A 288,358-nucleotide genomic window follows, 5' to 3' on the forward strand; every position below is an offset into this window, starting at 1 on the left:
CACTGTTGTGTAATAGTTGGAAAACATTGGTGAGTGCATACCATTTGCATAACGATTGTACGAATGTAATCCGGAAGTGAATAGTTTGTTAAGTATTACTGACAATATGTCACAGTAATGTTTCCTGAATGTTTCTCCATTCCACCTTCTTGAGCCTTATGATTGTGCATGGTTAAGTTTGGTTTTGCCCTCTGTTTCAGTCTTTTCTCCATTTGGTAAACCTGCCTTTCCTGGTATTGAGCTAACTAGTGGAGTGTATAGAAATGTATAAAAATTGTGACATATTTAAGCAGGATAAACTGTTTGTGATCCTGAACTGAGCCCAGTAAGTTTATTCTGTTACTGCAAGGCAATGCAGCACTTTGTTTTATTAATTTTTTATTTGCATACCTGCTGACTGATGTATTTCTTCTCAATATCAGATTAGAATATTGTTTAAAAATGATTATTGTTGCATTAAAATTCCTATTTTTTTTTTTTTAGATGTTTAGATTTTGTTATATTTTGAAAATGATTATTTGGTGACATTTTGTCTGTAGCCCCAATCTGACTTTTCCTTTAAAGGCCGAATATGTTTGAATTGGCCACTTGTTGAATTTATATTCCAAACAAATCAGCATATCACCTCAGTAACTCCTAACTGAAGCTGCCATTTGTTTGTTGGCTCAAGCCCCCTGGAGGAGCGCCAGGCTCTGAAGTCAGTTTTTGTAGTGGCCAAACCGTGTAATTACATCGTCACGTGATGCACTGCCGCCCAAAAAGACTTTTTCCCATAAGCTAACATTGTGGAAGAAGGGTCTGTAAAACAGTAAATACATGTCTTTGAGCATCACAACCCCCGCAAAATGACTCGTTGCACTATCATAATTTGAGTCATTTAGTCCAATAACATTTGGAAAGTTCAGAAGAGCCGCACAATTGCATTATTTTATCCTCATTCAAGTTTGCCGGGTGTAAAACTGGACTCTTGATGCTGACAAAACACAGATACCAAATTATTCCAACGGCGTTATACTATTGACTGACAAACCTTGGTGGAAGCTGGAACCACCTGTCAGAATTCTGACAGAGATAGACAAAACAATCATTTTGGACCCGACAAACATTTAAAAATTATTAATGTACAATCATGTTTTAAGGAAAAGAGATACTTTTATTCTGCACCTTTCTACAAGCTCTGTAGATGTATAACTTTTAAGAAAATGATTTGTCTACATAAAGATGTTATCAGTATGACCTTTGAGACTAGATTCATGACATAATATGCACAGTTATGTTATTCTAAGTTGTATTATGCCCTTCTGTAAGATGAATAAAGAGACATGTCTATTTGAGGTGCTGTTCTTTTTGTCTTATTTATTAAATCCTTTGAAAATAAACTTTATTCAACATTTGATTTGAAAGTGGACATAATTATATCATTAATTGCTGAGATCCACCTTACAAGATCATGTTAAAATAACAAAACAGTATAATATCAAGTGAAAATTTGCCATCATTTTTCTTCAATATATGAAATTATAAACAGTAGAGACACGATGCAAGACGTTCTGTAAGATGTCAAAAAAGATGCAGTCTGTAAATGTCTGTGTGTTGGAGGTTCAGGACTTTGGAATCTGCATCAGTGGTGTTTTGGAATAACTGTTAAAAGAATAAACTAAAACATGGATTCATCTATGAGGGTTGCATGAAAGTAAAGTAGTCAACACAATTGACAAAAGCTAAAACTCTTTTCTCTTTCTTCTGCTCTTCTAAAAGACATTATTGTTCCCATGGCACTACTAGAATTACACTGACATTTCACACCTGACTGAGATATAAAGCTTTAAACAATATGAAAACAGAGTTTAGGCTCCCTCATCAGGTCACACGGCTTAGAGTGACTGAAGCGACAAATCGCTCACAGATCAGCACCTTAATCCCAGACTGTGGGGTGTCTTTCCTCTCAGTCTCACTGGTATGCAGCTGTCCTCGCCATCTCCCTTTGTCTGCAAACATGTGAAGCCTGGTGTATGGCTCTGTTCAACAGCATTAACAGTTTAAGTTTCAAGTCACTCGTGCAGCCGACTTCCCAGCTGATCATCTTTGTCCATGCAGCTCTCTGTCCTGGCCTCTGGACAGAACTCCTTCCTTTAAAAAAGGAAGTTATGTGGTTATGTGGTTTATCATTTTTAAATGTTTCATCGTAAAAAGAACTCGTGCTTCTAACCTGTTCACCTCAGGTGTCACGCCTGTTGATCTCTCACATTCTGCCTGTTGAGAGAAAAGTGTTTTAGCTTTTGTGGAAGAAATATGTAAAAGATAAAGATCCTGTCAACACGTTTTAAGTCATACATATCCTTCCCTCAAATGTTACCACTTTTTTGTACATTCATATCTGAAATAGCATGTGCAGCAAGAATCAGACTCTTTAAATGTGATAGAGAGGTGGATTTCAATACGAACTCAAGTGGATTAAATATGAAAATAGTCAAATCACATTGTTCTTTTAGTAATTGTAAATGCCCAAAGGTTTAATGTAGAGATGAGAGTCCTCACCTAACACTGCAACAAGGAAATCAAGTTTTAAATGAAGTAAATACAGAGCTGCTGTGGTTTACCTGTGGGTATTCCTGGTGACTGAGGATATATAGAGCACCATGTCCAGAGATCCTGACCACCTGCTCTCCAGTCCAGCCTTCTGCAGGGGTGTCTGGGACATACAACGCCCTGGAACCCTGCAAACACTGGAAACCAGACACCAAACTTTATTAATTTACTTCGTGGCAAGATAAATGTAATCCTAAATTCAACATACATTTGAGGTCCAACTCTTAATTGTTAGACCAGAACAGAAAAAGAACCAGTAAATTATTTATATGCTGAAGTCGAACTACCTGAACACACACTGACCTGTAGATACGTGAAGGAGAACCTTTGGCCTGCCCGTTTCACAAAGTGCCCCCAGAAGAGCAAAGCCAGCCGACTCTGTATCTGATTGGCCGACCAACGACAGTCAATGGTGATGCGAGCAGTCATCCCCATGGCCGCTAGAGCTGCTCGTTCTTTGCCTTGTGGGACAAAGTGTCTGGAATAACAGAAAGGAATATTTACTTCACTGAGATATTTTTATTGGATAGTCAGTAGAGGCCATGGTCTCAAATTAATATGTGAAAACACGTTGTGGTACTTATTACTTCAGATAGAACACACAAGCTGCTTTAAGAAGTATTTCACCACTGGAAAGATGGCCCTTGTGGTAAACTGGGCTGTATATCCTATTACATCCAAACAGTACACTAAAATATGTTTTACCCAATTAATGGAGGCATTTTTCCGATAGCACTGCGGGGAGGACGAGTGTTTTCTTTTGACCAATACACAAGCCGAGTTTGTCACCAGTTAAAGACACACCTTCAAGCAAGGTGTTGTAATGGAAATGCAAATACACACTGCGCCGGGTTGATGTGCTGAGTCAAACCAAGTAAAGCCAGGTCAGCAGATGTGACGGAAAAACCCCAAAAGAGAAACTGAGTCCCTGGTGAGTTCTGAGTTCAGTAAGAGTTGACCTGAAGTCAAACACACAGACACACACACCCTCTGTGTGTGTCATTGACTGCTAGTTTACGGCAGTTAAGTTATCTGACTGTTTCATACAAATTAATATGAATAACCCCATGGTAAAACTCACACCGGTAATGCTTTGTTGGTGTTGAGCACAACATTAAACCACTGCTGCTGATAAAAATCTAGTCTCGTTCCCCGACTTCCCTATACCAGAAGTAGCAACAGGTGACCAAATGAAACGTACCGTAAACTTGTGGATTTCTCTGGTTTGAACATAGTTGGAAACACTTGGGATAATATGGACACAACTGATCAACTCGTATAACAAATGTCAAAATGACAAAAGCAGAATTTTTATTTTTAAAAGTAGCCTAATGTTTCCACAGCAAATTACAGAGGAAAACGGTCTTTATTTTAAAGAAAACTAAAAATTTCATACCAACATAGCTCAAGTATTCTAAAATTGATAAGCTTATTCCTCACTGAGTAGCACCTATAAGACAGACAGCAGGACAGATCGCCCACTACAGTAACACCTCTAACCTCTCCAGCTGTTCCAGGTGTCCTGTGGGTAGACAAATCACATCTCTGACCACCAGTCCTGTCCTCTGCGAAGTCGGTCTCTTCCATCTGAGATGACCAACTTTGTCTAGAGACGTCTGCGGCACATAGTACAACATCACACTGTATCAACATGACAGATCCACCAAACAGAGTGCAGTTAGGGACAGACGGACGGGTAGATTAGATATAGGCCTATTAATAAATCATACTGATATACACAATTTCTCATATTGCACAAGAATCTAAACTTTTTGTTTATTTTAAAGATGACTCCTGGCCCCTGTGACATAAGACCTGATTGTACAATGGGTTCAGGTTGCGCACACAGACAGACTGATTAGAGACAGATTAGAGTTGATTGATCGATTGAGTAACAAACCATTTTGTATTCAGTCTTTCCCTATGTGCTCAGGATTAGCACATGACACATCTGTTTTGGCCAACACACTAAACCTGATTAATTTACATTTGAACCAATTATAGTATTTAGATGCAAAATGCTCAGAGGTTACAGCGATCATCATTCAATCTGATAAAATGGTTTAAGGCTCATTGTTTTCACACATCGCGCTGCTGGAAAGTTGATTTGTTGATCAGGAAATGACAAAATGAAACCTCAGGTGACATACGGGGTTCATGATGGAAGGATCGTCTGACTTTACTTTAAACACTCTGAGGGGAGGAAACACCTGCGTGGAGGGAAGGAAAGCAAGAAAATGAATTGCTTTAATTTCATTTGTAGGCTTAAGTTTCCACTTCTTCTCCACTGTATTGCAGTAAGTGGGGACGGTATTTTCTTTTGATCAGCAACCTACTTACTTACAACCCTAATTTCTTACTTACCTCCATTTCTATCTCAATTTCCTCCATGAATCCAGGGACAAGGGGGCAGTGGTTGGCCTCTTCCTTGGTGATAGGCTCTGTTTTGGGTTTGACCTGCAGCCTGGGTTTGGTCTCAACCTGCAGCTCTGGTTCCTCCTCACTGTCAGCGACCAGAGGATGCTCCAGGTGTCTCTGAGTTCAAGAAAAAGAAGAAGAAGATGATTACTGTGCATGAACATGCAATTAATCCTGAAAAGGTACCAAGTGATGCTCCATATGGAGGGAATATACAGGAAGAATAGCAGCTATTTTAGAAGGTTGCAACACATATTTTATTCACGATAGCATTGTATCTACAGTAGGCTCAGAGTTTCAAATGTTATACTATTTTTCAGCGCAGCTTGAGTGAAAAGTTTAAACTTTGAAAAGTGTCCATGTATTTCAGAATATTTTAGGATTTAGTATGTCCTTCACTTGAGCTGGCATGGCCTCCACAAGTTTGTGCAGCTGAAGTCAGGCTCCTTCTGGTGGACCTCATGGGAACTTATTTCGGGGGGGACAAAAGTACTGTCGACAAAAAGTAAGTCGATGGGTAGGGACAAATAAATCTTTGATCCTGTTTGAATTGTGCCACGAACTACACATAATGATTGTGAATTAAAAAGATCAAAGTCAATGAAGTCGCTTTGTCTTAAATGTAGTTAAATACCATCTTGTTTTGTGTGAAACTGCTCAGTGCACTACATCGTTTCGCTCAACATACGTAACCAACACCAACATGGCTGCCACCTAGGCACAGAGAAAGTATTAACAAAGGTGAAACTCATGGTAAAAGTGGTCATACAATACATAATGTTTGCTAAACAAGGTTCCATGAGGGAAACCGGAAAGGGTGAGACTTCGGCTCTCTAGCCCAGAATGATTTGTTAACCAAATCCTCCTGTGATGTCACAGAATACTTGGCTTTCTCAGTCTTCAAGTGCCCCCATAAAGGTTCAGTAGGGTTGAGGTCAGGTGACTGTGGAGGAAAGTCCATGACAGTCAGGACTCCTTGGTCTTCTATAGTTTTGCAAAGCTTTTGAAGTGTGTTTGCAAATGAACCAAGAAAACCTTGAATTGAACAAATGTGCCTATGAAATTAAGCCACTGGATGTAACATTATAGCCAGTGCAAAGTACAAAAAATTAGCTATTTTAAAAAGAAATATGAAATGTTAAAGAAATCAAAGATCTTATATTACTCCACATAACACCTTTTTTTTTTTAACACTTTCACATAAAAAGTTTCAAGTAAATCAAAACCAGTTTAGTCAAAAGATGTCAGGATCTGTGAGAATTACATTTTTAATGCTGGATGTGACAAAACTATTAGTAATACTACAGAGACTCAAATTTGGCTCCAAGCAAGGGAAAACTAGTAGAGATTTAGGCATTTTTGAAAATGAAAGATTCTCCGTTTGGGTAAAACATGATTCCTAACCCTAACCATTCAGCAACAACTATTTAAATAAATAAATGTTTCAAATTATCCTTATCGTTTCTCGGATGTTTAGTATGAATGTTGTACCAATACAGTGAGACAAACAAAAAAAAAAAAAAAATCACACAACTTAACATATTTGTAATACAACCCTTTTCTATGTGGCTTCCTGCAGAACATGCTAGTTACATTTCTGTGAATTTAAGCAGACCTGTGACTGAACACAGCAGTCTGAAATTCCCAACACTTTTCTTGTGTGTTTTTTTACCCAGTGAAAGCTGTAATCCTCCTTCGTCCTCTCCTGTGTTGGTATCACCACACAGCGCTCCTCTGAGGAGAACAGCTCCATCTCAATGTTTTCTCTGATGGCCAGTAACGCCGTCTTCCTGTCGCTCTTCATCCTCTTTGATGCAGATTTTGAAATCTCTGCTTACTTTGTTCTTCAACTCCTTTTCAGAGCAACCTCCTTTTTACTGTTCCTTTACTTAGGTCCTCTCTCTGTTTGCGTTTTGTCTTAGATTCCTGTCTGCTTTAACCTTTCCTTCTCCTCTTTCCCTTTATATTGCCTTAGTTCTTCTTACCTCACTGATCTCTCTTCTCTAACATTTTCATGCCTACTGCTGCTTTCTGTTCCCTCTCTAGTTCCAGTCAAACCTCCAAATATTCCTCAGGTGATGGTGGCCTGGCCTCCAAACCTCTAAACAGCTGAGCTTTCATTACCACAAGCTGAGATCTATCAGAGCTTGAAGCTCTGATTGGCTCGGAGCTGTCCTCTCGGGGTGCGATTGGCTCTGTGATATGAAGCTCTCATTGGTGGAGAGATGAGTGAAATAGCTATGGTTGGCTCTACAGCGTCTTTAGAGTAACAACATGCTGAAGTTTTTTAAGTATTTATTCCAATTTAAATGTTAAGGAGTCTCAGATTGCTCGTGTAGGCTAGGTAAAAAGCTCACTAATGTCATTAATCAACACCTCTTTACACATCATTTGTGGCCTGTTTCATCATTTATCTGGTGATTGAGTCACTTTTAATTGATTACTTAACACCATCCCAATATATCCCAAAGTAGAAACAACATAACTGGTGATAAGATTAAATAAGCTCTGATTTTTAGCCTTAAATTGGAACTTTTAGGCACCATAACCCCTAAGATGATTTACTTTAGTGTCTTTGTCAAGGAGGACATTTCTTGAGCTAAAACAGCCTAAAACATAAGACGAAATGAGTTTGCAAAAGTTTGCAGAGCAGACAGCAGATACTACCCTACATTGATCTTTTATCTAATCAGGTTGTACAGGGTCAAACTAAAAACTTTTTGTTTGAAGTAATGCCTTTTTTCTCTGTGAAACTCTGGTGACTTAACAAAACCTCACACTGACTAATCTGTAATCAATATAAGGTCCAAATTACTCACTTACTCTGCCTTTCTGAAAACATCACAGATAAAGGTTGTACAGTGTAAACTGTGCAGCATAAATTAAATCTAATCAAATGTTTCCCAGTTCAGCAGCTGTGCAATTATGACACATGATAGCAAATCAAAAGGTTATTAGAGGACAAATCATGAAACTCAAAAAGTTTTTATTCTTCTGAATCAAAAATGTTGTGGACTGAAATCTGGTGATGGACCCCACAGCTCTTCAGTGCTTTAACTGTCTGGATTAAGGATTACAGCACCCTTAATAAATAAAAATACATTTTCATAGTAGCTAGACATTTTGAGCTTTTACTTACCTCACCTAACAGAGTATATACATACAATATTAAGAAATGTTTATCTGCAGCATTGCAAAAATGACATGTCATTTATGTTGTGTTACTATGTTGTGTAGGACTTCTAGTGCTGGAGGAATGAGTCCTAAAACACTGAAATAACTTCTGGTTTCCCTGCCTGAAGTCACTAGGTTTTTCGAATGAGTTTTTTGGGGGGATAAATGGCTGAATTAAGGTCTGTGATTAACACAAACTTATATTTGATATTTATATGGGATATTTTCAGGTTTTGTTCTTCGATATAAAATTTGTCAGTAAATACCCCACATTTGAATTCAAAAGCGTTTCTGTGTCTACAAAAAAGGTGGTTGCTAATAAGTGGCTAAATCAGACTACAGAGCTTGTCTGGGACATTAAACAGACTCATCAGCTCACTAGTCCATCTCTACAGACCGACTTTAGTTGGAAACTATTCTAACTCTAACTGTACAGCTTGCAGATTGATAAGTTATAGTAAAGTGGTTATGGAATGGAAAGTTAATGGAGGTGACGTTGAACTCATGCAACTGCTATGTAGTTATCGCATTAATGCTTCAAAAATGAGTGGTGTTCATCTGTGAAGATTATCTTGCTGATGTAAACGGGTCAGTATCATAAACTTTCAGAAATAATCCCCTCAACTGAAAAATTCCATGGGCTTTTTGTCGAGGGAACCAGGGCGATGCTAACTTCCAAAAGTATGCTGTCCCGCGAGCACTGATACTAAGGTCACCTGAAACTAATCATCGGTGTGTTTTCGTCAGAATGAGCCTTTTATATCTACAGAGGGAGCGGGTCCTTCTTTGCACCACCATGTTTCTACAGTTGCCCAACAAACAACCTAAACACTGGCTCTAGAGAGGGACTTTCAGTTTTCATTTTTTAGTGGCCATTGTACTGCAGGGTGAGACAAGGGTTTTTTTCCAGACCTCACTAAATCCTACACCGGACTGTTAATGCTGAAAAGGTGGTCAAGTCCTTGTATCATCACAAACCTGTCCATGATTGTCAGAGGACAAACAAAGTGCTGGTCACAGCATTATGTTGAATCAAAGCAAACCATCTTTTAGACACAATTTAAGGATGATTCAACACCACTGTTGAGGGTCTTTTGAGCAAATCACTGAGCCCACGACTGCTCCGGTGCAGCAACCACAGACTGCATTTGTTCTTGTCCTTCAGTTTACTCGAATCAATGTGAAACAGACATCCAGTCATGTGTGTCAGGCCAGCAGGTGTTTCTGGCTGCATGTCAGCAGGTGGGGCAGAAAGTACGAGGCGGTGCCGTCGTCAGGTATCAGCTCCAGGAACTCTGCAGGGCTCATCTCCATGGCAACCACAACCAGCGTCTCTGAGGGCATGGAAACCAGCCACGTTAAAACCCAGGCAACCAAACATCAACACCAGAGCTCATCTCACTCTTGGTGCTGAAGAGGGTCGGTACAGCCTCAGTGAGATCAGATTGTAGACAGGATTTGAGACATTCCAGTGCATCTTCCTCAGAAAATACTAACCAGACAACAAAAAGAAAGTACTCTAAAAATACTAGTACAACGAGTATTTTACACTGTACTGCATGACTTATCTTTGCAAATTGTGGTTATTGAAAGAGTGCTCCAATGATTTAGCATTTCACTCCTATAACACTGTTGGACTCACACAGGGCAGTATTTTAAAAAAGAACAAAATCGATGCAGCTGAAAATGAGAGATATCGTCTTTTTTATTCAATGTTTCTCCATCCTTGTCAAAACTAGGCACCTATGTTACCCACAATGCATTGTAATGCTTGTCATGCTGTTGCCTATATGATAGTATATTTAAATTTGCCTATTTTATTAATATATTTCTATGCCATTACCATTTTTGGTTTTTTGGGGGTTTTTTTATTTATTGTATTTGTTCTGTTTTTTTTCATCTCAGGTCTTGGTTGTAAATGAGTTCTTGATCTCAAAGTGACCTCCTAATTTAAAAAATAATATATGAATAAGTCCAAGTAAATATAAGATGCCTCTGACAAATCTATGTGAAGTAGTCACCCAGCCTTAAACTCAGATCTAAGTACTGGGATAGCTTTAACAGACTGATTATAATTTAGGAAAGGTTTTTACCTTTGAGAGCAGCCAATAGGATACCATTGTCTGCAGCAGCTCTCGTTCTGTTACAGAGCTCAGGGAGCAGCTTCTGCCACCACAACACCTGCAGAGATGAAACCGACAGGGTGACATATTTTAAGATTCACTGTAAGCATACAGACTTGACAGAGTGAAATCACAATTCAAAGTTCGACTACTGCTCAGCACAAACCATATTCTTGTCTTGTAACTGGTGATTGGCGTAGGCTATGATGGCCTGAGGACATCGGTCCAGCAGCTTTTCAATGCTCCTGCCGTACTGCCCCCTTCTGGTGGCACAGAGGAGGTGCAGGCTGAAGCCCCATAAGGTTTCCTCTGACAGACGCTCCATCAGAGGCCCGACGGAGCCCATAGACAGTGAGGGACCGCAAAGGAGAGACTGGAGACACAGGGACACAGGAATGATTCAGGTTAAAATCACAGGACAAAAAGTAGAAGAAAGCAAGCCTTTTAAAACATGAAATAACACAAGATTGTAATTTGTTAATGATTAATTCAGTTTATTTTTCAAGTCTTATTTTACAACTGATTACAGCTTGAAGGCAGGCGGTCGCTATAGTCCCTTTTAACGTCACTTGATTCTAGATTTTTACTAAGGTGGCATACAGTATGTGGCAGGTGGCACACCTCATTCCATGCTGTCGTGCAGGAAAGACCGCAAGGCCATAAACAACTGGGAGGCTAAAGGCTGGTTTAGGTGTGTATTGTTGTGTGCTGTCAGGTTTTAATGTGTGCTGTATTTATTGTTCTCATGTATTTCAGACCTGCTTTCCTGCTGGGTTGAAAGCAGCTGGCGGCCAGATGAGAGTAGCAGCAGTAGTAGTAGTAGTAGTAGTAGTAGTAGTAGTAGTATCGACACGGAAGGTATTTTAAAGTTAGTCTATGTAGTTTTTGATAAAGTGTTTTCGGTTGATTAGCTGCTCCTGCCGTGGGACTGTTTTCACTATTCGCTTTTTGTTTTGTTCTGTCTAGTCTGTCCTGACAAGCGACTTGGTTGCGGGCAAAAAAATATGGGTATTGAATCTCAGTCAGTCAGTTGTGTTCATGGTTTACAGTGAAAACAAATCAAGGTCACTGTGAAATCACTGTAAAAGGTGTGTAACCTTTTACATGTGAACTAACAGCGAGGAAGTTAAAGTGGGTGAGCTTACATTGTTAAAGCTAAACTTCTGTAATAAAAACAGTTTAATATCTACCTCCTTGATTCGTCATTCTTTATGCCAGTGAATTGCTGTGTGTGTAGCAGAAGCAGACTTATTTGGTTCATAGGTAAATTACCTGCAGTTTGTGTAGCGCCTCCTGGTGTTGGGAGCTGGTAGTGTGAGCTGGACTGAGAACCGTGAGCCACGGGTACAGAGCGCCGTAATGGGAGCACGAGTTGATCTGAAACACACACAAACATGCAGCCCTCTTAGCAGGTGAGAGTTGTGTAGATGAATTGACTTCTGAACCTCATACATAAAAATATTCTTTGCAAACAGCCAAGAAATATGTATTTTTGGACGGCTAATACTTTTAAATGTGTTCTGCTAGTCTCATACGTTTATTAACATACTTATAGTCTCAAGTGTAGAAAATATTTAATCAAAAACATATTTAATCAATTCAAACATGTATTTAATCAAAATGTCAGCTACCGTACCAGATCGTCGGCGCTCTTCAGGTACTTGCGTCTTGAAAATGTGTGTGGAGGGTTGGACTGTGTATCTGAGTTTGTGTTTGTCAGCCGGTCGATGTAGACGGATGACAGTCGGAACAGGAGTTCCTGGATGACGGCGTCCTGTGAGGAGGCCATGAGCATCGCCTCCCAGAAATCCACCTGCAAGCAATTCTCACAGCCCAGCTCCTACACACACACACACACACACACAGACACACACACACACACACACACACACTATTATTTGCTATTATTTCCAAGATCTTCCAAGATTAATCAACCAATGTGACAAATAAGTAATATAATATATTGTCACTTCTCATCTCCTAGCACATACCTTGAATATGTGATCAGCCTGTTCCAGCTGAACTTTGTTGTTTTCATGTAAAGCCACCATGCCAGCCACCATCAGCCCCGGTTGAGACTTTGCCAACTGGCGAGTCAACACTGTGGGGCAGACGTGTGTGTGCTGGCCTCCACCTCCACCATGTAGCAACAGCCTTGGCTCCTCGATGAACCCGTACACCAGCAGCATCTGAACACACACAAACACCTTTCTGAGAATTCACATTCCCAATTACTGGTTCCTTTGACCTTCACTGCACTCTTTATATACGTATAATTACAACTCATATAAATCAATCATAGAGCTAATTTTAACAATTAGTTATGCAAGTTGTCCCGATACAATCACTAGCTTTGTAAAGGACACCTGACAAGCAACAGGTATAACCAGTTATAATTTTTTATAGCTTTATAATGTGCCAAAATAGTTGCCTCCAGGAAATGTCTGAATGAATGTTGGATAGCATCCATCAAAAACTCTTGCTTGCAGATGTCACTGGATTGAGAAACACATGCTGAACATGTATTGTGTAACACAATTTCTCCTTTCCGTTCATTAGAAACAAGAAAGATTAAACATGTCTCTCTACAGTTTCTGTCCAGCCTACACCACACGCAGATCTTAAAGCAACTTTATGTTACTTTTTGACCTTAAAATAACAGCTTCCAAATCATTTTGATGGTACAGTGTCTTGTAATAAGGTGAAATGTGTCTCTGTCTCAATCACTCCGCCTTTCTATCACTTGTTTCTGCTCTATGTAACCTCAGTGAGAGGGTCGGATCACAGCGTTACATACATGTTTACTTCAACATACAAGTTTTCAACACACAACACTGTTATGATGTAATGACTTTTGATTGTAGTTAACACCTTCATTACATCTGATAAACTGTTACAGACCTGGGATTTGTATTTACAACAGTGGTGTTGCACTCAGAAACTGTGGGGGGCGCCAAATTACACAAAATGCCAATTTCTACAGAATGTTGCTTTCAGTAAGAGTAAAATTATTCACTATGTTCTGCAGAGTCAGCCAGAACAAAACAGGTAAAAAGTTAACATTTGAAATATTCATCAGCTTGAGTTGTAAATAAAGTCTGTCCAGTGGTAGCTGGTGAGACATTTTCCACATCCAATCAGATTCACTCATCAGTCCAATATGATTTAATGCAAACTGCAAGGTGTCAAAAAGATTCATCACTAATTTCTACAATGCTCCTACTCTGAAATGCTGCATTCAATTATTAGTGTTAATAGCCATACTGGTGTGCCCTGAAACATTATTTAACTATCAGAGCCCTTTGTGTTTTTCATGCAAGAAATAGCTGTTTGAAAATATCTGACTTATACTTAAATTACTTGTTCACATCACTTTTTGTTATATGCCTACAAGGCTGCATGATACAGTGCAGATAGATATTACAATTGATTAGTGGGAATGATGTTTCCATCACAATTTGTTTTTATTTTCAATGAAAAATCTATTAAAATCACGATGATGTTAGTTGTGATTTGTTTGGGTCTGTACATCTGGAGCACTACAGTACTTCATTATAATGCTGTTTTGTCACACATTTAGCCTTCATCAAAACATTGCGAATCAGTGATTTGGATACGTGGCCATAGTACTATCATGATACTATCTGGATTAGTGCTGTCACACTATCAGATTTCCACTACACGATTACTGTGGACAAACAAATTCATGATAACAAAATTATCGTGAAATCTATAGAAATTTGAGGTGAAAAACAAATCAAATCCATCTTTAACTTTGTTTACTGTTTGTTTTGTCTCCTTTTTTGGTTAATAAATTACCTTTAAAATACGGTTTAAGGAGGCGGAGAGAGTTTGTAACCACAAAAAATAAAAAATAATGAATAATTGTTGCACATAATGAACAATTACTATCAACTACACAACATGTAGTGATAAGTCAACCAGATGAGCTAATAAACAAAAGATGCACAAGGACACCCTGTATCATATGTGTATTATTAACACGATATCAATATTACATTGTATTCTATCACAGTTATCAGGAATATTGCAATATTGCGTCACCCCCAATTTGAATGAATTGTGAATCTCCATTGCTTTTTATTAATGTTTCTATGAAAGCTTGTTTTGTGTAAAATAAATTATATTAAAAAAACCTACAGATCAGGTAGCTGGTCTCAAACCTTTGACTTGAAGAATGATTGCTTGGTTTTCCTCAGAGTAGCAATTACCCCCAACACAGGACAAAACGTTCATTCATTCATTTAGTTCATAATGGAGATGTGAAAGCAGTCAGCCTTAATTTTCCCAGGAGATTTCATGCCCAGTGGCACAAAAAAAAGCACCATTAATGCGGGGGGTTTTAGGGAACCAATCTAAACACTGCTGGTGCCATTATTCTGTCGTCAATACAATACACCGTGCAATCAACTTTTACCTAATACTGATACATAAAGAGAAAAACTTTTGTGTGCAGATAAAGTGCAGATTTCACACACATGCACACATCCCTCTCTGACCTCAGCGTGTCTTTCCATCAGCTGTGTGTACTGCGGCACGTCGTCCAAAAGCAGCATCATGGTTGCCATGGTGATCGTCAGCGGGACCGACACGCCGGCTGTGTCCTCCAGGCGTTGTAAGATCCGCAGCGTCCGCTCAGGACTGATGTTTACCATGGGCGGGCTGGCACACACACTGACCAGCTGTGAGGGCTCTGACTGGCTGAAAATGTCTATGACCTGATCAGCTTCTTCCTGCAGAAAGAGAATTATTTGAACTCCGCTGTCTCTTTAGTTTCCTTGTACATTAATGATGGTATTATGGATAACTGTTGAAACAAATGTTTACAAAATAGCTGATAAACTGACGAACATAAGAATGATAGTGCATACTCTAGTAACTGCTTAATAACACGTTCTATACACATTTTACAGGTTATATCATAGCTGTGTCAAAGTCACTTTTTCTTGTAAGCAAAGGAAAGACCTCGTTGAAGACATAAACAGTGATGGTTGTTCTATGTTGTTCATTCTAATACTAAAAAGTAAATCTAACTATGATTTATTCAAAATGGCTCCTTCAAAACAGATCTCAAAACACCTCTTGGTCATAGAAGTCTCATAACAACCTTAACTTCACGAGCCTACAGGGATGTTTGAAGGTACCTGACTGAGGCTCTGCTCTGTTTCTTCTAACAGGTAATGCTTCAGGTAAAACAGGAAGCCGGGGCCGTAGGAGTGAGGGCTGCTGGGTAGTGGGCGGTTCCTGGCAATGACCTCTGTGACCGACAGACCAGACATCCTATAGTATGGCAGAGCCAGGTGGCAGTCCTTCTGACTGCCCCTTACAGAGCAGGAAAGAAACAGCTTTTAGTCGATCAATGGAAAAATCATTAGCAACAACTCTGATCATCAATAAATCATTTATGGAGACAAAATGTATTGATTCATTGCTGCTTTTCTCTGTTTTATATCACTGTAAAATTTGGACTACTGTCATGTTAAAGCTTTTTATAGGATGTTTGCCCTTTATTCTAAATGCATGTTTACAGTATATGTGTGTCTGTGTGTGTGTGTGTGTGTGTGTGTGTGTGTGTGTGTGTGTTACCTGCTGAAACAGTCTCCCAGCTGTGCACAGTTCTGCCTCAACGCCTCCTCCAGTTCTTCCCTGTCTGTCTGTTTCTCAGATGGTCCGTCTGTGTCTGTCTCTGGAGACACCATGGGCTCTCCCTCGATGTTTTGTTGCTGCCCTGATGTTTGGAGTAAGGAGGCTCGGAGGAGGAGGTGAGCTTCACTGAGGAGGTGCCGCAGGCTCTGGGCCGTTGGGTTAGTCTCTGCATACTTCTGACTGTATTCAACCTGTAAATATGAAGACTCAAACATATTCATCGTGTTGTAATATATATATATATATATATATATATATATATATATATATATATATATATATACACTGTACACTGTGGGCTGACTGATTATTGGATCCAATATCCAATTAATATTTCTGATTATCGGAATCAGTGTTGTTTTTATCTGATTGCTGATACAATAAATCAATTTAAAAATGTGCTACTTTTGGCACTGATGCAGCATGTAATCTGTAAAAGTAACTAGTAACTAAAGCCGCCAAATAAATGTAGTGGCGTAAAAGTACAACATTTGCCTCCGAAATGTAGTGGAGTGGAAGAAGAAAGTAGCAAAACATCTCAAAACTGACCTGAAGTACAGAATTTGAGTAAATGTACTCAGTTACATTCCATCACTGCATAATCAGTGTAAAGATATGTAACTTTATAAAGTGTTTTCTGTCTGTAATCCAATCCTAAAATCTTACTTTCTTAAAGGAAGTTGAAAAATTCCACCAAAACATTAACAACTAAACACTTCAAGGAGAAATTCCTCTGAATCTGTCTGTATCTTAAAAAATACAGCAAGTTAAAGTACTCTCACTACATTTAAAACAGTTTTTTTTAAGGAAATACAACTTCAAAGACAACAAGGTCTTTCTTTAGTCTTTCATGATCATCAATAATAACTGTACATATTGTATAAATGCAGAAAAACAACTGACATTCAAATGAACGTGAATGTGTTTGTACAACAGTTAATACAGTGAGTGTTCTGTGTTACCATCTCTTGGTAAAGAGTGAGGGGGGAGACGGTGTCGACCACATAGAGGTTCCATCCGTGTCCCACTGTTCTGGTTTCTTTGGGAGACGAGATTGTCCACTTCCTGCTCCTGAGGTCAGAGGTTACACAGAGAGCTATCATGAAGTATAATCACACAGACTACTGATTTTTCTTTCTTCTTCTGTGATTTTGCCTGTTTTATCGCTTTTATTCCTTTTAATTGTAATTACTCATATTGACTTTTTGTGTTTTTACATTTTGTGTCCTGCCGTCTTGTTTTAACTCACCTTAGACTCGGCTTCCTTGTGTTTGGCTTGACAGTTGAGTATTTATTTTGTCATGTTGTCTTTTGCAAACTCTCATTTTAAAAAGGTGCAATAAAAATATATATAAAATATAAAATTTCATTTGGTGCTGTGTACCATGATGAGCTTACTGCGGTTACAGTTAGCAGCAATTTGAGGTTTCCATGGTGAGATTCTGCCCCCTATCTGTTTGGAATATGATTTTGACAGGTGGTGAATTCTCACATATTTCAAGCTTGAGGAAAATAATGGCCTTGACATTAACTACAACAACTGATGTTTTTCCATCTCTGCTGTTTCTTTATCCTCATTTTCATTTTTTGTCTCATCTCATCTCATTTTCTTTCCGCTTTTTCCCTATTGGGGTCGCGGGGTGTTGCCGCTTTTATCCCCCCTTTCGGGGGGTTGCGGGGCTACTGGGGCCAAATCCAGCTCACAGGGCTGTTCCTATTCCTCAATGTAGTTTTTTAATGTGTAACTCGTTGTCTTAATGGATGTATGTTTACAGGACACAGGTGATACACTGAACACACACACACACTGAAGCCATACACAAACACTAAACTGAACAATGCATGTCAGGTTTTCCATGAACCAAGTTGAAAAATGATTCCATGTGTGTCATGACATCGCATATGCATTAGAAACTACAAAAGCAGGGAGGAAGTTGCATACTGGGATTATGGGGACTACAGCATCTGCATCACTACATTTAAGCATATTTGTAATGATTCATAATTATAATAATCGGATTAATGTACATCCATTATCTTTGCCCTATCTTACCCATTCTCACCAATCCCACAAAATTGATAAAGGCGATCTGTGGGCTCTCTGGACTTCTGTGTTGTTCCTCGAAGTCAGTCGTTAGTTTATGTTAGTGGACTCCATTTCTAACTAATGTCAGCTGCTGTTGCTCTCTGTTAGCAGAGCGGACAGTGGCACTGACACGAGGCACACAAAAACATGTATGACATCACTGTCACGTCCTTTAGACTCTCACAGAAAATCCACAGTCCACAGTCCAGCAGCATTAAACAACTTAAACAAATCATCCACAGGCTTGTACAGGCAAGCGAGAGAGGCGGGGAAGGTCTCATTTTTCACGTCATGTTACAGTCCGCTCACATATGGCCAATAAAAATGTGAGACTGGCAACCAATTAAAACACACCATCACCTTAAGTAAATCTGTAGATTTCTCTGGGTTTAAACATTGTTGTCAACATTTGGGATGATCTAAGTACACAACTCAACTAAATATATAACAAAGGTCTTGCCGTCTTCAGACATTTTAATGCAGAATTCCTAAATATTATATCTTTAAGTTAACAGAACAAAATCTTTTTAATTCAGTCCAAATGTGATTAGTTTGTGAGCTAAAAGTCACACACACTGGGGGCAGTTAGGCAGGTTATGGTTGGGTAGGTTGAGGGACTAAAACAGGAAGTGTTGTCACTTTTAGACCAAGCTGTAAAGCCTCTGAGGTTACTTTAGCTCCTGTACAGGAGTTGAGCCTCAACTGCTCAGAGTTTTGTAAGGAAATGGGTAGACCCTTTATGCATTTATTTAGAAAGTTCATAGAATCAAAAACAAAGTCTCAGGAATTACAGGGAATTTGAGAAATGGAATAATTTTTTGCAGGATTTAGTTTTTCAACATCTGTGTGTATCATTTTAATAGCTTGTCAGTCCTCATATATTGGATATATATTGACAAACGTGAATTCTCATTACTATTATTAGTGCCATCGCTGTAGATCCAATATTAGCTTCATAATTACAGAATTTAGGTCTGAAATGATCAAAATAGTTGAATTTCTTAATTAATTGAATCAAATGAATATTGCATTGTCATGTCAAGAGAAATTTTTTTTCATTTTAAAAGGTGAAACAGAATCTATTAAGTCAAGGTTTCCCCTCCAAATAACAGCTAATCTAAAGATTCAGTTAAAAACCATCTGTTTAGGGGAGTATTTCGAGGGTTTACTGGCGTTGCAGCTCGGCCTGGAAGTGACAGCAGACACTAAAGGGGGGGCAGGGTTTGTCTTACAGGAAGGGGCGTGATAGAAGGCTCTCCAGAGCCGGCGTGGTTGCGGGGTCGATTCCCACCGCCAGGAAAATACCAGTCAGCATGGTGTGCTCTTTCAACTCGCTAAAATAACAACACACACACACAGTGAACAGGTTTATAAATGCATGTTTGCCTTGCACACACACATCACCAGTGCTAACGAAGTCCCCTTTCAGAGTATCCCGGCAGGAGGGAATCTGATGACATGTCGGATGAAGCTTTTCAAACTAAAAGGCGTATGATCGATACACTCTCAAGGTCATGTGTGTATGTGTGTGTGTCTGTGACTTACAGGCCTCTGCGCTGTGTGGTACGTTCGCTCTCCTCTGGTGTGTCTGTGTCGGCGGTGGACAGCAGGATGACGTGGCAGCCGTGGACACACACTGACCGCAGACCTATAAACAGCTGCATCCTGAGCGCACACACCTCCAGGCTGCAGGGTGGACAAGCCTTCACACACACACACACACACACACACACACACACACACACACACACACACACACACACACACACACACATATTTGGATTTATCTTCTAAATACCAAATATTCATAATACTGAACATCATGTAATATTTACAAAAACTATTGTGATTTTGATTGCAACAAAAATCAGTATAGTTTCATCAGAACTGACTGGATAGCAGAGAAATTGTATTGCAGGTTGACAAATCCACAGCCTGACATGTTTTACCTTAATACACTTGGGGGTCCCAGCCCCCACTAGGGGTCGCCAAAGCTTCACAGCCAAAAGCTTCACTGCACTCACACAATCGAGCTCAGTTTGAACTGTTGTCACTGTTCATATGAATATCTAAGATACTTAAAAACAACAATGGTCATATAATATTTAATATTCATATTTACTTATTATTTCATTATATTCATTTTAGTATTTCTCTCATATTTTTAGTGAAAAGAGCTGTCGTTGACCTCTTGACTGCTCCGGTATTTTTGCTTGCTTTTGCAGGTTGACAATGGTGACAACAACAGGGTGAATGAGACCTGGTATTAATTTCATGTTCTATTCATAATTATCAAAGACGACATGATAGATTATAATCTTCATACATATACATAAAAGTACTCATCTGTAAACAATCTGCATTCTATTAATCTCTTCAGGAATGACGATGTAGTCTGACGATGTAGTCTATATCTTGTCAAATCACATTTAATCACATTCTCAACAGCATATGTTGTGGAATGGTATTAGTTAAAGTTTTTTTTTTTTTTTTAGTGGTGTATAATTTCCACAATAGCCATAACAGGTATCCAAGGTATTTACATTATCGGGGTAACGCAAGGAAGAAGTGATGACTTAGTTGGTGACGTTGCAGGATGTTCAGAAGTTCCCTTCCACATTCCCTGCACAGGGAGCATGAAGCACTGTTTATGTACAACGTGGAACGCAACGCAGCTACAGCGGAGGAGAGTGGCGGGAATGAATACAGTTAAAGACAGGCTCATACCTTCATGGTGGTATCGATGTAGGGGTCTTCAATCCTGGCTGCTACTGCTGCACAGCGCACTGTGAAACACTGCAATGCACTCCTACCACACACACAAAGCAAGATACAAGCTTACTTGTATGATAAACTGAAATCATAACATAGTCAATCTTTAATCGTGTGTCTATGAATGAAGACTCAATGTTAGTTTACATGATTTGTCATGACTGATTTTTAAATGTGATAATGATGTGGTTGCTGTCATATCAGTTGATCCAGAGATAAGCTGTGATTCAGTGAAGACATCAAATCAGACTACAACAGAGAGACACAGACAGAGACGTACTTGGTTATGACGTGCAACAGGTGGTCTGCTAGCACCGCCTCCAGGACCTTCTCTGGATACTGATAGGCTGAGAGAAGCTCGACACCACCCTGCAGACTGTACAGGTAGCCGGCGGTGGGGAGAGAGAAGAAGCAGAACACACATGCTGGTTCCTCCTGAGACACTGACTGCTTACCTGGAGAGAACAAGACAGAATAAACCATGTTTGACAAAAAAAAAGAAAATATTTGTCATGTTTTGGATTTTCATTTTTGGGTGAACTTTTCCTTTAACAGTGCACAAGAATATGGTTCTGAACACATTTTAAGCAAGAAATAAGCAGTGCGGTAACAGAATTGTGGTTTATATTTGATCAGTTCTGTCTGATTTTACAGTTTACAGAATTCTGCTGTTATACTGACACCCTTTCTCTCTGTATGTCGGTGGTCACACTTTATATTAAGGTCTATGTAATAAGCGTTGGTTAATAGGTGATACAGTCCTTTTAAGTTCTTATACGATGCTAATTAACATTACTAAGAATATATAACGCATTTATTGTTAGGTTTGTTTAACCCAATAAATGTGTTTTTAATACTATTTGAGACTTTAAGGACTTTATTAATGTTTTTTAGTGTCTATAAACTGTTAACAACATTTTCTATGAGTGCTTACAAATGTTTTATTATCCAACATCATCTTTATGATGCTATTATTATATATATATATTATTATAGAGGTTGTCTGGGACATTAAACATCATCATGCCAAACACGGAGACACATCTACTCACTGTCTTTACAGGCGGACTTTAGCTGCAAACTGTTCTTACTGTAACTTTACAACTTGTAAATTGAACAATTATAGTAAAGTGTGTATAGTATAGTGTAGTAAGATGCACAAAAATACATCATCCCTGCTGCACCCTATTTAAAGGGCCTTAATACAAAGCGTTACCATGTGGGTCTACATGTATATGTGTCTCTGTATCTCAGACTGTCTGCTGTACTGACTGGTGAACAGCGGGTAGAGCTGTAGAGAGTGAAGTTGAGTCTCCTCTACACTGCAGCCCTGGAAGAAGTCTGGAGTAAAACGCCTGCAAGACAGAAATGACACAAGTTAAATAAACCTCACGTAGCAAAAATACACAAGAGATCTGAAGGTCAAGCTGCCTCTCAGGAATACACACACACCTGAAGAGAACATATGACAGAGTGTATTGTCCTCTGTCCTCCAGCCCAGTCTTTTCAATACTGACAGGGATATCACAGTCTTTAGCTTGATCACCGAGCAACTCCTGGTGTCTTGGGAGGAGCAGAAAGTCAGCCTGGTCTTCTAGATGATCTGCTGCACACATCACAAATTATTACCAGGAACACTTTGTAAAACCATTGTTGGTAAACACAGTTGTATATTGTTTTCATTTATGTTTTACGCAGCATCCCAACTCTTTTGGAATCGGGTTGTATTTTTGTTACGTCCAAGTCTTTTAAATTTCATCATAAAGAAGAAACAAGCATCCTTTAAACAGAATAACAATCCATAACCATCAACTGCAATGGAGCCTCAGAAAGATGCCTATTTGAAGCATCAGTACCATCCAACATAGAAAAAGACACAAACCTCTAGTTGTTTCTGATGATTCTTTCAGGGTTTTAGGTTCAGACGATGCATCCAGTTTCAGTACTAGCACCTCCAGCTCTGCCTGCACTGCCACATATCCTGCACACAGCGCCACCTAGGGGGCAGAGGAGGTTTTAGAGCAACCAAGTCCGAAGGCTGTCAATTTCAGAAGTTTAGAGAAATACCTAAACAAAAGCCAATGCAAGTCTGTTCTGCCTGTGAAGTTATCAAGACTTATTTAGGACTTTTGCTTTGTTTATAACCCTTCTGTTCCATGCATAGTCTTATGATAACTTAATTATAATACAATTTTGATAACTTATATTTGTTGTAATGTATCTATGTAACAGTATGTGATAAAATGCAAACCATCATTGTGTGTAACATCTAAACAAAATAGTTATATGGAATATATAGTTTGGTATGATTATGCAGCAGATAATAGATTAAACCGTAAGGAAAATATCACACACACAAAAAAAGATTGTTTGAACGTACCCGTTTAGCCTTGATTTTCGGAAGATGCAGAATAACGGAGCGTTCAAAATCCAGGATGGAAACATTCTGGTTTGATGTTGCTGTCTGACCTAAAATCAAGGAGAGCAAAGGGCAGTTGGAGCAGGATAATAAGAGTCATCAAAGTAGACCCTTTTTCTTTCAATACAGCCCTGTACTCCTTCAGTAGCCAATAGCGGCAGATGTGTGTTATCCAGTAGTTAGAAGTTACCTTAGCAAAAAAGGCTACAGGTCTGCCTATCAGAAAACTCACTTTGATACTGTAACTGTAGTTCTCGGAGGCTGCGTATGGCCCCAGTCCGGACCGGTCACTTTGGAGGCTACTGGTTAGCAGTTACTTTAGTAACTATCTGTCCAGACTTGAGGAAAGCAGCCGGAGGACAGCAGAGGAAAACCAGAGAGTATTTTCTCCATAAAATCTGATCCAGTTATGAAGTTGTGTTTTTGTATAACAACAATCTGCTCTGGCAGCATCCTTCTTTTTATACATCCATGGCATATCAATTTTTAATTGATATACACCCCGGAGTGCAGGATGAGTCATCAACATTTTTTCCATTTCCAGGAAAATACAAACTCTGAAATACCTACAAAATGACTTTTTTTTCTATTGGTGAGCCTGATACTGGTGTATAGATCAGAAACTGAGTAAGACATATATGATAAAAACTTCAATTTTGACCATATTGCCCAGCCCTCCTTAAAGGTACAGTGTGAAATATATTGAGTATTTAGTGCCATCTAGCGACAACACTTCCTTGCTCACCTCTCCCCAGCGCAGAAGCTACGGTGGCCCTCATGGACAAGAAACTAATTTTCTAAATATGGACTCGTCCACAACAGCGTTGAGTATTTCTACTAATTAAGGTAACGGTTACCACCAGCTCTCTGAGAGGCACAAACTGAGGCTACGGTTAGCTAATATTCAACATGGCAGCATTTCTTTTCAGTGAAACTGATGTACTGCTAATAAAGATTGTACATTGGACAGACATCCGCTCCCTATGTAGATATAAACGGCTCATTCTAAGGTAATGAAAACACAACGACTCTTATTTTCTGCCAAGTCTGTTCTGCTAGATGCCACTTACACACTGTACCTACCAATTATATTTAACTTTCTTCAAGTTACCTTGACTCTGACTGGAGCTCTGCTGAGTGTTCGGCCAGGTGCTCTGAAGGATCTGCTGACTCTGATTCTGCTGTTTTTTTTCCCCAGAGACAAAAAACATTATGCTGCTGCATCATTTAGTGTATCAATGAGTACAATATGTTGTTTACAATAGATAACTGACAATGACAAAAACATGCTTTTCACGCAAGGTAAACCTGATAATAAAGACTTCCAATAGATGTATCACCTCAATACTTTATCAAGGCTTAAAGACATAATGAAACTTATATTTTAATGTTGCTGTCACTTCCTGGATTCTTACCAGTGTTTGCTGGTTTTGTCTCCTCAAAGTAAACAGAACCAGAGTGTTTTCACAGCCGACCAGAAGGTCCCCTGTTACGGAGCAGCAGGCCACAGCAACAGGACGCTCTGACAGAGGGATCTCAATGATCTCCATCTGCACTCCACCCCGCACAGATGCCCCACGCAGCAGGTGGCCCAACAAACGTACTCCGACTCGGGCCTTCTCCTCCGCCTGGAGAGAAAGCAATACATTTCTACATAAAAAGCCATGGCATGAAGAAGTTTAAAGCAGGCAAGATTATATTGCCTCCTAATGAGCCCCTCTAGGAGCAGCTCGAGTCTGCCCTTCGGACAACCGGCCTGTCCGCTATCTCTGGCCCAGAGACACTGGGTCATGGTCACCATATCATCAGCCCTGTCAATCATTTTTCAATGTTGTCTTCAACCTTGCCATGCATCTCCCATAGACTTCAATATAGCCGTCACCACAGTCTGGCACCAAACAAGATTTAGTGAAGTAATGACCCTTCATCTTTGACTTTTTTAAGTTCCCTGACTGCAAGTTGACAGTTGATATTTCCGAGTCAGTGTTCCCGGCTTCCTATCTAAAAGCATGGTCAATACCTGGTAGCGCCAGTTGGTGTAAGCTCTCAGGTAGGTGGCACTGTTCTTTTCCTCAATGGTCACCAGGTAGTCTCCTGGATGTGAGTGGGGAGGTACAGAGAAAACCAAGGATGTTAAAAAATTGGTTTATTTATCACTAATCTCTCCAACCAGACAGTAAGTCTTCTGCTAGCAGCTGCTACACTCACATATAAAACAAGCAAACTGCTACAGGTGAATATTGATACTCATGTAGTTACTGTTGAGTCTGACAAAGGAAGAAAGGTGGGAATTTTTGTTTACCTATCTTGCTGTGCTGGATGCTCTTCACACTGCCCATGGTAGCAAAGCGACAGATGAGAGGGCAGCCCTCCTGCTCCACACTGTAGGCCTCCACCTGGGTTCAGTTCAACACATCACACCACAACACAGTCAGTATACCGCAGAAACCTCCCATCTCCAAAAGATTGCCTCTTCAGACTTAAGATAAACTAGTAAGTGTTGTGACTCACAAGTACTCCCACAACCTGAAAACATTTTAATATGACTGGATATCCATTTAATGAGTTATCACAGGTTTTACCAATGAGGTTAGAATACTGCGACACCATTTCCACACAAATACATTAAAAAACTCAATTATGGTTTATAAAATTAAATATTCTAAGTGACCTTGCATCCTCCAGTCGCCACCACAAACAGCGCTCCACCTCCACAGCAGACCAGTCCAGGCTCCTGCTCCACCTGAGACACAGAAAGTCAATTTAGTTAATATAAGTGCAAATACAGACACGAAATTACAGAACTTGCTTTGAATCAGCCAGGCTCCACTTACCTGGACTATCTGCTGTGAGGAGAAAGGATGGCAGTTGTAGACGTGCACCATGTTCGGTCCGCCGCTTGAGGAGCAGATTCAGTCCAGCGTGGAAATTTAACGAACTGTTTACTGCTGATTTCTCTTCTTTTGATGGTTGACAAATCTATGAACTCCACTGCTTTACTTGGAGGCCTCATCCAGCAGGACACCTACCATCATTTAAAAAGAAAAAAACAAGGTTGAAAAGAGGTATTTAGTCAAAAAATATCTCCCATTTTTTCTGAAATTTTCTCTGAAAACAGCTTGTTTATTCAGTTATGTAAAACAGAACAAAAATTCTGAGTTTGTGTTATTACCTCATTAATATAGTAAATATTAAAATGAGTTTGAATTTCTTCTCCACAACTACATAGTGTCCCTTTAAAATTTTTTGAAAACCTCACATTTAGGCTTGTGGTTTTCTGACACTTTACTTGAGATGGTGCATTTACACGATGTAGTCAAGTGTAATTTTCAGATTTTAACATTTGGAACGCAAGACGTGTGTAATTATACACTTGACATGTAATTTTCTCAATTAATCGATAAGTCCATCAACAGAAAATTCATCAGGAACTATTCTGATGATTGATTAATCCTTTCCGTAAGCCAAATCTTCTCTTGTTTCAGCTATGAAATGTTACATATGACACAAAGTGAATATCTTTGGACTTTGGTCTAACACAGCATTTCACATTTCAGGATTTAATGAATAAGCCCATGTAGTAAACTTAACATGAACTTCATATGACCAGTAAAATAGAGGTCATGGAGTGTTTGTGGTGCTTAAAATGTTGAAAATGACATTTAAAATAAACAAACACAACCCATCTTTCTTTGTAGTCTCACTGGATAAGTATGCCTTTAACCAAAAATATATGCATTAGATCAGCTGCCAGTTTATTTGTTCTTTGGTGAAAGGCCTCCCTGCTTGGTCATCATACCATCAACTGAAAACCATCATTTAAAACTTTCTTTTACTTTCTTTTTAGCTCCGTCTCTTCTGAAAGCATCACAGTCACCTCTGACACCTTTTTACATCGTTGTAATCTAGTTATTCAGTCAAAATACAACAACATTTAAACAGTGAATGGTTTTCTAGCAGTAGCTGAAAGAGGGCTATAGCTGCCCCGTGTGTGTTTCTCTAATCGATATCACATGTCGCAGTCTTGTGAGCAGCAGAGGGTGTAACTGTTACCAATTCACTTCGGATGGACATAATCCTCTTCGTTTACTCTAGTTCAGTAACAGACAGGCTTCAGTTGGTTAAGTCTTTACAGAATAGGATTAACAGAGTAGTTTAAAGTACCTACTTTGCTGCCAGATCTTCGGTTTCTTCTCTCTTCCTACTTCAGCATCCACTGCTGCAGTTTATTGATTTCACGCCGCAAAGCAGGAAGTGAACTGACAACCACAACAACAAAGCGCCCGCCCACTCTCGACTGTCATTGGCTCATATTCCTGCTTGTATTAAGTTTGACGTTCTCATTGGCTACCGAGTTGTTAAAACTACAGGGTGGATCTGCCTGTCATTATTTTTATTTTGTCTGTTTTTGAGACATTTATTTGTCTGTATTTAATAATCACTTTGTGACTGTGTGAAGACTCGGCTGCAGTGATGTTTTCAGTCTTAAAATTACGTTGTTTTGTTCAATAATATTCCAGATTAATTCATTAATCTGGAATATTAAATTCCACATCTTCAGTGTATGCAGGATCTACCTCCTCCTTAGCACTACTGTTGCTGTGAAAGATAAAATGTACCGATCAAAATGTGTTAAAAATTGAAAGAAAAATAATAAAATAATTGTGTTATATTGCATATACACCATTTTCAGAGAAATGTTGACTGTCATATGTCTTTATCCTGCTGCAAGTGGATCAGTTGATGGATCTTATTCTAATATTGTGCGTTTATGGAATAAATTAACAAACTAAAGCCTCATATGTAGATAATAACCCCACAAATGCGCATACAATTGGCCAAAATACTTCAGCTCCTATGCATGATTCCCACTGGCCCTCCCTCAATGAGACTCTTTTTTAACAAGAGGAAACAGCCGGTTACAGTAACACTTAGGTACTTTGTCTTTTTTTTTAAATTGCACAATTAACAGACAAAACAATAGTCAAATTAGATGGAAATGGGTCAAGGTCAAGTAAAATAAAATAAAATAAAATACACTACTCAAAATTAGTTAGGGATATTTGGATGTTGTAGTGTTTCACTTGATTGTATATTCTGTGACATATCTGAATTTTTATTTTGTGAATAGTTTTAGTCCCCAAAAATAATGCGACACGTTTCATTTGACTTTTCTTGCACATGCACATTCATATTAGCACCCATAATAATATACAAGGTGTATATTATACGCATACAGACTGTTATAAGTTAACATTTGGTGTTTTTGCTTAAAATGTATGTATGGTTCACGGTTTGAAATGATAGGAGCATTTTACACAGGGTTCAGCAGGTGTTGGTATGCACTGAAAAAACAGGAAAATATGATGCAGGTCCTGAAAACTACCACATGGGGGCAGGAGTAAACAAAAAGAAAAGTGAGTCATGGCCAAGAGACATGACAAAATGTATTTGCACATGCCAGTGATCTAATGATTGTGATATATGTTTTGAGCACATTTCCATTTACAAATATGTGCATTAAAAAATGCCAGCGTCTGCATGCTGTTCGTGTCGTGAGATTTTATTTGCTGCTTTTATTTTGTAGCTTCCTGTGAGAACTGAAGTGTTTTAGTTTGAAATGCATACGGTCGGGTGTGGAAATGACGAATGACTGTAACGGAAAAGTAACGAACACCGTTACAGTTACACACCACAGCGTTTGTCTGAAACCGGGACTGTTGGACATTTAATTCTTTGTCATCGCTCCAGTCGAAAAGGTAAGCCGTTCATTGTTATTCACATCTTTTGAACTCAATTTTATGTGATAAGTTAACTAGCTAGCTTTACTTGTCTTGTAAGCTAGCAAAGTAACTGTAATGTAATAGTAACGCTAACGGTGGCTATGTTGCTGTGTATTTTTGGTTATTTTTAGTATTTTATTTGTGTGACTTTTCTGTCATTTACGTTGCTTGAATGAATTTGAAGGCACAAAAACAAACTTCACAATACAAAATAAGGAAAAAACGTGAGGGGTTCTGGGATGCTAAATGTTGCCGCAAACCAGTAACATTTGTTGTAATGGGACACCGAGGTAGAGACTCACATTTTTCAAATAGTCTCTTAAAAGGTGAGAATTTCTACCTGCTGTTTGATGATAAAGTAGTTAACATGATATATCTTCCACAATTCTTACAGTGGTTGGAAAGAAATAAGAATTAACCTGCTTTAGTCATCCCAAAGGAGGGAATCAGCTATATTTAAAGGCTGACGTTTAAGTGCCATTATGTTTTAAAGAAACGTTTATGGTATGGAGTGTTATTTAGCAGCCCTCGCCACTTTAATTAAAAAAGAAAGAAAATGAGTCCTCAGAACAGGTCAATGATGATTTTATCATTCTGTGTACAGGTACTTGAACGTGACGCGGACAGTTTGATCTTCTTCGTCTCTCTCTGTCTCTCTGTCCCTTCCTCCCCTTCCCTCGCTCCCTCTCTCCCTCTCGGTGCTGACAGGTACTTCAAGGTTGTGGCTCTTTGCAGACCTCGGCTGAGGTGTCGACAGCAGCCACACAACCTGATGCCATTCGTCAGTGAAGCTCTTCGTAACCGACACAACGTACCAAAACTAGACTGCTATAAGCTGTGCTCTGACGAGGGGCTCCTACATCAACTCTGCTATATATCCTCAGCAAGTGTGCAGACTGCACGCAGCAGCTACATCGTGGCTGTGTCTTCATCATTCTGCAACTCTTGCAAGGTAAGACTTATTTGCTACTTAAATGATTGACACATTATGAGTTATGGATATTTGTTGGGGAGAGAAGTGCAGTAATCCTGCAAAACATTTAAGATGTAGCTCACTAATCATTGCTGCCTTCACCTGGCAAGGATGCACGTTTGTTGGAAAGTTCACCATCAATGTGCTGAGCGTTTTTTGGTGCCAAGTTCAAATTAGGCAAAGATTTAGAAATAAGGAGAAAGGAAAACTTAAGTTAACCGTTTTTTTACTGGCTTCTTGAAATCCTGTTTTGATGAATGTTTTCATAGATTACAAAATTCTTCTGCTTAAAGGACTTTAACAAAGATGCACTTTTAGACCACTGTGTCCTTCATGTCAGTTATGATTCAGCATGGAATTGCATGAAACATCCCTGAACAGTGAACCCTCTAAAACGAACCTTCTGGGGTTCAGATAACTGAGACATGAACCAGAAGTGTTCCTCTTTGCTGGGGGACTCCGTACACCCTGTTGGATCCTCTTTATAGCCCCTTCACAAAAACAGATGCTGCAAAGCTGTTTGTAGGTCTACAGTATGTGCAGGAGCCAGGCAGCTCCCTGGAGGAATGCCCTTACCTCAGAGCTGAGTCATGCAAATTATACCTCCCTTCTCATTCTCCCATCTCATATCTTTGAGCTGCTATCACCAGGCCACAACCATTTAACCTCAATCGCAAGTTACATCTAATTAAAAGTGAGATACTTTCAAACTGAGTTTTGTTTTTTTATTTTTCATAAAACTTGCCTATAGTGAAATGCCAAATTAACCTCACAAATGTTCCTGAAACAAATTACTTCATCAAAATTTCATTAAAGCTGCAAAGAAAGATGAAAATACAATTATTTTCTTTTAAAAGACAAATAAAATGATAAAAGTTCATACGAGTGATGACTAGTTGTGCATTTTTCTGTGCATATCCAACGTGGCATGTTTTATAGGGCAGCAAATGATGATGCAGAAACATGTTGGCTCACAGCTCCTGAAAATATTTGAGGGATCCAAGCAGGGATGTGGATAAAACCCACTAATCCCAATCTTTATTATACTGATTCACAAAAATATATACTAATTCATGTCAGTCTAGTGATTTAAGGAATATGAGAGTATATTCCTTCAAGGAACAAGAGCAGGAGATGAACTTTGACTGGAAAATATATAATTTTATGGGGTTAAATTACACTGCCAAAGTATTTTCCTGTTTCCCTCTGGGCTTGTAAAAGAAATACAGACACTTGTATTTAAATACCCTATAAAGCAGGGAAAATTAGCCTCTGAGAAAACATTTGAATGAGTTTGGGACAAGAGAAAAACATGCAACCTCCTGGGGTATAAAAAACAAAGAAAATGAAAACTGCTGATATTGTGGTGCAGTGTGATAATAGCCCCTCTGCCTGCAGCACCGACACAGTGAAAGTCATCTAGAATTTCACACAAATAAGATGTTTGCTGCTGTGTGGCTACTTAGCTGCAAGCCCAGCCTTGCTTGATATGCACCTGTGAGAGTGTGTGTGTGTGTGTGTGTGTGTGTGTGAGAGAGAGAGAGAGAGAGAGAGAGATGATGAAGTTGTCAAGTGCACAAAACCCTGTGGCAGTGGTTTAGTCTTAACTCACACATGCTCATGTGCACCTCATGCAGGCAGCTGTGAAATGCCTTGAACTTTTTATTAATTTATCTGAGAATAAATTGTAAAGTAAATGGATAGATATCCATTTGGATGATGGAAAGAGGTAGAAGGAAGGAGGAAGAGGAGGAGAAGGAGGTGGTGAAGAAAAACAAGACAATAGGTGACAGCACCATGAGCAGTAAGGTGGTGGATGGAGAAGAGGAGTCAGGAGAGGTGGAGAAGACTGAAAACCATGAAAGAAAACAGGACAGAAGATATGAAAATGCACAAGGGTTGGAAAGAAAGACAGGAAAATAGGAAGCAGGATGTACTGCAGATGTAAATTAGCTATAAGCTAACTCTGGTACAATGCATCAAATGGCAACATTTATGTTTAATATTGTACATGGCCCCTCTACAAATAAAGAGAAAAGGAATAAGACAAGTGTAAAAAGTAAAAGAAAGGAGGATAAGCAAAGAGAAGATGTTTTTAACCAGTCCAAAGAAAAATGCCTTCTTGTAAAAACAGTAATTATTTAGAGTCTAGCCTCATCCTCTCCTCTGTCATATTCTAGCTGCTTCTATAGTTACTGTAACCTACAGGTAAACACATTCAGACATCTTCAGACATGTTCTCAAGGCAAGCACACAACCACAGGGAGAAAATGATATTCCACCTCTGCCAAATGTTTACATTCAAACCTCAGAAATAGTTCAGGAGAGGACATTCAGGTCTCATAATCAGTAACGTTCCTGCTTGCATTTCAATCATAGACTCGGACACAGAACAACATAAAAAAAGTTTTTTTTGGATGTGTGATATTATGCTTTGTTTTTGATGCTGTACAGACTGGAAAAAGCACTGCAAGCAACAAGTCAAAAGGTATTTTCCCTGAAAAGAGGTACTTTTCTGCAACTTTCCTGCAACAAGAAAGAAAGTGGCGTTAGGGAGTTATGTGGCAAACTTTTTTTCTTCTTAAATTTAGACTAAATAATGGATGACAAGTTGACTTGAAAAGTTCACCCAAAAATGAAAATTCAGTCATTATCTACTCACCCCCATGCTGATTGAAAGTCAGGTGAAGTTTTGACTCCACAAAACATTTCTGAAGCGTCACAGCAAAATAGCATTGCAACAATCTCCTAAAAACTGAAGTAGATGCGGACTTGTTTTAAACACACAGAAAAAACATAACGTGGCTCCATACAGCTCGTCCAGTGTCACCCTAGTCTCCAGAAGCCTTGGGATCCCAGATTGATTTGAAACAACATTATTCACACACTTTACAAACAGTTGCCCTCGTCTTTTAGTTTAGCAGTCACAAAGAAGATTTCAGCTTAAAAACTATGTAAATAAAATATTTTCAAAACAATTTGGGATCTTTCCAGCCGCAGTGCTACATTGTGCCATTTGTTTAATTGTGTATGTATGGCAGGTATTGAATGAACAGTATGAGCTGTATTTTTGTTCTCACAGCACGTGTCTTTGTTTGTCATAAAGGACAAATGGGAAGCAACCTTACCTGCCACCTGGATTATTAGCACATTAGCCTGTGGTTGCAGCTCAGTCAAAGTGTCTCATTTTCCAAGTGCAGCGTCCTTCATTTGAAACAATGAAACATCGTGCTGCCTGGCTCAGTAACAGGAGCTTGAATTGGCTTGGTGGTGATGCTGATGTTATTTTTGCAGCTTAATTCAATTGGTTGGATTGTGTCAGTCTAATGTGATTGGCAGAATGGATGCCCTTGGACGATAGAAGGCAGCCAATACAGACATTAGCGAGTGACTGTAAATGGGAAATTGTCCTCTAATGCTGCTGTGGCTGTTGTGGCTGGACTTTGAGTGTGACGCTTGCCATAGTTGCTTTGGTATTTGGCGAGCGTCTGTCAGATAGCCAGGCCTGTTTAGATCATACAGTGAGTTGGATGCTGGGATAGGTCAATTTATATTCTATAATTCAATGGACACTATGACGGCGCTCCAGAGAAATGTGGTCATGGGAAAAAGTTGAGGTCAAGTCAGCAGGGAGAGGAGAGGAGATGCAGCTTGGATTGGACTGAACAGGAAGAGGAACACTCTAGGGACAGAGTACGGGTTGAGTTTTCTCTTCTATTGGGAATACTTTTCGTCGACGTTCACTTCTTTTCTACTCATCAGTGCTGACCTCTTCTTTACTCTCTCATCCTGTCAGCACTATTGGGAATGTGTACAAGCATGTCCTTCCATTGTAAACAGAGAAAAAATGCCAGTGCTCTAAAAACGTGATCCCCAGGAGTTACACAGGATGAAACGTCTCTCTTTAGCCAGTTGGAGACATCCCTACTGAGTTGTCTTATGAGGACTACCACTGTTTGTTTCTAATCCAGATAAAGAAATCTAAACTCCCCTAAAGACGTGCAACAAATGCATAGTTTCCTTTTTTCCTAGCAAGTGGTTTCTAACTCCTTTAAACTGCTTCCCTTCCAAGTCTTCAAATTAAATGCCAGTGTTCATCTGATTGTCGGGAAGGGTTCTGTGATCTTTCATGAGTTTTCAACCAGCCATGTGGAGCCTTTTGGAAATTTTACAAGATAAACCGCTCACAATATCAGGCAAAAGCCTCAACACTATAAAATGACATACAGCTGTTCAGTAGTCTGCGCTGCTCACTTGTTACATGGATCATCTGGCTGAAAGATGCAGTCCTGATATCTGCTCAGTAGACTGGGCCAGATTCGTAGACAGACAGGGTGTGGCCAACGCAGGTTTCATTGGCATTGACTTGCTGCATGAGCACCTTAATTAACCCCAGTTGTTCAGACTGTAAGACTTGATGGCACATTTTTTATGGTCATCATATGGAGAGCACTCTTACTTGGACCCTTTTCCATCTGTGATATCCCTTTTAAATTAGTAAAAGTAAAACTATTTGGCTTAATGGTGGTTCTGCACAGCAGTTAGAAGGACAGTAAAATGTAAATTGCAACACATTTAGCTACTGTCTGTGCGTGAAAGGGACATTTTGACAGAGCAAATCCAACAAGATCAGGTTCAGCGATGCTGCTGTAGAAAACATTTGATTGGTTTTAACCCTTTGGTTTGGCGGCTAATTCCTCTGAGCTCAGAATACCTAATAAACAGAAGTTTGGGACTGGAAGCACATGTAGGACTGAAATGTATTAAGAGGTGTGAGTGAGTATCTTTAAAATGTGGCCATTTATGTTTGTAGTTTGTAAAAATAGGGTCCATGAAATAGTCATTATTTCTTACTCATTTCAAAACAATTGTATTACTCATTTTACTCCACAGTAGCACTTCCACTCTCAACAAACTCACACAAAGTCAACATGTATTTACTTCATGTAATTTATTTTTTTATTTATTTATCAGGAACCATATAGATAAAAAATAAAAACAGATGTAACTTGTATATAGGACAACTAGCTGAAGGTAATTCTTCCGCATATGGATGTGGATAAATGTGTGTGTGTGTGAACCAGTGTGCTTGACACAGTAACCATGTGTTGTGTAACACTGCTTTTACTATGAGGTGACGCACACAAGAAACAGCTGCAGAACACGCACACAGACACAGTTAATGTGGTATTGAGTTCTGAACCTTGTGATTAAGACATAGTGTGTGTCCAATAAGTACATTTGAAACATTTATGATAGAAGTGAGACAGTATAGAGCATTTTATAACACAAATTGAACTGAAGGAATAATGCCCCCAAAAATGAAAATCCAGCCCCCATTCAGATTGAAAGTCAAATGAAGTTTCTTAAAAACAAGTGAAATGGCTCCATTGACTCGTCCAGAATAATCCAAGTCTCTGGAAAACCTGAGATCCCAAATTAATTTGAAAAGATGTTGTGAACACTATTTTTTAAGCTGAAATCTTCACTGTATCTGCTGAGCTGAAGGCGCTAGCCCACACACCATCTAAAGTGGGTGCACCAGCTCAACTTAGCGTTCCCATCTACTTCGGTCTTGCTGTAGAGGTCCAGAAATGTTTTGTGTGCAGCAATATCTAAATTTGTTCTACACATACAATATATTGGATTTTTGCACAAATGATATGTGCACCATGATTTGTCAAGTGCTTAACTCTGCTGGATAAGCCGAAAACAGATATTTCTTTCCGCTTATTAGTTTCTCAGTTGATTGAACAAATATCAACATTGTGATACAAAAGGACATATATAATTTTTGCAGTGTTACTGTAGATTTTTGCCTTTTTCAAAAAACTCCTCACATTACATTTTCTGTTTTTTATTCATCTACTGTAAGTCATCAGCTTTCATTCTCTAGCCAATGTATAAATCGTTGTAAATCATTTGTTTAACCTGCTAACACTGGCATCATGGAAGAGGGCAGAGACTGCTCCTTCTGATGCCTGGTACTGTATATGTTCTGTGTATAAGCTCATGGCGCGTGGGACATAGAGGTCATTCATTCTCCTGAGCGACCTCCATTTCTCCATTAGGTTAAGATGGAGATGGTGTTATACACTGACATATACTGTATGAATGACTCCTCTTCTCTAATCTACATGATGACACACTCATAGATTAGATTGATATGATTGAAAGAGGGGGACAGTTGTGTGTGCGAGTAAGAGTGTGTGTGTGTGTGTGCCTGGAGATGGATCCTGGTGAGTGGTCGGCTGTGGTGGGCTCTTACAACCTCTTGTGACAGTCAGTGACATCATGTACATCTCTGTGACATCACTTAATGTGATTGGGTGGGGTGGGGGGTTCACTGCATGTGCTCAGTCTCCGCCTCTTTGCCTGACAAGGTTTTTGTTGTTCTGTCTTTTACCAATGACATGACACCACACACACACACACACACACACACACACACACACACACACACACACACACACACACACACACACACACACACACACACACACACACACACACACTCATACATGCATAAAACGTAATGTCAGACCAACCCCCTACATGCATGTGTGCCGTGCCACTTCCATGACACAGTCCACAAAAGACACAATGACAGTAACGACACAGAGATGAAGATGCTACTTGACAACACACATCTGATACTCAGATACAGCAGAGAAAGTCATGACTGTTACAGTACATCAATAGTAACTTGTTTCCCATTGATCAAGGACAAGATTATTCACATATATTTCAGGAGAATATCAAAAATCTATAATGCAAATGTTCTAAATCAGTTGATCTTGGTCACTTGATCTTCACTGCTTTGTGTCATAGCAGCTGTCTCCCTACCACTCAAACAGAATTGCAAGGCTTTGTTTTTTTGTTACACTGCAGTGTTATTGCATAAAAATTCCCTGGACAATATACAGTTGTGTAACATCAGCAAGATTTCACCATGTTTTATACTATAGCAGCAACCCCTTTAATGTATCTGTTTGTATAAGGCATTTGTGGGCAAGCTTTAATTATTATTATTATTATTTTTTTAATTTAGCTTTTATTTAACCATGAATATTTCCATTGAGATTCAGAATCTCTTTTATAAGGGAGACAGAAACATAAATAGTTTCCAATAAAAGAAACAAGAGAAACGACTCACAACAATCAGCAAATTACATCAAGACAATGAAGTTACCAGTGTTTAGTAACAGGACATGTGCATTCGGTGCTCAAATAGCTCTTAATCCTATTCTTATAATCTTCTATACTTATCAAGTAATCAAGTTTAAGGTGTCTCTGTAACTCACACCAGGATGAAGATGCAAAATTTAAAAGCACTTTCACCAAAGATGGTACGGGTTTGAGGAATGACATACAAAATTTGTCCGCATTACTGAAGGAGGTAGCTCATGCAATATGGCCCTATAAAGAAAAATGTATCAATGTTCCAGTCTGCGATAGCTGCAGTGATGTCTACAAAAAAGATGAACCAGAGACAAATCACAATGCAGCATGATACACTAAATCCAACATTTCATGAAGCAAAACGGATTCATGACAACAGCGGATTTTGATAAGATTTTTGGCATCTGTGTGATGAAGAGCCCTCCTTTATCAGGTATTTCATTTGCTAGATTAGCCAAAAACAGACATCTCCATCTGTTTTTGGTGCCTTCATTATTTGACAGAACAGCTGGAGATCATGACAGGAAAGGGGGATGAGAGACAGGAGATGCAGAGTAGCAAAAGGCAGGTTGGAAATTAACCCCAGGGAAATTTAACTCAGCCGTTGTACATGTGATGACAGCTCTACCAAGTGAGCTATCAGGACGGAGAGCTCTAATAGTTATCACTAAAGATGTCCGAAGCTGATCTAGAACAACAATGTTGAAGCCAATCTGGGCATATTTTAATGGATCAGTATCAGCGAAAATAAACTGCTTCAATGTGGCTCTCTTTTACCACAGCAGGGCTCTGCAGGACTGAAAATTAAGTGTGCAAACGAGAAATATTATTTAGGTGCACTGATGAGTGACTTCAGTTCAGGCACTGAGGTTGGCAAAATGCATGGAGCTACAATGCTATTGATAAAGAGTAAACATTAGCATTAGCAAACAGCAATGTACAAATCATTCAGGTAGCTGCTCATTTACACTTTGTGTTATATTTTGCTGTCACCAGTTAAAATGACAAACGCCACTGAATTGACATTAATTCCAAGAGTATCTTGATGACAGACCAAAATTAAACTTTGCTGTTGCAGTGTGAAACCCCACTCTACAAGTGCTTCTTGTCTAACAGATTGATACATTTTCTCTCTAGCTCAGGTTTTTTCAAAATTTTGACTGAATGTCAATCAAACCTTCTCCTTAACCATACAGCATTTTTTTTGTGTGTTGGCTTTTCCATCTCACTACCGAGTCTTACACCAAATTACAGCACTAGCATTGATAACAGCATGTAATTCCTGCAATGCTCAGAAAATGCAACTAGACAGGCGCTTGTTAGGGGGCGCGGTTTGACGCAGTAGCCAAGTAGCGTATTAAATGTAAATTTAAAATATAATGCATGCATATCTTGTCATGTTTCGGTGCCGTACAGAATGTGTCTGAGGATCGCCATTGGCCCGTGGGCTGCACTTTGAGAACCCCTGCTCTAGCTGATCATGTCACATCCATTTTACTAATCACATTTTCGCCATTCATTCATATCACACCAATGATTTCAGTTTATAAGCTCATTTAGCGCATGAAAATGAAGGCGTGTCAAATTTAGAAGGCTGTTATTTCAGTGTATCCGATACATATCTAATCAACAGTAAGATATATAAAATTATCGGACTGGACTACCATCAGATTCCCAATAGTAACTTGGACTCGGACCAAAGAAAAATTGATTCAGGACATTCCTTGTAATCACTAACAGCAACTTTTTCATTGTTATTCTGTCCTGTATTCTTCTCAGTTTGCAGAGATACTGTAGACATTTTGCCTGCCAACTTCTCTGAAGATTTTAACTCAGCACATTTCCTTCATTAGTTCCTTATATACTTGGATTTACTAGGATTTATCTTGACATGTAGCACTGTCATCATTTATTATTTTTTATCACCTTGTGTTCATGTGTGTGTATGTTGCTGTAGCGGCAGCCCAGTGCCTCTAAGTAAACGTGATTTGTGGCAGTAATCAGCAAGTTCGTTTTCGTGATATGAGCTCTCATTTAGTATCCAGTTCCAGTATATGCTGAAGATCCTGTGTAATGTTTTATGGCTCTATCTTGACTGGCAGGACATTCAGCCGCTGAGTTTGATTTCTCAGGCTCAGTATCAGCCTCCTGTTGAGACAGAGACATCATCACCCCGGGGTGTTTACAGCATTGAAGTGTCCGTTGTGCTGCTGCTGATAGGCCATTAGGCTGATAAAGAACAAGACTTGGCTACAGAACTGCCTCACTGTGTAAAATAAATGGCCTGTTTAGCACATGTCTTGTCCAGACGTGTATGGACACACACACAGAAAACCAATATAATGCAAACATCTATGCTAAATAAAACAAACCAAAGTTAACTTTCAGACCCTTCAAGGTAATGTTACCAGCTCATTTTCTGGGCTGTTTTGACTCAACCATGACAATTCCACATATGTTACTTTCTTCTTGGCTGTAAAACAGGGGGATGCAGGTCTACAATGTCTTTTTTTTTTTTTTTCAGAAAATGCACCGCTGACATTTCTTGTCAAAAACTTTAGGATGAAATACTGTAATCAGCTCATTTTCTGGATAGTTTTGACTCAAGATTGCAAATTCCATATATATTACTGTTTTGGATATGTTATTGTCTTTGAGTTTGTTCCACTACTCATCCAAAATAAATTGATCTTCTGTTCCTTTTCCATGTTTCAGGTTCCATCTAAAAGACGAAAGAGAGAGTGTGTTTGTGCATCTGTGTACATGCCTGTGTGTGTATATGTGTCACCATGAAGCACCAGTCTATCTCCAGATGGCTGAGCCAGCTGGGACTGCCGCAATACTGCATAGCATTGGAGCAGGAATATGATGGTGTAGAGGTAAAAAAAAACACATGTACACACAGAATCAACAAACCTGCTAACATCTGGAGAGACATGTACATAACTATTGATTTATCATATTATTTATAAAATAATGGATTCAAACATACTTGCCTGTGTCTGAGAAAACTCTTGAGCCTGCAGCAGACTAAAAGTACCCACTGTACAAGGCTAGAGAAATAAAAACTTTCTGAGAAAATCTTGATGAGCAAGTGAACGAGAAATGTCCTCTGCCCTCCTAAGAAATTAAAATTCATTTTACATGGGTGAACCCCTGCAAGTTGTTTAGAGGTGTTAACTGTCTACTGTTGACACTGTTAATCGTGTTCATAAACATTTTGAGACAGCGTCTGCATTGCATTGCCCTTGAGTCAGATTTAGTGGGAAATACAGCAAAGCCTCGCAACAGTTTAATGCTCAGAAATATATTTACCTCCACCAAGGAGGCTACGTTTTCACCTGTGTTGGTTTGTTGGTTGTTTTGATTGTTTGTCAGCAGGATTACACAAAATAAAACAGATTTACACAAAACTTTGGATGGAAGATAGAGGATGGGTCTTAGCCTGGAATAGGCCCCATTAGCTTCTGGTGTGGATTCAGATAAAGGGACAGATCCAGGAATTTTTTCTCACTTTCTTTAACTTTGCGGGATAGGGAGTTTGTCATCATTTTTGTGTATTCTCTATTTAGTTTGCTGGTATCTATGACTCTATGTATCTATGACTGAAAGTGGACTGTTGTACTGAGTGCTATTCTAGTTGTCATATATGTCACTGGTTTAGATGACAATGCTTTTACACATAATATGCCTTTTAAGCCCCCAAACTAAGTGACAAAATTGTTTTTTTGTTATTGAAAAAACATTTCTGATTAGCTACCTCTATGGTTACGGTTCGGTAAAATTGATGAAACTAGCTATTTGCTAATTATCTATCCTCACCAAGAACTACTTAACAAGGCATTGTGGATCTTAATTTAAGCATGATTAAGAGTTTGTATGACAAATTTCTCACAATTATTTTGGGTAAAAGATTTTGCTGCAGCAATGGTTTTCAGTTAGAAAACCTGACGCAACACCCAAAACACATCTCAGCCATTGTCCACAGTGCAATCATTTTGATGTCAGTAAGAGTTGACGGGGCAAGTCTCTGTACAGAAATTGCACCATTAAAAATACCACTGGTATATTTAATGTAGCACATCAAAATGGTCACTTTACCCAACATCTGTTTCCGAGGCCCCTGTCTGTACCCCAATACAATGGGCTGTAATGGGATTTCTTTTGCAGTGTTGAAAGCATTGCTGTGAACAATTTTAAAGCCGAACTACTTTCTACCAAAGAAATGGCTCCTATTGAGATTCAACAAATAAAACTGAGACTATCTGAATGGCCAGACTCCATTAGGGGTAAGTGAAAAATGTTTTTTGCAAATTTGGATGAACTGATCTTTCAACATGTCTTTGATGAAACCATGTTGTATAAGAGACTCTTTCTCTTCTGGTAAAACCAGCTGTTGTTATTAAGAGTGTTTCCCACAGCAGTCTAATAAAGCAGCCTAATAAAACTTCATCACGGGCCTATTAGACTGAAGGGACAGTGATGTGGGGGCTGCTTTAACTTCCCCACCATTAGCCAAGTTCAATCTGAACATTACAGCCATTGGCTAGGAGATGAGATTGATTGGCCAATAAGACATGAATTATTCCATTACAGTGCCTCCTGCTAATGTTCAGCAGGAATGCAGTGGTGTAATTAGTGAAGGCATAATGGGGAAAGCTTATAAGAAAGAAAGCAAAAGGGGCAAGTAGAGAGATTGGAAGAAAACAAGGCGGAAGAAGGAAAATAAAAGTGTTGTTCTAGTCTTATTTAACCATAGTCGAGTTTAGATTAAAGCTGTGTGAAAAATCCTCTAAAAATCCAGTTATGTTTCTGAGCTTAAATCTACAAACAACCAACAAATCTCATTGTTATGAATGGAATTCCTTCATTTTGAAGAAAGTCTGTATGAGTTGTCAAAAATAAATGCATGAAGCTGATGACTCAAGCTACTGGCACTCCTCTTACACCATCCCCGAACAGAGAATGTCATAGGGAGAACAAGTTTCCTCTTTGACAATCCCCCATGCATAATAAGTTCGGCTCAGCGTTGCTAACCTTTCTCTGGGTTTTAAAACAACATTATCCAGCTCAGTGCCCCTGAGCCATCCAGGCTGCGCGTTAACACAACGTACCGTTACAACCAACTCAGCCAACATCATCAACACTCATCACATACCAACAGCTACATGCACGTAAAGTATCCAAAGGGCATCTTCTAATTCTTTGTGGTGTACAAATTTTTTGTCAGTATTTATTTTTACCACAATATCCTTTGCATAAATGGAGTGAATGTACAGCATCTTAAGATTCTGTTGCAGTCATCACTTAAAGATTTAGGCTTCGCTCAAACACAGCAGGTGAAATTGCTAAGAAGGATTTTCGTCTTCTTTCAAGTAGAATTTTGTCTTGTGAACATTGAAAATCATGCAAAATCAGCATGTCAAGCAGTGACAAATCGTAAAACAGCTCTTTAGCACTGCTGATCCAAGTTTACAAGCTCATTTGATTCATTCTAATATCATAATGTTGATGTTGAGGTCTTGCCCAGTGCCATCTGTACGGCGCTGCTCGGTCTTGCGCCTTCATCATTGCAACAACATTCACGCGGGCAAAACCAACACTGACAACTGCTATATCAACTCTCCAGAGGACTGGTATGAGAGCTCATATTGTTGTTCAGCTATGCAGGATCTGAAAGAGAAAGAAAAAAGAAAACATGTCAACTTGCTGGTAGACTCAGAGTGAGACGAGAGCGACGGAGGGAGGGGGAGAGAGATTCTGAGATAGATTAGGAGTTTGTTATATGCCAGCCATGTCTCATAAAAACACACACCTACAGCTTCACACACACACACACACACACACACACACACACACACACACACACACACACACACACACACACACACACACACACACACACACACAGAGTCTAGGGGTGTGTGTTACTCATGGTAACATCGGCAGATCTAAAGCAGTGTCTTCTTCTTTAACCTGCTAACATGTTACTACTGAGCTGTCAAGACACGTTGACTGCAGTGACGGCCTGTGTGTGTGTGTGTGTTTGCGTGTTATTGTCTGTCCTTCCATGTGCAGTGTTTTGTTGTTTTCATTTTTGTGTGTTTGTCTACATTTGTTTTTGAAAGTTTATTTTTAAAACTGTTGCTTTACTGCTACGCAGTGTGTGTGTGTGTGTGTGTGTGTGTGTGTGTGTGAGTGTGTGTGTGTGTGTGTGAGTGTGTGTACACTTGTTTGCATGTGAGTGGGTGACTGAGTGTGTTTGTGTGCATGAGCACAATTGGCTACTTTGGTATGCAGTTATGTGTGTGTGGTTGTGGATGCGTGTATAACTTCTAACCCTCTGTATGTGACTAAGAGTGACTGTAATTTGATTGTGCACTTTTTCTCTGTGTTTGCCTTAGGTGTGTGTGTGTGTGTGTGTGTGTGTATGTGTCTGTGTGTGTGTGTGTGTCTGTGTGTGTATTCATGGTTTTGCCCACTGTACATGTGTGTAGTCTAAATAGAGCCTTGTTTGTGATGAACTGAAGAGAATGGTCGTATTGTTGGGAAACCAAAACAACAAGGCCTTGGTTTGAGCTGGGAGGGTCCTGTGATGACACAGTGTGTCTTATTTACGTGTGTGTCTTTGTGTAGTTCCATTACTGTACAAGGTTGAGCTCTTGTTCAAAGTCTCTGTGGCTGCCCCTCACTGGGCCATTTCAGGGGTCATTTACTTTAATACCACACTGAGGGTTGAAGTGAGACAGGATGTGTGTTTTTGTGTGTGTTTAAGACAATGCTGTAATGATAGGAGCAGGATGAGGGGAGGAGATGGCACACTTCTGGAAGATAGGAGGTCACCAGTGGTCTCAGCAATTTTTTTTTTGCTCTCCTGGAGCCACCAACCTGTCCAGACAAACGTCCACCAAGTACAACCAGATATTCCCTGTGAGAAAATCTAAGTCAGTTGTTCGTACTCGTTTTCTCTACAGAACACACCTCAATAATTTGTTATCTATTAATGTTAGCTGTGTGATAAACAAGGCTTTGACAAGAGGAATGTTAGGCAGATTTATCCACAATTCATCCCTTCCCAACAGTTGGAGGAGAAACATGTTCTGGTACATTTGTTAGTGCTGATGTTCAGCCTAGATTATCTGGAAATGTAAGAGATTTACAGATCACTCTTAAGATGTCCAAACTTCTCACAGACTCATCAGGACCACCCCCATTATTACAAACATGTCTAAGATATATGGAATTAAATTCTGGATGATTACATCAGTACTTTTCAGTCGGACCACAATAGTCTGTCTCCTCCAACCATTTTATCACCCAGACTCTTTTAGCCTTCTGCTTTTGTTTATCTAGCTGCAAAACATGTCTACAGCAAATTGTTGCACCATGACAGTCACCATTTTGTGTCCATCTGCTTCCCTATGAGATCACATGAGATCACGTGAGGTGATCCCTCTAGGATGATAACCTCTAGGATGATTACCTTTATAATTTGTGTGATTCGTCATTATTTTCAAACTTGTAGTGTGTGAATGTTTGAAATTAGAGAGAAGAACTTCTGTGAAGTGTCTCCTTATTTAAATGCAAACTGATTTCAAAATCGTTTAGGATTTTGTAACTTGAAAGGTTCAACATCACTACTCGTTTTTGATTGGCAGGCTAGTGTCCTTTCAGTGGAATATTGTGACACCTCACATATGTTCCTAGTAAAGACCTTAACCTTTTGCACCTGAGCCACACATTTTCTCTCAAAAATTATACCCTTTCTTCTCAGTACCATAAATTCAGTCAGTGCGGAATGCACAGAAGTCATTCACATACTGCTACACCTCTCATCCTATTCTTGATGTTGTTGGTTGAAGTGAGAGTCAACCAGCAACAGAGTCAGCCATCAGAAACAACGAGTTGGCAGACACAGAGGCAGAACAGCTACGGTTGAAGGTATCAGCTGCTCTTGCTAATGCAGTAGAAGTGTGAAGCCTGGGTCAAGGAGCTAGGTGTTGTTTTTAATCCTGAGATACAGTACTGCAGGTGTCACCTAAAAGCATATAAACAAGCTATAAAGACCCTACAACATAGTTTCTTTAACTGAATCAATAAACCTAACTTTTTAAGTTTTAAATCTATATTAAACTTACAACAAGGAACTTTTAACTAGTTATTATTTTTTTATGTTGGACTGCTGAGGAATAATTAGATGAATGATGAGTCTCACAGCATCATATTACAGTTATTAATCTTACGTAGCCACAAACGGAAACATTGCCTCATCGCTGTGCATCCTGTAAACAACTGTGTTAAAAAGGATTCAAAATATGTTGCTTCTTTCTTCTACTGATTTTCAAAACTAATGCACACGCAAGCCAGATCAAGATCTTTATGACACAGGGCAGTGGTGCTAATACAGCTTTTGTCCACAGGGGCCGCCAGAATCAACAACAAATGGAAGTTCCTTGTGCTGCTTTAAGAATTTTGCATAAGCCAGAAGGATAAAATGTACCCTACAGGAAATCTACAATGGGACAGATAATAGGATGAGGGGGTGGTTGTCATTTTCACCACATCTGAAATTCAGGTCTTAACCAACTCCTTAGAAAAATATCTCTTTTGTTTAAAAAATGTATAACTTTTTTCACAAGCCATTTCTTTAATTGTCTGATGTGTTAAACTATTTATCAGATAAGTTGACGTTATTTACAGAATACCACCACTTCACACAGAATAACTTCATGTTTGTATTTTAATGTTTTCCAGGACCTGCTTCACCTCTCAGAGTATGACCTCTTGGAGCTCGGAGTCCACAATCACCTTCACCGCCTGCACCTTCTCACTTCTCTATGCCTCCTCCAGGAGCGAGAGAGGAGGAGAGGTACTCTAACACACACAGAGTTTACCAAACATTATGTTTCCTTATCTGTTCCATCAGCTTGTTGATTCTGGCTCCATGTTTCAGTCTCCAAGTTTGCATGTCTCTGGCTCTCTCCCTGTGTTGTAGACAGAAAGACAAAGACAGATAGCATTAGTGTCATGTAAAGACATGCTTATGCCTGGGGGGTCTGCCGGTGGGGAGGGGGTTGTCTGGTGGAGGACAATACTGTGTCACACACATACACACATGTGCACCCAGACACACACACACACACAAACATGAACACTTCCAAAGCTGTCAGTAAATAAGGAGAAGAGTGCTGAGGTCTGCAGTCCTGCTGGGTTTAATCACTTCTAGAAGTGCGTGTATGCATACATGGATGTGTGTGCAGGTCTATGTGTGTGCACGACGGACTGCTTTGTTTGCCTAGTTTCCCATGCATTATACTGTGAAATCTAACTGTTGTCTTGGTGACTGAGTCCTGCACGAGTCAAATTAAGTGAGGAAATTATTTTAGGAAATTGTTTTTACATTATCAAAGAAGAAATATTTCTATATTTCTAGAAATACACTAGGAAAAGAAGTGATGTGTTTGCACAGGCAAAATATGCAGTTTAAAACCTAAACAATGCATCACACTCACTTTAATCCATAGTGTGGATGTAGTTCTCTGGCTAACTAGAATTTTTTCAGAAGCCAGATTTTTGAAGGTGTTAAAGTAAGTAAGGACTATAAAGACATAGTCTCTTAGTTTGCTTGCCCATATGGAATGGAGTTTATTAAAAGAAACAACAAATCACCAAAAGGGAGATCAACAGTGAATATAAAAAACATTATGGTTCTGTGTTTAACAGAAGTTAAGTTTTGCACAAATTCAGTTTTGTTACTAGCCATGTCCTCTAAATGTAAATGTGTAAATAATGATAAAATGTTGGAAGTGTCAGGAATCAGATGAGAATGATCTATTTAAAATGTTTTTTCTCATAAACATGCAGCACATACTGTATACAGTAGTAGATCAAAAGCCTGGAGATGGAAATCAACACTATTTGTCAGTGATTGTTGTAGAGGATGTTAAAACTAACTTACAAGTAATTGTTGGAGAGCTACCGTTGTATCACTTTTATAGGCTTTGTCCTCTCTTCCTCCCTCACAATAAAACTAAAATGCCATGTTTTACTATAGTGTCAGATTTACTAGACGGATCATGCTGCACTTAATCATAGACCTAGCTAAAATATAATTCTTCTGAGTGCTGTATCGTAGGCAACTGGATGTGTTTGAGTTTCTTGAAGACGTTTCACCTCTCATCCAAGAGGCTTCTTCAGTTCTAACTAACTGGAGGGGAGTTGCAGGCTTTTAAACTCTGTGCGGGAGTGTCCTTACAGAGTCGTTGAGGACATGTGTGAGTTCTGAGTTGTTTCAGAGTTGTTAGGGCCACTTGTGGGTCAATGACTTGACCAGCCTTCATGTGGGTTGCTAGGGCTAGGTGAGCCCAGGTGTGAATGGTTGTTAAGCTGTCTGGGGAGGGAACTCAGTACAGCATTGTAGGTGGGTGATAAGTAATGTCGTAGGCCACCTCCTCTGTTCAAAGACGGTCGTTCCAGTTTGACTTAGATGGATTCTTTGAGAGGTGAAACGTCTTCAAGAAACTGAAACACATCCATTTTCCTACGAGACAGCACTTAGAATTACCATGACCTGGATGACTGAGAACCTTCATCAACATGTAAAATATTAACCATTTCCACAAAGCTGCTAGACTCAAGAACAACAACACCAAAATACAAGACGCAACATCAGTGCACATCAGTCAAACAAGCCATTTGACTGAGAACTGACTTCTGACTGATGACTGACTTCTTTCACGATGAAAATATGAATGGAGTGGGCTTCTGGTAAAAAAAAATGTGTGAGCCAATGCATTACACTGAACTGACATTTCTTCTTCTTCATATAAAGTTTTTCTTCTTTTTAGATCATTTTCAACAATTCACGAATTCTTGAGTTCTGATTGTCTCTATGCTAATTCCTCGCTGGCCTTGTGTAGCATTTACATCAAGGGCCGACATCCAAACATCTGTGGACTTACTCACTGAATTAACTAAGGTAAAAAGACATATAAGAAAACAAAAATGAAAACTTGTATGTCAGTAACATGTGAACGGTGACAAGAATTCATCCTCTGACAACCATGAATGTATGTACCAGATTTCAGGAAAGCCCTCTCATCTGATAGTTTACAAAATGAGAAAAATAATTGACTAACTACTACAGCTATTTGATTAATCGGTTTGGCAATTTTTGGAAAAAACAAACAAAAAAAAATTGAATTACATAACAATTGCAATTTTATGATTCAAGTTCATTAAATGTGAAAAAATATGTTTTTTTCCCCTATGACGGTAAACTGAATATCTTTGTACAGTGAACAAAACAAGACATTTCAGGACGTCATCTTGGCTTTGGGAAACATTGATTGACGTTTTTCACCATTATCTAACATTTTATTGACCAATTGTTCAATTGAGAAAATGATCAACAGATTTATTGACAATGTAAACAATTTTTAGTAGCCCTATAGCTAATGTATGAAGAAGTCAAATTACTAATCAAAGCATTGAAAGTAAAACAAACCTAAATTTGATTAACAGAACAAACAAAAATATAGAGATACCACTTTTAATGACAATTAGTCTGCTAATGACTGATGTAACTGATGATCATGACATGACATGACCATAGACATATACAAAACAGGAGATGAGAACGTCACAGATTACCCCTTTAAAAGCACAAATCTTCACATTCCTGAGATCACAGTGTTACTGCTCGTGGAGCCCCGATGTGCAGGTTGAGGACCGTTGCTGAGGTGAAACAGCCTCTAGTTGAAATCACTCAGTCACCAACTACTGTGGTATTATCTGTCTGCCTGGCAGCCTGCCACCCCTATCATTACCACAAAGGCCAGATTTGTCCACCTAATGGTATCCTTCACACACACACATGCACACAGCAGCCAAAGACACATGCAGCAGCCTCCAAAAATGCTAACTCAACATTTGACCCAGATAAGAGCATTCTGGGGAGAGCACCTTCAGGATGAAACACATGCATACTTACACAGTGCATCCAGGCACATTTTCATTTTATCATATTGCTGTTTTTTGGCTACAGTATATGATTACGTGGCTGGAATAACAATCTATGATCTATGTGTGTGTGTGTGTGTGTGTGCGCGCGCCAGGTACTTTCCTCGTTGGCAGGAGAGAAGTAAAGTATCTCCAATTAGAACAATTAGAGGGTGAAATCAGAAGCATCAGTAAAACACACGTGCATGCTCATATTTCACATATTTGCGGCATTTTGGTTTCAGGTGTTTATGTTTGGTTACAGTTGTTGCTGTAGTGCCGAGGCTGTGGATACCTGGGTTGTCAAGTTTCTCCAAATCCATGATTTGATTAAATTTTGTATTGAAACTTTTTTGTTATTCCATTGTAAGGCTATTGTATCTGGATTTATAAAGATGGACATTTTCAAATTCATCTATCATCTATTCATTTATCCTGGTGACTTTTATAGCAAAACTCTGTTCTCAAACAAATTAATAAAGGTAATGCTGTAATGCAGCCTTTAAAACCAGGACAGGACAACACGCATGCCATATCATGATATAATGATATCCAAAATCTAAGACTAAGTCTCATATAACATAAAGTATATAATGCCCAGCCCCAACCCAAAATGATCTCTGAAAAAGAAAACAAATCCGACACTTTGGGTGCTTGAGGAATCACCTCCAGTACCAGTCAGTTAAATGCCTTCGTGCACGCAGGAAAGTGTCTGGATTGGAAGTGCAGATGCAGGATACTGGTAAGCAAGCTGTGTCATCTCTGAAGTATTGTTTTTTTTTTTAAATATCTTTGTCTGTGTGCAAGTAGGTTGGTTGGAGAGAAGAAAACACACTGGGAGAATCACCAATCCTGCTTTTGATTTTGATGATTGAAATTGGAAGCTCATTTTGATCAATTTTCATTTTAAAATGAAAATGTTTACACCCCTAGTTGATAATTATTATGTTTAAAAAATGGACTGCAACCTCAGCTGTATTGTGGTTTGTAATCTTATGTTTATTAGCATTGATGTTATTACCACATTTATTACCACTGATGCTGTTTGCTGCAAGTTCACTCCGTTACCGATGCCCACAGGGGACACACGGGAGCACACATAAGCACAGTTGGAATCAATAATAGTTTAATTTCACTCAAGTATATTAATGGATGATTCCTACTAGCACTGTCATTTACAACTGCTAAGTAAATTAGATTGTTGTAGTCATTTGAAAGCAGCAGAGCAGGCTGTGCTTTCCTCTTGCAACCTCTAATTTAGGTCATGTGCTGTACACTTTCAAAGCCATGCACAATAACACACACATCATCTGGCAAGGATAGTTTAATTTAATCAAGCCTGGTGCTTTAAAAAAACAACAACCATCAGTTCATTCTGCATCCATTCATTCATACACTCAACTTGCCCTGCTGAACTAAAGTCTTCCAGCTGTTTCTCCTACATTTAGATCTGTTCTGTCCCTTCCTGAACTATATGAGTTGAGGAAGTCAGTAATGTGAATACCAGAACACACACAGACAACATACTGTTCTACAATGCCATGCTAAACATGGATTGACACAAGTTTTACATTGTATGTGTGGGTATATGAGAGCGGGAGAGACTCAACAGGTGTTCGCGGGACAGTTTTGTTTGCTTGTTTGTTTCCACAGGCGACAGTGATGTTGCCATGGTGACGGAATACTTACAGTGGTCAGTTGGGAGTTACTTTGTGGACCAAATATAGAACTTTCAAACTGACAATTACACACATTCATAGCTGTCAACTGGCTTGAACTGTCAGCCAGTGTCTCAGTGTTTATGACAGCAGACGTTGCAGAAGGAGGGTGGAGATTCATTCATTTATTCACTTATTTACCGGCCCCAACGCGCTTTGATCCAGTTCAGATTTCATTGTTTTTTTCGAGGTCTGGGATCTTGTTATCTGAGAGTTTTTAAAGCTGAACTATATTTTGTGACAAAGAGATGTAGAGAGAACTTAATTGTTGTGAGATCTATCTCAGTGTCCAGGAAATGAAAAATAACACTCACAAACTGAATCAAAGCACAAAATGCACTGCAACTTAAAACTTAGAGGAGGAAGCTGTGTTTTTAAATAGAAGGTAAGACATTGTGCACAAAGTGTTCTGCTGCTTTGTGAAGCGAGGGCCAAAATCAAATTACATCAAATACAATTTTTTGCTGTGTCAGCTTTTTCCCCTCACTGTGATCAATAACTCAAAAATGCCCTGTAGCAGCTCTGTTCAGATGGATCACAATTCATGTCGAATTGACAACCACCATAAAAACATTAAAAAAATCATTGGTTTCTATTTACCTCATTATGCAGAGATTTTCACAACCTTTACATGTTAGATAATTTATGTTGCATCCTACCAAGAAGTACAGGCTGAACCAGGATCATCTCTCTTGTGAAGGTGATAGACTAATCAACATGACCTGAAGTTAATGCTAAGTGTACTGTAAACATGTTCCTCTGTCAGTAACACCAGCTGTGCAGTCAACTCTTATCTCTTGTTTGTCAAAACAGGGAAGATCCAGTTCCTGGAATTTTGCTCATTTAAGATAGGAACGTCTAAAAAACAGAAATACCAAAAGAAAACATTTGCAGTGAGAAGTATCTGCTGCATGGTAACACATCACTGCTGTCAGTCAACTACACTCATTTACCAGTTTGTTGGGTACACCTACAGTAATTACAATAGTCCTGCAACAAATCCTACGGACCGTTAAAACAAAAACAAACTGTTAAAACAACAAATCAATCTAAATGATAAATGACAAAAGGGATCATGCCCTTCTTAAATGATGCATCTGATTATCTGGAGCGAACATTAAGAGAACATTGTCACTGTTGTCCAAAATGCTTTTGATCATTTAAAAAACGATTAAAATTCAAATGTTTTTTGATGTGCTTCTACTATGGTTAAAGTTTGATTAGGTTTAGGCTAGAGCCAGACAGATACTGGATTTTCTGGGGCCAATGCCGATACTAGTGTTAGGGGAATAAATTGTCAGTATATATATATATCGGCTGATATTCATATTCATAAGCATATATGTGGTTATCAAACAAAGATAAGTAATGGAGGCTGCATATTTGTAGTTTAACAATAAACCTTGCTGGGAATTGGTCGCTGTAGTGCACAAAAAACACTAAGATGAAGGAATAGTTATAGTCATGCTTTAAAGAAACCAACACTGAATGTTGGCAGGAAGGGTGATGCAAACAACTGTCTTCCATGCCAACATCATGTGTTTTATACCACCTGCGAACCACCTTCTGAAGAGGCTTTGTGTCAATAACAACATCAAGTTACTTCGGCCATTGCTTCTGAGAGACAACAGTCATCATTCTTACTAGTGCTGGGCAGTATGACCAAAAATGTATATCACGGTATTTTTCAAAATTCTAACGGTTTCACGGTATATGACGGTATTTTTTTTTTCATGTATAATCAGGTGTTCACAGCATTTTCTACTGGTTGAGAGAGGAATTACTGCAGTAGACTGACTTAGGATGGTCTATTTTACTGTCATGATGAGTGAATATTGTAGAATAATTCCACACTTGTAGTAATGCAGGTTTGCATGGCCCCAGAAAATGATGCTGTTTACAAAGAAGAGCCACTCATGATTCTAATGAAGTGAGGAATCAGAATGCAAAGACAACTGCAGTCAAAATATAGAACTTTTACTGTGCAAATTTCACAAACATCTTTTATAAAACCAATACAAAAAGTAGTGCAACTTGCAATAATTATACTTTTGCTTCAAGTTCAAGCCCAGGTACATTACACAGTATTCAAGTAAATCTAAAAAGGAAATCTAAAACAAGTGTGACTTAGTGAAGAGGCCGCGGCTCCAAAGGAGGCGTGACGGTACACGTCATGATGATGACGTATGTGTTTTTTCAAGGTGTTTCCCCGGTGTCCTCCTGTTAATCTAAACATGTACCTGCTGACTGTTTATAATCATATGGATGCTGTTATAATGTGCTGTGATTGGGATCCTGACCCACCAAACACCCTGGAAAATGACAAAGTTACATTTTTCTCTTAATTACATAATTAGTCTACATAATCGCCATCAGTAAACGGGACACTGTCTGACTCTTTCACTCGCGGAGAGGGAGGCTGTTTATGGGGTAAAGATAACTGAAGTCTCGGTCGGGAGAGCTGGCCATTGTGGTGATTTTTTTTACCGCGACAAACAGTTGGTGAGTTAAAGTTTTTGCCGGGGACAGACGCTGTTTTTCGGGCAGAAATAGTCGGTCGGACAGACACTTCTCCACGCATATCTGCGGTATTTTTTTCCTCATATAAGTTACCAAAGACAGGACCAGTTTCTATGTTACTGTTGTTTGGTCATGTAACGTTGCTTTGTGGGACATTTATCTATATTTTGTTGAGTGAAGGACCTGTTTAGTTATCAGACAGTGAACACTCGTTCGGTTCGCCAATACTGCGCCTCTGATACTACCTCCGGAGGCGCAGCGAAATTTCACCCCTCGCCGCATCTGAGACTTTCACAGAAAGGAGGATGCGGAGAATTGGCGCAGGATCCCCGCATACAAACGGCAGTGTGAATGGGGCTAATGTCTATACAATCCATCTTCACCGTAAGGTAACACCAGAGCACTACTGTTTAGCCTCACCACGCAGTCGCACCATGCGTGTTTACAAGCGCAACATTGAAAAGGGTCCGCTCTGAAACAGTGTCGCGTGGCGCAGCGTAGCGTTCCGGACGTTGTGTAATCAAATACACCGGTATGGGGGTACATTAAAAATTCATATCATAACGAAAAAATATACACCGGTATTCGGTGTGAACCGGTATACCGCCCAGCACTAATTCTTACTGCCACTGGAGGTCTTGTCAGATAAATCTAAATAAATGTTTTAGGCTTTAGAACAAATGACCAATGCTTTTACTTTGTCTGGTGAGGACAAGCAAGAAAATTGTGTTCTTAGATACATTTGGTACAAAATAATACACCATGAATAAATGGGATCATTTACAAGTAGTATTGTATGCCTCCTTATAGATTACGACAAGAGAACCACCCTGGAATTTATATTACTTTATAATCGCTTTAGGCAGCTGCATGTTGCAACCTTTAGAGATTCATTTTACAAAGAAGCTGCCATGAATCATAAGTGATGATTTAAATAACTGACAAAAATCCTTCTGAACAACTGGTGACATTGATGTTCCACAGAAACCGTGATCACATGAGTCAACAAAATTACTAGATTTCATTCTACCTAAACAACAGATTGACACCAAGACCCTGAGGCTGCAACCAGAGGAATGAGGAGTGGCCTTAAACATTGAACTGTTAACACCTCTCTGATCAGAAAAACTCACACATAGGAGCATGTGTATAGATACTGATCCATAAGAGAAAAGGGGAGTGAAGGAACAGAACAGAGGGGAGGAAAGAGGGAGATGAGGAGATGATGGAATGAGGGGGAGAGAAGAGGGAGAAAGGAGGAGGAAAGGTTGAAATTGGGAAGAGAATGTGCCTTGCACAGTTCATATCTTCCCACTGAGGTGTTACAGAAATACCAGAGTACTCTACACGCGAAGGAACCAAAATGAAGGAAAAAAGCTCAGAATGTTTGCTAATCCTAACTGTAATAAACTAGTAATACTCAAAACCAGTTATGTGCAGGTGTCATCTCCTGTAGGTGAGGAAGCCAAACCCATTTATTTAATGGTCTGAGAAACTCTGGTGCCCTGAGGTGTATTGGTGGTCAGTGTTCAGAAATGAGTGACTCAGTGAGGCATTGTGCCAACACACTGTGCTGCCTGTGTACCAGTGTGCTCCAGCAGGGCTTGGCCTGAAGACTCACATTAACGGGAAGTGCCTGAAATGGCTATAATAGTGGTATAATTGTGGTAAAGTAAGTGCTTTGATTTGCGGAGTTCTCTCAAGTTTAAGATTAAGACTTGATATCGTAGGCTTCCTGTGCTGCACAATTATGTACACAGAATGACAATTGTAAAAACAATGCGTTAAATGCTCAGTGAAGGAACTGCTATCGTACATAACATCAGGGCATTCTTCTCTGCCTTTTCTAAATTATTTTTTGTATGTAAGGACACTCCATAATGTATTATCACCACAACAAAAGAACACTAGGACAGAGGACAAAGCAGTCTTTCTCCAGCTGAAACTACATCAGATAATGAGCTTTACCAGAACATATGATTAGCTCTGTGTGAGAACAATGTGTCTTGTCCAAACAGAACTACGTTCTATGGTGCTAACACCGCTTGAATCAGATCATTTGAAAGTGAGGATGTGCCTCTGTGCTTGCTTTCATGAAAGGTTTGTTATTCTGTAAACAAACTTCCTGAATCTGAAATCTTATCTTCAGTTTAGAATGATATTTAGGATTGTTGGTATGATAGAAGCTTGTTTCCAAACTGCATCTAGGAAAAATCCTATCTCAGGATAGGAATGTAGCTCTTACAGTACCTTACTAACTGAAGAATTTCCTAAGTTAGTGAACCTCAGTTAGGGTGGCATAGACACTGTCCTAAATTCTAAAGAACTGCCAAAAATAGCAGAAATAATGCTAAAGTGATGCTTTAATTTTACAATTGTACACTTCTAAGTTTGATGCTGTAGTTGCCTCTAGCATCACTTCTTGAACGCACCATTAGTGTAGTAGTAGGTGTTCGCGGTGGTTGGATGGGTCATTCACTGAACTTTCCTTCTGTAGATAGAGGTAACTAAGTTATACCTAAATTATGTTATTGTACATAAATAACTTAAAGCTCTAGTTATAATTCCTTAAGTCAAGATGCAGGGTCTGAGATAGGATAGGAAACTGCTATGAGTTCAGGAACTGCTTCTGTAATAGGAAACTTAGGATAGGACAGTCAATCAGAAATGTTTCTGTAATGACACCCCCTGCTCTGCCCCCCCTGAAACAACGCCTCTCTCCTACCCCTATTTTTTGGGGCCATTTGGGTGATTCAGGAGATGATTACAGATTACGCTCATGACTCACTATATACCTTCCTGGAAATACCACCCACACACACACAAAGATACCAAGAATTTCCACATGCTTTTGTGAAAAGGTACTAAGATTTACTCAGGAAAAAAAAGGAATTTCTGCTGTAGCTTGATATTTTCCCTTCCAAAGGGTCTCTTCACCTTTACTGGTGTCCAGTATAGTTTTGGTGAATGTCCGCGACCTCTTCTGTGCTATATGCTCAATTTTTCCCATCTCAAATGCTCTACTCCAATAATTTTAAGTTGTGGGGAGAGAACTATACCATATTTCACCATAAGAACAATGAGAGAAGGTAAAAAAAAAAAAAAGTGTATGATTTCTGATTATTTTTTCAAATTTCCTGCTATCCCTTACAAATATCTCATATCCTTGAGATTATGATGCCATTTTACTTACCAACATAAATTCATTGCTGTGATCTAGCTACCCTAGAGTACTTCTTAAAATGTATAATATATATATATATCTTTAGATAACTTTTCTGTTACTCCGCAACATCGCTCGAGGTGCACTGTCACATAATTGTCAGTTAAGAATATAAAGTTAAACCTTACACTTGCAGATAATTGAAGGACTTATAACTTAGGTAATGCAAATACCAACATATGTGATGAGATTACTGAATTTAGGAGCAGTAATATGTTACATTATTGCATTAGCAACAAATGTAATCTGATTACATTAATGTGTTAAACCGAACACTGATAACTATAGACCAAATCACCGCAATGTTGCAGCAACATTAAAGGAGCAAAAAGCGAAATCATTTCACCGCTAGGTTTGCTGTTGAGCACTGCCTGTAGACCAAAACAAAGTGTGCCATTAGCCACACCTCCCTCTGCCTCTGCTCGACAATGACAAATGACAATGACAATATTTCCTTCTTAGCAACGACTTTTTAGCAAACCCCCAGCTGGATTGGAGGTTCAGTGATCAAGTTGTTAGAGCTGGTAGAAGCACTGCATAGCTGTGAGTTGCTCCAGTTGCCGATCGCAGCTGACTGCTATCGGCTGATTGGGCTAGAGCCATGGCCGGATCCTGGCTAGTGCTAGCACCGGGAGCTAATGCTAACGTTCCTACTCTTCTCCGTGAGTGAGACCGATGTTTCAGCCTGGTGTGACAGCCCGTGAGCCCCCCAGGTTGTCCGCCAGGCTAAATTTTACAATGCTAATTGAAATGTTAGCTGCCTGTCGGGCTACTCACCAAACACAACCGTAACGCCTGACCCATTGCTGAGGACCGAGCTGGTAACAACTCCAGCTCCGGACATTAACCCATGCTACATACTCATGCAATATAGCGGCAAGTGTGTAAAGTTACTGTAACACAGACAATAAAACAGACATTTGACTTTATGGTGTTACTTGCCTGTCAAGAAGAAGAAGAGCCAGCTCCGAGTCCGACTGTAGCCCCTTTAGCTCTCGTAGCTCCCTCCACCTCGGAAACGCCAGGCCAATGTTAATTCTGGTTTTATCCCTTTCTTTATCGGACAATTTCTTTGCCAATGACCGTTTTTTTTTTTAGTCTGCTCCTGCTCGTCTTCATTGGAAGGTTTTGTTCCGCTGTCTGCCATTGCAGTTCGAAAATGCTGCCGCTGCCGCTGTCACTACTCACTGGCTGTCGCGTTTTATAGGGAGGGAGGAGGCTGAGTTTCACATGAACGCACATGAACGCGCGGCCGGACCGGCTTGTAAACATGAGGCTGGAGATCAACACAGAGAGCGGGTGTGTGACGTCATCCTATACTCCAGATGAAATTACACCTCTCGTTCTCCATGTAGCGATTTTTTAATTCCTTCAGTCTTAAATAATGCATTTCCGCTTATTGCTCCTTTAACAGTTACTTTTGGGTAGAAAACTGGCTGGTGATTAGCATTGTGAAGATATGTGAAATCAGTAAACTTGTTAAATTGTTTCGGCCGTAACTGTAACATTTAAAGATGAATAGTAAAACACGATGGTCCAACCTCTCACAGATGTTTCTACCGTGCTTATTTTATGTGCTCTGCAGCTTTGCTAGCGTCTTTGATATCTACCCAACAGCGCATCTCAGTCTAACTGCCGGTTAGAGGTAAACTCAAGCTGTTATTTTGCTAAGTCTGTGGTCCAACAGGTAAATTATGTCTCCAGTGTAACTTAAGTAAAAAATGTGTTATAATGCGACATGCAAGGGTTTTTCTAACCAGAAGTTAATAAATAAACATTATGATTCAGTCCATAAATAAGGTTCCTTTACCACCATGAGGACATTTTTGACCCGCATGCACTTCAGTGGCTTCTCAATCCTAACAAATGTGGTGTGAATAGCTCAAGATCAAAAGACCTACATGTACATGGCAGAGTATGTCTGTGTGTGTGTGTGTGTGTGTGTGTGTGTGTGTGTGTGTGAGTCCAATATGGGCCATCTGATCATCTCGGCTTTCATAGTGGCAGGATGGGCTCCTTGTATTGTCTAAAAGGAAACACACGCACACTAACAAACACGCACACACGTGCACGTGTCTGGGTGTTATCAACTCTAGACAATACAAAGGAACAGGAGGACAAAGACAGGAGAGAGTGTTGTCCTGAAGGCCAGCCAGCACGAGCACACACACACAAACACGCTCAACATGACCTCATACCTGATGTAATGACACAAGCTGAGCTCTTCTTCTTGTTTCATCTGCTTCACCAGATGAAATTTAACTCTTTTTTAGAACATTCCTTCCATATTTGTTATAAGAACACTGCAAAAAGATGTGAGACTCTGACGCTGAGCTGATTTACGTTTCCGTCAACACTGAGTCAAGTAGTTAAACCTCACAAGTGCACCTTCACATTCATGCTGAGATCAGGCTTTTTTTTGTTTCATCCCAACTCTGCAAATAGCGACATTAGGTCACATCTAAATCTCCTCTAAATACCAGACTAGTTGGTGGTGTTGGTGTAAAAGGTCCCAAACAAAAAGACTTGGAGCATGAAATATGAGGCTGTGCAGGGAACACAGAGGAGAGGAGGAGGAGGTGGGGGAGGTGGAAGTGGAGGAGAGGAGAGGAGGGCAGGGAGAGTTTTGTTCGGTGCTGGGGGGCAGGAGTTGGGTAGGGAGGTGGGGTACAAGAGACAACTCGGCTTAAAAAAGAAAGAAAGAAAACTCCTCCCAAACTCAGTAGAGCAGGAGGAGGGGCTGGGTGCTCGCAAATCACTCCCCTGAGAGAGAAAGAGGAGGGCAGGGCTTGTGATTGTGCAGCGCTACTTGTTGTTGCCTGTCTGAAGGAGCGTGAGTGTATCGTCTTCCAGCCGGTCAGCTAGTCAGCAGTCATTCAAACCAACTGCAATGAAGTAATTTTGATAAAAAGAATATAAAAGTAGAAGATAACTCAGAGCAAAAGATCACAAAGAGGAGAAGAGGTCACACTGAGAGGTAGGAAAGAAAATCTGTGTGTTTATATGCGTGTGCATCCATATACAGTAGGTGTGCGTTGGAATGTGTGATAGCGGGGCAGACAGAAGTGAGGCAGTAATCTTGATGGTCATCTTCTCCTGTGGATGCTCTTTCATTCATCTTTGTTTTTAAGGCTTTTCATCATCTAAACTAATAACGACAATAATGGATTTTATTTGTGTATCGCTTTAAAAGGTATTCAAAGGCACTTTACATGTTCAAAAAAGACAACAGAAACAGCAGAGGAAAATAACAAATAACTATAAAAACAACAACAATGAAAAAGGAGAAAGGCGGCTGGGGACTAATGGATCATAGATTTGAAGCGGATTTAAATAGGTGGATTAGAAGTTAAAAAATAGACTGTGGCTCCTGTATATCTCCCTACACTCCCATGCCTCCTCTTCATCTCTCAGCAGTCGGTCTCTCCATCCCTTTTGGTTGAATTGTTTACGGCTCGCAGTGAGTTAGATTTGCTCAGGGACTTTTTGGGCAATAAGTTGCCCTCCCAAGGCACTGGGTGTAACTGTGGTTGCTGTGATTGGTGGTGCTAACTGTGGAGAAAGCCCAGCAGGAAACGATTACATGAAATATGACAGATAAGATCAAGCGGCTGTTGAGCGGTAATGGAAGAAGTATTCAGATCCTTTATGTTAAAGTATCAACACCACGCTGTTAAAATACTGTCCTGCATGTAAAGTAAAAAATATGTAAGCATTACCAGCTAAATGTACTCAAAGAATCAAAAGTAAAAGTACTCAATATTAAAAAAAATTCTCTGTTAGTCTTTTAAGGTTAACTGTTTTGTTTTTGGATTAATATTACTGCTGTATTAATGTGTATGTTGCATTTTACTGCTGTAGATATTAATAGTTAAGCTCATTTTAATTACTTCATATACTGTTGGGTAGTTTACTCCAAAGCAGTGCAACATATTCTGTAAGATCATCATATGTTCAGTGTTGCTGTCCTGTGTATTCTTAAAAAAGACTTGGACTTTTCATGTGTTCTCAGCTTTGTGACAATACAATTTTCCAGCTACTTGAAGGACAGTTTTAAATACCTCATTTAGCTTCAGAAATCAGAGAATTTTCAACAGTTTATCAGAAACATTCAAATTCACAATCACCAAATGTGGAGTTAGATGGTCCACCAGAAAAATATAATGGAGTAAAAATATTTGACTCTTAGATGTAGTGGACTAGAAGTACAACCAAAATGAAATTACGCAAGTGAAGTACAAGTACCTTAAATTTGTTCTGAAGTATAGTACTTGATTAAGTGTACTTAGTTACATTCAACTACTGTTTGAGATTTCTTGTTTAAGGTTTAGGTTGAGCTCATAAATTTAATGTTTAATTGTATTTTTCTGTATACATGCAATTAATGATTCAGCTACTTAATTGGCTGCTTATCAGAGACAGTATTGCTTGAGCAGTGTAAGAAATTCATTTTAAGAGTTGTCAGACTACACTTATATGATAAACGATTGGTTTTGATATTGCTGGAGTCATCAATATTTATTGGAGCATATGGTTATAACGGCTCTGAGGTTCTTCTTGCTCAGAAACACTTTAACAAGTTGAGTGACTGCTGCTCAGATTGAAACTCTGACCTTTCAGTCATGACAACATGTCTTTAAACAGCAAGCCACCCATGAGATGATGACAGAGGCAGACATATGTGCGCATCTGTGTGCGTGTAGTGTTGATGTTCTGTTTGTTGTGCAGCTAAACACATACATGCAGCAGGTTGTTTCAGACTTTAGTCAGTGGCGTGTCTGAACCATGTAGCTGTGTTAAACTGAGCAAATTAGATTGGGCCTTTAATTAATGCTGAAATGTGTCTGTGTCAGATTTACAGAGCTCAGCTTTAACTTTGTGTGCTTGCAGTGGTGCTGTTGTGTGTTTGGTGTTGTGTTACCTGCCCCAGTGGGATGAGTTGGTTGGTATTCCAGCCAGCCGTCAACACTATGTGACTGGTGGTCTTCACAAAGCCTGACTGACTCAGAGCAGAGGCTGAAAGTAAAAACGTAAATATTAATTTTCAGGACCTTTAATGGACTATAATTTTGGGACACTGGTAGTTCACTTGAGCAGTACCACATTGTGCAACTTTAAACTGTTGTATATTTTTTGAAGGAAATAGTCCACTTTTCACACAGTGTATGTTAAGCACATATAAAGTAGTTAGACTTTTGTGGTACCAGTTGGACCCACTGCAACATGATAAACATCAATAATTAAGCAGTCTGAAAGAGGGCATTACTAGTGTGTTAACTTTGGATACTTAAAGCTGGAATCTATAACTTGTTCTTGATAAAGGAATGGTTAAAGTTTTTAGTAAATGTGGTCATTGTGTTCTCATCAAGGTTAGAAGATAGATAGCATTTTCATGTCTGTACCATCTGTATGCTAAATAGGAAGCTAGAGCAAGGAAATGGGTAGCTTAGCTTCGTGAAGCATGAAGGAATTGTGGGGAAATAGCTAGTCTGCCACTGTTTAAAGGTGAAATAATACTAATTAACATGGAATATCCTGGTTGTGTAATTCATACAAGAACCAAATTCCAACAGGACAAACTCTGACTTCACTGGGAATTATGTGCTGGAACTATAACTTCACCAGGTCAGTGACTCTCTTGAGTCTTGTTGTCAACAACTGCTGACCTTAGCTGCGCATTTAGCATACACACAAACGAGTGGTGTTGATCTTCCCATCTAAGTCTTGGCAAAAAAGCAAATAGGCATGTTTTCTAAAAGGCAAACCTTTTCTTCTAAAGTATTGTGTACTTGTATTTTCATCTGCATGATGGAGTGTTGTTAAACGTCAAGACTGACACACTTGTGAATATAACTGCTGTATCACCGTCATCACATGTACTTTTATTACTTCAACCATCAAGTTAGCATTGCTGTAACATCATCCAAAGGTAAAACCTCCACCAATCAGTGTCTCTTGCTGATCATAATATGGAGTACAAAGTGGTCAATGAGTTGATAACACTGCGGTCAGATAAGGACAACTAGGACGACTGATAGAGTTGACTGTGAAGTACAGCACTAATACTATGGGTTTGGTAGAACAGCCCTCTCTATCAGAGCGACACAGTCTTGGAACTCAGTACTCAGAGTTATATAAGAGATTGCTGCAGCTTCACTGATATTTTAAATGAAATCATGGCTAATATCAACCCAATCATGTACAGATCACGCATAAAGGCAAACACTTAATCTCATAAAATCTGGTTGTAATTGTCGCAGTGTTTTAATATTTTTAAATCTCGTAAACGTTGTTATCAACCAGCCCATTTGACAGTACAAGGACAACTCTGAGTCCTCTGCTGTCTTTGTTGGAACATCATTTCAAATAGTGAAGTTGTTTGACGATATTTGGGTTTTTGCTGACTTTTTTACTTGCATATTTGACTTCTTTTGGATGACTTTTACATTGTAGTATATGGTGATTTAATTAAGAAGCTATATCTTCCACCACTGGCTCTCTCAGCTGACATTGTCTCTCTGTGACTGACTGGCTCACAGCTTGGTGCTCAGTGACTGTACATGGTCAACACATATTTTCCGAGTCTGTCCATCTCTACATTTCAAAGTAGACATATAAAATGAGAACACATACTGAGGGTAGGTGGTGTGTGAGAGAGATTCAGAAGTATTAAATGGCAGCTACTGCTGTGGGATTTAATAACAGCCTCATTAATATGTCACACACACACACTTGTAGGCCTACGCACTGAAGAGCGCAGTAGGACACCTCTCTCTCTCCCTCTAACAAAGACTGGCTCTAAACAGCGGTCATGTGACAGTTGTTCCTATTGTTCACTTCTGGCCAGGGGTGGTTTTGCTAATGCACTGGTGTGTGTGTGTGTGTGTGTGTGTGTGTGTGTGTGTGTGTGTGTGTGTGTGTGCGCATGCCATAGCAGGAAGACACTTGGAGCCTGCTAGAGGAAACCCCTCATTCCCAAGCATGTTGATGTTTGTGTTAACCTCCCTATTGTGTGCATGTGTAATGAGAGACCAGTAGTGCAGCATGTGACAGTTGCTGTATAACTCCATTTAATTTTTAAATCATATTTTTGTGTAGAGTGCTCATGTTTTATTGCATTAACCAGATTACTTTTAAAATTCCCTCGGTCAAATCTGAATTCCCAAACACGCACAGCAAGCCATGGTATTAGTGAATTAACTGGGACTTGTTGAACTACCTGAAGAACCAGTGGTGGTCCTCAGACGCCCAGTTTTTAAAACCACTACTTCAGTGGATTAAAGACAAAGCTTTCAGACTCCTGACTGATGTGTATGATTAGCTAGAGAGACGGGGGAGGGGGGATTACATTAAATTGAACTAGATTTATTTGGAAAGTTATGTCCTTCAACCCTGTGAGATAGAATTATAGAAAGAATGAGAGGGGTAGTGAAAAGGAGGAAGGGAAGTGAGAAAGATGTTTGTTTTATTGCTACTAACCCTTAATAATGAGCTGCTTGTCGTCTAAATGTTTATACTACCATTTCCTCTTCCTGTTAATCTGCACTTGTTTCCCACCCAAGAGTTTGTGTGTGTTTGTGTGAGTGTGTGCTGGTGTTCCTAACCCAAGGTTTCACTAGTGTTGGTGACAAAGCAGACCTCAGTTCAGAATATTTTGTCTTTTATACCATGGTCAAGGCAAACACTTCTGATTGGATAGTAGATATCTATTTAAATGTTAGAGTTGTGAAGTAGGGGAAACCACTGCTTTTTGGAGTATGTCCCCACTGTCAGGGTTTTGTGAGCAGGATTAAGAATGGAAGATTTTCTTTTCATGTGCCAGAGGTAGAACATTTCTGATAACAATTGTCAATGAGATTAATGCAGCTTTGCAGGTTGATTTAAAGGAATAGCTCCAAAATCACATATGCCTTTGATCAACATGACAAACGTTAACAGTTCCGAGCAGCAGCTACCACATCTTTCTGTTCGGATTGAAGATGATGACGCCGCAAGTAAGCATCATGCTGCTGACTATAGAGAAAGTGCTGTACTCAGCGTTTTTTAGAGTGCTCCAGCTTTTGTGCTGCCGCTCCTGAGCGCTTCCAGCTGAAAATCTGTGAGCTTTTTTTCATGCTCATCTAGATAAGAGATGTACTGATACAATTTTCTTACCCCGATACCAAGTGCCGATACCAGTGCTTTACAAAAAACTGCATACAGGTGTGCTGCTGGGAAGTAGGGAGGGGAGGGTCCCATTCCTAATAAATACATTTTGTTGTATCAGATCTGTGCAACTGTTCAATTTCAGCATTTTAGGGAGTATCAGAGGCATTTCTGATACCGATAATGGGAACATCCGTAATCCAGATCCTGTACACCAACATCTAATGTCATCTATGCAGAAAATGAAGGATGACTTTTGTTTCTGTAACACTGGACACCAAAATAACCCTGTCCACTTTGCAACTCTATCTTGGTACATCTCGAACATAGTTTCAGTTGACGGTTTAACGGCCATTCTGAATATTAAACTGCATATAAACATAGCAACAATAGTCATGCCTCAAGCCAGGTTACCAAGTAGCTCACAGTAGAAACTAACCTAAACATGGGTTAAACTGACTAGAAATGAACTAAATAGTGGATGAGCTTTTAAATCTAGCTTCCCTTTTTATTCCTGGTGGTGGTATGTTTGTGTGTGTGTAATGCAGGCTGATGTAGCCGGGGGCTGAACAGCTGTAGGGAGGAGAGGATGAGGCAGGAGGAGGGGGAAAAAGGGAAAAGTCTATTATTACGAGAGGTGGAAGGACAAAGGACAGAAAGAAGGTGACGAACTGAGGAGGCAAAAGAAGAGCTGACATCACGATGGACAGACAGAAGGAGGGAGGGGATGTCTGTGTGGAGGGGGGCTCACGTTTTAAAGAGAACGGAAAAGATGGATGAGTAAGGATCGAGTGAAAAGGGGAGACAAGTGATTTAAATAAGGCAAAAAAGTGAAATAAAGACTGTTGAAGGATGAGGAAGGTGAGGAGAGGTAAAAGGAGAAAGAGATAGAAGGAGTGTGAGTGAGGTTTTTCACACCTTTCCTGCATGTTGAAATGACTTCCTTCTGCTCTTTGCATGAATAATTTATTTATTAAGATTAATGGACAAAGTATTCATGTGCGTAAGTGCTGCGTGTCTGTGTTTTTACTCAGTGAGAGTTGGTCCTTTCTCCTCTGCAGGGGAGGGTGTGTGTCTGGCAGATGGTCAGGGCCACACACACACAAATACACAGCTGACCCTCCCGGAGGGTCTTATAATAGGTCCTCCTCCTGTAGTCGTTCTGCCCCTCAGAGGAATCCACACACTGACCCAGCATGCCTTAACAGGACTTTTACAGTGCGGTTGTGTGTGTGTTAGTGAGTGTGTGTATAAACTTTACTTGTCATGCTGAAAAGTCTTAAACGGGCCAGCTGTTCCTCTCCCTAAACCTATATTTGCATTTTTATTGACATTCATCATCACAAGCTGGAGACTGAGTGACCCCCTGCTGTAGTAGGGTTAGGTTCCCCTTTAATATTTGATTCCAGGTTTCCTGTATTCACTAAGCTCCAATGGCCATTGATCTTTTATCAAATATTTATTTCTCCTTGACATTTTTATCAGTAAAAAAGCAGTGTACTAAATGCTGAGGTAGCAGGCCTGATTGGTTAATAATGTTCTTTGTTTCTGTACTCAAAGAGACAAAGATAATTTGTTAGAGAAAGAAACACCGTCCTTTAAATCACTCTCAAATCACAAACTGACTGTGTTTTTGCAGTTTAACACCAGTTCTGATTCTTTGCTTGTAAAACAACGCCATACAAAGGACTGTTGGTGAAACTATCATGTTAATTGATTTGATATAAAGCTATAAAAGCTAATACAACCCTCTTACCTGCGCACACGGTATCACTATGCATCTTGTAACATTGAGTTCTGCATATCTTGTAATATGATTTTCTGTTATCCAGTTATGCAATTTGTTGAGTTCACTTGTACAGCAGAAATATGGCCACAAGTTATTCAATCCACATTGTGTCTACATTTTTCCAGTCAATCCAAAATCCTAAGCCTGTCATCGTGGCTGAAAGCTTGGCTTGTCCGTTGTATCCCTCACAAAAAAACAGTTGATTTGGATGTTTGAGAATACTACGGATTCTAAACTAAAGAATCACAGACGCGTGCCAACTATTTATTTAGATTTCTTTATTTCTTTATTAATCCTTTATTTACCCAGGTGAAGTTAAGATTATTTCTTTTTTTTCACTTAAAGGATGTTCACAGAAAAGAGTTTTATTTCTTAACAAAATCTAAGGTAAAGTGATTCCAGTATGTTTTAGTGCCATTTTGAGAATTTTAAGCAACACATAAAATTTTCATATGGTCCCCTGTCTAAAGATTGTATTTCAACAGTAAACAGGGCAACTTTAGAACTGTTGACAGGCGTTTTGTCCTTTTGGTACTGCCTAATTTACTAATCTCATTGTTTAAATCCCTATTCTTATACAAGCTGCTCAAAGGAGGGTGTTGTGAATCAGCATCTGCTATAAACACCACTATATGCATTGGCCAGCTGTTTGAGTTTATCTATGCATATTATACCTATCCCTATCAAATATGCCATAATTATAAATAAATGACAATCTGGGAGGGTAGCAGCTTCCCTGTGGTCCCGGTCTTAGAGACCACACTCATTTAAAAAATGGGTACTCTTTTTGAATGCTGTTTATACTGTTGATCATGGGTAGTCTTTTGTTGTTATCATATACTCTAGTAAAATCTGTGTGACTGAATTTTTCTGCAAAAGGATTTTCTGCACAGAATTACAGTTTAGTCAGTTCAGTCAGTTGTTAAGAGTCTTTACAGTCTACTATTGCTTACACAGGGTTCCCCAAGACCTGGAAAACCTGTAAAGCCAAGTCATGGACAACACATGGAAAATGAGAGAAAAGGCAAAATGGCCTCTTGTGTTGTCCTGGAAATATATTTAAACAGTTTCCTATATTTCTATCAGAGCTCCAGAAGGGATGACACGTTAAAATAAGGATCATGTTAATGTTCAAATGGTGACGTTTTAGTTTGTGGACAAGAGTATTCTGAGTAGGCTGCATGCTGTGAACACACCCCAAGTCACATCACACAGTAGCACCTGCAGGCTCGATGACATTGATGTAATGTAAATCATGTAAGTTACATTCTGCTTAAAATGTAAATGTTATTAGTCAGGTTTTTCTTTGCACAAAATAGGGCGATGGCAGTAGGTACTTTTCATATCATTTTAAATTCATGGCAATAAACCACAATCCCAGATAATTTAGGCTAATCAGTTTTAAAGGGGGGTGGATGATAGCATGTTATGGGCAGACTACAGAGGTACGTAATTTAGAGTCTAACTTAAGTTTTTTAACCATCATGTGGTGAAATACAGTTTTACCATCTTTGTTACTTTTCTATTATTAATTCCCTTAATGTCGATGCAGAGCTGCAGTGAAAAGACGAGACAGATGAGCTCTGTGTTTTACTCTGAAGTGCAACACTGTGTGACACAGAGCAACTGATTTAAAAACCGACGCTACTGCCTTCATTGAGTGGAATCCTGTAGGTTATGACTCTGGCCATTTTCAGTGGGAAAACCACTGAAACCACCATATGATCACAGAAGTAAATCATGAGATTGTGAGGTTTATTATAAGTTTAGCGATGCTCTTCACTGATTGGAGCCACCTGCTTGTCTGCGATATAGCCTTGAGTGTTGATTAACTATTACTCGTCAAGTGTAACCAATCAGTTAGTGCTGTGGGTGGGACATTGAGGGAGACCACAGAGTGTATAGGTATATAATAATCGCTTGTATATATTATAGTATACTATACAGTATAGTATTAGTAGCATACTAAGTAAGTATAATAAAACTGTACATTTTTCTTTAAAGGAAACCAGTTAGTAGTTGGCTTTATTAATTACAGAGAGGAACATATTAGTATATGGGTGCGATCCCTGTCTGTCTTACTAGATGGTCACTGAAAATGTCCTGGAAAAGTCCTTGAAAATCATCTCAAGAAAAGAGTTGGAACCCTGTAACATCATTGATGAAATCTAACTTCACTAACTAAAAAAAATAAAAAACCTACGTTCAGTGACATTTTTGCTTATAACCAGTGAGAACACAATGATATCAAGTCACCACTTTTACACTTGAGCCTCTTGAAATCAAGTTATTTTTCACCGGCAGCCATGTTGATTGTCTTCAGCGCCTTTTTGTCAGGCTGACTGCATCTGGCAAGACTACTACGTTTCCAAACCCAACAGTTTCCTCTGTAGCCTGTTTTCACTGATCCTTATCAGGGTGTCGAAATGGAGACACAATAACAAACACCAGCATAGCTACTCCACTCAGATTCTTAGGTTTAATTAGACTAGAGGGGGAGGTAAGGAGAATCTAGTGTCCAAAGGGATTTCAGAATCTCGTACCATCCGGTCTGCCAACATGTCTGTCGGCTGATGGTATTTTAGTTTGTACAGTATGACTAATTGCTGCATGGAGAGTGATTCAGAGCAGAAGATAGCATGCTGTCCAGTCATCATCACATGGCAGGGGAATTTATCAAGAACCTGTCTAAAGCTTTCCATCACTGCCAACCTATGTGTCCTTTCCATCTCTCTGTATTTATAGCTGTGTGTCTGTCCTTCATTGGACAAGGTCCAAGGCATGAGCAAAGAAAAATAGTTTCTTCTTCTTTATATCTTTAGAGAAGAATTTGGAGTAGAAGCCCCACTGGTATAAAAAGAATTTTAAGCATGACATTCAGAGTTTGTTGGTAAAAAATATTGAGGCAGAGAGGTCAGACTTCTCTTCTCTTCTCTTCTCACGCCCACCAGTGGGAAGCCTGTGGAAGTCTGGTTGGCTTCACGACCGGCACCCACTACAAACTACTGGACCATCCTGCTGGTTTAGTAAGGCTCAGGTGCTTTTCATGTAACTTCAAAATGTTTCCCTTTAGAGGGCTGATTTGCAAGATATGGCCAGGATTTTAGCTTAAAGCATAAAACATAATCAACAGAATGTGAAGAAACAACAGTTTCCATGTCATGTCAAATACATATTGTATTGCAGAGATATCTACTAAAGATAGCATGCTGAAAGCTAGCCTCAGCCAGTCCTGTCACGTTATACCACTTTGTCCGATAGCCCACATACAGTAGTTTCAGCTGAGAGATGTATGCCAGTCGGAAGTTTTCTATGCTTCACAAGCTCTCTCTTAGCTTTTAGTGTTATAAATAAACTCATTAAATCTACAGATTTTCCATACCAAACAGAAAAAAACAAGCAAACACCTTCTGAAGTCAAGTTTCTCTCTTCTATCAAACTAAGACAGGCTTAATTGCCTCGTTCATTCCTCATAAAACACACTTAATTAAAATAAAAGTCACCATCTCAGTCTTGGTTTGTCTCTCCACAACCACCTCAAGAAATTCCCTAAACCTGTCATTCAAATTTGGCAGAGTAAGAATCACATTACGTAGCTGAAACTATGGCGTGATGTTATGTAATGACAAGCTTTATCCCCCCATGTGTATTTTGTATGTATGTTGTTGGGAGAGGTAATTTGAGTGTCAGCCATGCGAGTGTACTGCTGGTGGTGGTGGAGGCACCTGTTGTACTGGTTCTCGTTATGTGTGTATCATGTATCACAATATTACATCTCAGTAAGTATTGTATGTCAGTATGTGTTTGTGTGTTTGAGATCATATGTCTTTACAGCAATGTAGCATTAAATCTCATCCTATGGTTACATAACTGTGTATTGAAAGCATGTAAAGGTAAAACACATCTGGAGGAACTCCCTCTGTGAGGTTAATTACTTGCTTTTCTCTACGTATTTATCACCTTAATATAGCTATTAAAAATCTTTATACATAAAGTAATTCAACTTTACAAATCCAAAGCTAAAAACACATACTGGATTCAAGTCTTCTCTGTCTGACTTTGTGTTTCCATGTTTGTTTCTTTCCAGAGTTAAGGATGATGGCGGAGGGGCGTTTTGCCAGTCTGCCCAGGTCCCTCCATGCACACCACACCCTCGGAGGAGGCACTGCACACCCTGGAGTCCCCTCCAACTCCCTCGGTGTCCCCAGCAGCAGCACCTGCTCCTCCAGGAGGCTCCAGGCCTCCCTCGCCTCTTCCATGGACCTCCTCAGCTCCAGACCTGGGTGAGTTGGGTGACCAACAGTGGCTCACAGCACAAAAACACTGGTCTTCAAAGAACACTTGCAGCAATTCAAGGTCTGACTGAATTAACGTGTTAAACAAGCCTGTGTAATGAATGCTGACTTTTCTTTTCAAGTTTTAAGAAATTGAAGATGGCTGTTTAACCAAAATACTAGTATAAGTATAGTTAGCAGGTCAACACAAAACAATTTGCCAAGAAAGAAAATGTCAAAAATAATCATCTTCCTCTTCTCTATTCCTATCTATGCTTTCTTCAAGTATTATAACTGTATGTTGTGTGGACAAACCCTGTCTAAACCCACAAACCACCAATTAAAAAAAAAATATATATATATATATATATATATATATGAAAGGCTGAATTGGAGGACAAAATCCATACAATGATGTACGAGACATCATATATTTCCATTTGATGTTGAGCAGACATAAACATCTAAGTATTTTATAGTGTGTACAGTAAGCAGCATCAAAACTCTTCAATGAAGTCTGGAACAAGTCGATACTTGTGATGCTGTCAAAGTAAAGTTTTTCTTACCTTGAAGTACACGTGTGGAATCAAAGGACAAAGGAGGAGTCTTCACAAAGGTTTTGATCTGTTTAATTCTGTTGAGCTTGCTTCAGTACTTTCCTCTTCCTTCCCCAGTCTCCCTCCAGGACAGGGCAGCAGCCTATCAGAGATGCCCGCCGCTGCATACCACCAAATCTCCATTCATGGAACTCTGCCTCGACGCAAGAGAGGAGGGGCCAACCTCGTCCATGGAAACTATACCTGGGACCCCAGAGCCAATCACACACAGCAGAACACGCCACTGGCTCCTGGACACATCCATCAACCCATGACCTCTCCGCTGGTCCAAAATATCATTGATGACTTCCATGGTTACAGGTAAACACATAAACAAACATATAATGTCACAATGTACTTCTCTTGTGATTAACATCAACTTTAAGTCCATATTGCCCAACCCTATTATGAAGAAAAAAAAGTGTGACACATTCAAAGGAACACTCCACCGAAATGTATGTTTGGAGATTCAACGACTCTGTGTCAGAATTATTTCTTTGGTGTATACGTGTCTATTATGTTCATAGCCTGATATAACTGGTTGTTTGTTCTATGTTTGTGTAGCATGAAGGAGTTACAAACTTTCATTTCCTTATGCAGCGCTGTGTTGTATAATGACAAATATATCCCCTTAAACCGTGCATAGATTTGATAGGTGGCTCTCAAAAGATTTTGAAGCTTGCTTCTCTGTTTGAGAACAGCAGTTGAGTTTTACAGCAGTTAGTATGGATACTAATAGTAACAATAAGTGGGGTTTAGTACTGTCTTAGTTAACAAAGACAAAAATGTGAAAATGAAATGAAATGACAAATGACAATTTCCATAGAAACTTCTCAAACTAATTCTGTAGCATGATCCACATCTGCACTGTTGACCTGCATGCTCAGTATTGAGTTGGTCTGAGAAGTTTCCATGAACTTTTTGATATATTCTGACAGGGTTGTTGCTGTTGTGACTGTGGGTCACCATTGGAATCCTTTGTAACTGCTATGAAGTTATGCTGCGAAGAAGCAAGACTTTTCAAGTCTGTTGGCAGTGAACATTAATACCCAGCTTTAGACGTTAGGTGGATTATTTCTTAAAAGGCATACTTTGTCAGTTTGAGCATCATTATGGCACTTTCAATCACCTGAGACTCGCCATGCTCTCGAGGAAACACTTTATTCACTCAAACTGTTCCTCTTTAGAGCAAGAACTCAGAGAGAGAGTTTGGATGGAGAAAGGCGAGTCTGTAAAGAGCCCCGGGGGGGTGAAGCAGTTAACCCGACTTCAGAAGGAACACACACCTCATCCCTCATCATGTCCTCCCATCTTTCTATGTCTAGTGTAGAGTTACAACAGACTGTATCTGATGTAGCCAGATTTGCGCGCATGTGTGTGTGTCTGTGGGTGCGTGTGGCAGCCCCCAGCAGTTAGGTTACCTTTGTAGGTCAGGGTGTGGCAGGACAGATCAGAGATTACTGTGAGCTCTTTGTCTACTCTCTCCATCTTTCTGCCTCTGTGCGGGTTACCTTTCATAGACTGCTGACATACAGCAGGACAATTTGTCCAGGTCAAATTCAACCTGTGCAGGTGGCTGAATAATGAACAGCATCATGCTCTCAGTCTGTTGTAGGACCTTTCTTCATGAAGTTGGAGCATTTTTTTTTTCTTCAGTCCTTCTACTTCCTATTATTGAAATACCAACAAAATAAGACGAGTCAAGTTTGTTTCTAGCCCCTAGTTTCTGTTTATCTGTAAATGAGCTTAGTGAGTTGAAAATGACATCAAATGCATCAGTGGAGATGAAGTTATGTTTCTGTAGCTGAGTCATTTCTAGTAGGTTGGTGTTGTTTTGTAAAATCAACTAATGTCGGTCTCACTTGACTTCTGTCTGACAATCAAAGAACAGCACTTGGTAGTAATTTGACGGTTTCACAACTACAAAGGAGGTATGACAGATATCTTACGCACACATTTTGATTGTGTCTATATTTATTTCTCTCTTTGTTAGCTTTTTTCACTCACTGACAATCAACTCCTTGGTCTTAAGTATAATGTTTTGGACTGAAATTTTGAGTCCATTAAGTTTTGTTAATTTCGCAAGGTATTCTGTCATCTACTTGAAAATACTTGTAACATCTCAGCTCATTTCAGGGGTAAAAGTGCAAGCACTTAAAGTTTTTTTCAAAGAACCACCCTTACAGACTGTCTGCATATTTTTATATAGTTAAAAAAGAAAATCCCACATTATAAATGTTAGATTTACATTCACTGGTGTTTTCAAACTTAACCTGTAGTGTGACAAAATTCCAGACTTCCCAGCTGACTTATGATGTTTTGAAGCTCCACACAGTTCACGGTTGAGTTTTCTATAAAAAGATAAAAGCGTGTATATCTCTAAGGAATGTAACCACTGGCCAGTCGGTCTTGACTTTCCATCGCTCATGCTGTCAGCTGACCTATGACCCCTGACCTTATGTTGCACTAGCTTCTGATTGGTCAGTTTATCTTTTCTGTTGACCTCTGTGGGCAGTCAGCAGACTACCGGGAGCAGAGGAGGGGGAGGGAGAGGGAGACAGCAGAAAGGAGCAGGGCAAAGAGAGGGATGAGAGGGAACTGAGAAGAGATGGACGGTGACAGACTGTTGACACATTAAACCCTTCCTTTCATCAACATAAATAAGCTGAAGTTCAAACCCTTCTGAATGGATTCATTTCTTTTATTTTAGATCAAATCAGACCGACAGCTTCAACCTTAGGATCTTTAACAGAGAGTCTGGGACCCCAGAAGGGCTCCTCAGAGTTACTGCAGAGGGGCCACTAAATTATTGTTTGTTATTTGTTAAAAAATTGTAATGTGTCTGAAAATACACACTTACATGAATCCAACATATTATTAGCAAAGATAAATAGGCAACAAAACAAAAAACACAATAATATTTTACCCAACAATTATGATAGTCTACCCATGATTTCTGGTGCAATCATGTGAGCAAGCAAACCTAACTGTACACTAAATCACACTGCGGCACTTATCCCTAACAGCAAACTAGTCAGATAACTGTTATCGAAACATAATGGCCAGTTACCTGAATTATTGTCCTGAGTTTATGGACAGTCTTGTGAAGCAAGAGATTTTGACATTAGCCGTGATACAACTCCTGCCGACTTATTCATACATGGCACTGTAGGCCACCCTTAAACATGATTGTAGGCCCAGTTCGATATGCAATTGAATTTTATACAATATATGTATTTGTAGTTTCTACACTATACTACACTATTTATGAATATATACACTATATTCTCCTTTAAATGGCAAAGATTGTTATATTAATCAACTAAAAATCCAAATGTGTACCTGATGTTTTGTTATCTGAGTATTACCCTGACAAACTGAGGGAGACAAAGACCAGGTTGTGATAGAGGGATGACTTAATTCTGCAAATGCGAGGGCAGGTGTGAGATGAAAAGGTATGGGGTCAACAGAGACTCACATCTCGTAAAAAAATGTGTATATATTTTCCATTTAAAGCAAACATTTCAATTTTTGCTGTAGTGAAATATTTAAAAATGTCAATAAGATAAGCACTGGAAACACGTGTTTGCCTTGTATATGAAACCTGTAGTGGAAAGAAAGAACCTGATATCGCTACCAGATTTGAGAGTCACCTGATGTGCCTAAAATTCCTACAACACTCTTAGTTAGTTAGTTTTTTCTTAGTGGCTTGTGCTATTGTTGGAAGCTATTGTCCCACAATCAAATGCAGAGAGGGAAAAAGGAGCCACTCACACCTGTGCTGCTTCCCAATTTCAAATGACATACTAACGTCGTGTACACAGTACAAGTATTATTGTCATGAAATATATTTATTGCAGTTTGTATACAAAACACGCATTATCATTGTCAATATCACGGTATAATTTTATCATTTAGAACAAACAAGAAAAGACTTGCTAACTCTGACTAACATGAATCAAACTGTGTCTTTGAAAAGACACTGCCAATTAAACTTCACAGACAGTAAAGTGTTGACAGCAATTTTAAATAAAAAACACTGCTACAGTAAGATGTTCCCAGAGCAGTTTTAATTTTTTGCAGTTTAAGTCCTCATACTGACATTTTGAATATATTTTTTTGAATATATTTTTGTCACTTCTTTGTGGAGTCCTGTCATAGTCAAAACCCTAGAATTGGGATCTATTATGGAATTTGAACACATCGCTAGAAAGTGGTGAGATGGCTCCAGGAACATTTTGGAAAACAAACAAGAATCTAGTTTTACTTTCTATTTGTTTGCTTTCCAAACTTAGACTAATTGATGTGCCTGTCTTATATAATGCCATTTAAGTACTGTACATTTAATGCTTTACAATCATTTTGTGTATTTGTTTCATTTGTTACAAACCGACTGCCGAAACAGTTTACTATAATGGTTAGTGTATATACAGTAGTTAGAGTTGTGGATTGGAAACAGCTATTAACTTTGCACTGAAGCTGCTGATCTTTATTCTGAAAACATACTGACCTCTGTAGGCTGCCTGTAGATTCTACATGCTGCTCTGAACTCTTCCCACTGTCTGTCCGTCACTTTCTGTCCTTCTCTCTCACTCTCTCCCACACACAAAAATATGGTGTAGTCCGTCAGTGAAACCAGTTGTGGTCGTGCTGAGTATTGTGTGGTGAAGAGCAAAGAACAACAGTAGCCAGAAAAAGACTGTGGCGAATGTTGCCTGCTTCTCCCCTCCCTACTCGTGTTATTTTTTTTTCCTCTCACTCGCTTCCAGTCTTCGTTGCTCCGTCTCTTGTCTGTGCTGCAGGTCACTTTTGTGGTTGTAGATGCAGAAAAATCCACTGTCTGATGCTGTTTCAGCAGTATGGGCAGAAAAAGGCCAAGTTAGCTGTGGTCAGCTTGTGTAGTCTGGAATGCCTGGCCTTCTTACTCTCACCATACTTTGTTTCAGCTCATTTACAGTCAGGCTTTGTAAACCTTATCAGGGATGAATTAAGATGGAAAACATCCATCAAGATGCAGGGTGGAGAGACCATCCTTCACCTGGGTTAAAGACTCTATTTCTATCAGCTCCAGGGCTCCCGCTCTGTTTGTGTGCCTGACCCTTGACCTCCCTGAGTAGAAAAGGGAATTTCCCTCAGTTGTAGCACTTTCAACTACAGAAGGGTTTATATGGGTGTTGTCTGGTATGTGGCGATTCTCATCGCTCCCACCTCAGACTAGAGAGCCAGGACAGGGTTACGGGGGGCAGGTGGTTGCTGTGGTGACGGTTTGGGGCCAATCAGAGGTCCAGTAAACCACTTTCTCCAACGAAGCAACACGTACGAATAAAATGAGTGGTCAGTATCAAATGAACATCTGAATTTAGTTACATTTGAGAACACAGAAATTTCCTGTATTCCTCTTCCTCAATCCTCCACCTTCTTTTCGTCTAAGGATATGTAAGCTACTTTACCATGATGTGCATTTATAACAGAAATGAGACTGTGAACCAGGTGTTTACAATTAGTAAAATTCCTGCAATGAAAATATTAGTCATGTACAAGTATTATAAGTAAAATATACCTACAGTATCAAAAATACTCATAATGTCGAAAAATGAGCCCAGTACTGTTATATATTATATTATTGTTACTACTGACGCAATCATGTGTAATTAACATTTTACTACTATAGTTTGTAAAGGTGGAGTTGACCTGAAGTATTTTATATGCTCTTCTGGGATAGTTTGATATATTTTACACACAAACCATGATGTTTTGTTATCATTGTTTGTGCATAAATTCTTGAAATGTAACTAGTGACTACAGCTGTCTGATAAATGGAGTGAAAAGTAAAGTAAAAAGTACAATTTTTGCCTCTGAAATGTAGCCTTTTGTAGCTCCAGACGAAGCTACATGCAATCTGATAAAAGTAGGCGCCAGATTTCGACAAAGTACAATTGCTGTAAAGAAGAAGGTAATACCACTGGTTCTGTTGCATTGATTTTGACAATTTGTCTATAAACTGTCTGTCAGTCCAACACTGTTGTAGGAGTGCAATTCTAGATCAGGGGACTGCTTAATAATAATAATCATCAGTTATAGCCCTTATAATGAATTGATCAGATTTTTCTGTAAACAAAAAATGCAATATTGAGTTCAGCATAAATGATCTAAGCCATTTACATACATCGATAAATTGATAAGATAACATATGTAAGTTAAGTTGATAATTATTGTGACAGGCCTACTGGTGAGCACTTCAACTTTCTATTGTTAATATAGAAAACTCTCACAGAAGTTAATACTATAATAAAGCAATAACAGTAAACCTTGATGATCAGTATTTCACTGTGTTCCTGCTACCATCGGATACAGTTGCTGAGGCAACAACAACTGATGTGCCCTCTGTTGCGATGACAGCTCAGTGTAGATTTGTGTTCATATACTGTGGGGTAGATGTCAGGATATGTTGGATTAGAGATCTGTAGACCTGACACAGGGTCGGAATCCTCTATTGCTCTGCAGTAGATGCTGAGTGTGATGGAGAGGCCTGCGCACTCCACCTTCTATGAATAATGACTATACATTGTTGTGAATGGAGGCTTCTGTTTAGTTACATAACTAAATCCCACTCATTATTTGTGCCCATATTAAATTGAGAGGGCTTAGAGCTAAACATATTTAGTTTGGTAAGTAATGGACTGTGCTAATATTCCCGTGGGAACACCAGTGTAGGCTTAAGGGATTTAAACTACCAACCTTGCTAACGTAGTCGAGGATTTCAGCTAATTACCTCTTTTGCTGAGCCCCTGGCTGTAAGCTTCCTGTAGAGAGAGACTCTGTACCACATTAATACCTACGTACCAATACTGAAGGCAAAGATAGAAAGCAATAGAAATAATAGGGTTTACATTAGTCAGATGTTCTGGAGGGAAAACTATATGAAGACCTTCTAAGGCTGGGCAAAACAAACAAGAGACAATGCATCAAATTGTTTTCTCTGATCTTTAATAAACAGTGTAATAAAAAAGCGTATAAAACTTCAACGAGAGAGAGTCAAGGAAACATATACAGAATTTGTCAATCTCCTGTCTGACACGTGTTTTGGATAAATGAAGGAATATGAGAAAAACCAAAAAGCAAGAAATTGAGAAAAAAAATGCTGCTGTTGCTGTTTGTGTGCTCTAACCTCTCTGTGAATTTGTCAGTGGACTCTCAGTGGTAGGCGTGTGGCTGTGATGTGTGTTATGGTGGGGGAGGAGAGAGAGAAAGTGAGGGAGGGAGGGAGGCCAAGTCAGGCAGGCAGTGAGTGAACATGTTTACCACTGAGTGAGAGAAAGAAAGAAAGAAAGAAAGAGTGAGAGACAGACAGACAGTGAATGAGACAGAGAAAGACTCTGATTTAAAGCAGCTCAGTGTGAGGCTTGATTTTACTTGACTTTTTTCTTTCAGAGGAACTCGGGACACTTGGGACAGCATTACGATTACACTTACCTCTGTATGTCAGCTTTACAGTGCAGCTGTACTTCTTGGTCTAGCATATGGCTAATAACATGGATGCTTGTTTGGACAAGTGACATCTATGTAAACCTTTAAAAAAAATTGCCAAACATCTACTGAACTATATCATCTCCTAAAAGAGCTGAGCAGTGTCTGAGTCCCTAAAGAAACAGCATCAGCACCAGCCAAGGACCCACCTGGAATTAACACAACCAACTCAGCAGTAACTGAAGAGCGACACGCAGCAGTTTGGGTCCAGTAGGAAGATGTGTTCACTAAACCGGACCTTGTCTTTGTCTGTGTTCCCCAGAGAGCCCGCTGCCGGCCTAGACGCCACGGTGGACTATGTTAAGGTAGGAACAACAAAACTGCTACAGCTGTAAACTGTGAATAACACTTGGATTGTTGTGTTTTTTAACCCTGCTAACTCTGTCTGTCTGGATTTATTGTTTTCATTAGAAACATGGGAAGTGTTGAAGATATGTTGCTTGTGGGACTGTACACAGAAAGAAGGATTTATGTTGCACAGAAATTGACTTTTTCGTATCACTCTGCGGACACGTATACATAAAACATTGCATTCACTTTCACTAGTTGCACTTAAAGTATCTCTGGGGCTGGATGTACGGTACAAAGATATAAGATGCACAAACACACATAAGCAAACTGTTATGTGCAACACAGCCATTGAGTTCAAACTGATTTAGTAAATTGTCCTTGAAGTTGTGAGAGCAAATCTGCTCTTTATGTAGGAAGGAATATTGGTGGTGCCTACAGTACCACTAGCTCTTCTTAAAAAATTTTCTGGGTTGCATAAAATTTAAAATGTTTAGTAAAAATCTTGAAAATTGATTGAATCCATCACCATCAGCGACTTTAATTGCCTGAAGCTGGATGTGAAATTATATTCACCTGTTTCTTCTGGCTGCAATGTAAACACCACTCATAAGAGAAGTTAATCCAATTGGCCCTGGGCTACAAGAATAACACACCTCTAAATCATATATCTGCCACTGTGTGTTTGCTGTCACACTGCTGTAAATCATATTCACATAAACACCACCTGAGTCCCAGCTTTCTTCAGTCAAAGAGAGGTGATGACTGAGGGGTGATCATTCTGTTATCACATTATCATTTAGCTGACATATGATATGCTTTACTGTCTATGTTTCTATCTCCTTCTGTCTATGTCCCTGTTACACTTACCCTGCACAGCTTCCGTGGGGCATTAAACACATGCACAGCAAAGGCCAGGTACCAAATCTAAACACTTCTTGAATTCAGTCAAAACATTTTGCACAACCTTGAGTCTTCAATCAGATATTCCAGGTTTAATTCATGATTGCGTTATTTTATACTGCATTTAGCCTAATTCTCGTGCTTTTTGTGTTAAAGCAACAGTATTTAACACTGATCTAAGAGAATCTGTCTTATTTCAAATGTTTTATTTTTATTTTCTTTCTAAAAATAAGGGATTCATGATCATATTGGCACATCATCAGTATCTGCTGTTTAGGCTTTAAAATGGATGTCCAAAATGAAAATGTCTGCCGATATGACAGGCAATAAGATGCTGCTTTAATTATGTGCATGCAATGCTAAACATTCCCAAAGTAGTTTTCTCTTTCTTTAGCATTTTATGTCTTCATCTAGGCCATCACAATAAGAGTAGAGGCATTATAATATGTTAATTCCACAGCGGGAGAGACTTAATGTTTTCTGCAATCAGGTGTACTAAAATATGTGCATATATCAGTATCTGCATCAGCAATCAACCAAAATGAGTTGGAATATATCAGATATCAGCAACAATCTAACAAAAATCTTATTAAAGATCACATATTACATTATAAGATTTCAGTGCAGTAGCAGTCCTAGCTACAAATATGTAATGAAACAGCGATTCCCCATTTCTTTGCCATGGGTTTTTTCTCTCTTAAACACCTTATCTCTTCTCCTCTCCATCCCCCCAACCATCCATCCCACTCTCTTTCCCATCCGTCACCCCTTTCCTCTGTCTATTAGCTCATATGTTTGGATGCTAACACCTCAGTCTGAAAAGCAAACTCAGTTCTTCCCACGAGAGCAGGTCGCACATGTGGTAGCCAACTATCCACACACAGAGAAGCACACACACACTCAAACCTGCACACGCACACATACACAAACAGTACTTGTGGGTAGTTTTATTTGGTCAAATTAGCGTTGTGTGCAAGTGTCAACAGTGTGTGTGAGTGTGTGTGCTGACCGCAAATGGAGCTTCTGTATCCTAGGTATTATATAACACAGTACATGTGAAAGTGTTGCTGTCAGCGCTGGTACTCCAGGTGTGTTTGCATTTCCACTGTGCAGGAAAACACATATGTTGATGCACGCACACATGTTCAGACTGTACAGGTGCTCTGTGTCATATCCGGGAGAAAGGTCAAAAGTACATTAACAGTGCAGTGACCCTTGCATTGTTTAGTGCCATGAGGCCATCGATTATGTGCAGTACAAGTGTGTAGGATGGATGCATGCAGGGCAGGAAGTGTCTGTGGAGAACAATCGCACCATAAATACTGAAATTAAAACAAAAGGTTAGAGTAGACATGAAGAAAAGTACAATAATACAGTAAAGGCTGCAGAGGAAAGTTAACGTAGGATTCACAGCACAGACACAAAACATTAGGAAATAAATGTACATACTAAATATCTGTCACCAGATATTAGGGTGTTCAGAAAAGGACAGTAATTAATTAATTGATCGTTTAGTTTATAAACTGTCAAAATTTCCCAGATGCCAAAGTGAAATAGCTTATTTTGTCAAACCAATAGCTACAAACTCCAAGATTCTTGTTTGATATCATACATATCAACAACTCTCAATCAACTAATTGTTGCATCTCTATAACTATACTAGTCAGGTTAACACATGCACATACATGTTCTTTTAGCTACTCACATCTTCACACTCACCGGTAAAAAATACATGCAGTGCAGTGGGGCTCATGTAGCTAGACTTAGTATAATGTTGGGAAATTTGGCCAGATTGAAAACAGGCAGAATCTAGTCTCTGCAGGGAATTAGGAAATGTTACAGAGAAGGGTTTGTTGAGCCAAAGGTCTTTATGTAAGTCTTAAGGTCTTAAAGGCCCTGAAAACCTATTTTCTGAATCAGCTTCCTACTATCAGCAGTAAGATTCTGCATGAACACATGAACATTTCAAATTCTTTTAACTTTTAACTAATTGACTGACTGTGAAGAAAGAAAGAAAGACAGACAGAAAGAAAGAAAGAAAGAAAGAAAGAAAGAAAGACTATTCCCACACAACTCTTCTTTGACTCGGCCTTTTCTAAAAGACTCTCCCTCTTTTGCTCTTTTTCTTTCATCTTCACTCTGTCTTTGACTTGAAAACATCAAGTCGCTCTGCCCTCATGAGAGAGCTTTAAGAGACAGTAATGCTCTGTGCATATGTGTGTGTGTGTGTGGTCTCAGGTTGCAATAGTTTTCAACTCTCAAAGTGGACAACACTTTACAGTATACACACATACACATTCATAGTTTAGTGAATACAGCATCAGTTGAAATGTTTACTTATTCAATCAAGGCATTAATTAATTAATCTCCAAAAGGATTGACAGTGTTTCTTCAAGTGCGAGACTAGTGCTTATAGATAAAGATACACTCTGGCACACTCTACTGTTCAAACTAAAGTACTGCAATATGACACTGTCAGACCCCAGAACTGTAAATGGATCAGGAGTCAGTCAGGCAAACGGCAGTGCGACATTCATCACGATCATCATACCAGTCTGTCAGCGAGCCAGCATGACTTCAAATAGCAATCAGGCAAACAGCCAAACAGCTGGTCACCCTGCTCACCAACCATTCAGCTCGACTAGTCAACCTCAGGGTGTGTCTGTCTGGACAGCCAATCAATCATTCAGTTTGTTAGCCTACGTGCAGAGCAGGCAGCTGGCCAGCGACCCCACAGCAGCTACAGTAGATGAACAATGATATTCTGATGAGTCTTCAGTCAAAACAGTGGCAACTTAGCTGTATTTTAGAAGAAATTTGTATTGTTTTGATGTCTCAGGCATCAAAATAATGCACACTTGTTTTTGGGCAAAATAAAAGTGTCCTCAATTTCAAATCAGTGCTGCTGAATTCAGTTTCAATCTTAAAAAATGTGCCAACGAGAGTCCAAGAATCCACGGATAGCCACGTTCCTTTATTGTGTACTGTATACTAACCCCGTTTAGAACAGAGGACAGGGTCACTCTGGGCAATGAACAGTGTTTAGATCTGGGTCAGACTCTATAGATTATGATTCACAGTGTTAAACATGTTACTCACGTGTCTCGTTATCAACTATGTTAAAGTTTTAGGAGTGCTGACATGCTTTTAATAAATTATGGCTTGTGTCTTTTGGTTTGGTGACAATTGCCTTCCACAGCCCAGGAGCAGTTTATATTTCTAGACATATTTATAAGAATAATATCTACAATGTAGGTGTGTATCAAACCAAAAACAAAATTTGAAAAAATGCACATTCTTGATACGTTTTTTCCTAGTTTCAGTACAAGTATTTACTGTGTTGGCAAATGGACAATTTAAACCTGTTTTGGCCAAATGCTCTTTTCTATAAGTAAAGGGGCTCCATGTAACAATTTGCAGCAATTTACATGCGTTCACATTTTAAATGCCCATATGTGAGTGGACTGTCACGTGACGTGAAAAATGAGACCTTCCTCGTCTCTCTCGGTTGTCTGTACAAGCCTGTGGATGATTTGTTTAAGTGGTTTAATACTGCTGGACTGTGAATTTCTTTGTGAAGGACTCGAATCAGATTTTCTGCGACAGTGCAAAGGATATGACTTAATGCACGTTCTCGAGTGCCTCGTCTCAGTGCCACTCTCCGCTCCGCTAACAGAGAGAAACAGTAGCTAATGTTAGTTAAGCAATGGAGTCCGCTAACATAAACGACCAGCTTCTAGCACAACGCAGAAGTCCCTCAGAGCCCCTTTGAGTTCACATGGAAGCCCTGAGGGGGCTTTTACACATGAAAAAAAAAATCTTTATGAATTATTTTCACTCCATTACACACATGAAAAAAAAAAAATTTAGAACTTGGAGCACCAGAAAAATCTCACTTGCCTTTCAGGGTTTCCATAGGTTCATCTTCCCTGTCATGAAAGGTTTTTGTATTTTCTGTACACTTCAGTTAAAAATACTTTTTAGAAATCATTTTCAGATGCGGTGTTGACTTTATACTATCACCTCCAGTACTCTATTTTAGTCGACTTTGAGGCTGAAAACACTGAATTTGTGGATTTGCTTTGTCTTTGGAGGCACATGAAATATATTGTACCCACTGACTGCACACATTGTTATTGATGCTTTACGGGGCTCACACAGTGTAGCCATCACGTTGCATGAATCAATATGACCGTCACTAAGATCACAGTCCTATACTGATCGATGACCCATCACAAGTGTGAACAGCACAATCACTGACATGTTTTCAGTGTAAGCTGCCTAACTTGGTACAGAAGGACACTGATGCTGAGACTATGGCTGATTTCACACTATTGATTAACTATATAAAATTCCATTCCTGTCAACCGAACTTCCAGCCATTGTCAGGAAATCCAATGATGTATTTCAAGCTCCTACTGTACATGTAGAATGTTTACTTGATTTTGATAGCATAGCATGAAGACTGGAAGAAAACATGTCAATGTAAAGAGTTCTCATATTCATTGTTTTTAACTGTGTTTTGAAAAATAGAGAGAAGTAACTAACTTGATTTTCATACATTGCTACTATATTCATCAGTCATTCCATCACTTTAGTTCACACTGAAAATATCAATAATGCTGTTAAAATGTGGTACCAATGGTCCCCAGAGGATGAACCCTGATGACTTTGGTGATCCTCTGTCTTTTCCTCTGGTGCCACCAACTTTATTGTAAATGTGTCCAAAGTCTTAAAATTCTCTACCTTTGTTTGTTGAGCACGAACATCAAACCTATAATGGCTATAGCTGATGTTTTTATAATGACAATGTTTCGATTGAAAAAATGAAAACAATGCAACAAGATTCCTCCGCTGTCCAGCCCACAACTTTACTATTTTTATTCACTTTTACTGCTCATGGCCATGGCTAAGATCTCTTAAAAAAAACAAAAAAAACGCAAAAAAAAAATACTACCTGTTAAGCACCAAACAGCAGACAGACACAGTAGGTTACTAGCTGGTGAACATAGTGGAGCATTCAGCCGCTAAGGAGACAGATATTTCCCTCAGGAGTTGGTAGAGAGCAAAAAAGAGCTAAAAGAGAGTGAATATTGGACTTACAATGGGCAGGTGGACACAAACACAACTCCAAATTCATGACATTGGTGGTCTTTAACTGTTGGATATTTAAGTATGATTTTGCTAACAAGTTCGATGTATAAGCATAAGGGGTTTATCAAAAATAATACTACGTATTTATGACAAGGGCTTGCTATATGGCATTAAAATAATATCTCAATATTTTTTGGCTATATCGCAATAAAACATATATGTCAATATTTTGAAATCAAAATAAAAATCACTGTGGGTGACGAAATCAAAAATCACGATATTTTTGACCAAACACACTGTGTTAATATTGTGACAATATTGTAGGGATGACTATTGGTGCTTTCACAAAATATATTTTATCAGAACAAGTAGAACTGTCTGTAAGTTCAGAAAATTACAGTACTGTACTTGAATGCAACCTTTAAAACCAGGAAAAGACAACACTTACATCAAATCATAATATAACAATATCCAAAATGTAAGACACTATATAGTCTCATACCACAATTACAATATAATGCTGATTTATTGCCCGGCCCTATTTAAAACAGTTTTACCATTTTACATAACATTTTGAATCCCCCTGTTTTGTCCCATAACTTGCTAAAGTTGCTGAAACAGCTCCGCTCTCCTTATTCCATTTGACAGAAACAACAATTAGATAGAAATAGAAAACATAGAACGTCAGCACGATGATTTCTGTCCCCCGTTGTTTTTCCAAAGCATTCCTTAAGCAACGGATGTGTGTATTTTAAGGTGGACATTTAGCCAAGCTGGTGATTTGTGGCTGCTGTGGTTGGCAGTAGTGTGTGTGTGAGTGTGTGTGCCGCTGTGTGGTGCCCCAGGGAACGTTCTACATGTATTTCCTTCGTGGATCCTCCGAGAGTTCACACTGTAATTAGTGGCTACATTTCCTGCGGCAGAATATTCCTTTAACTGGTCGCTGCATATGTCTTTGTTGATGTATGTAGCTGCTCATGTGTATTCATGACTGTGTCTGTACTGTATATAGGTACATGCTTGTTTTCTGTCCCTTTCTTTGTTTGTATATACACACTTCTATATGGTCTGTATACGTGTTGTTGTGTCCACTTGTTCTCAGTGCCCATGTGAATGTGTGTGTGTGTGTGTGTGTGTGTGTGTGTGTGTGTGAATTGGTGGGAAAGTTGTGGCACTTAACTTGTGTGTGGGTGTAATTGCTCAACGGTCATTAAGTAACACAACGGCCAGCTATTTATCAGCGTCACTCTGCAGGACACACACACATACACACACCTACAGTAGTGCACTCCTCACTTGTCTAGACACTCATGCAGCAGCATTATAGATTCTTTTCAGTACACAACGGTGACTGAACCTACAGCCCCCTGCCATTAAATGTTTTTACATGCTTGTTGTCAGTGTCTGGTAGCTATTTCCAGACAAAAAATCTTGCCAACACAGGAAGTGATGTATTTTCTGTTTTTAGTTTGTTTTGTAATTAACTACTAAGTAGTTCTGGGAGAGCAGTGAAAGAAGCATGGACGAGCAGCAGAAGAAAACACCACCTCTTACAGAATTCTACACAATGTTAATTTTTACTGTTACAGGTCCCTCAGTCAAAACAATGAAAACAAAAGACTAGTGGGATCATGGGATTTGTTGTCTTAATTGTTAAACAACCACCCTTACAGACGGAAATGTGTATAATTTTACTACAAAAAATGTGGAGTTTCTACACTGCACTTGCCAAAATCAAAGACAGGGATGAAATGAGGAAAAAGTTAGGAAAAAGCGTGTCATGATTTCGATTCTAAATCAAATGCAGAATTGGTGGTTCTCCCAGTATTTATTTCTCAATAAATTTGCACCTACTGGAAGTTATACTTTTCTTTTTGAGACTCTTTTTATCTGTTGAGTTGTTTGGGAATAGATCTTACATGGGACAAATTTTCAGAATAATTTTTCCTTGAACTCTGGAATCTTTATTTTTGATGAGTATTGTTCGAACTTTCCAAATCCTAACCTGCAAAAAGCCACCAGGAAAAATCAAGCTGTTGTAGTAAAATACACCTCATTTCTTTACAAAAAATCAAAACTGAATCGAATCGTGACCTTGTTATGGAAAGTCACATCTAATCATGAATTTGAAGAATTGCAACACCGCTAGTCAGACAGGAAATAATTTGGCCATTGATTAATAATCATTTTTTAACTTAAAACGCCTGAAATTCACTGGAATAGAAGCTGGTTTTCTTAGTTTTCATGATAATTAATTGAATATCTTTTGGTTCTGGACTGTTGGTTGGACAAAACAAACAAATTGAATATATCAGTGTTTGGCAGTTGAAACTATTTTCTGACATTTTGTTGTTAACGAAAGCAAAGCAAAAGTAACACAGAGGGATGTTTAGTGTGTGTGAGATAATATACATCCCTGTGGTTGCTGCACAATATGAACCATCATCTATGTGTCTATGTACTGTATATATTCTTCCATCCATCATCCATGTGTTTTCAGCCAGAGCAAGAGAGAGATTTTGCCTCTGGGCCACTCCCTGTCAGTCCACACGTCATTGGCTCACATCAAATCACATGAGTCTTTCTTTAACCCATATATGGAGCTTGGGGCGGGGCAAAAGGGGGGAAACAGTATGAGAAAGGACCTCCAGAGCTGAGTGAGCAGTGGAGGGTTCACTCTGCAGGAGACTGTGGAGGAGAGAGACAGAGATGACAGAGTGATAGATCCAGTAGTCATCCTGATGAGGATGTAAGGACCTGACGTTACAGGCTGCAGATTCTGATGTATTCTAGTTCATTCACACCATATCTGACTACGCTGCAGATTGTTCACTCCACTTTAGTTTTTCTAACTCTGTGATGGAAGTTTTTCTTGGAAGAGGCAAAAGGGAATCGTTAATGGACTTGTCAGTTTTTAAAGCCAATCAAGCTGGTGTGTCGTCACAGTGATTGGAGACGGTATTTACAGCTGAAGTAAAGTGTTGGAAGACACAGTCGGTCACCCAGTTGAGTAAAGTTAACAAGCATGTCGGAGCGATGCAACCTCAAGACCCTGACAGCAGCTCTGTGTTGCTTCTACCACAAGAACTCTGTCATCACTGCAAAGGTGAGAGAAAGGGGAGAGTGTGTGTGAGGATGTGTGCAGGTATTGACAGTCAGTGTCAGTGTTTGTAGTTGTGTTTGACTCTTGTTTGCTGCAGCCTTTTGTCATGTATTTTGTCATGCCTTTTTTCTGCTTTAGCATATTTTATTGTGTGTTTTTAGAGTTTAACACTTTTTGTTTAGCACTTTGGAGATTTGTGTCATTTTAAGTGCTCCTCTTGGCTGTTGTCCACAGGGAGACATTATTAAAAAGGTATTATTAAAGAGAAATAACCCTTCGCTGCACAGTGGAAAACAATCTAAAAAGTGCATGGTAACACTGGTAGCTGGAGCAAAATCTAATCACACTGAATAGTCCTCCTCTTTCCCTCACTCTCTCTGTGAGCTGAACACTGGGCTTTTATTACTCAGACCAGACGCTCTCATAAATGACCGACTGTGTGACTGTGTGTGAGTGTGAGATATATAGCTGGGTTCATCCATAACTAGTTGTGGCAGACAGACAAGGCAGTGTGTGAAGGCAAGGGTGAGACAGACGGAGAGGTACCAGGACAAGGGTGATAGCCCTCATGAGGGTGATAAATTACCAACTTGTGATAGTTTGTCTTCTTTATGACGTCAGTGAAATGTATGAATGCTATTAACTTGATTGGATGGAGCAAGCGGCGGTGCAGCGGGCTGAGGTGACGTGGTTTGTCCCTCTGGATCAGCCAGGAGGTGATCAGTTTTGAGTCTCCTGGACCACATTTACATCTGCTGTTAAAACGTAGACTGCACCTGGTTGAAGGGAAACACATGCAGGATGTTGATAGGGTCTGTTTTAGGTGATCAAATCTCATCCGCAGTGAAAAAGATGAAATGCAATCTGCAGTTGAGAGTTTAGTAGTTTTGATTTGTTTATTTATTTTGGAGGCCTGTTAGCTTTCACTGTAACCACTGCTGGCATCATTCAAAGTTAAATATTTGGGATGCACAATTAATAATAAATCCATAATAGGAATTTTTACCATCATTGACTTAACAAGCGTAGTATCTGCTCATTCTGATACAGTAGGTGGAGGTTTGCACCGTTAAAGTTTGCAATCTGCTAATAAACATAAAAGCAGGAAAAGACACTTGTCACACTCATGAGTCACGCAGTCTAGAGAAGATATGTAGATATGCAGCTGCCAGTGTGGATGTGTTTTACAATAGGCAGACAACACTAGGGGTGCTGATTCTCTAAATTCACATTTTGATTTGACTTCTGCTTCTAAGTTCACAATTCAATTTGATTTTAGATTTAAACCTTTTTTTTATCACTTATTCCCATTCAGAGACATTAATAAAGGAAACAATATCAGAACTAAAATGTAAAAATGCACCTATTAGACTAAAACATTGTCAGAACACAACCTGATTGCCAAACAAATGGGAAGAAAATTGAAGACTATTAATGTTGTGGATAACAGAAAAAAATGAGGATTTATCTCCACAGCACCACAAGACCCATCAAGTAGCTGTTCTGGAGCTTTCAATCATATACACATATTCACTTTAATGAACATTATGAATTGGATGAAAAGCACTTAAAGTTCTCAGAAAAATGGAAATTTCAACATCTAGTTCCAGGACAAATAAACAAACCGTGTGTGTGTGAGCATTTTCAAAACAATGAATTCAGAGCAAACTTTCTCCTCCTTTCTCATGATCAGCGTGTTAACTTCATACAATTCACATGAACCACCGAAGTCCTCAAAGGCTCACTGTCACTGGGACTGTCAGCGAGTATGGGTGTGGTATTGGTTCTTCTACGGAGAGTGTCAGTCTGTTATAATGGGTGTCTCTGATGGGACTTGAACTTGTCATCTGCATGTGTTATCAGTGTACCACCCGTGTTGCTTTCCTATCATCCTCTCCTGCTCTACAATTGCTCTCAACAATTGCTTCCCTCGAGCGCTGCCTCTCCACCATCCTTCATCTCTTTATCTCTCTATCTGTGTCTTCCCCATGTCTGTACTTTTGATTCCAAAGAGCCCGGGGTTTTATTCCATTCTCTTTTCCCTTTTCTCCTCCATCTGTCTGTTTGGGAGGATGCCATTTAACCAAAGAGAGCCGGCTTCTGGTTTTTGTGCCTCAAAACTAACTTATATTCTCAGTCGTGAAAGACTCTGTTGACCTGGTTTAAAAATCTAACCATAGTATAAGAGTTATCAACAGACAGAGCATAGGAGATTTAGCAGAATGTATATATGTTGCACAGTATGTCATATTTATCCAAAGCTTAGCAGCACAGTAAATGTATACATGCAGATTACATATGTTCCCAGTGGGACATACTGTATCTGTAACACACAAATACACTGTACTGTCTTTTGTTGCATTATAAGCTTCTTTTTCTCTTTTTGTATGATGAAAATGAATTTACTGAGAGCATGCTCTTAGCACATCAAGCACTTTCAGTCAATAACCCACCAACTTTCCTTCAGGACTGCTTTTGTGAGTAAATCCTTTCCATTATTTTTTTATTTTCATCATTTTCTTTGGTGCCAAATCTCAAATAAATCTCTAAACCTAAAGCTACAGCAAACTTCATCTCCCAGGCTCATTAGTTGCTCCAAGTCCAGAAACAACCAGATCGGATTCAGCCTTGTTAATTACATAAAGTGTGTTGAACCACGAACATCTGAACACCTCTATGTGCTTGTTGAACATGTAATTCCAGAATTGTATGTATCAATATGCAGCTACAGCAGCCTCCACTCTTCTGTGAAGGCTTTCCACCAGATTTTGGAACCTGTGCTGAAGGGATTTGCTCCCATTCACAAGAGCATTAATGAGGTCAGCCACGCTATTAGATTTGGCTCGCAGTTGGCATTCCAGTTCACCACAAAGGTGTTGGATTGGATTGAGGTCAGGGCTCTCTGCAGTCTGTCCAGTCAAGCCTGTCCACACCAAACTTTTAAAAAATGTGGAAGAATCTGGGGTGTCTGCATGCTCTTGGCCATATAGTGTTCTCATTACCTAACAAACTAGATCAACTTTTATACAGTGTATCACCTCAGAAAATATTAGACTCCCCAAGTAACGCTGTTATGACTGTTGTTGAGTCTTATGTCCTTACTCTTATGCGCCATTTGCAGCTAATGTTAGCAGGTGCTATGAACGTCACTGAGTGCTAGTGGCCACAAGCCTGATCCTGATAGTTTTCCTGAAAGTTCCCATTTGGAGCAACATTTGTAGTGTTTTTGAACCTTTCTTGCCATCACAGTTTGAGATTAGCTCGGAATTAATCATGGATGCACATGCAAATATTTGACAGTGACATAAATATTTTAAGACAGACAACTACTCTGTTGAAGTATTTTATTCAAAATTCAGCAGTATTATGTGTTTTTTAAATTAACTTTAAGTTTCAAAAAATATTTCTGGGATTCCTCTGAGTACCACTAGAGGGAGCTTGCATAGTTGGTTCCTAGATGATAATGCCTTTTACATTTTTCTAAAGCTTATGAACAACATGCCTAAGTATTAAATGAGACATGCTTTTGTAACTGTGTGGCTTGTTCCTACCTCAGGTTTATTCAGAAAAACGATTTGAATGGATAGTTAAAGGTTAAATTTGTTTCCTGCACAGCTGTTTGCGGCAGGGTCAAGGACTGTTTTGGGAATCATATATTTGGAAAAGTGTGTGCTTCTCGTTCATCCTTTGGCAGTGGTCTTCTACATGTCTGGGAATTTAAATCAACATCCTCCTGGCCTCACACCTGCTTTTCAAGTGTTTAAATAAAAAATTTAGAAAATGTAAAAACAGTCAACACGGGGAGAGCCTGGTCCCAAAAAACAACCAAATCAAATCCTAGATTTAGTGGAGAGACAGACACACACATACATACCCACTATACAGCAGTATCTCAGAGATGGCACTAATGATGAACCCTCTGTAGATGTCCCAGACTGACCAGTCAGATGCCTCCTGGTCTAAACACAGGAAGAAGCATCTATTTAGTTATGAGTAAACAGGAAAGGTGGGACCTTGTGATTATGGAGCCAAGATAATGAGATCAAGAAAGAAAAATGAGAAAAACAAGAGTGTTGTGAGAGTTATTAGCTTTTTACAGTATCAGCCTTCCTCAGCTGTCCATGGAAATAAATGTAAGAGACAGAAACTCTGAGTCCCACCCTCAGTTAGTGTCAGACTGCACTGAACTGAAAAATTTCAAAAGAATTGCCTCAGTATTAAAATAGGTATCTAAAGGTGGAGATAATGAAAAGTTTCTGAATATTTATGCAGCATCCCAGAGTTTTTCTTTACCTTTGTCTTTGGTGTATTTTCTGTGGCTGCTCCACTGACAGTTTGCATTCATGTTTCAACTTTTCAAAACTTCATATGAGTTGATTTGACAGCCGGATGGATGCAAACAACACAGAGGTAGAGACGGCAAGAAACATCAAGTGGCACAAGGAGAGGGGAGACAGCAACTGAAAGGAGGAGACAGATAGAGATAAGAGGAAATCTCAGATAAAAGCAGACCAAACTGTTGGTATTTTAATGATGATGATGATGATGACCATGTACTGTAAACAAGTTGTGAACCTTTTAAGATCATAGCAAACAGTTCCTTATTTACAGAGCATCATCATCTCTCATTAGGAGCTGTGTTTGTATCCAATATTCTACTACTATTCTTAAATATCTTGCTCTTTAGCTGCAAAATGTTTCAGTACACCAGCTAGTTGCTATGTATGTCTGCTGTTTGCTGCTGAGTACGTACAGAGGGTTTTGAATTGAAAACAGCTGACTGCTGCAGCCAAAATGATGCTATGAGAGCAGTGAGAATGAATCAAAACAGTAAAGTTGGACGGACAAATAAACAACGAGCTGAAACTCACTTGAAAAGCTCCATAAAGTAGAGGGGAGCTGCAGATTTAGATGATTTTTTCTGTACGTTCATCACTTCTAGAAACCCCTTTTACATCATTACATCAGTAAATGCCTGGAAAATGATGTGACAATGCTATACAGTAACAGGCTTATTGTGGATTTAAGTATTTTTTTGCAATTGTTGCAAAAACAAACAAAAACAACAAACATATCTTACTGGACAAATACTGCTGTGGTTTCTGTTAACTTGATTTAAATTGAGCTTCTACCCATGTTATACCATTTTTACCAGCTGTGAGGCTCTTTTGTTATTTATCATCTAGCACACTATCAGATTAAATGGATGTTGGACATCAGCTGTGGGTCAGGGGTGTCATCTCTCACATCCATACAGTCTGCGGAGGATTTGGGTAAGATGAGGATTATAATGTCAACCAGTATGTGCATGTGTACGTTAGTGTGTGAGATGACGAGGAATCGGAGTTATAATGCTATAAGGTTATTTCTCTTCACTTCACCAAACTCAAAGGACAAGCAGCTTACAGAGTAGTCCGCTGCGTCTGATTGGTCACCGCCTGCTCAGACTGGATTGTCAACAGAAAGACCTGGGTTTGAACTCACATGTCATCTCCACCCAGACACACAAAAACCTTTCAAGAGTTTAAAAAAAAAAAACCCTCTCTGTTCTTGTGTAAAATCCAGGTAATCCACAGAAAAATGTTGAAATCTATTTGAACAATGCCCTTTGTTTTATGATGGTCTAAAAACCGCAGCACTTTAATGCAGAGTAGGAAATTATTTTGTATGGCATGTCAGCTTTTTTTATACGTTGAAGAGAAACAAAAAATAAAAGTAGTGAAGGCGAGTGCACTGTTATTACATTATCTGAGTGTCTTATGTAGTGCAGATGCTACGCCATGGAGGTTAAAATGCTAGAGTCCTTGGCTCGGTGGGTTTCACAAAACGTAGCTTTTTCTCTGTATTTTGACCTTTTGTACACACATAACCATTGTTTTTAGATTACTAGCTAACGGCAGCTACAGTTAGCAGCAGTTAGCAGTTGCTCTGGGAATATGCTGCCCTCTAGTTGTTTGTAGTATGAATTTGAGAGGTGGCCATTTCTTACATATTGCACCTTTTAAGATGAAGATTGTTTCTGAAATGGTGCTAAAAACTTGTCTGGACAGATTTTATTTGTTTTAAAACCCCATTTTCCAAAATACCCGTGTACGTGTGGACTAGGCCTACTACTCAACCTCCACTCCTGAGTTGTCTTCATTCTATGAGTCATTCTGTCAGTCAGTATCAAAGGGAAACTGTCTTCTTGGCGTCACAGCGATCATAGATAAACAACTGGTTCAACAACTCATGTGCTCAGAGTCACGGTAGATATTTCACCATCGCTCACCGTCTTATGAAGGTGTCTGATTTTATGACTCGATCAGGAAGCTATAAACTCGTTTAAATTGTAAGTGCTGAGAAAAGAAGAGGAGGAGAAGTGAGAGAGGAAAGGAAACAAGGATGTTGGAAAGTCAGGCAGGTCAGTGCAGTCCTCTGTACTGCTACTGCTGTGTTGTGGTCCATGTTCACAGGGTGGTACTGTACATATAAATGCAGCTGCTCTCTGACGATGACATCATATTGCAGGGTCTTATTAAAGGCCAACCTATAAAAAAAACACTCCCATCATCCATCTCCATCTCTTCTTATTTCTCCCTCCGAGGCCTCTGCTTCCATCTCTCGCCCTCCACCCCTTTGTCCTCCCTCTCTGTTCTCTTCCACTCTTCTGCTCATCCTTCCTTATGTACACGATCCATTCCCTCCCTCCTTTGACGTGTCTCTTCATCCCCCCTTCCATGCATCCCTGTTCTCCACAGCTCCTGTTGGCAGTGTGGCTGCATAAAAGCATTTTATTGTGACTGTTGTGATGAATGTAATCACAGACATGGCTAAATCAATGATCAAAACATTTATTATTGCATCTTTAGTTTACTAGAGCTCCAGCACAAGCCAAATAAACTGAAGTTAATACAGCTGCCAGCTCCTATGTTTTCAGTTCTACAGTTGAATTAGTTCTGTAATGCCGGTGCAACAGGAAAAACATGCTGCCCAGGTAGTGCGCTAATGTGTGTAACGTGCTGCAGCTAGACTGCTGTGTGACACAAAATGAAACTTATAATAGTGATGCAACCTCTACATCTTCCCCTTCTAAACTTTTAAGTACATCTGCCTTTATCTTTTGCCTCCCTCGGCCTAAAATGATACTTGGATGGATATTAATGTGTTCCAGATGACACTGATGCAATATGTTCTTGTTTAGATATCAATCTGCATGATTACCCAAGTGGGTAAAGTGAAGTGGTAAAAGCTGAATGATAATAGAAAAAAATGTAAGATAAAAGATTGGGATTTTTATTCTGTTTCCTGCTGCAAAGCGAATTTTCTTTCATATTCCGTTCTCCAGATTAAATGCAATAAATAAATGAACAGATAATACTATGACCATAAGATTACAGAGGCGCAGCCATTGAAGAATCCATAAAATGAAAGGGAAAAAGGGGAGCAACAGGACAACAAACATAATTTAATTCAGATTTTCTTTGTCATTTAGCTGACAGTTTAAACCAAAGCGACATACAATTAGTGCTTTCATCAGAGAATCAGAGATAATAGATAGTTTTTATCCATCAAGTCGTTTGTTTAAAGTAGAAAAAACAGATTTTTAATATGGCCGAACTACTTGGCAATGATATTGTGTACAGCATCTAATTTCTATACAGTAAAATCAATGACAGGTCAATTCTACCGCCCCGAGTACTTTCCATTGCTGCACGAACACACACACACACACACACGCACGCACGCACACAGTCATACGACACAAGTCTGCACTAGTTGGTGTGGTGTTTCTGTTTCGAACCAGAAACAAACAAAATCAGTGCCTGTGCATTAGGACACAGAGCCTGTTGTGTTCTGCTCTGTTGTTTTCTGTGTATGAGCTGTAATAGGATACGCTGATTTCCTGTCATGTATGGAGACATGGAGGCTGAGGGCACAAGGGTCTATTCTAATGACTTTAGAGAGAGAACAAGCAGTATAGAGATGAAAGGATGCACAAGGTTTCAGTTTCATGGGGACGCTTATGGACATATTTCAAATTTCATTTTCATGGCTCAATAATTCCATATAAGTGTGCCTGTGTGCCTGCATGTGTGTGTGTGTGTGTGTGTGTGTGTGTGTGTGTTAATGCAAGTACTCTTGTAGCTCACGGTGTCTGTCAAACCAGTCAGACCATGCAGGTTTGGATCAAAGTGTTCTTCAGAGAGCTCTTCCCTGTTGATCATGAGAGTCTTCAAGGCTCTAACATTCACTGTCCTCAGACACTTTTTAAAGGTCTTTTTACACTGAGCAGCTGATTTTAGCAGCTAACTTAAGCTAAAAGTTTCACCTGTCAACTTCCAGTGAAAGTTCAGAGAAGCGTCTGCGTCATATAAGTGTGTGTGCGTGTGTGTGTGTGTGTGTGTGTGTGTACATCAGGTGAGGGTGTGTATGAAGGCAGGTCCGGGCAATTGGGTGGCGTCTGTTTGATGACATCACATTAGGAGGCACCAGGTGAAAAGCCACGAGAGGAAAATCACAGGGGACAGTGAGAGAGAGAAAGAGCGAGACAGTGTGTGTGCGTGTGTGTGAGCATGTTGCTTCAGAGGAAGTCAGAGAAAAGAAGCTGTGTGTGTTTGAAAGTGTGTGAATGTGTGCTATGAAGTGTGTATTTAAGGAATGGAGAAAGAGGAAGCGATGCAGAGACCCAGCAGCTGTCATGTAAGTGTGTGTGTGTGTTTAGGTGTTAGGGGGTGTGTGTGTGTTAAAGGTATGCAGGTGCTTGTGCTGACTCTGCATCCTGTCAGGTTGTTAGCAGATCTGTCCGTCCTTCACTTTTTTCTTTTTATAAACTGTCTGCGTTTGCTTTTTGGATTTAACTAAGTGATCAGTGATTTCCTCTGTCGGGTGTCTGGATGAGATACACCTGTCTGTTTCTCTCCATCATCAGCCGTAAGGCCTCACTTCTTAACTTTCCTTGTTTTAAACGACCTTCAATCAATTTAGTTTTATTAAAGTCTTGAAAGATGTTGTTTGAAGTGATGTGATGTTTGAAGTCCTACAAGGCAAATAATTAATTTTAGGCTACATAACTAAAACTTACTTTTGTCCATAAAAGTCTTGTGGCTCCTTGTTTAGGAAGGATTTGTGTTTCTGTTGTTGGCACTTAAAAAAGCTTTTCAATCGATCAAGCCCTCATGTCCTGTTTTATGTAAAATATATTGTGTCTTATCATGTTTTTAAATGTGTCAACTTTGATTATAATTGGAGCAATTTCAGATTTTATTTTTAATTGAATCTGTGTTAAAAATGGAGCTATTATTACTATTGTTTACTGTTATTGGTAGTAGTAGTAGTGGAAGTGTCAGTTCTAATAAATGCATGATATACGGAAGTTATATGACGAGGTATCATAAGAAAATACACGTGATAAAATTAGAGTATGCTACATGAGCTGTAGCTTTAGCATTAGCTTTGTGACTGAGATCTGACAGTCCTGCGGTTTAGTTGTCGCTCCTCTGTGGTCAGTGACGGGAGAACCTGAGGGTTGGGGCACCGCAGAGGGCTGCAAGATAAATCTGAGTAAAGACAAAAACACTACAAAAAAAGTACTTTTTGTTCATAGATGTCATTTTCATCATAACATTATAAATGTGTTGTAATTGTTAAAAAAATACTAGATAATTTTGCCTATTTAGACAAAACAGAAGGTTGGAAACCACTGTGCTACATCATGAAGAAGCACAAAGGCTTCATTTCCTCAAGCAGTGACATCAGCCCTGATGTGTACTTTCAATCTCACTCTTTTCTCAGCTTTTCCTCCATGCACTCACTATTTTTCCTTACATTTCTTTTAATTTACAATGGTCACTCTGGAAGGATAATATTTGTAATAGCCGTGCCTTTGAGCTTTGACCTCATCCCTGTTTGTTTAAGGGAATCAGGAACTGTTGTAACTTTTATGATTATTGTCACTCTTGTGGTTGAAGAGTCTGCTACACGTCAATGACTGCGCAAAATGGTCTGTATAGGAAGTTTGCTGTCATAAATGAACGCGCTGGTGTCGGTCAGGCACAGTATTAAACTCTTGTTTTTGTATCATTTTTATCACAGTTCTCCAGAGATCAGTTCATCCTGGACTGTCCGTCAGAGAAACTTCACAGAGAGCTGGAGGAAGAGCTAAAGACGGACTCCGAGGAGCCGAGAAGCCACGCGTGGTACCACGGAGCAATACCAAGACAGGTAACGCACACACATGTTCCCACACACACACACACAAATCTGAGTCATGAGTCCCTCCCTTTAAAAGCCTGGTTAAAAACTTGTTGAACCAGATCACGTATTATTAGACTGCCATACTGCACACACACAGCTTACAGAAAGATTACAGCTTAAATAGTGGCCTCAGCAGCGTAGCTGAGGTTGTATGTAAGGTCAGTGTGCACATGTGTGTGTGTGTGTGTGTGTGTGTGTGTGTGTGGGAGACAGAGAGAGACACTGTGTGTTCCCTCTAAACGCCAGCTCTGAGATGTAATCATTTTTAATAAGCTGCTTCCTTTAGCTAAACTAAACTACCATTATATACTATACAAACACTTGCTTAATTAAAGTCTGTCACTGTGAGAGTGTGTGCCTGTGTGTGAGAGAGAAAGACAGAGAGGAGAGGCAGTAAATGTAACACAAGTGTGATACATACAAAATGAAAACCATCAGCTTATTTCATTATTTAACCTCTCAACAACATTCAGATTCATTTCATCCTCATGGCGTCACATGGCCTTATGTTTAACTGTGTATTGATTCAGTGAAGTGAGTGCTTTGTTTAACCTAATATTTATAATCTATTCCTGTTTGTAATTACTAAAAGTTAATTAGTTTTGCAGTTAGACTTGTTTAAGATTTAACGTTTTTATGGAGGGCTGCAACTAAAGATCATTTTCATCATCGATTGTTAATTTTGTCCGTAGTAATAGTGAGAATACACATTATGATGTACTCCTGATCCATCTGCTGATAACAATACTGATACTGTTAAGAGTTATTTTTTCTTGAATCTTGTTTGTATTATGTGTAAGGTTATATGAGGCTGTAGCAGACTTCACTTTTGTTAATTAAAACAGCAAAAAATATACAGAATTGCATAACGTTTAAATGTATTCCAAAGCAATTTACTTGAGCTGTACATCAGGCAGGATTCACTTGCATCAGGTGTGGGAGAACAGTTCGCTTTGGCAACTCATTTAATGTTTTGAAAAACAAAAAAAGTGCTCAGCATGCATTAGCAACGGCTAATAAGTAGATTTTGATGCATGAATTCACAAGCAATAAGAGAAATTCAAATGGTGCAATGGGAGATTGATTATCAATCAATCAGACTGTGGAATCTGGATCTGTACTTGGATCAGTGGCCTCAGCACGCTATCTGTTACATGAATTGGGTCAGTAGCGGCAGCCACTGATCGGATACTGGATCTGATCAGTCCGACATCTAACCTAACCAACAGTCCAAAACCCAAATATATTGAGATTAATGCCACATGTAAGCTGAACATTTTCACATTTTAGAATCTGAAATGCAACAAATGTTTTGCTTTTAAAAAAGAAAAAACAATGAATCATTCATTACAATCGCTTATGATTAGTTAATTAATCGACCAATTGTTTAAGCTCAAGGTCTATTTACTGGGTATTTTCTGGACCAAATCTTGTGACGTTACACAACAGATAAATGGATAAAACTCACTGACCTAAAGTATAAACTATAAAATCTCCCTTTTTTCTCGTACCATCTATTTGGGTTTAAAATGAATAAATTATACATGGATAAATGATAAAACATGAATGTAAATCTATCCGATGATCTCCTAGCTGGATAAATACTGTAAAAGGTTGAGGCTTTAAATATCTTCATGTCTTACGTAACTGCTGCAAACCAGACAGCACTGAGCTCATAAAGAAGGTAGCAGTGTAACAGCCAGCCATTATTCCATTTAATTAAATGTTTGGACTATAAACAAACACGATGTGCCTGTGTGCGTGTGTGCGTGTGTGCGTGTGCGTGTGCGTGTGCGTGTGCGTGCGTGTGTGTGTGTGTGTGTGTGTGTGTGTGTGTGCCCATATATAATCCTCTCTATTGTTCCAGGTTGCAGAAAACTTGGTGCAGCGTGACGGGGATTTCCTGATCCGTGATTCGCTGTCCAGTCCAGGAAGTTATGTTCTGACCTCCCAATGGCGAAATGCAGCACAGCACTTTAAAATCAACAAAAAGGTAAGACCATGTGTGAGTTCGTAGACATCAAATCAATTTTCTTTCTTTATTAAAATGAATATAAGAAGACTTTATGCTATGAAGAATCAACTTTTCTTGGCTAGTAGCAAAGAGCAGCAACAGAAAACATTAAATGTCGCACTTTCTTTTAGAAACATTAGTTTTTTTCTCTTTAGATTATGCCTTGTAAAAGGAGTGTGTGTGTGTGTGTGTGTGTGTGTGTGTGTGTCAGCTTGTACCAGTGTAACGATATCATGGTTTGGGTTTAATTAGATCCCTTTTACAAAGTAAACCACATGTTGGAAAGGATAACTTCTCGCATTTGTGTGCATTTTTATGGTTGCAAGGCCATGACATTAGACTAACGTGATTGGTCAATGATGGTCCTGGAGCAATACTAATGTCAATGTTGTAGGAACAACACCAACGTGGTGATATGTGATAACTGATGAATAACTTGATTTCATACATTTCTCCTTCAGGTAGTGATGTTGAACGAAGCCTACACCAGAGTCGAGTACCGGCTGGAAAGGGAAGGGTTTGACAATGTTCCTGCACTTATCCGATACTATGTCGGCAACAGAAAACCTGTCTCCCAGGTGGGTTCAGTCAGATTTTGTTTTCTTTGTTTATTTTTATGAAAATCATCTCCATGGATCCATTGGTGGCCTTCCTCTGCTGTTGGACTCTATGTCAAATGCCATCCAAAATGTGTTCCTAGCTGATGTTAATTTGTTCCTTAACTCAGCAAGTACACAGTTTGTAAGTGTTATATCCTTTATTGTACTGGCAATGTTTAATAATTCCTATTTGCATTGCTTAACATCAATGTTGTAGAAGTGGAGCATCTGTTCTTCAGTAGCCACATTATCAATACAGTTTATAGTTGCTCACTTTCTGCTTGTGTTAAAAGCATAAATACACATTTGCAGCTCACTGATATGATGCTATAAGTGGTATATGATATGATATGAGGATAATGCTTCTAACCTTCCCTGTCACTGATTTTAAACATCAGTATGGCCGATCGCACAGAACAGCTGTTGACTGCTGTTAACATAGAATAAGCTCCAATCAAATTTCTTACTTGATCAGTTGTCTGACAACAGAAAATAGATGTTGAAAAAAAAATACAACCCCAAATCACAGAGATGCCGATTCACAGGGGACTTGATTACACAACCTCTATATTTGGGGAAATGCGGTAGGTCATTTGCGGTTGAATTTATACCTTACAAATTACAGGTGTGGCAGATTCTCACCGTCACAGGTCCCCAGGTAATACTTTACTATGGTTTGTTTCATCTCTTCTTCTACCTGTGCCTCTAAGGTGGTCGGAGCCATCATCTTCCAGCCAATTAACAGAGCGCTGCCACTACGCTGCTTGGAAGAAAAGTACGGGCTGTCCAACAATCATCGAGATCGGCTGATGGCGCAGGAGAGGCGCAGTCAGAAACGCCTCAGCCTCAACATTACCAACGGACACACACATGACAACACACGCGGCGCGCATGACAGCACACACTGCCGGGACAACGGCGTGGGCCGAGGCAGCCAGCTCAGGTTGGTACACAACTAGAAACCGACACAAACACTGAATGACGCAAAAGCACCAATATTCCTCAGTGGCCGGAGTAATGTGTGTGTTTGTTGTTTCTAGACAATCACATATTGAGTATGTGTAATTTGTTCGATTTGACAAAGACCTGTTGTATTTTTTAGCTCCAAGCGACACAAGCCTATTACTGAAAGTGGGTAGTGGGCCACAGACCAAATAACATGCTGTCTGCTGTAATTAAAATAATGAAGACTCACCTTTACTCTGTCAGCCTCTCTCTTTGTTTCTGTTTCTCTCGCACTCTGAAAGACTTAAATCACCTTTTAATCCCTTCCTGCTTTTAAGCTTTTAACATGTGGCCTCGAGCTGTTAACATTCATCATCCAGGCAGTAGGCTGTACACTATATACAGATATGTTCCATATGTAACATTAAGGCCTCTATAAATAAAGACATGGTGTATGACTTTTCTGCTTCAAGAACAGACGTGTGTAATTTCATGCTGCACATGGAGCATAATGTATGGAGTCCATATCTGTCTGAGTAAAGAGGCAGAGCGGGAGCGAGGAAAGATAAATATGTGGTCCAGAGTGGACCAGAACAAAGAGACAGAGAAGAAAAGAGGGAAGGAGAAGAGGCTTTGTGAGATAAAGGAGAATCAAAACTGAGAACAGTCCTGGTCTGCAGAGGGCTTCTTTCTTTCTTTGGTACTTTTTATTCTTTCAGTCTCAACATTTTGATTACTATTTGTAACAGGTTTGATTTTTTTTTTTCTCCTTCATGCATTTTTGTATCTTCAATATATTTATCGATATTAAATTTCCGTCCTCTCTTTTTACTCAGGATGAAGGATCGCTGCGGCAGCCAACCAGCAAGTCTCAATCAGGTCCAAGAGAGACGACGCCCGCTTAAGGCGCACCAATCAGAAAGCTACCTGCCTCTCGGTCAGTGAATGTGAGACTCTTGTAACAGCTCCTGAAACCCTTTTCTAATGAGGGAAATGCTCATTTTTACAACCATCCAAAAATCTAATCCCATATTATGCAGCGGTTGGCCAGGTGTTCAGAGGTGTAAAACTAAGGTAGCAAGTTGTTCTACACAAAACTTGTTTTGTTCTAAGGTGTGTACCGCTTAGTGTGATTCATTATGTATCACTCCTGGCACGCAGGCAGCAGGGTAATTGTTTTGAACTGCTGTATACAAGGCTTCTCTGTTTGAAGAACACTGAAGCCTTTTTTTTTCTTTAAATTAAAATCTAAAAAGAAAAATGTGGTTTCTGCCCGTCCCTCTTGTCTTCTGCTTTTTGTGTATTGTTTTATGTGTTCTTCTCGGGTTGCGCACCTTTTTTTCTTTACTCTGCTCTCTTCTCTCTGTGACCTTTACTTGTCCTCTTTGTTTTCTGTTATCTACTGTCGTCTCTTCAGGATCCAAACCTCAGCCCCAGCAGCCTCCTGACCCTCTGCTCCCGAGTCCTAACCCCAAGTCTCCAGTCTTTCGGACGGGCAGTGAGCCAGCGCTGAGCCCCTCTGTCCCACGGAGATCCGCAGAGCTTCTGGCAGGTCAGTAGACCATTGAGCCTTTATCTGTCTGAGGTTTGTGCAAGTTAGACTTGGTGATTGCATCTTTTCTCTCAGTCCCACGATTCTGTCAGTTTTGTCTTGGATCTTAATATTTTCTAAACTACATAATATAGAAATACAGGCTACAATATAGTATTAAACTGAGTATTTATAACATTTCTATGAAAATTCACACAATAAAAACACAATATTTCAGTGAAGATACTGTCTGTGTGAAAGGAAATACCTCTTTGGGGATACACAAACCGCTGTAATGATTAAGCAGCATTTTTGACACCATTCTCACTAACATGGCCGCTTCTAATCAAGAATAATATCAAGAAGAGGCAAAGGAGAAAAATAAGGAGAAACCCCGGCACATAGGTGTAAAATCACTGATACCACAGCAACAGACTCAGGAGGCTTTCCCGTTCTTTCTCCCTTTCCTCTTTTCTGCACTGATCCAATTACCTGAACAGCCAATCAGAGTGATTCTCTCACCGATGAGCCGCTGCCAATTCTTCATGCTAAATCAGCCAAAAAGCCTCTGACAAGGACTGTCCAGTGCCGACTGTCCGCCGTGTGTGAGGGCTTGTTTTGCAAGTCTAGTCACCCGGCAGCCATCTTGGCCATGCCTCCCAGCAGTTATTTCAGGTTAACAAGACGAGGCCTCTGTCTAAATAATAAATACACATTCTACTATAGATGTGTGGTATAAGGCGTCCTGCAAAATTGTCTTTTGGAAGGTGTACATAGGTGTTTCTTATGACATGTTTTGTTCATGTGTTTTCAGGCCAGGCCATCCGGGGCTCTGACAGCCAGCTGTGTCCTAAACCGCCTCCCAAACCCAGCAAGGTGCCGCTGGCTCGACTGCCTCGCTCCCCCTGCCTTCAGCCACTGGTTCTCCCCTCCAGCTCCTCCAGCCTCACAGACTCCTCCTCCACCTCCCCCCGGCTAACTGTGACCCCGCTAGACTCCACATGTGGGGAATCTCCTGGTTCTACATGGAGCAGTGGAGGTAACTTTGTCTTTCATGAAATGTATTCACATGAAATGTTATTTTCGAACAATGTGCGGTGTTTTGTTATGTCTTAGCTCTTTATTTTATTTTACTTTTTTAATTTCTTTTTTCTTTCTTTCTTTTGTATGTACAAATAGTTACATACATTTATTTCTATATATACATGTTCGAAAATAAAAACTCATTCATTCATTCATTCATTCATTCATTCATTCACTCTGCTGTTTTTCTTTGCTGTTTCTTTTCTTTTTTTTCTTCTGGGCACTTATAATGTCACATAGAGCTTTACCAGAAGCATTTTATACATCAATAAATCATTACTCCACTAGTCCCAGCAACTAGGAAGTGGATGCTTTGGAGCAGATTCAAAATATGGATATAAATAAATAATACTATTCAGAGGCCATATCACTCAGCCCAAAAAATGAGTGGAGTGGAAGTATAAAGTAGCAGAAAATACTCCAATTTAATAAAGCTCCAATTTGTACTTCATTGCAGTAATAAGTTATACTCAGTTACATTCTATCACTGTTAATTCAGAATTTTGACAAGATTTGTATTTATGCCACCTCAGTTTAAAAGAAACCTTCAGACTGAAGTTCCTTGGCTTTTTCATTTTAATTAGGTTTACAAGCTGCTTTCAACCCAGTTGAATTAACCTGTGTAGTACTGATTGTCCTTATTAACATAAACATTTCCTTTTACTTGATCTGTGTGCTCATATTCTATTTGAATTACTGTATTATTATTATTATTATTATTATTATTATTATTATTATTATTGTTATTATTATATGGACTGTTGGGGGCACATTTGCAGTAATATCTGTGAATGCACTCACTTCAATACATAAAAGAAGTTAAGCAGTTAGAAGTATGTAACTATTAATGCTGTGACTTTAAGTAAATGGATGTGGTTGTTGCTCCTCAGCCACCACAGGCCCTCCAGTACCTCCAGTCAAACCCCTGAAGTTCCAGCATCAGCTCCTGCCTGCAGACTCTCTCAGCTCCTCCAGCTCTGTAGTTTCACCGGCTGAACTGGTTCCGTGTCTCGATTCAGAGGCAACAGGACGGACTGAGCGCCTGCAGCCGAGCCCCGCAGACCTGAGGTCCTGCAGCCCGCTCGAGTGGGAGGAATCAGATTCACCGAACTCCCTCCCAGATGACATCCTCGGACTTCAGCCTACGCTCTGCAGCTACGTGGAGAGACTGAGGAGAGAGGGGGAGGAGATGGGGGGGGTGAAGGAGGCAGGAGCGAGGAGAGGACTGGACAGAAGCTCCTACCATCACGCCATCGCCGCCTTAGAGAACACCAGCGAGGAAGAGGAGGAGGAGGAAGACAAGTGGAGGGAGAAAGAGAGGAGCAGTTTCCAGCGGCCAGTCGTAGAGACGGAGTCGACGTTCCGGCCAGCAGAGTTCGGATCTCGACTTCTGCCGCCGGAAAACAAACCGCTGGAGATGGTGGTGCTGAAGAGAGCGAAGGAGCTGCTGCTCAGCCACAATCACCACAGTATAGCCAGACATCTGCTGATGGCCGACTGCCAGGTATCCAAACACACAGCAGACAGAATAAGAGAGGAAGATAAAAACAACTAAATGTAACTGACAGCCTCTTGTAAACATCGTCCCCTCCAGGTTGCTAGGATACTCGGAGTGACTCCAGAGCTTAAAGGTCGGATGGGCGTGTCCTCCGGTCTGGAGCTGGTGACGCTGCCGCACGGTCGACAGCTGAGGCTGGACCTGATGGAAAGGTTAGCTTCACACACACAATCTTACTGCCACTTACAGTGGAAATAGACAACTTTTCAATTCTCCTCTCCGAATGTTTCCACTGTTGCTAACACTGTCGCAAAGACATTTGTGTTCCACAAAGATGTTGTAATTTTTGTTTTTTCTTGTGAAATCCTGGGAACCATCAGCTCTTCAGACCTCTAACATGTCTTTATTCAACCACAGCTGATACACCAGCCTGCACAAAAACAAAAATTTGGGATGACCTCAGTGGTGACTCATACCTGCTGATTCATGGTACTGTCCGGTTTGAGGCGGTCCTGTAACGAGAATAAATCCCCATTCAGAGAGTCACTTCTGTCCTGTGACCAGACAGCCTCCGAACGATCAGATTAGAGACAGAAACAGACACAGACGTCAAATTGCCGTTGGCTGGTGCTAATAATCAACCTATCTTCCATCTCCCAGGCACCACACCATGGCGATAGGCGTTGCCGTGGATATTCTGGGATGCACGGGCAGTGTGGAGGAGCGGGCGTCCACCTTGAACCGCATCATTCTGGTGGCGTTGGAGCTGAAGGACACGGTGGGCGACCTGTTCGCTTTCACAGCCCTGATGAAAGCTCTGGACCTGCCACAGGTAACACACCACACACACACACACACACACACACACACCTCATCACAGGTTAGTTAATGGTGTTACTGAGTAGATAACATGTGTGCCAATTGTGCCTGTTGGTTTACCAGTGTGTCCACTCGACAGGAGCAGAGGGTGTTTTAATGTTAATGATTCACATAAATTGAGCTAACCTACCTTCAAATGATGCACCTTGTAAACATTATAAAGTAACGGAAGTGGAGCTAAAACAGACCTGGTTTCTACTCGGCTCAGCTCGTAGTAAATGGTTACAAAGTAGAGACGCCACAGCGCTGTAGTTAGTTTACAATAAAGTCACATTGGACAGGTAATAAAACAGCAAAATAAAGAGTCTTAGTGACGGAAAAGAAAAGTTACCTAGACATTCAATAAGGTAGTTGTGTGGATTAGAGTTGATTTCTGTCGATCTCTCTGCAGATCAGTCGTTTGGAGGAAACATGGACGACTCTACGAAGGAACTACACACAGACCGCCATCAGCTACGAGAAAACACTCAAACCTTTCTACAAGAATCTGTACGAGGGCACAGGTACTGAACACACACACACACACACACACACACACACACACACACATACACATTCAAACACACCTACACACACACACAAACACACACAGATAATGAGGTGAACTTAATAAAATAAGAATTATAACAGATCCTATAGATCATATTTTATATTAAAAAAACCTTTCTGCTCCAAATGCACTCACCTTCCTCCTCCTCCTCCTCCTGCAGCGTCCTCTCCTCCGGGGATCTGCGTCCCCCTCCTGCTGCCCCTCCTTACTTTAATGGAGCGTCCATCAGTCACTCCAGAGGGGGCGGAGCTCTGGGAGACCAGCGACCAGGGCTGTGACATAATGCTGCGCCACCTGGAGGCCGCACGCGACGTCGCACACCGTGCGCCAAGCTACACGGCCAACGCACAGAAGATCTTACAAGGTACAGACAAATAAATTCCTTCTCATCGTCTTTTTCTCCATCGTCATTAAATGTTTCTCAGGATCTTAAAGTCGTTTCATGTGTTTCTACTTCAGAGTTCCAGTGCGACGACGAGCTGCTGGAGGTGTTCAGAACAGACTTTCAGCTGCGGCTGCTGTGGGGGAGCCGCGGAGCTTCAGTCAACCAGTCAGATCGCTACAGCAAATTCAACCTCATCCTCACCGCGTTGTCAAGGAAACTGGAGCCGCCGCCAAAAACACAAACCTTAATCTGACTTCACCTGAGCAGCTAATCTCATGCTGACACGGTCTGGACTTCAGCAGAACATCACGTGGATCAGAAGACAGCTGTGACGGAGAGAAACAAACTCTAACGAGGAAGGAGGACGAGCTGCTTTCAGAATCAGACGTCACACTCTGCTCTTTTATCTTTTCACAATATCAGTTAAAGGAGAAGTCTGTATTTTTTTTCTCCATCAGTTCAACATGCGTTCAGGGCTCATAGCATCAATGTCCAGTAAAACAATATAAACCTGCAACTTTCAGCTTATCTAAGGCCTTGTCCAAACTAATAAGGATATTTTTCCACTCAGTTAAAAAAAAACCCTGTCTACAAAACCTTCATTTTACAAAATATCTCCGTACACACGAGACGGCAAAAACGATTACAAACGCTGAACCTCGTATGCCGGCCGGTGGGTGGCAGTAAAGTCACTGATGCATCAAAAATACCAGAGAGGATGATTCTGAGCATGCACAGTGAACTTTTTCCCCTTTGGCATAAAAGGTGTAGAGTGTGTTTTGAAAAAATATCCGTATCAGTATTGACAAGGCATCTGTTGTATCAGAGTCACTATAAGACTCCACACAAGCAGCCAGAGCTAAACATGTTAAAGCAGCTGTAAGCGTTATTTTCTGTTTAAAATAAGTCTTACATTTCTGAACTGAACACTAAAACTGTTTGAGAGTGTTTGGTAGGTAACTCATATCTCTCCTCCCCCTGCTCATGTAAAGAGAAAATTAATTTTCTGCTATCCCTGCCCACTTTATCCAATCAGGACAGAGAACTCCATAAAGAGGCGGTCCTGTCTGCTCAGGGAACAGGCAGAGAGCAGGATCCCTGAAACAGGGAAAGCTACCATACCAACTCCAGCGCTCCCGACGAAGGCTTAGGTCCTGTGTCCACATAGAGTTATTTCAGAAAGCCAGCGTCTTTTTTTAATCGTTTCCAATGAGGAGTGAGCGGAGAAAAGGCACAGCACCCAGTGTCTTTTTCCAGAGCGCGCCGCCTTGTTTGTGCGGCCGCTCCAAGTTGGAAGTCTCTCAGTTTTTCAGACAGGTGCTGATGACATCACCGTGGCTCTTTTTCTTTTTCCTGGCCTCGGTGAGAATATTTACTGTATTTTGTCTCCTATGAATCATGTCATGCACCCACATCCTCCTTGCTCCAAGGTCCCGATATTAAATAAAGAACAAACGGATAGTAAACTGCAGAGAGGCGGTGTGGATCGTACAGTGGCAGGTTGTCAAGATATTGTTGCCATAGAGACAAGACGTACATGCAGCGTTTTTTTTCTCTCTTTTCACCCCTGAGAGCACAGCCAGCGCTTTTCTGCCTGAAAAAAACACAATGTGGACACGGGCCCTTATACTACCAAACGGGCCATGAAATGAAAAAGGCTTGAACTAGAGAAAGAGGCAAAGAGAGCTGCCTCAAAAGAAAAAAAGAAAGGAGTCGTGCAAGTGTGGTGACATCGAGAGGAGGGAACGGATTCCTAACAGCAAACAGACAGGAAGTTAGCTAAACGATGACGCTTTCAGCAGCTTTAACAAAAAAAAAACATCTACCAAACTATAAAATGTTGACTTTCATCAGTTAGAATAACAGCTCTGCCCAGAGTTTCGGAGCCAACTTCTTGCCATTTTTTTGCCACAAATGACACCTTTAAGGAGCCTGTTATCCTTAAACCTATCTTGTAATATAAATATCCCCAGAATTGGAGAGCCTGTACATCGTTGTGTCACTGGACTGTGATGACAGGTATCATGTCTGTCAGTTACGTTTCACTCACCAGGATCAGGTGATGCAGTGGCCACAGGTCACAAAGTTTCTTGATGTTTTGGTGACAAAAATCCCCTGAAAATGGTGGAACTGCTGCTCGGTTGGGTTTTTAAAGGGAGTGACAGATAGTCGTGTGAGAACAGAGCCGACAGTAGAGGCTTAAAGGGAGACTTTGGTCTAGAAAATGTTGCTTTTTCCTGAACAGGCACTTGTTTGATTTTCACACTGACATTCCAGTTAATGGAGAACATGGTCCCTCGAGCTCTGAATCCTGAGACCAGCAGAGAGAGAGGAAAAAGAGAAATAATCTACTGAGTTGATCGAAATAATACGTTTATTTAACTGTTACAATGAGTGATCGCGGTTTCAGCCTGTTGTTTTGATATAAAACTGCCTCACATCAGTTTGTTGCTTTTTTAACGAGCGGAGAAATGTCAAGAAACAGTTCAGATATTCAGTAACGTGGAAATGTATTTAATATCACTTCCCAAAAGGTATTTTTCTTCTCCAATCATCAGATGACAAAGATCTAAGGTAAATATTTTTAACTGCATTCACAGGAGCAGAGATACTTTCTGTACATGTGTAAATGAAGCTCCAAGTGATTCTGGAAATATTTTTGTTTCAGCAAAAACGTGAATTGATTAAAAGAATGCCACAAGTGCGCTCACATGTGAGACTAAAGTTGTACATATTTGAAATGTTGGCATGTTAATAATTTGACTGTACATATTTTATGTGGAAGACTGACTGTAAAAAAAAGATATGATGATTTTAATATGTTTATATTGTTATGAACTACTGTAAGATTCAATAAATATGGTGTACGATCTGAGGAGGAATACACAATGTCTGCATGTGTCGCAAACGTTTAAAAACACAGTTATGTCACATGATTCATAGACTCAGTTATTTAACTTCTGCCGGATGTTGTGTGCATGAGCATGACATGACAGAACTATTTGCAACAAATACAACCAGGCATTATAAAATGGTAGAGGGTAATGTTTCATATCCCTCAGGACAATAACCAGCTTCGTTTGTGGCGACCAAAACAGGTATTTTAAACTGAAAAATGTTTTCCTAGCCCTAACCAAGTGGCTTTTGTGTATAAACCTAACCACAGAATAAGTACAGCATTGTAACAGAGAGTGAGGACTGAACCCAAAATGTATAACTTTAAGTTATTTATTCTGGTGATTAGTTTTGAAGTGTAATAATGTTACCAGAATCCTCTTGATCGTGCATTAATCTCACTTTGTTACTGCTAAAAGTGCTCAAAGAAGATTTGAGATTTAGCTCAGTGCAGCCGTTTAAAGGAAAAACTAGAATTACCGCCTCATGGTTGTATGCCTCAGTGCACCAGTCAAGTTGCTGTTTCAGAGCTGTGGCATTTAATAATGGCCATTACATTTTTCGGAGAATATTATGACATCACAGTGTGTTTAACCTCTGACCTTTTGGATATCAAATGTGATAACTTCCTAATTTTCACCTATTAGACATTTGTTTGTCAAATGTAATATATAAATATACGTATAAATTCATGAGTGATGTCACAGTGAGCTTGACCTCTGACAAAATCTAATCAGCGCATCATTGAGTCATAGTGGACATTGTTACCAAATTTGACAAAATTCTTTGCGTTCATGAGAATGGGACGTACGCAGACAGACAAACTTAAAACATAATGCCTCCGTCCAGGGCTGTCGTCAGTACAGAGAAACAAAGGACATGAACGTGAACTAGTTCATTTTTGGGCTGTGAACTTAGTTCAGAATTCAGAATAATATAATGTGTGAACTGAACTTTGAACTTGAACAACACTGTTGACTAAAGCAGAAGGTCACAGCTGAGCCTGAGTTCAGGAGATCACTTCGTACCTTCTGCACTGATAGTATATCAAAGAAAACAAATCCACTTCTCATTGCTGCTTATTTTATTAGAACAATATCTTGGAAGAAGAAGAGGAAAAACAAAAAGCATTTTGTTCACAAAGTGTCTGACAACATTCAAAGTAAAAGATGTGCACATCGATATGGAAAGAGAAAGTACTGCCATTGGTTATTACAACATATACAACATGGTAAAAACACATTTACATGGATGTTAAGATCCTGCAGAATCACTTTGTACCTGCTGGTTTTATTTACTGTGATTTGATGTTGACGCTGATAAACAAAAAGGGTTTCATCGTGACTTAAACAGCAGGAGAGAATCTGTACATGATGAGACTTTAACAAAAGAAGAGGAATGTAGAAGAAGACGTCTGGTTCTTGCTGGGTGGTAAACAGCACCATGCTCACAGTAGCCTGGCAGGTTTAGGCAAAAAACTGTTTGTACACGAACTTACTGCAGACTTTATCATATTTAGCATCTCAAAGCTCATTTGTTATTATGGGGTTTTGCATAATATTCAGAAGCACAGCGGCTATTACAATACACAGCTCAGTTTTTATATGTATATCAACGGTTAGAAAATAATAATCAACAGTTAATGGGACTTTTGGTAAAGTTTCAAAGCTGCTGTGTTATCGCCTACATCGTTAAGGCTTTGATTAAAGGGACAGTGCACTCCGAACAGGCCTGTGAGTCAACCTGAAAGAGGACATTTCAGAAGAAAATGAAATATTCAGACTGTCTGTCTGTTTAAGAGTTAGTAAAAATAAACACTCATTTATCAGAACACAGAGGACCATCACCTTTTATGTTGCAGTCTGAGTGCACGTTTACATTAACAAGCAGGTTTAGTGTTGAAGCTTATTTCTATTTTCTACATTTTGTGTGAGGATTTTCATTTTATATATAGTTTTTAATTGAATCTTTGGGGTTTGTTGAACATAACTAGCACTGGAAGACATCGCCTTGGGCTGTTAAAACTTTCAATTTTAACAATTTTTAAAATTTAATAAACTTAACAATCGAAAATAACATCAATAATGAAAAAAAAATATTTCAGCTTTAATTGCTTTAAAACAGAAACAGGATTTAACAGTAACACATTTTTTGCGCACATCTAATATCATAGCTTTAAAAAAACAAACAGCCAAAACGTGAGCCGTGACATTAGATATGTGAACAAAACAAAAAGCGTTGATGGATATGTGTACATAAAAAGCAAAAACTGGCAGACAGCAGAATTTGTTTACTTTCATTTGCATCTTTTTTTCAAGAATCGTTTGGGGGAAAAACACTTTTTTTGCCCCCCCGAGAACTGAATGAGAAGATTGATACCTCTCACGTCTGTACGGTGAATATGAAGCTACAACCAGCAGCCTGTTAGCTTAGCATAAAGACTAGAAACCAAGGGAAACCATTAGCCTGCAAGTGAAGAATTTTTTTCATTTTGTAATCCAGTCAGGATAACCTTTTTAAGTTCCTTCATTTTCTTTTTCCATCTGTGGAAACATGAAGAAATGTTTTTCCCCCACTCTATTTCACACTTAATTTTTTTTTCTTTCTCCTGTATTTTTTCCCCACATATTTTCACAGAGGGAAAATTTATTTAAAAAATTGAGGAACTTGGCAAACTTTCCCCCGACTAGTCCTGAAGTCATAACACAGGACAGAAAACAGTTCCGATCAGACTAAGAAAATGGATCACTGGAAAATAAATAATTCTTCACTTGTCCCTCAAGGGCTTCTGTACTCTGTCCAAATGTTAAAAATGTATCTTGTTTGTTTAATCTGCATGAAGTGTAAAAGCATCAAGTTGTGGAAAGTTAATTCATCACAATGACAATGAGTTTCTTGAATGTCTGATGCGAAATGATTCACAGACAGGAGAGGAAATGTGGAGTAGTGTGACCGCAAGTTCAAGTAACAACACCTACAGCATCGTTCTGTACATTTCACAGCTTCATCGAAGGAACAGATTACAACGAAAGCGCTGCCACCTGCTGTTTACATCGACATGAGCGGATTAATTAGTGGCATTTTTGTCTTAAATAGCATCAAAAGGAAGTCAAACTTTACTTCAGATGTGTAGTTTTTTTGTTAGTCTGTTGGAGAGATACAGTGAATGGTTAAAAAGCGATCACCAGAAAAAGAGATGAGTTCAAAGAATCCAGAAAATCATGCAAAGAAAGTCGGTCAATGCTCGTCAAGAGTTACAAAAGAGTATAAAAACCATCAGGAGGAGAGAATAACTAGAGCCGTTTTTGTTTTCTCGCTGCTACACAGTGGTCATTCACACAGTTCACATCTCCTTCAGCAGACAACAGATTAATTAATTATTTCATTCATTTATTCACTCACTCGTTCATTTAATCAGATTCAAATGCTGTAGTACTTCAGGGCAAAGTGCATCAGTTCAATTCAAACCGCGTTGTCTGTCATGAAGAGTGTCGATCAAACAAACCTAAAAACAATCACCATGGAAACACATTCAGCATGACATAAAAGATGTTAATATGTACAAATCATTCAATGGTAAAACGTCACGCATGTAACACGAGAACATGTATGCACATTTACGCGTTAACGTGTACGGAAGCCAAACGAACGCGTTTTTGGCCCGTTTGGCCTTCCATACAGTGCATACATGTAGTTGATATATTCATGTGTGTCGTCACATTCACAAATACAATTGATTAAATGGGGAAAACACGTTTCATGGAGATGTAGTAGAGAGTCCCGGAGGAGGCGGGGCTGAACTGAGGTGGCTGATGGGAGATGTAGTCAGGCGGACGAACACACACACCCAGATGTGTGTGTGTCCGTGTGTGTAGGCGTGGAATAATCCCTCCACAGTAAAACAACATGAAGTTTTAAGGCAGAGTCTGACTGTAAAGACACCAGAGCTCCTCTTGATGTTTGGTGTAACTGACAGTGGTTCAGTCCTGCTCAAGCTGAGCTGTGGTTTGGTGAAGGAAGGCTCCCACCTGCTGGTCGACTGGTGGAATTACAACCCAGGAAGAAAAGGAGAGGAAAGGTGGGAAAGGAAAGGTGGTAGAGAGGTCCTGTGTTCACCTGATAGTCCTGCTATCTGCCGAGAGAGCAGCTCTGATTTTACTCAGCTGTTGTTTTGGAAGACATTTAACACACAAACATAAATCAAACTCATGCTGGACTTCCATTCAACATACGACACAGCCAAAGTTACAAACACACACTTTCATAGAAATGCAGTTAAAGTCACGGATGAAACGCTTGATCATGTTCGGGACACATGAAGGACATGCGACTGTATGAGGGTGAAGGCAGGCATGAGGAGCAAGGTGGCTCAGGCAGGCAGGCAGGCAGACATCACCAACAGAGCACAGATGATGATGATGATGATGACAGGGATGAGTTGGACTGACTTTGTTAGTGGCAGCAAATACTGCAACCATTATAAGGTGACAAACCCTGACGTTCTGCGTTAGAAATTAACTGATTTTCTCTCACGGGGAGCTGGACCAAAGTTTTGGAGGTAAAGTCTGATTAAGAGAAACTGGTAAGTGGAAAAAAACGAAAATATTTTAATTTTCCATAAAAAGGAAACTGAGATAGCTCATAGAAGCTATTGTGACATTTTTTACTTATTTTTGACCTTGAAAATAGCAGTTTGACCAAGAAATGGCTCATCACAAAGTTCACTTACTTGGTGTTTCCCGCAGCTTTCAGCCGCATCTCACAGCATCCCTCAGAGGATGAGGTTGCTCTCTCGTTTGTGATGAGAATTTCCTGTCAAAATGCTATTTTAAGGATTGTGAAACCCAAAAAGAAGCCACTACAAAAGGCCTTAGAGACACTTTTCCTCCAACGCTTTGAGCGGCACCCTCAGAGGAGACTCATTTCATTCATGACAGGCACACTCTCCTGTTAAAGCACAAAGCAGACGGTGAATCAGTGAGGTGGGGAGATAAATCATAACTAAACACTTATCAGAGCAAAAGCCCTGCTGTTGCACTGCTCTCATATGGAAGGTAAAACCACCTCCTGCAACATCAGAGACTGTTTACATGCACAAAATATTCCAGTTATTTGGAAAGAGACAAGATTCCTAAGCTGTTTATACGACTAATGAAAATAAATGTATTCTAGTTTACGTGCAGCCGTGCTTTCTTCAGTTAGGAAACACAGCTTCACGTTTCAATTCGTTCAATATTGTAGTACAGGAGTTACATAACGTTATCACCCTCAGAGAGCAGAACATCAGCAGGTTTTTACCCCTAAACAAGGCCGTTAAACATGCGCAGCCATCACAGAAGTGCCATATTTTAAAGGAACACATCACCAAAAGATGAAAATTCAGTCATTATCTACTCACCCACATGTTGATGTGAAAGTCAGACAAACAGCATTCTGCTAAACAACTGAAGAAACTGGGGACTTGTTTTAAAATGTTTAAAAAACAACACAAGGAAAGCAAAAAATAGCTCTTCACAGCTCATCTGGTGTAATCCAAGTCTCTAGAAGTCCCACGATCTCAGAATGATTTGAAAATACATTATTTACACCCTTTTTTAAGCAAAAATCTTCCCTTTAGCTACTTGGCTAAAAGTGGTGCAGGAGCTCAACTGCAGCTGTATGTGACATCTTTTCGAATCTACGGGGATCTCTGGGCTTCTAGAGACTTGTATTACACTGGAAGAGCAGTATGGAGCCATTTTATGTTAGTTTTGTTGTTTCTTTTACCTCCAACAAGGAGGTTTTCATCCACGGTTGGTTTGTCAGCAGGATTACACAAATGCTACTGAAAGGATTTTCACAAAACCTGGATGGAGGATGGGTCTCAGCCCAGAATAGACCCTGTTTACTTTTGGTGTGGATCCAGATAAAGGGACAGAACTGGAAAGTTTTCTCACTTTCTTTAACATTGTGAGATGAAAAAAAGCAGGTGTCTTTAGGTCTCTGTGGATCCTAAAACGAAATGCAGATCAAGCTGATTTAAACATGTTTTACTTGATATTGGATGAGGCCGTGGCGGAGGTAGTGCTAGTTTTTTTTTTTTTTTTTACGTTTAGAACAAGTCCCCATCTACTTCAGTTGTTTAGGAGAATGTTGCAATGCTGTTTTGCCTTGATGCTCCAGAAATGTTTTGTGGACTGCACAACTTCACCTGGCTTTCCTTCAACATGAGGGTGAGCAGATAATGACTGAATTTTCACTTTTGGGTGAACTGTTCCTTTAAGAGCCTTACAAACCAGGAAGTTGCAACTTGCAGCCACTGATTATTTTATCACAAGTCCGGCAGCACTGTGATCGTCTTTACAGGCCGTTTCACCACCAGGAAAAAACATTTAAAAACTCCTGCAGGTAATGGCGGGACTTCTCCACTGGCTGACACATATTAACAACATCAAAGCCTGTTTTCAGCTTTAAGGTCGTCTACTTCTCTATTTATGACCCTCCTGTCTTCCTCTGCTATCCAAGAATGCTTTGGTGATTATGGATAAGTGAGCATGCAGACATGCAAACCTGCCACTTTATCTCTCTTTCCCTCTCTACCTCTCTCTTTCTCCATCACCACCCCCACCACCAACAATCAGCGATCAGCGTGAGCCCTCCACCAGCCAATCAAATCGCCCGGCCACCCTGCAGCCCTCAGGAACCTGCAGTCACATAGAGGAGAGAGACAGTTACTAACTAGACACACATACGCGCACACATGATTGAGGTTGAGGAATAAAACTTTAAAATTCGACTGTGAAAAAAAGGAAGACATATCGTGTCTGAGTCTGAGCTGCTGAGAGGATCCTTATCTCTCTTTCTTTTGTCGAACTAACTGGTCGTAACAGCCCAACACACCAGGTCGGCCATCTGCCAATGTTGCTAAGCGTCTCTGGGACGATATGGGTTCACGCGGATCACAATAAAAAAAAAAAACACTCACGATAAGTTGAACGTGTTTAATCTCCCTACATGACTGAAGCAACATCAAAGCTGTCTGGCTCGTATAGTCCAAGATTGATTTCCTGATTTATTATGAATTACCTCAGCCTGTAACCATGGCTGAAGGCTCGCCTTGCACATTGACAGGGAGAGGAGGGTACCAGCATTTACTTATCTTTTGTTTGTGCAGGAATTCATGATTACTTATTTAAGATTCTTTAATCGATTATTTTTCACTAAAAACAGATTTATGTCCCATCTGTGATACAGACGATCGACAAAATTTAAGGTTAAAAAGAGATTCCAGTGTGTTTTAATGCAAATTTTAAGAATTTTTGTTACATCTTCTCGATAAGAAGTTAATATATTAGCGTGAAAAAAACGCTGCTTTATCATGGTTTTCATCGCTGATGTTCTTTGATGTCAGTATAGTGTCAGGGCCTTTACAAACTTTTCATGGAAATCCATCCAACAATCATCAAGAAATTCAAGTCTAGACTGAGTGACAGTCTGATTGACATCGCTATCTTGTGTTTCATGTTTCCACAATAGACTGAACGTGCAGCTCAGCATGTTGTAAATGAATTGAAACTGAATTATCCTCAAACACAGTGTTCAGTGTCTATTGTGAAACCATACAGCAGCAGGTTCATGACCTTTGGTTACACTCAGCAGCCTCCCCGGTAACTGTGTAAGAGCTGATAACATTATGCTAACACTTTCCAGTCTGTATAGGTCACTCTATAATTGGGTGCCATGATTCTGCACGTTTGTTTGCACTACAGGGTGTCGGCTGCTTTAATAAGCCTTCGAACGTGACTATATTGAGATGGTTACTGTGAAACAGGAGCAGCAGAGTACTAAACTCTCATGGATATCAGTGGAAACTAAAGTTTAGAGCTGTTTTTGATCAGTGACTCAAAGAAGAAGACAGAGACTGAGACATCAAATACATGATATGTCAATGAGAATAATCAGAATTATTCTTACAGCCTCCTTTAATTGAAGTGAAATCATTTTCACACTGGACTTTGTCACTTTCATAACTTGTTACTAACTGTATTTCCTAAGTCTTTTACATCGGTCGATGTAGATTTAGATAAAGAATACAGCTGGTGATATTCCATATTTTCTTAATCTTTCAAACCAAAACCAACTATGAATTATTATCTGCGCACGCAAAGCTGAATATTTCTTATTCCTCTGTGCTGTCCGACCCCCCAAACACCCCGTTCAGGCCTGTTATTACCATCTGTCCTGAGTGACAGCACAAAGCCCGTCAGTTCACACCTGGCATTTACATGCATCTTGAGTGACCGTCTTGTTGTGATGGGACACTTGTAGCTGAAAATATTCCCCAACAAATGTATTATTTACTACAGTTTTAGTAATGTTTGCTAAAAACTTCAGCGACCAGCTGTTTCAATGAGTGTTGAGTAAAGATTGAAGTCCTTTACATTACAAGTGTTTACAAACTAAAACATTGGTTTTGTTGACAACAAAGACAAATACTGAATAACACCAGCTTTGTCCTTTAAAATGTCCACTTCTGCTCTGAAGGGACACAAAATCTAAAAGACTGAACTCCTGTAACAATGTCCGGATGAAAACGGTCTCTCTACAGAGGCTGAAACCAAACAGACCCCTGTCAGGATCTTCCAGTTTAAGCGTAATGGCACAGTAACACAGAAAAACCAATGTGCAGGTACACACACACACACACACACACACACACACACACACACACACACACACACACTGCAATCAGACAAATAAAAACACCTTCAAATGATGTCAACACAGGAAACCAAAGAGCTTAAAATCAGTTATAAACGTCTCCAGTTTAAAAAAGAAACATCGAAATAATTAAAGGAACAAGTAAAAATAAAAAATAAATTGCTTCTAATATATTACATAAAACAATCTTGAACACTTTGATCGATAAAGAAGTGGTGTTGCCTCGACGTCAGGCTCAAAACAGCAGTGGAGACACCTCACCCACACACACACACACACACACACACACACACACAAAGAAACACCTCATATACAACATACAAATCTCTCAAACACCATCGAATATGTTTTTCCTGTTTGTCTTTGAGCTCAGACACTCACCTCTGAAACACCAGTCCCACAGAAATGAGGTGAGGATGAGGACGAATGATTACAGAGTTAGAGGAATAAACAGGAGGAGGACAGACAGAAACAAGATGGATGAATGTCCATGCAAGTGGTCAGATGTTCTTTTTTTTCATTTGTAGTGTTACGTGGATGTACAGAAAACAGGGGTGGAGGAGGGGATGACAGACGGATGAGAGGACAGAGGACAGTGTAGCTTCAGATGTAGGTGACAGCACCTTTGCTGTTTTTCTCCATGGTGATTTCTACATAGGAGGTGGGGACGTAGCCTTCCTCTCCGCTCTGCTTCCTCGCCCTTGTCCAGCCGTCGCCTTTATCCTCCTCGATGATGTACAAAACCTGCAGTGGAGGAGATGTCAGAAGAACACAATGAGCTTCTTCTTCTTAGCAAGCATGGTGAGACACTACAGCTGAATATGGTATTTAGTAACATTAAGACAATTATTTTTATTTTCATTATTTTCATTATTATTAGTTTTATTAGTTTCTGTATTACAAGCATTCTGAAATCAGCTAGCATTGATGTTAGCCTGCTCGAGAGGCTAACACTGCTGTTTTTAGGAATAGAATTGTTCTTTAAATCAGGCTATGAATGAGATAAGAACAAACTCTTTTGTAAAGACCCTCAGAACATAGATGGGAATAAAACTGGAAATTATGGCATACGTAAGTGCTGCTAAAGTGGAGATTTCTGGCTCTGAGAAAACCCTCATTTTAAAGGAAACAGCCTTTAAAGATTCTTTTTTTGACAAAAACTGGTGAATAAAAAATTAACAAGAAACTTCCTCAATTGATTATTGATTAAATATTAAGGAAATGGCCTTTGAATATATGTATTTTAAGATAAAACTAGTGAATGGGTTAAAAATGTTAACTAACAGATATCACCATGAAACTTCCCCAGTTAATAAATATGCAGATGAGGCATTATCTGATTAAATAGGAGTTAATTTTCAAACTAATAAGGATGAGTTCATTGTTGGTTTTGGTCTGCACACAGCCTGATGATTTTAAACCTGTAATAAAACACAAATATAACAAAATAACACATAAGAAGCATTACCTCGTCTTCTGCCATCACCAGCGTCCCCTCGTTCTGACCTAAGAGTCAAACAAAGAGTTAAACACACACTTACGTTGGTTTTGGTTTTCCTCAAGCTACTTTTAATTAATGTTAGTTTTTATGTTGGAACACAGAAGTGTTATATTTTGTGTATTACAATCACTGAAAACATCTAATAGAAGAATATTTACCTACATATATAAAGATTAATCAGGGCTGTCAGGTTTTATTAAACCTGTTGGTTTCCTAACAATTTACTACATTCTTAAACTTGTACAACACTTCTGTCAAGAAGAGGACAATTTCATGAATCACATCCTAAAAACACAACTTTTAAGATCTTTTCATAGCTTGGTTGGATTTGTATTATAGCCTTCTCACTTTCCTTGGACCTGCTCTTTTCTATTTGACTCTTTATGGAGTCCTCGTTACTGCCAGACATTGTGGAGATTTTTCAACATTTCATTCTGTTTGTCCTCACCATCAAAGGAGTACAGCGCTTTGCAGTGTCCTATGACAGGCAGCGGGTCGTCATCGTCAAACTCGTCATCAAACTCGTGTGGGTCAGGGTTTGGGTTTCCGGGCTGTGGAGGCCCGGCGCGGTGGTGAGGTGTGTGATGCTCTTGACTGGTGTCATCTGTGTAACTGCCCTCAGGACTGAAGGGAAACAGGCAGCAGAGATTTGTGTTTGCATGATTTCAACACATCACTACTTGTGTTTATAAATGACTGCAAAAGAGCCAACGTCGTGTAAATTATTCTCTTGAAGAAACATTGCAGGAGCGGTGAACCAGTGAACCAGTGAACCAGAAACATGTTTCCTAACTGCATTTAGGAAAAAATCCAATCTAATCTCAGGGAAGGAATTTAGCTATTAGAGAACCGTCCCAATGGTAACTGAGGAATTTCTAAAGTTAGGTCAGCTAAGGTAGGATGGCATAGATCCTATCCTTAATGAAGATGGGGACCAACATTGAATACTGAAATACAATGATTGAAAGGCTACTCAAACCATAACTGTCGGAGAAGCTAACACTGATGTTAGCCAGCTGGAAAAGCTAACACTGTTGTCAGCCTGTTGGATAAGTTAACACTGTAGTCAGCCTGCTGAAGAAGCTAAGCTAGCCTCTCCAACAGGCTGTTGCTGAAGCTAACACAATGATAGCCTGTGACTCTTTTCATTCAAATGTACCTTATGTTTACACATTTGCCCTGGACATCTTTCTCTGCAGATATCTTGTACATCTGTGTGTAACCATTTACCTCTCTCTGCCTTGAGGAGTGTGATGGTGGTTGTCAGCGCTGTGTCTTCTGTCTCCTCTGGAGCTCTGCTTTCCCTCCACCTCAGATAACCAAGTCTGTCGACAGAGAGAGAGACAGAGGGAGAGAGAGGAGTCTTCCGTTTATATTACACACAATATATTTTGACTGACATCAGCAAGAAGCTGTATAAATCTGTTTAAACTCTTCTTTTTTCTTCCCTTACCCTTCATCTCAGTCTAAGGTCTTACAGTCAGCTCTTTATTTGCTCTGACAAATCTAAATCTCCTCCCTCTCATACCTCATTTTTGTGGATTTCTGAGCGCAGCTTCTCCATGTTACATATCGTCTCTGATATTTTGGGCTGTAGGCTGCTGGGGTCTCCCATCTGTGGATTCTTCTCATACACATCCTTCATCTTGTTCAGGGCATCTCTGAGAGACACAAACAAGACTTGACAGTTCACAGGTCATAAAAGTGACAAACAACATAAACACATCCACATTGATTAAAACAGGACAAGTGAGAAAAGATTCATCTATTATTATTATTTTCCTTGATTTTTCTGGATGAGTGATGATGGTTTGTGACTGCACAGGGAGTTGTTTGGACGCCCTACCTCTGATCCATCTCTTTCTGGAGCTCTTTGCTGAGCTCATCAATCCTCTGCTGCAGCCTCTTCCTCCTCTGTTCGGGGGGTAAGTGGCTGAAATCCTCCAGAGATGGAGCCTGGAGGTAAAAAAAACAAATGGACACATATCTTAAACTACTTATAAATTTAGAATGAAGCCAGTGATGTGGAAGAGTGATCCTGGGGAAATACAACAGATGGAATAGAAATTCATCTACGTGTTTCTCTGATGTGTGGAGGGATCTGTTAATCTGGTATTTTGAAATGTTGTCTCTGCTGCCTCCACTTGTTAACACACTTTCCACAGAATGAGACTTCCCAAATCAGCATGTAGCTGTTGTATTCAACTCAACTCAACTTAACCAAAGGAATTGTTAAAGGAAAAAAATGGCAGTAATCCTGTAGTTGCAAATATCAAAATGTGAGACACTAAAACTGCCTGATTCACCAAACACACTGAGACATGTTGAGGTTGGAAGTTAATTTGTGATCTTATGAACAGCAGTTGTGTTGAGATTGAATGGAAACATCTAAATTACAATTAATATCCGGCTATATACTTGTTTGCAAGGTTGGTACTTTTACTAATTAAAAATAACAATTTTCTTATGAAGTGACCCAATTTCCCTCTGGGACAGTGTCATTACTGCTGAATTAACTTTATTTAGTAGTATTAGTAGCTGACATTAAAACGGAGTAAAACAGACAAAAGCTGAGGAACTCAGGAAATCTATTTTAACTAGGAGCTAAATTTACTATCACTACTGGGTTTATACGGTGTGTTGGGCACTACAGGAAGTCCTACACAGTGAGGATATGTGCATGAGCACCTACGCTGCTGGGTCTTCTCATAACTACTCTAAAAACTCACACAAACTTACCGTCTTGACTGACCACTGACGCATTAATCGTTAAAGTAAAAAGAGACAAGCGACATGAAATGCTGGTTAGTTTTCAAACAGCCACCATGATGCTTTAAAATCAAGTCAGGTCGATATGTGTTCCCAGTGCGGCCTGAAGGTAAAAATCAAAAGTGAACTGTCACAGACCAGGAGGTGAGTGTAAATATTCTCACATAGCTCATGTTTATGACACATGTCAACAACACATGTTGTTTAATGGACAAGAACTATTATTTACAGTTGAATATTTATATTGGCCCGCTGCTGCGCAATGATTCCCTTCTGATTTCATTAACAACTAAGAAAGTATCAGGGGCAGGGGCAGCATTTATATTTCTGTTTGGCATAATGTTACAAAACCTTCAGTAAATAAGAGCCTGCTCCTCAAACTAAATTGTGATTTTTTTTTCTTCATTGATTAAAAAATAGGGACAAAAAGGAAAATTGGTAGTAAAAAAAACTTTGGGCTGAATGAGTGGAAGAAGTTGAAAATACATTCTTGTACATAAATATTACTTAATAATCTTTAAGATGAATAATTAAAAGTACCCTGTGGAGTTTCTAACCAGTCGTAGTGATAAATAGCTATGTTTTTTAATGTGGGTCCCTTTTTGTTTGTTTTGAGATCAAGCTGCCTATCCTGCTATTCTACTTATGAACAGATGGTGGCAGTGATGCACAAATAAGTGTATCAAGGCGTAGAAGGGCTCACTCACACTAGGCAAGCCGTACCATACCCGAGCATGTTTGACCCGAGCAACTGGGCCAAGTGTGAGTGCGCCGTAACAATACTGTTAGTGTACAATCATTAAACTACTTTCATTATTGATTATTTAAGATTATCTTCTTGATTAATGGATTGATTGTTAGTCAAAAAATAAGAATTAGTGTATTATCGAAATAGTTGTCGATAAACAACAATCCCTGTTTGATTGACTTATTGATCATTGCAGCTCTGTTTAAAATCTAATTACCTCCAACAAGGAGGATTTGTTTTCACCTGTGTCCATTTGTTTGTTTGTTTGTTTGTCAGCAGGATTATTAGGTCTCGGCCCAGAATAATACCCCAGTTACTTTTGGTGTGGATCCAGGTATTTCATCTCAATTTCTTTAACGTTGCAGTTAGGGTGAAATTTTTGTAAACTTCTCAGAGAATAATGCATGGACCTTCAGGCAAATCTAGGGGGCTGGTAATTATGTGCGAGTACAATATGGTGCAGATCCTAATTAAAATATGGATCTAGCAGATTTAAATATGTTTTTATAAAGGGTTGTCATTTTTACATCCACTATAAGTAAACAAATAGAGATGGGAAAACTGCAACTACCAGCGTGTGCAGCTGTGTTGTTGAAGGCATGTGCTTTCTTGAGTGTCATTCTACTATTTAATGAATTCAACATGATTATAAGGCTTCAAGGATACCCACAATGCATTTTGGTGTGATTGTAAACTTGTGTCTGTTTACAATAAAAAAGCTCCACAGGATACTTTTAACTTGACTTCCTACACAGTTTATCAAATCTATTTCCACCTGTCCGACACAAATTAGACAATATTCCATAACCAGTGGATATATCAGCGGTCAAACCAACAGTCAGTCAGCCACTTCATCCACTTGTCCTTCTGACGGCCACTTGTCAGATGTAGCCAGCATGAGAAGCAACCAATCACAGATGGTCCTGACAGAACTGATGAGAGCGAAAGCCAATCAAAGCGTTGGCTTGGCACTGAGGCGGGTGTTATTTACTAGTCTGTATGATACTGTTAACAGAGCCACTCCAACACACACACAGACACACACACACGCACACAGATCACTGCAAACACATGCCAGACCAACATCACAGCACCACACATGATGTTGGCCATTTTCCCCACACAACACTGCAACCAGAATGCCAAAAATCCCCCAAATCCCTCACACACACCATCAATCACCAAGGATCCTCCATCTTGTGATTCGAGCTAAAATCTGTCTCATAAATCAAAGAAATGATGAAGAAAAAAGAGAAAAATCACACAAAAACAAAAGAAATAGATGGGATAAAAAAGGGCAAAGAAAGAACAAGGAAACAAACCAAGAAAGACAAACAAAGGAAAAAAGACCAAATGAGTGACAGACACAGTACAACAGGATGTCTGCAGGTTTCATCAAGTTAAGAGTTCTGAAAATATCAATCAAATGAAAATATGACACTTTCGTGACATCTAAAAAATTTTGGATAAAAATGAGGTCTCGAGTTTAACTGAACTCAGTATATTTTCTATTGTTTTCAAGGAATGGCAGACACCCTGTGGAAGAAATAAAAAAACAAAAAAAACACACTGATGTCAACTTGTCTTAATCAAACACACTTAAACACTACTTCCTGTCTCACCCCTCTCCTCAGGCCCCTCAAATTCTGGGGGATTCTGGGTACTGTAGTCTTTATCTCAGACAGATAGTGGCTCACTAGGTCAGAGCTGAACCGGGAGGAAGGAAAAAGGTGGGAGGTGGAACGGGGACGAGAGGAGGAGGAAGGTGGAGGAGGAGGAGGAGAGGAGGAAGGGGACTGGTGGGGCAGCAGGAAGAGAGGACAAAGCCAGAGGTCAGGATGACACTTTACTTTGTGAAAAGTATTTCTCATCTGATGATGTTTTTGGTTCTGAGGGAAGGAGTCCGTCATGGTCCCTTTAAAGACCATTATTAAAGCATTTTTACACCTATTTCACATCAACATTGACAAAAAAAACATCCCCTAACCCTAACCGGCTGTCTGGAGTTGCAGGACTTAATGTTTTATAGCGCAGAATGGATCGTGTTGAGGCTGGACTTGGGTAATGGCAGGTGTTTGCTGGTGGCTTTTAAGATAGCTTTATATATTTCTAACTTCCCATGTGACTCTGATGAATTAACCCCTAATTTTAAAACGTGAAGCAGGCTTCAGATTAATTATAATCAACAAAGCAATAAAGGGGCTTCTCTCGAGCCAGATCTCATTGAACATGCACTTACCCATAATAGATGAGTGTGACTTTAACATAAACAATTTCAATGTATTAATTCTAGAAGAAGCTATCTTTTTTTTCCCCATGTTAGCCCACACACCACATTGCAACACACTTGCTAGCAGTGTTGTAAGAAGAGGTCAACTGATATGGCTTTTTCAGGGTCGATACCGATATTGGTTGTTAGAAATCAAGCAGACTGATAACGGATATATATGTACTTTAGTATCAAAAGTATAAGTAAAGTAAATTGTACATTTATTTACATGCATATAGATTATATTCTGTATACTATGGGTTGACTGATTACTGACCTGGCCAATTATCAGAACCGATATTCAGAATTATTCTGATATTTGGAATCAGTGTTTTTTAAATCTAATTGCAGATAAAATAAATTAATTAAAAAAAACTGCTGCTTTGGCTCTGACGCACCATAAAATCTGCAAACTAACTAAAGTTATCATATAACTGTAGAGAGTAAAAAGTACAATATTTGCCTCGAAATGTTGTGCAGTGGAAGTATAAAAATAGCATAAAAAGGTAATACTCAAGTAAAGTACACAAACCTAAATATTTTACTTAAATACAGTACTTGAGTAAATGTACTTTGCTACTTTCATCACTGCTAGCTGTGTGTGCTCGGATCCTTAAATATATATCAAAAAAAAACAAAACACACAGCTTAAAGCAAGACTGAAGTTAATGCAACTTAATGAAAATAATGTTAAATTCATGATTTAAGACCTGTCGAAATAGTAATTAAACATTTTAAGGACCAGCAGAAACACTGTATGAACACGAGTGAAAGTTCCCCTTTTTTTTATTACTTCTTCTTTGGAACTGCAAATGAAACAGAATTTATGATTACAAAATTAAGGATTTTGGACTCCCTCTGAGCCATGCAAGAGTCAAAAGCATGACTCTTGTATGACTATTCCTCACTGAATCAAAGCACTTTGATGACTTCAAAGTGACTCATTCAAGCTTTTTAAACATTAGCCCCAAAGAACAGGAGGCTGTGAGGGGATGTTGGTGTTGTAGGATTACATGAAACAGTGAATTCATATTTTTTGATGTCTTGAGATGACTCTATATACAAGTCTCAGAGAGCTGTGTCTGTTAATTATTTTATGCCATTTATGACTGTCTGAAAGTACCTGAAAATGTGTTTTCAGACAGCTTTTTGAGCAACTGAATCCGACATGAACACAGTATTTCCTGCCAAAGTTAGAACAGTTTTAGTTATTTCACATGAGGTATTGCTATATTTCCTTTTGTGTCTGTGCTCTTTTCATGTGGTTGAAGTGGGAGGGGCTCCACTGGAAAAAAGTGATGTCATTTACTTCCACGTGCCCTTCAAGATTTAGTCATCTTAGAATCAGAATCTCAAATCACTCTCATGTAGCTGATGAGGCAGATAAAATGAGTTTTTTAGTATCAAATTCTTAATAAATATTCAAATAAATAATAAATAACAACTTAAGATGTTGTTACTTATTTAATCATGAACATTTAACGTGACAGAGAAGTACTTTAGATTTGTAGCCAAGTTTTCAGGGGTTTTAAAATCCCAACTTGTATGGAACACGCCTGTGATAATTTAGGGCAAGGTGTGTTAAACAATTAAACTAACTCATATACACAAACACACACCCTTATCCATCACACAGGTTCCTGTTACTGTGAGGCAGCTGATGACGTTAACATAAACCAACAGCAGGTAGTCAATGATTAACCAACATGGTCTTTATAGAGCAGGCCAAGGTCCAAGTGTATCGCAGAAAAGATTTGAGAGTGTTGTTATGAACACTGGAAAGGTGACAAAAACCTACGACTCAACTACGAATAAGCTGTCTGGGGGAAGTAGTCTGTCATGATCACATAACAGGGTTAAGATTCTTATTTAGAAAAGTGTTAAGCACATGAACTCTGAGCACCTGACTCAAAACTACAAGCACTCCTCAGTGTTTATACCTTTGGTTTCTTCCCAAACAGCCACAGCTTGTTCTTGGTTCTGCTCGTGTGTTTTGGGTCAGGTCGTGGCCCCGGGGCCCCTTCTTTCTCTCTTTCTCCTTTCGGTGTGCCGCTGATGGTCCCGTCTGAACCCGTTCTGCTCAGATTCTGACTGAAGTCCTCGAAGGGGAAGTCGCCTGGAGGATCAAATCCAGACTTAAATGACTCCACGACGATGGATGCATCCTGGGATGAGGGGACAATAAAAACAGAAGGATAGAGAGAGAGGAGATACCAAGCAAGTGAAAATAAGTTCTCTTATCAACATTAACGTTCCATTTGCCCCTCTCCATGCCTCCAATATATTAAGTAAGAGTTTATTTCTTCAAGATACTTCTCTTACAGTACATCTGCCCTCCAGTCTACTACATACCCTTCGCTCATCAACAGCTTTGGCAGCAGAAACCATTCCTTCGAGACATTTGGAGACAATGGGAATGACTCTCCGCTCTGCCTCTGCAAAGCTCCGGTACGTCTCTCCGAGCTTCACTGTCCGACGTTCGTCCATGTCCTGCAGGTTCTGTGATGGAATAAACATACAGTACTGATAACGAGTCTATATAGGAATTGGAATTTACAAAATTTAAATGTTTAGTTTAAAAGTTGCTCTTTAATGGAAGTGACAAACTTGTGACTCAAATTCAATGTCTGTTAAGACTTTTCTTGTGAAAATAACATGTTTACCTTGAAGATGTGCGGTATAGCGTTGTTGAAATGTTTCCACTGCTCTGCATTGAAATTCTGAAGCTGAGCAGCATACTCGTTCTTACTCTCATCAGCCATGTGAGTGCGCAGGTAGAGCTGGGCTTTGGCCTGAACAAATCAGTGCAAACATTAGAGCCACATCAGCTGAAACTCCAACCAACTGTCCAACATGGCCACAAAAGAAAAATGCACACATTTAATTATACTCCTGAACAAATGGGACAGCTGCTGCTGAAAAAATATTTTGCATTTTCCCCTTAAAGAATGGAAACTTGTGTTTTAATCGGAGTCTTAAGGGTTCAAACAAACCACAAATACCCATTAATTCTCAGGGATTTCTATTGCTCTCAACACCGTTTATAAAATAACTTTTTATCTTTTTATAGGATTATGTTTCCTGGTATTTTCCTCTGTTAAAAACTGTTATACAGACAGTGGCTCATCTAAAACAAGGCTTGCTGGGCTGTGCTTTAACCTCTATATGGAAAGGTTTATTTTCCTTCAAGCTTTTACTTAATCCACATAGTCTAATTATACAGTAAGTGTAGGGGAAAGAGAGCTACTGTATAATTTCATAGGCATCAATTATACACTGCTAACTTTAAGTAAAACAAAGTACTAGATATCATAAAGTTAGTTATTCTGTTATTGAACTGTGGAACTTTAAATATAGATTTTAATCTTAAAAGATGAAAGAAGTGTGTGTTTATTGTCTACCATGTTAGACTCAACAATTTACAGTGTTGAATCGTCTGCCCACTATAGACTGAGGGTAAACATGCTGGTACTGTCACTGATAATTAAAAAGGAGGAGCTGGGAACAGATGAACAAAAATGATTGACAGCAGGTGAGTTGCAGGTGTGCTCTTCCTACCTTCTCCACCTCCGATTTGGTGGCATTGATGTCATTATCTAACCGATCAAAGTTAATCTGGGATTTCTCTGCTTCTTTACACTCTCTCTCAAACTTCTTTTTACTCTGCCAGAAAGAGAGACAAAGAAAAACAAAGGGAGCACATTGTTAGACATAAAGGGTATACAGTTTAACCTCTTCATTTTCATGCAGCCTCTATTTCCTATCATTTTCTGGTTTTAAACTACTTTTTATTTTTATTATTTTTTCAATGTGCGCTGATATGAAAACTTTCTCTTTAGACATTATAGTGCCGAAAAAGATCAGATCTCCCCCTTCAAATAACTGATCCAACATGATTAAACATTTGTGATCCCATTTTCAGAACCCTGCTTCTAATTTGGATGGAAGAAAGTTGATGTTATACACAGTCTTCATTGCTTTAGATGTTGAAATGAGGAGTCTTAACCTTTTGCTCACATTTGACCATATTTCCTGTCATTTTCAAAGAGCTCGTAGCCAATAAAACTACAAAAATATGTGAATGAGATGTAAAAAAGAAGAAAAAAAAAGGCAACGAGGGAGATGAATCAGACAGAGAGAGATGGTTTACTTCCTGCCAGCCCATCTGGGTCAGATTAGTAGTGAAGAAAACACAGTGAATAGCTGAGACGTTACAGTCCAGTCACCAAGTAGTCACTATTAAAGTCACACAGACCACACACTAAAACACTCCCTATCACATGTGCCACAGTAAAGTAACTCAACTAATGGGCAATGGGCCAAAAAATGTGACTAGACACGTATTATTTATAAATTTAACAAGCAGCAATTAGCTTTTCAGCTCTTATGGAACTGTGGTGGTTAATTATAAGTTCTTTAATGAGCAGATTGTTAGAATATAACTCCACAAATGCAATTAAATGACCTCAGAAGTGACCAAATGGAATCTCTCTCTGGAGGTTTTTAGGAGCCAAAAAGAAGGTTGTCAGGGTCCAAATGTGGCACATGGGCCTTTGCTTTGGATTGATTGGGGGGGGGGGGGGGGGCTGGTCTACACTGAGGCCTGTGTGTGTGTGTGTGTGTGTGTGTGTGTGTGTGTGTGTGTGTGTGTGTGTGTGTGTGTGTGTGTGTGTGTGTGTGTGTGTGTGTGTGTCCTGGCCCCTGTCCTTGGTCCCCATGGACTGGGAAGTTTGCCAGGAAGAAGAAAAGACACTGCTGTCTTTTCACGGGCGGAAACAAACAATCCAATGTTATATTTTCTATTAATTTGAAGAAAAAAAAAACATTACGGAGGAGCCTCTAACATTAATGTTGATATAAAAACATATACAATCACCAGAAATACAACATTTGTCACTTCACTAAACAATGGTATGTGTGGAATTATGGGGGGAAGAAATGGTTCCCCATTTGTCCTACAGTTACCTTTGTTTGCATTTCTTGCATTCCTCATGCAAACAAGTATGAGAAGAGTACAGCTGGCCATCGCTAACAGAGAATATTTACACTGAACACTTGATTTTTTTTCTCTCCATCCCTCCTCCTTCTCCCTCCTTCCACACTTACGTTGTCCATCTGTTTCCAGCTATGATCCAAATACTGATTGGCCTTCCTGCCCTCCTGTAGATGCTGCTCATACACACACACACACGCACGCACACGCACACACACACACACACACACACACACACACACACACACACAAGAGACATTTAGACAGAAACACAGGAAAATATATTAAAATAATGTATATAAGAACACATTCATATGCACATACACAAATGACTGGACTTCACAGTTACACACACAATAACAATCCTGTGTGGAGAAATGAGCTGAGGCTGCAGCCGCAGTCCTGTGACTAAAGTAGTAAAATAAGAAACTGCACTGAAAACTAGTTACTTATTACAAAAGCCAGTCGCTATGAACGTTTTGCATTCATGGATGTTTTTTTCATTCTTAAAGAATTCTTATTGAAAAGCCTTTGTGTTTTGAAATGTTGGTTGGACAAGAGAAGCAATTTGAAGACGCGACTTTATGCTCTGGGAGATTGTAATGAGCGCTTTTCACTAAACGATTAATCATGTAAATAATCGGCAGATCGATCACTAATGAAAATAATATGTAGTTGCAGCCCCAATCATATGTTGATGTTGAGCTAACACTTAACATAGAAACACTCGCATACATAAGATGTTTTACCTACTTTTAAATCAACTCAAAAGACTTTTTTGGTAAAGGAAAACCATCTTTGCTTCCAAATACAAAGACAAAAAGACACTGCACTGCCAGCCTTAAAGCAAATATTAGCAACTTTAATGAATCAAGACAACTTCTAATTCTACTTTAGCATGTAGATTGTTGCCTGTGGGATTGTTCTACTATTTTGTTTATCTTAAGACATCAATATGATAAGCAAAAACAAGCAAGACCATAATTTGGAACAATAGCATGTACATTGTCTTATAATGTGTCATTGAGTGAAATATATTGCATATCAGGAAGAGGGCGCTGTTCTTCCAAAGCACATTGATCTCAAATTTTCAGCAGAAGGTGGCAGAGGGTGAAAACAGATGGCTTTGAACATCTTTATCGTCTTGAAAAAAGCCACACAGAAATCAAAAAGTGTACAAGGCATCACAGGATACCGAGGGAAAACAGCAACATCCGTTTTATGGCAGAGGGCAACAGGGTTGCTGAGAAACTGCTGAGTAAACTGAGAACCTTGAAGTCTGAACTTGTGTGTGTACTCACATGCTTCCTCTCAGCTTTGAGGTCTTGGCTGTACCTCATCAGCTCTCCGTACACCTTATGAGCCATCTCCTCCGCCACCACCTCCCTCTGGCCAGCATAGTCGTTGAGTTCATTCAGTATAGAGTAGAAGGACAGACATGACGTGAACCTGCAAACACACATTGAACATGGGATTAAACCTGCATGCACCAAGCATCCTCTCTGGTCTGATGCATCTGCAGTCATACTGTGTCAATTATGAGTTTAAACAGGAACCTAAATATAAACTAATATCTAAAGTACAACATGTGGATTAATTATGTGTGGTGTAGGATGAGATATTGTACATTATTGCATGAATCTCCTGCATTATTTTAGCCTTGCAGTGACTGTACCCATCCTCAAATTTACCATGTTTTATTGCTAAAAATAAATATTATTTTTGTACTAAGAAGAAACAACAAGAACAAAACAGATTCACATTAGAATTGCAATTAATTTCTTCAAAGATTCTGAATCAATTCACAAATTCCAGGAATTCATTTTTGTATGTCGGTCATGACAGGACAGACATTGCAAACCATATCACTGCACAGTAAAGGCCTTTACACACTAGGAGTTTTTTTTTTTTTTTTTTTTTGTATTTTTGTGCAATTAATTCGCACACAGATTGTGATGAGCGTGAATATTATGTGCTAATAATGCAACACTTTTCAACGGTACAAGGTCGATTTGAGCTTTTCGCATCCTGAATGATGTCAAGTTGTGCAAAACAGACACAACTTGTGACAGTGGTGTACCCGCTGATTGTTTATGTTAGTCAGCAGCCTGTATTATATGACAAAAGAAACCTAAATTATCAAGACAATGTGACAAAAGTGACTGAAGCTGTTATACCCAACTGTGCTCTCTTCTAATCCACCAGACTACTTTGATAGAAATGGTAATTTCACCTCGCAGTAAAACACGGGAGTTGCTGCTCTACAGCTGCCTTGATTGGTTAGTTTGTTTGTAGCTCGGGTGTAGTAATATATCTTAACAAATTGGACTGGACTGGATCCACGAGGACAGGCAGGTGAGATGAACCCAGTGAATGTGACCTCTCTCTACCTGTCAGCAAGCAGGACAGTGCTGTGGTGCTGCTACCCCAGACACCCCCGTGGGTCTCTCTGAGCTGTGAAAGCTGCCGTCATTTTTCTGCCAATCCTGCTTGATCTGCATTAAGTAATAGTAATATACTTGTGTCGCAAATTAATCTATTGGAGCATACATCACAAATATGTGCAGTTTGCCTGTGTGAATACTTTTGAAGTGAAATATTTACAGGCGAGTAAGAACGATTCGTAAATGAGTAAATGAGAACATTTTATAGACATACAAATTTATTTGTAGAATCAGTGCCGCTTGTGGCTTAAAATACCAGGATCGCCAACAATAATTACTTTCATTAATTTGAATGTAAGTTCAGTTTCATTACTCTCTGCACCATATGAAATATATTTACGGTGTTGTTATAATGTGCCATTTTTACAACAAAAACAGTCCAACAACATCCTAAACATTGTTTCTGTAGTGTGAAAGAGTGTGTCTGCTTTCGAGATAAAATGTTCCTTAAATGGCCTGAAACACTTGCTCAGTACACTGTTGTCATTTGACCTATTAAAATGTTTGCAGACACAGAATTTGCAAAACCACATCAAACCCTGAGTCTGAATCCTACAGATGAACCGTCAAGTATTATTTCCTACACCAGAAGGATAAAAATATACTGTCTAGCAGGCCTTTTACACTCTTACAGCGTGCAGACAGTCAATAAATAAAAGCATAAACAAATCCTGCAAGTTTACTCACCTCGGCTCCTCATCTTTTGAGCGCTTTGGACAGTATTTCTTCACCAAGTTCCTGATAGGAAACAGAGAGAAGCAGACAGAGACGTTAACAAGAATTACCACCTTGTATGCCTCCACATACAAGTCACGTTGGAGTTTACATCCATGTCTGTCCATCTATATAATCACCACATTTGTTTGACACTCATAATTAGCAGATGAATTATTGTGTAATGGCCAAACTAGAATTACTGTATTGCAACTGTATGCCTCAGTGCACCATTGTTGTTTCAGAGCTGTGGCATTAACTGATGACTAGAATATTTTTTACTGAATATTAAAACAGTGCATTTAACCTCTGACCTTTTCATTATTAAATGTCATAACTTCATAATTTTCCCTACGAGACATTTGTATGTCAAATTTTATCATGATCACGGGATTAATTCTTGAGTTATGGCCAAAAATGTGTTTTGTGAGGTCATAGTGAGCTTTTGCCACCAGCAGTGCATCCTTGAGTCGTAGTGGACGTTTTTACCAAATTTGAAGAAATTCCCAGAAGGCGTTCTTAAGATATCACGTTCACTAGAATGGGACGGCTGGATGGACAACATATTGCTGGTGCAGAGGCATAAAAACATGTTTGTGAGGTCGAAGTGACCATCGACCACCAAAATTGAAAAAAAAGGTAATCCCTGAGTCCAAGTGGACATTTACACAAAATTTTAAGAAATTCCCTCAAGGTGTTCCTGAGATATTGTGTTCACAAAAACGGGACTAACACATACAGACAACCTAAGAACATCATGCCTCTGGCCACTGCTCTCACCGGCGCAGAGGCATAAAATTGCTGTATGCTATTTAAGCCTGGTAGAGAGGCAGACACAGACCCAGGCAGTCAGACAGATAGACGCGCACGCACGCACACACACGCACGCGCACGCACGCACGCACACACACACACACACACACACACACACACACACACACACACACACACACACACACACACACACACACACACACACACACACACACACACACACACACACACACACACACACACACACCAGTGTTCAGAAAGAGAGAGGTTCTTAGTATTTTATTAAAGATGAATCAAAAATTTAAACATCAAAGTCTCTGCCTGTGTGTTGCTTCAGGCTCTGACGGTACAGACTGCAGTCAAGCAGTGAGTTAATGATTTAACTAGAGAGCAGAGGAGAGTGTGTGTGTGTGTGTGTGTGTGTGTGTGTGTGTGTGTGTGTGTGTGTATTCTGAGGGGATTTCCCCTCTTTGAAATCACTGGGACTTTTTGATGAGGATTACTGGGTTTTAATTAAAAACACCAATAAAGGCCTGACATGTTGGATGTGTGGCAGCCCAATTGAAAGGTTTTACGATTGCCTAATCTGAAACAGTCACCTGCAAAAAAATGTCTTTCTAGGTCACTATGCATAAATATATAGGAGTTATTTATGAAAACTATGGGGCAGGCTTGCCTGTTTTCAAGCCAAACTATTCAGTGATATGATTTGTTTTACATACTGGAACGTACTAGTGAATGTGTGTCTTCAGTGTGTGTGTGTGTGTGTGTTTGTACCGTAGCTGCTTGGCGTAGTTTTGCTCTATGTCCAGCCTCTCCTTGACAAACTTTGCATATCGCTCAAGAAAGTCGATCCCCCACTGAGTGTGTTTGTCCAGATTATCAAACTGGTCCTAAAGATGAAAGAGGAGGAAAACACGAAAGAAAACAATTCAGATTAATGACTGAGTCGGCAAATCAACAGAAACATATTTTCACATATCAAAAAACATTTCAAAGGATCTTAAAAATGAATGAATGCAAAGTCAAATGGAGGTGCCTTGACTACTGGATGGAAAACTCTTCATCTTTTCCGACACGTGGGGTTAAAATTCAGGGTGACTCAGCAGTCTGCCTGCATAAATATAAGTCAGTTCTTATTCACACAAATAAAACACACATGTCCTCCTGCCAGTGACTCAGCAGTAAGAGTTTTGTTTGTCTGCCGTGTATACATACACACATCTAAACCCAACATGTGGCAAAGACTGCAATCCAGATTAAATTAGAATCATGCATAACAATCATTACACGGAGCCAGATTTAGGATCAATATGAGGATCAAGTGTTGCCAAGATGAAAAATGAGGTTCTCCACTAAAGTCCATGATCCAAGCAAATCACACAAGAAAGCCAAAAGATAAAGAAAAAACTGGAAACAAAACGCAAAGATTCTTCAATTGTTATAAACTACAAAGTAACGCAGCAAATACTCAGATTTAAGAGGCTGGAACAAGCAATGAAACAGTGAATCAATTATCATCATAGTTTTCTTTCAATCGTCTACTTGATAAATTGAATAACAGCAAGACATTCTGTAACATTATGACCCCTTCACATTTAGTGAATCAGTTGTATATACGTGATGTCAACAAGAAGCCTCTACTTTGTTTGTGTCAGTTGTTTGCGTGCGTTTCTCGAGGACAGACAGGCAACAATAGCGCTGCTCAACTGGAGAAACACAATCATTCACAGACCTTGAACACACACACTCACAACATACACACACAGGGATTATAACAGCTGGTTTGTTGTCAGATGTCTATTTGTACTGACAATAAACATCTCCACCCTCTTCCCACCATGCTGTGTGTGTGTGTGTGTGTGTGTGTGTGTGTGTGTGTGTGTGTGTGTGTGTGTGTGTGTGTGTGTGTGTGTGTGTGTGTGTGTGTGTGTTCTGGACAGAATTTCTGGATAATAGATTTATAGTCATATCTAGATGTAGTTAAGAGTATAGAGTCTAGATTACAGGTTACAGAGTCTTAACCGGTGTTGTAAAAAAGTACCTAAAAGTCATACTTGAGTAAAGATATTGTGTTAAAAAGTTACTTTGGTAAAAGTGACAGTCACACATACAAGTAGCACTGGAGTGAAAGTCTTAAAGTATCTGATATCAAACTATGGAAATTGATTTTCTGGCTATAAAAGTACATGTATAAGTAAACTATACATATATTTACATGTTTGTATCGTATACTATGGGTCAGCCTGGCCGATTATCAGATCCAATATTCAGTACAACTAGTAAAAAAAAAAAACATGCAGTGAGCAAAAAGAACATTATTCGTCTTCAAAATGCAGTGGAGTGGAAGTATAAAGTAGCAGAAAATGGAAATACTCAAAGTACAAGTAACTCCAAACTGTATTTAAGCACAGTTCTTGAGTTAATGTGTTCAGTTGCATTCTATCACTGGTCTTAACATTATTTAGTTTCTTGTTATGTTATCGTACAGGACATATTCACAATGAAGTCACCCAAATCTTTAAAGGTTACCTCTTGCATACATATATGCTATCATGCAAACCTGCCTTGAATATTTTTTATTAACAAAAAGTATTTTAAATTACTGTGAAACTATTTTCAAATTGAATTGCTAGATTTTTGAATGTTATGTATATCATCTTGGAACTTTCATTTTGCTTGCTTAATTGGTCCATTAACTTCACAATTCATTATCTTTATTTATTGCTCATTTCTCGCATATTATGTTATGATCGTCTTCTAATGCAGCTGCCATCAATAGCTGTTTTTTAATAGTGTGTATTGGTGCATTTAAGGCCACTCAACATCGGAGACTTTGTTGTTGTACAGCAGCCTTTTTCCCTCCAATTTGAAATGAATTGTTTATACAATATTCATACGTTTTGTTAGTCATCTAGATTTGATTCTCTAACTCATCAGTGCATTGTTCTCTGGCATCAGTGGTGACATGTTCAAGACAAATCAGTGTTATCATAGGATGTTAACTTAACTAACCTCATTCAGCAAGTTTCTGGATAATATTCATAATCTCCAGTGAAACCAGTTTGCTTTGGAATTTATTGGCTCTGATACAAAGTCTGCAAAATATTGTGAACACAGTAAAGCATTCAAGAAGTTATGACCCCCAAGGACGGATCGAATGTCACTGCAGTGTCCTCACAAGTATAGAAACATGAGTTTTATCAGGCCTAAGACAGAGGAGATTTTCTTTTAAACCTTTGTTAACTCAGGGTTGCTTCACAGCGCACACAATGTCTTTTTCAGCAGCACTCATTCACACAGGGAACCTAGCCAGTACAAACACCATCTTATCTGTCACCCACTGTGGTTGTTTATGGTTTCTTTGGTTAAGGGCACCACAATGGTGGCAATAAGGGAGGGGCTGCTCATTTACTTCTTAACCCTGACTTCTCCAGCCAGACTGGAGATCAAATCTGCACCTTTCAAGCCCACACACTGATCTTTGGGACACTGCTGTCCACCAAGAGACAACTAAACTTAAAACCTGTCTACTCCAGATAATGTATAGAGTTTCACAACTATGATATGAAAACAACAACTTGATCTTAATCTAAATCAGCATTGTGACAAACATGCAGTACATCGTATGATAAAGCAATAATTTGACTGTTTTGAACTCCAGAAACTTCTAAGGACAATCTAAATGTGGAGATAAGCTAAAATCATGATACCCATTAAATGTGCTGCCGTAGCTACCACTCTATGTGCTTAGCTCTGCCTTTTCTCTGTGTGTGTAAACTAAAACCAAGACCTCGACGGGAGCAAATAAGGGTCGCCAAGGGGAATACGAGACAGCTGACCTCCTTGTGTTTTCAGTTATCATTTTCTTTAAATACAAAGACAGCAGGGAGGTGCTCAAACAGCAAGGCCGAGGAGCATTGTGTCTTCTGTCTTCAGTCGCTTTTTTGTGTTTAGAGAAAAACGATACACAATTTTGACGGCCAAAACCATCAAACTGTGTAGCGTTTGTCCTGGTGTCTTTGAGAAAGACAACACAGGTCAAGTTTTAGAGGCATTAGTTGCCATTGCATTGGTTTCTGTCACACTACTAAGTTTTTTTGTGTAATATTCATATTATAGAATACTTTACTATAATTCACAATCAAAAATGTGCTAAATATAGCCTAGCTGATACACGATTATATGCGAGGTATGGTCAGAATTTTAACATTCAAAAGAACAAAGTGTAATGTGAAGAAGGAACAGTGTCGACGTTAAGTCTTAAGCTTCTATGTACTGTGTTGCAGAGTTGTTCACTTAAGTTAGCATGCACTGAAGTTAGCATGCTAACCACCATCCTGTCTCATAATACCATTTCTTACTGCAGGAGCCGATATTCTGATAGCCCCCCTGGTTTTAGTTGGAAGATGTAAGCTAGTGGTGAGCAGACTAAAACTTACCAGACTGTTCTACTTGTTCTAATACTTGCCTTTAGTCATTTGTCATTATAAACACATTGCTGGTGATTATAAAAGAAATCATTGTGTTAACATTTTGTGAAAGTACCAATAGTCATTCCCAGAATATTGCCACAATATCGATAGCAGTATTATGTCAAAAGCATATTTCTAATCGTATTTGATGTTCTCACCAGTCCTTGCCTATATGAAGTGCTTTGGAGGAGATACCAAAATATCAAGATTAAATTGTGTATTGTGATATAGCCTTAAAATATTGCAATGCTTTTTTAAGGCTGTATCACCCAGCCCTAACATGCAGAAATCTATTTATAGTGACCAGCCAATTGTAGACATGAGGACGTAATAAACAATCTCTATATGATCCTGCATCGGCCTAGCCAATGTGTCAGTCTAGCTGTCGTGCACAACTGCCCTCAGCTCAGTGTTGAAAATGCCCCAGAAATGATCAATGGCTGTTTGCATTTACTTTCTAATCAGTGCCATAATTGCATTGCCATCTAGCTACATACATGAAAAATAGTGGATGAAAAAAAAAGGGTGGATGGGATGGACACAGCTTTATATGTTGTTGCAATTCAGTTTGATCGTCACGCTCATATTTTCCTGTGGTTTTGTTTGTCCACAGTACACTGAGGTTCGCTATAAGTGAATCACTGAAGCCTGTAACTGGGGGAATATGTCCCCCGTCATCTAAAGAGAAAATTTGACTGATTCACAAACAGAAAACAAGAAAACACCAGCAGTGAGAAGGCAGCCATCAGAGAAGAACAGACTGAATAAATGAAACCACTGAGACAAACAAACAGACCCCAGCATGTTAAAACAAATCAGTGACTGTGTGAAACATGGACTGGCATAGTTAACGGCATCCATTGGTTTCTGCTAGGCTTAATGCCAGTTTTCATCAGTGAGAAAGAAGTTAAAAAAGATCTCAGTGGTGCAAACAAGTGCCACGTGTCTAGCTGCCAATTTCAAGCATATTTTGTAGTTCAAACACAGATTTAGCCCCAAAGATGCAGCCAAGATGTGACAAACAACAGACAGCAACAAAGATAATCAGCTGCACTGCAGGATGTTACACAGAAACATATTAGAATGGCTGTTTGTCATATGCATCCTGCCGTCCTGTTGCCATTGAGTAAATGCCTACCAGCCCGTCTGTTACAGGCCTGGCCTGCAAACATGCCCGTCCACCTCCTTTTAGCCAGCGTGTCTGTCTGTGGTTGCGTCAGCCTGCGGACGGTGTCTATGAATAAGTAATAGAGTATGAGCTCATCCTGTAGTTTGTGGCAAGCTGTTCACGGAGTGGCTCACTGGGGAAATGACAACATCTTTGGGCTCCAGGTCTCTCAGCTTGCAGGAAAAGTAGGAGGAGGATGAAAATAATGAGGATGATTTAAGCATGACTGACTGCTGCTGCAGCACCTGCACATTAACAGATCTTCTCTATTCAGAGAGTCCAGTATCAGAGGCATTCAGGCCTCCTTCTCTGGTATAGTATCATGAGGTCAGTAGCTGCTAACCTACTAATGATATGTAATTAATAGGTTTATGACGCAAGTTTACAACTGAGGGTACAGATGATTAAAAACAGAAAATATAATGGTTACCTCCTCAATAGGTCATAATGTAACTTTCATTAATAACCATCTTTTTGGATGCTTTGGGAGGCCACTCCTCCCAAAACACATGTAGGCCTAAATCCTATCTTAGTTCCTATTTGAAGCCAACAAACACATACTTTTTAATCTTTTTTCATTCTTAAAGGTGCACTTTGCAACTTTTTTACGGGTCTATAAACAAACAGAGACAGACCGCTCTTAATTAAAAGAACAGCATTTTGTAAGAACTAAGGCCGGGCTCAGACTACAGGAGTATAGAGCCAATTTAATCTTAATTATCTCCAATTGGATGAGAAATCTGGTCTTGGATCTCAGTTGGTACCATTATTGATCAATGGTACAATGGTTTACAGATCAAGTCTTAAGGCCTTTTCCCACCAAGCACTATAAAAACTTTTTATGGGTTCTTAATAACGGATGCACACCGCTGCGAAAATTTGTGCGGGGGGGAAAAATATTCAGATGGACCCCGATGTCAGTTGATATACTGTATGTTTGACCAATGAAATCCATTCTTTCAGCTGATCTCCAGGTCAAAATGGGAGAAAACCTTATCAATTTGGTCTCACAACATCCAGTACTGTATGACAAACATCACAACCACTTCCTGAACAACCAAGTCAAGGAGAATATATGGTTTGATATCACTCAGCAGCTGGGATACAATGAAGATGGTAATGTAACTGATATTCGCTCGATTAGGTTATATGTTGGTCACAGAAAGGGGCTTTTGGGGTCCAGGGGGAACCTACTGGGCCCGATTCCTCCTGACCTCCTGAACATAAGTTTATAACACAATACAATCTTTATCTGGGCACATGCCTAATTGGACACATGCCACTGTGACTGGTGAACAATAATATTTGTTTTCTTTTCACATTCAAACACATAAATGGGTCAAAGGCCTACTTCTGCTGTGTTTCTCACTGACAGAGCCACTGCCCCGCTTTAATGAGCTTCGATCTCAGGGTGAGAGAATAAATTAGTCATTTAGCTTCCAGACGAGGAGGGCTGAAGACACCCAGTGGAAAGCCTTCTATACACCCTGATAACCAATCAGACAGCTAGACAGACCCACCCCAACCAATCAGAGAGTCACATAGCCTGCGCACATTCCATGGGAGAAGGGTTAATTAGCATTGAAAATGCTGCTAGGACAAAAGACTAATTACTGAGGCATTCCAGAGCAGAGTACACACACACACACACACACACACACACACACACACACACACACACACACACACACACACACACACACACACACACACACACACACACACAGGGTGGGAAATGTCAACTTGTCTGAAACACTGGCATCACTCTGAAGACCCCAAGGCTCTGTCTGTGCTGTGGGTGTGTGTGTGTGTGTGTGTGTGTGTGTGTGTGTGTGTGTGTGTGTGTGTGCGTGCATGCCCGTGTGTTTACTGTATCTATCTCTGTTCATCTTCCTCGAAAACAAGCAGAAAAAAGAAGGCTTCTTCCAAGAATGTGATGGGGGAGAGGAGAAAGGATTTGTGTGTGTGTGTGTGTGTGTGTGTGTGTTTGTGCGTGCACTTGTGTGTTTGTGTGCTGGATATTGAAGGGGGAGTCGGAGGGAGGAGAAGAGTGGCATTTGGAGAGGGATTTTGAGAGGGGAGGTAAGAAAAACAAGAGGAAAGTAGGAGGAATATTGGATATGGAGAGCAGGCCTGCTGCTGCATTTCTGTGTGATAAACATTATTTTGATTTCATATCAAATTATCAACACTTAATTCACTGATTAAATGCCAATCTTATTTATTAGGACTAGTTAACATAAATATTAACGCACTTCGTACTTCTGCACAGTTCAACAAAGGTGATTTGGGGTTTTCGACCTTTGGTTGGACAAAAAAATGATTTTAGTTGCAGCTGAAAGAGTTGACCTGTGAGTAGAAACCAAAGCACCAGGTGGTAAGAACATATAGTTTATACCTGTGTATAATACACACACACACACACACACACACACTTTGCTTTTTCCTTGCTGAGAGCATCTGGATTTGAATAGACTTGGATTTGTTGTTAAAAGGTTGTTGTGTTGAAAAGTCTCAAATTGCCATCTATGGCCAAAACAGTCAAGAGCACTGGCACACTGTTGACTTCACCCCCCTCACTGCTCTGCGGGCAGGAGGAACAGTCAGCAGCTTTTTGAACCGGTTTACAAACACTCTGCTAAAAGGTTTTTAGCATCAAGATTACTGTCTTACACAGACTTTTTAATAGAGAGCTCTCCTATCCCATTAGCTTGACTCTGTGTGTTGTAGGGTTGATGAATACTCAAACTCTTAAACACTGGCAGCTCATCTTCCTTCACAACAGTTCCCTGGTGTAAAACCAACAATAAAGCAGGTAACATGTACACATTTAGCTTAAGATCAACTTAACCTGAACTGAGACCTATTCAAGCAGGGTTAAACTACTGTCAGTTAAGTTTTATTATGGATCCCAATGCTTTTCTTGAAAGGGCCCACCCTACTCATCCTCTGATTGGCTTACCCTGATATTCTTATGCTAAGCCAGTTTAGATGACACCATGATGAATTTAACGTTCCTGTTAAATGTTATTCTGAAGGACTATGAGTTACCGGTCTGAGTATGTATGTATGTATGGATGCCATATTCTCTGGTTGTGTCTGTGTTTTTCTTCTGTTTCGTTTGTAAAAGAAAAGGCAGCAACTGTGCTGATACAGAGGATTATGAACTGTAGCTTCCCCAGTAAACAGACCGACTTCTTCAGGTGCCGCAGCTGTGTCTCTGGGCTCGGGAGAGTGGACAGGCTGGATATTTGCAGATAGGGCTGCCCCTTGACACACACCAAGTGTGGAGAAATGAAGGACTGACTCAGAACTAATGTTACTTGGGTTTGGCAAGGGGAGGCTGCCACCGAGCTGCCTCTCCATGAGCTGGCTGTTTGTTTTACAAGCCACAAGAAAAAACAGACACAACCTTCGCTACACATAATACAGCTTTTATGCAAGATTCAAACTTTAAACTCAGTCATGCCTAACCAACACAACCAAAGAAAGCAATCAATCAGAGGCAGAGTGGGGCAGTGGGATCAATAATAATGTGTCAGTGAAAATCACCAGAGATGTTATAAGCGAGCAAACAAACCACTTAAAGCATTTTGAATAGATCAGTCTGTAACGCCGGAGATGGTTGTTGTATGACACATATGTGTGTTTGTATAGAATTAAAGCCATTAACATTTCCAATTGCTTAAAGACTTTTTCTGTTGAAAACACATACAGGAAGTGTTAAACTCTAGTTCTTTTGACCACCTAAGATGTTTATACCACAATTTCAAGAACTGATAAAAAAGCGCTGCTGAACAATGTGTAAAACAAGAGATAAAGAAGCGACAATATCATGCTCATTTCTCTGTAGCTCTGTTAAATGTCTCACGTTGCTCAGAAAAGTCACTGAAGTGCTGATAGCCTGTTTTATAGCTTTTAAATGTTGCTAATTGGCACTCAAACAAACATTGTGGCACGGTTGGTAATTGAATAACGTCAGTGTTAAAATCAGTGTTAACAGCTAGTTCCAAACTAATCTTGTCTATGGCATGCAAAAACACACACACACAACCCTCTATCACTATTTGTTCTGCATTGCAGGATCTACTTTAATGTGTTTTCTCTACCCTGCAGAAATAGAAACTACTGCAACTACTGCGGAAATATGTGATTCATAGTTGTTCAAATTAAAGATAATTCTAGTGGATTAAAAATGAATCAGAGAGTGAGTCTCAGGGATTACAGTCCGCTCTGAGTCAGTGAGCTGCTTCACTCCTGCAGTCACTCTATGACTCCATGTTTGGCTCCATTCACATTAAATATTAAAACTTAATCATACTTCCTTTGGTTATGTGTGCATCCCAGAATACACCAATGGAGTCAAATGGGTTCCTGTGCGGTGTTTCAGCTAAAATCAAATCAGGCGATTCATTTGTTTACTTCAGTTCAAGCGGTTCAGTTCAGGAGAAGAAATGGGTGTTCCTTCCTCTTATGTAATCGCTGGAGCTTTTGTTTCCCAGTCTGTGTATTGTTTGTTGTTGAGATGCATGATTATTATTAGCATGGATTCACACCTTGCCAAAGGCTATGCAGATGTTACAGAGGAAAACTATTCATCTGTTTCAGGTCACAGTCACAGAAACGAAAAAGAAAGAAAAAGTCAAAGAGTTGGCAATCTTGTATTATTGTAACATCTCTTGACAGACTCTCCACTGGAATGTGTGCTTTCATTTTATAAAATGGGTGGTCCCATCAAACTCCATGTCCATTCACCCAGGAGATGTTTTAACAGGAACCGGTGTTCGCCTTGTGCCAGCAAACACAGCTCAGGAGAAAAACATAAAAAAGACCAACTTTTTCCGAAAAAACAAAAGGAAAGCAGAAGGAAAAAGCATTGCAACTGCTAATAAATACCTTAAACACAGACGTTACAACACTGAACTGACTGGCAGCTGGAGAGTTGTAACAGATGTTTGGCTGAAAATGTCAATGACGGTTAACTTCATGTTTTCACTTTTGTAATTGGAGATATACCAATACCATTTTTACTTTCGCAATACTAATTCTTCCGGGGGGAAAAAAAAGATTTCTTTATACATTAGCGGTGTCATAAATCTTACAACTGAAAGGCAAATCTAGTCGTGGAATTGGAGCTCATGATTATATTTGACTTTTAGTTTTAGCTTAAATTTGAGTATTTGCTCTTTTTTTCTGACTTTATGTCACTGAAAACATCTGATTATCTTTAGGTTGTAGTCAATTTGAAGACTCAGGCTTTAGAAAATTGTGCGTTTTCACCATTTATTTTAATCAGGAACAGAAAAAACTGTTATGTGCAGATCTACTCTGATCAGGAGTGTGTCACCAGGTTGTGTTCACACAAAGGAAAGCCCCAAAAAATGTCCTACAGTCCAGCATTTAGTCTACCAGTTTCTGAGTAGGATCTGCACCTGTCGTCATTGTAACACATGTCTGATTTAGGCAAGTTTTAACAAATTATATCTGGCTGTGGTGCAATTTTTTTTTTTTTTACACAGACGACACCCATCAGGAGGCTTCTGTGTCTAAGTCTGAGACAGGTCAGTCAAACATTAACTCAAGCCTGCCACAGTTGACTCCGTTCCACTAAATAGCCACTACAGTGGGCCTATTATCTCTGCGAGAGTCATCAAACCAATGTTGCCTTATGGCACTGCTGTACTCTTATAATGATATCAAATAAATAAAACAGAACTTTTTGATAATTCTGTGTTGGTCACAGTTCAGAAAAATATGTGCAGGTAAAAGGGGAGGACAAGAAAGTAAAGTGCCACTTTGCTCTCGACAACACAGCCATAAATCAGTGACAGTCACACTTTAACCCGTCGATGCTTAACAAGCTTTTGCTGACTGACCGGAAAAAATTACGCCTGGTTAGCATAAAAGGGGAGCAGAGAGAGACACACAGTGCACATGTGTGTCATGTGTTGAAAATAAACATGGATGCCTCCATCATCTGACCTCCTTTACCACAATAAACACTGTTGCTGCAGCTAGCCATGCAAACAATCTGTCTTTCTTTTATACAAACAATAAACAATTATGTATGTACAGGCCAATGTGCTTCATAATGTTGAAAGACAAAAACACCTGATAATGAGATATTATTTTTGCTTTAACTACAATCTACCTTTTCTCCTTTATCCTTAGCCCTTCGCCTTAGCCTCGACAGTGATCTCTGGTATGTCATGGGTGCGACTTTTGTAGAAACAGTCTCTTTGTTGACAATTTAACACTGCATTTTTATAAAGAATGGTAGAATACAGTAGAAGTTGCCTGTAAAAATTAAGCTGACATATTAATTGGCAATTCCTTAGCAGTGAACATCTTTCCCATTGGTCCACCAATGTAACCTATTTCTACTGGTCAATTATGTTATTGTTCATTAAAAGCCAAGAAATTCTTGTCAATGTGTAAAAGATCAAGTATTTTGCAGCTTTGCATGAAACTTGTCAAGAATTTCCTCTTCACATTTGTTCAAATGCACCCTTTACCCCTACCACTTAGCCATACCTTTGCATTCATGCCTTAGGTTAGGGTGTTTCGATTCTTGTTGGGATAGAGTGGTAGGGTGGAGTGTTTGGACTACATGGCCCTCCAAACAGGGTTTGGGCCAAACCACAGCTGAAGACAGCCTAGTAGTAATGTCTGTTCATGTAAGCGCCATCAACGCCTACTGATGGGGATCTTGACAGGTCTTCCCATTTCATACAGGGAAATTTCAATCACTTCACTTTGCACAGTTACTCTGTTCTGAGGTGCAAAGGAGCATTAAAAAAATGAGGGTCTAGGAGAAAAAAATGGAAATGGGATTGAGCCCAATTGAAAAGATCAGAAGTTGTTTTCGTTATTTTGCATCCATGAGGCAACATTTAACTATACTAAAGCTATGCTGGCCTTTAGTCAGGGTAATTAAGCATGAAAATCATGTTAAGTCTTTCAAAGATTTCCAGACAGCTCCAATAACTGGTCAGGCAATCCTAGTCCACTGACACCCATTCCCAAAAACATGAGGGCTTCACTCCCGGCCATTTCCGCTATATTTACTACCAGTCTGAGGAAAACAAGTACACACACACCTGAGCACTCCTAGCAAGTCAGGTTTCATAGCAATCTGATACCCTCTATTGTCTTGCTCTCCTGCCTCTTCACACACAGCCTGACAGACCGGTTAGGTGAGAGAGAGACAGATGATTGGATATCTATTTAGATCCAGAAACCAAATAATCAGGCCATAGCGAGCACCGGATAACGACACATTCTCCTCACTTAACCAGGATACCGGCACATGCCTGCTCCATGACTTGTTTGACATTATACATGTTTTTCTGGCAGCTGAAAAGTGGCTTGTTGACAAGATGATGTTCAGGAAAATTTCCTTTTTTCAGAAAAGAAGTAACAGTATTGATCCCTCTGCTTTGCAATAGATCTGCACACTTGTCCTGAACTCACTTGGTCACCTAGTCTGTCACATTGCAAACATATCAGTCAACTTAGTACAGTAAGTCAGCACAGTGTGTCTCTATCTCTTTCTAGTACCGGGAAAAAAAATTCTCCAACAGTCTCAACCACCTCAAATGCAAATATCTGACTCTGGATCAAAGGCAAACAAAATTATCCACCCAGTCAACCTCAGCCTCAACCCTGATTTGCAAGTCAGTGACATTTGAGAGCTCTCAAGTATTAGCCAGTGTTAGGCAGCAAAATATCACCAAAATTAGTTGGTAATTGAAGACAAGTGAGCTAAATCATTTAGTTCTAAGAGGGATACATAGTGCCAACAAAAATGTATTACTAACAACAAACAGGAACATAAACAAAATACATAGAGAGTACTTGGATGAAAACGTCCAACTGTTGCCTCGTTATCGAAGACTAATTGGAGAGGAGGCGGGAATGAAAGTTCCTTGTGACAGATTAAATTTAAAATGTACTGGCTGAAAAAATTAATTAGTTAGTGAATTAGTCCACCAACAAAACACTAATTGTTCATTTTGATAATTAATTCATCATTCATTAAGCAAAAATTATCTGGTTTCTGCTTTTCAGATGAAAAGATTTGATTCTTTTTTTTAATAGTGCTGCGCCTAATTCTATGCAGTAGCTTCAAGTTACACACATTAATTAAGCTTTAGTTAAACACACTAATAGTTCACATGACTGGTAAAGACTGTAAGTAATGTGTCTCACATGACTACAGTTATCTTAACAATATGGTTGCAACTAACAATAATTTTCTTTGTAGATCTGTGGTCTGTAAGATGTATGAAAATAGGGGAAAATGATGATCAGTGTTTCCAAAAGCCCAAGATGACACACTCAAAAGTGTTGTTTTGTCCAAAAGCCAAATACATTCAGCTTATTGTTATAGAGGAATAAAGAAACCAGAAATATTCACATTGAAGGAGCTGGAATCAGGTTTTGTTTTTCTTTGAAAATCCTTCAAACAGTTTAATAGATTATCAAAATAGTTACTGATTAATTCAACAGTTGTCAACTTTTCGACTAATTGTTGCAATTCTACAATTTAAAAAAAAAGCTGAATGCTCCAGCAGACTTTACTCTGCTTTGTTTGTAAATGTCAGTTCGTGACTTTGATAAGGATCCACTAGCTCGCCTCAGCCGGGTCTGACCCGCTTTGTCTCAACCCTGATCCTGACCGGGATCCGTTAGTGGGGTCAACCCCATGACACTGAAGGTCGACTAGCGGATTTCCTGGGTTCATATCTGATCTAAAATGGTGAAACAGAGGAATCCTTGTTCCTTGTCACTCTGAAACTCTGCTGTCTGAGCTTTCTCAGACACAAGCAATAAGGATATACAGTTACACTACCAGTGTTATTTTCACATTGACTCAACATTAACCACACAACTATTTGAGTCAACAGGATGAATAGCCCGAGCCTTCGTGTTTAATAAACACCGGCCGTGGTCCGCTGTTGGAACACTGAGACCAGTGATGGATGTTTTATGGTAGCTTCAGGTTAGTTCAGTACATCAGAAAGAGCCTCAGCTTCTCAACAATAAAACATCTCCATCAGCAGCAAGTTCAAAACCTCTCAAAGTTTAGAATATCAGTTTACTAGGCTCTGAAAACATTTTTTTAGTTATTTTTCTAGGTAAAACATCTGTTCAACAAGCATGAATTAATCATTTCAACTACTCTGCCCACAGTCCCATCCACAAATATAGCATGATTGTTGTAAAATGTTATGAAAAAGCTTGGCCTAAAACAAAAGTTGACCCTAGCTGGTACAGTTTAGCATAATTAGCCACTCACTAATACCAGTGGGACCTAACAGGCAGTGGATCTACATCAGCAGAACAGTGCTAAAGTACACAGATGACTGAGGAAAGAATAGAGTAACAACTATGATCTACATTCTTAAACTACCGTTTAGTCACCGTTTAGATGTTAGGAGTAAAATTGTATTTGTTAATATTAAGTTTATGATAATCATAAAATTAATAATGTAACAAAATATTGTGATATAGTTAAACCTTGATATTTTTTAGGTGTTTATCGTACCATAGAAATCTCATCATGCTGTAACCTGCTGGGATGGAGCAACGGCAAGTGGCTACACAGAGACAGACACACTCATATACAGACACATGGATGGCTAATTTGAGCACAATCAGTTCCAGCGGTTGTCCACACCATCAACCACAGCGTTTCCTGTGTGTGTGTCCAATATGAAAGAACAGGATGTGATTAATACTGTATCTGTTCTACAATCCATTGAGCTCTGTCATCAGACCATATGTGCATGCCTGTGTACAAACACGCGCGCGCGCGCGCGCACACACACACACACACACACACACACACACACACACACACACACACACACACACACACACACACACACACACACACACACACACACACACACACACACACACACACACACACACTTCATCTCAGAAAAAAGCCACAGTATCCTTGATTTATCTTACCGCTGACTCAAGTGCCTTAATCACAGTCAGGGTTTGGCATGAGGCTTCCAGCTGTGTGTGTGTGTGAGTGTTGACCCTGACACCTTCTCCTCACAGTGTTCATGCTGGTTTGTGCGGTCGACTCTAGGCTATGACACTTTTGGTTAACGTGCTGACAGCTGGCACTATTTTTAGGCAATGAACACATCACATCAATTTTAGTCCATTCAGTGCTAGCAAGACAATCAAAAAACAAAACAAAAAAAAAAGTCTATTTAATCAATTCTGACAGCCTAAGTTTTGAGTAGCACAAACAACAAGTGCTGGAAAAACTACATTTAAATGAGCACATTTTTATTCAAATATGAACAGTGACTGGTGCACTCCAGTCAAAGATTAATCATACCACTGCTTCGATACATGGCACTACAGCGTGGCCGAGATGTGTGGGTTAAGGGAATATAATATTAGAGATGTCCCGATCCGATATTTATATCGGATCGGGCGGCCCCCGATATTGCCATATTTGGGCATATTTGGATCGGCGCACCCTCCAGCCTAGCCACCGATCCGATAAAATGTGCGCGGCTCCTTTAAATTCTGCTCTGGCTCTGATCACGTGGTACACGCTGCTGCGTGCACCAGGAAACAGATGATCACAACATAACAGCATGCGTGCTGCTGCAGCCGAGTGGAGCGATTAGGTATTTTGAAGAGGAAAAAATGTCAGCAGTTTGGGAGTTTTTTACAATAGAAACACCCACCAGCCCAACAGCTAAATGCAAGGTCTGTGAGAAGGATGTTCCGAGGGGTGGCACAAAGGTCGCCAATTTTAACACAAGCAACTTAATTAAGCACTTGGAGAAAAAGCACCGCGACGAGTATGCGGTGTTTGTCGAGAACAAGAAAAAAAAGGGACCGAAGCAGCAGAGTATAGAAGTAGTTGTAGATGTTGTTGTCGTTGCAATATTGTTTCTTTAAAAATATTTCTACAAAAGAAAATAAAAGTTTTATGGTTGCACTTTAACAGGGATTATTGTGTATTTCTTTATTCCATAGGTACCTCACTTGTGCTTACCTACTTATTGAAGATTGTTGTTACAGTATATTACAGTACTGTATTGCTGCACTAGTTTGATAACTGGTACTGTATTCATGTTCAAGTTCAATTTGTGACTAACTTGTTTGCTGATTTATTTTATTAAGAGGAAGAATATGCTCAATTTGATTGCGTTTACAATTTAGAATGACGTATACATTTTAATTGCTTTTTTAAGCACGTTAGTATCGGAAATCGGATCGGTATCGGCTGACATAAAATTCTGGTATCGGAATCGGATCGGAAAGGGAAAAACCTGTATCGGGACATCTCTATATAATATTGGGAAAAATAGTTATGCCTCGAGAGACTATATGACTTTCAGAGTTGTCGCTGTACTGTTCACACAACACAGCTTTCTGCCTTGTAATCGGGAATCTTGTTGTGGTTTCAACACTACATGACTGACTGGCAAGAGGGAGTTATACATTAAGAGATGCGAGACACATGCGAGACGTGACACAGGAATGACTTGGTCCAAGCAATCCAAGTTGTTTGTGCACTGATTTGCAGCAAATAAACAGGGGAGAATAAAAAAAGAATATGGGTGAGAAACTATAGGCTTTTATTGTGCCCGCTCCATTAGACTGGGTTCAGAGAACTACTGGGCACTGGACTGTACTTGGAGGTGTGTCTGCTGTCATTGGCTGTAGCTCAATAATGGCTCCCCCACCCTTCAGCGACACATCCAGATATTTAGCCTGCTAGATATTCAGCACGTCTTTGAACAGTTCTCACATAGCAATCGTCACTCAAGAGAGCGTGCACGGATCTGTCTCTGATCTGATCTGCAGCTTTTTGTCAGTGATCTCCAAAAAGAACTGGCAAGAGTTAGATAAAAAAATTATACCACTTCCGTTTGTGTCCACTAAATATGAAGCTATAGCCTGCAGCAGGTTAGCTTTGCTTAGCATAAAGACTGGAAACAGGGGGAAATGCTAGGTTCAAAACTGAAGTGTAAAAAAGACTTATTAAACAAACTTAACGCAGAAAAAATATGCATATAGATTAAAGAGGCAAGTTGTTTCTCCCCGTTTTAGTCTGTGCTAAGTTAACCAGCTGCATATTTACATATGAGAGCGGTATCAATTTTCTTATCACATTCTCTGCAAGATAGCAATTAAGCGTTTTTCCCAACATAATAGTTAACAGACTCTCAGTAAGTTTTCAACAGATGATTAAATTTAGAAATAACTGTATGTCCTATAGATCTCGTTTTAAATCTTTGCTTTAATTAGAAAAAACTCCCTTTATCCCTGCAAAAACTGTCTCAGTTAGCTTTTGTGTAAATGGAATATTCCCTACAATGTTCCCTTACATAGCACGGAAATTCCCTTTAAATAGCTTGCATTAACTCGAAAACTGCTTGCATTCAGTGGAAATATCTCCCCGGATAAATCTGTACCACAGTATAAATAAGCATGTAAATTCAGAGAAATGCCCTTTTACTTGCAGCAGGGAGCAACTGAGCATGACCGCCCTTATCATGTGACATGCTGACAGAGAAATCTCAGTCTACGACCATGTTTCCTTTTTCCCTGTTGTCTGCATGTTTAAAAGCAGAGAACAACACATACTGGCCACCACAGTGTACCTCCCTGTGAGTGTGTGTCATATGGATTAACCATTAACTGCATATCATATGACTAATGTATGATGGGGGGCAGAACGTGGGTGTAGTGAAACTGTTGCTGATATTAGCTCAACTTTAGTTTTACACAGTGTTTGAGGCGGAACTGTCTGCGACTGGATTAAATGAATAAGTATTTTTTACAGGGGGGTCACTGTTTCATCCAAGAGGGAAAATGAATAATACTGTTAAAAAAATTAATAGAAAAATAAAATGTATCTTGTTCTATCACAGCAAACAAATGAGAATTTTATTGAATTAATAATATAATAAAATTAATTGGGCTAACCTGAATACTTACTTCAACTGTTGCCATGGTAGTCCACATACAACATACACACACAACAACCTATCAACACTGAAGGCAGACAGCCATGCAAGCAGCTGTGTGAGGCTGTTCACTGGTACAGCAGTGCTTTCAGCTAGATGCTTTTGTCTGCATGCTAATATGCTCACAATGACAATGTTAACTTGCTGTTGAAGCAGATAAAATGTTCAACATTCTAGTTGCAAGTATATGGTCTTAGAGGTGTAATTTGAGGAATATGGCTAAAAGCCAGTGGTCCTGCCGTTTGCCTAGACCGGGACCTCGGATCACAGGGGGAGTCAACACGGGCGACAGGGCCCGGCTCAGTGTGAACCTGGCTGGACACCGAACTGGGACTGAACACAGCCCCCAAGATCAACTGAGTACAGATTGACAACAGGGACCTCTGCGGAGGCCAGACATCTCACCTCACAAATAACATTGGTGCTCGGTAGATGGGTACCAATGATGTTTTGTGCTTTTTTAATCACCTGATGTAGAGTCTTCCTGTCCTACGCCATGCATGAACCATGCCAGTTTTTGATGTTTGCATTCAGAATGCTTCTATTGTGCTTCTGTAAAAGGTCTCACATGACCATGCCGTGACAATAAAGGTATTTTGATAGTTTAAAAGACAGTGCCTTGGAGTTTTCCTGTGATTTTTTAAATCTACATTTATCTCTATCCAAATAGCACCTCTAACAAACTCCAGCAAGCAGTCCAAAAGTCTATCAAAGTATTTTTTTTATTTTAAATTGATGATAGTGCTAAAGGTAAATCTCTGCAGACCATCAAAGTCATTAGGATTCCTCCTTTGGAGACAATGAATATATTTTAAAAAGTTGCATGGCAATCCACTCAATAGTTGTTCAGATATTTCAGTCTAGATCAAAGCAGGTCATTGTTGCAATGGCACAAAGCCTGCTTACAGCAACATTGCTTAACCAAAACAGCAGGTTGCTAGCACCTAAACTAGCATTGATATCAGTTTCTGCTGCTTCTACAGCTCTGCAGGATATCTTCAGCCATTCGTTTCTGTTGTGAACTTGAGAGTCACAACATTTGGAGTGTTTAAATGAACAATGGCAAGTCTAGACTAGAAAAACACAAAGTAGCGCTTGTTAAAGGCCGCGGGAGACAATAGTGGTTCAAATTAGTTTACAAATGACTGTAGAAATCTGAATCCTGAAAGATTTCCTCCCTCGAGTCTTTTCTACTTGGCTGATTCAAGTCTGGTTTATGGGAAAAAATGACTTCTTTTCCAAAGAAAATGACAAATCCTTTTTGCTTTTATATCTTTCATTTTAAAAAAAGACACATATCTTTCCTTGTTTCTGATAAACAAGAGAGATAAAAATTAAAATAAAAAAAACAGTTCAGAGTCAGTCTGCTGCTCAGTGTGTTAACATCCTTTATTCTGCACTCTGACTACCTGACATATTACAGTCAAGGGTCCCCATGGTAACCAGGGGGTACGCTGTGTACTTCATGGACAGGTTACCTCGGTAACCAGAAACCCTCCATGCTGAGCAGCTACTGAGTATGTGTGTGTGCATGTGTTTGTGTGTGTGCAAATGAGCAGCACACAGAGCATTTTTATTGGGCTCTGAAACTTCACTGGCCAAATAAACAGCCTGGGAAAACTCCTCTGTTGCTTGAATTAACATTGTTTCATCGTTTGCAAATGGGGGCAGAGAAAGAGGAGAGAAAAGGCGAGTAAAAGGAGAGGGGGTGGGGCTGTCCTAGTTATGCTTATCCCATGTTTATATATACAGACTTTTGCACCATGATGTCTGTATTTATGGTATGTGCATTGTGGCAAATTCCTGACAAAAGCCAGTGTTTCCCATACATACACTTATCAACCACAATGGCAGAAAAGTGCACCACAAATAGATTCTGCTGGCTGATAAGGCAGCATCATAAAAGTGCTTTTGTATTGTTTACGTCAACTGCTACGTCACACAAGGAGGACCAACCAGAACCCTTGAGAACGTTCCTGTAAGTCAATAATCAAATGATGAATAATAACCATACAGCTGGAGTCATATGGGAAGATTTCTGGTTTTCATTTTTGTGCTTTTGAAGAACAAGTGAGTTATGGGTCAAATTGAGCTGGTGACACTAAATCTGTTGACTGATTTCTTGTGGATGCTAGGATATAAGTTTTTATATCGTGGTGAATTTCCATCACCTGTATAATCGTGAGTTGCATTAATCATGAATATCCTCACGAGTGACTTAAAGAAAGCTGTTTAACTCGATAACATACAAGTCAATATTGATTTCCGGATTCATTATGAATTGCCACAACTGGGAGCCCGCATCTTTTCAGTTATTCCAAAATCCTAAACCTAAATCCTTAAATCAGGTGTGTGAAAGTAAGGGACCCACCATTTATTTATCCTTTATTCATGCAGAGGGACCTTATGATTTATAATTGCCTTATTTAATATTGTTTGTTTTTTTTGTTGATCAGGATAATCATGAGAAATTTTCATATAATCTCATGCAAAGTAGATCGACATTAAATGTATTGACAACAATTTTGAAATTTGCATCATCGTTCTTGATAAAGCAGAAATGCCATACAATAGCTGGTTCCTGCCAGTGAAGTATGAATATTTGCTTCTTTTTTCTTAACAATATCATTGTAAACGGAATATCTTTCGGTTTTGTTTTTTTGGTCAAACCAAACCGAAGGTAACATTTGGGACACAAAAATAATCGACAGATTATGAAGGCTACAAGAAGTTCCACTAAAAAGCTACTAAATTAAATGAAGAATGGATGTGATGGGTGAATTAAACCATGAGGTTTCACAAACATTCTTCAGTTTTGTACAGTTTCACTCCGACCACTATCATATCCAGTTTGAATCCAAATGTGGCCCCTGAGAAAAACATTTTTTCAAATAGCAGCTCCACATCACTGAAGTCTATTTCAGGGTCTGTGACATTAAACCATTTTAAAACACTGCACATTTTATTTTGGTCTGTGGGAAACCCATATATAAAAGTGTGTTCTGGAGAATTCTGCCTGATCTCGAGGGACAAGAGGCAGCGTTTTTGAGGGGGAAGATGGGGAGAAGACGAAGAGAGTTGCCGTAAGGATGGAGCGGAAAGGAGACGTGCACTTATCAACTCCATGATGGGATAAGAGGAGCTAATGGTCCATCGTCACATGGCAAACACACTGTTTGGTCACTGCTCACATGAACACAGACACAGAAACAGAGAACAAAAAGGTGCCTGATTCATTCATGCTTGATTTATTCTGCATGCTCTAACATTGGTAGCTAAGGGAAGTAATGGTGCCGTAGAGACAGAGAACCAGATCACAAAACATGGAACTGAACAAACAATAGGTGGACACTGCTGCACAATGAGAGCTTCATCTTGACTGTTATGTTATCCCTGTATGTCACTCAGTACTTTGGTATTGTGTACATCCACAGAGTAGATAGCATCAGAGCAGCAGGGATGAGCAGGTTTAACAGGCAGCTGATTTGTTTTGTACACAGCAACCAAAGGGCATCAGCTGGAGGACATCTTGCTTCTACGTCACCAACTTGAAAAGTTATTGTAAGAAATCATGTTTGATATTTCAGAGAAAATGAAAATCATGATGCAAAAATGATCATGAATCATATTGCAATAGTAATTTCTCTCAAAAAGAATTGCTATATTATTTTTTTTACCATATAATGCAGCCCCAAATGTACTGTATCTATTTTATGCAAAGCCATATAAGGGTAAAACCAGGGATTCTCTATCTGTCTTGTCTATAGAAAAATGTCAATTCCAGTTTCCTAAAGCCTAATGTTTGTGAGTGTTTTAACGTAAATAAAATAAGCCTAACTTATCGGCTTAAGGAAACCTACAAAGTATTTAATGTATACCATGATGTAGTACATTTTCTGGAAAATCTACTGAGAAATTTTTGATTGATGAAAATGGCCAGACAGGTTTCCGTTTTTGGCTAATCCAGTTAATTTAGTATTTGAAAATGTAAAGGTCTGGTGTGGGAGGGTGAGATGAGGAGTGTTCAGCTGGTTGCTATCTGCAGCCACACTGCTAGATGCAACTAAACCCTACACACTGGATCTTTTAAGGTTCATCTTAATATTGATGCAAAAAGATAATAAAATCCAATATTTTTAAAAAGAGTTCTGATCATTGACTTGCAACATTACCCACAACAGCCTAATAAAACCTGAGATTTTAAAGGGATACATACAGTTCCATAGTATAACTGTGAGCATGTTCCACAAGCAGGCCTCAGATTGACAGCAGCCAGCCATCCAGCAGAGGCTTAGGGTAATGACTGGGTTGGAGATCTAGGGAAAATTCACCAGAAAAATTCCCCACATCTTCCAATTTTCCACGTGTCCTAGAGCCTGCATTTTTATCCGCTGGCTAATAAAGAAACTGACTAATAAACAGTTGACAGACAGACTGACTCCTGGAAGACAGCACAACAGTGTACGCAGCTGCAGCTCTGACCAAAGCCCTGCATCTAAACAAGTTGTGACTCTGAGACGTCTGGAACAGTTTCTGTCTCTGCTGATTCAGTTTTTACTTCCTGGAAAGAAATTATAATAAACACTGATGTTTCAAAAATAGATATAATTTTTAAAAAATGATAATAATTAATCTTCAGTACTGGTGTGAAAAACAATGAACCAAAAGTAAAAATACATGCAGCAGATATCTGCCACGAGTCAAATATTTCAGAATAGGTCAGACTTTATTCACTCTCAAGAATAGGGGAAAAAAATGCCACTTTCACCAGATGCTTTGCAAAGTTTCATAACACAAACTGACAGTAACCCTGCAGGTACAAATGGAGGCCATAGTAATCCAAGAGTTATAGATACCCCTGTTCACCCTTTTTATACCAACGAAAAGCAGTATCACACTGACAATGATTGGGAAGGGGGTCACAAAGTCAGGTCATGTAACACGTGTTGACCTATTTAGACTGACGGCAAACGGGTTTATCCAGGGACACTGGATCGGTCTGAAAGGAGTACAGGTGTAATGGTGTCTGAATCCAGGAAGAGCTTGACTGCCAAACAGCTGGCTGGGTGGATACAGCTATGACCGCTTACAGAGGGTCGACAGGGAGGATGAGAGGAAGGGAGAGAGGGAGGGAAGAGAGGAGCAGTGGGGACAGAGGAAGGAGTCTGCAGCTCTGTGTTTGTGCGTTTGTGTGTTTCAGTGCTAGTCCCCCCCCAAAATTACATTAGGTTTAGATGACTATGGATTGGTCATGCTATCAATGTTTTCTTCCTTTTGGTAGCAGTTTGTCGCTGCCTTCCTTTTGTTGTCCATATGTCATCAGGGATAGACACATTAATCAGATTCTCATTTAATGTACAATATGTCACTTCTGCTAGTCTCTCTATCAAAATGAAACATAATACACTGCAAAAGACCGCTGCTCAGCTGTTCGTAGCCGTCGAGCTCTGAAGTAGAGAGTTGGGTGCAGAGGAAGACATTCTGGAAGAATAAACACCCAGAGTCACAATCGGATTCTGCTTGCATCCAGAGCCTTTACAAACAGGAGGAGCTCGGGGACAGTTTTCATTTTTTGGGATTCAAAACTGGATTTATCCTCACTCCCATTCATCAACCTGACTGCAGCAGTGATCCACAGAGGAGATCTGCATTTTCCAGTGTTAATGTTCTGTTCATGTTTAATGAGCGTAACGTTACAGAGAGGAGAGGGGAAAAAGAAGAGAGAGAACCAGAGTGTCTGGTGAGTAATGAGTTTAGTGATTGACCTGAAAGCAAACACACAAACAAACACACCTTCTGTGTGTGTTGTTGCTCTAGTTTAGGGCTAATTCACAATATAGTACTCTGGCTGTTCAGGCAAATAAAAACAGCGCTCAAACTTGTTTTAGTGGTGCTGAACACAACAACCACCATTGTTAATGCAAATCTACCATACTATGACTTAACTCAGGAAAAAATGTTCGAGGACGAGGTAACGCTTTAAAGTTAATTCACTTTACGTTTAGTGTCATTCAACAACTTCCATCCTCACTCTCTGAATCTCTTCCCAGAAGCTATAGTAACAGGCTGCCAAATGAAACACACTTCACCTTGAGTAAACTTCAGACTGGATTTCTCTGGGTTTTTTATTAGAAATATTTGGGATAATAGTACACAGGTCAAACATTTGTATACAGATATCTTACATATTGTATTTTTAAAATCTTGAGAATTTATGCATCTCACCATTACAAAAAAACAAAAAATTACACCCTGGCTTTTGAGTAGGCTACACTTGCCTGAACAAAAAAATAAATAAATAAATTACTAATAATTGATTTATGAGCTCTGTTACTGTACTATTACTTCACTTCAGGTGTTTTCAGGTATTCTGATTAGACTTCTGCTCACTTTGAAGCACAAAGCTATGCTCGGTATTACATGAGTTTACCAAACTGAATGTGATGTGTGTATCCGCAAGCGAGAAAACAATCCTCCATTTAATCATTCAATTATCCTGATCAATCAGGGGGCTGTTTGTCTAAATGTGACCTAAACAACCAACACAAGTTAGGTCACCTGTGTGGGTCATTATCACGATCCAATCAGATGTTTCAGTTGATAATTAATACTGTAAATGGACACAGACGAAAAAAGCAAAAAAACAAAAAAACAAAATGAGATTTTCACTGCAAAGAAAAGAAAGATGATACAACGTATTTCAGTTACTCATTCTGTCATTTTGCTGTATTTGTTAGTGTTTGGATCTGTTTCTACAATGCAAACTGTTTTTTCTCTCTTCTCGACGTATGCTGTTACTACTTACTGTTGCAGCAGCTGATTTCCGCACTGGGAACATTAAAGTTTCATTTAATCCATTATGTCTATAAACTCTACTCATCTCTCAGTCCATTGGCCTTCTTCTCCCACCATATGAAAACATCTCTTCCATCATTAAACCTCCTCCCTCGCTTCCTCTTTATGGGCTTTGTTCTCCTTCAATCATCTCTCACACCCCCTCCCTCCCTCCCTTTACTCCCTCACTGTCTCCTGCAGATGTGTGTTAGCACAATTTTGTTAATTAAGAAAGACATCCACCCTCACACACAAAGTAACGTGGGATTCAACTATTACTGCCACACACCGACTCACACCTACAAAAACACCCCCCTCCACATACACATAATGTGTTGAAACGCTTGGCTTGACTGGATATAACAGCTTGTCGTGTCCAGGCCAGTGCCCTCAGCTTCGACATGACTTCATTCACACCCGCTGTGACCTGCTAAGACGCAGACTCCTGGCTTACTAAACAACAGGAACTTCTTTTATCAGAGCTTCTACTGTCACACATCCACAAGCCAGTGAGAAGGTTCAACAATAGTGGATCAGGACTCGCTCTGTGCCACATAGCGCAGTGTTCCGCATCCCATCTCTAAAAGCGAAGCCATCTCCAAATCAGTCTAAATCTTTCACTCAGTAGCTGGACAATTAAGTTAAGTTCTGTTGCAATGTTGCTCTCTTGCATTGAGTTGTGGGCAAACATTTAGACATTACTTTTATATGCTGGTAGATGTGAGAGGGGAGGCAAGGTTCAGCATCTAAAACCACCTCTAAAAAACAAAGTTTTCATATGGGTGTATGTCGAACATCATATACGGCAATACCAACATATCTTATAGGCCAGTATCACCCAGTAATACCGGCCAACTGATATATCGTTCAGGCTCTATTTGGTTGGACAAAAAAAGCAATTTGAAGATGTCACTTTGGGCTCTGCAAAATTATAATGAGCATTTTTTAATTTTTTTTACAATTTTTTAAACTAAATGATTAATCGTTTAATCCTGAAAATAATCAACAGTGAAAGTATTTGTTAGTTGATGCTCTATTTGTGTTGTCTGACCAATAGAACTGATCCAGTCTTTATTAAACACAATTAAAAACACATTGAGACTTTTGCATCACCAACAAAAACATTGCAAATGTACCTTTAATATTCAATTTATTGCCCAATCCTCATCCAAATCTCAGAAGACAGGCCCATAAAAAAAGAAAACACAATTACAAAGCAGTGGAGATGCTACCCTACGGTCAGTAAACTGGAATCAGTCCAGGCTTTGATATACTAAAGGCTTCTGTCTATATCACAAACAAGAGAGAGGCAATCGAGCACCCTTGTCTGAGTCCGATGGCCACCTGATGCCAAGAATAAAAACACGCCTCTTGCTCCAAGTATCAAATGATTCACATGTAACTGGGGTACCCCGTACTCCAACAACACCTCCCATAGGACACCTGAGGGAACACAATAATAAGCCTTTTCGAAATCCACACAACACATGAAGGAAAGAAAAGCAAACTCTTGTGAACCCTTGATCTGCAGGAGGGTAAAAAACCAGCTCACTGTGAATTGGTCTAAAGTCTCCAATTCATTCAACAGGCTTCAAAATAAAAATCAAGTGTCTAGCCAGCCGTTTAGTGCCTGTCCTCTTCTTCTCCACCTTTACGTTCTTTATCCCCTTATCCTTGTCTTTCAGTTTGGCTGATCAGTAGAGACGACTGCCTGTCAGCCTCTTGTCCTTCAGCCAGACTTGGCCGCTCCACTCTGCTGGCCTCCGGCTCACCTCAACCAGACAGACCCGAGCACAGCATGGCAGCATCCTGGCACTAAGCGCACACACACAAGGCACACAGAGCTTTAATTCAGACAAACACTTCCTACTTTATGTGTGTGTCTCGAAGGGCAGGAAGCCAGCGCGGTAATAGGATGTTCCTCGCTTGCTTTGTTGAGTCTCAAAAACCTGGGTTAGAGCCAAAATACAGGGCAAAAGCAGAGGCGCCAAGCCTCGATGAATATACTAATGCTAACTTGAGTGCTAGATGTTTTTTTTAATAGTAATATTGCTATTTGTAAAAGAGACCTATTGATTGAATTTAGCTAGTACATCCACAACAAAAATCTGAGGGGCTTAAAAGATAATCAAACCGATAGGAAAGCAGAAAGAAAAACATTTCTGCAACGCGAAATTATGTTTATTTTTCAGACTTTCCTCTAACCTTCTACAAGCCTTAAAACATTATTACAAGTAGACATAGCTTTGAGTTTTAAGGAGGTCACAGTCCACAAAGATTAGGAACCACTGGTTTAATCATCCAACAGAAAATTAGGAGCTATTTTGATAAAAGAGCAATCATTTCATTAATATTTCAAGGAAAAATGCCAAACGTTAGCTGGTTCCAGCTTTGGAAATGTAAAGACAGGATGCTTTCCTTTACCTTAAATAAAATAAAGATTTAAATATCTTTGAGTTGTGATATGAAACAAACAATCTTAAAACTTGATTGGCCTCTAACAATATTTTCTGTATTTTTATAGAATTAATCAAGAAAATAATTAATTAATTGTTTGATTGTGAAAATAATAGTTTTAGCTCTGAGGAAATTAGAACAGATAGACGCTAGGGCTGCAAGTAACAATTATTTCTATCATCAATTAATCTGACAATTTTTTTCATGATTAATTGTCTAGTCATACAAAAAGTTACAAAAGAAATGGATAAAAAATCCATTTTCCAGAGCACAAAGATACATACCATCAACCAATTGCACAAGTGGTTATATTAATGGTATTTGGCCAGCAGCATTGGACAGCCAATCATGTTTCATTAGACATCAGACAGCCAAACACCTGCTCACTAGTCAGTCATTTGTAAAACACAACAGCCAATCAGCTGTTTAACATCCTATTTTGCGGACAATAATCTATAATCTGACATCAGACAGCCAATCAAGTGTAATCTGACATCAGACAGCCAACATATTAATCTCATCAGGGGATTATGACGGTCCGTCAACCAGTGTCTCCACTCAGCAGATCATAGCGTGCTTTGCTTTGCTACAGCGCTGACGAGAAGATGATGCAGAAGTGAAGGAAACAGGTTTTTAATTAGCGAGTATCATTAGCATGATATTTTTAAAGATACAGCTCTACACAAACTTGTCAATACTGATACTGAGGACTTATGCTGAAACAATTAGTCGATTAACTGATTAGTTGTTCAACAGAAAACAATTGCTTGTGATCAGTAATTCAACCGTTTCCTTTAGTAAAAATGATTGATTTTTCGAAAGAATTCTGACAGATTTGTACACGTTATATGACTGTGGGCTGGATTTTTTCTAATCGATTAATACGCCGCTTATTTCACAATTAATTTAATGATTGTTTAGTCTATAAAATGTCCAAAAACGTGAAAAAGACATTTAAAAAAAATCTCAACCAGTTTCCCAAAGCCCAGAGTTACATCTTCAAATTGCTTCTTTGGCCAAGCAATAGTCAAAAACCCAAAGACTCTTCATTTAGTATTATAAATGACAAAGAAAAGCAGCAAATCCTCAAATTTTAGAAGCTGGAACCAGCAAATATTTGACATTTTTGCTTGAAAAATTACTGAAACTGCAGATGAATTTTCTTTCATCGACTGATAGATTAAGTGATTGCCCGTTGCAGCCATCTAATGGATTATGGTTATCTAATCTTTTTCCAATAAAGAAATGACCTGAAAACAAATTCACACCTTCAGAAATAGACTCAAACAAATTTAGTCAGTAAAAAAAATAAAATTTCTCTTCCAATTTTAAACCCATGTTAACTAACCAGTCCCTCCATCTGCTTATCAAGGAACACAAACAGACTCGGCTGATTATTTTCTATTCATAGGAGGAAAAAAAGGGAAAGAAAACTGAATGGACAACATGAACTGGAGAACCAAAAAAAATACAGATATCCGAGAAAGAAAAAAAATCGCATCTGCGTTCACGTGTCCACTATTTCACAATCCTTTTGGAATCACAGACAAGCACACAGTTATTTCTTTGTCTGTGGCAGCACGCTCATGTTACATTTGAGGGCTGAGCAGGCAAAAAATTAGCTTATATTAAACTGCAGATAATAACCACTGAGGTCAGCTGGAGGAGTATCATCTCAGGGAGCTGAAGTACCCCCTCCTCTCTGCGCACACACACACACACACACACACACACACACACACACACACAGTCAGAGGGGATGCTGCTGGTTGCATCTGGTTACAACAGCTTGCCATGATGGCCAACACCCCAAAACCATGCAGGCTGGAGCTCACCACCCTGTCAAATATTCAATAAATTAACCCCATGCTGAAACAAACAATTACACCACATCATAATAACCAATTTGAGACATGGGGCTGATGCAGAAGGAGACTCACCCACTCTCATTTCTACTGTACTTGACAAAAAGCAGCAGCAGCTCATATTTGAGTGACTTAAGGAATAAAATCCAATGTGACTGGTTTGTGTTCAGCGAACCGTTGAGTTATAACAGCTAAGAAAAAGACAGGAGGTGTTGGCTTTTATTTCGACTTCAGTTCCCATTCACTTCACATGGAAGTTAAGACAAAAGACTGGACAACAGGCAACAAAGAGGCACCCAAAGCCAACCAGAGAGTGAAACACACGGCTGTGAAGTTGAGGTTCATTTGAAGCAGATGGAGCCGGATGGTGGTCTCACACCGTTTCTCCACCCTGCTACCGGGACTCCCTGCCTGCTTCTCTTTGAAACAGGGTGTGACACACAAAAAAACGTCAACATACAACTTCGTAACTTGCCAGTCGAACAAAAACATCCACTCAACAGCACGGGTTTTATACAAATTGACGTGTAATGTGGCGGAGAAGGCGGCGTGACCCCCGCCCCGGCTGCCTGCAGACTTGCCTATTGTTCCGCCGCTGTCACAGCCGTTAAGGTGCACCGCGGATTAGCTTTAGCTTCATTAGCCTCGCCGGCTAACAGCCACAGCCGGCCAGCTAGCGTTAGCCGCTCGCCCTTTTCCACACAAAGCTAAAAGGTAACACGGCACCTTTCTTCCACGAGTCGGTGGGTTGACCGCGTCCAGACACAACGCGAACAGGCCGTGCATTCAGTCAGAAACACACAATAAAGAGTTTAAACATACCCAGAGTTCCGTTCCCCAACTCATTGCGGAATCCCCCTTGTGACTTCTCCCGTATTGGACGCAGTTTTCCCCGCTCAGACTCTCCTAAACTGCCGCTGGGACTCCGGTCCTTCTGACTGCCTGTCTGCCGACAAACACACTCCTCCTCCTCCTGCTGCTGCTGCTGCTCCCTATCCGCCGGGATCAACAGGGCCGCTCAAACCAGGGGCCCTGGACCACAGTGGCCCCAAAAATATTGTTCAGTTTGTTATATGAATTAGACATTTTTCTAATGATTTCTTTTTAATTTACTCATTGCTTATATGTCTGTTTTTTAATGTATTGTCTTAATATTTGTACCTTCATGCTTTGGAAAAATAGTTTCTTAGATTGACTTTATTGATCCCTCACCAGGAAATTCAGCTGTTAAAGCAGCTTACAGACTGAGTGAAAGATAAGCAAATTGAACAAGATAGAATGATAAAAAGATAAAGCGAAGACAGAATACACAATAGAATAATAGAAATATAGAATAAAATACTATTGTAAATAAAAATAAAAATTAATCAGAATCAGAATCAGCTTTATTGGCCAAGTATGTGAAACAAATACTTGGAATTTGACTTTGTTTTTTTTCTTAGCACCCGATGTACATAGACATAAACATGAACATGAACATAACATAACAAACATTCAACTAGAAATAACAAGAACAACAAAGAACAGCAAGTTAAAAAAGTGTTCAGAGGTCCGGTCTATTATAAATATATATTTAAGTATATATGTATATTATATTATTTACAGTGAGGATTTATGTACATATAAAGTGCAATTTAGTCTGTAAATGTAAAGACTGTGAGTGGATAATTTTGGAGTCAGGGCGTTACTGACACTGGGTCACTGATCAAGTGTTCATCAGTGTGATGGCCTGGGGGAAGAAACTGTTCTTGTGTCTGGTTGTTTTGGCGTACAGTGTTCTGTAGGGCCTGCCGGAGGGGAGAAGTTCAAACAGATTGTGTCCAGGGTGTGATGGGTCTGCAGCAATGTTTCTTGTCCGTTTCCTGACTCTGGATGAGTATAGGTCCTGGATGCTGGGCAGTTTAGCACCAATGATTTTTTCTGCAGTCCTGACTGTCCGTTTCAGTCTGTTCCTGTCCTGTTTGGTGGCTGATCCAAACCAGACGATGATGGAGGTGCAGAGAACAGACTGGACTATTGCCGTGTAGAACTGGATCAGCAGCTCCTGGTGCAGGTTGAACTTCCTGAGCTGACGCAGGAAGTACATCCTCTGCTGGGCCTTTTTGATTATGGAGTCTACGTTGGGAGTCCACTTTAGATCCTGGGAGATGGAAAATCCCAGAAACCTGAAGGTTTCCACAGCAGACACAGAGTTATTGAAAATGGTGATGGGGGGCAGTGTAGGGGGGCTACTCCTGAAGTCCACTGTCATCTCCACAGTTTTGAGCGTGTTCAACTCCAAATTGTTCTGACCACACCAGAGGGCCAGATAAGACTATCTACATATAGGCTATATACATATTTACTTTCTTGAAACTTTCTTGCCTATAAAGCCCTAAATTAAATCGAATAGTTGTCATCCAAGTGATTTTAGACCTTAGATAAAGAAATTAGCTGAAACCATATTCACACCTTCAGAAACAGGCTCAATAATATCTAATCAGTAAAAAAAAAAAGTGTATCTTCCAGTTTTAAACCCATGTTAACTAGCCAGTCTCTCCATCTGTCTGTCTACGAACACAAACTGACTGTGCTGATTATTTTCTACTCATGGGAGGAAAAAAAGGAAGGAAACCTGAATGGATAATGTGAATGGCAGGTCCAATGTCCTCCTCCTGCTCTATATCCACTTGAAGGTATGTATAAATTACAGTTATGAACTTCTTTTTAAAGAGGCTCTGTAGACCTACTGTGTTGTGCTGGAAGCTGGTTGTTAATGTTCGTGGACTCCATTTCTCAACTAACTTTAACTATTGTTGCTCTTTTGTTGGTGGAGCGGACAAAGGAACTGAGACGAGGTGCTCGGGAACATCCATAAAGTCACATCCTTTGGACTGTCATGGAAAATCCACAGTCCAGCGGCATTAAACAACTTAAACAAATCGTCCACAGGCTTGAATAGGCAACAGAGAGAGACAGGGATGGTCTCATTTTTCACGTCACGTTACAATTCACTCACATATGGCTAATAAAAAAGTGATTAATACATGTAAATTGCTACAAATTGTTACATAGAGCTCCTTTAAAATACATATATTTTTTACTACCACAGGCCCATAACACTTACAGTTTGTGCCACTTGACAAGTCATGAAACAAACCCTACAAACAGCAAAATAAACAGATATGATCCATGAAGATCATGGAAAGAATAGATGTTAAATTATTTAGTCTAAATTTGCTGTCAAAGGAGCGTTTATACCGACAAAGTTGGTCTATGGTCTATTGTAGCATCTTATTACTCTTATGAAATTATAATAGGGTGCTTGTTTTTCAATCTCATATGACATTATTACAATATTTATAACAAGTGATCTGAAACAGTAGACTGTACCCTGTGCCTTGCAGTAATAATTCAGGAATCATCAGGGACTTTTGATTAAGGTCAGCAGCACCTACAGAAAGTTTCAGATATCTCCTGATATGAATAAAGCACAACAACCAAAATTGACACTAAAGGAATGTTTTTTGTTCTTTTTAAATGAAGCTTCATTTCAGCTAAATTGCATCTCTTTGTGAGGCTAAACAGACTCTATGGGTCATATTATTGCCATAGGAATCTACCTGCCGTGACTTACTTACATTTATTTTACTGGGACATGGTCTAGTTTGGGTTTTGTTTTGTGTTATAAACACTTTAAATTGTTATTCTGATGATGACGAATCTTTGGACGGAGACCCATCTCATTAATTGATGAATAAACAGTTCCCTCTAGTGGCCAAGACGTATCATTACAGATGTAGTCAAATAGATAGATAGATAGATAGATAGATAGATAGATAGATAGATAGATAGATCGTTTGTTCTTAGTAGGCAAATAAGCCCATGTATTAGTTACATCCGTTGCTAAGCAAAAAAACGAACTAAAAAAAGCCTCTAATTTCATTAAAAAGTTTAATCCAGGCTGTTTAAGCAGGGGGGATTTACAAGAATCAAACTGACAACCTACTTCTAAGATTAAAAAGATGCACTGTTTTTTCCCCTGTACTTTCGTACATGCAGTGTTTCTTTTTCAGTTGTGAAAATGTTTTAAGACATTTAAATTATAAAACAGAAATGGAAGAGGGAAACTAACAGTTGTATCTCAGAAGAAGTTTGGAAAGTGTATTGTGAATTTCAGTGGAGGATATCAAGCTCAACTGCATGGAGAGTGTTTGGCTGGAAGAGTCTGTGGACACCTGCTCAGAAATCTCATCGCTCAGGCAGTTCCAGTTGCTGGAGGAATTTTGGCTCCCAGGAAGCTACCACTTGTTTTGGGCCTGTCCAAAAGTTCATGCTTTTTGGTGTAAGATTTACACAGAATTAGTGACTTTATTTGGGACCAAAATGATATTCAACTGGGATGAACTCCTCTATAGACTTCTATGTTCAACATCTACAAATATTAAAACAAAACACTTATTAAGTGTTGCTGCTGGAAAAGCAATTACAAAGAAAGGGCTCCAGCCAGATCTATAGAGAACTGTTACGATATTATTCATGAAATCTTTGCAATGCAAAGAATGACCTCTTCAATGAGGTTCCAGGAAAACAAATTTGAGGAAATTTGAAGAAAGTGGAAAATGTATATTTCCCCCGAAATGCCCTTGTTTTGTTTCAATATGTTTATCTAGCTCTTTATAATTTGTTCTGTCTGTTTTGTATTTACTCATTGTTAAAAAACTAAAAAGACCGCTTGGCACTTCACTTCTTTTAAATCTGGCCCTTCTAGTAAAGTAGTTAATACACCTGAATATGAACTGCAGTGACTCTGTTCTAACGATGGGGGCAGCAGTACGCCTCGTAGCGTGTAGCCTGCCGGAATTGTATTCGAAGAAGAATCCTTCCCCATCCCGATCCACTGAAAGCTGTTAAAGTGCTGTTTTTGGGTTATTGTGAGCGGATAAAGTTTTATAATTAGCTGTATTACAGCAGACACACACAGACATGTACCGCTGCATGGCCAGGTAAGAGACTTTACATCTTTCCATACATTTATTTCTCACATGACACTCAGACGTCTTCACGACCTTTGGCATACATTTGTTTTTGTATATACTGCTTGCGGCTAACGTTAGCTAACGATTTATACACCTGTCAAAGGCTGTCCATACAATACTACAAAACATTTCACTTACTTTCGTGTGTTTAAATAGACGAAATATCCGCAAAAATGTGTCTGCACATTGTTGTTGTTGACTGAGGCTATGTTTATATATGTGCACGAATGTGTTTCCTGTCATGCTATGTTGAAACTTTGAGAAGCCAGTGATGCAGCCTTAACGTAAAAGAGCGGCTCAGGTGAGTGACCTCAAAGGGACAAGAGATGAATAGTTATGGTTGAACTTCAAGGCACTGACATGAATCTCTGAGATGGATCATTCCAGGTCAACTCAACCAGAACTCAGAACTCCCCCCGCCCCCCAAATCACGTTAAAGCTGCTGTTAAATTCATCAGACCTGGAGCTAAATGTCATTCTTTCTATGTGTGTTTTAAGCCTCCCCTGCTGCTTATTTTTCTCAGGATTGGGCTGAAAATTTTACTGAACATCCAAGGAACAGTAAGGATAATGTACAACATGTATTCACGTTAATCAGGGCAGTCCAAAATGGTCCAAAGTTGGCCCATCATAAGGGTCAATTTGGCCCACCAGATGTTTAAACGAAGTCAGATTATAAATGTGTCGCTGTTGTCCTCAGATCAAATTTTTCATATCAGAAATATGGGTTTCTTTCATCCGATGACCGTAAAATTCACATTGATGGTTCCATGAAGAAAACTTGTGGTAATGAGTTGGTTAAAAAGATGTAACAGAGAATTAAGTGATAATTTATTACTTGTGCTTTATGAACGGTCAAACTCAACTGGGTCAGTTTTGATCCGGGAAGACAAAGGTTGCATGGTTGACAGGGAGACAACAGGAAGGTTAAAAAAAAATGAGCATGTGAAGGAAGTGGGTCAGTTCAGGGAAGTTGGGACACTACTGCCATTTTGTATCTTTACATTATCATACAATACAATACATAGGTGTTTACATTTGGCTTGGGGCCCACTATACAGTTTCAGTTTTTGACCTCTAAGGGAAAAAGATAAATAACAATCTATCATGTTTACCTCAACAAAGGACCTTCCATTTTCAGAAAGTCAGATCTCCACTAGTTTTTACTTTCTTGCAACCAAATGATCCTGTGTAGTATTAACATAGTTCAATCACATCCAGCAGTTGTTTGGTCCTGCATACAAAACTGTGCCACACATCTAGCTAAATATAGCTTCAGAGCTGAAAACCCCACCTTTTAACATATTCATACTGTAGATTTTTTATGTGAGTGTTGGTTCGTTGTAACTAGATGATGCCATCTTGTTCCCTGTGTCTGGACAAAATATTAATCTTAGTTCCTTTGCTCACTTGTGTTATTTCACAATGTCAAACTTCTCCAAACTTATTTTAGATTCTAATTTCTCTCTCTGTGCATAAAAGGAGTGTGTGTAGCGGAGGAAGAGTGTCTCCTGCCTTCGTACCTCCATCATGGACGTTGAGAAACACGACAGAGGAGAGACATCACAGGTGAGTACATCACCTGGACTCCTGTGATTTGCTGGACTATGGGCTAAATATCTATTCAATAATAAAAATATTGTTAAATAGTTACAGCTGAGTGACTTTGAAGACATTATAACCTCTGAAATCCTTAGCTTAATCTTTTACTTAACAGCTTGTTAGCACACTGTCAATTATGTAGTTTACAATCACTCATGTGATTTTTATATACAGTATAATCAATTAATTGGTCAGCCCTGTTACACTGCTAAAAATCAATGCAAGGTGGATGAACGCCTGTTTGTTCTCCAGGAACAGTTCAAAAAATAACCGCGGCCACACTGGTCATGTTGGGTAATAATTTTGATTTAAAATGTTGCGAATGAAAAGATATGTGAATGTGATATGTGATATAAGATCGTGACTTTTTCACGTCTACAAAGTCTGCTTACTTTTTTGACAATGTTATGGACATACTATCCTTTAATGCGGCAAATGTTAAATTGTTAGCATGGAGCACAAGAGCTGATGATATACTGGAGACATGTTGGGAATGTTCGCTCATCATGTTATCATCAATTGATAGTTTCACCCCCTCCTAGTGTAGATCATGAACCCTGGCCCTCGTTCATTATTGTGTTATGTTTGGTTCAATTAGTTAGAACTTACTTGATGCTATGAAAAGTGGGTGTGATGGCCATAAACATGCTCTTTACTTGTACCTTTTATCCTACAGTTTTTCTGACTAGCAGTTGATTATTGATATCAGATTTAACACTGTTCATGTACTGTATGAATCTTATGTTGCAGGCTGGCTGAGCAGCGTTGGCATTGTTCAGTCCGCTGTATGAGCTCTGCAGCCAGGAAGAGGAGAGCTCTGCGCAGTGCCTTCCCGGTGCTGGAGCAGCCCCTCCAGCCCATCCACCAACACGTGTATGAAGCTAACCTCCGAAACAGCAATGCCTGCCATAAGAAGTAGGTTCTGCTCAGGTCAATTATTGAAATATATTTTTTAATGCATGCCATTCATGAACTCTCTCGCTCTGTAAGGTATGTGGAGTTGAGTGAGAAGGTAAGGATAGGTGGAGGGGAGAATGCCATCACCAGACACACTCAGAGAAACAGGAAGTTACTGGTCAGGGATCGGCTGCGCCTCCTGCTGGATGACGAGGACTTCCTGGAGCTGTCACCATTGGCTGGTCTGGGTCTGCCGTACGGTGACATCCCTTCAGCTGGCTGCCTGACTGGTCAGAAACCACTAGCTGCAATCCTGTAACTTTGGTACTAACTATAGACTGTATGATCTGACTAGTTTGACCATAGTAAAGTGTCTCAGATTCTTGTCTTTTATTTTAGTTCAGCAATTTATTTCCCACCTAATGACAATGTAATTGTGGCTCACATGCGTGCCACTGACTTATCCCCCTATGTGCTATCTGTGTGTGTAAATATATCCATGCAGGCATCGGCAGGATCAATGGGCTGTGGTGTGTGTTTATTGCCAACGATGCCACAGTGAAAGGTGGCACAGCGTATCCAATCACAGTGAAGAAGCAGCTGCGGGCACAGGAAGTAGCAATTCAGAACCGCCTGCCTTGTGTTTACCTGGTCGACTCTGGAGGAGCTTTTCTGCCACTGCAGGTTCGAGCACACACTAGTATGCCATTTTCCACTGCAGGTACTACCCCTCAGCGTAAATAGTGGAGCAGTGTCCTCTTCACTTTTCCAGTAGTTGGGAAATAACACTCGGGAGCTTTACTTTAATCTTTATTAATCTATTTTACATAAACTTCTCCACTTGCATGGCAAAGTTGCAAATGGCACTGGCGTAGGAGGCGAAGGATGAAAAGAAGGGGAAATCGCACTTAATAGGTGAAATCATGGATACTAACGCGACAGGCTCATGGGGATTTCCCTTTCTTTTTCCAGTTTCTGCTCTTATCTGATTTGCTTAGCTAAAAAGCCAGTTGGAGTTATTTCTCTCACAAATGGGCTTCACCAATGGGCTTCACCGCTGATTCTTCTGCTGACAAAGAATGATTAGTGCTAACGATGCGGGACACACTACAAAAAAACGAGGGCCAGAGATGCTCACCGACAGCCCCAACATTGGCTGACTGTCAGCCTGGTATGTCAGGGCCCTTACTCAACCACTCACTCAGCGCACACCAGGGACCTAAGGTATTCTAATAACAGGATATGAATTGACCAATCAGTGGTCGGCAGTGTTTTCAGATCACCTTTTAGTATCCGCTCAGCTCTCTTTGAAGCTTGATCAAGGTGATACAACAAAATCCACAATGGAAAAGGGAAATAAGCGAGTTGTGTTGAGCCATAACCTGCAGTGGAAAAAAAAGGTCTGTCCACCTCCATAGTAAATGCTTAGGGTGTTTCATCTGAATGTTTACTTTACTTCTGTGTTTAATTATCCAGTCGGAGATCTTTCCTGATAAGAACCAGGGAGGAAGGACGTTCTATAATGAAGCCATCATGTCTGCCATGAAGATCCCACAGGTAAAGACATATAAAGTAGAACAGGTCTGCTTTAACAGTACAAGATAAAAAAAAGGGCTGTGAATGAGTTGATTTGTTGTGATTAACATTAACGCAATGCAAAACACAAACCGGACAAAACACAATGATTTAAACATTTATATAATATATTTGAATGAACTGTATGATACTGTTTTTAAGTGCTTTTGTTCTTTGTTAGCCTGTTTTAAAGTTGGGTGTATAAATGACCTTTCTGACAACATCATATTAAATAGTGTTTAGCCTGTTGAACGTAGAAATGCATGCAGTCCATGTTTTGAGACTTTAGCAGCCAGGTTGCGTGTTATTTGAAACTTCCTGTCAATCAAGGTGTCGGTGGTGTGCGGGTCGTGCACGGCGGGCGGAGCTTACATCCCCACTATGGCAGAAGAGGCAGTGATGGTGCACCGTATAGGGACCATATTTTTGGGAGGACCACCGCTTGTCAAGGCCGCCACGGGAGAGGAAGTGACACCAGAGGACCTTGGAGGAGCGAGGCTTCATGCTGAGTAGGTCCATAAATAAAACATGCCCTTTAAAATGTGTGTTCATCCTTGTTTTCTTCTGGGTTTTTAAAATGGACACTCCACTGTCCACTGTCATCTACAAATGCATCCTTGTGTGAGGTCAGAAAACTGATCCCTCGTGAAGTCTGGATGGATGGATGGATGTGCCCCGCGTTTACAAGTAGGAATTCCAAGTTTGAGTGACGTTCTGTTGCAGTTCATGCAGAATATCACGTCACCTCGGAAAATAGCATTTTGATTTGAAAACATACATACTTGGACCAAAATTAGAAATTTCTGATTTGAATGCATAAGGAACACTACTTGGTAGCCACAGAATGATTTAAACATGACAAAAACACACCAAAAAATGGACCCATCCTTTAATATAAAGTTATTAAAGAAATAAACATTGTCCAGTCCGTCAATTTATCTTCTGATTTCAGGGTGAGTGGCTGTGTGGACCATTTTGCGTGGGAAGAGAAGGAGGCGTATGAATACACCAGAAACATCATATCCACCCTCAACTTCCACCTACCTGAAGAAGAAGAGGAGGATGAGGTGGAGACGAAGAAGAGGAAAGCAGAGGAGGAGCCTCTGCATACTTTAGAGGAGCTTCCGGGGCTCGCTCCCAGAAGTTATAACTACAGTCTGGATGTTAGAATGGTAAAGTATGCAATGACACAAATAAACAAAGCTATTTGCTCTGTAGAGTGTTGGAGTTAATATAGTCCCTCTGGTCTAACAGTCAGGGAAAAGAAGCACACACAGCAGTTTAACGATTGTTGCAAAAACACAACAATGATGAGCAATCGGCATCAAAAGAAGACAAATCAGAAATTAGGAAGGTTGATATTATCACTACAAACTTCTTGGTAAATCATGACTTGGTTGGTTTGATGTCACACCTGTCATGTTAATGTCTCACGGAGTCCAGAATTAATATCATGCTAATGGTTGTTTCTGTCTGTCTGTCTGTCCAGGTAGTCAGCCGGCTGACAGATGGGAGCCGCTTCCAGGAGTTTAAAGCTCGATATGGAACCACACTCATCACTGGCTTTGCAAAGATACATGGGTAAAATACAAACACACACACACAGATTCTTATATGCTGTTAGAAAAAATATTATTACATCATGGTCTGTGAATACTCAATTCTGATTGGCTGCAGGGTGTCAGTTAAGTCCTGATAAACAGACACATATAACTCAAGTAGTTCCAGTGAAACTGAAGACTGTGTTATAGCCTGGACTCAATCGACCTGAGAATGAGATTTCAAAAATCGACTTATAGTACTCAATAGTTTGAGTTTGCCTACATAAGTCCTACATAGTGTTGCTTTAATTGTACACCTTAATGCATCCATATGTTTGTACAAAACAATGGTATTAGTAGGCCTATGTAAAATAAGAAAGGGTCGCTTCTCTTTCTGAAGAGCATGTGTGGTTGACAGTAGACATGAGGGGAAGAGTGAGGATAGATTGTCAGATAAACCATCACGGATGGTGTTCTTGCAGATGGATTAAAAGAATAAAAGTATCCTATAAAATGTTTATAGGGGTTGTTAAATATACTTGGGCTGCTGTTAGTAACCTGGGCGGCCCGCTCAAGAAAAATGTATGTGTGGGAAACACTGGCATTGGCACTAGCTAGCTAAATATATAAATTAAATGGAAAGAATTTGTGGATTTCTTATTTACAACACTGTGTTGTCCTTCGGTGCATTCTCATCCGGTCACCACAGGAAGGCGCCTGTAACACACAAGCTGCTAAAAGTAGCCTAGACTGTCCCTCTGAATCTACTGGTATCAAGCAATCATCTCACATATATTTCAAAAATACCACAGAAGTTATTAACTTCAAACTTTCTGCATAATCACTCAAAGAGTTGAACTGCACATGGATGAAACGAGAGCTGCATCAGTCATCTCCTAACTTATCCATCATCCCTCATACACAAGCTTCAGACAGCAGATGGGACCTCTGACAGTTCACGCTGGTAATGATTTTGAATTGCATCCTCTGATATTTAATGTTGAGAACAAAAAGTAGCACTTACACTGAGGATCATAACTGATTCAATTTAATAAATGTTGCAACTAATTTTTAGCTCCACGTAGCATATTTGTCGTATATTGCACATTATCATGCCAAGATACTGTATATTTCCACACCTACGTGTGACCACGAATAGTCATTTTAAATAATAACCTACTAAACGGCAGCACTTGGAGCACTGCTGAACCTGAACAAATCCTACCACATTCATACAGTGTGTGTGGTTTGAGGGCATAGCAGCCTATCTACCAGCTGTCATCGTTTCTTTTATTTGGTAATCATGTGTATTTGTTTTCACAAATCGTTAGCCACCTGATGGGAATAGTAGCCAACAACGGAGAGCTGTCGTACGAGGCCGCGCTGAAAGGCAGCCATTTTGTCCAGTTGTGTGACCAGAGAGACGTCCCCCTCCTCTTCCTCCAGAACACGGCACCCACAGCAGCTCTTACACTCTCCACAGCACAGGTATTCACCCCCAGTAAAACACACACAGGCTTGTTTAAATGCACATGTTTCAAAATACATCATATAACTCAAAAATAGTTCTTCTGCCCTTTCTTGTATTTATGTTTCCAATAGCATTAATTTAAAAACAGACATTTTGGGACATCAGAGAGAGAAATGCTGAAGTTGTACCTCCTGAATATAAGAAAATTATGAATGATGCAACTAAAGGCAGGATGTAGGAAAATATGTCAGCCAAAGTGACATTTTTGGTCTAATGCCTGTGTTTTCTCTGTCTGTTTCTCTTTCTTCCAGGCGGAGGTGAACAGTAACCGCCTGAAGGCTCAGGGCTCTATGATGTCAGCAATAGCGTGCGCCTCCGTCCCCAAAATCACTGTGGTGATTGGTGGTTGCCATGGTGCTGACAGCTACGCCATGGTGAGAGACTCTGCAAACATTATTGACGGCCTTTGGTACAATTTAAAAGTATTACATATGTGTGCCTTTCCATTTGTTTGAGCTACAGTATTGATTTTCGACATGAGAATTATGAGAACAATATTGACGCAGCATAAAAGTCGAATTTGTCCAAATATTTTTGAAAGTAAAGTAAACAACAAAATGAACATCAAAAAAATATGCTATGCTATGATGGACAACCACATACTGCCATCTGAAACATTCATTATTAACAAATGTAATTCTTATCATGAACTAACTTAACACATTTAAGTTTTACTGCAGTTCTGTGTGTGGTTGGTCCAAGTGATGTTGCCCTTAGCTGAAGATGAAGATGCTGAAGATGCCAGATGTACTCCCGCATGCACTACTCAGTGATAGCAACTTCCTTTGTGCTGTATTTTCGTCAGTTTAAGTTGGATGTGAACAACAAATATAAACAGCTTAATAAAGAAAGCTAGAGAGATTTTACCCATCCTCATGTTGGGTTTAGGACAAGAGGTCAGTTCCACAATAATTTGGACTTTGTTTCCTGATTGTCTCTAGTGTGGACGGGCTTTTGACCCTAACTTCCTGTTCCTGTGGCCAAACGCCAGAGTGTCAGTGGTGGCTCCGGGTCACTGCGGCTCTTTGCTTCCCTCTGACAGTGAGCAGGAGGAAGAGAAGAAGAAGCAGGAGGACGACCTCAACAGGAGGCTAACAGAGGAGAGCTCGGCTTTCTTCTCCTCTGGCAGGCTCTGGGATGATGGAGTCATTCTGCCTCAGGACACCAGGAAGGTAAAGTAACAACATTTTGTTTAAAGGAAAAGTTCACCCAAAAATAGAAATAGAGTCATTTTTTATTCACCCCTCATGTCAATGGAAAGTTGGGGGAAGTTTCAACTCCACAAAACATTTCTGAAACTTCACAGCACAACAGCATTGCAGCATCCTCCCAAACAACTGAAGTAGACAGGGACTTGTTCTAAAATGTTAAAAAAACAACAACATCCTAAACTGAATTAAAAAGACATTATTTACACCCACTTCAGACGGGTGCACACTAAACGCTTTTAGCTCAGCAGCTACAGTGAAGATGCACGCTAACAACAAATATTACTGGGACTACAAAAAAAGTTGCGCAAGAGCATTTAATATCCCAAAATTCAAATAATAAACTCTACTGACCTCGGTAATGAATTGGCCATGTTTCTGCACCCTGACCAGTCACGGTCTGGCCGAGGTTTTGACCCGGTCTAAAAGCTGTTTCTGTGTTTCTGTCTGCAGGTTCTGAGAGACTGCCTGGACATCATCAAACAGCAGCAGTATCAACTTTCCACAGAGAAACTGCAATCAACACTTCTGCGTGTGTAGAGGCTTCTATCTTTCTTGTCCTCACATTGTCTGGAAACTACATCTGGAAACATATGTTCCATCTCTGCAATTAAACTGCCGTTTGTGATGCAGTATGGTTGCTGTAGCCCACTGGTCACAAGATTTGCCAAGATTACTCACAGAAAGCTCTGGCCTGCATTCAGTGTAATAGATACCTGTGGGTGATGATGAACATGATCATCCTATGACTGAAAACAGAGAAAATCTTACTTTAACAATAATAGCAATTATAATTGTTGGACATATTGAATACCAGATTTTAAGGGAGAGATGACTTCATTGCTGTGCTCTTCTCACATTTGGTGACCGATGGATCAGACTTTGTAAAAGGGTGCATAGTTTGCAAAAATTGATATTTTTCCTTGCTTCAAATGTTGACCCACAATAATGCATTTGCTCTCAGTTAGTTTGACATGGTTTGACTTTCAACTGTCAGCCCTGTGCGTCAGGGAAATGCATTTCCTTTACAACAGGGCTACCTGCATAAAGGCATGTCTTTAACTATTAATTAGTGGTTAACAGAGCGACTGAAAACACCCTGGGTTTCCTTTAAATTCTTCACAATAAAAGTCCCCCATTAATTAGTTATTCAAAAGTTTTTATTAGGAAGCAGCAAAATCAGGAAATCTCGGGTCTTCATGAGCAGTTATAACCATGAGAACAAATAGGTAAATTTGTAATGTTAGTGTGTTTTTATCTAAAAAAAATAATAGCTACCTCCGTCCACACTCATCTGTTTTCTATCTAATTATAAAAAAGGCTTTTGTAATACTACCACATAACACTGTATGATGCTGCCTTTACGAACATATGATGGACTTGATGTAGTGTTCTTCTAGTTCTAAAAAACTTAAGGGTCTCTGACATTAAGACTTGCACTCACAGGAATGTAATTACTTTAGGAATACAAACCTTAGTTGGCTTAATGAAACCTGACACTCCAGAGAGAGTTCTGGTTAATCATGAAAAAGTGCCTCATTATCAGGGTTTGACATCGTGCCTCAGGTACATAAAGGTTTCTATGCCTTGACCAGCACCCAGGGCTACAATTCAAGATGAAGAAGAAGAGAAAGATTGTCATTAATACACTGCTGGAAGATTTATTTTGACGGCAAATTACAGGTGCTGGAGTAAAGTGTCTTCTCATTGGGGTATGACCTCCTGCAGCCCAGTGGTGTGTTTCAGCCTTCGAGCTTGAATGAGTACATTTTTTTTGAACGTCAGTGGAGCTTTACCATGTAGCAGAATATTTTTTTAAATTACCGTAGTTGTTGTCATCAAAAAATAAATTTCAACTCATGATTTTCTGTAATTATAAATGTAAATGAACCATTGTAATGTATTGTTTTGTATAAAAGAATAGAAAAAAATGTAAATAAAAATTTTCAATTGCAAAACTAACGTGTTGTTTTAATTGCTTTGTGGATGATTTTGCAAATATGCTGGCGATGTTTTAATTCTGATTTTTTTTTTTTAATCACAGCATTAATTACATGGAATAATGGTTATACTAATAAAAAGTAAAGTGCTGTTTGGTTGAAGCTAGCATCCTATTGTTAAAGGTGCACTGTGTATTTTTGAGGAAGAAATTTTAAATGAATTGATTCTTTTTTATGCCTATTAAACAAATGAAACAAACAAACTCTGTTTTCATGACTGAATAAACAAACTGACCTTAAAGGACAATACAATTTCATACTGTTTTACTTTGTTATATGTGGCGGACCCTGCCACCTTTCTAGCTTCAAACAGTGTTCTGCGGACCTTATTTTCTTCTGAGAACAGCTTGTTTATTCAGTTAATTCAGTAAAAAGATAAATATTTCTGAGTTTGTATTATTACCTCATTAATATTGTAAATATTCAAATTCTAACTTTAAATGTAATCTCCAAAACTACACAGCGCCCCTTTAAATTAATTACATGGAATAATGGAAATTGTATGACAGCTAAAGAGTAAGATAGCATGTTAAATAATATTAATCAAATAAACCTGGTGAGAAAAATAATGCTTATAGGTTTAAACTTAAAGCTGCAGTAATTGTTTTTTTTGCCACTAGTGGGCAGCAGTCAAACAGAAGTCACCGCTCTTCTTGTTCCCCTGTCAGAAACCAACAGTCAGGAGATGGAAGATTACGATTTTCTCTCTAAAAGCAGCTCATGGGAGCGTTGATATGTCGCGTTTGTTTTGCAGTAATGTCAACTGTAACACTGTAACAAGTAATAATCACAAAATGTCAAATGATCACTATTATTTAACTGATTTATTTGTATAAAAGAATAAAAAATAGCTGTTTTATTGTGGATTAAACCTAGTAAATACCTTTGAAAATAAAATGTCTGTTGCAAAAATATTGTTATTATTTTATTGTCGCTCTTTGCGTAACTAGGATGATTTCACAAATGTGCAGGTGCTATTTTGATAATGAAACCAAACATTTTCACTGCAGTGAATGTTTTAACAAAAGTGGAATAAACTGTATGAGGTAAACTCATGCAACAGGTCATTTATCTGTCAACATCTACAGCTACAAGATACTGTCAATTCTGCTTTGAGTCCAACTGAAATGAACCATTTTAGTCACACCGTGCATCTATTTAACAATACATTTAAACAAAACAAAAAAATTCTTTGCATTTGTTATATGAAAATCCAGTCATGTGTTCTGCCTGTAAAACAATGTCACGTCTCTTTCCTACTACTAAAAGACTACGACACTATTTGGAGACTAAGTGTAGTCAGCTTGCAGGAGAGTGAGCATGTTGTATTTTCTGAGGGTCATGGTTTATAGGTTCCGTGTAGTGTCACAGGGATGATGGTGTCGACCTCTGCCCGGGCCAGCTCCGTCAGTTTCATGGCATCCAGCACCAGCAGGAAGCCTGGTCTCTCTGCACCCGGCTTCACCACGATACTCAGCAGCACACCTGCAACAGCCACACAGACGGGGTCAGTATGACATGATGAGGATGAGGCAGTGTGGAGGAAGTACTCAGATCCTGAAGTAAAAGTACTCATATCAATATCACTCATATCAATATCAGTCCTGCATTTTTTTTACAAGAATTACTTTAATATATTTAAAATAAAATAAAAATCCTTTCTGGTTGTTTTTAATGTCTTAAAACAAGTCCCCATCGACTTCAGTTATTTAGGAGAATGCTGCAACTGCTCCCTTAAAGATAGTTCTTGGTAAATGAACTAAAATCTACTGTAATTCTTATGTTTCTTGAGACGTAAACTTGTCCGCTGTGACAGCTGCCTCAGGCTCAGCTTGGGGGGGGGGGTATTGCTCTATATTTCACATGTAATTATGTGTGTGTCCTACCATCGTCCTCCGCTGTAGCTCCAGGTGTTGGGACAAACAGAGGCTCTGATGGGTAACACTCTTCCTCCTGCCACACCCAGGTCTGTTTGGTCTGTACGTTCAGCTTGACAATCTACAGCAAGTCAACAAGAAAGCAGTCAGTCAGACAGTCCTCATTATTATAAACATCCGTGTCACAAAAAACTTTCTGGATTTCTTTCGTCTGGGGAGATAAAAGTGCTCATACCTTGTCAGGGATGAAGTGGTTGAGTCCGAGGCCGTAGGCAAAGGAATACTTCTTTCCACTACACAGAGAGTAGTTAATCTGTGGAAACTCAAAGGCTGAGAGAGAGAGAAAGATATTAAACAAAGAGACGCCTATCCTTACTTAAGTATTATATACCGCTACTCTACAACATTTTGGAGGCAAATATTGTACTTTTTATTTGACAACTTTAGTTACAAATTAAAAAAATATGATCAATGAATAAATTATGATGTGAAATTATGTATGTATTATAGTCTTTAAATAACAAATAGGCATTGTCATTGTTAAACACACCTCCAAGCAGCATATTTAGCAAGAAGAAAATAAAAACGAACAATCAAATAAATGAGAACAACAGTAAAGAAAGCCTTATAATAGAGATAAAGCTGAAAAAAAAAATTTACTTTAAGGGGGTTAAATCAATACATAACTCAAGTAATTAAGAAAGCGTCCAGGCACTTCTTTTCAAGAAAAAAATAAACAGACAATATATAACTTCTGTCACTAGGGGGCTCTACTACGGAAGCCCTAAATGGCCATGCATTCATACATTTTAATTCCTCCGTTTTCCCGTGATAACAAGTTAATTTCATTTGTTTTCTCGAGATCTCGAGTTATTATCTCGAAATAACAACTGCCGTTTACCCGAGATAACGATATAATTAATTTGAGATCTTGAGAAAACAAAACGATAGTGTAGTATATTACATCATTGCAGGAAACATCATTCAGTGTAGCAATGTCAGAGGAGCAGGAGCATATCGATCACCGCATCACATATCTTTTCAATCAAGGCCTGACACAGGCTGAAATAGCATTATGCCTTGCTATTACAGATAATATACACATTAGTGTGCGTAATCTAAAAAGACGGTTAGCAAGGGTTCAGCTATATCGGCGGTGCAATCTAAGTGAGCCTGATGTTGTTGTTAACTACATAGCTGACCAGCTACGAGGTCACGGGCGTCTCCATATTCTCAGGCCTATCATATCACAGTCATTATCTCGAGATCTCGAATTAATTATATTGTTATCTCGGGAAAACAAAGTTTCGTTATCTCGAGATCTCGAATTAGTTATATCGTTATCTCGGGAAAACAAAGTTTCGTTATCTCGAGATCTCAAGAAAATTATCCCTTTATCTCAGGAAAACGGCAGCTGTTATTTCGAGATAATAACTCGAGATCTCGAGAAAACAAATGAAATTAACTCGTTATCATGGGAAAATGGAGGAAATAAAATGTATGAATGCATGGCCCTTTAAGGCTTCCATAGCTATCAAAACAGAACAGAAGACGTTTGCTGAGCGTTGTGTGGTCAGGGCCGGGCAGAGCAGCGGGGGTGGAGTGCAGAGCCAGACCTTCTCCAAGAATAAACACCTGGAGTCATATTAAATTCTGCTTCATTCCAGAGCCGTTTTAGGGCAGGAGGAGAGCTCAGAGATTAATTTTAAACGTTCAGGATTCAGACATATCGTATCTTTAAATGTAACATTAAAGTGAGATGTACATTTTACATTTTAGCTGATATTGTTCATATTGTATTGTTACGCTATGAATAATTTTGCATGACATTAAAGTGGCCATTATAACATAAAATATGCAAAAGACAATACAATTTGTGCACTTTCTGCACATAGATTGGTGTAATTTGAGACCTTTATGAGATAACATGCTGTCATTTTGGATGTGTGTGTGTGTGTTACCCTGTCTTGGTGCGGAAAAGAGGACTTCAGGTTCCAGCCAAATGGTGCCGTCAGTGTGAAGAACAGCGGTTGCTGTAGTGTAGGACAGAGACACCAGGTTCTTTCCCTGCTCCTCCTGGAAACACACACAAGCACAGTCATGGATAAATACACAAGCTCTTCACACAGGAGTGTTAGAAAAGTGGTGTTTGTGTGCATTTGGACTCACCCTGTGTATATCCAGCGGCAGGACGTATCGTCTGACCTCGGGCTGAGGAGCTCTCATCGCTGCTTTCTTCAATTCCTCCCACTCCTCCCTCATGTTGGCGAGGTACAGGTAGTTATACACAAAGTCATGCCTGCAGAGAAAGAGAGAGCGATGTCAGGATGAAGCAACTATGCTGATCATACGACACAAACGCATGGTCACACTCACCCTTTCCAGGTGCAGAGGTCTACAACGATGAAGCCCTGATCCTCATAGGTGTTGATGTGGTGAAAGACGTTGAAAGCTGACGTTCTGAACTTGTGGCTGCTCAGATAATCTCCCGAGTCCTTAGTGGCCAAGTGGAACCATGTCTATGACACACACACACACAGACTAGTATGAACAGAAATGTACAGGCACTCATATCAGTCAAACACAAACATCTAAATGAGGGGGACAGACAGGCCATGTTGTGTTGTGTCTCTTTGTGGCTGTTTAATGTCTCTTTGTAGTCATGTTGTGTCTGTCTGTATTTGTTTTGTCTCTTTGTGTTCATTATGTCTCTTTGTGGTCATTTTGTATCTGTCTATATTTGTTTTGTCTCATTGTGGTTATTTTTCGTGTCCCCTTTTGGTTGTTTTGCATCTCTGTGTGGTTGTGTTTGATTGATTTTCCAATAAGAAATGTTATCCAGAGGTTCATGTCCAGAGGCCGTGGTGTCTGTAATCCATCTATGATACTAACAAGTCATCTACCTACCACCCTCTGACTCTGTAAGGGGGATCAGAGGATGGGCCTGTGCAACCCCTTGTCACCACCCGGCCCCACCCCTGGCCTACCCCCATAGTCTCATTGGATTCAAAGCAGTCCATGTATGTGGCTCCTCTGATGCTCCAAACCGACAGGAACTTCAGCAGATTGATCTTCACCGGCTGCTCCACAAACACAAAATAATCATCTGTCATACCGAAACTGCAGACAGACAAGCAGAGAGACAAACAGACACAGATACATTAGCAGCTTTTTGCAAACAGTGAGATTTGGAAAACATCATCAAACAAGTTCAGATGCAAAGCATATTTTCTGCTGAATTCATTTCACTCTGTATTCATTGTGAGAAATTGAAGAACTAACTGGGTACCTGTGGACGTAGGAGGGTTTTAACCTCTCACTGCTGGGGAATTGAACTACAACCTGCGATTTCTCGAGGGGATCTGACTTGTCTGGAAACACACAGAGACAGCATGGGAGTGGAAGCATAAACGTTAAAACAGAGAGTGCAGTGTGATATTAGTGGTGTCTTATTATCCGTGTCGCATCAATGCAAAACCGTTTCTTTCTGTCTGTCTGATATTTTTGTCTCTTTTTGTCTTTGTGTTGGTCTATTCACCTATTAATTGATTGTTTTTCTTTTTATTGTCTTTCTATTGTTCTGTCTTTTTTCTCTATTTTATCTTGTTATCTCTATTTTTGTCTCTCATTTTACTTAAAATATCCATGTTTCTTTCTTTTTTCGTCTTTTCTTCTTCCTTTGGTTTCCTCCAAAACTCTCCCTCGACTCCTTTTTTTCAAACTTGTGTCATTTATCTTTTTATCCTCGATACATCTTTCACACTAACTCAAGGTGTACTTTTGAATAGGCGAAGACTGTATTAAAGTCCAAGAAAATGTGAGTGTGTCCAAGCCTAATCTTTGTTAAAATAAACTTCCCAAATTCCAGCAGAAAAACAACACTCTCAACATTCATCACTTATAATAAACAAATCTGTGAAAGTTCTGAAATAAATTTAGAACAACACTAACCTTTCTGAGCAGGTGGGATCTTGACGACATTATAAGCCAGACTCATGTTTTTGCCAAAGCAGTTGCCGATGTTATAGACTGTACCATCTGTGTCGGTGTGGGGGTGGGCAGTCACCCCATTCACTGAGAGGTACTTACACAGGTCCACCTGATATAAAGATATGCATAGAACACTGAGAATTAAGAAGAAAAAACATGCATCTATCGTGAAAGTGTAGAAAACTTCTATAAGAACACATTATTTTTAATTATATAGGCAATTACAAGAAAAACCTGAATACATAATTCCTGCAAATCAAACCATGGTGGAGATGATAGGAACCCAGACTGAACATACTTCCTGTTGTCACAAAGAAAAAAACAGCAAGTAACCAGACTCCCTTAAAAAAACGCTCAATTTTGAGACTTGTTGCATTAGGAGTAACTTTATAAACTTTGTGAAATGCTGTCTACATAAACATATTCTGAACTATTTGGACCTGCTTATTAATTTGGCATACGTTATACATAAAGATATTTCTTTCTTTGTATAAAAAAAGTATCCATTTGTTCAGTGATGTACGTGTTTATTTGCATATGGAGTGGGGAAGTGAGGTCTGATCACAAGAAGTCACTTGAGACGTATGTGGAGACACATTTAATGCCAGGTGTGAACTGACGGCTTAAAGCTGTCCGCTTGTGATCGGATCACTCAGGCCGGATGTTAACACCAAGTGTGAACAGCATCATTCTGAAGTTAAAATGTGACACGTAACGTCTTAAAAGTAACCCTAACAAAAAAACAGCATAAAGATACTATCATTATCACATCCAAAGAGTTGGCCTGATGTAAACCAGTCAGCTCTCACCTTCTTCAAAGTCTCCAGTGAATCAGGATCAACCTTAGTGATGTAATTGGTCTCTGTGACAGCATAGAAGTCTTCGCCGATTGGATAGATGTTCACTATGCAGTTATCAGTCACCTCAACCCCTCTGAAGTAGGTAAAGAATCTACACAGAAACAAGGAAAACTGACAGTCAGTTTATATCCAACCCGTCTTTTATATGGTTTGATATGAGTAATAATAATATTACAGTTATATTAATGCTGTGGGGCAGTGGATGCTGTCATAGGTAACATCATCATTAAACAGACACACATTGGGATTAACTCAACCTTTCTATTTCAGTGCAGTGAAGTTTAGGGCTGCAACAGTTATTTTCATTGTTGATTAATCTGCCAGTTGCTTTATTGATTAATTGATATATTTTTGGTCATTAAAACATTAGAAAAGAAATTCACATCATAAATGACCAGGGTTCAAGCTGAGATTTTAGTAGCTTTTAGCTTCGGACATATTCAGTTTAATATCTCAAAAAACTAAGACAACAAGAAGAAAAGTTGATTTTTGAGTCTCATTCCCAACTCAGGAGGAAAAAAATCAACTTTTCTTATAAATCAGACCTCTAAATGATTCCTCATCTATCAAAACAGTAGCTGATTAATCTTCTGGATCAACTAGTTGATTCATTGACCCTGGATTTAAGGTTCTCTGTCTGTAAATGTGGAGGAAAACTGCTAATATGCTTGTTGCCAAAAATATACATATATACATATACTGTTCCTGTGCTACCATGATCTGTGCCTCTCTGCTGTCTTTCAGTCCAGCTTTTCCCAGTCGCTGGTAGGATTTCTCGATATTCACCGTTGTCACATGGGGCCATCTTCCTGATGGACTCGTTTGGCCAGCTTGTGGTTTGAGTAAATCCTGTTTATTCTCCTGGCTTCTACTTCTCTAGCTTATCTCTTCAGGCGGGTAGCCGGTAGTTTTCAGGTATGGACAACTTCTAAGTGTAACCTTGATTTTTTGCCTTTTCCCCCCGATAGGACTTTTATTGTGAAAGGTGGGGGTTGTGAGGTTGTTTATTTCCACATTAATGCACGAAAACCAAAATATGAACACAACAATTTGTGTTTTTTGAGCCTGGACAAGAAATACTTCCAACAAATAACTCCAGGGCTTCCAGTCTGCACGTTACACTGATCATGATTAAATACATGTGTTTCCCAAAATGTCAACAACTATATTACTTTAACACACGACTTAATATCTGACCAATCAAACCTCAGCTGTGAACTTCAATGATGCTGAATAAGTCGGTGTTTGGAGTTACCTGGAGAAGATGTTTTTGCAGGGGTCTGGGTAGGCTGCTGTTCCAAACTCAGTGATGACCACTCTGTTCTCTGTCATGGCACGAACATATGCATCCGTCCTGATAAACCTGAGCATAGAGATTATTATATATTAACAGTAATCAAACTGTCAATGTTCTTTTGAATTCCATAAGACACATTACTATTTCTGCCCCATAGACAAAACTTCTTTTGAAAAGGAGCTGGATGAAGGATTCTTGTGGTTTGCAGCTGCTGTGTCTGTGTCTGGGTTGTTTTTCTCTCCTCTCTTGCAGCATTCCAGCTTAACAGAACTGCATCCCTCTCTGCACTAACAAATATCAGATGTCATAAAAAAAGGTCTGCAGCAGGATTTGGATCTGCATCAAAAGTGATAATAAAAGTGCCAAACGACGGGATACGTGTGCCAGTTTCGTTTTTCATGCTCAAAAATGCACTTCATGGCAATGTTAAGCTATTCCTTAAAAATTCCGGGATCCACGCCCAGATCCAGATCAAGAAAAACACAGGAGAACATAAGAAAGGACTTTTTAAAAAAAAACAAAAGTAGTGATTCACGGAAACAGGCAAAAGAAAAAAGAGATACAACATCAAACAAACAGATAAGACAACATGCTGCAGGGATGTTCTCTTTTTTGTAGGCCAGCCTGGAAGGTTGCATTGTTTTGGTTCCCAGGACAAAAAGCCAAGGGGGGATATAAGCCCTGCAGGCGATTTTTGAACATCACTTTTATGATTTTTAAAGTGTAAATGATTGTAAATGAAGTAAAAAACGTTGGACTGTAAACTAACTACACTGCAGTCGCATTCCTTCAGTGTCACCACCAATAAACGTACACTATACTAGACACTCTTCACCACAAACTGATCAATTTACAAGTTGGAAAGTTTGAGTTAAAATATGTAGATACAGGCTAGATGAGATGAGTTTCCAGGCTGGGCGTGTTGACGTTTAATGTCCCAGTCAACCTCTGTAGTCTCATTTAGCCACTCGTTAGCTACCGCCTCTTTAAAGACACGTAAATGCTTTTCAGTTCCAACGTGGGGTATTTACTGACGTATGTTATGAAGAAGAACAAACTAGGAAATCTCTTAAAGGAACAGTTCGGACACCGCAGGAAAGTCAGATCAAGTTCTGTCTCCTAAACAACTGAAGTAGATGGGGACTTCTTTAAAGAAGTTAGAAACAACAACAACAAAAACACAGAAAATGGTTCCATACAGCTCGTCCGCCATAAGTCTCCGGAAGCCCTGAGATCCCAAAATGATGTGAAAAGATGTTATTTACACCCTCGGCTCGCAGGTGAGCTCGTGCATCCACTTCAGGGGAGGTGCACGCTAACACTTTTGGCTTAGCAGCTACAGATTTCAGCTTAAAACAGGGTGTAAATAACATCTTTTTTTACATCAGTTTGGTATCTCGGGGCTTCCTGAAACTTATGGCTGATGAGCTGTATGGAACCATTTTATGTTTTATTTTTGTAGTTTTATGAATGTTTTAAAACAAGTCCCTGTTTACTTCAGTTGTTTAGCAGAATGCTGCAACGCTGTTTCGCTGTGAAACTCCAGAAATGTTTTGTGGACTACAAAACTTTACTTAACAGTATGGGGGGAGGAGACAATGACTGATTTTGTATTTTTGGGTGAACTTATCCTTTATCTTATTTCAGGCATCCAACCAATAGCCCATTGACTTCGAGAGGAGGGAACGTGCAAAAATAACTTATTTCCAGGTTTCATGAGTCATTCCTGCAGCACTGTATGCCCATCATGAAAGTGTGTTTTACCATGTTTTAAGAAGTTGTATTGTAATGACTAGTATTCTTACTTCCTGTAGTAGGTCACCTGACTGTCCTTCAGGTCAAACTTGTGCAAGATAGCCTGCCCATCAAACAGGTGGTGGAAAGGCTCAGCTCCCACCTCGAAAAGACCTGGACCCATCCTGAGAAGACTGCCGCCCAGCCATGACGGTATAACACCTGCAAGCACACACACAGAAAAATAAAAAAGGTCTCAGTTTTTCTAAAAAGATGTTGGTAATATTATCACAGCTACTATGTCCAAGAAGTTGTTACTACAACAGCTGTTACAGTCAACTACTCCTTTAAGAAAACCTATGTGGAGGTTATCCTGCAAAATAGCTTAAAAGGCATCCCCACAGCCTGGTGATGTAAAGTAGATACTGTGGAATGGCCATGTTAGTGTAAGTAGAGACTTGTCAGCTTTGAAATAAAAGCAAGATGCCAAAAAACAACCAAAACACACTTGAATAGCCTTCTCTTTTTCCTACCAGTTATCTGAGCAGGTATCGGTTCGTTCAGCTCCTCCACCGTCTCAAACATCTTCCTGTAGCCTCCAGCAGGATGCTCCACACTGGAGAGGAAAATTAAAACTAAATTTAAAGGTGCACTATGTAGTTTTGGGGAGGACATTTTAATCAGAAGAGAAAGATCTTCATTGACTGATTTGTTTCTGCCTCAACAAACTAAATAAACAAACTCTTTGTTTTCATGACTGAATAAACAAACTGACCTTAAAGGACAACACAGTGCCATACTGTTTTACTCTGTTTATATCTGGCGGACCCTGCCACCTTTCTAGCTTCAAACAGTGTTCTGGGACCTTTAATTTCCTCTGAGAACAGCTCGCATGAGTTTGAATGTCTTCTCCAAAACTACACAGTGCCCCCTATAGGAACATTTCTATAACATGATCAAGTCAGACAGATGGTTCTATAAACCTGTTTTTCTTTTGCGCTGTATGAAAACTTTAAATCAGGACTTTGTCTAAAAACATTTATACATTTCAAATGTACAGGGACTAATTACTTAACTGAGATAACAAGTTAATTCTTGACCGTGGAGTTGACAAAACAACATTACCCTAAAGTCCATTTCGCAGCTGTTTTGGAGCTTTTGATTACATCACAAGATTTTCCTGAACAGATGGAGTTTGCTCAGTTTTTTATGGAATTAAAGTTATGAAAGGGGCACAATGTAGTTTTGGGGAAGGAATTCAAACTGAGAATTTTAATATTTACAATATCAATGAGTAATAACACAAACTCAGAAATATTTATGTTTTCCATAACTGAATAAACAAGCTGTTCTCAGAGGAAAATAAGGTCCCAGAGCACTGTTTGAAGCTAGAAAGGTGGCAGGGTCCGCCACATATAAACAAAGTGAAACAATGTAAACTGCGTTGTCCTTCAAGATCAGTTTGTTTATTCAGTCATGAAAACAAAGACAGTTTATTTAGTTTGTTTTGTGGAATGAAAATCAATCTATGATAATTTTTCTCTTCTGATTAAAAAATCTTTCCAAAAACTACATAGTGCACCTTTAACTACCCGTCAATGCAAATGCCAATCTAAATAATAATCAGTTATGGGACTTTTGAGGAGTGCAAAGGCTGCAACGTTTCCTCAGAGTATAGATATAATCTTTTCAAGGTGTTATAGGATATTTCACAGCTGCAGTAATCACATTTGTCTTTAATCTCATGTTGAAAATCAGTGTCTCGCTCAGTTTTTCTCCCATTTACAATAAAAAATCTAGTGGAAAACTCTCCTGCACTGAAACTCTACATCGCTGACTCACCACCAAATCTTTTTCTCTCACAAGAAAAACAACAAACCTCACTGAGAGGCGTCCACAAGCTGCTTTCTCTTCAGTCATTACTGAGAAACCAATACATTTGAACCTTAAAAGTTTTTTTTTTTAGAAATAAGTTCTGTCTTAACACTTTTAAACCTCAAACGTGCAGAGAAAAGAAAACTTTACTCACCAGCTGACCATGCTGCTGTATGTTCTGCACACACTCACACACCAGCAGCCTATGAAAGGATTGTCAGACTTGCATTTAAACCACAGACTTCCTGTGGCGAAAGATGGAAACTGGGCCCCCTCTTCCCTCCTCTCTTTACCTCTCATCCACCCCCTTCTTTCATTTTCTCCTCCCCTTTTCCGTCCTTCCTTGCTTCCCCCAGTCCTTCCTCCTTTCCTCGGCATCTCCCTCACCTCCTTTTTCTCTCCTCCTGCTTTTCGTTCATGCCTTTCACTGCCCTGCTCCCCCCTTTCTGTCTTCTCCTAAACAAGCCAGCTTTGTCTCCTCTCCTTTCAGCCGTCTGGCCCTCGGCTCCACGCAGAATGTTCTCCAGGCCCTAAAACAAGGTCTTTGTCGACCACTCTCTCACCTACCGATGATGTGGGTCAACCTAATAAAATTCGCTTTTAAAGGCAGTGTGGTGGGATTTGTTGTTTGTACATGGACATGCGTGTAGAAAGAACCCTGTCTAATTAGTTCCAGACAGCCTCGAGAAACACTCAGAGACTATTTTAATAGGCTGGGTCTGGAGGGGGAGGAAGAGCCACAGAGAAAAAAAAGAGTGAATGATTAGCCATTTTGTCCTTTTGATAAATGAAGCTGAGAAGAAGAATTAAAATAAACAGTTGCATTAGTGAGGGTCTAAAGGAGCAGTAGTCTGTAATCTATTGTAGAGTGCAGGTTGGTGCCTGCCTGGAAGTAAATAAACAACAAAGAAAGGGAAACATAATGATTTCTGCAACAACCATCCAATACATTTCCATTAACTTTTGTATTTATATTTATGGTTCCCAGAGGATGATTCCTAAATCGACTGACTCATCTGAAGTCACCAAGTGGTTCTGAGTGAAAAAAATCAACTATTTGGTTGTTTTCCTTTAAATCTGGTACAGATGTTCATGTTTCCAGCTGGATTAAATGTTCTAACTTTGACCACTAAACTCCACTGGGTAACTCCACAATTTGACACATTAAAGTGTGTTTACAGGTCTTGAGGAGTACTGCCTATGTGGAAAAGTAGTAAAAAGCCTATTGTAGCTCCAGAGGATCAAAATCGATCCAGCAGAACCAGAGATATCACCTTTCTTATTCCACACATTCCTCTTCCTTTTCAAAACCTGGAGCCTGCATTACCCAAGATGCAGCTTAGCCACTGAGCTATGGAGCCAGAGCAGTGACATCTACTGCCGGCATCAAAAATAACAACCGACAAAGTAAACATTGGCATTGAAACATTTGTGTTTGAAAGTTGTATCTATTTTAGGCACTGAAAAAATGATTTTGATAATTAATCTGATTTTGATGTTTTTCAACGACAACCTTCTGATTTTTCCTTCACACCTGTCTTTTTTCAGTGACAGAATTTTTACGATAATTGTCATTGAAAACACATCAAAATCCAAAAAATATAAAAATAAAATGACATTTTTTAAATGTCTGTTTTATTTTTCAATGTCATTTTCTTCAGTGTGAAATATTTGTTTCAGTGACGATACAACTTTTTCAAATACAAATGTTTGAAGGCCAACATGTCCTTTGTTAGTTGAGGTTTAGTTTTCGATGACAAATTTAATTTTCGATGCCATAGCTCACAGTCACTATGCCGTTCTACACTGGATGTTTATTCGGAAAAAGTGTGTGTTATGATGAATTAACAAGGCTATTAAGCTCATCTTAGTTTGGTAAAAGAGAGAAACTTGAATTCACAAGGTGTACGGTTGTGGCCTATTCGTTTTGTTTAGCCAGGAAAAAAGGTGTAAAGATGTTCGCTTTCTTTACATTTTGTGAGTTTATTTTGTTTGCTTATTAGACTTAGTAGTGAACTTGCCACTCGCATACATCTCACAGCTAAAACTACAGGGATATACCATCAGACTAGCATGCTAACCTCAGGAGATAACTCTGCGACACACTACAAAGACGTCTTTGACATGTCAACACTGTTGTTTCTTCACACTCTGTTGATAATGTCAGTTCATTTTTTTTTAATTAAGTAAACATAACACCCATTTAAACAGCAACATTGTCATTTTGGGTGTTAAGCATTATTATTTCTCTTGAAACAAGCAACCTGGATAATTTGATTAAACTAGTCTTAAACTGGCCCCATACCTCCACAATTGAGCTGATAAATAGATACAAAAAAACCTTGCCAACCTTTTGATACGCGACCATACTTCCTGCACCTGAGGCTGAGTATTAAGAGTGGACTAGTTACTTTCAGTATATCACAATCGAAGGTGCTACTGTTAAGGGTATCAGCTTAATATGAAAGGTGACAGTATAGTTTCTATAATATATATACAAGTTATATAAGTGCCAGTCTGAAAGGCCTGGTATACTTAATATATATGTACAGTATTTAGGGCACATTGCAGATCATTTCACACACAGACACATGACTGAGGAATATAAATAGAACAGCTGAAAAGGTTTATTTCCCAGGGCTTTGCATAGTAAACAATATAGAGGAGGAGTTGAACTGAGTACAATACACACTCCTCTGTAAGTCTTTGCCAAAAACACTGTTAATGTGTGCATTTATGGTTAGACACAAGCACACATACACACACACATCATCTGATCTGAGGTATAGACAAACACATTAAGGTAGAACTAATTCTTCATATATTAAAAAAAAAAAAAAAAAAAGGACAACTTGATCTTTTGAGTCAAGCTTGTTACGTTTCCTCAGACATTTGACATAAGTTGGGCTTTGTATTGCACCTCATCGTTACAGCCAATCGCTGCTTCATTGCTTTCAAATGATTAGCGCTGTAGTTGTTAACGATTCATGAGGACTTTGATCAATAGCAGTAGCAACTGTTTACCCAAAACATGACCGGTGTCTGGTGAAACCTTCTTTAGGAAGTCTAATATGCATTAAATATGTATAAATTAACAATTCTGATGATTGGAATAAGCTTACTGGCCATTCACAATACCTCCATCTAGTGCACATTTCCAATTCCAGAAAACTAAGCAGGGATGAGTTGAAGATAATCGAGTCGTATCTAGAAAAGCTGAGCTGCTGAAAAGTAAAGTTTATGTGAAAACCTAAAACATGACTGTAAAATGCTTTTAAAAGTAAAAACGTACCACACAAATAAAAGCAAGGACAAGAATGAAATGTCTACATATCACTTTAAATAAAACTTGAGATTCTATGACAAAAAATGTTTAGTAAAGTCTATAAAAAACAGTTAACATGACAAAAACACTTCAAGACAATATCTAGCACTTCTCCCAACGTCATCATTCATATAAATTAAGAAATCTATGATCTAATCATTCCCATATGGATCAGTGATCTCAGAATTGAGCCTTATTTTATCTCCCAACATGAAGCTTGTTCACACACACACACTAGGCGCACAGACACATGCACAGACACACACAGACGTCAGTAGTAGCAATAGAGATGACAGGTCAGAGGAAAATAGAACAGGTAAAGTTGACTGATCCAAATGAACACAGATGTTACTAAACACACAACATTTTACAAGACACCCTGCTTCATATAAACACTTTATACTTGAACACATTAACTAATGTGAACTGCTCTGCTGTCAACACAAATCACGAACGTATACACACACATTAACCATTGTAGAAGTCTTCACGCCTGAATTGACTCTCATGTTGGCACATGAATGAGACAACAGGAATAACTGTAAATCAAATGTAACAAACTGTAAAAGAAAAAGTTGACGGCTGCAAAGAGGAGTGAATTTTCCAAATCTCTTAGTATCAGTGCAGTAATAGTGCAGCAAAAACAAGGTGAAGACTGTGACTTCTACAATGGTGACACCTGTAAGGTTAGTTTAGTTCCTGATGCTGAAAGTTTTGGTCTTCTTGATGTTGAGGAGGGGAGGTTTAATCTTTGGTTTGTTGCTTTCTCTGTCTGAGGAGGGGCACCGACGACTGTAGATGTCTGGGTACTGCTTCTGAAACTAAAGCAAACACAAGAAACTTATGACTGAGTGACTGACTTTTCACACCCACCTCCATGAGGGTTCACAGAGTGGCCAATTTATGGCATGTGATTTTTACATATCAGATCCAAACCACATTTGGAGGTTGAGTGAAATGCAATTCAAATCTGATCAGCAGTGACGTCAAATCCAGAGCATCCGTGTGGCTTGGTGCTGCTGAGCAGAATACATGCTGCTACTACCACAGCACCATGCAAAACAACACAGACAAGCAGAGGTTGGTGATGTCTGGTCCCAAAATATCCAAGCTGATCACTTGCAAATAATTTTGTGAGACAAAACAAAACAGAGCGAGCAAGCACAATACCAGATCTGTGGAACTACCCTGTCTAAATGGAATGCAGCCATCATTAATGTTATAACACCTGTGATTTTCCTGCTTTGAGTGAAAATGTCTGCTGTGAAAAGGGTATATCAGTGTATTGATACTTCGTAAATGAGTATTGAAACTGTTTCAAATATTCAGAATCGATATATATTGAAAAATCTCTATTTTTTTGCAACACTATGTCCACATAAAATACATTTCGTCTTCAATGACTGCCTGTGTGAACACATTTATACAGATACCCAATTTGGTATGAACAGAACCACAACTGCGTTTTAAGTACTGTATAGCAGGACGAGTAACTTCACACCAAGCTGAACAGCAGAGTTTCACTGCCCCTCCAGCCCACCTATAACACCCAAAAGTGATGTTCCCTTTTCATCACAGCATGACGTCACAAGATAAACTGCCAGTTTCTACGGGGCTGTGCTGACCATTTCTGTAACTTTCCAAATCCAACAATCTGAAATTCACACCAACTTCAAGCTGCGATTGGCCAGCTGAGTGGAGGTAATAAAGTGAGCGGGGTTTTAACTTCTCTACACGAACCCTTTTTAGTCTTGACTCAATTATTTCTGTCACTTTTCATTTGTGAGTCCAAAACTATGGAGAGACGGTCTGAACATTTGTGCCATTATTGCTCTATTTAAACAAAATCACATCTCCAGCCCTCTCTGTAGAGACCATATTTTCATCCCGCCTTTCGTAAATGGCCAACAAAAAAGTTCATTTAAAAAGGGTCACTTCCAGAGGCAGTAAACATGTGCAACACTGGTTAAAACAGGACCTGGAATAAGTGCAGCGAGAGCTGCCGCATTATTTTAACAAAAAACAGATAACATCGATATCTTTCATATCTTTTACACTGAACATAATGTGAAATACTCATTTCTGACTGAACATTATAAGACTACTTCGTTACCTGCTTCAGTTTCTTGCGTCTGTCCTTCTCACTTATGTTTTGGTCTGTCAGCAGCATCTCCAGCAGCTCCTCCATCGCCTTCTGGGAAGCTTCCAGCTTTTGCTGTTCAAACTCTGCGCCACTAATCTGATGGCAGAACGCGTAGATGGGCATTGGAACACAAACCGGATCGCTGCCATCAACATTAGAAACACCGTCGAGGGGAACCTGGGGTCAGGAGAGTGAAGAACATCTTTGTCTGCACTGATTTCCTGTTTATTCAAAGCAGTTGAAGCTGAAGTCCCACTTTAGTCACAGCTTTTGTTTTCATGAAGCTATTCAAGCCTTTACATCACTCACATTTCGGCACAGGCAACTGATGACAAATTACATGGTCTGCAATACTTTCAGCTACATATGTACACACTTTATACAACATTTCACAACATTTCGGTTTACAAAACAAACATAAAATCACTTACAGCAGATAAACAAACTCAAAACTATATCTACTTATCTACGTATCTACTTTTTTGTACACCAAACAATCTAACTGAGGTGCCTTTCTACAAATATTCCACTACTGCATGAGTTATCTGTGTATATGGTTTAATTGGTTCTAATTGTCCATATACACCCTGGATGCTGATGTAAACTACTTAATAATAGTTAGGGATATTGGGATATTTTAGTGTTTCACTTGATTGTTTATTCTGGGACATACCTGAATTTTTATTTTGTGTTTTGTGGATAATTTTGGACCCCCTTCATTTGACTTTTATTGCATTTTTATGCACATGTACTGTATATATGCACCCATATCCCAATATCCCTAACTAAGTTTGAGTAGTGTATGTACTGTAACAGTTTACGGGTGTACCTGTACTGTGCGCAGGTACTGTATATGGTCAGTGATAGCATTGAGCAGGTACTCCGGGACTGACAGGATGCTTTGGTGATGGTCCATTAGAAATGACACCAGTCTGGTAGCCAACAGCTCGTCCAGATCACACTCCACAGCGCTGCCCAGGACACAGCCTGAAAACGTGTGAACCATCTGAAGGAGAACCACAAAAAACAGAGCGAGAGAGGGACACAGGTAAATAAACACTAAGACAAACAAAAGAAGAAATGCAAAGAGGAAATGAAAGATGAGGATGAAATGTCATTGATCCCCTGGAAGGAAATTAGTGTTACAGGGGAACAAACTAAAACAAATATGTAGGTTGTTTGTTAGTTCCATATCACATCAGTTTTGTTCCTCACCAGTGTTCGGGTGCCGATGGCGGGGTGGAGGCGGGGCATGTCCACGTTCTGGCTGATGCGTGACATCATCCTCATGAGGAGCTGCAACTTTCTGCGGGAGGCGGGGGGGAGGAGGAGGGTGCAAAGCTGCAGGGCCTCGATGGTGACACGCTCACACTGAGGCTGCAGGAGGCCTATATACACATATGGTCACACAGTAATGATGGAAACAGATGGGTTCTTTAGTGCAAACAGTACAGAAACAAACAGCGGTAGAATCACTCTGTGGCCACATTCATCCATCACTGCTACATCACATTCACTAGATTAGACAAATGAATGAATGGATGGATGGATGGATGGATGGATGGAAGATTAATCAACTACAGCTATAGAGCGACATGAGTAAGGTAAACTGTTTTATATGTTATAGTATGCTCTTAAAAAGCATTCCATTTCATAGCCCTGATCCAAGAAAGTATCTGTGCATACATGGATATCGCCTGGAACAGATCCATTCATACAGTCTGTAAAGGGAGGAATGGGGGCGACATCCCCCTTGTTAGCAAAATGACCAGAATGTGTCTCCCTTGTTAACCTGCTAACCCTCTCCATCCCTCCCGAGATCACTTATACGTGAACCGCTGTCTAAATCCGGACCCAGATGCCACCCAATCCTAACCTACAATGGAAACAGAGACAACAGTCGGCTAGAATAGTCGAGAAAAACAGAGCTTTTAACCAAAAATGGACATTCGTACTGACTGTTGTCTCTTGCAGTTTAAAAAACAGTACGTCTCATATCTGCGACCATGGTGGTTATTAAAAGCAGCAATGTAATGCTAGGCAGCAGAGAACATACCCGCTCAAATCTGGCCTGAGGGTACAGGAAATACAATGTAATATGTTAGAAAATATGATGTTCTGGACGTTTGCAGGTAGAGAACGAATTGGTCTCTGTAAAAAATTAGCAAATCGCCTACAGGTTCCAGGCTATAGACATGCACAGAGTATGTAGTAATGGATCAAGGCTATCTGGTTCATTGCCTTTAATACAGAACAATACTAACATCTTGTGGTCAGAGGCTTATTTTTTTCCAGCTGCATGGCTTGTTTAAAAGATAGAGTATCTATTCCTTTAAAAAAATCACCGAACGGTTTTGAAACTCAGGTTCTTTTTATGGGTGTCGCTACAGCCATTGTTTCTAAAAACATTTTTTTTTCACCATTGATATTCCGTGTCAAGCTTTATAACGGGTGCATGGTGCAAACAAATTAGTTTTCCTCTTATTCAACCACTTTTACTTGACTATGCTTTAGTATTTGCATGATAGAATCTCTACTTGTGGGTAAATCTTTTGGAATCCAAATCCAAATCTTTTGGAGAAAAATATGGAGACCTTTTTCTTTAGCAGGTCCAACTTGAAAATTATTTCGCTTAAATCAAGGAAGATGTGGCAGAGCACATAATAAAGAAAAATCAAAAGAACCAGAAAGGAAAAATGACAGAATGTAACAAAAGCAAGCAACTTATTATAAGCTGCACACCTTAAACGGTCCAATCTAAAAATTTAACAAGTTGCACACAAGCTCTATGATCCTTAAACCATTACTTTCACTGATTCCTTTGTTCTCAGTCACTGGAACCTTGGAAATGTTAAATAATGAAGACCAAAGAGTAAATCATCTCGGGTTCACTCTTTCACTAACAGCAATTATATTTCTAATAAAACATCTTGCATAGCAGTAATGGTTAGATGTTAGATGGAGTTAGTCTGATTAGACATCGATAGACAAGCAGACACACAGACAGCTAGAGGGGAGGGGTCTTACTGTGCTCAGGTTTGGGATGTGGGGGCTTGGAGCTGCTGGTGGGCACACAGACAGGCGGTTTGAACAGTGAAGCAGGTCGAGACTGCTTCGACACATCCAGAGAGCTGAGGCAGCGTCGTACAACAGCAGGTGGAGGAAGCGTCCAAAGATTAGAGGTACTGGAGGCAGGTCTGGGCCCACTGAATGCTGTAGTAGCCTGAGACCCTTGTACTTTGGCCATAGCGTATGAAGAGGAGAGAAAAGGATGATAGGAGGAAGAGGGGGGATAATGGGAAGGCAATGAGGGAGGAAGTAAAGCTGAGGAGTGATGCGGCTCTGCAGGAGTGTTCACGTTAAGACAGCTGGTTGCTCGGCCCCGCCACTTGGTCTCCTTGACATCCTCCTCCCTGGTTTCTATGACAATGTCCAGACAGCTGCCTACGCTGCGTGGCCGGAAGGAGCGTGACCTCAGTCCTGCTACAGAAGCTACAGACAGCCTATTTCTGGATGTACCTCCTTGAGCATTTTCATACGTAATGGGGTTTGCTTTGAATGCAGATGTAAAGTCTGTACGACTGTGGAGGGTTGTGATGGCAGGGCCGTCATCTTGGCTCCTGCTGCTATAGGATGCCAGGCTGTCATTGGACAGGAACAGCTGTTGCCGGGTGAGAGGGGCAGAGTCATCTAACATAGTTTCCAGTGAGCAACTCCTGGTTTGAGGCCTCATTGTACCAGCTGTACTCAGGCTCATGCAGCTGCCTCCTAACTGACCATCGCCTTCACTGGTCATGCCTCCTTTCAGCGCTGCCAGCCGCGACTGAAGCTTCCCGCCAAGCACCTCTCTCATCGGCGACTCCGTCTCATCACATGTCCCCTGTCTGATTAGCGACAGAAGGAGACACTCTGTGGAGCGGAAAGATGCCTTGGCTGGAGGGGGAGCTGAAGGGAGGTCAGACTTCTTGCGTTTCCCACGTTGGTGTATCGTGGGCGCTGCAACGTACCCACAAAACACTGAGAGCGGATGCAGAGACAGAGAGAGCAAAGTTGTGCAGGCAGAGGGTCAGTGCAAGCAGACAGTGAAGGGGAGGGAGAGGGTTTAGTTACTTTAAACATATGCTGTTCATACAGAACCATCAGCTGGTCAGAAACAACACGTAACAGGCATACACACAGAGAGTACAGCTGCTCATACTGCTGTTAGGACTCCACAAACAAGACACAACAAAAAAAACCTCTGTTAGCAGTCAAAAGGCACCGTTAGAGGTCAAAGCTTGGAACCCCACTGTGGGGACAGCAGGTTATCATGAGCAACAAGTTCCTGCAGACAATCCTGTGAGTTTGAGCATCTTTTTCCTGTAACACTACAACAAGCCTCCAAACAACAACTCCAGGTTTTAGCCTAATGGAATCAGCCCACAATACCTACCCAGGACGTTGATAAATAGTTCATACAGTTCGTATGTGAGTAGTGGCTGCAGAAGGCTGTAGAAGTAATCAGACACTGATTTGAAGACATCTCTCTCAAAGCCGGGATAGGACGGCTGTGCGTTGTCGTACTTTGGCCCTAAAACAAATAGCAGGTTACTGCAGCGTTCATGAGAGTGAAGGATGTTAAACAGCTTACACACATCAAACTACATTCATAATCCCCACACAGACGTATGTATGAGTTTCAATCCTCTAATTTTACATAGAATCCTAAATAAACAAATAATACTGTTCAAGTGTTTACTTTACTAAATGTTGCACAGAATCAAATTATATTAAAACCCGATGAGATTACTGTGAATATGCAGTACATAAAGTAATTCTGTAATTTTTGTCAAGCTTTGGAAGGTGAAAATGAAGTGCTCAATTCTTAGCAGTATTCACACAGGACAGAAATGTCTAAGAAGCTCGTTGGTACTCACAGTTGGCCAGGCTCTTCATGGCAGACAAAACCCAGTGTGGAAGGTCATCTGGAGAGATAATTAACATGTTAAACTGGCTGCCAGTTACGGTACATCTCACTCCTTGTGGGTTGTAAGTCATATAGTCGATGCTCGTATTTTAGTGGATGGCGGACCCGTCCATTACATTCATCAGCATTGGAAGCACAGGCTTTGGATTAAGAGTAGCAGAATTTGAGACATTCACTGCTCACGGCATCTTCGGACCTTTCAACCTGACCAGCAGGACCGCTTCAGGGAGGAGAGGGAAGAGAGCCTGGATAAGAACCATGCTAATCCAGCCGCGATTTAAGGCTGCTCCTGGTTCATGTCTCATGATGTTGATTTGCTTAAGTTGTGTTTATTTCGTCATTTTTCCTTAATTTTTGTGCTTTTACCATGGGTGAGTAGACTATGTAATTAGATTGTTTTGCTGTTTTGGGAGTTATTATTATTATTAATATTCCCAACTTGGTTGTGCTGTAGATCCAGAGTCTGCGCAGGGTGTTTTATTTTGAAAACTGGCTGGATGCTCTATGCCGTTCTGCTGTCTAACTTCCTGTCTGGCTCGATCTGCTCTGTGCAGCTTGACACAGCTGCTGTCACAAAGAGACTGCGCGTATTCTCATACCAGAGCAGAGAGCTGCTTCTGGGACACTGCTAAAAAACATGCTGTGGCGCAGCTGCTGGAGACACAATCATTGCCTACGAGTGCTGCAGTCAGCTCTGGCAGTTTTTGCGGCCGTAATGTGCTGCACACAGGTCTGGTGGAATCTGCCGGTTAGGGGAGGCGAATAGGACAAACCTGAATACCACTTGTAGTTTATGATTTTTGTGCTCATATTCAATGCTAGTTTATTGTTGATGTATAAACCCACTTGTCTTGTCGTCCAGTGTGACCACTCCGTGCTTGTTGACTTTGGTCATATTATGGATGATGTTCTGGGGGTTTACATATCGTTGGTCCAAAACTTCATCAAGAGATGCACAACCCAGAATCCTCTGCAGGCTGAAACACAACACACAAGATTTAGTGACTCACAAAGATTCTCGTGGTATCTGCTTTCTGGACTTCATGCATCAGATTTCTTCTTTGTACTGATTCTATGCGTTATTTAAAAAAAGGAAACGTGCTCTGTGAAAAACCTGCATTTCAATCTAATCATAATATAATAGGACATGCTGTAAATGTCTGACACAAAAAGGTTTTTCAGTTCAATGTGTGTGTTTATACTGGGTCAGGGTGATATCTCTCCAGATCTCCTGTTCATCCTCCACAGTCATCACTCGTCGTTGCCCCTGTTGCTCTCCTATTGGCCGATTCTCTCCCCCTGCTTGGAGGGCAGGATCTACATTTTCCTGGAAGTCATAAAGAGAGCATGAACCACCACACAGTTTTTTTGTTTGTTTTTTTACACACGTCCATTCGACTGATTGGGGAAGTATTTACGTCAGTATAGATTCAAGATTCAAGATTCAAGATACATCTCACTTTTAAGATTCGTTTTACAGACACACAATATAGATACAATACTCTATGTCCAATCTAACTCACCTGTGTCTCCTTCTCCTTCTTGAAACTCCTAAACTTGAAGATACCTTCTTTGTCCCTGAATGAAGGCCTTTTCTTAATGGAACCAGGGGCCGAGGCTGGAGCTGGACAAGGAATGGGCTTAAGAGGAGAAGTGGAGGGGAATCTGGAGGAAAGGAGATGAAATGGACTTTAATTTTGTGGATGAGAGCATAATCAACATCAATCTTTATGAATGTTTTGCATGCTTTAAAATGTTTATTTAACTAAAAAGAACATTTTTTTTCTAAACGCTCACCTGTACAGTGTGGTGTTGTCCTCCAGATCCTCCCTGCCCCAGCGACCCTTCACGTCTTCGATCACATGGTTCTTCAGAAACTTCTTCAGGAGCTGAACCGTCTGCTGTCTGGTGACATCGGGGCCAAAATTGCTGTTGCTGCGGAGCAGCTGGTGAAGCCAATCTACAGCGGCAGAGGCTGTGAAACAGGAGGCGTAGTGCCGGAAGTTCTGTCGGTGTTTCCTGAGGGGCATACCAGCCCGAAACAAGCGAGTCACCTCATTCCACTGAAACAGGACAGATAGTTTAGTAGTACATAATGTATGACACTGTCCAATTTAATTTGGTGCACTTTAGCAAAAGGGTTTACGATAATTAGGTATCAACTGACATGGTTTTATTTAGGGCTGACACATATTATTAGTAATCAAGCTGATATTTTGAACTGATAAAGGTCTGCATTTGCAGTAAAAATGAAAATCTTAGTGAAAAGTTAAAAATAATCTGTGATGGAATTAAACTACATATAATTTATACAAGTACAATTTTGAGGTACTTGTACTTAACTTGAGTATTTCCATTTTCTGCTACTTTATACTTCAATTCCACTGTATTTTATATTTTAAAAGACAAATGTCCTTTTTCACTCCACTACATTTCTTTGCAGATTCAGATTGTTAATGACTAAGTGGGTAAAGCCAAGTATTAGAACAAGTAAAACAGTCTGAAAAGTTCAGAAAATTACATCACTTTACAGTAATGCAGCCTTTTAAAACCAGTAAAAGACAACACTTACGACATATGACGATATCCAAAATCTAAGATGATATATAGTCTCTCATCACGACATGATAGATATATTGTAAGTTAACAAACAGTGAAGACAAGCAAAATAGAGAGAACTAAGCAGTGCTTGAATGATCAATCAATTCGTTGAGTACTGGTCCAAAAGGGCCAAAACTCCAGCAACACTTGTAGGATAAAGAACACATTATTGTGAGACTAACAGTCTTGGTTTGTGGCCTTTCTCAGGGTCATCCAGGAGCCACAGGTCAAAGATCGTTGTAAAGTTTGTCCTCCTACTACAAGTGGAATTTTGACCATTTAAAGACTTTTTCCACTTCTACGCAACCCGGAAGTACATGAGGTTGAATACCTGACCTGTGAAACTTTTCCATCATCTTAGGATATAAGATTAAAAGATTGATCGACAATGGAAATTATGTTAGTTGCAGCCCTAGGAGCAAGACACATCTGACCCATGTACTGAATGTCTGATCAGTGCCTGCCTCAGTTCACATTCTGACTCACTGTTCAGTATTTAGTTGTCTGACTTTAACTGCTTAGAAATTAGTCTAGTTTGAGGAATTAAACTTAGCTTGAGCTGATACAATTGCATGAAATCGGTTTGTTGACTGATGGAAATGTATTAAGTGTTACCAACAATTTTGATGACTACTGGCATTCATTAAGGAGCTTTAATTTTAGTAAGGAAAAATGACTTAAAGGTTACCCTGTCAGTTATGATTTTTTTTTGTCCTCTGTGACAGTAACGTTTGTTAGCCAAATTTAGCCAATATTGTTTGGTTTTGGACAATTTGGCTGGACAAACATTTTAAGACCAAAAGACTAAGATATGGATGGAGAGAATAACGCTGCTTAGTAAATTCAAGATAATAAAAATAATCGTTAGTTGCAGTTTCAAAAACATTGTAGGGCCATCTAAAAGGAAAAGCCACGTAACTTTACTGGATATAAATTTAGCTAAGTTAACGTTATTTCAATAATAAAAGGAGTTTAACAAACCAACAGTTGTTTTACTGTCCTGAATTATTTTCGACATCTTCACGATAAAGTGTAAAGTTTGTTTAAACACGGCTGACAGTAAACTACAGCGGTGCCGTTGACCATAACTTTTCGCATTAACCAATTAAGCTAGCTGTTAGCAAGCTCTAGCTAGCTAAAGACGCGATCAGCCGACGTTAACTTACCAGTTTTGTGGCTCGGTAGGGTCCAGGGGTGATAACATGAGAACTCATATTCATCCCAAAAAAGACAGCGCTAAAGTTTAGACTTCATCAGATGTAAGAAGTGCAAATATCCTTATGTCGGGTGAGTATTCACGGATGTTTTGCTACCAGCCCGTGAATGGCAGCATCGATGAGACTCGGCTCTGCCTGGCTGCACTCCGTCTGTTCAAAATTACGAGCCGTGCGCTTCTGGCACGGGATTGGACGGCGCGCCGGTCACGTGGTCAGCCTCGACTTGAGGAGGGTGGAGAATCAAAACAAATGGACGGAAGCAGAGTGTGTTCTAGCAAACTGTACGAAGTCTGTTATGTATTCAGTATACACCCTTCTGCTCTCAGCTACTGCACACCATAGACATATATACGTATATATGTCTATGCTGCACACCCCTAAAACCTTCTTTGACGCTGTCTGCTGTGCAGACAGAAAGCTCATTTCGTCCACTTTTGATGAAAAAAGAAAAAAAGATAATCCTGTAGTCATAATGAGAAATGTTCATAAAATGTAAATGTTGAAGGTCAATATCTCAAAATAAGGTGTTGGTATCTCAAAATAATGAGAAACTCAAAATAATGACTTACTTAAAATAACGACCTAGTATCTCAAAATAAGAAGTTTGTATCTCAAAATAATGACTTACTTTTCTCAAATTAATGAAACTTTCTCAAGATAATGAGAACTTAAAATAATGACTTGGTATCTCAAAATAAGGAGATATTTCCCCCAAATTATGACTTAATATCTCAAAATAATGAGCTGGTATCTCAAAACAATGACAAACTCAAAACAATGACTCACTCATCTTAAAATAATGACTTAGTGTCTGAAAATAAGAAGTTAGAATCTGAAAATGAAGAGAAACTTTCTCAAAGTAATGACTTAGTGTTATTTCAAAAATAATGAGGGTTTGGCTTTTCCCTGATCACTTTGGCAGAAATTGGCCTTCATAAATTTGCCTAATGGCACATAATGAATCTATGGGGAACAGTCAAGGGGCTGCAGTGTCAGCAAGTATGGAGTTTCTCTCACTCACAAGGAATTTACATTAGCATTTCTTAACAGGTCTCATGTGGCGATCATCATAAAGGCAAAGAGAGAATGTGGTGGTGAGGGGGTCTGACAAAAAGACAGTGGAGGTTAGAGACATTTCCAAAGGGATAGATACTGGGAGGATGGGTTTAACTCAAGCCACTGCTATAGACATGCTAATGACTGCAAACACTACACTAACTAAATAAATCCAGCTTTCTGCTTTAAATCCAGCTTTCCAGATATGTTTAAACTTTTTTCTAAGATGGGTTTTCTTCCAAGTCCAGCTAACTATCTCGTTGTCCTCCTTCTTTTCCATTGACAAATCTACAAGCTTTGAACATGCAAATAACATGTTCAAAAACAAACAAACAAATAAACAAAAATGTAACTGCTGGATGCAAGATGCCTCTTACTTCACTCTAAAGTCTATTCTCAGGGAATGCATTAGTTGCATCCTGAAATAGTGTCCCAGCTAGTTGTGAAAACAATGCAGAGAAACCTTCCCTCTGCACATCCTTCTTTCTGCACAGTAAAAGTTAAATATGACTCGGATAAATGATTTCAGAGTGATATTCACTTGAATTCACACTCACCCGAGTAGCTGTGGTAGTTTACTGCTCATCACGACTAAAGCAGAGAGGCAACAACAGAGACACAGAGTATATGTGTGGTTATGGAGAGACATGTGAATACGTTGTCAGAATTGGACACAGTTTGGATGAATGAAGCTGTTATCACAAACATTCTCACTCGTTGGACTGTGGGTAATGTGTACAAATAAAGGGTTCTTAAAAACATCATGTAGTGTGTATTGTCTCTCAGTACGTAGACCTGAAAGTTTGTTCTTTTCTATGCAAATGCGTGTCAACAGCCAATAGAAAGAAAACATTTCTCATTCTAGTATGTGTTATTTTGACTTGACTTGCTCAAGTTTGCCGTAACAGTAAGTTGTGATGTTAACTCATTTGAACCGAAGCAGCATAAAACACTTTAGTTATTTGAGTGATAATAACAGTTTTTCTTGTGTTGTCTCTGTGCCATTTTATCCCATGTGTTTAAGTCATGTTTGAGTTACATGTTTTTTCAAGGGAAATTGTCTCTTCTCTCAGTGCCTCAATGCTTAATCAATAATTCTAGAATCAGTTCTAAGTCATTGAAAGACCATTACACACTTTGGATCAATGCACTGTGCAAGCTTATACTGAACTCCTGAGCATGGCTGCCCCCAGCTGGTCATTGTGGGTACTTTAGTTTAGAACTTCAGCCACTCCATGTGTAATATTTTGGGAGGATAAAACTGAGTCCTGTCTAGAAAGTTATGATCTCATTGAATATTAAACTGTGGATTTTATTTATGTATCAACCTTCTATTACTGTTCATGAAAAGGTCCTTTTGCCTTTGAGAAAGTGCTCTATAAATACATTTTAGTACTATTTTTTTTAATTAAATGATGTTCTACATTCAAAAATACAAAATCAAGATAGGCTACTGGCTACTCCTACTTAAAATACAGTAAAAGTACTATTGTGCAGAATGGCTCATTTCAGAATAGCCTATGTGTATTATATTATTGTATTAAAATTCACTGTTGTCAAAGTACCCAAAAGTCATACTTGAGTAAAAGTAAAGGGTATCATGTTAAAATATTACATTGGTAAAAGAGAATGCCAACCATAGGAATTGTACCTGATTATCTGATATTAAATGTACTTAAAAAGTCATTTTCAGGCAATATATGTACTTAAGTAGCAAGAGTACAAGTAAAAAGTAATTATACTTATATTTACATGTATATTAGTTTATACTGTATACTATGGATCTACTGATTTTTGTTGAGTATCAGAATCTTGTTTTTTATTTGTTTTTTTAAGCATATGTATTTTTTAGTATAGTGCATACCTCTGCCAGGGCCAAGCAGTCCCCTTTATCTTCAGTAAGATGCACTCGCTCATAGAAACCAGCCACTTCAATATACCTGATTTTCTTTTTCAATAAATCCATGCATTATTCCTTGAGAAATGAACAAAAATGTCAAAAAAAAACACCTCTCGGACAATTTCAAAGAAAATATTTAAAAAATCTCTGTATTGTCCCTTTATCCCGACCCACACCAAAAGTTAACAGGGTCTATTCTGGGTCAGGACCTTTCCTCCACCTGAGTTTCGTAGAAATCCATTGTATAGTTTTTGTGTAATCCTGCTGACAAACCAACAAACCAACCAACCAACCAATACGGCTTTTCCACCAAAATTAGCAGGTCTACACGGGCATTTTAAGCGTGGGTACACCCGCAAAAATCACCTATTTACCCCATTCCCACTTCCCGCAGGGAAGGCAGCCTGTCTGTGAAATGTTGTACGTCACTGACGTCATGTTTGACATCACGACTGCACCGGAAACAGTTGTAACAGAAGAGAAAAAAACAACGGACCCATTCTGAAAGTAGCGTCTGTAAAACGGTGCATAAATTATTTAAAAAATGACTCGTTTCACTGTCATAATTTCAGTCCAATACATTTGGAAAGTCTAGAAAAACCGCACGGTTAAATTATTTTATCCCCCTTCAAGTTAGCTGGGCCCTAAACCGGAAGTTAGCCGGCTCGGCCGGTGATCCAGGTATTTTCATAGCCATGAAGTCGAGCTTATTTGGCTTCAAAACACCACTGAGCAGCTTTCATGGGAATGAAAGGGGTTCTGCCTCTAAGACTGTGTCCAGTAATAAAAAGTCATTAATAGACCGCATCCCAAATTTATTTATGCACCACCACTGGATGTTGATAATGCGTCATCACTTTTGTGGGAATTTAGCATGTTCACCCGGGTCTTACGTTTCAATCAAAACCGAGCCAAGGTGATAGAAACCCATGTCTACTGCAGAGTCAATTGACCCGGGTGTAAATGCAATGTGTATGCATTCCCATTGCACACAAAAGCCTGATCTTAGTTGATTTAAGTGGCATTTTGGACCAGTGGAAAAGGGGTTGCCTACAGGTTTAGGAAGCAGAAAATTAAAATTCTACTAGTACTACTAGTAGTCTCTCTAATTTGTACTTAAGTACAGCACTTGAATAAATGTACTTCGTTACATTTTATCACTGCTAAAATGATTGATGCTTTAATGCTTACACCAGTGTTGCGGGTGGTAAAGTTGGAGCTAATTATATAAACTTTGTTATCCCTGCAGGGATTAATAAAGTCTTGTCTCATCAACCTAATATGATATTGAAATGCTCTGTTGATAATTTTTGTATTATTAATCTTAATCTGCAAAGTGACAACGGTTACAAATAAGGTGGAATAAAAGTACAACGTTTCCCTCAACTGTGGTGGAGTAGAAGCAGCAGAAAATGGAGACAGGCTGCGCTCTTACTAGCAATGTCATTTTACAATATGGACCTGGTTTTGCAATAGTAGAAGGTAAAATGATCACACCAATTGGACGAGTTTGCTTATATGTCTCTGTTTTTGTTTTGTCAAGACTTAGCGGGGCTCTCGGGGGGGCATCCGCATGTCTCTTGAAAAAACTGCCGTGACCCGGATTCGAACCGGGGTTGCTGCGGCCACAACGCAGAGTACTAACCACTATACGATCACGGCGAGCTGTCCGTTGGATGAGACTGCCAGGATTTCCACAGATCAACGTCAGTCTTCTAATAGTGAACAACTTTTGTTTTGTGACATGTTGTGATTAAAATACACTTTTATACATTAACGCGAATAAATCAGGCACAAAATGGAGTTATTGTATTATGTGTGTCAAACACTTTTCAGTTAAAAACCCGGATAAGCAAAGATTGTATTATACGGAAATTCTCAATTGATACATTTTAATTATGTCTTTGTCATTAATTTCAGCCTGTGTAGAATTCGGTCTAAATAAGTAAAAAAAACAAATTAGTCCTTTTTCTTTAGTGCTGTCAGAAAATAAGATCAGAGTGATACGCCTTCATTTTACTGTATCTTCGACTATGGGCGTGGCTTATGGCAGTTTAAAAATCCAGTCGACCAATGATTGGTCAAAAGCGGTGTATTCATACGGTTTCAATCTACTCTCTTTACCCATTGGACAAGACGGAACCATAACTCGCTTACCATTGGCTGATTAAACAACACACCGAATTTCAAACGGTCCTCATGTTGTTGAAGGAAGCGTGTGTTACCGTTTGCTAGTTGGCTAGCATTAGGACAGAGCCAGTAGCAGTGAGCAGTCAGCAGTAGTAGCTGAGGTGAATTGCTGAACGTTTAAATAACATGTAAGTGATGTCGTCTGTTAAACTGCGGCTCTTTTAAAAAATTAAGATGTCGGAAACGATAGCGTCAACACGGAGAGGATTTCTGGACTTTAGTCCGGTGAGGGGAGACGACGGCAACAAGGAGAATGATGTTCCGACGTTGAGTTTGATCCAGTTCTCTAAGGCTCCTTTTATGACATTTGGAACAGTGAAGTTGGGAACTTCCAAGTCGGCTGTTTTGCTAATTGAGAACCCTACAGAGGATGCAGACGCGGAGGTTACTGTTGAAAAAATCCCCTCAAGTAAAGGCTTTTCTGTGGACCACGGCACGTTCACTATTCAGGTATGTCCTCACCTAGCTATCGGCTTTTCTCTGCTCAAATGGACACAGTTCACGTCCCACCGAGCCTGTGGAAGCTGCAGTCATGTTTAGGAGCAGTATTAAGCTGAAACACATCAGTACGCCCTTAATGGTTTTTGTGTTTTGTCCTCCTGTTGCATTTGGTCCACGTCTTGTCTCGTGCTTTGTGTTGCAGCCTGAGGGTTCATTCAGTCTAACAGTGACCTGGACTCCAACAGAAGAAGGAGGAATTAGAGAGCTCATCATCTTCAATGCCAATGGAGTCCTCAAGCACCAGGCTGTCATGCTGGGCAGAGCAGAAGCACCGAAGAAGAAAAAGGTGAATATTCTGAGCCTAATGCAGAAGCTGTTACAGCTTCAGTGCACTCAAATGGATCTAGACAAGCTGTTCTCAGAGGAAAATGAGGTCCCCAGAACACTGTTTGAAGCTATAAAAGGTGGCAGGGTCCGCCACATATAAACAAAGTAAAATAGAATGAAATTGTGTTGTCCTTTAAGTAATCAAACTCTGTTTTCAGGACTGAATAAAGTATATAAACAAATTGACCTTAGTTTGTTTTGGCATAACAAAATCAGTCAATGAAGAGCTTTCTCCTCTGACTACAATTTCTTCCACAAAACTACATATTTCACCTTTTAATAGTCAAGTTGACTGACTGAAAATATAGTCTGCGACTAGTTTGATAATCATTTTAATGTTGTAGTTATTTTAAGTAAAAAATGTAAAAACTATTTTGTTTCTCAGTGTGAAAAGGTGCTGCGTTTTCTTGTTCTAACATTATAGCAAATTGAATATTAGAAGATTTTGGACTATTTGTCAGGCAAAAAGAGATGTTTAAGACTTTACCTTGGACTCTCTGGTCGACTCAAGTCACTGTTTTGATGACTTGTCAACCCGACTGAAGATAAATGACTTGAGACTCGACTTGGAAGTTACAGAGTTGTGGCTTGACTGGAGACATGAAGACTCCAATGACTTGTCTGTATTCATTTTATGTTTAATTACGTGGACATTTTAAAATATGGTCAACGCTGACATTGCAAGTGTTTCTGAGTGAGGAAAAAAAAAATTAAGATAAAAATATGCTTTAATGAAGTTATTTGTTTAATTAATTTCACTGAATATCATTAATTCTAATACATTTACAATTCCCTGACATGCTTTTCAAACAGGTTAAAAATATTATAACACCTGTCTGTACTAATACTTTGTTATTTCTCCTATTATAAGTTATAAGTCCTGCCCGTTCTGGTGTGCCCCATGGGACATTTGGTCCTGTTTGAATTGTTCTATAAATCCCACATGATGAATTTAAAAGATACTTTTGCAAGTCAAGAAAGTCGCAGTTTGTCATAAAGATAGTAAAATATTATTTAGTTTTGTGTAAAACTGCTCAGAGTACTACATCATTTTGCTCTATATGCCAGAAAAGGCACTGAAAAAAGTTGAAAATCACTAAAGATCTGCCCATATTGACATCTTCAGTTATGTGAAAGGAGAGTTGGTCAGTTTTGGGAGCTGCTAACATACAGGACCGGCTCTACAAGGTTTTTTCGTTAGGGGCTTTGTTGAGCGTTAAACCAGACGACATCACTTACACGCATGTTGTCTTTATTACCTATTTTCATCTTATATTTCCTTAGTCTTATGACAAACTGCAACATTATATGTGTAATTCACAGCACAATTCACCAGCATACATGTTTTTTCTGAGATAAGGTCCCATGGTAGTCCACTCGAAGGGGCATGACTTTGCCTCTCTAGAACTATCTTGACTTTCCTTAAATAAGGATTCCATTTGACTTGACACAACCTGTGACTTGACATGCTCAAGTAAAATGACTTTGGGACTTGCTTGAGACTTGGACAAGTTTCTAATTCATTAATTATGAAAATGATCCAGCCCTAAATTCTCTAGAAAACCTTTGATCACGCAGTTCTCATTCAAGCATAATTAGGGACCTTAACAACTACATCTAAGATTGTGATTTTGATGTGGAATATATCTTGTATGTTCTTTTTTCTTACAGAAAAGCTTATGGGACACAATCAAAAACAAAAGGGGGGGTGAAAGAGTTGCTGCACCCAGGAGAAACAAAACAGATCAACCGCTGAAGATGGCAGCCAATAAAACCTTCCAAGTGTCCCGAAAGCAGCAGTACAAACGGGAAAAGCCTCGCAGTCCACTTGCTTCTCTCAATGAGGGCAAAACTGTCAGAGAGAGGTCCCTCACCAAGCACAGTACCACTGAGGATTTCCCTCGGACATCAGAAGAGCAGAAGAACTTGAGCTCCACCCAGAGCAAACTGTCTCTGGCCTGGTCGGAGCAGGAGAATGTCCATCATGTTCAGAAGAATTCTCCTCTTGTTCTACTCGTCCCTGCTGGAAAGCTGATGGACTCTTTTTCTGGTAGCCCAGATGCTTTGGTGAACAAACCTGAAAACGGGAATCTTACCAAAGTGCTCAACAGGACGCTGTCACCCATCGGGACACCAGAGAGATTTAAAAAGCTCATGCCTCATATTCAGTCAGATAGCCCACTTTCTGTGGCTGTAAAGTCTGAAGCCGTTGCCGATGGTGCAGACGGTGTGTTACCTGGAACTCCAGTTCTATCCTTGAAAGATGCACTGGCCATCATTGACTCTGATCTGTCCCACATTACCACCAGTCCTGGAGACACTAGTTCAAGCTGTGGCTTTTCAGATTCACTGGAATCCAAGAGTGGGAATCATGGCTGTGGACCTGAGGGAAATGCCCTCAAAGCATTTCCTGATAGCCCACAGGGATCTGAGTCCAATGAGCCCAGACTTACTTTCTTTGTCAGCAAAAATGTTGTTGATTCAGAGTCTGATAAGACGATGGAGAGGGTAAAAAAAGCCTCTTTTACATCTGCCACAGTGACCAAGACCAAAGCACCAGTGGAGGCAAAATGTTTGAGTGGAAGGAAAGTAAAGAAGTCAAGGCGGCGGCTCTTAGATAAAACACTTGAGCTGTCTGATGGCAGCAGTCAGTGTGAGTCTGCTCCGGGCACTCCAATCCTTCCCGTTATAGACCCAGACACAGCAACCAAGGGATGGCAAAACTCTGAGGCTGCCAACTCCCTGTGCAGGGACGGACATCAAGCCCAGGAGTTTATCTCCTCCAGCCCGGCTCCACGACTCAGCAGCTCACCTACACCCATCACCTTCCCTGTCACCTCCCCTCCATCTGTGGCTTCGGGTCGCTTCTCTTTCTCAGCCACTCCCCTACCTCCTGCAGGCGCTGCTCCCATCGCTTTTACGTTCACCTCTGTATCACCCACGGGCTCATCTTCGCTTCGCCTCAGCCTCACATCAGAACCAAATGTGTGGGAGCTGTCTCCGGCTGTGTCCGCACCGCTGTCCCCTCAACAAGACTCATTCCCTATTCAAATGGCGGTGAAGAGCAAGAAGAGGAAGAGTGAGGAGTTTTTGGAAAGTGACGTGAAGGTTGAGGGAGCTGGGAAGTCAGAGCGTGTCAAAAGGAGCAGGGTGGTAGCTGGAAAAACCGAGGCCTCGAGAACAGTCCAGGAGAGGAGGAGTGCATCACAGAGGCAACAGACGAGAGCAGCAGGTGAGCCAATCGGAAGAATGTTCATGTTGAATGAAGAAGGTGTGAAATACTACATGTAGCTTTATAGGAGAACTTAAAAAGTACAGCAGATGTGGTTTCTGCTGGGTTGAGCTTCACATTGTCCATTTACTTGCCAAAAACAACCATTACTCTGTAGATTATTTTCTTTTCTTGGCCATGGATATTTCTTCTGACACATCTACTGCAGGTAATACACTGACCAGGGACAATAACCTCATACAGCCCCTCATCAAAAGACCCAAACTATCATTTTAAGCATCACAACACAAAGGTTAAGAGTTTGGAGCATTTTAAAAGTTAAGGCCATGGAAAAATCCGATATTTTTTTTTGTTGTTGTTTTTTTAACCTGTCGCAATACTTTTTTTATTTACCCTAACTAGGCCTGTGCCAAGTTCAAACTGGGCTGCAAAAGTACAGTTTAAAGGTGCAAGTAGTTTTCTAAGTGTGCATGTCCAAACTGATGGTTGTGGGTAGTTACATCCTGGAGTCAGATATTCAGATCAGTGTCTGTGGATGGACGTTAATGTCAGTTAATGAATACATTGAATTCAATGAGAAATCTTCAATATCAATGTCCAAAACTGTGTTAAATATCTGCCTTGTGTTTGGACCCTCTGTATTTACTTTAATGCTTTTGCTCCCCAGGCTCGGTTGGCTCGGTGCGCTCCATGACTAGATCATCTGTAAAGCCTGCACGGTCTGTGGTTCCTGCCCAGGCGAAGCAGTCAAGCTCCAAACTCACCTCTCGAGGTATTAAATGATGTATAATTGCTCAAGTAAGAGTTAATTGCTGTACTTGTAGTGTGGGGTTTTTTTGGTGAATGAAGGGTAAAATGTATAAACTGCTGCTTATATCAGATCTTTGCCAATTTGCCTAATTAATGGTGAGAATTGAAATGACTCTTTATCCATTGTTCACAGGTGCCCAGTCTCTTAAGTCATCTGGTGCTCCATCTATGAAGACGGCAAGAATTGTTGCTGTAGCGCAGTCAAAGCTGACCTTTATTAAGCCAGTGCAAACAGGTATTTGATGGCAGATTATTGTCAAACCAACTTCTGTGGTGTGTGAAAAGGCATTTTGCTTTTGTTTATCCTGAAATTTTATTTCATTTTGTGCATCTACTCTTTTCTTCCAGCCATACCGAGACACCCGATGCCGTTTGCTGCAAAGAACATGTTCTATGATGAGAGGTGGATTGAGAAGCAGGAGCGGGGATTTACATGGTGGATCAACTACGTCCTCACCCCAGATGACTTTAAAGTGAACACGGAAGTTGCTAAAGGTAACAGACATTCAGACGCTCAGCATGCTCTGTATTAATAGGAGATCATTTGTTGAGTCTGAACACATTACAACTACTACAGTATCTTTTTATGAGTCTGTAAAAGTCTAAAACATTCCCATTTAATTTGTTTCTCGTGTAGTGAATGCTGTGTCCATTGTCATGGGCAGTGACGACAAGTTCAGTGTGCCCAAAGCTCCCACCAAAGAGGAAATGTCTTTCAGCACCTACACAGCCCGCCGGAAGCTAAATCGCCTCCGACGTTCTGCCTGCCAGCTGTTCACATCTGATGCCATGGTCAAGGCTATTCAGAGGCTCGAACTGGAGGTGGAGGCCAAGAGGCTGCTCGTCCGAAAAGACCGCCATCTTTGGAAGGACATCGGTAAATGAACATTGTGTTATGGAATCTGTATTTAGGTGACCAGGGCTCTGTTTAATGCAGTTTCAACTGATTTCACCATTTACACCAAATGTATCAATGAGTATAACCTATCGATGGTAAACATGTCAAACATTACAAATACAGTTCACCATCATTAATACAGGCTACTTTGTCGTCTGCGGAGAAAGTCACCAGACTCCCTTAAAAAAACGCTCAATTTTGATGAAAAAATAGGTTTTTGTTCTAGTGTATGTGTGTACTTTTGCATATAGAGTGGGGTATAAACTGCTCAGTATAAAGGGTATAAAGGGTAAAGAATCAACAATTTGATTTTCAGGATGGTTAGAAGCATTTTTCAGGACGCTAGGGAAAAAGTTAGCCTGGAGCCCTGTAGGTATTCCTCTCGTACCCTGAATAAGCCTGAAAGTAACAGTATTTTTTGTCGTCTTTTAGGTGAGCGCCGAAAAGTCCTCAACTGGCTTCTTTCATACAATCCGCTGTGGTTACGGATTGGGCTTGAGGTATTCTGAAACAACAGTTTTGTTCTGCGTTTTAACATTTGTCTTTTCAAACATTGTTGTTAGCTTCCTCACCAACCATGCTGTGCTTGCTAAACACGTTTCTAATTCTCAGACAATCTACGGGGAGATGATCTCACTGGAGAGCAACAGTGACGCTGTGGGACTGGCTATGTTCATCCTCCAGAGGTTGCTGTGGAACCCAGACATCGCCGCTGAATACAGACACGCCAAAGTGCCTAACCTTTACAAAGACGGTAATTTAAGAGCGTCGGTTATTGTGTTGTCTGAGCTGTTACTGTCAGGGCTGAAAACCAAAAAAAAATCAGCAATATTCTGAGTTGGAAACTTTCCCTGGAAGCTGCATGTAGTTTATATGAATCCAAATTAATTAAAGGGATATTTGAGCGCGTTATCAGCTCAGGTTGTATTTCCCATTTGAGAAACATAAGCCTGTTGTACCGTATCATAACCAGGCAGAAATACAAACCATTACGATGCAAATTAAAACTTAACAATGTGGGTAGGAGCTGAACTTTAATTAAATGACTCGACATCTTTTTTGCACTGACTTTTCATTTCCTGCTGACAAAACAACAGTGGGAGTATGGAATCTGTCAGTCATATAATTTATTAGTCAGTGGATCAGTGTGTCTGTAAATACACGATACAAACACCCATTGCCAACTAAAGGCAGAATGCAGTGTGTGCAATCGGTTGCAGATATACAGATCTTCCATTAATGGTAAAGCTGATCTAGTGAAAGATCTGGAACTGTCTGAAATTTAAAGCTGCAGTTTAAGATTATTGTCATTATCTGATAATTATTCGTTTGTTTAGCCATTGTTCTTTTGGATCCTGTCAGAAAAGCATGAAAATCACAATTTCCCAGCGCCTGAGGTGACGTGTTCAAACGTCTTGTTTCATTACATCAGCAGTCAAAATCCAAAAGTGTTAAAATTTATGATTATATAACACGGCAAATCTTCATCTTTAAGAAGCTGGAACCAAATAATGTGTTGTCTAAAAAAAGAATTTAACCATTAATCAATCATCAAAGTAGCTGCCATTTAATTTTCTTTTGACTGACTGATCGATTAATCAACTAATCATTGCCACATTTTGCAAAAGAGATTAAGGTCACCGTTGGGTCCTTAGAGAGAAAAATCGAAGCTTTTCATTTGGGTAATTTTATCCGAGACTCTTCTCGACTATACTGTGAAGTTTCTAACCTCCCAAATATCCTCCTTTCCTGTAGATCAGAAGATAATGGTCAAGCATTTTTCAGGTTTTCTGTTAGTTTGGAATTCTTTTAATCCCACTGGCAAGTTATGAGCATAATCTATACAGGATGGTTATTGTGGTCCTTAGTTGGAAAATTAAAATGATCTGCATTGTACATCATACTATACCATAACCAAACAGGTGTTCAAACATCTCTTTACCCTGTCTTGGTTAGGCCACGAGGAGGCGCTGTCTTGCTTTACTCTGAAGAAGCTGCTCCTGCTGGTGTGTTTCCTGGACAAAGCCAAAGAGTCCCGGCTGATCGAGCACAACCCCTGTCTGTTCTGCTTGGATGCAGAGTTCAAGGTAGGCGAAGACATACAAGGACTCTGTCATCATTAAATGCATTAAAATATTAAATCCCTCTCTCAAGTACAACCATAACAATCATACATTTGGTGAATGCCAAAATAAACACACACTTTCATCTATTTAGAAAAATTGATCTCTTGCCTCAGATCTATCAGGATGTCATTTTTTTTTTTTTACCAAATTAAAGATATAATATGTAACATTGCTGCATTAAATTCTTTAAAAATGACCAGACCTTGGTGATATATTTTGTTGAGTTGTGTACTTATCAAGATCCTTGAACAATGTTCAAACCAGAGAAGTCCATAATTATACTTAAGATAATGGTGTGTTTCAACTTCTGAGAGAGAGTCGGAGAGTGGGAAGGAAGCCAACTAACATGACGTGAATACATCTTTAAAACATTACCATGTCCATGAACATTTCTGCCTGAGTAGAAGTGATCAGCATTGGTGGCTGTTTAAGTGAAGACAACAACACATGCTGTGTTTAGGAGGAGTTAGACTTGTTTTTATTAAACAATAATTAAAATGTAAAGCAAAAAAAAAAAAGCTATGACCAGGTTTCTTTTCATTCATTTTCAACTGATCATAGTGCAGCTATAGTTTGTTCAACCTAGACATAATAATTTTTTAAAATTGCATTAAAAAAGACAATAAAACAAAGCAAAAGTCAGCAAATAAATGGTTTAAGATTAAAGAAATTGCCTTTTTAAAAGACAAAAAACTAAAGCAAGCGAATGGATTATAAAGAGTTTATGTATTTAAGTTATTAGAAAGTCACAGTAAATGTTTTAAGCCCTGATTTAGACTAAATGAGCCAACCCTACCCTGAAAACAGCATGGACGTTGCTGTGTTTTATTTATTTATTTAATTTTTGCCTTGCTCCAGTGATGGACACACCTGAGTGATGCCGTCTAATATGATTTAGTGTGTTTGACGTGTTAACGCTCACAAACGACTGTCGCACATCACCGACACACCGTCCTCATCTAATCCACCACGCACTCTCTGAAACGTTCTCACATAGCAGATTTGAAAGCAGCCGGCAGGTCCTCGAGCGCCGCTGTCTCTTGTGAATTAGCTATAGCATATTAGTGCCACAAACTGGATTGGGTCGGGATCAGAACAGTTATAATCCTGGCCACCATATGACAGTCAGTATTCGTCGCACGACTTCGTGCACCGAACTGTGACCTCCGTACCGACCAGATTTAGGATGAATACATGTACCGTTACACCCCTTATTTATACACACAGATGCTAAAATCACTAATATCCAAAAATCCTGTGGTGGATCTGTTTGCTCACATACCACAAATAAACTGCACCAGTGTCTGCTTGGAAGCACAACCACCTTTTCAAGAGGTCTCGGTCAGGCTGTTTGAACCACATCTACATCTTTTCGGGGTGTGTTAACCTCTTCTGTACTGTGCCCATCTTGTTTTTTTTTTTTTTCTACAGACGAGTAAAGACCTGCTCCTGGCCTTCTCCAGGGACTTCCTGAGCGGAGAGGGGATCCTCCCTCGGCACCTTGGCTATCTCGGGTTACCCGTCTCCCACGTGCAGACGCCCCTGGACGAGTTCAACTTCGCTGTGAAGAATTTGGCAGTTGACTTGAAATGCGGCATTCGCCTAGTGTGAGTGAGACGTCATGAATTTCAATGTGATGCAGTGATCCCCCGCTGGGATCGTTTTTCTCAGAGGTTAGGCTCAGCCACACAGCAGAATCCCTGCAGCTTTAGTGTTTAGGAGTAGCGTCACTCTGGGGATTTCCTTTCTGGGATTCTCAGTGAAGGATGCTTCCTCTGACAGCTCTGCTGCTTGCTGGTCAGAGTTCAATCTTGTGACTGTGTCTGTTCAAGTTTTTCCTTCCTTTGATGCACAGAATTATAGGTTGAAAAATGTAACCATGTAAATGGATCCAGCAAATGCTTGCAGAGCAAACCTCTTCTCCAGTGCAATGTGCTGCTGCATTTTGTATGAGTTGAGACATGTGAGAGCCATGTGTACAGGGAGTTGCAATGGATGAGATTAGAGGAGAAAAGTGAATTTTACTCTTAAAAATCTGTCTGAACCTTGTCATTTGTAATTCGAGTATTTGTAAGTGCTACAGCAACAAAGAAAGATGCTATTGCATCACCTTTATAGATATATGATTCTCATGTGGGGTTTGCTTCCAGGCGTGTGATGGAGCTCCTCATCCAGGAATGGAGTTTGTTGGCCAAGCTCCGCCTGCCAGCCATCAGCCGCCTGCAAAAGGTCCACAATGTTGACATTGCTTTGCAAGTGCTCAAAAGCAAAGGGGTCGACCTCAAGGATGAACGCGGTAATTATGATTTTTTTTCCCCGAACTCACAGTAAAACGAGGTGACGCTCAACCTGAAAAAGTGTTTGCCCTCCACAGAATGAGATCATATTTTTTTAATGTTCTGTGAAGTGTTTTCTTTCACAGAAGTGTTACATATTCATTGTGTTCTCATACTGTGCTGTATTTTTCACCACTGTGGCAATGTTGTGCCACTTCACTTGAGCATGAACACCTGCCTTTTCACTGCACACCTTTTGTGTTGGATCACAAACGGCTGCAAAGCGACATAACTGATTGCTTTGCCCTTTATGATGCTGTGTTGGATGTGTGTGAACTTCATGTGACAATATGATTGTTTGTGCCTGTGCAGTGAACATGTGTCAGAGTGACTAAGTAAGTCAGAATGAAGCCGAACCAGGTTTTGTCTCGATGTTTCAAGGCATAGATGTCAATGGCTTTCCCTGATTTATCAAATAGATCACAAAAACAAGACCTAATGCTTTAAATTGGCTTTTCAAATCTTGAAATGCCTTAAGTGTTTTAATATCTAAACAGATACTACCTTTATTAACTAACAAGTCAATTTGTCAATTATTATTGGTGGCTAGCAGGTAAGAATGTAATGCAAAACCTCTCTGCTAACTAACTTCAGAAGAGCTTACTGCCACCTACTCTGTCAGAAGGTGTACATACTGCACTTATTATGTCAATGAAAGAAATCCTGCTTCATATTATTGATAAAATTTATCGGCTATAATTTTTCATATATATATATATATATATATATATATATATATATAACCGATAACATACATTTCCAAATATCTGGCCAGTGTTTATCCTGCATCACTAAATGTGTCTTTATTTTCAGGCTCCGTCATTGATTCCAGAGACATTGTGGATGGACACAGAGAGAAGACCCTGAGCCTCTTGTGGAAAATCATCTTTGCCTTTCATGTGCGTATCCCAACTTGCGTGTCACTAGTAGTTCAGAACATTCTCGTCGTTTATTAAACTGTGGAAAGATTTGTTGATTGATGTGTTGTTATCAAATAATGTGTTTAGTTGGAAGTGATTTTGGACGAGGATCAGCTGAGAGAGGAAATTGGCATTCTGAAGAGAACCTTGAGGACCAAACGGAGGCTGGCGTCGCTGAGGGCGGATCGGGGCCTTCAGCCGAGTCCTGCAAAGACCAGGGTGTCATATGAACACAGCAGCACTAAGATTACCCTGCTGCTGGACTGGGTCCGAGCTGTGTGTGACTTCTACAATCTGAAGGTGAGTTTGAAAATGATTTGAGCCTACAGGGAAAATGCTTTGATGTTTGGAGTTGAAGTGATTGTATTGCTTAGGGTTAGTCTTTTTAGGTAGGTATGCATCGTTAATTCGTTCACCTTCTGTTCTTTGTCATTTGATGAATCAGCGCTGGGCGATATCGCGATTCACAATATATACGTCAATTTTTAGAAATCTCCTCAAAATCACTTCATAAATGCTCGGACTGGATGACAAAACCAAATGTCACAATATTTTTAAACGGTTACCTCTATCAATATTGGAACAATACTGTAAGGATGACTATTTGTACTTATTAACAATTATATTTTTCATGAGTAAGCATCAGTAATGTTGATATAATAACTAAGTGGATAAAGGCAAATATTGGAACAAGTAGAACGGTCTGGTAAGCTCAGATAATTTACAGCACTTTACTGTAATACATCCTTGAAAACTGGGAAAATGTATCTATGATGTATAATTGTTGTAGCCTTTGGTGGGGTGATCTGAAAAGAGGAAAAATAAACTTCACACCAGGTTGCTAAACAAAACATCACTGATATTGGAAACGTACACTCCCCCGTGTGCACATTGTCTTGACATGTCAAATGCATAGAGGCAGCCAAATGTCCCTGGACTGTGGGTGGAACATGAATGCGTGAACCAGATTTTATTAACCATTAAAAGAAAGTCGACTTTTCATTCAAAACCACAATTCATCAGTCATCAAAGTCATTATTAGAGCTGCAATGATTAATCGATTGGTTGTCAACACCATTTTCTGACATTTTATAAACCAAACATCTAATCAATTGAAGATGTAATATCTATCATTTCTGCATTTAAATGTCTAAATACAACTAGACCTTTGTTATATATTTTGTTCAGTTGAGTAATGCAGTAGCCCAAATGTTTCCATCAATGTTGAAACCAGGAGAAATCTGTAATTTTATTCAAACTACCACTATAACTTCAGGGACAGAGTCAGAGAGTGAGGAAGGAAGTGTGTGAATGTAACTGAACATAAGGTGAATACATCTTTAAAACATTACCATGTCCATGAACAGTCAAGTAGATAGATTTTCATCAGCACACTACTTTCACACTTACAGAAATGACATACTGTGCTTTTAATCAAGAAAACGAACAACAGGTTAATCGACAATGAAAGTAATTGTTGGTTGCAGCCCTGGTCATTAGGATTCATCCTGTGGGGAAAATGAATGTCTGTACCAAATCTAATGGCATAACTTTTATTAAGGTTGTTGAACCAAAAATGTCCCTCAAACTAAACATCAGCCTTTGTCAAATCATGTAGTCACTCACAACAAGTCGTCCAGTTTGCAGTCAACATTGATTAACTCATGAGACACAAGACCAAACATCAACACAGTTTAACCTTTGACGTCTATCTCAACAAAGCACAACAAACAATAGTTTCACTATGGTGGTGCTTATTTTTATAGCCCTGAATCACTGTCACTTTTTCAAAAGTCCCCACAAGTTTAAAAAAAACTAACTGAAGTGTGTTGTCTGTCTGCAGGTGGAGAACTTCACCGTGGCGTTCTCGGATGGCCGTGTCCTCTGCTACCTTATCCACCACTACCACCCCAGTCTCCTGCCAGAGGAGGCTGTCAGTCATGGCACCACTCAGACTGTCGAGTGCTCACCGAGGGGCCGCCTGGAGCTCAACTGCTCAGCCAGCGACTCTGACAACTCCTTTGACTCCTGGCCAACAGGCCTGAATGGTACTCGTCAGCTGTGTGCAGTTGTCTGTTTGGATGCACTTTTAAAAAAAAAATGTCCTAGTGGATGTTTTATTTATCACAAAGACGTTTGTGGTGCATTAGAGTGTGGAATACAAGGATCTTGATAAAGACGTCTGAGGCATCTAGGGGAAAATGCGGAATTCAGTGAAATTTATGAATGCTGATGCAGGAATAAACCAGAATATTTGTCCAACATACAATCATCTCATTAGCTGGGGATTTTCAGCTGGCTTTATCCACAGTAAACCCATTGGTTATGAAATCTAGACTATCTATCGGAAACAAACATTAAAGAGGAGAGTCTTAGAAGTTATTCAAGTACATTGACATAACTGAAAATCCATCTAAATGTTAAAAACAATTAAATCAACATCTTATCTACCTGTTTTCGAGAATAAAATGACCATTATGTTTTTTTAATTATAGTGAAGATTTTGGAAAGTGATTGGCAGCGTGAGAAGGCTAAATGTATGTTTGTAAACTTGTATGTACAACTTATAAGATATGGCCAGAACTTTTGTTTAAACCGTAAAAAAAACCCAACTTACATTATCAACAGAGAGTGAAGAAACAACAGTGTTGATTTTATGTCAAAGACGGCTATGTAATGTTTTGCAGAGATGTCTACTGAAGTAAGCATGCTAAACAGCTAGCTACGGCCCCTGTCCTGTCTTGTAATACAACTTTGTACCACAAGAGTTGACAGTCTGAAAGCCCCTGAGTTTTGACTGGAAGATTTATACAGCAGTGAGTTTTCTACTTAGTCAAAGTTAAAAAACAAACAAAAAAAACTGACAGAATGTCAAGAAAGGAAGTCTTAAAAATACAACCGTACACTGCCTGAACTTCAGCCTCTCTCTTTTAACTGAACTAAGATGAGCAATTGCCTCGTTAACCGGACTCTTGCTCCTCTGCCACTTCATGCCTCTCCTATCGCCGCCTGCCCTCGTCCCTGGAGTCATAGTCCTGGTCAGAGCTGCTGTAAATCGCCTCCATACTGGCCTTGTGATCCAAGCAGACTGCCATCAGCTAATAGGGCTACATATCTCCATGGCTAATGGCAGCTAGTTGTTGCTACAGCCAAAGATGTCAACAACAAAGAGAATAGCGAGCAACAGTTCTGAGTTTTGCTGCCCCCTATAGTTTCGAGCTACCTTCTGGCCACTTCTTCCAGACACCTTTTTAAAAGAGATTATGAAGAGACAGTAACTGGCTTGTGATGATGATATCTGTCTTATTTTTTTGAACAGGCCCAGATTCTCCATCAGTGGAATTTAAAGTGCTACTGGAGAATGAGAAGAACAACTTCAGGCTAGTCAACACTGCTGTGTCTTTCCTGGGTGGTGTTCCTGCCATGATCAACCCAGCCGACATGTCCAACACCATCCCCAATGAGAAGGTGAGACCAGACATGGAGGTTTTGTCTTTATCCTCAGCAGCAATTCTTCCAAGAGGTCAAGTTGGTCATGGATTTAACAGCTCCCTTTGCTTTTGTAATTTAAAAAAAAAAAAAAAAAGATTTCATCACAGTCTTTATTGAACTTACGTCACCTTTCATTGGAAAGTCAAATCTGAGACCCAACCCAGTAACATTTTTTGTATCCGTCTTTTCAAATAAGTAAAAAAAAAAAGTTTGCTTATTATTTTTGGGGGTTTTTGTACAAACCCAATATAAAAATTGTTGCTCTAATCTGTCGTTACATACTGTTTTAAAATACTGTATATTGTAGAAAAAGTAAACATGCACATTCGAAAATAAACACAACTTCCCAAAAAATAGTGTCAAGACCAGAGAGAAATGCTGAACCTCTTCCCTCATCCACATCTGTTTATTTCCAGGTTGTGATGTCGTACCTGTCCTTCCTGTGTGCTCGTCTTCTTGACCTGCGAAATGAAACCAGAGCAGCTCGGGTCATACAGGGCGCCTGGAGGAAATACAGATTAAAGAAAGATCTACAGCTCTACAAGGTTGGTTCAATGTTTGGTACTACTGCAGAGGGATGGAGTTTTATGGATCCGATTTATTGCATCTATCCAAAATTAATCGGTGTCACAGTGTACAGCGACTTAAGAAATAATAATAATAATATTAACCTGCAGTTGCAGTTTTGGGTTCTGTGTGTCAGTGTTTTGTGCTCTTCTTTCTTTTCTTGCTTTTTTCCTCTTTTATTGGGTTTCATTGTTAGTTTTCTTTGCTGACCAAGTTCTCCCTGTTGCTTTAATTTATGTTTTTTTTTTTTTTGGATACAGGAAAGAAACATGGCTGCCGGCAAAATCCAGTTAGTTGTGAGGAGTTTTCTCCAGAAGCGCAGAGCCAAGAGACAGAATCAAGCTGCCGTTATCATCCAGTCAGTCTGGAGGGGTTACGCAGCCCGCAACAGGCTGAGGCTGAAAAAAGCGGCTCAACTTAGGGCTCTACAGCATGAGGCGGCAACTGTCATCCAGGTAGGTGTTTATTACATATATAAGGATGAAATGGGCTGTTAACAAAAACATCAATGACAGTTTTTGAGTAACTATCTAGAATTGATGCTAAATGAAAAATATCACACAACAGAAGCAACAGTAGACATAAGAGTTTAAAGTTTCATCATCCTCATCGTTGATGGTTCTGACTTGTTGATCTGATTTAGTTTCACCTACCTCAGACAGTGAGCTTAATTGTAAAAGAGAGACACTGATGTTAGTCCTGAATTTACAACATGCGTCATCAAGATGTGTTTTTTTTTTCTTTGTCGACAATTTCAGTGTCTGGCCATTTTGTAACCCTCTTGTGTAATTGGTCTTTGAATAGATGGTTCTTATCTTGTCCTCACAGGCTCAGTGGAGGATGTTTTCGGGCATGAGAGCTTACCAACGCCTCAGATACTACGCCATTGTAGTCCAAGCACAATGGCGAATGAGGAGGGCGGCCTCTGCCTATGGAAGAATCTACTGGGCGGCAACCGTCATTCAGAGGCACTTGCGAGCCAGGGTTCTTGTAAGAAGAGATAGGGAACATTACCTCTCACTTAGAGCTGCAGTGGTGAAAATACAAAGAGGGTTCAGAAGATGGAAAACCCAGAAAACAATAAAGGAAAACAGTGCTGCCAAAGTGATACAAGCTGCGTTTAGGAAATGGTATGAGGTGAAAATGGCTGAAAAAACTGCGGCTGCTTTAAGGATTCAGTCTTGGTATAGAATGCAGAGGTGCCTCCATCAATACAGAATAATCAAAACAAGTGCTGTGCTCATTCAAGCCCAGTACAGAGGTCACGCACAAAGGCGCTGCTTTCAGATGTTGAAGCTTCAGAATCACTCAGCTGTTGCCATTCAGAGTGCCTTCAGAGGGCATGCTGTCAGAAAACAGGTGGAAAAGATGAGATGTGCTGCTGTCATAATCCAGCGCTGGTTAAGGGCATCTCTGGAAAGAGACGTGGAAAGGCAAATGTTTGTGAGGACAAGATGTGCTGCCATGACCATACAGGCAGCTTATCGTGGAAAAGTGGCTCGGAAATCCCTGGAGAAACAGCACAAGGCAGCCACAGTGATCCAGGCAGCATTTAGGAAGTGTGCTGCCCAGAGGCGCTACCTTCTCTTGAGAAAAGCAGCAGCTGTCATTCAGCACAAGCACAGAGCCACGATTTTGGCTCGTAAGACAAAGAAGGATTACGATGCTCTTAGGAATGCTGCACTCATTATACAAGCTAACTGGAGAGGCAGAGCTGACAGGAAGAGGATAGAGAAGTGGCATCAGTGTGCAGCACTGATACAGGCTTACTACCGCCAGCACAAAGCGCAAACAGAGTACAGGTTAAAGAAGGCAGCTGCTATAGTCATACAGCATCACTACAGATCTTACATGATTGGAAAGGAGATGAGGAGAACATACCTGCACATGAGAAAAGCCTGTGTTACTCTCCAAGCTGGATTCAGAGGCATGAGGGTTAGGACAGAGCTGAAGAAAAAACACTGGGCAGCAACTGTCATCCAGTCTACAGTTAGGATGTTTTTGTGTAAGAAAAGATATTTTCTCCTACAAAGTGCTGTGATTGTTATCCAAAGCCGATACAGAGCTCTTGTGGTCTGCAGGGCACAGCAAAATGAATACAGAGGGCTAAAGCAGGCTGCCATACAGATACAAGCTGTCTACCGAGGATTTAGAGTGAGAGAAGACCTAAAGAAGAGGCACAGTGCTGCCAGAGCAATCCAAGCTCAATTCAGGATGCACAGAATACGTGTGGCTTATCTTGCCACCAAGTGTGCTGCCATCATTATTCAGGAGCGCTACAGGGCCAAAATGCTCAGGGATCAACAGATGCAGCGGTACAGAGCAATGAAATCTGCAGCTGTTTATATCCAGGCATTATATCGTGGCCACAGGGCCAGGAAGAAGATTGCAGAGATGCACCAAGCTGCCACAATCATTCAGAGAAAGTTTCTCACCTTTCAGGAAAGGAAAGGTTTCCTAGCTATCAAGGCAGCAGCTTTGGTTTGTCAGCAGAGGTACAGACAAGTCTTCCTGGCAAGAAAAGACCGCTTGGACTATCTGTCAAAGCGCAGGGCAGTCATTAGCCTGCAGGCAGCCTACAGAGGATATGAGGTCCGAAAGCGGTTGCATATCCAACATGCAGCAGCTGTAACAATTCAGGCTCACTTCCGAATGTACCAGCAGAGAACCTACTACAAGAAGCTGAAATGGGCTGCCAGTGTATTGCAAACATGTTACAGAGCTAACAAGGAAATGAGAGAGGAGATGCATGCCTTGAGTGCCAAGAGGAATGCCGCTGTTGTCTTACAAGCTGCATATCGTGGAATGAAATCCAGAAGGATCGTCAAACAAAGTCAGCAGGCTGCCAGTGTTATCCAGAGAGCTTACAGAACACACTGTGAGCGCAAACAGTATCTCACCATAAAATCCTCCATCCTCACCATTCAGCGGAGATATCGGGCCACTGTAGTAGCAAAGCAACAAACGCAAGAATACCAAAAACTGCGAAGAGCTGCAGTCATCCTTCAGGCAGCATACAGAGGGCAGCAGGTCAGAAAGGAAGTTGTTGGTTGGCATCAAGCTGCCACAGTGATCCAGTCTGCATTCAGAGGGCACAGAGAGGAAGTCAAATATCAAGCCTTACGTCTGTCTGCCATCATCATCCAGAGGAGCTATCGGGCCTGTGTGCTACAAAGAAGAGACAGAGAAAACTTCCTTAAAATGAGGCACTCTGCTATTGTCCTTCAGGCTGCATACAGAGGACAGCAGGTCATAAAGGACGTTGCTCGGTGGCATCAAGCTGCCACAGTGATCCAGTCTGCATTTAGAAGGCACAGAGAGGAAGTCAAATTCCAGGCCATGCGTCTGTCTGTCATTATTATCCAGAGATGCTATCGCTCTTGTGTTCTTCAGAGACAAGAAAGGGAGAAGTTCCTGAAAGCGAGACTTTCTGCCATTGTTCTTCAGGCAGCTTTCAGAGGTCATCGTGTGCGGACCAACATTGCAAAGATGCACGGGGCAGCTACTGTTATTCAAGCAAACTTCAAGAGGCATAAACAACAGTCAGCCTTCAGGAAACAACACTGGGCAGCATGTGTCTTACAGCAGAGGTTTAGAGCTCAGAGACAGAGAAATGTTGAGATAAAACATTACCAACAGTGCAGAAAAGCTGCTGTTGTCTTACAAGCTGCATATCGTGGAATGAAATTCAGAAGAATCGTCAAACAAAGTCAGCAGGCTGCCAGTGTTATCCAGAGAGCTTACAGAACACACTGTGAGCGCAAACAGTATCTTACCTTGAAATCCTCTGTCCTCACCATCCAGCGGAGATATCGGGCCACTGTAGTAGCAAAGGAACAAATGCAAGAATACCAAAAACTGCGCAGAGCTGCAGTCATCCTTCAGGCAGCATACAGAGGGCAGCAGGTCAGAAAGGAAGTTGCTGGTTGGCACCAAGCTGCCACAGTGATCCAGTCTGCATTCAGAAGACACAGAGAGGAAGTCAAATATCAAGCCTTACGTCTGTCTGCCATCATCATCCAGAGGAGCTATCGGGTCTGTGTGCTACAAAGAAGAGACAGAGAAAACTTCCTTATAATGAGGCACTCTGCTATTGTCCTTCAGGCTGCATACAGAGGACAGCAGGTCAGAAAGGACGTTGCTGGTTGGCATCAAGCTGCCACAGTGATCCAGTCTGCATTTAGAAGGCACAGAGAGGAAGTCAAATATCAAGCCGTACGTCTGTCTGCCATCATCATCCAGAGATACTATCGGGCGTGTCTCCTTCAGAGACAAGAAAGGGAGAAGTTCCTGAAAGTGAGACATTGTGCCATTGTTCTTCAGGCAGCTTTCAGAGGTCATCGTGTGCGGACCAACATTGCAAAGATGCACAGGGCAGCTACTGTCATTCAAGCAAACTTCAAGAGGCATAAACAACAGTCAGCCTTCAGGAAACAACACTGGGCAGCATGTGTCTTACAGCAGAGGTTTAGAGCTCAGAGACAGAGAAATGTTGAGATAAAACATTACCAACAGTGCAGAAAAGCTGCTGTTGTCTTACAAGCTGCATATCGTGGAATGAAATTCAGAAGAATCGTCAAACAAAGTCAGCAGGCTGCCAGTGTTATCCAGAGAGCTTACAGAACACACTGTGAGCGCAAACAGTATCTTACCTTGAAATCCTCCATCCTCACCATTCAGCGGAGATATCGGGCCACTGTAGCGACAAAGGAACAAATGCAAAAATACCAAAAACTGTGCAGAGCTGTAGTCATCCTTCAGGCAGCATACAGAGGGCAGCAGGTCAGAAAGGAAGTTGCTGGTTGGCATCAAGCTGCCACAGTGATCCAGTCTGCATTCAGAGGGCACAGAGAGGAAGTCAAATTCCAGGCCATGTGTGTGTCTGCCATCATCATCCAGAGATACTATCGGGCGTGTCTCCTTCAGAGACGAGAAAGGGGAAAGTTCCTGAAAGCGAGACATTCTGCCATCGTTCTTCAGGCAGCTTTCAGAGGTCATCGTGTGCGGACCAACATCGGCAAAATGCACAGGGCAGCTACTGTCATTCAAGCAAACTTCAAGAGGTATAAGCAACAAACAGCCTTCAGGAGACAACACTGGGCAGCATGTGTCTTACAGCAGAGGTTTAGAGCTCAGAGACAGAGAAATGTTGAAAAACAACAATATAAAGAGGTTAGGAAAGCTGTCATTAATCTACAAGCTGCATTTCGTGGAATGAAATCCAGAAGAATCATCAAACAAAGGCATCAGGCTGCCAGTGTTATCCAGAGAGCTTACAGAGCCTACTCTGAACGCAAGCAGTATCTGAAATTGAAATCATCCATCCTTACCATTCAGCAAAAGTATCGCGCTAATGTAGCAGCCAAAGCCCAAAGAACACAATACCTGGAAATGCGCAGCGCAGCCATCATGATTCAGGCAGCATACAGAGGCCAGCAGGTCAGGAGAGAGGTTGCTCGTCGACAGCAGGCTGCCACTGTGATCCAGTCTTCATTCAGAAGGCACAGAGAGGAAGTCAAATTCCACGCCATGCGTCTGTCTGTCATTATTATCCAGAGATACTATCGCTCTTGTATACTTCAAAGACGAGACAGAGAGAGGTTCCTGAAAACGAAACAATCCACCGTCTTCCTTCAGGCAGCATTTAGAGGCTGGTGTGTCAGGAGGGACATTAGCCGACAAAATCGAGCTGCCATTGTGATCCAGTCGCGCTGGAGATGCTCAATGCATAGGCGTGTCTTCCAAAGGAAGAGGGAGGCAGCCGTGAAACTTCAGCGGAGGGTTCGGGCAGCGCAGCTGAGCAGGTTGGAGAGGAACAACTACACCAAGATGAGGCAAGCGGCTGTCATACTTCAGAGGCACTGCCGAGCCTGGATTGCAAGACGACAGGTAATGCTTTAAATGGCAATTAATTAAAGGGACCATTTGTAAGATCTGTTCAGAATTTTTGCCTAAAACATTCATTAAGAACAGAATGTAAAAAACAAGAGTTTTGAAAAATGCTCAATTCACCGAGTAAGATGTGATAATATTCTGGCTCTACACGCTGTTTTAGCCTTATAATGATACCCGACTTTCTCGCGTCTTTGCCGTTTCACCTCTCCTGTCCCTGCCTGCTGTGTCTTTTCGTGCTCAGTCATAGTCTTAATCAGAGAAGCATTAAATCGCCTCTGTACTCTACCTTCTGCCGTCAAACTGGCATCTGTTGGTCTCGGAAGCTGTGTTCAGTCCCAGGTGTCCAGCCGTGTTCACTGGGAGGCAGCTGAGCCCGGTTAACCGCGATGATTCCACCCTCATCTGAGGTTGCGGTCCAGGCAAACTACAGTCAACTAATAGGGTCACTGGCTCCACTGCTTACTGCTGCTACTCGCTAATTAACTGATGGTTGTTAGCTACAACAAAGGAATGCAAGCAAAGAACAGTTGCCGGTTATTCTGGTGATATGCTGCCCCCTATGTTTTTGGAGCTACCTTTTGAATTCTGAACATATTTTACAAATTACACCTTTAAAGTTCATAATTGCTAAATGTGTTTTCCTGCCTACCAGACAGCTTTTGATTAGTATCCATCCGCCAACCCTTCTAGAAACTTGAAATTTGCGTATAGTGATCCATCACAGCAGACTTCACGTCTGTTAGCGAAGAAACAAAAAAAAAATGGAAGTAAACAGGCTAAAAACTGCTGAACAACAAAGCTCATTATCCTTTGCATGCTTTTGTGTTTCAGGTACTAGAGGAAGCCAAATCAGAGAGACGGCTCCGTTTTACGTCAGCAGTCTTCCACCATCTCAGTGCCATAAAGATCCAAAGAGCGCTAAGAGCCCACTGGGCTTTGGAGTCGGCCAAAAGACAGATCCATTCTGTCATCTCTATACAGGTGCAGTGTCCCACAGTGCCATTTTTCAAAACAAAATCTGTCACTGAAAAGCACTTTATTGATCTAATGAATTTATTTAAATCACTCAGTGATGAGCACAACATTTCTTAAAATGATTCCCCTTTTTTATCTTAGCGATGGGTGAGAGCGAGGCAGCAGAGGAGACGGTATCTGGAGGACAGGAGGAAGGTGGTTATAGCCCAGAGAGTGGGCAAGCGCTGGTTAGACCGTCGCCACAGGGCTGCAGCTGTCATCCAGCAGACCGTCCGGGAATTCCTCCTTCGCAGGCGCCAGGAGAGGGTTCAAAAGGGCATTGTCAAAGCTCAGGTACTAGATTTACTGATGAATTTGAGACAGATCAAAGAAAAATTTCTGTGTGCTTAAAAGAAAGAAAAAGAGATAGTCAGGTGCCCATATCAAAATCTTTTTTATGAACGTTTTGTTTTTTAAACAATTCCTTCTGTTCGTATTGACCACTAGGAGATTCCTTCCTGTTGTTCTTTCAGTGTAAATGATGGTGTGTATTTGTTTTCATTTTGCTGTTGCTTGAATATTGTCATTGCCGTGATTTATTACAACAAAATCATTCATTGGCATTGAAGGTATACACTTTCTGACTTTGTCATAAAATGGTAATCATCCTGTGATCTCGTGCATCAGGGATTAGCAACTCATTAGAGCTTTCTTTTATTTATTTAATTTTTCTCCACACCATCTTCCTCCAGGCTCTGTGGAGAGGACATCGCTCCCGCCGACTGAATGACAATCCCAAGGTGTTGAAGTTGAGACACCGCTTACGAAAAGTCTCAGCTGAGGTCCGGGAGGAGGACAAACTGTGCAACAAGACGTCATCTGCCCTGGACTACCTCCTTCGATATAAACACTTCTCCTACATTCTAGAGGCCCTGAAAAACCTTGGTAAGGCTTTGCCAATTCTGGTTATCCACCCATATAAAAAAACTACAGCTCCCTGCTACATACACAGTTTAGCAGGAAAGCTAATGATGTTGATTATTTAGTCCCTGAACCTCTGAAAGAAAACTTGACCCTGACCTGTACCCACCGTCATTCTGCTTTCTATAATTGAGTTGAACAAGAGAAATGCCAAGACTTTTAGCAGGTGTGGGAGGAAAAAGTTCCTCTTCTTCTGCTGGCTATGGTTGTGTGTTGTTATAGCTAAATGCTTGCGTTGTCCAGATAAGACAGAGTTCATAACATATAAAGGTGGTTTCTGTGTGTCCCCAAAATCCGATGTATGTAATCTAAAATCCAAACTACTTTTATGTGAGCATGATCTCAGGTGTTTTCTGCCTTTTTAGTTGTGCAGGTTGTCCTGAGCACTAACAGGAGAACCCGTGTTTTGCTTTTGTTCTTACATGTGTGTGTGTCTGTGTGTGCAGAGACCGCCACCAGGCTGTCCCCAGAGTGCTGTGAGCGGCTGGTAGAGAGCGGAGCCACCAACGTCATCTTTACACTCATCCGCTGCTGCAACCGGAGCGTCCCCTGCATGGACGTCATCACCTTCTCCATCCAGATCCTCCTCAACCTCTCCAAGGTACAAAACCATTGAAAGAAGTCATGCATCGGTCATGCTCAGTGTGTCAAACTTGAAGATGGTGGGAAATATAGTGATTAGTCGACTTTTTAGAAGGCTTTTTCTGTCGCCTGAAAACAGGAAGGTATTGTTTGTTCTGCTGTCCTTGAACGTCAGGTCAAGTTGCTGTAACTGTAACTACCTCAGCCTGGTTGAAGCATGGCTTGCACATTGTATTCCCCCCAAATAAATGTAAATGCTGTATAAGGTAACACCGGTGTTGTCACGAGTTTAATATCCAAGGGGAAACAATTCCTCATCCCTTATCTCTGCAACCTCAGATTCTGCTAGAACCCTCTCTTCCAGAATTTTTAAAAATACATTTTTTTTTAAATCTCTCATTTTTCAGTTACGTTTCAACCTTTTTCAAGAAAGTGATTTAATACATTTAAGATAGAGCGCCTTTAATATCCAAAACAGCAAGTAGCAGTTTTTAGAGGATTTTGTGCAGAGCTACAGTATATCTTGGCTGTGTGCAGTGACTTCTTCTTAACTTTTTGTGTTTACAGTTGACATATATTTAAAAATTAAACAAAATAGATACAACATGATAAAGTTTAAGTTAAGGTGCTGGTAAATGGACAGAGACAGGCCAAGCTAAGCTTACTGTCTGTACTTTAATGTTTAGCACACACAACACTGGTATTCATTGCCTCCTGTAATTCTAATGTGTTCCCACAATGTCAAACTTTTACTTTATCTATATATTAATCCGATTGATAAGTTCATGTTACAGTAGAAATCCTGCACATGGTGCTGCTGAGTAACAAGTTCACAACAAGTAACTTGTGTGACACAAGAGTAAAGTTCATGTGTTTAATGCCACTGAGGATGGACAGAAGAGGTCGGAGCGTTTCCTCAGGAGCTCTGATCTCACTTCCCCACAGACTTTCTGTTCCTTAATACGAGCTAACTGTTCCTCAGTTTCTCTTCTGCAAAACCAAGTTCAGACCCAAGGCCAACATCTGTCTAACTGCGTGTTCTTAGTTGAGTGGTTCCCGTTCCCACAATTCGGTGCACATCACTGTGGTTAACGCTCGAACATTCTGCATAGTCTGCATTTTTATTCATGAGAAGACAAAGAAATGAAGAAATGAAAGATTTTCTTTTTTTTTTTTTTCGGAAGTGCAAAATCCGGATTAGAGAAATGCATCATACTATTTTTATTTAAAGCAAAATGATTCTTTGAGTTCTAATAAAAAATGACTACAAAAGTTTGGCCTGAGAGCTTTTATTTTTGTAAGAAGAGCAAAAGAGAAAAGGACAACAAGAAATGTCAACACCTTTTTATAAAACAGCAAAATGCCAGCAGATTACATTGATTTAAACAGTGTTGCATTCATTCAGGCATGATGTAATATAAACATCAAAGGCAGTTTTCAAAATTAATTTCAAATCAAAGTTTGTAGTTTCATCCCTCTTTCTTTCCCTCTCCTTTACCCACTGCCTCTTGGTTTCCTCCCTCAGTACCACAAGACGATCGAGGCAGTGTATTTGGTGGAAAACTCTGTGGAAACGCTGCTGGACCTGCTGCAGAGATATCGGGAGAAGGCAGGGGATAAAGTGGCAGAAAAGGGGGGCAGCATCTTCACCAAAGCCTGCTTCCTTCTGGCTCTGCTCCTGCAAGACAAGCATCGTGCTGTGGTTCGTAGCTACTCCAACATACAGACTTTTGAAATGTATTATTCCAGTAGTTTAATAAAATTGAAATACTGATATCAAAGTCTCATTTTATTAAAAAGAAAGCTGTTGTAGTTTTCTAAATGCGTTTGTAATATGAATTTTCTTTAGGACGTTATGAAGCTACCCAAGGTCTTGGATAGGATCCGCAGTATTTACCGGCTCACCGCTCGCAAACACAAGATGGACGCAGAAAGAACTGTTGTCAAACAGAAGATGAACGCGTCAATCAACGGGAGCTTCTTCGTTCAAGCTACGCCTCGCAAAACTCGCCCTGTGCCGAAGTAAGTATATTCATAAATAAATACAGTACTGTATGTGTTTGGAATATACAGAATCGTGTGTGCGTTCGCAGTGGTAATTGATATCCTGTTTTTGATTTTCAGGTTTGCACCGGACTGGGTTCTCAGAAAGGACAAGCTAAAAGATATTGTGGACCCTCTCAGGGCGATTCAAATGGTGGCAAACACACTCTCCATTTTGTTGTAAATAGACCAGCTTTTATTTGTCATCTCATCTTTTTGCTTCAGAAAGTTCTTTTATGTATTGTTTAAAGTGTTTTTTTTTACCAGCACATTTCCATTTTTTCCTGTGTATATATTAAAATGGATTTGTTTCTTTAACATGGGCCAGTTTCATGTGTCTTTCTAATGTGTCAGCATAATTTTCATTGGCCAAAAATCTGTGTGGAGTTTGGCAGATGGAAGCCAGGTAAAGCCAGTAATTTAAAAAATTAAATAATTTCTCATGTGTGGCTCCCAAGTAACACCACTAAGGGCCCTGACACACCAGGTGGACAGTCTACTGTCAGCCATCGGCCTTTGATGAGCGTCTGTGGCCCTAGTTTTTTTGCGTTGTGTGACCCTTGTTGTTGGCTTTACAGCTGAATGAACATGGTGAATCGGCGCCGGAGCCCGTTGGTGAGAGAAATCTCTAACTGTTTGTTCAGCTCAGCAAACAGTGAGGAAAGCAAAAAAACAAAACAAAAAATGACTTGATTCAAGAAGTCACTCAGAAAGCTCATATTATTTTTCAACGATCATTCCAGTACAGAAGTGTGATGAAGAGTCGGTAGGACAGATTTTTCAGCGTATAAATTCAGTATTTGTTTTCCTCAGTTTGCCAAGGACATTGGCTGCTACTACAGCACTGTTGTTCGGTCTTGTAGTGTTACCTAGTGGGTCGAAGTGTGGGACATTTCTCTTACTTGATGAGTGAAGGATCTGTTTAGTTGTCAGACTGAACGCCATCAGACCGTCACACCACTGTTCCACGCTGCCGGTTTAACCTTACACACCGACGTCGTCTTGCCTCTGTTGTGGCTGTTATTTTTCCCCTAAAATGTCTGGAAACATTCTCTTATTACAAAAATAGCCAAACAAAATGTGTTTCAACAAACAAGCACCTAAACACATTATCTGTTAGTTTATAACCCTCGACAAGACACACTATAGTGCTATGCCTCCTGTTCACAATAATCAAAACATTATTGACATTAATGTGTCTGAGGTGTTCTGAGGGTTAGAAATCCAGTACTTCTCTCCACAAGTGACTAGCTTGTTAATCAGGTGTAAACACATTTCTGAAAGCAGGTTCATAGCTGGCTGGTGTTCATAGCTGGCTAGCTGGCTGTTCATAGCATAAGTGAGCATGAATTTAACTACGTTATCACTTACGTGTTCATGAATAAACAAACATTGTGGAACAGTATAGGAGTAAATGCAAAGGTTGTAACAATGATGAGAGCATACCACAGGTGAGATTGAATATTTCCATCTTTATTTTACTATTTACTTTCATGGAAAGAATTTTCACAGTATAAATCTGACAGTACAGACGCTGACCATGAGTCTACAACATCCTTGGTCAGTGGATCTGTATTGCTGCTTGATATTGAAATCATGTCTGTCACAAACTAGCAACTTTTTCTTTTGCGATAAAAACAAATTACTCAGATGGTCTACTTGGCCCTCTAGCATTAACAAAATCGCTCGATCACTCTGATGGAAAGACAGAAAAAAAAATGGATAAGCGACTGAATAAAATTTAAAAAACATGCCAACAATGTGTGTTTTGCACTTCCTCACCTGTACATTGTGAATCCCCGGTCCAACCATTTGCCCCACAGATTCGAGTTGGACGTCCTTCATAACCTTCCTTGCACTCATAATTGGCCTGTTCATTGTTTCTGAATCTCCACTTGAGGTTGACAATATTTGCATTTGGGATATCCTCTGTTTCGCAAATGATTTCTAAAAACAAATGCAGTCATTTATTCATTTACTATTTTATGCAGAGAGTATCTATCTATCTATCTATCTATCTATCTATCATGACTTGAGTGATAGTAGTAGTATCATTACTAAAAGGTAGAACAGGAGACTAAAAAGGTTAGAATACCAACACAACTATGGACGACACAACACTTATTGTCATTACATTACATTACAACCAACAGTCCAAACCCCAAAGATTCTACATTTACTGTCAGAAATGAGGACAATATCAGCAAATTCTCACATTTAACAAACTGGAACAAGCAAATGTTTGACATTTTTGCTTGAAAAATGACTGAAACAATGAATCCATCATTGGAATAGCTAACACTTAATTTTCTCTCTCATTATTGCAATATTTACACTGCTGGCTCCCAGTAACTGCTAACTGTGTGAATGACTGCTCTTCAGTTGTAGTTCAACAAGTCAGAGACATTCAGGACAGCAAACTCTCCCCTGACAGTGTCTGGGCCTTCAATTACTCCTGGGACAAGGATTTTTAGTGGGTAGAAACTATTGGCTGAGAAACTGAAATGGGATGCTGGGTCCCTTAGTCCCCTAGAGTCCCTAAAAAGATTCTAGGGTCTGTGGTGAACTTCCTGCGGAGGATCAACAGCTGTACGACCCTCGATAAGTTCACTCCCTGATGCTGCTTCTTTTTCAGTGGCTGTATATAATGGAAATAAAGTTCCTGGGACTTTTTAGTGAAAAACATTTTGATCCTAACAGGACAAAAATCTCCTCACCCAATGTCACAAAATGAAATAATAAAAAACAAACAAACATTAATGTCATAATCACAAGGTTAACTTCACAATACCTTGACAAAGAGGATTTGGTCTCCACTCATCTCTGGTGCATTTGGCCAGGTTAGTGCCATCTGTGCTCTTGTAGCCTGACCTACAAGTATATCTTGCAGTATCACCAAGTGTTTTTTGTTGCCCCCGGTAGACATCCCAAGAATACACATTTGGCTCGCGTTGATTTCTGCATGTAACCTCTGGAATGAAATTTTGCATTTTAAGTCAATTGACATAAGAATAATAATCATCAGCAGCACTAAAGCTCATGTAGTGTTTTACCTCTGCATACAGGTCTGACACTCCAGTCTCCATCGGCAGTGCATGTCGTTACTGCTGAGGTGTCCCGAGGGTTAGAAATCCAGTACTTATCTCCACAAGTGACCGTAACTTGTTCATCAGGTGTAAACACATTTCTGTAAGCAGGTTCATAGCTGGTTCCTTCAAGTGGCGGCAGTGTCAGTCTACATTTTACAGCTGCATTTGTTGGGAAATTAATCACATTATCGGTTTGTTTATTGTAACAAGACACACTATAAAGCTATGACATCCTTCCATCCAGCACTAAAATTCACTAGTTACTGTAATATAATCAATTAATTGGGTTACTCAGTTCATGCTTACATTCACACACAGGTGTTGGGATCCACTCTGCTGTTATTCCAATTTTTGTGCATATTGAAGGTCTGTCTTCAGTGCGTTTATATTTGGGTTTGCACTCAAAATGCAGGACTTCAGTGTCGTTGTACTCACGGATATTTCCAATCACAATACCATTTTCAATGAGAGGTACTGTGCATTTTGTACCTGTTGATGAAAACGTGAGCATGAATTTAACTACGTTGTCACTTCACGGGTTCATGAATAAGCAAACATTGTGGAACAGTATAGGAGTAAATGCAAAGGTTGTAACCATGATGAGAGCATACAACAGGTCAGATTGAATATTTCCATCTATATTTTACTATTTACTTTCATGGAAAGAATTCCTGAGAGGTAAACTACTGTTGAATTTTCACAGTATAAATCTGACAGTACAGACGCTGACCATGAGTCTACAACATCCTTGGTCAGTGGATCTGTATTGCTGCTTGATATTGTGGACAGTGTCTACAGTCTGGAAATCATGTCTGTCACAAACTAGCAACTTTTTTTGCGATACAAATTACTCAGATGGTCTACTTGGCCCTCTAGCATTAACAAAACCGCTTGATCACTCTGATGGAAAGACAGAAAAAAAAAATGGATAAGCGACTGGATAAAATTTAAAAAACATGCCAACAATGAAAGTGTGTTTTGTACTTCCTCACCTGTACATTGTGAATCCCCGGTCCAACCATTTGCCCCACAGATTCGCGTTGGACGGCCTTCATAACCTTCCTTGCACTCATAATTGGCCCGTTCATTGTTTCTGAATCTCCACTTGGGGTTGACAATATTTGCATTTGGGATATCCTCTGTTTCGCAAATGATTTCTAAAAACAAATGCAGTCATTTATTCATTTACTATTTTATGCAGAGAGTATCTATCTATCTATCTATCTATCTATCTATCTATCTATCTATCTATCATGACTTGAGTGATAGTAGTAGTATCATTACTAAAAGGTAGAACAGGAGACTAAAAAGGTTAGAATACCAACACAACTATGGACGACACAACACTTATTGTCATTACATTACATTACAACCAACTGTCCAAACCCCAAAGATTCTACATTTACTGTCAGAAATGAGGACAATATCAGCAAATTCTCACATTTAACAAACTGGAACAAGCAAATGTTTGACATTTTTGCTTGAAAAATGACTGAAACAATGAATCCATCATTGAAATAGCTAACACTTAATTTTCTCTCTCATCTTTGCAATATTTACACTGCTGGCTCCCAGTAACTGCTAACTGTGTGAATGACTGCTCTTCAGTTGTAGTTCAACAAGTCAGAGACATTCAGGACAGCAAACTCTCCCCTGACAGTGTCTGGGCCTTCAATTACTCCTGGGACGAGGAGTTTTAGTGGGTAGAAACTATTGGCTGAAAAATTGAAATGGGATGCTGGGTCCCTTAGTCCCCTAGAGTCCCTAAAAAGATTCTAGTGTCTGTGGTGAACTTCCTGCAGAGAATCAACAGCTGTATGACGCTCGATAAGTTCACTCCCTGATGCTGCTTCTTTTTCAGTGGCTGTATATAATGGAAATAAAGTTCCTGGGACTTTTTAGTGAAAAACATTTTGATCCTAACAGGACAAAAATCTCCTCACCCAATGTCACAAAATGAAATAATAAAAAACAAACAAACATTAATGACATCATCACAAGGTTAACTTCACAATACCTTGACAAAGAGGATTTGGTCTCCACCCATCTCTGGTGCATTTGGCCAGGTTGGTGCCATCTGTGCTCTTGTAGCCTGACCACCTATATCTTGCAGTATCACCAAGTGTTATTCGTTGCCCCCAGTAGACATCCCAATAATTCACATTTGGCTCGCGTTGATTTGTAACCTCTGGAATGAAACTTTGCATTTTAAGTCAATTGACATAAGATTAATAATCATCAGCAGCACTAAAGTTAGAAATCCAGTACTTTTCTCCACAAGTGACTGTAACTTGTTCATCAGGTGTAAACACATTTCTGTCAGCAGGTTCATAGATGGTTCCTTCAAGTGGCGGCAGTGTCAGTCTACATTTTACGGCTGCATTTGTTGGGAAATTAAACACACTATCTGTTTGTTTATTGTAACAACACAGACTTAACTACATCCATCCAGTATTCATTTACACCGATCACCTGCCAATGTACCTGATTACTCAGTTTATGCTTACTTTCACAGTAAGGTGTGGGGATCCACTCGGCTCCACCTCTTTGTTTTGTGCAAGTTGTAGGTCTGCGATCAGTGGGTATATAGTTAGGATTGCACTCAAAATGCAGGACTTCATGTTCATTGTACTCTTGGGTGTCTCCAGGCACATTACCATTTTCAATCACAGGTACTGTGCATTTTATTGCTGTTGACAAAAACACACAAACATGAATAACTACAGTGTTCATAAAAAAGATCAGTTCCGACAGCCGGTTCATACCTTTGTTCCTTCCAGTGGCTGCAGTGCTTAATAATAATTATCTGGAGTAATCTTTGGGATTGTTGATAGAAAAAACTGAGAGTTAGGCCAAACCAATCAGGGTCATTATCATGTTAAATTTAAGTGCATTTATTTAGCAACGATCAAAAGTTTTAATCGCGATTTATCACATGATTTCCCTGATTAATCATGATTAATCGCATTTGTATACGCAAAATCCAATAATGAAGCTTTTAAGCTAATTGAGAATAATCATCATCATAGTCACAGTAGAGAAGATCTCGTAATCTGTCTCTGGTACTAAAGCTCATGTAGGTTTTTACCTTTGCATAGCGGTCTAACAGTCCATTCTCCAGTGGCAGTGCATGTAGTTACTGCTGAGGTGTTCTGAGCATTAGAAATCCCGTACCTCTCTCCACAAATGACTCTTACTGTGTCACCAGGTTTAAACACATTTCTGTAAGCAGGTTCATAGATTGTTCCTTCAAGTGGCGGCAGTGTCAGTCTACATGTTGTGGCTGTATTTGTTGGGTATATATCAAGTACCTGCTATACTGAAAACCTCATTCCTAATGTTTTCAAAAACATGTAGTTTTATTAAATATATAAAAACATACATCTGCAAAAAAACTGTTGTGCTTAACTTTCACAGCATTGGAGGCCTGACTAATAAATATTAATAAATATATTTATTAAGTATCCATTAAAAGCTTCTCGTTGTCCAGAATGCCGACGCTCAGTGAAAAGTGTTTCTGAAGACCTTTTAGGTGAGAAATGAGCCACACAGTTTCTGAATGTCCTAATTTTAACTCCACAGTATTTAGTTTATATAGTTTTCCTGTAGACTCCAGAGGCGGCGTGTCACACTGGACATCTCTGATTTGCACTAGCCAAAATTCAACTTTATGCAAATGAGGAGCGGGAAACACAACACCCTGTCTCTTGAAAGAATGCATTGCACGGCTGCTTACATAGACAATGAATAGAAAGTGTGGAAATGACGGATCCTGTGGACACGTACCGTAATACTGATGTGTTGATGACTAATGGCTAATATTGGCTGAAAAGTTTGCTGAGTACCAACGCAAAGTTGTAATTACTCCAGATTTTAATATATATAATTTCATTACATTAAATGTGAATTAAATTTAGGCTTTACACATGGAACTTTTCAATAAAGCGAATAACAACTCCCTTCTGCAATTTGATTTTAAGTGTCTGACCAAGCAAAAACATCCTTAATAAAACATTAAAAGGCCAAGATTTCCCCTGAAAGTAAAGCTAAAAACTGTAATACCAGTTTTGACTTTAATTACAGACAATTACTGTTTTTTCTGTTGTTTCACAGTATTTATTTAGCACCCCCTGTTGCCAGAATATATAATATATATCCAGAAAGTCTTTTTTGTTAAAGAGGAAAAATATAAATGTTTGCAGAGACAATGAAATCCATTTAAGAAAGCAGAAGACAGTTAATTTACTGCAAGTTTGACTCAAACTGTCACATATGACAACTCTGAACTGAGCACGGATGATTGATGGTGAACTGTTCTACAGTATTTGTTTACCTCTTTCCTCTGGTTAATCATTTACATGTTTGTCCCGCCAACTCATGTCACTTCCAGTCAACTAAAGCTTTTACTGGCAAGACGGGCGGGTCATTACACCATCAAAACACACACACACACACACACGCACACACGCACACAACCTCAAGTTCACTACTATGGGCTGAATATGGGCTTTCAGTCATGGCAAAACTTAAATCCGTTATTAGGTCATTTTTAATGGTATCACCATTCAGCCTGCAGGAGATCATAGACAAATGTTGTTAATGGCAGGAATGACTTTATGGCATTCTGCATACATACAGCAGTGGAAGAGGTGCTCAGATGCTTTGCTGATGTGAATGTGCGAGTACAACAATGTAAAAATAAACTCCATGCATTAGAATGCATCCAAAATCCTACTTATGACTGATCTAAGTACCAGCAAAATATCCTTAAAGCATCAAAGTAAAAGTGCCCCCTGTAACTGATGATTTATATATGACATCATTAGACTGTTAATATTGATGTATCATTGTGTCAGCACCTTTTCACTGTTGTAGTCAGTCGGGGTAGAGTTAGTTTAAACTACTTCTTAGAGTTTGGTAGTTTATTCCAGTGGTTCCTAACTTAGGGGTTGTATTACTACTAATAATAATAACTTTATTTTTATAGCACTTATCTAAGCAAGGTGACAAAGTGCTGCACATAAAACACAGGTTAAAAGAAGCCTCATAATGCATGAGAATAAAACAAAAATTAAAAACATTGGCAGGTTAAAAGTGCTTCATATAGAGAAAGATAGATAGAGCCCCAATTGAGGAGAGTACAACTTCTAGCCAAAAGGATGTTGAGATCACTTAGATTTCTTTTTTGTTTCTACTGCAGCCTGCAGGATGTATGATATTTCATCACGTAGGAAAAGTCAACAGTGATTAAATCGTGTTTATTTTAATTTCTTTGACATGGTCGATGCTCAGCCACAATCAAGCTCCCAACAGAACCTGCTATTTCCACTTCTAGCCAAAACTGTCCTATTGCAGTTTTTATCACATCACGTTTGTAGTGTCAGGTATAAATACAGTGTTATAAATAATAAAGTGTTGGTATAATTTCTTCGGCATGGTCTGTGTGTTGCAATGAGCTCGCTCTGAATTGGACAGGCTGTGTATAGCCTGATTTTAGCCCCATCCTTTGAAATCGAGCCAGTCAATGAATGTAAATAGAACTTCTCGTCTACAGCCTTGATTTATACTGTCAGCAACCAGCTAGACTGTGGTTACAACATCGTGTCATAAAACATGAATATGATTACTCCCAGCAAGCAAAACACATCATCTGGACGTCTCGGCTAGATGGAGCCCCAATTTAGTCGACTATCTGTAACCCACTTCTAGACAAAAGGATCTTGAAATGTTTAGATTTTGTTTTTGTTACTGCAGCTTGCAGGATGTAAGATATTTCATCGCATAAGAACCGTCAACAGTGATTAACAGTGAGTCTGTTGAATCTTTCATTTCAATTTACCCTCATAACGTATGTTCATGCCTATGATGTTGTAGGTATGAAACAGACCAAATGAAAGTACACGTTTTATTGAGATGACCAAACAAAGCACTCAAGAACAGACAGTGAATCAGTACATAACTGGTCTAACTTTTTACTTTGGTGGATCATTTACATGTTTGCCCATCCACTAGTTGACTCTGAACATTTAGTGACAGGTAGGCAGGTCCATCACACCATCAATACAAAGCTGACGCATGTTCAATCTGCCATCATGTGTTCTTCCACTGACACATGTGAACGTGATGTGATCATTATGGAGTGCATACACCTTATTATTACCGCTAAATCTGAAGGCAATATTATGTCTGCTCATGGCTTCAGTATCCACAGTGCAGGGTCCTGCAAGAAGTAATGATAACATACATTAGATTATTTTAAATACATATACTGTATTCAGTGTTTTAAAACTAAATGCATCTTCCTAAATGTAACAAGAAACATATTCTCTAACAATATTTTGCATAAAAAACACAACTGACTATACTAAACTATATACACTACTCACAAAAAGTTAGGGATGTTTGGCTTTTGGATTAAATTTCAGAATGCACGTAAAATGCACTATAACCTTTACAGGTGACTTTAAGTTAATCTTCTCTAAACTTTTGAATGCACATGTCCAATTGTTCAATGTTTCTGTACCTACTGAATAACATGCTGTTCTCTAACAAGGTGATTAACCACAAAAATCACAACACCTGTCTGATTTAGTGGTTCAGTTGTCATTGAACCTCTAAATGTTCTGGTTCAATGACAATTTGTATTCAAACAGTCCTCTTCATCATGATGTTCAAATTTTGACATCATCACTTTAAAATTGATCAAGTTATTGAGACATTGAGATTTTTTGTTGTGTTATAGCCACCACTGTTGTTAGCTCTTGTTTGAGATAAAGAAATTGCCATTGCATCCTTCTACTTAAATGCCCTGCTTTCATGGTAGAATATCATGAACATAGAAGAACAATAGAAAAAAATAGCATGAACTTTTTATAAGGATATTCTTGTCGAATATCCCTAACTTTTTGTGAGTAGTGTATGTATATAAAAAAAGAACAGTTTTATCCGCCAAGGTCATGTTTTGGCCCGTGTTTGTTTGTTGGTTTGTCAGCAGGATTACACAAAAACTATTAAGCAGATTTCCAAACCACTTGGATTGAGGACAGGCCCCTGCCTAGAATAGACACCATTAACTTTCGATGAGGATCCAGATTCCTGACAAACCTTGCTTTTACTACGCTACACAGGCTTCCCACCGAAATGAAGGCAGCATTATGGCACAAAGGAAGGTAGAGGTGTTGTTTTCCCTGGTCACTATCCCCAGGTAACAGTGGAACAGGTGGTCTGAGTGTGGAAACTCTACTGTACATTTACATTAAGGCGATTTAGCAGACGCTTTTTGTCCAAAGCAACTTACAGTAATTCATAAACGGTGATGGTGGTGGCTGCCATGCAAGGTGCTAACCAGCACATCAGTTTGGGTTACAGTATCTTGCCCAATCACCAAATCCTGTTAATATTAACCAAGCTGCAACATGCAGACGCCAGTGGGACATGTTTTAAGTAAAATTCGCACTGAACGCAACATGAAACATGTAAAGTGATTTTTAACTTACTGAGGCATCTCATCTTTCCAACCCATTCGCCATTTCTGCAGGTTTGGTAAGGCTCTCCCTCCATTTGGAATAAATTCTGACAGACGTATTCAACCCTGTCATTATGTCTGTAACTGCCTCGAAGACTTTCCCTGGTGTCTCCATCTGTAAGGGACGGTGGATTATTACAACCCAAAGGACCTAAAAGAAAGTACAAGTTTAAACATTACATAATCTTTTTTACCTGGATAGACGAAAAAAACAGAAGATCTTTCACTCTGAAAGGCAGTTACACAGTGTTTTCGCAGTCACATGTTGACATACCTGTGAAAATGGCTTAAGTTGCAGTAACTTGGCAAACTAAGAAGCAACAAGAAAACTAAAATATTCTTTGGCAGGGATGCATCAAATCAAATCAAATCCTCTCTGCTCACTGTGGAAAACTTCCCTGAGCTGATTCATGGATCATTTTCTTTTCTCCATTGCACATTACAAGGATCAATGGGACAGAATTGATTTACCTCCACATGTTGGGAAGGGAGCACTCCACTGTCCATCTGCCAAACATTCAACCATCGCTTTCCCTCGAAGAAAGTGTCCATAATGGTGGCAAGCAAACCTTAACTGTTGTCCTCTCCTTAGTTGCTTGTTCTGTACATATGTGGTGATGCGTACGCTGTCTGGTACACCTGTGACTTGGCATAATGCCTCTGTTTGAAGAAGATAATCTGTTAATCAATATCATTTTCAATGAGAGGTACAGTACTGCGCATTTTGTACCTGTTGACGAAAACAAGTGAGCACGAATATAATTACGTTATCACTTACGCGTTCATGAATAAGCAAACATTGTGGAACAGTATAGGAGTAAATGCAAAGGTTGTAACCATGATGAGAGCATACAACAGGTCAGATTGAATATTTCCATCTATATGTTCCTATTTACTTTCATGGAAAGAATTCCTAAGAGGTAAACTACTGTTGAATTTTCACAGTATAAATCTGACAGTACAGACGCTGACCATGAGTCTACAACATCCTTGGTCAGTGGATCTGTATTGCTGCTTGATATTGTGGACAGTGTCTACAGTCTGAAAATCATGTCTGTCACAAACTAGCAACTTTTTCTTTTGCGATACAAATTACTCAGATGGTCTACTTGGCCCTCTAGCATTAACAAAACCGCTCGATCACTCTGATGGAAAGACAGAAAAAAAAATGGATAAGCGACTGGATAAAATTTAAAAAACATGCCAACAATGAGTTTGTTCTGTACTTCCTCACCTGTACATTGTGAATCCCCGGTCCAACCATTTTCCCCACAGGTTTGAGTAACATTTCCTTGATAACCATCACGGCAGACATAATTAACCTGTTCGCTGTATTTGTATTTCAGCTTGTTATTGGTGACGATATGTGCATTCTGGATATCTTGTCTGTCACATGTTATTTCTGAAAAAACAAAACAAAAACAAACAAACAATGCACTTATACATTACTGTACATGTCAACCCTGTTACTGTCAGCAGTAAGAATGGTTGCTTCTACATTGTTGCTATTGTTATTCTTAATGCCTGTCACCTGGTCCGATTATGAAAATGTTTTACTATTTTTGATGGTGGAGAACTGAGGAGTCATTCAGCTTAAGGGAAGAAGCTGCTCTGTAGTCTGGTGGAGCGGCAGTGACTACTGTACTTCAGGATTGTAACTTAACATTGTATGTTAGCCTCGCTACAAAGCTATATCTCATTGCTCTAAATTTCTAAACGTTAGCCACCGCTGTGTTGTCTCTGTTACCGGAGCGAAGAGAGCCACTGAGACAAGGCTTTTGAGAATGTGCATGAAGTTCCATGTTTTGGACTGTTGCGGAAAATCCAATTTCAAAGAAATCCACAGTCCAGCAGCATTAAACAACTTTAACAGATCATCCACAGGACAACTGAGATAGACAGGGAAGGTCTCATTTTTGCTGTCATGTTACAATGTGCTCATATATGGTCAATAAGAAAGTGATTAATAGATCAAATGGATAAATAGAGCCACTTATTTTATTTTGCCACAAACAGATGCATCACTTCATCACTATACGTCCTGCAAAAACAGGCTCCAATAAATACAGAACTGGCTTCCAAAACAAATGAACCCACAAGTAAGATCAAGATCTTTACAACACAAGGCTGTGATGCCCATACTGCTTTTGTCCACAGGGGCCGCCAGAATCAACAACAAACTAAAGTTCCTTGTAGCCGCTTTAAGTTTTTGAGATCCTGAAAATATCTTTGGGTCATTTAATAAGTTCCTGCAACAAAAAAGGGCTATTAAATGCCCGTTGAATATGGCACCTGATAATGCTCCTTTCTGAATTTGAACTACATGTTTTTTTTAATGTAGTTATGTCTCTGGGTGAGTGGTGTATGAATGTGATGGATTTTTAGCAGTTTAGTATTAGTAATTTGATCAAGTAACTGTATAAAGTGGAAAGCAGACTTTTAGTTCCAAGACTTTTAAGTAGAAAAAAGTACAAAAGAAAATTAACAGTAATGTCATAAACACAAGGTTAACTTCACAATACCTTGACAAAGTGGGTTTGGCTTCCAACCATCTCTTGTGCATATGGCCCGGGTGGTGCCATTTGTCCTCTTGTAGCCTGATTTGCACCTATAATTTGCATACTCGCCAAATTTTCGAAATTGCCCCAATTCAACATCCCAAAAATGCACAAGTGGGTCTTGTGGATTGCTGCATAAAAACTCTAGAATAAAAGAAAGACTTCTGTATCTTAAGCAAATCAAGATAGAATCAAAAATCTTTATCATGGTTTTAAAGGTGCACTATGCAGTTTTGGGGAAGACATTTTAATCAGAAGAGAAAGATCTTCATTGACCGATTTTTTTATGCCTCAACAAACCACATAAACAAACTCTCTTTGTTTTCATGACTGAATAAACTAAATAAACAAACTGACCTTAAAAGAAAACACAGTTTCATTCTGTTTTACTTTGTTTATATGTGGCGGACCCTGCCACCTTTCTAGCTCCAAACAATGATCTGTGGACCTTATTTTCCTGAGAACAGCTTGTTTATTCAGTTAATTTCTCCTCCAACACTACATAGTGTCCCTTTAATGAACCAGACACACAGTAATGTGACCTGTCTCATGTATTTTATACCTTGGCATTCTGGCTCGACACTCCATTCTCCATCATCATTGCATGTAATTACTGCTGAGGTGTCCTGAGGGTTAGAAATCCAGCGCCCTGATCCACAAGTGACTCTTACTGTGTCACCAGAGGAAAATATACTTCTGTCAGCAGGTTCATACATTGTTCCTTCGAGTGGCGGCAGTGTCAGTCTGCATGTTACTTCTACATTTGTTGGGGAATTAAACATATCAACTGTTAGCACACAGCACACAACACTCTGACATCTATCTATCTTATTACCTTCACCAAAGAGGTTATGTTTACACCCATGTCCATTTGTTTTTGTTTGTTGGTTGGACTGTCAGCAAGATTACACAAAAACTACTCAACGGATTCCCATGAAACTTGGATGGAGGATGGATCTCAGCCCAGAATATACCCCATTAATTTCTGGTACAGAGCCAGATTAAGGGATGGATCCAGAATTTTTTCACTCTTTTGTAGAACGTTGCGAGATTTTTCCACATTTTTGTTCATTTCTCAGGGAATAATACATGGACCTAATGAAAAAAATCTGGCTCATTTAGGCGTCTGTTATCTATGCATTCATACACTTTGATGTGGATCCTAATAAAAATCCAGCTCTAGCTGATTTCAATGTTTGATATTGGATTAGACTGTCCTTGGCGTATGTATGCACTCTACTGAGTGGCATTCTAGTTTCAAACTTTAATTATTTAGCGTGATCGAAACCATGGGCTGGGTATTACTATTTACTCTGTTCACAGTCTTCATTAATTGTCATATTATTAAGCCAAATTGATCAAATTCTGACAGATGAAGTCATTTTGGGTTCTTTGTGTTGCTCAGAAAAATTCTTTAAAGCTGCTCTTTTCCCATGTGCGTATGTGGGGAAAGGATTTTAAAGGAAGCAACAAATACAAAAACAGACAAATCACAAATATGAGCAAAAGGTTTTATCCACTAAAGCAATAGAATTTCAAATCTTCTCCCATGCTTCATAGATGCGTGAGATATTGCAAATGTTAATCAATACAAAAACAGGTGGAGAAATATGCATTGTGGACTTTTACTTTTGCAGTAAAACACATAGCTTTTCTTTACAGATGGCCCACAGCATTAAGTGACAAACATGTCAGTATGATTGTTTTGTTTTCTAAGTGCAGTAAAACAACAACAGAGAAAATGAGCCTGAAATCTGACATTCTTACCATTCTGTTGAAAAGATTTCTCTGTGTTCATCCAGAGGACAAAGAGCCAAAGACAGTTAAAGAGTCTCATGGTGAAGATCTATGAACTAGGAATGATCCCTTTGTGGCTGAGTAAAGGTTTTCACCTTAGACTTTTACAGATCAAAGTCTCTCTGGGGAGGGAAGAATAAACATATTTACAATGACAACAGGGGCACGTACGCACGCACGCACGCACGCACGCACGCACGCACGCACGCACGCACGCACGCACGCACACACACACACACACACACACACACACACACACACATCAATGTTAAGGCTCACTGCATATAGCCAACAAGTTCATACATGGCAATGAAAACAGTTGAATTATTTTAAGTACATGAAAGTAAATCAAACGGAGGGTGCTTGAGTGTTGAGGAGCTGTGCTCTGCAGCCGACAGACACAATTCACCGAGGCATAATTTGCATTTCACTGTAATGTCCTTGTCCCTTTCACTCACAAATTCAAAATAATGAGAATACTTTCACAACATGGAGGCTGTCCTCTCCATGCATGAGCTGAGCTACACATGCACACTGACAACCACAGAATTGGCTAATTATCATTAGTACACAGCTACGCCCCAGAAGCAGAACAGAAAAAGACGTGAATGTGTCAGCAAATGTGGGATTTTCTTTTTTGTATTTTTGTAGCGACAAAGGCAACCGGTCAATAGGGTAAAATGTTAACAGCAATAAATTGCTTATTTGAAAAAAACCAAAAAAAACCTGATGACTTCAGTTGCAAAACTAACACATTAGGTTACTCATTACAAGTAACCAGGGTTGGATTTAGTCATTTGTGGGCCTGACACAAACATAGGCATTGGGGCCCTCCACATCCTAATTTCTCCCTGTTTTTGTATCCTTATTAACACCCACTTGTAACATCTTCTCTTCAAGCTTGATCATCTCTTCACCCTCACCTACACGGCAATCATGTGCAGAGTTGATGTCATATGATGCTGAGACATGGCGGACAAAAGTTAACATTATGCTGATGTTAAGAAACCTTTGCCAAAGTCATAGATTCTATAGACATTGTTATAATGGCTTTACTTGACAAAACAAAAAACCTACAGGCCACTGAGGGACTGTTATACCGGTACTTGCCTGGTTTACGCATCGCCCATGCGTGTCTCTTAAAAAATTCACATTCACAAATCACCAGAGCCATACTTGAGTGTATTTATTTGTACACGGCGAGCCACATGCGCGAAACAACCAAATGACTGCATGGCATGAAACATCCAACGGTCAAAAACTGTGTTCTTCTCTGGTAAACAGCCCACCTGCTCTGTAATTACTGCCTCACCAACTTGTACCTTTTCCCATATACTCCACATACCACTCACTGTGTAAAGAGGGAATTACAGCCACTGAACATACACACACACACACACCACACCATACTAATGAACACATTACATTACATTTACATTTAACTCATCTGGTAAAACAGGGTTACACTGTATGTGGAGGCAGAAAACAGACTGAGGGACCATATTTGTTTTTTATTAAAAATGTTCACAGTTGACAACATTAAAGTTGAGATGCTGTGTAACTGTACTAACATTACATTACCTCTTTGCTCTTTATATTTCAGTTGACAAAAACTCCCATTGGCAAGTAGGCAGGAGAATGACACCGCCGTTACCCCTCTGATGCATCGCCACTCTACCGGCAGTATTCCTCTGGCAAATCTCAACTCAGTTACTGTCTCTAGATTTTAAAATAATATTGTGTTGTTTAATGCCATCTGCATTTACAACTCAGGGTTCTGCAAGAGACAAAAGACAAAGAGCATTTTGTCAATGGCAGGACTGACCAAGAACAAGCCGAAAAATGCAACTTTATTTTCATGATTGTAAATTATTCAGGAAAAACTGACAAAAATGAAGCTCTGTCAACTTAGCTTGGTTGCTAAAAGGACAAAAAGTTCACAGAGTTTATTTGAAAGACATATTTGTACCACCTTTCAGGACAACTCATGTTTTTCCCTGAAGGATAATATTACCAACTGTATATTTGTTGTTTGTAAAGTCAAGAGCAATGAAATGCTAAATATTAACCTAAGACTTTATAAATACACAAGATTTAGTGTTACGTATGTTACTATTATAGTTCAAACATATAGTTGCTTTTAAGTCGGTCTAAATTTAGGAAGTTCTTTCCCTGTTTAGGGATTTCTTATACTTACTTTCTATAGAAATACTTATTCAAAAACTTTATGATGAATATATTCTATATTGACTGTCTACACAGTGGATTAACAGTTTAAAGGTTCTATTTGTAAGAAAAATTGATTGAGTGATCAGAGCTAATGGTGTATAGCTATTGGTGTCAGGAACAGCAGGGCATGGGCAGGTGCATTGGAAAGCTTGGGACTTTCCAAGGAAAAATACCCGTGTCAGCAGGAAGAGTAATGATTGGTTGAGACCAAAAGGCCATGCCCAGTTTTTAGGCTTGAAGGGAAGATATCAAATGTACTAGATCAGATCAGTTGTATATGGACATTGTCTGTGTATGATCTCAGCTCTTACTGCCGGCAATAAAAGCTAAACTGCACTCAGCTTTTGAGGACTCCTGGAGATTATTTCCTTTTTTATTGGTGTCTTTTTGAAACTCTGAAGAAACCTTTTCGAACAAACAAAGAAGAAGTCGAGACACGACAGTATGAGCACTAAACTTGGGCATTAAAAAATGTGAATCTGTAATTAAATGCAGGTTATTAAAATGAACAAAACTGAATGACACTTAAAGGCAGAGATAACAATAAATTGTGAAATAATTTAAAATTTAATTTAAAAACAATGACATATTCTGCTTATTCAGCTGCATAAGTCATGGAAAATGTGAATCGGAAAAATGGTGAAAAGGTAAAAGAAAATATAACATTAAAGAAATGCAGGAAAGTTTCTTAAAGAACCAGACAGTGTTGTCCTCTTGCCCCCTTTTCTCTTTGACTAAGTGATTAAACCATTTATTTATTACTTTAAGAGTAGAAAGTAGGAATTACCAAAATGTTACATGTAATTTACATGCTGATGATCTCAAGACGCTGATTTATTAATTTCTAAACCCCTTGACATACAACAAATATTTTTAAGTTCTAGGATTATTGAATTCACGAGTATATTTTCCTAAAAAATGGTAGAGATGCGTTTTGATGTACGTACTTGTGCACTTAATATTCTTCTTCTCCCATCCACCCTCTCTGCATCGAAGCGTGTTTCCACCAACCATCGTGTAGTCATCATGGCATTGATAAGCTACTTCAGAGTTAAACAAGTATTTTTCCTGGTATGAAGTCACAACAAATGCATTCTCAATCCTAGGAGGGCGATGACAGTATCTGGCAATAGCTGCAAAGACACAGAAACATGTTCATAAGCAGTATTTTGGAGGAGTGGCTCTGGAGGGAGGGGGGGTGGATGTAATTACACATTTTTTACTTTCAAAATGTGTAATTACAATGTCATGATGCACTGGGGCCCAAAAAGACCTTTATGAAAGAAGCAGCTCTAAAATGGTGGATTCAGCCTTTTGAGCATCACAACCTCGCCAAAAATCATAATGAGTCATTCGGTCCAATAAATTTGAAAAGTCTGGAGGACAAGATTAAATCATTTTATCTCTATTCAAGTTAGCCGGGCACTTAACTGGGAGTTAAGGTCATTTTATAGCCAGGAAGTCTTTCATAGGAATGAATGGGGCTCTGCTTGCAACACTGTGTCCAGGTTTTAATGTAACTTCCCTGCAACGCGTGCAATTTGTCGGTGAGTTTCCTGGGGCCTGACTAACCAGTACCGTAAAGGCTGGAAAAGCTGCACCAATTAAAATGGAAAGGCTCTGTCATAATATAATAATTCTCAATAATTTGTCGATTTTTTTATTTATCGATAGATTACTTTTCAATTTGAAAATTTGAATTTTATGTTTCATCAAGTTCCACCAGCTGGTTTACATATGCAATTTTTAATGTCACATATCTGATAGATTGGCATGAACACAAATGTTCAAAACTAAGATAGTTATAATTGTAAACATGTAATTAACCTAATAATGCAGTTTAAATTTTACTGTCACCATATATATTTATATACCGCATATTTTTAGTTACTCCAATCACACTATAGTTATCCTGGATATGATACTGTATCTGTTGTGAGATGCTTTTGATGTACATACTTGTGCAATTAAAGTTCTTCTTCTCCCATTCCCCCTCTGTGCATCGAAGTGTGTTTTCTCCAACCATTGTGTAGCCATCATGGCACTGATAAGATACTTCAGAATCGGACAAGTATTTATTCTTATATGCAGTGAAAACAAATGCATTCTCAACTCTTGGTGGTGAATTGCAGTAGGCAATATCTGCAAGAAACAAAAACATGTGCAGTATTACACCTTCATCCCACAGGGCATGTCTGTTACATGGTGTGTGCGACCCTGTTTTATTCTGTCCTATTCTATTCTGTTGTTCTGGGTTCATATCCTACCAGGAGCGTTTCAGAAGTGAAGTGTTAAGCCCACTCAGATTGTGTTCATTTGGTCAGTTTTCCTTGATATTTGTGCTTCTACCGTGGGTGAGTGGGCTACATAGTTTAATCAAATTTTGCAATATTCACACTGCTGGCTCCCAGTTTCTGAATGTGTCCCAATTTTAACTCCACACTACTTAGTTTATATAGTTTTCCCGTAGACTCCAGAGGCGGCGTGTCACACTGGACATCTCTGATTTGCAAAAGTAGCCAGAATTCAACTTTATGCAAATGAGGAGCGGGAAACACAACACCCTGTCTCTTGAAAGAATGCATTGCATGGCTGCTTACATAGACAATGAATGGAAAGTGTGGAGGTGTGCAGGTAATGCCGGCACTACACAGTTTAAAACATAACACACTTGTCAAACACAGTGCTAGTCTAAGGCATAAAATATGCCTTAACCTGTACTCCAATGAATATGCAACTCCACTGTCAGTTGCATTTAGAAGGCAAGGGGCTGTCAATCAGTGCGCTGAGGAGGCCAAATTAATATTTAAGTTTAACACGGCCTTTTTCCATTACCAAGGAAGAACTACCCTCTTTTACCCTTGTTTAGGCCTACTTGTTCTGTAGTGGCATTAAAGTTATTGACCAGTGCCCCAAATGTTTACATACATTTAAAGTATGTGTTAAGTTGTGGTCTGTGTACTGTGAAAGGATAGGAAGGTTACTGAGCACATACTTTGTTTACATCTCTGAACATAGCTTTGCATTTATGATTTCTGAATGTATGTTCGTTAATATTGAACTGTAATGACAGTAATGGTACTGTCTGTATACCTTATTTCTCTTATGTTGCTTCTTCAAAAGTTCACAATAAAATGTGACAGAGAATTAAAAACAAGACATTGTAATTTCTGCATTTATTATTATTATTTATCAGTAATACAGTAAAAATGAGAGGAAATGTGAATATTTGCTTTGCATGTTGATTTACAGTGTGAGCTACTAAATTTTGTGATTGTGCTCGTAAAATTTTCAGTTAGGGGCCACTGTGCTCCTAGAAGAAAAAGTTAGTCTGGAGCCCTGATTTATATACTACCTTACACATTTGTTTCACATTCGTTGGCCATGTGGAGAGTAACAACTTGTAAGCAACAGGCTGGTAGTAGTGGTAGAATTACAGGTTAGAAATGCAGACCTGAAAGGCTAGAGTAGTGACACAGCTGTGTACAAAACAGTAATGATCAGCTGACTACTTTGTGGTAATTTGGTGGTAAAGGTTAATAGAGTTATATTTCACTTCACTTGTTCTGTCTCTAGTCCTAAAATGTATCCTGCTAGATCGTGAGGCTTTTGTTCAGTAGGTCAGAGACATTCAGCACAGCAAAGTGTACCCTGATAGTTCTGGGGTCATTGATTACTGCTGGAGTAAAGACTTTCAGTGGGTGAAAACTAGTGGCTAAGAAATGTAAATTGGACCCTGGGTTCTAGTTCTAGTCTAGTTCAGGGGAATAGAGTAGCAGGCATCCCACTGAACAAATGGCCTCCAAGTGTCACTGTACAGCAGTAGAAATGACAGTTCCTCTGGGCGCAGCTGGTTGGATTGAACTCTCTGAAGGTACATGTCCACAGGATCTGTCATTTTAATGCCTCGCATTCATTATCTATGTAAGAAGCTGTGCCATGCATCCTGATAGCGGCGTGTTGTGTTTTCAGAGAAGGGGCGTTGAGTTGCCTGCTCCACATTTTGCATAAAGTTGAATTCTGGCTACTTTATGCAAATCAGGGGCGTCCAGCGTGAAATGATGCCCCCGTGGACACGTTCCTTACATCTGTCTGACAGGATGATCAGTGCTCTGATGTCTCTGTTTACTTCACTGATTGATTGGGACACTGTTCAGACCTGGTATCACAGGTTCTGAGTGATCAGATCACAAGTGGGCAGTCAGAACACATTCGGAGGTGGTCTTGGACGAATTGAAGGACCGCCTCCTCAACCGCTGTCCACCGCATGACAACAAGAAGAAGCCACAACAACATTCATAATGGATTAAATGCTGTCTGTTTTCCATGTGGTTCACTGGAATGTAAATCACGTTTGTTCTCTCTTAACCTGCCAATGTTAGTGAACTCACTGTCTGTTTCAACTAACCACTGAACTGGTAATAGCAATATGACCAGACTCCCTTACAAATCGTGTGATTTTAAGAGTTGTTGCATGAGTAGAAACTTAAACTTTGTGAAATGGCTACAGTAAATGCTAAATCATTGGTGACTTCTTGTGTATTCGGCATTCAATGCAAAACATTAAGATGTTTCTTCCACTGTAAAAAGTGTCAGTTTGTCGCGGTTTTGCTGTACCAGCTTGTCTGTTTCCATTTCTTTACCAGATTTATTAAAGAATATAAGATACTGATGGTAAGCATGTCAAATTTGACAAATACAGTATACCGTAACTAATAAAGGCTTCTTTGTCGCCAATTTCTGTCCAAAACAAATTCTGAACTAATTGGGCCTACTTGTTAATTTGGCAAACGTTACTTATGTAGATATTTCTTTTTTTTGTCAGATTTGTAGGTTTATATTTGCATATGGAGTGGGGAAGTAAGAGCTGAGTTGTGAATTGACGGACTTTTAAATATCCACTTATGATTGGATCACTCAGAACGGATACTAAAACCAAATATGAGCAGCCTGTTAGAATGACACACTATTCTCTTAAAGAAAAGCTCTGACCTGCCGCGAGATGCATCACACTGTAGGAAGTATTATATATACAACAGTTGTAGTATATGATGATTAACAGATACAAAACAAAGTAAAACCTCTTTCCTGCCACAAATACCAGTGTACTACACTATGACCTAAAGTTTGCCATGAACCTTTTGTTGTTATTATGCCACATTTTAGAGAGTACTGTAGCCCCCCAGCACCTGTACTTCCTGCATGAATGTTAAACATAAACAGAAAGAACAAAACATGCCAACGATACTGTAAGTATGGTCATTTGTACTTTTTTACCTCTACATTGTTCCTGTCCATGCCAACCTGTTTGCCCACAGATGAGAGTAAAACGTCCCGTATAACCACTCTTGCAGACATACTCAACTCGCTCATTGTATCTGTATTCAGACTGAACGTTTCCATGAATTTCTGCAGTCTCAAAATCTCGTCTTCTGCATGTTATCTCTGGGAAAAAAGTTAAATCAATTACAATCTACTTTAAAAGCATGCATGTAAAAACAGAAATAAACAGAAACAACAAAACATGTCAGCAATGAAAGTGTGTTTTGCACTTCCTCACCTGTACATTGTGAATCCCCGGTCCAACCATTTGCCCCACAGATTCGAGTTGGGCGTCCTTCATAACCTTCCTTGCACTCATAATTGGCCCGTTCATTGTTTTTGTATGTCCACTTGGGGTTGACAATATTTGCATTCGGTATATCCTCGCTTCCACAAGTTATTTCTAAAAACAAATGCAGTTATTTATTTACTATTATTTGCAGAGTCAATGGTCTATCTATCTCTATCTCTCTATCTCTATCTGGATCCCTCTCGATGTCTTGATCTTTTTGTCTTGATCTCTCTCTAGAAACAACTGATGGCGATGTAGAGAGTCACCAATATATATATATATATATATATATATATATCAAGAGAGTGTGTGTCTTCAGTGGTAGTAGTAGCATTACTTAAAGGTAGAACTGGAGACTAAACCACCCTTGTTAGAAGAAGCACAGAAAGGCTTCAGAAGTAGACTTCCTGGTGGAACTAGTAGAGATTCTGGTCATTTTTCACAGAGGAGCAACAGAAAGCATCCTGACTGAAACCATCACAAACTAACATGGTTTGTGCGTGGATCAGGACAGAAAGCCTCCACAGTGGGGGATTAAAACTGCTCAGAGCATCAGTGACATCAATGAAGTGAGATGTCTGTACAGAGCCCAAAGGATACTAACAGGCTGGACACACTGGATGCCTGTGTACTGCGTGGTGGCTGCGTAAGTTCTCTTCATGTCTGTGACATATTCTACACATACAAACATTAAAACTGTAGTAAAATGCTGGTATGATGTCCATATGACTGTCTACAGGTTGTTTTCAGGTCTGTTTTTTGCTGAGAACCACGTGTGTGTTGTGGTAGAATTGTGGCAAATCTCTCGATGACGCGACTCAGCAGCCACGCTTAACGCCGTGTGAGAAGCATATCTCATGCATCCTGTGTGAACGGTCTAACCTGTTAACATGGACGCCGAAATGAAAAATGAGTGGTAACACCACGCAGCAGCGATGCAGACGCATCCTGTGTGTCCAGCCTGTAAAAGACAACACCCACCCCAGCCACAGTCTTTTCATCCTGCTGCCATCTGGCAAAAGATACAGGAGTATCTGCTGCTGTACCACCAGACTACACAATTCATCACCACTCCATTTTTTAAAAGTAGATTCTGCAGGTCTCAAAGGAGAAAAATTCTCATTGTAATTTCCTAGAGTCTTCAGCTTCTTTTGTCCAACCAACAGTCCAAAACCCAAAGATTCTACATTTACTAATAGAAGCTGACTTTTAATTTTCTCTCTCATCATTGCAATATTTACACTGCTGGCTCCCAGTAACTGCTAACTGTGTGAATGACTGATGACTGCTCTTCAGTTGTAGTTCAACAAGTCAGAGACATTCAGGACATCAAATTCTACCCTGACAGTGTCTGGGCCTTCAATTACTCCTGGGACAAGGACCAGGTCTGTGATGAACTTGAATGAACAGCTGTAAGATGCTTGATAAGTTCACTCCCTGATGCTGCTTCTTTTTCAGTGGCTTTTTAGTGAAAAACATTTTGATCCTAACAGGACAAAAATCTCCTCACCCAATGTCACAAAATGAAATAATAAAATAAAATAACATTAATGTCATGATCACAAGGTTAACTTCACAATACCTTGACAAAGAGGATTTGGTCTCCACCCATCTCTGGTGCATTTGGCCAGGTTGGTGCCATCTGTGCTCTTGTAGCCTGACCTACAAGTATATCTTACAGTATCACCAAGTGTTTTTTGTTGCCCCCAGTAGACATCCCAAGAATACACATTTCGCTCGCGTTGATTTCTGCATGTAACCTCTGGAATGAAATTTTGCATTTTAAGTCAATTGACATAAGAATAATAATCATCAGCAGCACTAAAGCTCATGTAGTTTTTTACCTCTGCATACAGGTCTGACAGTCCAGTCTCCATCGGCAGTGCATGTAGTTACTGCTGAGGTGTCCCGAGGGTTAGAAATCCAGTACTTCTCTCCACAAGTGACTGTAACTTGTTCATCAGGTGTAAACACATTTCTGTAAGCAGGTTCATAGCTGGTTCCTTCAAGTGGCGGCAGTGTCAGTCTACATTTTACGGCTGCATTTGTTGGGAAATTAAACACAATCTGTCAGTTTGTTGTACCAAGACACAAAGTAGTACTATGTCAGCCATCCAGCACTCATTTTCAGGAGCAGTGTGATATAACCAATTAATTGGGTTACTCAGTTCACACATAGGTGTTGGGCTCTACTCTGCTCTTATTCCGATTTTTGTGCATTTTGAAGGTCTGTCTTCAGTGCGTTTATATTTGACATTGCACTCAAAATGCAGGACTTCATGTTTGTTGTACTCACGGATATTTCCATGCACAATACCATTTTCAATTTCGGGTGCATTGCATATCAGGGTTTCCTCCAGGATTTTTTTAAACCGTCGGGGAGGTCTGCCCGGGTAGAAGAGGGGGGGTGACGACGACAACATGAATTTTGAAATGTGAAATTATGACTATTTCAAACTGAATGTTTTTCTAAATACATTATTTACTATAGGGTTTCCAGTACATGAATTGAAAATAATAATTGAAAATAGGATCTTGCAGTATCACTAGGCCAAAACACACAACACAACAACAACAAATCAAAGATATATTTCAAAGTTAAATAACTAAACTAGTCTATACTGAATACAGTCAAATAAACATCTCTTCCTGCATAGAATTCGCATCATTATCATTTCTATTGACTTGAGGGAATAACATCATGATAATAAATCAAGAACTTTGAGCCTCTCCTTTATGTAACGTTACCTGACTCTCTTCCTCAGGAACATTTCTCTTCTTTTGAAAATAGTTTAATATACTCATCTGAAAATGTAACCAGAAAAGAATCATGGCAGAAAATTACCTTGGCATTACCTAAGCTAACGTTATGTCGTGCTGTTCAAAACGTGTATCTGAAACGTAACTGGTTTCCTCTATCAATAGAAAATTAAGTTTTATAGTTAAAAATTAATCTACAACAAAATAATATCTCTCTCTACTGTATAACCAAAGACTTGACATGCTTTATTAGACCTAAAGTAATCTCTCTTTAACAAGTGTCAATGGTACAAAAATAAAATAAAAATAAGAATCTCTCTGAAATAATGATAGAAATAATGCGTATCCTGTATTAACCAATCAATAACACATTCATCCCGACTCAGGATTTTTTCTATAGCCTAATCCATCTATAACATTAGGGTCGTTTTCACGGGTTTGAACAAAACTGTATCAAATATGACCTAGCTTGGGTAACTTTCTTTCACCCTTTTCTCTCCCTCCACGTCGGACTGTCGTCTCTACTCTCTTTGTCTTTCACGCGCAGCCAGACAGGCAGGTGGTGACTCCGGTGTTGGTTTTTCAAAATAAGGGTATTTGCAGCGTAGCATCACATTTCATGAAAAACACCATGTTTTGTGCCAAAATTCACATTTCATACAATAAATTACATTAACATAAACATAAAACAACATAAAAACAAGGTAAAAAAACAAAACATTATTCTAAAGGTGTGGCAGCTTTTATTTTGCCGTGGCGGTGCGCCACAATCAATTATATGTAGAAGTAAAAGTCATAAATGACATTACATTTCCCATTTACCAACATTTCACTTTTATAAAATGAATTCCTGAAAACAAACGACTGTTCTGATTCACTAACATATTGATTTATTCTGAGTAATTGAACTTAACCTGCTGTAAATCTGACTGTATTTAAGACGCTGAACATTGTGTTGGCAACGTCCCCGGCTTGAGCTGGGGACCTTTGATACATGTCATCTCTATCATTTCCTGTCACATCTCTGCTGTTGAAGTTAAGCCAAGAATGCCTAAAAAATTGTTATCCCTCCTGGACCACTATTAACATTTTAAAGTGTAAAACAGAGTGTTGAGTTTGCATCACAGCAAATCGTAGCAAAATCAAAGTTATACTTTTATACCAGAAAACTCAGAAAACAGGCAGAATCGTTTGTTAGAACCAGCTTTTCCTTTTAGTTCCACTTTTCTTGCATATTTCTTTTCTGATTTATGTTTATCTTAAAAAAAATTCTGTTATGTACAAATGGAAATTTATGTCATTGCTTCCACCAAGGAGGTTATGTTTTAGCCCGTGGCCATTTGTTTGTTGGTTGGTTGGTTGTTTTTTTAGCAGGATTACAGTTCAACAGGCTGTGGTGTGAAAACAGTTTTTAACTCGGGGAAACCTGGGGTTTGCTTGACTGAATTCTGTTGACTGTTATGGTGTTACATGGTGGCTACTAGGTGGTCAGTAGTTGTTTATGGCGTTACTCATTAGTTGCTGGGTGATTACACTGTAGTTGATGTGTTTTATGCATGTCTGTATTGGTTTCTTTCCCTTTGCCTTTTTACTCATCCTTTCTTTTCTAAAAGGAAGACATTCCTGTGCTTCATTGTTTTCATTCTGTTTATAAAGCTTGCTTTACCTTTGCATTTTGGAGCTTTGCCACTCCACAATCCACTTTCATCACAATAGATCTCCGTTGGCCCGAGCAGGATTTCAGTGTTAGATTTGCAGCTAAAGCGAACTACATTGCCATAGGTTGCTTCTTCTGGGTCCCCATTCACCTGGACATTATCATCGACACCAATCACTGGGCACTGTTGAGCTGGAAGGAAAAACATGATAAATAAATAAATTAGATAACCAAAAGACTAACATGTATTGACCTATAAGCAGAGAAGTACAAAAGACATTAACACACAGTGACATTTCCCTCTGTGTGTCATGATGATGGATGGATGTGGCTCGTCGTGGTAGCTTGGACCTGAGCAACTTGACATCAATTTTGAAATGTCAAACTATTGCTTTTTAAAATGTTTAAGGACGGCCATGATTCTCATTCAAGGGGCCTTATCAGTTCTATTGTCAGCCAGAGGGGGGAAAGAGAAGAAGGGACTCTCTTCATGTCTGTGACATATACATACAGACATTAAAACTGTAGTAAAATGCTGGCATGATGTCCATATGACTGTCTACAGGTTGTTTTCTGCTGAGAACTGCACGTGTGTTGCATTAGAAATAGGCAAATCTCTTGATGACGCGACGCAGCAGCCACGCTTGATGCGCATGTGAGAAGCGCGTCTCATGCATCCCGTGTGAACGGTCTGACCTGTTAACATAGACGCCAAAATGAAAAGTGAGAGGTAACGCCACGCAGCATTGTTGCACACGCATCCTGTGTGTCCAGCCTGTAAAAGACAACACCCACCCCTGCCACAGTCTTTTCATCCTGCTGTCATCTGGCAAAAGATACAGGAGTATCTGCTGCTGTACCACCAGACTACACAATTCATCACCACTCCATTTTGTAAAATAGATGTAGCAGGACTCACAGGAATCAAACATAGTTTAAAAAACAAATAATTTACCTTGTATGTTGTAACTGGAGACTAAAAAGGTTAGAATAGCAACACAACCTCAGACGATTATTGTCATTATCTATTCATTTACAGATAAGTTTCATGATTAATTAATTGATTAATCTTTTGGACTGTAAAATGTAAAAAGATTATGAAAAATGCTCAGAAAAAAATTCAGCTTCTTTTGTCCAACCAACAGTCCAAAACCCAAAGATTCTACATTTACTGTCAGAAATGAGGACAAAATCAGCAACTCCTCACATTTAACAAACTGGAACTCTTTTTCAGTGGCTGTATATAATGGAAATTAAGTTCCTGGGACTTTTTGGTCGAAAACATTTTGATCCTAACAGGACAAAAATCTCCTCACCCAATTTCACAAAATTAAATAATAATAAAAAAAAACATTAATGTCATAAACACAAGGTTAACTTCACAATACCTTGACAGAGTGGATTTGGTCTCCACCCATCTCTTGTGCATGTGGCCAGGTTGGTGCCATCCTTACTCCTGTAGCCTGACCTACAAGTATATCTTGCGGTACCATTCAGTGTTAGTCGTTGCACATTCCAATTATCCACAAGAGGGTCTCTTTGAGCACTGCATGTAACCTCTAGAATGAGAGAAAGACATGTGCCTTTTAAGCTAATTGAGAATAATCATCATCATTGCCACAGTAGAGAAGATCTTGTAATCTGTCTCTGGTACTAAAGCTCATGTAGGTTTTTACCTTTGCATAGCGGTCTGACAGTCCAGTCTCCATCATCATTACATGTAACTGTTGCTGAGGTGTTCTGAGCATTAGAAATCCCGTACCTCTCTCCACAAATGACTCTTACTGTGTCACCAGGTTTAAACACATTTCTGTAAGCAGGTTCATAGATTGTTCCTTCGAGTGGCGGCAGTGTCAGTCTACATTTTGTGGCTGCATTTGTTGGGAAATTAAACATAACTTTAGTTTATTGTAACAACACAGACTTCACCACATTCATCGACTATTCATTTTCACCAATCACCTACCAATGTACCTGATTACTCAGTTTATGCTTACTTTCACAGTAAGGTGTGGGGATCCACTCGGCTCCACCTCTTTGTTTTGTGCACGTTGTAGGTCTGCGATCAGTGGGTATATAGTTAGGATTGCACTCAAAATGTAGGACTTCATGTTCATTGTACTCTTGGGTGTCTCCAGGCACATTACCATTTTCAATCACAGGTACTGTGCATTTTATTGCTGTTGACAAAAACACACAAACATGAATAACTACAGTGTTCATAAAAAAGATCAGTTCTGAAAGCCGGTTCATACCTTTGTTCCTTCCAGTGGCTGCAGTGCCAAGTTTGAACATTGAACAGATTAAATATCAGAAATGTTCATGTTAAATTTAAGTGCATTTATATATATAAAAACACAACAAAGCAAGCAACAACAGTGTGTAGTGGATACTATAATGATATAATAGCATATGATCACAATAAAATAAGGATAATAAATAAAGTTGTATCTTATCTTATGATTGTCTTTGTAACTGTCTGTCCTTGAGTTTATCTGTAGCCCTTTACTGCTGTAAAAATACAGAAAGTTATATAGAAAGACTGCCATTGTCTCACTATTTGTTTTATATTCAACAATTTTCTTTGCCATTTTTGTCATTAATGTGAAATTACTAGTACTTACAGATGTACTATTTAAATTGTTTCAGTATTTCAAAGTGAGTGAGCTGTGTTATACGACCTGGAGCACAAGAAAAGTGATGGATGGACAGACGGAGCAGTTTCAGTGATGTAAAAAACGTTCCGCCCATTCAATGTACATTAAATGATTAGTTAGGGCCGACTCCACATGGAACAACCAAGGAAAAATATGCCAAATTCATGCTTGACAAATGTGGCCTTCAACAATTCCTTATGCCAATGAACTATTTTCCACCATGTGAGTATTTCAGTCAGCCTATATGACACACACTACTCTCTTGAGCGTCTAGCAGTGATCAAAGCTTAATTATCGAGATTCTGAACGATGGAGACAGTTTGTTGTTTTACATTCATGGTGGCAACTTTCCTGTGCTGCATTTTATGTCAACCAGCAAAGACTGTTTTGCCAGAGCTGAAGGGAGCATTAACTGTAGCGCCGGAGTAGAATATAGCAAACAGCCGGCTTAAGTTATTTTAGCAAAAAAAACCCATATTTTTTCTTCTCAAATGGCCCAGAGCATTAACTGACACAATCAATAAATGATTGTTTTGTTTTCTAACTGCAGTAAAACAGCCGAGAAAATGGGCCTGTAATGTGACAATCTTACCGTCCCTCTGTGAAGACTTTTCCATTTTCAGCCACAGGATAAAAAGCCAAAGAAGGTGAAAGAGTCTCATTATGAAGATCCAGGAACTGCTGGTTTTAGGAATAATAATCACTTTGTTTCACTAAAGTGCTTTTTGCCTTGACTTCTACAGATCAAAGTCTTCCTGTGCAGCGCTAATGCACACATGGGCAATGAAAACAGTTTTGGGAACATGGGGCAAATCCTCCCTTTACCACACACACACACACACACACACACACACACACACACACACACACACACACACATTATTCTATCTGCTTTCGTAGCTCCTTTACAGACAGAATTACTGAATTAACTCACATTGTGTCCTGTGTTGTTGGTTGCTACCACTTGAAAACAATAGGTGGGGAAAAGTTGTCTGTTTACACTTTTAATAAAATCATTTTGTGGTAGCTTCTCATTGTCCAGAATGCCCATCTGCTTGTATGAATCAGCTATGTAACATCCAGTAACGTTTACTCTTCTGCCGGTATTCTCTGCCGGCCTCACCTGATTTTACTGACCTGCTCTTGTCCATTAAAATGATAACTGGTTTGCCATCTACCGTCTGCCTGCATCCATGTGAATTCAGCATGAAGTACAACAAGTACCTTTAAACTTTACTTAAAGCTATGGTCTACGATTTGAAAGATTTGTCATTATTATTAACATCATTTAGATGGTGGTTATGGCCCAATAGTACGACCTACACAATGTGAAGAGTAAAAGGAACCAAATAAATCCATTCTCTCTAGCGCCTGTAAAACTGAAAAGAGGGAGCCAATAGGAGCCATCCGGCCCGGAGGGCTCCTATTGGTCAATTTTCCGATCCAATCCCCTCGCTCACTCTCCTGCTCCTGCTCACGTCTGGTCCCGACCCACTTCCGCATTTGAAACTACAAGCGGACAAGAGGTTTGTTTTGCCCCGAGCAGTTCAGCTGCCTCTGCTCGCCCCACTGACAGTCAAAGAAAGAAAGTCTGTCACTGAAAAGACACAAAGCGAGATGCGAAACAAAGAGGGCTCGAAACGGAATAAACATTGGGTCATCACATCAACGGTGGCGAAAGGTCCGTGAAGATATGGACCCGGTGCTGATAGAGCGGAGTTTCTGTTGAGCAGGTAATCTTCGTCTTTATTGTGGATGTTGTGACACAGGTAACTTTCATGCCGATGCTGCTGATGACTGTGAAAGCTGCTGTTAGTTTGTTTCTGTGTTATTAGACGGTGTCGAGACTATTTCTGTCTCTGCAGTTTTGTCAACACTTGTTTACTTGTTTGACGGAGATGTTAGCCTCTATGCTAGCATTGTAACCTAACAACAAGCTTTCGGATTCAAATTTCCAGATTTTTATCTTATTTGTCCGGATTTATTTCTCCATAACAACCTCTCGCCCGGTCACTACTCCACTGTTTTGCTAACCCTCCTCCAGGTCTTGTCCATTTGTTTTTAACGAAGCCTTTGCTAAATCAATATGATGGATTATCATAAATGCGTTACGATGTGTGCATTTGTGTGTCTTATCTGTCATAAACAAGAGATTATGGTTTACGGGCATGGTTGTGTCGCGGTCTGGTGCTACTCAGACAACAGCTGGGACACACACAGCTGGTCCGAGGCTCATGTAGGTTTAGTTTTCAGCCACAATGTGGAAGCGATCGTTGTGATTAAAGCTGACGGCAGCATATGTTAGTCTTTTGGCCCTCATTAACTTTAGAAGTGGCTAACTTAGCTGTTGATAAATAGTAACTTATTACCTAGCTGTAACGTAACGTAGCTGTAACATGCTAATGTTACGCTAGCTTGGCTGTGGAGCTTAGCTGTGGACATTGTAATGACTTACAAGATTTACGTGAGTTTCAACGGGCATTGTAATAACTTTACCTGTGAATCCGACATCGTTACTCCGCATTCAAAGCTGGGCTGTATTTGGTTTCTGCCGGCTTGTTGCTCTTGGTGCTTGTTGCGGGAGGGGGTGTGTCGCGGGAGGCTCCGAGGGGAGAGCGATACGAGCTCGGAGGGGAGGGGTTAAGGAGCACAGAGGGGAGGGGTGTGTGTGTGTGGGGGGGGGGGTGGATGCTTTTTTCAAACCTTTCTCAGATCGTAGACCAGAGCTTTAAGTACAGTGCTTGATTAAATGTCCTCAGTTTTTCCAACAATGCAACAGAAATGTTTCCAGTATGGAAAGAATATATCAAGTACCTGCTATACTGAAAACCTGTCCATTAAAAGCTTCTCGTTGTCCAGAATGCCGACGCTCAGTGAAAAGTGTTTCTGAAGACCTTTTAGGTGAGAAATGAGCCACACAGTTTCTGAATGTCCTAATTTTAACTCCACAGTATTTAGTTTATATAGTTTTCCTGTAGACTCCAGAGGCGGCGTGTCACACTGGACATCTCTGATTTGCAAAAGTAGCCAAAATTCAACTTTATGCAAATCAGGAGCGGGAAACACAACACCCTGTCTCTTGAAAGAATGCATTGCATGGCTGCTTACATAGACAATGAATGGAAAGTGTGGAAACGACGGATCCTGTGGACACATACCATAATACTGATGTGTTGATGGCTAATGGCTAATATTGGCTGTAAAGTTTGCTGAGTACCAGCGCAAAGTTGTAATTACTCCAGATTTCAATATATCTAATTTCATTACATTAAATGTGAATTAAATTTAGGTTTTACACATGGAACTTTTCAATAAAGCGAATAACAACTCCCTTCTGCAATTTGATTTTAAGTGTCTGACCAAGCAAAAACATCCTTAATAAAACATTAAAAGGCCAAGATTTCCCCTGAAAGTAAAGCTAAAAACTGTAATACCAGTTTTGACTTTAATTACAGACAATTACTGTTTTTTCTGTTGTTTCACAGTATTTATTTAGCACCCCCTGTTGGCAGAATATATAATATATATCCAGAAAGTCTTTTTTGTTTAAGAGGAAAAATATAAATGTTTGCAGAGACAATGAAATCCATTTGAGAAAGCAGAAGACAGTTAATTTACTGTAAGTTTGACTCAAACTGTCACATATGACAACTCTGAACTGAGGACGGATGATTGATGGTGAACTGTTCTACAGTATTTGTTTACCTTTTTCCTCTGGTTAATCATTTACATGTTTGTCCCGCCAGCTCATGCCACTTCCAGTCAACTAAAGCTTTTACTGGCAAGACGGGCGGGTCATTACACCATCAAAACACACACACTGTGACGGTTTTTAAAGGGTGACTTTTAGTTAATGCTGGGGTGCCAGTCAGGCGTCTGTGTCCTGACAATGAGTCTGTCTGTGTCACACTTATGGATAAACCCCCCACAAAGGATATGTACCTTCCTAGTAATTCATACTAAGCACATAACCATATTTTAAACATATTTCAGCACACTGTACCCAGCACAAAAGGCAATGAAACAAGACACAAGAAAAGCTTTTGTTTCTTTCTTTTCAAAAATGTATTTAAATTGTTCATAACCAATAAACAATGTTCTTGGAGTTCTTATCTCAGTTCATTTAAACAAAACAATCCGATCTTGAGGAAACAAAAAAGAAGGTAACCAGAAAAAACCCAAAGTATCCAGCAAAAAGGGCAAAAACAAAAGTAATCCAAACAAAACTCGATCGGTAGTACTCACACACGCCACTGGGGGAGCCGTTCAAATGTACCAGTCACGTCAGTCATTTCAATAGTCAGAGGGGTTCCGGAGAACAACAAGCAAGAAGTTCAGCAAGGAGACTGTAACAGAAGTTCAGACGGCCAAACGTGGCGGACGAGCAGGATTAACTACCTGTCCTTCCACTTCTCCACTAAGCCGCTTCCGCGACCCGAATCGCGCACTTTACTTAGAGACAACCAGCTCTCTTTCCTCTCCTGCTCCTGCTGCTGCTCTCGCTCTTCCTACCGGCGCCGCCATGACACTTATGACGTGTCTATCGCCTCTCCTACCGGCGACGCCATGACACTGGTGACGTATCTTCACCTGGCGGTCACGTGAACGGGGAATTATTTCATCCCGTCACATCCCCTCCCCCATGAGAGAAGCCTGCACGGCGAAGAGCTCCATGACGCGACGGCGCTGTTGTTTGTCCAGCTCGTTCGCCGTGGGATAGCACGACTTGAGTTGCGCAACATTTGCTATCCGGAGATCCTCGCCTGAGTCCTCTAAGACGATCTCGTAGTTGAGGGGCCCGGTCCGCCGGGTCACGCGGTAGGGTCCCTTCCAGCGTGGAGCAAGCTTGGCCATGAATGATTTGTCCGCCTTGGAGTAGGGATGAGTTTTTAACCAGACTCTGTCTTTCTCTTCAAAAACTTGCTCTCTTCTGTATCGGTCGTAGTTGAGTTTTTGGCGGGTTTTAGCTTTCTGTATGGTTTGGGTGACATGTTTCTGGAGGTCATTTATGTTTTCCATTTGGTGATAGACGGGCTCATCAGGAGTGCAGGTCTGAGGCTTTAGCTCAGTGTCCAGTGGTCCCTTAAGTGTCCGGCCAACATTGAGCTCGGCCGGGGTCACTCCGATGGACTCATGGACTGCAGTGTTGAGGGCAAACCTGAACTCTGGTAAGTATTTGTCCCAGGTTTTATGTTTGTCCTCCACATATGAGGCAATCATGGCCTTCAGGTTCCTGTTTACTCGCTCGGTAAGGTTGGTTTGGGGGTGATATGGAGTGGTTTTCTTCTGTTTCAGGTTCCATCTTCTACAGGTCTCACTGAAGACAGAAGAGATGAACTGAGAGCCCTGATCAGACAGGATATAATCGGGCACACCCCACCGGGTAAGGATTTCCTTGTGGAGGACCTGGGAAACTGTCTCGGCAGTAGCTCGGCGGAGAGGGAATAGTTCGACCCAGCGTGAATAGTAATCTACGAAAACAAGTAGATACATATTGCCAGATGAGCTGCGGGGGAAGGGCCCCATGAGGTCTACCCCCAGCATCTCCCATGATTGTGTGACTGTTGTTTGTTGCAATTTCCCAGGGCGTTTCCTGTTCTCCGGTTTTTATATTTGGCAGGTTTGACAACACTGGATGTAAGTTTTGACGTCTAAGCTCATTTTGGGCCAGTACGCCAAAGCCTGTAACCGTTTATAGGTCTTGTATCTTCCCAGGTGTCCTGCCAGTGGGTGGTCATGGAAGAGCTGGAGCAACTGTTCACGGAGAGGTAATGGTATGTAGATCTGACACAGGGTCTTATGTGGCAGCTGCACAATACGATACACCTTGTCCTCCAAAATGGTGAATTTGGTAGCAGAGGTTACGGGTTGATTGGTAGATTCCAGGATTGACTCGTATAGTTCCTGTACTTCTCTATCATTCTTCTGAGCCTTCCAGATGTCTTCGTCTGAGATCTGGAGATCCTCAGATGTCTCCCTCTTTGCAGGCTGAACTGCAGCGCAGGTGAGAAGCAGGCTGTCAGTCGCATTCACTGGAGCTCTGGATAAAGCGTCAGGTACAATGTTATATTTCCCCTTGCGATATTCCACTGTGAAGGAAAATTCCTGTAGCCTTAGTGCCCAGCGTATAAGCCTGGTACTGGGTTTCTGTGTTTTGAAAACCCAGACCAGGGATGAGTGATCAGTAACCACTGTGAATGTTCTACCCTCCAGGTAGTAACGCCATTTTTCTAAGGCCCAGACTACAGCCAGACACTCCTGTTCAGTGGTGGAATAATTCCTCTCAGCCGGGTTCAGGGTGCGGCTGGCGAACGCAATGACTTGCTCGCTGCCACCCCCTGTGGGCTGAGCCAGAACCGCACCCAACCCAACATCGCTAGCATCTGTGTAGACGATAAAGGGAAGAGTGAAGTCTGGGTGGCCAAGGATCGGAGGAGAGGCAAGATGTTGCTTCAGGGTGTCAAAGGCAGCTTGACAGGTGGGAGTCCATATGTATTTAACACCTTTCCTCTTCAGAGCGTTCAGTGGCTCGGCGGTGGAGGAAAAATGGGGCACGAACCGGTGGTACCAGCCGGCCAGTCCCAAGAACCTCTGAAGCTCTTTCAGATTTCGGGGCGTAGGGAAGGACTGCACTGCCCGTGTCTTCTCCTCATCCACTTGAACCCCTGAGACGGAGACAACATGTCCAAGGAATTTGAGTGTCGTCCTGCAAAACTGACATTTCTTCATGTTAATTGTGAGTCCGGCTTCCCTCAGCCTGTCCAGCACAGCTTGAATGTCATGAAAATGTTGTTCTACAGATGATGAATGAATAATGATATCATCTAGGTACACCAAGCAGATTTTCCCAAGATGTTTCGCAAAAATCACCTCCATAAGCCTTTGAAAGGTCGCAGGGGCGTTCTTCAGCCCAAAGGGCATCACTTCAAATTGAAATAAGCCAAAGGGACAGATAAAGGCGGTTTTCTCCTTGCTGCGCTCATCCATGGGCACCTGCCAGTAACCACTGTTCAGGTCAAGGGTCGTAAAAATGGAAGAGCCCCCCAGGGACTCCAGGATTTCCTGAATGTTGGGAATGGGGTAGGCATCTGTTCGTGTAGCAGCGTTCAGTTTCCTGAAATCCACGCAGAAACGGGATTTGTTGGTGTTTTTCTTAGGCACTAAGACCACAGGAGCCGCATAGGGTGATGTTGAAGGTACAATAACTCCCTCCCCTAGCATCTCCTCCACAAGAGCCCTCAGTTCTTGAAGCTTGGCAGGTGAGCAACGATATGGTTTCTGCTTAACGGGCATGTCCTGTGACAATGTGATTTTATGAGTTAGCACATTTGTTTTTCCCACTCGTGTTGTACAAACCTCTATATTTGCTTCGATCTGGTTTGTCAATTTCTGTTTCCCTCCTTCATCCAGATGAGTGGACTGAATGATAGCCTCTAGGCCAGCAACCAGAGGACGTGCATTGGAGGGGAGTGGCAGGACAGGTGGCACAGCTGAGTAGTAAGCAATTTGGGGTGAAACTGTGTCAAGTGCAGTCTTTTGTTCCTTTAGGAAATGATATCTCCTCTTCATAGCAAACTTGAACCAATAGGCGTTTTCTGATACATCAAACTGCAGGCCGGAGATGGAAACAAAGTCGAGACCCAGAACCACAGGAAGTGCCAGACCTGACGTAGGCAGGACCACCACAGGTACGGTCGTCGCCTGTTGCTGTATGTTGAACTGCAACTCACTCCAACCAATAGGATATCTCCCTGTTCCATCAGCCAGATATAGTGGACCATGAAGCCATGGCTGTAATACCTCATCATGCCCTTTCAGTTCCTTCCAGAGTGTGTCATTTATGAGGGTGTAGGAGGATCCGGTGTCCAAAATGGCCGTTCCGTTCCAGAAACCCACTGCCACTGGGACCACAAGCTGTCGGGGAGGAGATGGGGCAGGTGAGATGAAAAGAGGAGCCTGTCCAGGGCCAGTGAGTGTGTTAAGTGTAGGGGGAGGGTGATTACCTCTTGGATTATGATTTACCTGTACGGGTGTTTGTTTTGGAAACTTGCTTTTTCCAGATTGATACTGCGGGCAAGCTGATGGGGCATGATCGTTTTTACAGCGCCAGCAATAAACGGTAGTGACTTGAGTGACAGGTGGGGGGGGCTGGACCAACTGAGAAGCGCCTTCAGACCTCGCTGGTTTCTGCATTAATTTTTTCCGCTGTTCATAGTGACGCTGATTTTCTCTGTCCTTCTCCAGCTGTTGACCAAGGCGAACAAGAGCTTCCACCGTACTTATGTGGCTGCCCCTCAGCTGGCTGGCCATTTTCGGGTTGATGTTTTTTAGTGTCAACTTTACAACTTCCTGCTCGGTAATGTCTGGGTTCCAACGCTTGCAGAGAGATCTGTACATATATGCAAAATCTCTTATGCTTTCATCCTCTCCTTGTATGCGTGTTCTGACTCTCTCAGCCAACTCGTCCTGATAATCCTCTGACAGGAAAGCAGATGTAAATCTTTTCTCAAACTCTTTCCAGGTAGCAACCTCCAAGCGGGCCACATCCCACCAATCATGGGCTGTTCCATGGAGCACGTTACGAAGGGTAGCGATGACCTCTGCATCAGTAAGCGGGTGGAGTGCCAAGAAATCCTTACATTTTTCTAGGTAAAGTAGAGGGTCCTGTGTATCATCTATCCTTCCAAACATGGGGAATTGCAGGTTGATAGGGCTGTGTCCGCGGAACATAACTTTAGCCGCAGGGGGAGTCTCAGCACACACAGGGGAGATGAGCTCTGCGTCAGTAACACTGGGGAACATTGTGGACTGTAGCCTTGGACGGGCTGGTTGAGCAGTTGGTCTAAATAGTGGATGTTCATCAAGGAGGGTCTGTACAGATGCATGGACAAGTATGGGGGGGTGCATGGAGATGGAACTGTTGCGAATGCTTGACACTTCCCCTGTTAGAGTATGAATACTGACCGTGCAGTGTGTCACCTCCTCCTCGAGGTGTTGCAGTGTAGAGACCAATGGTGTGAGTACATGCTTGAAATCTTCCACAAGTTCTGTGTGATATTGTTTGAGGCGCCAGTTTATGGTGGAAGTGAACTGACTCTGAATGTATTGAAATTGCTTGTCCAGTTTTGCCTCCAGGCCCTTCAGTTGTTCCTGGCTCACCTTTTCAATGTCACTCTTACTCTGTTCCAGACAGCTCTTTAGCTCCTCCTGGTGGCACTTGCTCACCTCTGCCAGCAATTCATGTACCTCTTTCTTTCCCAGGCCTAGGTTCACCTCCGGCAGGGGAATCAATGGCTGAAGGAGCATAGAGTCCCCGCCCAGATCCGGATCCAACTCCAGATCCATCTCCAGTAGGGAATACTGAGTTCCTGGCTCACTGGGGTTCCTCTGTATGACATGCTCCGTGTTCTGACTGTCCGCCATTTTGTGTCCTTTGTTCCAGTCCTTGTTTGATTGTTTGCTGCTTGTATTGATTTTTGAGTTTGTAGTTTAGTTTGTTCGTTTGTTTCCAGATCCAAGGGTGTTTATTGTTTTGTTTGTTTGTTTGTTTGGTTGGTTGGTTGGTTGGTTGGTTTTGTTTTGTTTGAGAGCAAGCAGCTTTTTCCTTGTTTTTTTTTTTTTTTGTGTGTTTTTGGCTTTATTGCTTCCTTTGTTTGTTTCACAGTTGATTCCTTGTTTAGCTGGGGACAGGAGATGTGGGTCCCATCTGGGGTGCCATTTTATATGTGACGGTTTTTAAAGGGTGACTTTTAGTTAATGCTGGGGTGCCAGTCAGGCGTCTGTGTCCTGACAATGAGTCTGTCTGTGTCACACTTATGGATATACCCCCCACAAAGGATATGTACCTTCCTAGTAATTCATACTAAGCACATAACCATATTTTAAACATATTTCAGCACACTGTACCCAGCACAAAAGGCAATGAAACAAGACACAAGAAAAGCTTTTGTTTCTTTCTTTTCAAAAATGTATTTAAATTGTTCATAACCAATAAACAATGTTCTTGGAGTTCTTATCTCAGTTCATTTAAACAAAACAATCCGATCTTGAGGAAACAAAAAAGAAGGTAACCAGAAAAAACCCAAAGTATCCAGCAAAAAGGGCAAAAACAAAAGTAATCCAAACAAAACTCGATCGGTAGTACTCACACACGCCACTGGGGGAGCCGTTCAAATGTACCAGTCACGTCAGTCATTTCAATAGTCAGAGGGGTTCCGGAGAACAACAAGCAAGAAGTTCAGCAAGGAGACGGTAACAGAAGTTCAGACGGCCAAACGTGGCGGACGAGCGGGATTAACTACCTGTCCTTCCACTTCTCCACTAAGCCGCTTCCGCGACCCGAATCGCGCACTTTACTTAGAGACAACCAGCTCTCTTTCCTCTCCTGCTCCTGCTGCTGCTGCTGCTCTCGCTCTTCCTACCGGCGCCGCCATGACACTTATGACGTGTCTATCGCCTCTCCTACCGGCGACGCCATGACACTGGTGACGTATCTTCACCTGGCAGTCACGTGAACGGGGAATTATTTCATCCCGTCACAACACACACACACACACACACACACACACACACACACGCACACACACACAACCTCAAGTTCACTACTATGGGCTGAATATGGGCTTTCAGTCATGGCAAAATTTAAATCCATTATTAGGTCATTTCTAATGGTATCACCATTCAGCCTGCAGGAGATCATAGACAAATGTTGTTAATTGCAGGAATGACTTTATGGCATTCTGCATACATACAGCAGTGGAAGAGGTGCTCAGATGCTTTGCTGATGTGAAAGTGCGAGTACAACAATGTAAAAATAAACTCCATGCATTAGAATGCATCCAAAATCCTACTTATGACTGATCTAAGTACCAGCAAAATATCCTTAAAGCATCAAAGTAAAAGTGCCCCCTGTAACTGATGATTTATATATGACATCATTAGACTGTTAATACTGATGTATCATTGTGTCAGCACCTTTTCACTGTTGTAGTCAGTCGGGGTGGAGTTAGTTTAAACTACTTCTTAGAGTTTGGTAGTTTATTCCAGTGGTTCCTAACTTAGGGGTTGTATTACTACTAATAATAATAACTTTATTTTTATAGCACTTATCTAAGCAAGGGGACACAGTGCTGCACATAAAACACAGGTTAAAATAAGCCTCACATAATACATGAGAACAAAACAAAAGTTAAAAACATAGGCAGAGTACAACTTCTAGCCAAAAGGATGTTGAGATCATCCCTAAGATTTCTTTTTTGTTTCTACTGCAGCCTGCAGGATGTATGATATTTCATCACGTAGGAAAAGTCGACAGTGATTAAAGCGTGTTTATTTTAATTTCTTTGACATGGTCGATGCTCAGCCACAATCAAGCTCCCAACAGAACCTGCTATTTCCACTTCTAGCCAAAACTGTCCTATTGCAGTTTTTACCACATCACGTTTATAGTGTCAGTTATAAATACAAAGTGTTGGTATAATTTCTTCGGCATGGTCTGTGTGTTGCAATGAGCTCGCTCTAAATTGGACAGGCTGTGTATAGCCTGATTTTAGCCCCATCCTTTGAAATCGAGCCAATCAATGAATGTAATTAGAACTTCTCGTCTACAGCCTTGATTTAGACTGTCAGCAACCAGCTAGATTGCGGTTACAACATCGTGTCGCAAAACACAAATTTGTGTCATCATTTGAATAATTTGTCCATTTGTGGGTTGAATGAGAGACAATATGATTACTCCCAGCAAGCAAAACACATCATCTGGACGTCTCGGCTAGATGGAGCCCCAATTTAGTTGACTATCTGTAACCCACTTCTAGACAAAATGATCTTGAAATGTTTAGATTTTGTTTTTGTTACTGCAGCTTGCAGGATGTAAGATATTTCATCGCATAAGAACCGTCAACAGTGATTAACAGTGAGTCTGTTGAATCTGTCATTTCAACACGTGGACTTCCTCTGGAAAGTAATAAGATGTGACACGTAGAATTTACCCTCATAACGTATGTTCATGCCTATGATGTTGTAGGTATTAAACAGACCAAATGAAAGTACACGTTTTATTGAAATGACCAAACAAAGCACTCAAGAACAGACAGTGAATCAGTACATAACTGGTCTAACTTTTTACTTTGGTGGATCATTTACATGTTTGCCCATCCACTAGTTGACTCTGAACATTTAGTGACAGGTAGGCAGGTCTATCACACCATCAATACAAAGCTGACGCATGCTCACTGTGCCAGGTCTTCTTCCACTGACACATGCGAATGTGATATGATCATTATGGGGTGCATACAGCTTATTATCACCCTTAAATTTGAAGACAATATTATGTCTGCTCATGGCTTCAGTATCCACAGTGCAGGGTCCTGCAAGAAGTAACAGACAAATAAGACTTTGTTAATATCAGGGATGACTGTACAGTATACTGTATATATTTAATTATTGCTAATCTTGGCTATAACATACATTCAATTATTTTAAATACATATATTCAGTGTTTTAAAACTAAATGCATCTTCCTAAATGTAACAAGGAACATATTCTGTTACAATATTTTGCATATAAAACACAACTGACCAGAAAATTATATATATATTAAAAAAAAGAGGATTGAGGATGGGTCTCTGCCCAGAATAGACCACATTAACTTTCGATGAGGATCCAGATTCCCGACAGACCTTGCCTTCACTACGCTATACAGGCTGCCCACCGAAATGAAGGCAGCATTATGGCACAAAGGAAGGTAGAAGTGTTGTTTTCCCTGGTCAGTATCCCCAGGTAACAGTGGAACAACTGGCATAAGTGTGGAAACTCTACACTGGAAAGAGCAATAACCCTGCTGATGGAGGAGGCAAAGAAGGCAAAGAGGGAGAGTGATTGAAACCGAGGTAAAACAAGAGTGAACTAACGAGTATTCACTCGTTGTTCCCACGCTGATGTGTTTCCTCTCACCACCGGGACTTAAGACGGTTCAAAATCGTCTTTCCTTTAATCGATCAATAACAAAACTTGCCTACTAATTAAAACAGCCAAGAGTTTTACTCTGCCGTTTCACAGCACTGAGATCAGGGTTTGTCTCAGTTTGTATCATTACCATTAATCCTTATTAATATTGTAAATGCTACCTTTCTGAGTTTGAATTTCTTTGTACACCTTTAAGTAAAAAGCATGATACTTCCCTTCTAATATGTAGTTGAGTAGAAGTATAAAGTGGAATTAAAAGAGAAGACCCACATAAGGGACAGGCACCTCATACTGATGTACATGGCTTGAGTAAAAGTTCTTTCATTAATTTAATCACTAAATCCTGTTACTACTAACCAAACTGCAACACCGGTGGGACATGTTTTAAGTAAAATCAGCACTGAACGCAACATGAAACATGTAAAGGGATTTTTAACTTACTGAGGCATCGCATCTTTCCAAACCATTCGCCATTTCTGCAGGTTTGGTAAGGCTCTCCCTCCATTTGGTATAAATTCTGACAGACGTATTCAACCCTTTCATTATGACTGTAACGGCCTCGAAGACTTTCCCTGGTGTCTCCATCTGTGAGGGGGGGTGGATTATTACAATCCGGACCTAAAAGAATGTACAAGTTTAAACATTATTGTGGTGCAATTTAAATTTTTTTTTTACCTGGGAAGACAAAAAAACCGATCTCTCACTCTGAAAGGCAGTTACAGTGTTTTTTTGCAGTCACATGTTGACATACCTGTGAAAATGCCTTAAGTTGCAGTCACTTTTACGAAACTTGACACACTAAGAAGCACCAAGAAAATTACAATATTCTTTGGCAGGGAAGCATCAGATCAAATCCTCTCTGCTCACTATGGGAAACTTCCGCAAGCTGGGTCATAGATCTTTTGTTTTTCTCCATTGCATATTACAAGGATCAACAGGACAGAATTGAATTACCTCCACATGTTGGGAATGGAGCACTCCACTGTCCATCTGCCAAACATACAGTGTGTATATATATGTATGTATGTATGTATGTATATATATATATACATATATATGTATATATATATACGTTTAACTGTACACTATGTTTTGAACATTTTTGGTGCTTTACATTGCCGTCAGCCACCTCTTTCCTTTGGCACTACATTCCTTCAACCTTGTCCATGTCCATATTCCTGTTCACCATCCAGTTCAGCTCCTATGCAGCTGTGCCAGCCGTGTGCTGTATTGCACTGCAGATCAGCTGCTTGGGTCGGACTTTCAGCTGCTGTCTGACGGCAAACTAAAGCACCAAAAATGTTAAAAATATAGCAGACATTTATTGGATATATATATGTATATATATATATATACATATATATATATATATATATATATATATATTTATATTAGGGCCGGGACTCGATTAAAAAAATTAATCTAATTAATTAGAGGCTTTGTAATTAATTAATCGAAATTAATCGCATTTTTAATCGCATATAAATATTTGACCTGAGAACAGTGAGAAGCAATTTTTTTCATATAGGTTTTAGTATACCATTGAAAAATGACTGAATAAAAAAAAAAGAAAGAAAAAAAAAGTTCCTTTGTAATATTTACAATTTTGGGGATACTGAATTTTAGGTCTTCATTGAATGTTAGCCATAATTATTACTATTAAAATAAACTGAATAAATAAAGACATGGGATGTTTCATTCGGTGTGTAATGGACATATATATATATATATATATATATATATATATATATATATATATATATAATGTATTAGTTTCACTTTTTGAATTGAATTAGTGACATAGGCCTTAATAAACTCTCCCATGACATTCTAATGCACCTGTACATCAGAAACAATAGGAGTGATAGGTACAGTAGGATATGCAATAATTAACTACTGCATACATCTTGACAGCTCTACTTTACACTGTTGATTTGTATAATCCCAACAGACATGTCCAGTGATTTTCAGCTTTCTGTGTTTACATGTGTCTGTTTTGATGATACAAGTCAGCGGTCCTGAAATGTGTGTTTCTCCTCTATAAACACATTCTACATCGCGGAGGCGACGTCTCTCCACTTAGGGCTTCCTTCACCTTTGAAACAGGGCAGAGCTTGTGGGAAACACCTGCCTGACACAGCAACGTAGGGAACCGTGCACGTCCGCGGCGCACAGCTCCACGGACATGCACGGGGGGTAAAAACGGCGTCGCACCGAATGCACGCGGCTACGCGCCGCTATGGGTTGTGAGCGCACATGTCGCGCGTCTACATTGGAAGCTAATAGGTAGGCTATTATCAGTATAATCAGAGGCAACCATGAATGAGTTCGCCTCAGTTTCACGTGATTGTCACTGTCAGCCTGTTAATTTTACTGACCCGAGCTGAGACGCACCCCAAGTGTCGGCGGCTTTTTAACTAGTTAAATAATTGTGCTCCAGTATAATCGGTACGCCTGAAACTCATCCAGTGAGAAACGTTCCGCGGTGCAAATATAAGTGCGATTAAAATGCGTTAATTTTTTTTTATTTTTAAGTGGGCTTTCTTTTAGGTTTGCTAAAATACGTCTTGCTGTCGGTGCCATTTAGCAGCACAATGCTGCACAATGATGACTTTTGGATTATTCCTACTGTTGTGAAACGGTTGAAGGTTGGTTAGGTTCAGCCACAAAAATGACTTATTTAGGTTCAGGCACCAAAAAGAACTTGGTTAGGTTTAGGAAAAGATCATACTTTAGGTTAATGTAGCATGATTAACGTAAAACAAATCACTCTTCACTTTTGACCACACACAGGACACAAACTCTGGTCTCGAGAGGCAAGTAATGTGTATGACCCATCAAACCACCTTGACTGTTCTCGCTGTTCATGCTTAATATTACTACACTAGAGGGGCGCTTCAAGAAGTGAAGCCATGGGAGTGACTACAGTGTCAAACTGAGACGCATAAGGCCACTGACCAGGCTGCAGTACTGACACGTTGGGAGTGAGAACAGGCTGTTCTGAATGAGTTGTTGCCTGAGACATTTTAGTGTTGGATACATTTTTTCTGAAATTCCAAAAGTTCTCCGTCTTCATCTATGTTCAAAAGATCTTTCTACTGTCTTTGTAAAGCCAATAAAATCTAGGAGCCAAAATCAGTGCATATTCAGCCTCACATATGTTAGTCTGTTTCAATGGCTGGCCTGTCAAACAAAACAAAAAAACAAAAAAAAAAACAATAAATCAATAAATACAAAAAGTGTGTGAATTGGTAAGTGCACCAAACTATATCCATAATATTCCTAATTCCCATGATACCTTGCGCGAATTATGGGTGTGCGTCCTAGCGCCTTTTTTGAAAATGATTTGTCGTCATAAAAATGTTATCAACACGATCTTTGAATAACTCCCCTGCCACTAAATACAGATCTAAAATTTCATTGCGTCTTGGTCATAAACACATTAGTCTTGAAATCATGCATAAGCATTGACATTGTGTGAATTGGACACAGCGGGAGGATTAGAGCCACAACTAGCCTGTTGGTTCAGTGTATCTATGATTTAATCAAAGTACTCACGTATGATCAGCATGTGTTGTGCCTTTTAGCTTGAGTAAGGCATGTTTTTCACACTATAGGCTGAAGATTGGACACATATCTGATCTGCTGTCCTCAGACTGCTATAAGGATTTCATCAAGTGAAGGGGAAGGCTTTCATACAGCATGAATTGCAGTAGTTGAGAGTTTCACCCTTGTTGTGCTTTTAGGAGGTGTACTTCTAATTTAGTAATAATTAACAAATATAAACATGCTAACACGCTACACTAACATTAACCTGGTAAACACTATACCTGATATACATTGGCACTGTCTGGGTCAGAGTACATTAGCATGCTGGCATTTCGCTCAAAGTAGCTCAAGTACAGCCTCATCTGGCCACAAGTGAGGCTTTAAGACTCTTTGTGCTGTTAAAACAAGACAAGAACTGTTCTCCAAGGCTGCATCATGCTACATGAGCTGCAAGCATCATTTTCAAGCGAATGTGCAAGTCTTGATGGGAGGGACCGTGGATCGAGTAGAAACCTGATCTTTATTTAGATTAATCCAACTAAACTAACGATGGAATGTATTTGTTGTAGTTGTACGTTCTTACCTGCACAACTTTGAACCTCAGTCCAATTACCGCGCTTACAGGTAACAGTAAAACGTTTTTCCACGTCATTCTTGCATTCAAATTGGACTTGTTCCTCGTGGCTGTAACTTTCCTTATTATTGTGGATAATGTCAGCATCTCGAATGTCAGTTTTGTTACACACAGAGGTGTCAAAAGTATTCACATTCATTACTCAGGTAGAAGTATAGATACTAGGGTTTAAAAATACTTCTGTGGAAGTTGAAGTATCAACTCAAGCTTTTTACTCAAGTAAAAGTGTAAAAGTACTGGTTTCAAAACTAATTAAATTATAAAAGTAAAAAGTAATGAAAGGGAAAAAAATGCCATTAAGGACAAAAGCTTAGGCTGCGCCACAGGGGCCTACAGTGCACTACCCCACCTCCCCAAAAAAACATTTTTCTAAAGGCCATAATGACTATAATGTTATATTAAAATGTTAATGCTGAAAGATTTGGGATGCACTAGGCTACCTGTTTCAGCCTCATATATGCCCATTGTAAATGAACGTATTTTAGTACAATGCATACAATACATTAAAGAACCATATATGTGTACTACTGAGCATTAACATCTGTGACATTTTGCTCGAGTTCTCTTGAGTCCCTGCCACGGACGTCTTCGTACTAGGCTACATACATAAAGTCTGCTACAGTATGTCCTTGCTGGAGTGTGACGTGATTTGTGTCGTGCAGGGGCGATGGATCGCGTACAAACCAATAGGGTGTCGGACAGGGTTGGAATTTCGTCATTTTAGGGGCAAGGCCATTTGGCCTTCACTTTTTTTTTTTTAGGGGCACCAAGGCCACATGACAGGGCACAAAGGCCACTGAGTAAAATTCGATGGTTTTACCTTTCAGATTGATACCATAACATCCTAATTTATTTAAGACATGGATCATGTATTAAAACATTTTTTAATACCAATATTTAAATTACATCCAAAAAAGAGTGTAAAAGAGTGTAATTCACACAGAAAGCCGGCGCCACGGCTCCAAAAGTTCAAAAAATTGATACGGCCGGATATTGTCACAAATTTTTGCCGATACTTGCATCGATGCGCACTTTAAAGAGGGGCGCTTCAAGAAGTGAAGCCATGGGAGTGACTACAGTGTCAAACTGAGATGCATAAGGCCACCAGGCTGCAGTACTGACACGTTGGGAGTGAGGACAGGCTGTTCTGAATGAGTTGTGGCCGCCTGAGCCATTTTAGTGTTGGATAAAATGTTTCTGAAATTCTAACAGTTCTCCATCTTCATCTATTGATGTTCAAAACATCTTTCTACTGCCTTTGTAAATCTGATAAATCACATGTGTTTGTCTGTTTCAATAGCTGGCCTGTCAAAAAACAAACAAACAATCAAACAAAAACCAAAAACAAACAAATCAATAAATTAAAGAAAGTGTGTGAATTGGTAAGTGCACCAAACTCTATCCACATTATTCTAGTTCCCATGATACCTTGCACAAAATATAGGTGTGACTTCAGGTGCGTCCTAGAGCCTTTGAATATGCTGCACATCTGTACAAAGGGCACTGAAAGGCTAAACACAAACCTAGAAATCTTAAATTCCAATTCTTCTATACATACCTAATGACATTCAAAATCTCAAAAATGCAGCGGGGTACATTTTGCTTTAAAACTGGAATCTTCTTAAAAGCTGTCTGTGACTTTGTGAAAGTTTTTCAATTTACTTACGTGTGCATGTGATGCTCTTATTCTCCCATTGCCCATTGTCGCATCGAAGTGTTTCTGTGTTTCCTTCATCCGTTGTATACTTAGCACGGCACTTATAACTCACTACAGATCCAGACAAGAATATCTTCTGACATAAAGTCCCAACAACAACAGCATTCTCAAATTTAGGTGGGTGATCGCAGGAATTGGCACTAGCTGCAAGGGATAGAAACATGGACAGCATTAGGTTACACCCTGTAATCTTTTTATAAATATTTACCTCTGATAAAACAGGACTGAAAATGACTCACGTGTACAGATTGTTTCGAGTGATGTTCCAATTGAAATCCAGTTTCCTTCCTGACAATTTAAGTGTTCAACCTGAGCTTGGTATCCCGGCTTACAAATAATCGGGACTATTTCGTTTGATTCATAAGCTCTATGTTGAGGTTTCGTATCTGCATTAGGGATTGCAGGAATTTTTCCACACTTTGTTTTCTCTGGAGTGGATACAATAACAAACAATTAGGTTAAGGCTAATTAATAAGATATCACCAATTAATTAACATCTTTTAAAATCAGCCTGCATCTCACAGGGATCTCACAAATTCAATCCAACACATAATTCATTCATGTAACCTGTTGTAAAATATGCTGTTGCTACGGCCAAATAGGATTTTGTTTTGTATGAAGAATGGGTGAGATGCATTTACTCCAATGTAGAGTGGGATTGATCTGTCTTTCAGGAAATACCAATTGTTTCATGTCCTCAGGAATTCTTCACCGATTCCAAAACCTCAGTTAAATTTCAATTTCACCTGGGAGCCAATAAAGAATAATTACCGATGCATTGAACTGATTCAAGTCCAGACCACTTGCTGCCAAGACATTTGGCTTTACCCCACCAGCCATTGGTGAAAAGCTTGAAACTGGTATTGCAGGCGTAGGACAGCATGTAGTTGTCTTTGCTAACTATAACAAATCCATTGGAAACATCAGGTTTTGGACATGCTGTCAATGAAGAACAAATGAAGAACTTATATTCAGATAGCATAAATACAAAGATAGTATCAACACATTTTTAGACATGACAATGTCAGGTCCAATGAAAAGAAATGTGGAGTTGATTATGTTAAATCTAGATGAGGGATTTTGTTTACTTTATCTAGTTGTAAACCTTAGTTAGCAAATGTAAACTAGCAGGCTAACTTTAGGACAGTACAGTATACTGGGGCATAATCAGCCATTTTTATGTTTTTTCCCAAAAACTGGCAACAACCAAGACTGTTTGTCGCTGAAGAAACACAGACACTACGTGATACCAACGGCGATATACTATTGGCTTAATAAACCTTTTTACAATCTGTAACCAACTGTCAGAATTATTACACAGAAATAAACAACACAATAATTTTGGACCCGACAATAATTTTAAAATTACTGATTCACAATCATGATAATGCTTTTAAGGAAAAGAGATACTTTTATTTATGCACATTCTTCAAGGCCTTAAGATGTTTTATTTTTGAAAATGATTTGTCGTCATAAAAATGTGATCAACACGATCCTTGAATAACTCCCCTGCCACTAAATACAGATCTAAAATTTCACTGCATCTTGGTCATAAACACATTAGTCTTGAAATCATGCATAAGCATTGACATTGTGTGAATTGGACACAGCGGGAGGATTAGAGCCACAACTAGCCTGTTGGTTCAGTGTATTTATGATTTAATCAAAGTACTCACGTATGATCAGCATGTGTCATGCCTTTTAGCTTGAGTAAGGCATGTTTTTCACACTATAGGCTGAAGATTGGACACATATCTGATCTGCTGTCCTCAGACTGCTATAAGGATTTCATCAAGTGAAGGGGAAGGCTTTCATACAGCATGAATTG

The 288,358-nt window shown here is 39.8% G+C and overlaps 9 protein-coding genes and 1 long non-coding RNA gene across 24 annotated transcripts in view; 3 read left to right on the top strand and 7 right to left on the bottom strand.

The window, feature by feature from the left end:
* Window positions 1-1,336: 1,336 nt before the first annotated feature.
* On the bottom strand, window positions 1,337-7,154 carry LOC311258200 (uncharacterized protein). 2 transcript variants are annotated; one of them, XM_084354327.1, is made up of 8 exons: window positions 6,680-7,154; window positions 4,954-5,124; window positions 4,740-4,799; window positions 4,090-4,205; window positions 2,893-3,067; window positions 2,601-2,726; window positions 2,210-2,253; window positions 1,337-2,130 (listed from the first exon to the last, which is right to left on the bottom strand). In XM_084354327.1, exons 1-8 carry the CDS (start codon window positions 6,809-6,811, stop codon window positions 2,052-2,054), a joined length of 903 nt encoding a protein of 300 aa, XP_084210453.1. In that variant the 5' UTR covers window positions 6,812-7,154; the 3' UTR covers window positions 1,337-2,051. The 2 variants fall into 2 exon arrangements, with proteins under 2 accessions (XP_084210453.1, XP_084210454.1); XM_084354328.1 differs by lacking the exon at window positions 4,740-4,799 and having other exon boundaries at window positions 6,680-7,152.
* Window positions 7,155-7,976: 822 nt separating this feature from the next.
* Window positions 7,977-27,488, bottom strand: hps3 (HPS3 biogenesis of lysosomal organelles complex 2 subunit 1). Of its 6 annotated transcripts, none has more exons than XM_084355688.1 (25): window positions 27,417-27,488; window positions 26,083-26,273; window positions 25,920-25,991; window positions 25,551-25,644; window positions 25,269-25,342; window positions 24,664-24,876; window positions 24,360-24,426; window positions 23,210-23,298; window positions 22,712-22,826; window positions 22,282-22,435; window positions 22,102-22,184; window positions 21,110-21,284; window positions 20,785-20,866; window positions 19,603-19,760; window positions 19,290-19,391; window positions 16,934-17,042; window positions 15,912-16,162; window positions 15,470-15,647; window positions 14,825-15,058; window positions 12,296-12,493; window positions 11,941-12,144; window positions 11,577-11,681; window positions 10,471-10,677; window positions 10,275-10,362; window positions 7,977-9,515 (listed from the first exon to the last, which is right to left on the bottom strand). In XM_084355688.1, exons 2-25 carry the CDS (start codon window positions 26,131-26,133, stop codon window positions 9,388-9,390), a joined length of 3,231 nt encoding a protein of 1,076 aa, XP_084211814.1. In that variant the 5' UTR covers window positions 26,134-26,273; window positions 27,417-27,488; the 3' UTR covers window positions 7,977-9,387. The 6 variants fall into 6 exon arrangements, with proteins under 6 accessions (XP_084211814.1, XP_084211813.1, XP_084211811.1 ...); XM_084355687.1 differs by having other exon boundaries at window positions 22,282-22,432; window positions 24,360-24,429; XM_084355685.1 differs by having other exon boundaries at window positions 24,360-24,429.
* Window positions 27,489-28,854: 1,366 nt separating this feature from the next.
* Window positions 28,855-110,968, top strand: bcar3 (BCAR3 adaptor protein, NSP family member). 4 transcript variants are annotated; one of them, XM_084355397.1, is made up of 20 exons: window positions 28,855-29,007; window positions 29,740-29,983; window positions 39,902-40,065; window positions 45,941-46,055; window positions 70,669-70,864; window positions 71,530-71,772; window positions 79,241-79,283; window positions 98,441-98,569; window positions 100,470-100,595; window positions 101,078-101,194; window positions 101,926-102,158; window positions 102,997-103,097; window positions 103,578-103,712; window positions 104,506-104,730; window positions 105,665-106,278; window positions 106,369-106,484; window positions 106,933-107,104; window positions 107,543-107,654; window positions 107,862-108,065; window positions 108,161-110,968. In XM_084355397.1, the coding sequence occupies exons 3-20, from the start codon at window positions 39,976-39,978 to the stop codon at window positions 108,337-108,339; spliced, it is 3,150 nt and encodes a 1,049-aa protein (XP_084211523.1). In that variant the 5' UTR covers window positions 28,855-29,007; window positions 29,740-29,983; window positions 39,902-39,975; the 3' UTR covers window positions 108,340-110,968. The 4 variants fall into 4 exon arrangements, with proteins under 4 accessions (XP_084211523.1, XP_084211525.1, XP_084211526.1 ...); XM_084355399.1 differs by lacking the exons at window positions 28,855-29,007; window positions 29,740-29,983; window positions 39,902-40,065 and adding an exon at window positions 44,099-44,116; XM_084355400.1 differs by lacking the exons at window positions 28,855-29,007; window positions 29,740-29,983; window positions 39,902-40,065 and adding an exon at window positions 45,743-45,761.
* A 1,079-nt stretch (window positions 110,969-112,047) lies between these two features.
* fnbp1l (formin binding protein 1-like) lies at window positions 112,048-166,689 on the bottom strand. Of its 3 annotated transcripts, none has more exons than XM_084355482.1 (16): window positions 166,534-166,689; window positions 136,671-136,786; window positions 135,093-135,143; window positions 133,263-133,410; window positions 132,075-132,137; window positions 130,527-130,631; window positions 129,632-129,760; window positions 129,321-129,467; window positions 128,909-129,133; window positions 123,029-123,138; window positions 122,711-122,843; window positions 122,413-122,507; window positions 121,631-121,806; window positions 121,150-121,187; window positions 120,305-120,425; window positions 112,048-117,664 (listed from the first exon to the last, which is right to left on the bottom strand). In XM_084355482.1, the coding sequence occupies exons 1-16, from the start codon at window positions 166,555-166,557 to the stop codon at window positions 117,657-117,659; spliced, it is 1,689 nt and encodes a 562-aa protein (XP_084211608.1). In that variant the 5' UTR covers window positions 166,558-166,689; the 3' UTR covers window positions 112,048-117,656. The 3 variants fall into 3 exon arrangements, with proteins under 3 accessions (XP_084211608.1, XP_084211609.1, XP_084211607.1); XM_084355483.1 differs by adding an exon at window positions 126,322-126,495 and having other exon boundaries at window positions 112,048-120,425; window positions 166,534-166,572; XM_084355481.1 differs by having other exon boundaries at window positions 112,048-120,425.
* A 3,882-nt stretch (window positions 166,690-170,571) lies between these two features.
* On the top strand, window positions 170,572-180,098 carry LOC311258851 (methylcrotonoyl-CoA carboxylase beta chain, mitochondrial). Its single transcript, XM_084355480.1, has 13 exons — window positions 170,572-170,696; window positions 172,212-172,298; window positions 173,082-173,246; window positions 173,322-173,518; window positions 173,734-173,912; window positions 174,705-174,785; window positions 175,134-175,312; window positions 175,756-175,975; window positions 176,293-176,384; window positions 177,676-177,832; window positions 178,127-178,249; window positions 178,817-179,047; window positions 179,537-180,098. Exons 1-13 carry the CDS (start codon window positions 170,677-170,679, stop codon window positions 179,621-179,623), a joined length of 1,818 nt encoding a protein of 605 aa, XP_084211606.1. The 5' UTR covers window positions 170,572-170,676; the 3' UTR covers window positions 179,624-180,098.
* Window positions 180,099-180,225: 127 nt separating this feature from the next.
* LOC311258855 (retinal Mueller cells isomerohydrolase-like) lies at window positions 180,226-192,969 on the bottom strand. The gene is made up of 14 exons (XM_084355489.1): window positions 192,871-192,969; window positions 191,375-191,457; window positions 190,913-191,063; window positions 189,066-189,173; window positions 187,760-187,901; window positions 186,912-187,059; window positions 186,250-186,331; window positions 185,948-186,080; window positions 185,337-185,479; window positions 185,130-185,259; window positions 184,922-185,036; window positions 183,196-183,290; window positions 182,970-183,081; window positions 180,226-182,568 (listed from the first exon to the last, which is right to left on the bottom strand). The coding sequence occupies exons 1-14, from the start codon at window positions 192,879-192,881 to the stop codon at window positions 182,423-182,425; spliced, it is 1,599 nt and encodes a 532-aa protein (XP_084211615.1). The 5' UTR covers window positions 192,882-192,969; the 3' UTR covers window positions 180,226-182,422.
* A 2,352-nt stretch (window positions 192,970-195,321) lies between these two features.
* Window positions 195,322-211,660, bottom strand: depdc1a (DEP domain containing 1a). Of its 4 annotated transcripts, none has more exons than XM_084355280.1 (12): window positions 211,570-211,660; window positions 204,948-205,213; window positions 204,674-204,815; window positions 204,353-204,477; window positions 203,997-204,127; window positions 203,101-203,148; window positions 202,617-202,754; window positions 201,212-202,201; window positions 199,400-199,572; window positions 199,014-199,190; window positions 198,155-198,361; window positions 195,322-196,862 (listed from the first exon to the last, which is right to left on the bottom strand). In XM_084355280.1, the coding sequence occupies exons 2-12, from the start codon at window positions 205,178-205,180 to the stop codon at window positions 196,734-196,736; spliced, it is 2,493 nt and encodes an 830-aa protein (XP_084211406.1). In that variant the 5' UTR covers window positions 205,181-205,213; window positions 211,570-211,660; the 3' UTR covers window positions 195,322-196,733. The 4 variants fall into 4 exon arrangements, with proteins under 4 accessions (XP_084211406.1, XP_084211405.1, XP_084211404.1 ...); XM_084355279.1 differs by lacking the exon at window positions 211,570-211,660 and adding an exon at window positions 206,918-207,111 and having other exon boundaries at window positions 198,155-198,280; XM_084355278.1 differs by lacking the exon at window positions 211,570-211,660 and adding an exon at window positions 206,918-207,111.
* Window positions 211,661-212,118: 458 nt separating this feature from the next.
* On the top strand, window positions 212,119-238,096 carry aspm (assembly factor for spindle microtubules). The gene is made up of 26 exons (XM_084355775.1): window positions 212,119-212,564; window positions 212,758-212,901; window positions 214,614-216,174; window positions 216,842-216,946; window positions 217,118-217,219; window positions 217,333-217,479; window positions 217,622-217,861; window positions 218,315-218,382; window positions 218,495-218,636; window positions 219,839-219,969; window positions 221,440-221,615; window positions 222,159-222,304; window positions 223,158-223,243; window positions 223,352-223,564; window positions 225,108-225,312; window positions 226,584-226,732; window positions 227,173-227,301; window positions 227,584-227,778; window positions 228,152-233,212; window positions 234,050-234,199; window positions 234,335-234,526; window positions 234,925-235,117; window positions 235,600-235,754; window positions 237,261-237,437; window positions 237,585-237,757; window positions 237,860-238,096. The coding sequence occupies exons 1-26, from the start codon at window positions 212,289-212,291 to the stop codon at window positions 237,960-237,962; spliced, it is 10,419 nt and encodes a 3,472-aa protein (XP_084211901.1). The 5' UTR covers window positions 212,119-212,288; the 3' UTR covers window positions 237,963-238,096.
* A 1,499-nt stretch (window positions 238,097-239,595) lies between these two features.
* Window positions 239,596-240,997, bottom strand: LOC311259152. The gene is made up of 3 exons (XR_014622839.1): window positions 240,832-240,997; window positions 240,570-240,749; window positions 239,596-239,725 (listed from the first exon to the last, which is right to left on the bottom strand). It is a non-coding gene; the product is annotated as an uncharacterized lncRNA (long non-coding RNA).
* Window positions 240,998-279,894: 38,897 nt separating this feature from the next.
* Window positions 279,895-288,358, bottom strand: part of LOC311258115 (complement factor H-related protein 1-like) — a gene marked incomplete at its 3' end in the record, with an annotated part of 10,020 nt that continues 1,556 nt past the window's right edge. The window contains exons 3-7 of the mRNA XM_084354163.1: window positions 287,302-287,469; window positions 286,770-286,958; window positions 286,480-286,674; window positions 281,072-281,248; window positions 279,895-279,917 (exon numbers count right to left, since the gene is read on the bottom strand). Coding sequence (XP_084210289.1) covers window positions 279,895-279,917; window positions 281,072-281,248; window positions 286,480-286,674; window positions 286,770-286,958; window positions 287,302-287,413 — 696 coding nt within the window. The 5' untranslated portion in view covers window positions 287,414-287,469. The remainder of the gene's footprint in view (window positions 279,918-281,071; window positions 281,249-286,479; window positions 286,675-286,769; window positions 286,959-287,301; window positions 287,470-288,358) is intronic.

This window comes from Pagrus pagrus (genome assembly GCF_965226575.1).
Source record: "Pagrus pagrus genome assembly, chromosome: 6".
NCBI lineage: Eukaryota > Metazoa > Chordata > Actinopteri > Spariformes > Sparidae > Pagrus > Pagrus pagrus.

Bases quoted from the DNA above. Each gene is read 5' to 3' on its own strand.
- LOC311258200 (XM_084354327.1), bottom strand. From the start codon at position 6,811: ATGAAGAGCGACAGGAAGACGGCGTTACTGGCCATCAGAGAAAACATT. The intron at 4,800-4,953 runs GTAAGTAAGAAA...CCCTCCACGCAG, and splicing joins AAATTGAGATAGAAATGGAG to GTGTTTCCTCCCCTCAGAGT. The intron at 2,727-2,892 runs GTCAGTGTGTGT...TCTGGTTTCCAG, and splicing joins TCTCCTTCACGTATCTACAG to TGTTTGCAGGGTTCCAGGGC.
- aspm (XM_084355775.1), top strand. From the start codon at position 212,289: ATGTCGGAAACGATAGCGTCAACACGGAGAGGATTTCTGGACTTTAGT. The intron at 233,213-234,049 runs GTAATGCTTTAA...TTTGTGTTTCAG, and splicing joins CCTGGATTGCAAGACGACAG to GTACTAGAGGAAGCCAAATC. The intron at 237,438-237,584 runs GTTCGTAGCTAC...AATTTTCTTTAG, and splicing joins AAGACAAGCATCGTGCTGTG to GACGTTATGAAGCTACCCAA.
- LOC311258855 (XM_084355489.1), bottom strand. The intron at 185,480-185,947 runs GTAGGCCAGGGG...TGTGTGTCATAG, and splicing joins AATCCAATGAGACTATGGGG to ACATGGTTCCACTTGGCCAC. The intron at 185,260-185,336 runs GTGAGTGTGACC...CTTTCTCTGCAG, and splicing joins GACCTCTGCACCTGGAAAGG to GCATGACTTTGTGTATAACT.
- fnbp1l (XM_084355483.1), bottom strand. From the start codon at position 166,557: ATGAGTTGGGGAACGGAACTCTGG. The intron at 129,761-130,526 runs GTAGGAAGAGCA...TGATTTGTTCAG, and splicing joins CCAAATCGGAGGTGGAGAAG to GCCAAAGCCCAGCTCTACCT. The intron at 123,139-126,321 runs GTGAGACAGGAA...TTTTACCTCCAG, and splicing joins TGAGGGGCCTGAGGAGAGGG to GCTCCATCTCTGGAGGATTT.
- LOC311258851 (XM_084355480.1), top strand. From the start codon at position 170,677: ATGTACCGCTGCATGGCCAG. The intron at 176,385-177,675 runs GTAAAATACAAA...ACAAATCGTTAG, and splicing joins GGCTTTGCAAAGATACATGG to CCACCTGATGGGAATAGTAG. The intron at 178,250-178,816 runs GTGAGAGACTCT...GATTGTCTCTAG, and splicing joins GTGCTGACAGCTACGCCATG to TGTGGACGGGCTTTTGACCC.
- hps3 (XM_084355685.1), bottom strand. From the start codon at position 26,133: ATGGTGCACGTCTACAACTGCCATCCTTTCTCCTCACAGCAGATAGTC. The intron at 25,645-25,919 runs GTCACTTAGAAT...AACTGAACCCAG, and splicing joins TGGCGACTGGAGGATGCAAG to GTGGAGGCCTACAGTGTGGA. The intron at 19,392-19,602 runs GTAAGTCACAGA...TTGTTATTTTAG, and splicing joins ACCACACAGCGCAGAGGCCT to CGAGTTGAAAGAGCACACCA.
- bcar3 (XM_084355397.1), top strand. From the start codon at position 39,976: ATGAAGCACCAGTCTATCTCCAGATGGCTGAGCCAGCTGGGACTGCCG. The intron at 107,105-107,542 runs GTAACACACCAC...ATCTCTCTGCAG, and splicing joins AAGCTCTGGACCTGCCACAG to ATCAGTCGTTTGGAGGAAAC. The intron at 107,655-107,861 runs GTACTGAACACA...CTCCTCCTGCAG, and splicing joins GAATCTGTACGAGGGCACAG to CGTCCTCTCCTCCGGGGATC.
- depdc1a (XM_084355278.1), bottom strand. From the start codon at position 206,971: ATGAATATGAGTTCTCATGTTATCACCCCTGGACCCTACCGAGCCACA. The intron at 202,755-203,100 runs GTGAGTACCAAC...TATTTGTTTTAG, and splicing joins CATGAAGAGCCTGGCCAACT to GGCCAAAGTACGACAACGCA. The intron at 202,202-202,616 runs GTAGGTATTGTG...ATCCGCTCTCAG, and splicing joins ACTATTTATCAACGTCCTGG to TGTTTTGTGGGTACGTTGCA.